The 203,889-nt window shown below is 48.8% G+C and overlaps 7 protein-coding genes and 3 long non-coding RNA genes across 12 annotated transcripts; 4 read left to right on the top strand and 6 right to left on the bottom strand.

The window, feature by feature from the left end:
* The first annotated feature begins 4,739 nt into the window (after window positions 1-4,739).
* On the top strand, window positions 4,740-6,247 carry LOC309364152. The gene is made up of 2 exons (XR_014165755.1): window positions 4,740-5,685; window positions 5,963-6,247. It is a non-coding gene; the product is annotated as an uncharacterized lncRNA (long non-coding RNA).
* Window positions 6,248-7,517: 1,270 nt separating this feature from the next.
* On the top strand, window positions 7,518-17,929 carry DAXX (death domain associated protein). The gene is made up of 7 exons (XM_081900692.1): window positions 7,518-7,697; window positions 11,062-11,863; window positions 12,377-12,603; window positions 13,770-13,932; window positions 15,242-15,710; window positions 17,090-17,276; window positions 17,804-17,929. Exons 1-7 carry the CDS (start codon window positions 7,524-7,526, stop codon window positions 17,861-17,863), a joined length of 2,082 nt encoding a protein of 693 aa, XP_081756818.1. The 5' UTR covers window positions 7,518-7,523; the 3' UTR covers window positions 17,864-17,929.
* Window positions 17,930-22,814: 4,885 nt separating this feature from the next.
* On the top strand, window positions 22,815-29,494 carry ZBTB22 (zinc finger and BTB domain containing 22). Its single transcript, XM_081902703.1, has 2 exons — window positions 22,815-23,345; window positions 27,092-29,494. Exon 2 carries the CDS (start codon window positions 27,096-27,098, stop codon window positions 28,599-28,601), a length of 1,506 nt encoding a protein of 501 aa, XP_081758829.1. The 5' UTR covers window positions 22,815-23,345; window positions 27,092-27,095; the 3' UTR covers window positions 28,602-29,494.
* A 1,333-nt stretch (window positions 29,495-30,827) lies between these two features.
* Window positions 30,828-34,861, top strand: LOC309365157 (heme-binding protein 2-like). The gene is made up of 7 exons (XM_081903358.1): window positions 30,828-30,982; window positions 31,110-31,200; window positions 31,855-31,927; window positions 32,022-32,145; window positions 32,836-32,966; window positions 33,071-33,234; window positions 34,454-34,861. Exons 2-7 carry the CDS (start codon window positions 31,124-31,126, stop codon window positions 34,536-34,538), a joined length of 654 nt encoding a protein of 217 aa, XP_081759484.1. The 5' UTR covers window positions 30,828-30,982; window positions 31,110-31,123; the 3' UTR covers window positions 34,539-34,861.
* A 1,867-nt stretch (window positions 34,862-36,728) lies between these two features.
* LOC309365405 lies at window positions 36,729-90,771 on the bottom strand. The gene is made up of 4 exons (XR_014166113.1): window positions 90,378-90,771; window positions 75,686-76,289; window positions 75,131-75,536; window positions 36,729-36,899 (listed from the first exon to the last, which is right to left on the bottom strand). It is a non-coding gene; the product is annotated as an uncharacterized lncRNA (long non-coding RNA).
* On the bottom strand, window positions 42,296-51,877 carry LOC309364666 (uncharacterized protein). The gene is made up of 5 exons (XM_081902397.1): window positions 51,778-51,877; window positions 51,323-51,496; window positions 50,360-50,446; window positions 47,078-47,164; window positions 42,296-46,202 (listed from the first exon to the last, which is right to left on the bottom strand). The coding sequence occupies exons 1-5, from the start codon at window positions 51,842-51,844 to the stop codon at window positions 44,881-44,883; spliced, it is 1,737 nt and encodes a 578-aa protein (XP_081758523.1). The 5' UTR covers window positions 51,845-51,877; the 3' UTR covers window positions 42,296-44,880.
* LOC309364857 (uncharacterized protein) lies at window positions 76,833-83,544 on the bottom strand. The gene is made up of 3 exons (XM_081902813.1): window positions 83,427-83,544; window positions 81,241-81,327; window positions 76,833-80,104 (listed from the first exon to the last, which is right to left on the bottom strand). Exons 1-3 carry the CDS (start codon window positions 83,482-83,484, stop codon window positions 78,816-78,818), a joined length of 1,434 nt encoding a protein of 477 aa, XP_081758939.1. The 5' UTR covers window positions 83,485-83,544; the 3' UTR covers window positions 76,833-78,815.
* Window positions 90,772-95,110: 4,339 nt separating the features above from the next.
* Window positions 95,111-143,365, bottom strand: LOC309364567 (uncharacterized protein). 3 transcript variants are annotated; one of them, XM_081902154.1, is made up of 4 exons: window positions 143,345-143,365; window positions 106,669-106,793; window positions 98,630-98,800; window positions 95,111-97,379 (listed from the first exon to the last, which is right to left on the bottom strand). In XM_081902154.1, exons 3-4 carry the CDS (start codon window positions 98,751-98,753, stop codon window positions 95,554-95,556), a joined length of 1,950 nt encoding a protein of 649 aa, XP_081758280.1. In that variant the 5' UTR covers window positions 98,754-98,800; window positions 106,669-106,793; window positions 143,345-143,365; the 3' UTR covers window positions 95,111-95,553. The 3 variants fall into 3 exon arrangements, with proteins under 3 accessions (XP_081758280.1, XP_081758279.1, XP_081758278.1); XM_081902153.1 differs by lacking the exon at window positions 143,345-143,365 and adding an exon at window positions 107,729-107,741; XM_081902152.1 differs by lacking the exon at window positions 143,345-143,365 and having other exon boundaries at window positions 106,644-107,512.
* Window positions 118,836-186,567, bottom strand: LOC309364432 (uncharacterized protein). Its single transcript, XM_081901697.1, has 6 exons — window positions 186,465-186,567; window positions 183,210-183,383; window positions 182,845-183,018; window positions 127,642-127,815; window positions 127,276-127,449; window positions 118,836-120,940 (listed from the first exon to the last, which is right to left on the bottom strand). The coding sequence occupies exons 2-6, from the start codon at window positions 183,307-183,309 to the stop codon at window positions 119,097-119,099; spliced, it is 2,466 nt and encodes an 821-aa protein (XP_081757823.1). The 5' UTR covers window positions 183,310-183,383; window positions 186,465-186,567; the 3' UTR covers window positions 118,836-119,096.
* Window positions 158,800-159,993, bottom strand: LOC309365481. Its single transcript, XR_014166188.1, has 2 exons — window positions 159,698-159,993; window positions 158,800-159,645 (listed from the first exon to the last, which is right to left on the bottom strand). It is a non-coding gene; the product is annotated as an uncharacterized lncRNA (long non-coding RNA).
* Window positions 186,568-203,889: the final 17,322 nt, after the last annotated feature.

Below are 203,889 nucleotides of genomic sequence, written 5' to 3'. Positions count from 1 at the left end.
ACGCTGCCAACCGAAAGCACCCCCATCCCAAGGGTGGGAGGGAGGGATAGAGGGAGGGGTGGCCTGCCTTCCTCTACTGCCCCCAGGAGGCTCTGGAGCTTGTCCCCATCTTCAGCCCATGACCACAGCCCACTGAGGTCCAGCTCCAGAGCCTTCTGGCGGTTCCCTCCCTGCGAGAAGTGAGGTTACAGGGAACCAGGCAGAGGGCCTTCTCGGTGGTGGCACCCGCCCTGTGGAACGCCCTCCCACCAGATGTCAAGGAAATAAACAACTCTCTGACTTTCAGAAGACATCTGAAGGCAGCCCTGTTGAGGGAAGTTTTTAATGTTTAATGCTGTATTGTGTTTTTCAAATTTGGTTGGGAGCCGCCACCCAGCGAGATGGGCGGGCTATAAATAATAAATTATTATTATTATTATTAGGAGAGGAGCAGCTGCAAGGTGGGTTTTCACACACTTCCATCAAAGTCTTCCATCAAAGACAGCCTGCCCCAGAGCTCAGACACTATGGGGAGGGGAGGGGACCCACACTGCTGCTGGAAGGGCCAGCCAAGGCTAACAGGTCAGCCCCCCGGAGGGAGGAAGGGAAGTGCCATGGGTCTGGTTCTCTCAGCCATGCCATGCAAGGCGCAAGTGGGCGAGCGGCAGGGATCTGGGCCCTTGAATTCCTCTTGCTGATAACTCAAGAGATAACGAGTGGCACTTCTTCTGCAGGCCTCACCTTTTATTTATTTGCAGCAAGTGACCTCGAGGCAACTGGCAAGTGTGAAAGAGTGCAATTCTAAAAATGGCCAGCAAGACAAAAGCACCAGATATATATAGATATAAAAGCAGCAGCTGAGAGCAGGAGGGACGGTGGATGCAAAGCTCTCCATTGTGCTTTGCTTGGGGGGCCAGAGCAGAGTAAGCCTGGGGGGGGCTGGAATGAGGGGGGGGTCCTCAAGGGCAGGGTCTTGGGTGCTTCTGTGCTTGCTTACTCAGATTGTGGATCACAGAATCATAGAATTGTTGAATTGGAAGGGACCCTGAGGTCATCTAGTCCAGCCCCCGGCAATGCAGGAATCTCAGCTCAAGCATCCCTGAGAGATGGCCACCCAGCCTCTGCTTGAAAGCCTCCGTGGAATAAGAGTCCCTCTCCCTGAGGAGACCATTCCCAGTCGAGCAGCGCAAGAGCAGCCTTACAGCAGGTCAGGTCAGGAGACAAAGGACCCCAGACTGGCCTCACAAAGAGGCCAGGGGCCTCCTCTAGGTTTGCTGAAACAGCACCTGCGAGGGAAAATCAGTGGTGGGGCAGGGAATAGGAAAGGTTCCCCCAAAGCCTGCTGCCTTGACAGTGGCAGCCCTTTCCCAAGAACCTCTTCCTCCCACCTTCAAAGGACAAAACACACAAATGCACACCAGAACAACTAACAAAACAAGAGCTCCCTCTCTCTCACACTCTTTAAAAGACCACAGATTGTGTAATCAGCCCAAGGCCTGCTTGAAGAGGGACGTTTCCGCCTGGTGCCCAAAGGTGTCTTGTGAAGGCACCGGCGAGCCTCCGGCAAATGGGGAGCCACTGCAGAAAAGGACCTGCTCTTGTCTTGCCACCCCCTTGATCTCTCGCAGAGGAGGCACGCAAAGAAGGGACTTGGATGGGGAACGCAGAGTCCAAGGGAGCCTCCAGGAGGACCCTAAGCTATGTCCCCGCTCCTCCCGAGGGACCCCATCAAGAGCAGGCCGTGTCCCTGTCTTGTCTGGGTGGAGCTTCCCTTGCTTGGTTCTCATCCAGTCGGTTCTTGAGTCCAGCACAATCCCTGCCTCACCTGCAGGTGGCAGGGAGAAGATAAAACGGTCAAGGACCCAGTCAAAGGCAATGATGGGGTTGCGCCACTCATCTCGTTTTCAGGCCAGGGAGGAGATACAGTGGTGCCCCGCAAGACGAATGCCGCGCAAGACGAAAGGGTTTTTCGGTTTCTGCATCGCTTCGCAAGACGAAACGTCTTGCGAGTTTGTTCGCTTTTTTCCTAAAGCCGCTTGAAGAGGCGCAGTTGCGACGGACTGTGCTTCGCAAGATGAAAAACATTGCAAGACAAAAAGACTCGTGGAACGAATTATTTTCGTCTTGCGAGGCACCACTGTACTGCAAAACACTGATCTGTCTGCAATGGGGTGGGGGCAGCAGAGAAACTGCAACCCCAAGTTTCCCCATCCTAGGGGTCTGATGGCCAGTGGCCTGTTTGGGGGTGTAGCACTTCCAAGCGAGGGTCTCTCCTGGAGATCTCTGAGCCTGGGCAGCTTCCACGGGAGGCAATTGGATCCGTCAGACATGTTGGGCTTTATAGATGAAAGCCAGCCCTTTGGGTTGCACCCAGAGCTGTTCTAGCAAGACCCATGTGCTTCCTCTAACCGGTCCTGGTCAGCAATCTGGCTGCAGCAGTTTGGGCCAGTGAGATTTTCTGAGCCCTTTCAAAGGGCATCCCTGGCAGGAGGGCACCCAGCAAAGCTGAAAGGCGGGAGATTTCAGGCCACTGTGGGATTTGCTGCAACAAGATGCAGCGGCGATCACCAGCGCCCATGTTTTTAAAGCAGCGTCAAGTAGGTACTTCAAGGACTCCGGATTCCATGTGCCCTTGGGGCGCACACACACCTGCTCATTGGCAGTGTTTCGGTCTTTTCAGTTGTTAGGAAAATTCAGAGGGTTCCTTCCTTGGAGCGGACAGCCAAAAACCTCTAAGGAAAGAAGCGTCAGGTACACAGGGTAGGCTGAACAGAGTTTTCTTCATCATTAAGACAGCGCTGAATGGTGAGCCACAAGGCTGTTGCCACAATCATGGTCTGACCACAGTACATGCCCTCAGGCTCTTATAGGCCACTCCTCTATCAGGTAAATACATGCAATCCTCGCGCCCATATCATTTTTGCAATATTATTGGCTAAAGCAATGCGTAAGCAGCTCACGGACACGCTACCTGGCCTTCCAATTGGGCACACCATGTTTGGAATTGTTTTCTGCTTAGAAACTCCTGTTATCTTATTAAGGAGTCATCTTCAAATCATTCCTTTTCAGCAGGTCTGGGCTTGTTACCATTCTGACTCCTAAGCATAGGCAGTAATTTCAGTTTTAACTACTTCTATATACGTATCCAGAAAAAACTGCTCCCTTTCCCTTATGGGGTATTCCGGAGCCCGTACAGAGTCCTTATGTGGGTTCCCTATTGGTAGGAGAAAATAACAGAGGCCAGCCAGAGTATATTGAGAAGCAAAGCAGCTAGTAAGCCTGATCTTTATTCAAGGAACTGTTGCAATAGCGTCCCCACTCAGCACACACGAGGGAGGAGAACCCTGAACAATGGTGTGCAAGCCCATATATAGACTTGCAATTGTTCCCCCAGTAACTCAAGACCACACCTCATACATACATACATAACAGAAGAGGCAGTCTCCAGCAGAAATCCTGCCTGCCAGGATACCTGACAACGGTCACTGATTGCTTTACCTGGGCAGCCTGGCCATTCTTTTGTGATGGTTAATACTTTAGTTCCTGAATCCAGGTCACAGGGTCACCCTATTCATTCACAAATATGCCCTTAAGACAGGATTTGAAATCAAAAAGACAATAGGAAGGCTTTTGCTATTTGCCTCCCTTACTGCAGAGGAATATTTGAGGTCATTGGGAGAGTCAAAATGGCTGCAGCATTGCTCTCCCATACTATTTCAGACACATGATTCATATATTTAGATATGTGTGCATTTATGAATATTTATTCTATATTTGAGACCTTAAAATTCTAATAATAATAATATTTTTTATTTATACCCCGCCCTCCCCAGCCAAGGCCGGGCTCAGAGCGGCTTACAAGCAATAATAAAAACAAGTTAAATGATTACAACTTAAAAACAAAATTAAAATACAACATTAAAATATTACAACATTAAAATAAAATGTAGCCTCAACGCAGGAGGAGAAGGAAAGAAAAAAAGAAAGAGAGCGAGGGAATCAAATTGGCTCCAAGCCAAAGGCCAGGCAGAACAACTCTGTCTTACAGGCCCTGCGGAAAGAAATCAGATCCTGCAGGGCCCTGGTCTCATGAGGCAGAGCGTTCCACCAGGCCGGAGCCAGAGTTGAAAAGGCCCTGGCTCTGGTTGAAGCCACTTTAACTTCCTTAGGGCCCGGGACCACTAGGGTGTTGCTATTTATGAACTTTAAGGTCCTCCATGGGGCATACCGGGAGAGGCGGTCCCGTATGTACGAGGGCCGTGAAGGGCTTTAAAGGTCAAAACCAGCACCTTAAATCTGACCCTGTACTCCACTGGGAGCCAGTGCAGCTTGAAAAGCACTGGGTGAAGATGCTCCCATGGCAGAGACCCCGTGAGGAGCCTCGCTGCAGCATTCTGCACCCGCTGGAGTTTCTGGGACAGCTTCAAGGGCAGCCCCGCGTAGAGCGAATTACAGTAGTCAAGCCTGGAGATGACCGGCGCATGGATCACTGTGGCCAGGTCGGGGCGGGAAAGGTAAGGGACCAACTGCTTGATGCGGCGAAGGTGGAAAAATGTCGCCTTGGCTGTTGCTGTAACTTGCGCCTCCATGGAAAGGGAGGCGTCAAGGATTACACCCAAACTCTTAACGGAAGGCAATGGCACTAATTGGGCCCCCGCAAGAGAAGGGAGTTGGTCCCTCATCCCCATGCAGTCTCGACCCAGCCATAGGACCTCTGTCTTCGAAGGATTTCGTTTCAATCGGCTCCCATGAAACCATCCAGCCACAGCTTCCAAGCATCTGGTCAGTGTGTTCAGGGCTGAGTCGGTGTGGCCATCCATCAGCAGATAGAGCTGAGTGTCATCAGTATATTGCTGACAGCCCAGCCCAAAGCTCCGGATAATCTGGGCAAGGGGGCGCATAAAGATGTTAAAAAGCATCGGGGAGAGAATTGCGCCCTGCAGCACTCCACACACCAAGGAGTGGCGCGACGACATCGCCCTCCCTAGTGCCACCCTCTGTCCCCGACCAGAGATAAAAGAGCACAATCAGTTACAGGCTATGCCCTGTATCCCCACGTCTGCAAGGCGGTGGTCCAGAAGATCATGATTGACCATGTCAAAGGCCGCTGACAAATCTAAAAGGATCAGCAGTCCTGACCCGCCTCGATCCAGTTGTCTACGGAGATCATCTGTCAGGGCAACCAGAGCCGTCTCTGTTTTTATAACAATAACATTATGCATGCCCCCTCTCTAATACACATATTTCTAACACAGTTTAGTAAAAAGGCAAATGACATAATGACATGGTAAATATAATGGATGAAGAAAATGGATAGAGAAAAGTTTCTCTCTCCTGTAACGTAAGACACCCCATGAAGCTGAACAATGCAAGATTCAGAATTCAATAAAAAAGGACTTATCGGTTAATCTATGGAACTCCCTCCCAAAGGAGACAGCCCAGCTTTGAAGTTCGCGGAGGAGGAGCTACCAGCCACAATGGCTGGAAACCGCAGCAGGGGAGGCTCGCTCCTGCGCTCAGATCCTGTCTGCAGGCATGCCCCTCTGGCCTAATCCAGCTGCTGCAGGTTCTCCTGGCGCCCTTAGGCAACAATAACTATTTATACCCCGCACTCTGGGCGGCTCCCAATAAAATATTAAAAATACGATAAAACATCAGTCATTAAAAACTTCCCCCAACAGGGCTGCCTTCAGATGTTTTCTAAAAGTCAAAACAAAAAAAATTCCTTCCAGTAGCACCTTAAAGACCAACTAAGTTAGTTCTTGGTATGAGCTTTCGTGTGCATGCACACTTCTTCAGAAGTTTTTCTTCTTCACTTCTTCAGTTTTCTGTGCCAGGCTGGGTATCTGAAGAAGTGTGCATGCACACGAAAGCTCATACCAAGAACTAACTTAGTTGGTCTTTAAGGTGCTACTGGAAGGAATTTTTTTTTGTTTTGACTATGGCAGACCAACACGGCTACCTATCTGTTTCTAAAAGTCAGATAGTTGTTTATTTCCTTCACATCTGAAGGGATGGTGTTCCACAGGGCAGGTGCCACCACTGAGAAGGCCCTCTGCCTGGTTCCCTGTAACCTCACTTCTTGCAGGGAGGGAACCGCCAGAAGGCCCTCGGCGCTGGACCTCAGTGTCCAGGCTGAACGATGGGGGTGGAGACGCTCCTTCAGGCCTACTGGGCCAAGACTGCTTAGGGTTTAGGTTCAGCGTATGAGCATCGGGAGGCTACCCAAAGGTCCCTTCTCCCAAGGGCAGAACGGCGGCTTCCCGACCTTCTCCTGTGTCTCCACCTGTTGAACTTCTGCCTGTCGAGAGGCTGCTCTTTCTCTCTGGGAGAGTTTTCTGTGCCAGGCTGTCCACAGACAGAGATGATGATGGTGGTGGTGGTGATGATAATCTGATAATATGTGTATCTGAAGAAGTGTGCATGCACACGAAAGCTCATACCAAGAACTAACTTAGTTGGTCTTTAAGGTGCTACTGGAAGGAATTTTTTTTGTTTTAATCATAGTAAATATTACTTATACCCTGCCCATCTGGCTTGGCTGGGGCGGGGAGAGGCGCCTTGTCCGCCGGCTTCCCCCGAAAACTCGGACGCTGCGTCTCCCCCGAGCTAGCGGCCCTTCCCGCCTTTTCGTGTCTCCCGGCCCCTCCGCTTCCGTACAACAAGATGGCTGCCTCCACGAAGCGGGAAGAACACACGAGCATGCGCAGAGGCCGAGAAGCGGCGCCGAAGGAACGAGGGCGGCCGCGGACGAGTCCCTGCGCAGCCAATAGGAAACGCCAGAGGAAGAGGGCGCGGGGCGCATGCGCGAGGACCTCAGAGCCGCGGAATGGAGGGGACGGGCCGGCCTGGGCGACGCGGCGCGCTCCTCGGGGCGGCGGGGAGCGGAGGGCGAGGGGGCCTCTTCCCCTAAGGCAAGGCCTCACGCGGCGGCGGCGGGAAGGGAGCGCTCCGGGGCGGGGCTGCCCGGCCTAACGGCTCCTTGGGCGTTTGAATCGCGGGCGGGTGACGGCGGTCACGTGGCCGGAAGAGGCGCCTCCGTACGGCAAGGCGGCGGCGCCCCGAGGCCTCGGCTAGGCCTCCCCTTCGGGGCGGGGAGGCGAGAGGCGGGCCAAGCGCCCGACGCCCGGCCGCAGCAGGGCCGCCAAGCGCCGCGGAGCGAGCGAGCGAGCGAGCGCGGGAAAGCCGCCTCCGGCGCCCGGCCGTACGGCAAGATGGCGGGAAAGGCGGAACTTCCGGTCCTGCGCAGTGGGCCGGAGGAAGGGAGGCATTTCTTCTTGGCCGGCCGCGGAGGAGGGAAGGGAAGCGAAAGCGAAGCCGGAGGGCGGCGAGGGGCGCCGAGAGAGGGGCCGGGGAGCCCTGGGCCGGGCCTTTGTTCTTGGCCAGGTGGGCGGGGGGGCGCGTGGGGTGGGGGAGGGGAGACCCCGCGGTGTGGCATCTCTAGCAGGTGACTAACTGCCTCTTTCCTCCCGCAGGTGAGGCCGAGGGTGCTCCGCCTGGCCCCTCCGCCCGGGATGCCTGGCCCCCGCTGGGCCCGCCCCGCCATGGCCTCCCCCAGGGGCAGCATCATCATCCTGGACGAAGACGAGGAGCCCCCCAGCCCCAGCAGGGAAGCCCCCCTTGCGCCCCAGGCCGCCGGCCCAGCGGGGCAGAGAGCCCCCGCCCCCGGGAAGGACCCCGCCAGCCTCAGGGCGGAGAACGAGCGCCTCTTTGCGGAGGTGAGTTCTGGGGACCCCGCAGGCGCTTCCTTCCCAGTCCAGTGGGGGAGTGTGGGGAGACCCTCTTCTCTGCCTGGGGATGGAGCGAGGCGGGGGGGGGATCTTCTTGTCCCCCCCTCTGGCTGGGCTTAGTGACTCAGAGCTGCTTTTTGGTGGGGAGGGGAGGGGGCCACGCCCTGGGCAGGGGGGCGAGGGGTGGCCTTTCCTCTTCCTTCAGGAGTTGGGGAGCTGGTCTGTCTGTGGTCCCCCTGAAGCTGCCGGGGGGGGATTGTGCGTGTCGTCTGCAGGTTCGGATTCCATCGTGGGCAGCAGGGCACCCAGCCCTCGTGGCCCCAAGAAGTCCTCAGGCATTCTTAGGGTGGTCATTGCTAGCCATGTGGAAGGTGTCACAGAACGCCTCTTCCGCATTTGTCAGAAACTGGTCTCTTAGCGGCGGCTCTGGAATTCCCTGGCTGTTGATGTCAGGAGCGGTGTGTTTGCTGTGCTTGTTTTGGCTCCTACTCAAAGAATTTCTGTGCAGATGAACCTGCCCAGACATTTAGAAACGCGTTGTTATTATTATTAACAAATTTCATTGCCAAAAGGTGCCTAGATGTTTTGTTGTGGCGACTGCAGCCTAGGTTTAAGGTGGCATTTGGTGCTTTGCTAATATTCTGTATATGAGCAAGGCCTCAGCGGGCAGCTCTCCAAAGCTTCTCCCCTCTCTGGGCCTAGAGCAGGAGTCGGCAAACCAAGGTCCAATTCCCTTCTAGATCCGGCGCACAGACAGACCGGGAATCCAGGCAGCCGGCATAGCCGGCGTGCGAAGTTTTTTAGGACTCATCCAGGCTTGGGGGTCAAAAGCAAGGTGGGCGGCTGCAATCTTTGCTTCCAGGGTGGGGAAGAGGGAAAAGGATCCAAGAATGGCACGCTTACCTCAGCCCCCCACCCTTCCTTATGAGAGAAATAATAACTGTCAGTGCGTAAAATGCAAAGGAAGCAGCATGGGAGTGTGAGGGAACACCCTCCCCCCCCCCCCGCAAATCACATTTGGGTAACATTGGGGTTGGTCCAAATAAGAGTTTTTGCCAAAAAAGCGGGTCATAATCATGGCAACATATAGTCCGGCTCCCCACAAGGTCTGAGGGACAGTGGACTGGCCCCCTGCTAAAAAGGTTTGCTGACCCTGGCCTAGAGCCCAGCATCCCAAAGTCTGCAATTAAGCAGAGTGTGAAAGGGAGCCAATCAGCATATAGGTGAAAAGGTCAAGGACCCCAGGATGGTGAAGTTCAGTCCAAGGCATAGAATCATAGAATCATAGAGTTGGAAGAGACCACAAGGGCCATCGAGTCCACCCCCAAACCAAGCAGGAAACACCATCAGAGCACTCCTGACATATGGTTGTCAAGCCTCTGCTTGAAGACCTCCAAAGAAGGAGACTCCACCACACTCCTTGGCAGCAAATTCCACTGTCGAACAGCTCTTACTGTCAGGAAGTTCTTCCTAATGCTTAGGTGGAATCTTCTTTCTTGTAGTTTGGATCCATTGCTCCGTGTCCGCTTCTCTGGAGCAGCAGAAAACAACCTTTCTCCCTCCTCTATGTGACATCCTTTTATATATTGGAACATGGCTATCATTTCACCCCTTAACCTCCTCTTCTCCAGGCTAAACATGCCCAGCTCCCTTAGCCGTTCCTCATAAGGCATCGTTTCCAGGCCTTTGACCATTTTGGTTGCCCTCCTCTGGACACGTTCCAGTTGGTCAGTGTCCTTCTTGAACTGTGGTACCCAGAACTGGACACAGTACTCCAGGTGAGGTCTGACCAGAGCAGAATACAGTGGCACTATTACTTCCCTTGATCTAGATGCTATACTCCTAATGATGCAGTCCAGAATTGCATTGGCTTTTTTAGCTGCCGCGTCACACTGTTGGCTCATGTCAAGTTTGTGGTCAACCAAGACTCCTAGATCCTTTTCACACGTACTGCTCTCAAGCCAGGTGTCCCCCATCTTGTATTTGTGCCTCTCATTTTTTTTGCCCAAGTGCAATACTTTACATTTCTCCCTGTTAAAATTCATCATGTTTGTTTTGGCCCAGTTCTCTAATCTGTCAAGGTCGTTTTGAAGTGTGATCCTGTCCTCTGGGGTGTTAGCCACCCCTTCCAGTTTGGTGTCATCTGCAAATTTGATCAGGATGGCCTTGAGTCCATCATCCAAGTTGTTGATAAAGATGTTGAATAAGACCGGGCCCAAGACAGAACCCTGTGGCACCCCACTAGTCACTCTTCTCCAGGATGAAGAGGAACCATTGATGAGCACCCTTTGGGTTCAGTCAGTCAGCCAGTTACAAACCCACTGAGTGGTAGCATAGTCAAGACCGCATTATCCCAGCTTCTTTGCAAGAATATCATGGGGCACCTTGTCAAATGCCTTGCTGAAAGCAACTATGGGTCCAGCGCTCATCTGGCTTTCAAGCCAAGGGAGCCAGTGTTGGTCCACAGACAGCTTTCTAGGTCAGGTGGCCAGCAGGACGAAACCACTTCTGGAGGCTAATTCTGGGGAAATGAAACCAGGTGCCTCCTCTGCCAAAAATGTTCTGGGGGCACAGGACAGGAAGGTAGCGGACTCTCCTTCCTGGGAGGTTTTTAAGCAGAGGTTGGGCGGCTATCTGTCTTGGATGCTTGAGCTGAGATTCCTGCATTGCCGGGGGCTGGACTAGATGACCATTCTGCTCCCCTTGGTGTCTTGTGTTCAGGTTGGGAGTCACCTTGGGCTGGCAGAGGGTGGATGCGCCACGGACAAGGCCTCCTCCGTTGTGCATTCCCTCCGCCTTCTCTCAAAGCCACGCTGGAAGTCTTCCAGGGGCGTTGCAGCCTCCTCTGTGCAGGGCCTGTCAAAAGGCTGCCGCTCCCCGGCAGGCTCCGTCCTCAATGCGTTTGGTTTCCTTCTGTTCCAACGTGCCTGAGAGCTCGCCTGACGATCACAGAACTCGGGCAGCTTTGCAGGAGGGAATACGGGGGGCCTCGCCTGCCTCCTCTGGGAGGGAGTTCCACAGCTGAACAATGTGCTGCGCAGATAAGGCCTTTCTTTGATCTGCCCCCGATCTCCCGCTATCCGGCTTCCTTGGAGGTTGAGTTCGAGTGTTATGAGAGAGAGAGAGAGAAGAAACGTTTTCTCTCCCTGCTTCCTCCATCATGCTGCCTTTTCTGCCTACCAGAAAGCCCCAGGCGCAGGAGTGGATTGCCTTTCAAAATGGCCCCTCTGTTGGCCAGTTCCAGGGAGCCTCTCCAAGGTTCTAGTCCCTGGCGGGGACCCCCGTGGGTGCAGGCTTGGGTGGGAGGGTGGGCTCCCTGCGCCCCTGACCCTCTCCTCTCCTTTCTCCGCAGTTTGTGGCCTTCTGCTCTATGCACACGGCCGACCACCCGGAGGTGATCCCCTACCTGACGGGGCGGCACCAGAAGGCAGCGCCCGCCTTCCTCTCCTCGGTGGAGTTCCGCAACGTCCTGGGCCGCTGCCTGGCGCGGGTGCAGGCGCGCAGCACCAAGGTCTACGTCTACATCAACGAGCTCTGCACCGTCTTCCGGGCCCACAGCCAGAAGAAGAAGGCGCCCCTGCCAGCGCCGGAGGCCCCCGGGCCCAGCGCCGCCCCTGCTGGCCCTGCTGCGAAGGCTCCGGGCCCCGCTGTCAAGGCTCCGGGCGAGGGCTCTAAACGGCAGATCCGCTACCTGGAGGACCTGCTGCGGCTCCACGAGGTGGAGATCCGGAAGCTGCAGGAGCGGGAGCTGGACCTGGAGGAGTTGGACAGCGAGGACTCAACGTACCTGCAGGAGAGCCGGCTGAAGCGGCGCATGGTGCGCATCTTCCAGCGCCTCTGCCAGCTGAAGGACTGCAGCAGCCTGACGGGGCGCGTCATCGAGCAGCGCATCCCTTACCGCGGCACCCGCTACCCAGAGGTCAACCGGCGCATTGAGCGCCTCATCAACCGCCCCGAGGCCTTTCCCGACTACGCCGACATCCTCAAGGCTGTGCAGAAGGCCAGCACCCGCCACAGCCTGGGCCTGTCCAAGCGCCAGATGGAGAGCATGGCGGCCGAGGCCTTCCGCGAGGTGGGCAACCGCCTCCAGGAGCGCCGCCACCTCGACCTCGTCTACAACTTCGGCAGCCACCTCACCGACCAGTACCGGCCCAGTGAGCGCCTGGGGGCACTGGCGGGAGGCGGGGGGTTCAGGGGGCACAACAGGCCGGCCGCCATGCTCCTCGGCCTGTTTGAACACACACAGGTGCCTCAGAGGCATTGGCACACATAATAAAAATAACGGGGAAATGGAAATTCCCCTCCGAGGAGGCCGTGGGGGGGGGGGGAGTTGGCCATCATTCTCGGAGGGCTTTAGAGATGTTTCAGAGTTCAGAAACATGCACACACCATGGAAATAGTGGGAAATGTTGAAAATTTCCCTCAGAGGAGGCCATTCTGAGGGGAGAGAGCGGGACTTCTGCCCACGGCCATCCCATCGCCTTTCTGGTTAGAAGCCGGGCGCACGGACTCATTGTGGCACCTGAGCGTATTTTAGCTTGCCCTACTGACAAAGCTCCAGACCAGGCAGGGGCTCAGGGAGTTTTTGGCATTGTGGAGCTTTGCGGGACCCCGGGGGTCATCCATCCCAGCCCGCTGCAACACCCGGCCCATCTCTTCCCCTGCAGATTCGGACCCGGCCTTGTCGGACCCTGAGCTGGCCCGGCGCCTGCGCCAGAACCGGGAGAAGGCCCTGCAGCGCCTGGAGGAGGTGACCTCCCAGTTTGCGCAGCTGCAGGACAGGAGCGAGGACGAGGGGCAGCGGCGCCGGAGGGAGTCGCGGGGCGGCAAAGACGGGCCCGGGCCCAGCGATGCCCCCGGGCGCCAGCAGGGGGAGCCGGCCTCTCCCCAGGAGGTGAGGGGGCTTGGCGGGGAAAAGATGGCGCCCCTCGCGGCAGGCTGGGCTTCCGGCAGAGGGGGGTCTTTCTGGGCGGGGGCCTTTCCCCACCTGCCTCCTTTGAAAGGAGCCCCTCTCGTGCTGGGCTGGGTTCAAGGTCCTCAACGTTGATTCACAAAGCCCTGCTCCTGAACCCTCCCAGCCCATCTGGGCCCGCCTGCAAGAGCGTCGATGGCCATTCCCCCAGTCAGTCAGACAACACTCGGAAGCTGAGCCTTTTATGCCGATCAACAAATAATAATAATTATAATAATAATAAGAAAGTGTTGATGGCTCAGCCCTGTGGAACTCCCTGCCCCTGGAGATTCAGCAGGCATCTTCCAGCCATCCTTCAAAGGCTTGCCGAGAACCTCCGTATTCCACCGGGAAATTAAGGATACCAGTTTCCTCCAATAGATTTGTGACTGTAACACTCCCCCCCCCCATGTAATTTTCATTGAGTTTCCAAATTTTTACAAGCTAACTTCAGATTATATAGAGTTTGTTTTGCGTATTGACTTCCCACCCCCAGTCTTTTTATTCAAACTCTTTTCTAGTGCATTATATTTCAGTTTCTTATCTATTACCAACCTCTCTCTAGTACAATTCCTTTATCGTTTTTCTTCCGCTAGCCCTAGCTCAAATCCTGCCCGTGATTTCATTTGTTTGCAGTGCTTTTCCAGACATTAAAAAAGGGCCTCCATTCTGCTACAAAAAGTTCATTATCTTTCTCTCTTAATATTGCTGCCAGTAACTCTTCTTCATGATCAGGCATCACACGTAGATCCCCGATGGCTCTGATATTTTCTTTATGCACATGCATGCTTAACATAGTAAATGAATAAATGCATTTTTTGTGCATTGCAGGGGGGTAGACTAGATGGCCCCTGGGGTCCCTCCTGTGAGGGTGGATCCAGGGGTGGGCAGGGAGGGGCTGTTCGGGGGCTTGCTTCCTGCAGGCGGGGGCCTGGGCAGCTGCTGCTGCTTTGAGACCCCCTCCTTGGAGGGGAAGGGTCTCTCTGGGGCAATTTGCTCTGGGCACCGTTCTGGGATCTTGATGGGGCGCAGTGCTTTCTGGGGGGGGTGTCTGTCCATCCCTGGCATTGTCAGGATCAGAGGGTGACCCTTGATGTCTCTCTTCCCAGGGCAGCCCCGGCCGGAGCGTGGCCAGTGCAGGGGCGGAGGAGGAAGAGGACGATGAGGAAGAAGAGGAGGAGGAAGAGTCTTCGTCAGAGTCGGACATAGAAGCCGAGCTGCAGAAGAGCCTGGAGGAGGAAGAGGAGGAGGAGGAGGAAGGGGCTGCTCCAGGTAGGCTGGGGGCTGGGGTGGCATCAGAAGGGACCCCCCACTTTCTGAAGAAGTCTGTCCCTCCTTTGGAAGGGGGTGGCTTCTCCTCCTGGGGAGGTTTCTAAGCAGAGGCTGGAAGGCCGTCTGTCACGGGACTCGAACCCGCCACCCAAAGAGTCTCAGGCTCTATTGGCTGTGCGGATGCTTTGGCTGAGCTTCATGACCCTGGGGGCCCAACCAGAGGGGCCTTTTGTGGTGGGGGTCCTGCCACTTCACACACAAGCAGAAAGAGAAAAAACAAAGGAGCGCAGAGTCCGGAAATGAGCTACGCATGCTCTTATGGATTAGATCAGGGGGCGGCAAACTATGGCCCAGGGGCTCATAAATCCAGCCTGCGGACCCTGCCACCCGCCCAGTCAGACCCCGCGCTAAACCAGCACGGCGTGCGTGGACTGACTTCCGCGACGCTGGCACGGCTTCGTATTGGCTGCAGGAAGCTCCTGCAGCCAATCTGAAGCCATGGACAACTCTGGGTGACACCTTCTCCCGCTGAGGCGGCCGCGTATGGCCAAGAGCCGAGCAGGAGGAGGCGGCGGTGGGGAGGCTGCCTCTGCCACCCAGGCCGGCTGCATGGGCTCTGCACCCCGTGGAACCTGGCCGAGGACGACATAGGTTGTGAAGGAGCAGCTGAATGCACGCCATGTCATCAACAAATGTGAAATGATGTCATCTAGAGACTAAATGAGAATTGATGCAGCAGAACGGATACATATTATAAACAAACAAACAAATAAATAAATAAATAAATGGGAGCCAATGTACCGTAGGTCTTTCAAGACCGGTGTTATATGGTCTCGGCAGCCGCTCCCAGTCAGCAGTCAAGCTGCCACATTCTGGATTAATTGCAGTTTCCGGGTCACCTTCAAAGGCAGCCCCACGTAGAGCGCATTGCAGTAGTCCAAGTGGGAGATAACCAGAGCATGTACCACTCTGGCGAGACAGTCTGTGGGCAGGTGGGGTCTCATTCTGCATACCAGGTGGAGCTGGTAGACAGCTGCCTTGGACACAGAATTGACCTGTGCCTCCATGGACAGCTGTGAGTTCACAATGACTCCCAGGCTGCGCACCTGGTCCTTCAGGGACACAGTTACCCCATTCAGGACAGGGAGTCCCCCACACCTGCCCCCCCAAAAAACCAGTACTTCTGTCTTTGGGGTATTAAATTGAATTAATTCAGTTTGATCTGTAGTAATTTGGTAAATCAATAAAAATAATTGCCCAAACGATAAATTAAAACAACATAACCCTGCTGTCCTCCCCTCCATCCCAGATGATGGCGTCCAGGAAGTGGAGGCCGACCAGCACATGGACTTGGAGGCCCCTGAGCTGGTGCCATCCTCCTCGGAGGAAGAGCCGGACGAAGAGGACGAGGAAGAGCACAACCCGGAGGGGCGCCAAGGAGAGGAACGTGGACAGCGCGTGGGGCAGGCCCCTGCGGACCCCCCTCCTGCTGTGGGCACCTCCCCCTCCCAGCAGTTCCTCCTGGAGATTGAGGAGGCCCTGACGCTGGAGGCGGGCGAGACGCCGCCCCCCACCCCCTCCCCCCCGCACCAGACCCAGGGGGGCAGGGGGGCCTCGCCCGTCTTCCGGTTGCGTCAGAAGCCGCCACATCCCCAGAGGCCCCCAGCCAAGCGCAGCCAAGCTCAGGACAACGGCAGCCTCCGCGGGGCAGGCGGGGAGCCCCTGCGTGGGGTGAACGGGCAGCCCCCCATCAAGCGGAGCAGGCGGAACTCCAACAGGTGAGCGGGGGGCAGGGAGGTGGTAAGGGGGAGAGGAGACTCCATGGGAGGCGGGGCAAGCAGGTGGGGCTAGAGGGCCCTTGGCTGTCCCTTCCAAGTGCAGTTCTGTGATTGCAAGGGGGCTGAGGGTTCCAGGCTGGCCCCGAACCTGCCTGGGTGCCGAGCCCTCAGAGGGAGAGCCTCTCTGAAGAAATGCTAACATATACTTTCCTTCATCCAAAGAGCACAGGGTGCTTGACAACATAAAAGGCAAATGCTGACACATTTGCGCCCAAGGCCCGGTGGAAGAGGAATGTTTTTGCCTTTTCTTACTTCGATATGTCTGTAAACACTGTAAATTGCAGAGCTGTTGCATCTACACGTTTTTAAAAATTCCGTCTCTGGGTCTTTTCTGCAACTGCTCTTAGAGTGTGGGATTCCCTGCCTCCTTCCTTGCTGTCCCGCCAGAAGGTTTATATTATTATTATTATTATTATTATTATTATTATTATTATTATTATCATCACATACTGTCCTATACCTGGAGGTCTCAGGGCGTTACACAGAATAAAATCAAAATATAGACCCACAAAATACATAATCAAAATAAAAACAACCTAGCAAATCCCCCCTGCCAAAAACCACCTTTTAAAAGGGAGTAGGATCCTCACAACATTTAAAGTAAGACAATTAACAAACCTGGACAGGAGCCATGTATTATTACTATTGTTGTTATTATTGATATTGTTGATATTGTTATTATTACGGCCTTCCTTTCCTGGCAGGTGCAAAGACAACCAACCGCTAGGCTGCTGTTGGGGCAAACCAGATACTGATTTCTGCTTTGAAATGTGCCCTGACTCATTGTGTGATCTTTTAGCCTAGTCCAGAGGGAGCTGCACTCTCCTTCCTGGGAGGTTTTTAAGCAGAGGTTTCTTTGGACAAGTCCAGATCAAATCCCAAATGGCATTTTCCAAAGTTCTGTCCAAAAGCAGAGAAGGTTTCCTGCTGAATCACAGCGTTGTCCTGGCCAGACACCATTTGTGTGTCTGCAGTGGGGGGTTCTTCTTCCTGGGGTGGCCGGATCGGGAGCAGCCCAGACCTGAGGCTGGAGGGCAGCCCTCTTCCCCAGGGATGTGGTGGAGTCCCTGAGAATCGGAGAAGGGTGGAGTTGGAAGTGACCCAGCCCCCTGCAAGGGTCCCTGTCAGGTGGGCTCCCAACATCCGCTTGGAAACGGTCGGAGATGCTTGAGGGGCGATTTCTTCAGGGCAGGCGGAAGGGGCTGGATGACCCCTCGGGGTCCCTTCTCCAACACTGCGAATCACTCTGAGCCGCCTCGGCCGGGGGGGGGGGTCAGGCTGTGCAAGCCCCCCGTCAATGTGTGTTTCTTCTCTGGCAGCTGCATTGAGGTGCCCAGCACTGGCTTGGAGGAGGAGGAGGAAGACGAGGACGAAGAGGGGCGCCTCAGCCCGGCCCCCTTGGCCGACTCCACCAGCACCGACTCCCCAGGCCTGGGGCTGGTCAGCAGCTCCCAGGGCAGCCCCCAGCCGCAGAATCGGGGCCACCTCCTTGCAGCCATCTGGAAGGTACTAAATGGGGGGTGTGTGGATTTGCCCCAGGCACAAGAGCCCCGATCTGGAGCCCCAGATTGCCTCTTCCTTCCTCTCCCAGCACCAGCCCTGGGGGTGCTCAGCTGCTTCTTCCCCCGGGAGTCAGCGCCTGAGCAGAGCATCCTGGATTGGGCCAGTGGCCGCTCCAGCCTCCCCTCCTCATCGTGGCCAAATATGCCTAGGAGCGTCCTTTTCCATTCACCCAGCTGGTTGGCTGTGCAGGGAGTTCCACATGCCAACTGAGGAGGACCTTATTTTGCCCACCTCAAATCTCCCTGTGTTGAGCTTCTTTGAATGCCCGTGAGTTCTAGCCGTGATGTGAGAGGAAGAAAAACTCTCTTCAGGCCAGAAGAGTTTTCCTAAACTTTGCCCCCTTCCTCCCAGCTGGTCTGCCTCAGGGAGGTCCCTGGGGCAGCCAGAGGCCTTTGGGTGCTGCTCTGGGGAGGGGGGGTGCAGGGCACCAGTTTCCTCCTCTTCTGACCCCCCTCTCCCCCCCCCCGCAGGCCAGCGTGGCGACCCAGTGCGACCCGGAGGAGATCATCGTCCTGTCAGACTCGGATTAGCCCCCTCACCACAATCTGGCACAGACTTTGGGGGGCGGGGAGCAGAAGGACAGGTGGAGCCCCCCCCCTCAGAAAAAAACCTTGGCTAGCTGGAAGATGGTGACTCTGCCTTCATGGACTCAGGGGGTGGGGGGGCTTCTGCGTGATGCATGGGGGGGCAGGGGGACGAAGGGCGGGGACTGCCGTGTTTGTATTCTTCGGGGTGCCATGGGGGGGGCGGGGGGGCGTATTGATGTTCTGTCCGTTTGGGAGCTCATTTTGCAAAAAAAAAAAAAGGCGGAATAAAAAATAGGCAAATATTTTTCTGTAGGCTGCTGTGAGTGTGAGTTCTGTTAAAGGGATGGTTTGGGGAGAGCACATCGGGGGGGGGAGGTTTATTCCTTGTTTCTGTGCTTTCCATTGAGGGTTTTTTGTGTTTTTATATTTTGTTGGGAGTAGCCCAGAGTGGGTGGCCTAAATTAGAAAACTTTATTTTATTTTATTTTAATTTTATATATATAATATACACAGACACACATATACACACACACAACATAATTGTTGTTATCATTTCTCTCCCCCCCCCCAAGTGGGAGTGGGGGGTGGCTTTAGCCCCTTACTTTGGTGACGAAAGGCACTTGATAATCCTGCTCTACTCCAGGGACTCAGAGGAACGGGAGACATACCGTATTTTTCGCTCTATAACACGCACCTGACCATAACACGCACATCGTTTTTAGAGGAGGAAAACAAAGGGAAAAACATTCTGAATGAAACAGTGGATGTATCATTTTTGGGCTTCATGCTGTGGCCACAGACATGTGATCTGATGGTGAATTTGGGCTGACCCAATGCAAAAATCCTGAGAAGTCCTGTGGATCCATGCTTTGTAACCATGTTTTTGCACCATTGCAGCCCCAGGCAACAGTGGGTGCGTGATTTGCGGGGGCAGGCTGTAGCCATGGACATGCTATGTGATCTGATGGTGAATTTGGGGTGACCTAATGCAAAGATCCTGAGGATCCATGTGGATCCATGCTTTTTAACCACGTTTTTGCACCATTGCAGCCCCAGGCAACAGTGGGTGGATGATTTTTGGGGGGCAGGCTGTAGCCATGGACATGCTATGTGATCTGATGGTGAATTTGGGGTGACCCAATGCAAAGATCCTGAGAATTCCTGTGGATCCATGCTTTGTAACCACATTTTAAGTGGGGAGCGAAGGAAAAACAAAGAAGGGACATGAGAGGGCTGTGCAGAGAAGCAGCTGGCTAAGAATGCAGGAGAGGGATTTAACGGAGGGAGGAAAGAAAGGCAAAAGTTTCCCCCCACCCAAGCCTGCCATCTCTCTCTCTCTCTCTCTCTCTCCCCTCCCCCCTCTCTCTCCCTCTCCCCCAGCAGTACAGGAGCACAGAGAGGACATTTTCCCCTCTTCTTGCCTGGAGGGGAGGAATGCAGGAGAGGGATTTAACGGGAGGGAGGAAAGAAAGGCAAAAGTTTCCCTCCACCCAAGCCAGCCATCTCTCTCTCTCTCTCTCTCTCTCTCTCTCTCCCCCTCTCTCTCTTTCTCTCTCTCTCTCCCTCCCCCCCCCTCTCTCCCTCTCCCCCAGCAGTACCGGAGCACAGAGAAGGAGCACAGAGAGGACACTTTTCCCTCTGCTTGCCTGGAGGGGAGGGGCTTTCCCTGCTCTTTGTTCCGTTTCAGCAAACACAGCAAGGAAACAGAGAAGGTGGGCAGTAAGACCCTGAGGCAGAATGGAGGAAAGCAGCCGCTTCCTCTTTACAAGTGTCCCTTCTAGGAGACCCGCGATTTGATTTTTGTCTGCTTTTTCGGCTCCAGGGACCACACATTCGCTCTATAACACGCACAGACATTTCCCCTTCCTTTTTAGGAGAAAAAATCTGCGTGTTATAGAGCGAAAAATATGGTACACAGTTTTACAATACTGGAAAAAGACACAGGGTGTTCCGGGTTTCCCCTGAAGGAATCTTTCAGCCCACATGGCTCTCGAATCCACAACCCGGAGACCTGAGGTTACTAGCAAGGGGAGGCAGAGGGGCCTGGGCAGGGAGTGCCTTCCAGACCCTTCTGGGGAGCCCCCCCTAGGGGGCAGCCGAGATCTGCTGCTCATTGCGGGGCCCAGAGGTGGTTGATGTGGCAGGAGATGCTCTTAGGGCTTCGGGTGCCAAGCACAGGGCGGAATTGGGGCGTTGGTATCCCCAAGGGCCGTCTAGTCCAGTCAGATCCTCGGAAAGTGAGTCCTCCCATTACAGGCGGGGCACACGACCCCTTCTTGTCAGAATCTAGCTTCCATTTCTTAAGAATATTGACTTAACCTGCATAAACTTGAAATAAATACAAATTATTTTTTTTAATTTTTAGAAAAACTTTCTTTAAAAAATCTGTTTTCAAATTTCCTTTAAAATCCCTTAGAAAGATCCTTTAATATATATATATAATTTTTATTTAAAAAATTGTCCAGTAGCACTTTTGGTTGTTGGTGTTTAGTCGTGTCCGCCTCTTTGTGACCCCCTGGACCAGAGCACGCCAGGCCCTCCTGTCTTCCACTGCCTCCCGCAGTTTGGTCAAACGCATGCTGGTAGCTTCGAGAACACTGTCCCACCATCTCGTCCTCTGTCGTCCCCTTCTCCTTGTGCCCTCCATCTTTCCCAACATCAGGGTCTTTTTCAGGGAATCTTCTCTTCTCAGGAGGTGGCCAAAGTCTTGGAGCCTCAGCTTCAGGATCTGTCCTTCCAGTGAGCACTCAGGGCTGATTTCCTTCACAATGGAGAGGTTTGATCTTCTTGCAGTCCATGGGACTCTCAAGAGTCTCCTCCAGCACCAGAATTCAAAAGCATCAATTCTTCGGCGATCAGCCTTCTTGATGGTCCAGCTCTCACTTCCATACATCACTACTGGGGTCAAATCATAGCTTTAACTATACGGACCTTTGTTGTCAAGGTGATGTCTCTACTTTTTAAGATGCTGTCTAGGTTGGTCATTGCTTTTCTCCCAAGAAGCAGGCATATTTTAATTTTGTGGCTGCTGTCACCATCTGCAGTGATCATGGAGCCCAAGAAAGCAAAATCTCTCACTGCCTCCATCTCTTCCCCTTCTATTTGCCAGGAGGTGATGGGACCAGTGGCCATGATCTTCGTTTTTTGATGTTGAGCTTCAAACCATATTTTGTGCTCTCCTCTTTCACCCTCAATAAAAGGTTCTTTAATTCCTCCTCACTTTCTGCCATCAAGGTTGTGTCATCTGCATATCTGAGGTTGTTGATATTTCTTCTGGCAATCTTAATTCCGGCTTGGGATTCATCCAGCCCAGCCTTTCGCATGATGAATATATAAGTTAAATAAGCAGGGGGACAATATACAGCCTTGTTGTACTTCTTTCCCAATTTTGAACCAATCAGTTGTTCCATATCCAGTTCTAACTGTGGCTTCGTGTCCGACATAGAGATTTCTCAGGAGACAGATGAGGGGATCAGGTGGTGATCAGGAGGTGATTCTTTAAGAGCTTGCCATAGTTTTTAATGAACTGGGAGTGCCTGATCTCCTCATCTGGGGAAACCTGGAGACCAACCAAGTTTGTTCTGGGTTTTTGTGTGCATGCACACTTCTTCAGGTACCAGAATTTTTTTTTAAAATTATTTATTTCAACTGTGTCAGGCCAGGAGAGCCACCTACCTGAACCTGTACGAACTCGTTATTGAGACCCCCGCGAAATTCCTCGGCCCTTTCTCTCGAGCATCTCCTGCCTTTTCCGTCCCGGAGGGCTCAGCGGAGCCCCGATCCCGTCTCGGCTCCGGCGCCGGGTTTTCGAGGGGCTTCACCGGCGAGCCGTATGCAAATGCGGCCCCGCCCTGCGCCTGGGCTCCTCCTCCGCCGGTGGCGCGCATGCGCGGCCCCGCCTCCCCTCGGCCGCCGCGAGCGCGCTTTGCGTCGGGCCTCCAATGCGCGCGCCTTAAAGGCGACGCGGGAGGCGGCGCTGCGCCTGCGAGCCGAGCCGGAGGAAGAGGCCGCGGCGGCGGCGGCGAGCGAGGGGTGAGCGGGGGGGGGCGGGCGGAGGAGGGGCGCCGGGGCGGCCTCTGAGCACGTGCAGAGGGCGGGGGCCAGACAAAGCGGCGGCGCCGGGCGGGGGGGGGGCCTCCAGCTGCAGGCGCAGTCTACCTGCCCGCCGGATCCAGGCGCCGGGGGGGCGGGCGGGGGTCGCAGGAGGCTCGCCTCGTCCGCTTGTCGCTGTGCCCAAAGCTGGAAGGGGGACGTCGAGGCAAGCGAGCGCAGTTCAGATCCCAAGACGGGGGACGGATCTGCTCGGCTTTCTCGCAGTCCGATGAGGCTCGGCTGAGCAAGCAGCTGATCAATCTCAAGAGGCGGGGAGTTCCAAAGCGCAGTTGCTGCCGCACCAAAGTGGGAAGGGACCCCGGGGGTCATCCAGCCCCACCCCCTGCGAGGCAGGAATATGCAGCCTGGCATAAAAATGCAGGAAATGGGTGTTCTGGGGCTCCTGCAGAGGTGCCAGTTCCGCTGGACAAACCGGTCACTTGGAGGGGGCATGTGGGTCAGGCAGGCTCTCGGGTAAACTGGTCCCAAGCTGCTCAGGGCTTTCTTGGCTAAGAGTAGCATCTTGAACTCTGCCCAGCAGCACGTTGGTGAGCAGGGCAAACCTCTGAGCCCAAGTGTGCTGCCCTGGCCAGGCCACCCTCCTGTCAGCAATCGTGCTGCAGCATCCTCCACTAACTGCAAGGGAAGCCCCAGGGAGAGCGCATTGCAGTAATCCAGCCCTGAAGTAGCCAGTGCATGCGCAGCTGTGGCCAGGCCTTCCTGCTCCAGGAATGGTTGCCACCACCACCAAACCGCTTGCAGAGGCCCATCTGGTCACAGGGGCTCCCTGAGCCTCCAGGGACAGGGCTGGATCCAGAGGCACCCAAGCTGTGAAGCTGCTCCCTCTGCCCAGCCAGGGAGCTCCTTGCCCACAGGATCCAGTCCTTGCCAGGATTCAAGCTCAGCTCGTTTTCCTCACCCATTTCGCCACTACGTCCAAGCAGTGGCCTCTCCCCACTCAGATGTGATGGAGAAACAGAGCTGAGGGTCATCAGCGTACAGGCGGCAGCTCCTGAAACGTCTAGGCTGCATCAGCAGAAGTCCAGTGTCGAGATCAAGGGAAGTCCGAGTCCCTCCCTCTTCCGCCTTGGTCAGAGCCCACCTGAATCTGGGTCTGATTCTGGGCACCACAGTTTAAGAAGGATGTGGAGAAGCTGGAGCTTGAGCAGAGGAGGGCGACCAAGGCTCTGGAGACCAAGCCTTAGGAGGAACGGTTGAAGGAGCTGGGAATGTTTAGCCTGGAGAAGAGGAGACAGAGAGATACGATCTCAAGGGCTGACACACGGAAGATGGAGCTCCTTTGTTTTCTCCTGCTCTGGAGGGTAGGACTCGAACCCGTGGCTTCAAGTTACGAGAAAGAAGATTGTGACTGAACACAGCGGAAAAACTTTCAGTAAGAGCTGTTTGGCAGGGGAACAGACTCCCACCAGAGATGGCGGGCTCCCCTTCCTTGGAGGTTTTTAAACAGAGGTTCAATGTCCATATGTCATGGATGCTTTAGTTGTGATTCCTGCATTGCAGGGGGTTGAACTAGAAGACCCCTGGGGTCCCTTCTAGGATGATGATAATAATAATAATAATTATTATTATTGTTGTTGTTGTTATTATTATTGTTGTTGTTGTTGTTGTTGTTGTTGTTGTTGTTGTTATTGTTATTATTATTATTATTATTTTTTAAATTTAAATCCCACCCTCCCCAGCCAAAGCCGGGCTCAGAGCAGCTAACAACAATAAAAGTAACACAGTTTACCTAAAATCACAATCAATTAGTTAAAATTAATTCTAAAATCAATTCAAAATCAAATTCATGGCAACCATTGGGCTAGAGTTCTGTGAGGATTACCGAAGGAGAGAGGGGGTCAGACTGTGCCCTGGCCAAAGGCCAGGTGGAACAGCTCCGTCTTGCAGCCCTGAGGAAAGAGGTCAAGTCCCGCAGGGCTCTGGTTCCACCAGATCGGGGCCTCCTGCCTGCTGCCAGCGGCTTCATGTAGATGTTAAATAAACTGGAGATGATCTAGTTCCCAGAGCGCAGCCGCCGTGCTGCTCTCTGGGCTCGGTGCATGACAGAGCCGTCCCCCCAGTTGCCCAGAGGAGACCATGGCCAGTGGTATCGGATGCCAGCACCCATGACAAGGGGGTGCATTGCCCTCCCCTCATCTTCATCCATCCCTTGTGGCATTTGGGGCAAATATCCCATCCAGAGAGTGCCTTTCCTGGTGTGTTGGACCACCTGAGAGAGACCCATGAAGCCTCGAGGTGCCCTCCGCTTGGTTACTGAAGTCACCCAGGATTATCGTTCTGGGGTCCCCCAACAATCCCTCAGGGACTGCCTCGGCCAGCCAGATCAGGGGTGCTGCCAGGGGGGCGGTGGAGCAGCAGACCCCCCCCCCCTGTCTCTGGTGCAGCATCAGGCCCGGCCCTCCAAGCCCATCGCTGGTCAAGGAGGGGGTGGGCAACACCCTCATTTCAGCCCCCTGGCGCCAGAAACACAGGTGGGCACAGCTGGGTAAGGCCAGGCCCACGCAGGTGACTCCCCCAAGCCAGAGCAGCCTGCTCACCCACAATCGGATCGTGAATGAACAAGGTTTCATTGTGGACTGATCTGGCATTCAGGACTCAGCAGATCTGCTACCGGTCATTTCTGGTGGGTGAGAGGCCTGGGACAAGGAACGGAGTCCAAACCCAAAGGCTTTTGCCCCCAAAGGTGGTCAGCCCCCTCCCTCTCCTGTCCTCCAACACTGAGATTTGGGCGGCATCTCGACTGCCCCCCGACTGCCCCCCAGAAGCATCGGCACAGCACCCCCTCGAAGCCTGTCATCCCCTGATTCTCTGTTCGCAACGCCCCGTCTCTGCAGAACCGTTTTCGTTCCATTTCCTTTTTAATTTGTACGCTGCCGTTCCATCTTCTGATGCAGGAGGCGGTTTGCCAGTGGCAGAAACGGCAAAACATACAGCAAAGGTCGCAAGCCTTGGATCCAGTGCAAAAAAAGGTCCTTCTCCAAACATAACTTTACCTATAGCAAATAAACTAAGAATCAGTAACCCATTAGAATGTAATAATGCACAATAAAATGATCACCAAAATATAATCAATAAAAAGAACAGCAAGTCACAATTCATAATATACCGCAGTACACAGAAAACTCTGTAAAAGGGTCAAAACACTGACCTGACCCCACGGGAGTGGGTTGACAGTCGTGTTACCTGGGACTCAGACCCCTTTTTTTGTTAATTAATGAAACGTACATCCCAATGGCTTGTTTAAAAAGCAGCAGCAGCAGCACCCCGTTATAAGCGGCTTAGAAAAATCTAGAACTGTATTGTAAGGTTGGAAGAGACCCCAAAGGGTCGTGTGGTCCAGCGCCCTGCAATGCAGGAATCGCAGCTGAAGCATCTGTGGCCCTGACATAAGACTAGATACTGGAATTGCTGGGTTAAAGACAAGTATTTGAAATGGACAGCAGCTAAGAAGAAATGAAAGTTGTGTGGATGGGTGAAATATACTCGGAGTCGGGTGTGGATTTCATGCTCTTTATTCAGCTCATAGTGGTAAGAAGGAATGGAAGTTCCCCCAGAATGTCTGCCTTATATACATTATTTACACACAATGGGCCCCACGGATTGGCTTTCCGGGATTCTCCTGTAGGCCAATCAGGTTGCGGATTCACTTCCCCCTGGAGCTAGATTGGGTGGCTCCTGTGGACCAATCAGACTGCTGCATGGTTCTAGGACCAATCAGACTGCTGCATTTTGGATCCTATTCAACTCAGTATATAACACCGGGCTTGCTTAAATAACTGTTTTTTAAGGAGGCCACAGAAAGACCGTAGCAATGTCAATAGGCAGGAAGTTCCACAGGCCTGTCACGGATATTTTGAGAAGCGGGCTCAAAGTTCCCACCCCCTTTGGTGGTTTTATCTGAATAGAATAGGTGTAGCGGCTGGGAAAAACGAAGAGCTCCGGGTGGCCTCAGAGCCGAGAGCGTCTCTCTTGCCAGCGAAATGAATCACCGGCTCTCGTGCCAAGAGTCTGAGCAGCCTCCTGCCGGCCCAGGGAGTTATAAAAGTCAAGCAGCTCTGGTTCCGCTGCACTTACATAAAATAATGTTATATCACAATTTGTGCAATGAAATAATGTTATATCACAATTGCACGTGCAAGTGGAAACAAGCGCCATGGACCGGGGGGCGCGCTTACTTCTGAGTAAATGTGCTCCATTCATGCCAGGCTCTTTCTGTGGGGCTTCCCTCGCACCGGATCCGGAAGCTGCATTTGGGGAGGATGCTGCAGTGCAATTGCTGACGGGAGTGAGGCCTGCCTAGGACGCCTTTGCTCCTCGGAGATCTGTGCAGTTTGGGGCCAGGTTACCTACGAGATCCTGATTTGCAGGGGGTTGGAATGGATGATGCTTGGGGGTCCCTTCCAGCGCTACGATTCTGTGATCGCCTCACCCCACATAATACTCAATCTTTTAGAGTGGCATCAGCTACCCTTTGGAACTCCCTGCCGGTTGAAATCAGTCTCACAGGAAAATATTTTAGATCCTTCTCTAGGTGACATTTGGCTTTCCTCGTATTTATTTTACCTACTTAATTCATAGAGCTGCCCCATAGCAGAAGAGTTTTAGGAAAGCAGGGGGGTGTGGTGCTGAGAGTGTCGGGCTCAGGAGATCAGGGTTCGGATCCCCACTCAGACTCCCCGGAGGACCTTGGAGTCGGTCGCAGCCTCTTTGCCTGCCTCACAGGGTCGTTGTAGCGATTAACTGGATAAGATGCTTTCATAAATGCAACGAAATAAGCTCTTCTGCTGGCTGCTTCAGAAAGCTGGGGGGCCCGCCAGAGGGAGAAGTCCCTTGCCAACGTGGCACCCAGAGATCTCCACGGGGGGCAGTGGAACCCGTGCCAGTCGCAAGACATAGCTGCCAAATTTCTAACACTGCCACCAACTGTGGAGGCGGAGAAGAGCAGCCATTCACAGCCCTCTCCTTTTCCATTAATCTGTATCCCCCCAACCTGCTTTTGAGGCCTTAAACATTAGGGGGCTCTCTTGGTTCCTCCTCTGAGCCATCAGTTGAGCTGCCTTCCTTTTCGGAGCCTTCTAACCCAAGTTCCCTTCCCGTCTCCTTTTTTCCGCTCCCCAGCGCCATGGAGGCCTCTTCCGGCCTCCCCGTGGTCCACGTGGACTTCCCCGAGGTCACCAGTGCCCTGCTGGAGAACCTCAACCAGCAGCGGGTGGAGGGCAAGCTGTGCGACATCGCCATCCATGTCCAGGGCCGCGTCTTCCGGGCCCACCGGGCCGTGCTGGCCGCCTCCTCGCCCTACTTCCACGACCAGGTGCTCCTGAAGAACATGACGTCCATCGTGCTGCCCAGCGTCATGGACCCCGTGGCCTTCGAGACGGTGCTGGGCTCAGCCTACACGGGCAAGCTGAGCATGGCCTCGGACGAGATCGTCAACTACCTGACGGTGGGCAGCGTCCTGCAGATGTGGCATATCGTGGACAAGTGCACCGAGCTGCTGAAGGAGCGCCGGGGGGCCTTCCTGGGGCCTTCCTCCTCCTCCTCGTCCTCCTCCTTCCGCGCCCACTCCAGCCGCACCAGCGACAACCAGTCGCCCAGCAGCAGCAACTACTTCAGCCCCCGCGACTCGGGCGAGGGCCCCGAACACGGCAAGTTCCACCCGCTGCGGGGGGCGCTGGCGGGAGAGCGCGACGACCACGACGAGGAGGTCATCTTCCAGGCCGAAAAGGGGCCCCCGCGCTGCCCGGACCCCTTCGCTGGCGGCAGCAAGTTCGTCCTGGAGACGGACGACGACGTCAGCGACAGCAGCGAGGGCCGGCGCCCGGCCTACGTGCGGCCCAGCATCATGCCCCAGAAGCAGTGGGTCTTCGTCAAGAAGGAGCGCTCCCAGGAGGACCTGGTGCTGACCTGCGAGGAGGACGAGGACCCCGTGGAGGTGGCCGGGCCGGCGCCCGAGGCGGCGCTCAGCATCAGCGACGTCCGCACCCTGACGGAGCCCGGCGGGGGCGGCTCGGGGGGCAAGCTGGAGGAGCAGGTGAACTTCTGCGAGTCCTCGGAGGACTTCCCCTCGGCCTACGAGGGCCTGGAGGAGGCCACCCCCTTTGCGCCACGCGGCGCCCTCCTGCCCATGGACATGCAGGGCAACCAGATTGTGGTCTTCCCGCCGCAGGCCCCGGTGGAGCACGGGGCGGTGCAGCTGGCGGCCGGCTCGGGCGACGGCAACAAGATCTTCATGTGTCACTGTGGCAAGGCCTTCTCGCACAAGAGCATGCGCGACCGGCACGTCAACATGCACCTCAACCTGCGCCCCTTCGACTGCCCCGTCTGCAACAAGAAGTTCAAGATGAAGCACCACCTGACCGAGCACATGAAGACCCACACGGGCCTCAAGCCCTACGAGTGCGACGTCTGTGCCAAGAAGTTCATGTGGCGAGACAGCTTCATGCGCCACAAGGGCCACTGCGAGAGGAGGCACCGCCTCGGAGGGGGGGCCAGCGGCCCCGTGGGGGGCGGCCCGGCAGCCGCCAAGAAGGAGACGGCGTCGCCCTCCCGGATGGGGGCCGAGGCCGAGTGGGGCAACGGGAGGTCCCCCCGCAGCGAACTGGGCTTTGCGGGGAGCAGTAAGATGTGAGGGGGAGCAGGGGGGCAGCCCAAGCCGGCCTGCGCTGGGGACCCCCACCCAGACAAGCTTGGGCACGAGTCCCCCACCTCAGACTGAGTTTTAGGGGGTGGGCAGGACAGCACCACTGGACTGATCCCCCACCTCGTCCGGAGCAGGTTCTCTGCAGCCGCCGTCTCCCCCAGGAAGGTTCAGGACCCCCTGCTGCTCCTTGTAAACAGCCCCCACCCTTCTCCGTTGTCAGTCGATGTCCCCTTGTAAGGAGGGAACCATAGAGTGGTAGTGTTGGAAGGGACCCCGTGTGGGACTGAACACTAAATACCCCCCTCACCTTCCATGTCTCAGTTGGGGGGGTCATGTAGCAGTCAGCACCCTTCCTCTCCCCGCCCCCTTGTGTCTCTCCTGTGGGTGTCAAGAGCAGGGGGTGTCCGTGGCTCAGGAGAGCAGGCGCTTTGGGGGAGGGGGCTCACATCCCCAGCTGAGCAAGGACACCCCCCCCACCGCCAGAAACCAAGCAGAGGAGCAGCCAGCGGTCAGGAAAGGTGACAACTCTGAGCTGAGCGCCACCAACCAACATGTCTTTGTGTGTGTGTGTCTGTGAAATTCAAATTGTCCCCCCAGGGAAAGGGGGAAGACCAGGACCTTTGTCATAATTGCGGGGTGGGGGAGGCCTCTTTCTGCCCCCCTCTAGGGAGAACGTGGGGTGCAGAACACTTTCCCCTGCATTGCCCTTCCCAGAGTTAATGCTGTTTTATCTGCTCCCCCCCCCCAGTTCCGCATCTTGTTCTGTCTGCCTCCATTCACCTTTGAGATTTTTGTAACTTAACTTTGTTTGAGTCTCTCTCTCTTTTTTTTAAGAAAAAACAAAGAAACGGAACCTTCTCTATAAATATTTATTGATCTCTTTTGTGGCCCCGACCACGGTTTGTATATTTCTACACCAACTTCCCAGCCCCCCAAAACCTACTACCATTTGGGAACCTCCACCAAGAGGCTGATGTTCAGAGAACCCTAGAATTGTCCAGCTGGAAGGGGGACCCCCAAAGGTCCTCTAGCCCAACCCGCTGTTCACTTGGTAGAGGTAGAGATTCTTAATCTCAGGGTTGTGGGTTGGAGCCAAACGTTTCGCAAAAGATTCCTGCATCACAACAGGTTGGACTAGACGACCCCCGGAGAGCCCCCCCCCAATTCTTCCATTCTATGTAGGCAGGACTCTCAGCTCAAGAATAACACAACTGCATAGAGATTCTGGACTTGTTTTGCTTTGTATACCAGCCTTCATCCGTATCTCTCAGGGCAGTTCAGAGCATAAAGATACAAGATGAAAACACAAAACACATAATAAAAACAAGAATGAAACAAAACAATAGCTGCCCCTCCAACAAAGACATTGGACAGGATATAAACTGTTAATCCTTCAGAGGCCTGGTTGAAGAGGAATAGGGGCACAAGGAAGGCGCCAGGCGGACCTCCCTGGGGGGAGCATCTCAGAAGTGGGGGGGGCCAATGCACAGAGGGCCCTGCTCTCCAGTTGCCGCCCTCTGGACCTCTCACGGACGAGAGAGAGGATGGTCACAGCCTCCAGGTCACTTCTTATGGGGGTTGGTTTGCCGTATGTCTGGAATTTCCTGGACAGAGCTGGTATTCGATCATCGGGGAAAGTGTCTGGGTGGAAATGGCTTAAATGTCCAGGAAAATCCAGATTTATGGCAACCCACATCAATTTGGGTGGATTTCCTTAAAAAGAGCTCCAAAACTTCATTTTGGAAGGGGGGAGATTCTGCAAAAAAAGAGTGAGATCAACTCCTTTGGCAAAAATAGCTCCAAAACTGTGTCCAGATTTTGAAATTATATTGGGGGAGGCAGTCCCTGAGGTGTTGCAGTCCTGAGCCCTTTAAGGCTTTCGAATTTTGAATTGGGCCCGGAAACTAATGGGCGGCCAGTGCAGTTGGACCAGAATCAGTCTGAGATGTAACCTGCCCAATTCTGCGCCTGCTGAAGTTTCCGAACTGTCTCCAGAAGCAGCCCCATATGTAACACATTGCAGTAATCCAACCTAGAGGAGATCACCAGAATTGAGGTGATCCTGGATAGGGGCTCTGCTGGGCCAAAGCACCCCAACCTCTGCCAACCCAGCGCAGGCCAGGCCCCAGCATGTTGCTGTTTTCCCAGCTTACAAAACTCTCCCGTTACACAAGGCTGCATTCCTGGGATTGCGCCAGGGGATCCTGGGGGGGGGGGGGAGGAGGGGAGTTTCATAACCGGCCCCCTCCCCGGGGCGGGACCACAAAATGCCTTAAATTTGGGGTGGATGTGATGGGAGCATCTTCGACAGGAGAGAGAGGAGCCTGCCTGAATCTTCGTCGCCTGGAAACCCCACAGATCGAGGGAAGGTGGGTCGGGGTTCAGGGGGGCAGGGAAGGCCGGGCGGGGGGTGCTCTGCTTAGGGAGGAAGGGGTTCTGGGTCTGCGCCTCCATCGCTGGGTCTCCTAACCCATTGGGGGGTCTCTCCCTCTCTAGCCCCCATCCCAGCAATGCTGCACACCAAAGCTGCCCCTCTGCTGCTGCTGCTGCTGCTGCTCCTGGTGGGGTTTGGCGCCTGTGAAGAGAGGTAAGCTAGATGTGGGGGGGGATTGGCGTATTGCCCCCCCAGAATCCTTGAAAGGGACTCCCCTGGGTCATCTAGTCCAGCCCCCTGCAAGGCAGGAAGCGCAGCTAATCATAGCCCCCCTCCCCACTTCGCGAGACCAGCTTTCTAAAGCATGGGTGGGCAAACTAAGGCCCAGGGGCCGGATCCGGCCCAATCGCCTTCTCAATCCGGCCCAGAGATGGTCCAGGAATCGGCTTGTTTTGACATGAGTAGAACGTCCTTTTATTAAAATGCATCTCTGGGTTATTTGTGAGGCATAGGAATTCGTTCATTTTTTCCCTTCAAAATATTGTCCGGCCCCCCACAAGGTGTGAGGGACAGTGGACCGGCCCCCTGCTGGAAAAGTTTGCTGGCTCCTGATCTCAAGAGTCGTTTGCCCCCCTCGGGCCAGGTCGTCTCCCGACCCCGCCAGGGGGCGCTGTCACCCACCTGGGGAACTTATGCCGAGGACCTGGATTCCAGTCCCGACTCCTCGGGTCAGAGCATGGCAGAGTGGGGAGGGGGTCCCAGGGGTCATCCAGCCCACCCCCGTTCAGGGCAGGGATCTCGGCTCCAGCATCCCCGGCAGATGGCCATCCAGCCATGTCTTGTCACCCCCCCCCCCCGCTTTTCCAGGGAAGTGTCTCCCTGCAAGAAGGGCCGCGAGTGCTTCTCCTACACGCTCGTCTGCAACGGCTCCGGCTACGAGGTGAGCGCCCCCCCGCCCCACCCCCTTGCTCAGTCGGGGGGACGGACCCCCGGCTGCATCTTGACCCCCATCTCCCCCCCCGCCCCCTCGCCAGGCTCGGCTCTACCCGCCCTCCGTCTGGGTGGGCACCCGCGTCAGCGACGGCTCGCCTTACCTCCCGGCCCTGATCCACGGCTTCTGGCGGCTCTTCCGCTACATCCAAGGGAAGAACGCGGCGGGTAAGGGAGCCTCGGGGCGTGTGCAGAAGGCCGGGCTGCGGGACTGCCTGCTGGGCTCCCAGATAGACTGCCACGGAGACGGGAGGCTCCATTGGCAAAAACGGGGGAAGACTTGGGGCGCCTGGAAGTTAAGCCTCGTCCCTGCGCCGGAGGCTGAGCTCTGTCAATGGGGCTGGGGGGTCGCGGAGGAGCCAAAGGGGTGGCCGCGCGGGGGGGGGGGTACCTCGGCTCTCCCCCTCCCCCAATATAGGGCCTCCATCCATCCGGGCTCCTGGATGCCAAGGAGAGGCTGGGATGGACAAGAGGCGAAGAAATGGCTCCTTCAAGACCCCCCCCAATCCAGCTCATAAAGCAGGAGCCGTTGGAGTGGGGGGGATGGGGGGCTTCCGAGCCAGGAGAGCCCCCCCCCGCTGCTTGGCCCCCCCCCCAGGCCAAGTAGACTTCCCTGCTTTTGCAGCCTCTTTCCCCCGATGACAGAGGAGGGAGTGTCCCGTGCAATGAATGAAACGCCTGCGCAATTGGGGGGGGGGTTCAAGGGGGCAGATGTGGAAGCCCCCCCCCCAAGCAGCACAGGCAGGAAAGGGGAGGCCGCCTCCGCCCCGCCCTGGTGGGGGACCCGGGGTTGTGGTGGAGGGAGGGGGCGCGTGCTTGTTCCCTCTGTGACTCTCCCCCCTCCCCCCCTCCCCAAAGGGGCCCACATCCCCATGACCGGCCCGGTGCTGACCCGAGTCCGGGACGACCCGGAGAGCCGCGAGTTCGAGATCTACTTCATGCTGCCGGAGGCCTTTCGGGGGGACCCGCCCGCCCCCACCGAGGAGACGGTAAGAGGGGGCCCAGGGGTCGCCCCGTCCCCCCCCCGCCCGCCCACCGTGGCGGCTGCTCTCCAGACTGAGCTGCGCTTTTCCTCCTCCCTCCTCGGCGCCAGGTCTTCATTGAGCGCTTCCCGGAGCTGCGCGTCTTTGCGCGCGTCTTCGGCGGCTGGATTACGGACACCAACCGCTTGGCGCAGCTGCGCTACCTGGACGGGCAACTGAGCGCCCACGGGCACCTCCTGCAGGCCGGCCAGCACTACACCGCTGGCTACAACAGGTGAGAAGGGAGGGGCTGCGGGGGCTGACCTGCGGAACTCGCAGCCTCAAGATAGCGGGGAGAGAGGGGTCTCAGTCCAGCATCATGTCCAATAACAACAACAACAACAAGTTATTATTTATACCCCGCCCATCTGGCTGAGCTTCCCCAGCCACTCTGGGCGGCTCCCAATCCAGTGTTAAACATAATACAGAATTAAATATTAAAAACTTCCCTCAACAGGGCTGCCTTCAGGTGTCTTTTAAAGATAAGATACTTGCCTATTTGCTTCACATCTGCTGGGAGGGCGTTCCACAGGGCGGGCGCCACTACCGAGAAGGCCCTCTGCCTCTAACCTCACTTCTCACAGGGAGGGAACCGCCAGAAGGCCCTCGGAGCTGGACCTCAGTGTCCGGGCTGAACGATGGGGGTGGAGAGGCTCCTTCAGGTCTCCTGGGCCTTTGAGGCCTTTCAAGGTCAGCACCAACATTCTGAATTGTGCTCGGAAACGTACTGGGAGCCAATGTAGGTCTTTCAAGAGCGGTGTTATGTGGTCCTGGCAGCCGCTCCCAGTCACCAGTCTGGCAGCCGCATTCTGGATTAATCGCAGTTTCCGGGTCACCTTCAAAGGCAGCCCCACGTAGAGTGCATTGCAGTAGTCCAAGCAGGAGATAACCAGAGCATGCACCACTCTGGAGAGACAGTCTGCGGGCAGGTAGGGTCTCAGCCTGCGTACCAGATGGAGCTGCCCTGGACACAGAATGGACCTGCGCCTCCATGGACAGCTGTGAGTCCAAAATGACTCCCAGGCTGCGCACCTGGTCCTTCAGGGGCACAGTTACACCATTCAGGACCAGGGAGTCCCCCACACCCACCCGCCCCCTGTCCCCCCCAAAACAGTACTTCTGTCTTGTCAGGATTCAACCTCAATCTGTTAGCCGCCATCCATCCTCCAACCGCCTCCAGGCACTCACACAGGACTTTCACCACAGGGGGGCTGCCTAGTGGTTAGAGCGGTCTCCCAGGAGACCAGGGTTCAAACCCTCCGGGGGCCATTGGGCTCGGTGGTTGGTACTGCTGACACCCAGCACTGCCGCCCTGGCAGGGTCCTTGTGAGGAGGACCCCCTGACTTCCTACTGGGATGGGGGGGCTGGGTCTCCTCGTTGCACAAGGGAAGGGGTCCGGACCCCCGTCTTCCTGGAGCTCACCTACCCCTCTTTCTGCCTCCCTCCCCCACAGCCCCATGGAGATTTTCAACAGGCGCAACGAAGTCTGGCGAGTGGCGGAGGGAGAGCTCAGCTGCAGCCCCACGCTCCAGGAATAATTATTTGCGACCCCCATCGTGGACGCCCGCTCAACCTCATCTTCTTCCTGCTCCCCAAAGAATGGGGGAGCTGGAAGGGGCCACCCAGAGGCCATGTAGTCCACCCTCTCCTTGCCAGCAGAGCCCGAGGTATCTCTTCATGCTCCACGTGAACTGGCTGCCACCCCCACCCCCGTCCCGACCGTTGAGGAGACGTTCACTCCCCCCCCGAAGATGCTGGTGGAGGCTGAGAGAGGGGGGGTCCTTCTGCACCTCTCTGCAAAAATAAGACATATCACGCAGGAATCACCCGTGAAGGAAATAAATTGCATTAGCAAAGGAAACTTGGCAGAGGTTTTTGTTCACGCGAACCGGTGAGGATGAGCTGAAAGACAGTTTCCCCTTGGAAAGATCCCTTTCTAGAGTGGGGTGGGACCCCCAAGTCTGACCCCCTGCGCCAGGGCAGGATGCTCCCCTCTTGCCAACGTTGCCCTGAGCCGGGATCTCGCAGGTCGGATGGGCCGGCTCTGTCCCGATCCCAACCCTGCCCTGCCCTTGCTTTCCATTTTGGATGTTGGAAACATACGGGTGAAACTCGAAAAATTAGAATATCGTGGAAAAGTTCCTTGATTTCCGTAATCCAACTTGAAAGGTGAAACTAATATATGAGATTGACTCGTGACATGCAGAGCGAGATATGTCAAGCCTTGGTTTGTTATCATTGCGATGACCATGGCGTACAGCTGATGAAAACCCCCAATTAACAATCTCAGAATATTCTAATTTTCTGAGATATTCTATTCAAGGAAATCAGCAAAACAAGGATTGCAAATCAAGCAAGATTGGACCTCTGAGAAGTAGAAGCAGATCTCGCTTTGCATGTCATGACTCGATCTCATATACTAGTTTCACCTTTAAAGTTGAATTACTGAAATAAATGAACTTTCCCACGATATTCTAATTTTTCGAGTTTCACCTGTATATCCTTGGAACAGTTCAATCTGCAGTGGGCTGTCCTGTGCATTTATCAATTCATTTAGGATATCCTGGGATTATGGGTTCTGTTCTGCAGAGCGGGACCTGGGAATGAGAGAGAGAAGCTCAGGGGGGACGTGGGGCCAGTCAGTCCCTGTCTCTCAGTCTAAAATGCCTCAAAAGATGGATTGTTAACAGTGATAGAAGTGGCATCTGAAAAATATACCGCAGTGGTTTACAGCAAAAGAAAAACCAATATAGTAACACCACAAAAAGTTGAAAACTATCTCAAGGGGAGAAGACATCCCTTGTGGGGGTGTCTTCTGAATGGGCTGCCAGGAGAAGGCGCCTGAGTCTGATTCTCCAGTGGCAGAAGGTTCCCCAGGACACTCCAGGCTCAACGTGGCTCAAAGGCTGAGGAGAACTTCCTGGAGCAACTTTTGGGGAAAGGGGAATACATATAACTGGGATGCCATTAAATAACGATAAGAGGGTTGGGGGCGAAGGGTCTCCAGCTGACCTGCCCCTTATTTTGAATTGGGGGGTGAGGGGCTAAGAAAAGCCCTCCCTGAAAACCAAGGGAAAAAGCAGATGCTGAGCAGGTGGAAGTGCTGATTTCTTCATATTTGATAGGTATTTATTTTCAAAATTGTGGTTTTAAAGTGGGGAGGGGGTTGGAGGTGGCGCTGAGCTTGGCTTGTCCCTGTTACAGACGCAGCTGCTTCAAAGCCAGAGGGACCCCGGCCCTCCTTTCCCTGCGTTTCCTGCCAGAAAACCATTTTATCCTGGGCTCCCAGAACCACATGGAGGCAGGAGACCCATTTCCCACCCCAGAGCAGGGCTGGGCCAATCAGAGGCCTCTGCACTGGGCAGCTGGCCAATCCGCTTTCAGATTCCCCGGGGCCTCCTCCTCTCCTTCGCCCGGTTTCCTGAGGGAGTTTTCCCCCTGAGTTTCCCTCATGGCTGCTCCCCCTCCCAGCTTCTCCTTCATCCTTCCTCTTCCTCTCCCCTCATTATTTGGGGCAGCTGGATAACCTCCCCCCTCCCCATGGCCAGGCAGGCCCAGGAGGAGCGCATGGAGGCGGCAGGGCCAGGAGATGGCATTTCTCGCCCTTTTCTGAAAAAGGCGGGAACGCCATTTTGTTTTTTTCCAGAGGCCCCAGCTGCTCCCAGAGATGCCATGGCTCCCCTGTGGGCCTCGGGGGTCCCACGCTCTCGGGGTCTCTCCTCCCGGCAAAGGGGGCCAGGAGGGAAAGCCCCTCTCTGTCTCGGAGGCCCAAGGAGAAGAAGAAGAATAGTAATAAGGGCTTTATTCCCTCTGAGGTGGAGGGTTCCCTCAGGGGAGTTTGACCCCCAGAGCAGCTTCCTTGGTCACCCCAAGAGTCAGCGCTAGGAGAAGGGCTCCACCTGCAGGAATAGGGGAAAGACCAGGCTGGAGACTCCCCTGCTGGCCCCTCGGGGTCCCAGGAGCCCTTTCTGGGCGGCCCTCACTTGCCCCCCAAACGGGCTCAGACGTCTGTTCCTCCCCCTCAGGCAGCAGTTCAACAGGAGAACTACTCTCACTCCGGATCCCTGTGGGCCTCTGGGGAACTGGCTGAACTGGGGTCCTCCCAGTCCAGCGCAGAGAAGAAAGAGAGGAATCCCTCAGAAGAGGAAGAAGACTTTGGATTTGATGTCATCATCATCATTTTTTATTTCTATGCCACCTTTCCACAGTTAAAAAAAACAATGCTCAAGGCGGCTCGCAGCATAACAAGATTTACATACAGTGGTACCTCGGGTTACATACGCTTCAGGTTACAGACTCCGCTAACACAGAAATAGTGCTTCAGGTTAAGAACTTTGCTTCAGGATGAGAACAGAAATTGTGCTCCGGCGGCGCAGCAGCAGCAGGAGGCCCCATTAGCTAAAGTGGTGCTTCAGGTTAAGAACAGTTTCAGGTTAAGTACAGACCTCCAGAACAAATTAACCTGAGGTACCACTGTAATTACAAAAGTTAGAAACAATAAAGAAACCACATAAAAACATACACAACCAAATGGGAAACAATTTCCACATAGATCAAAATCTAAAACTAAGAATACAGCATTAATATCACAGTTTAAAATGACATAGGTAAAAAATAACAGCAACTTAAACAAAAAAACAAACAAACCAGAGCCCTCTGACCAGCGGCAGCATCTGGCCATCAGGCCCCGTCCCAGGCCAGGGGGTGAGTGGCAGGACTGGGGCCCTCAGGGGAGTCCTCCCGCTTTACAACAACAACAACAACAATTTATTTATACCCCACCCATCTGGCTGGGTTTCCCCAGCTACTGTGGGCGGCTTCCAACAGAACACCAAAATACAATAATCTATTAAACATTAAAAGCTTCCCTAAGCAGGGCTGCCTCACTACCCAAAGGAGTCTCAAAGCGGCTCACAGTCTCCTTTCCCTTCCTCCCCCCCAACAAACACTCTGTGAGGTGAGTGGGGCTGAGAGACGTCAGAGAAGGGTGACTGGCCCAGGGTCACCCAGCAGCTGCAGGTGGAGGAGCGGAGACGCGAACCCGGTTCCCCAGATTACGAGCCCACCCCTCTTAACCACTATACCACACTGGCTCTCCAGTGGAAGCCATTGCGGAGAAGAACCGGACTTGGCTGTTCTCTGCTGAGGGTCTCCTGCCTTTCTTCCAAGGCTTCCAGGGGGTGCCATGGCCAGAGGAAGAGACAGCCCCCCCCCTGCAGGGCCCTGGGGAGCAAGCAGAGCCTGCCTCAGTTTCCTTTCCCAAGGCCTTGGAGGAACCTTGGGGAGTGGGAGGAACCCCAAATAGGGGAAAGGAACATGAAATGGTGCTTTCCAGATGAGTCTTGGAATTGCCCCCCAGTTCCAGGGACTGATCCGCCCTGACTTCCTCCTCGGAGGTCCCTTCCGAAGGAGGAGGGGTCCTGCGTTCGAGGCCAAGGCTTTCGCCTTTCTGGCTCCGGCCACCTTCTCCGTGGTGTTTATGGGAGCTGTAGGGATGGGATTCCCAAGTTTAATAAGGATCCCTTGAAAAAGATGGGCTCTGCTTCGGAATATCCGCCTCCCCCCACATCTGTACACTCAACTTCATGGTAAGAAAATTTTATGTTTTAAAATACATAAATACATTATGTTTTAAAATACATATAGGAGTATAGTATCAAGGGAAGTAATAGTGCCACTGTATTCTGCTCTGGTCAGACCTCACCTGGAGTACTGTGTCCAGTTCTGGGCACCACAGTTCAAGAAGGACACTGACCAACTGGAACGTGTCCAGAGGAGGGCAACCAAAATGGTCAAAGGCCTGGAAACGATGCCTTATGAGGAACGGCTAAGGGAGCTGGGCATGTTTAGCCTGGAGAAGAGGAGGTTAAGGGGTGATATGATAGCCATGTTCAAATATATAAAAGGATGTCACATAGAGGAGGGAGAAAGGTTGTTTTCTGCTGCTCCAGAGAAGCGGACACGGAGCAATGGATCCAAACTACAAGAAAGAAGATTCCACCTAAACATTAGGAAGAACTTCCTGACAGTAAGAGCTGTTTGACAGTGGAATTTGCTGCCAAGGAGTGTGGTGGAGTCTCCTTCTTTGGAGGTCTTTAAGCAGAGGCTTGACAACCATATGTCAGGAGTGCTCTGATGATGTTTCCTGCTTGGCAGGGAGTTGGACTCGATGGCCCTTGGGGTCTCTTCCAACTCTAGGATTCTATGATAATTTGTTTCCGATTCATTTTTTGAAAGTTTTAAAGAGTTGTTTCTACCAATAATTATAGTGTTTCAGTCTCATTATAAATCACTTTCAGATTTATTTATTTTTAAAATCCAGTCATGTGTATATAGTAGAAATTTTTAAAAGGTTCCTAGACTGGAGGTTACCCACAAGAAAAGGATGAAGTCTCTAAGTGGAAAGAAATACAAATGGGTCTGCAAAGAACCGCATCCCAAAACGTGTTGCCACAGAAACGAGGGAGCTAGAGATGCTTTCCTGGCAGTGAGACAACATGTCATGGCTAAAGTCTTGAGGGCAGAAACTGGAAAATACTATGTCTGCAAAGTGTCCTGAAGTTTTTTTCAGTGAAACAGCTGAAAAACCTTCAGTAGAAAGTTCTTCTTTTGCCAATGAACTTTGCCTCTGCGTGATTTATTGGGAAGCAGATGCATCCACTCCAAAGAAGCTTCTGCAGCGCCTTGGCATTGAAGACCCAGAAAAAGAGACGGAGGGGAATGTGTGGGTCACAAGGTGGGAGTCGTTGGAAAGGAGTCGCTGGGAGAGGCAGAAGGTTGTGTTGAGCAGGCGAGGGAAGAGCAGGAGGAGAGAGAAAGAGCCCCATGGAATAGTTTTGTGAGCAGCACTGAGTGAATTCCGGATCCATGGTTTCTGGGTCAGGAGACCCGTGGTTTGCAGGCCAGTTGCCTGTGGTTTTAGTTGTAGGCAAGGGATTGCCTTTAGATTTCTCCGGTCCGATCCGTCGGAGTTTGCCCAGAAAGGACTGCGAGGGGCACCTGAGTGTTAGACTGAATACTGTTAAGACATTCTTTTTCTCTCTCCCCCCGCCTTTGTCCCTCTCTTGTATCTGTTTGTCTATCTCCTTGTATAGCTTGTTATTGAGCAACCCCCACCCCCACCCCCGGTATAAAAGGGAAATGGGAGCTCAACTCTCCAAGCACCATAGCTGGACTCCTCCTGGCAACAAGGCTTCCATGAAGCCTCTTTGCCCTAGAGAAGATTTTGATACGCCTCTCGAGTTTGTCATCTCCAACTGGAAAAGTTTAAAGGGGCGAAAGGGTCCTCCCAAGTCCAAATTGAGAGACCTTTGTAACTTTTCATGGGTGGCTTTTACCCATCACCTAGAGGCAGGGTCTCAATGGCCACCTCAAGGCTCTTTTAACGTTACGAAGATGCAAGCACTTAGATCCTACTCAGCTGATGAAAAACCCCGACAGCTTTACTACCTAAATGCCTTTGTGGAGGCCCGCAAACTCTTTAAATGTAAGCAAGCACAGATCGCTCGGAAGATGGCTGCACTGGGAACCGCCAGATCCCCTCCTTATAATGAAATCAGGATGCAACGGGAACAGTTAGATAGGTCACTCATTTCCTTTTACTTTGTTTAGTCGTTTAGTCGTGTCCTACTCTTCGTGACCCCCTGGACCAGAGCACACCAGGCACTTCTGTCCTCCACTGCCTCCCGCAGTTTGGTCAGACTCATGCTGGTAGCTTCGAGAACACTGTCCAACCATCTTGTCCTCTGTCGTCCCCTTCTCCTTGTGCCCTCGATCTTTCCCAACATCAGAGTCTTTTCCAGGGAGTCTTCTCTTCCCATGAGATGGCCAAAGTCTTGGAGCCTCAGCTTCACGATCTGTCCTTCCAGTGAGCACTCAGGGTTGATTTCCTTCAGAATGGAGAGGTTTGATCTTCTTGCAGTCCATGGGACTCTCAAGAGTCTCCTCCAGCACCAGAATTCAAAAGCATCAATTCTTCGGCGATCAGCCTTCTTTATGGTCCAGCTTTCACTTCCATATATCACTACTGGGAAAACCAGAGCTTTTACTATATGGACCTTTTTTGGCAAGGTGATGTCTCTGCTTTTTAAGATGCTGTCTAGGTTTGCTTTTACTACCCTGAACCAATGGGACCCCTGCCAGACAGACCAGGAGCTGAAGCCAGAGCCGGGGCAGGAGCTGTAGACAGCCCGGGGAATCCTGCCCCGATCTCTCCCAAAACCTACAAACCCCAGCTCCGAATAACCTTCTCCAGAACGTGCCAGGAGGGAGGGGGGAACAAGCTAATCCCGACCCCAATGCTTTGCCTGCGGGGGCTCCTTCAGAGGAGGAAGTTGAAGAACCGATCTCTAGGCCAACTCGCCACAGAAATAACTTAGTCAATGGAGAAGTAGAGGCTGTGCTCCCCCTCAGTGATGGGAAGTTTTGCTTCTGCACATGAAGCTGAAGTGCTCCTTCCTCACCCACCCTAGAATGTTTAGTTCACATTGAGTTCATGAAACATTGCATCCTGACCTGTTCTTAACACATGGTTGACCACATCTACGGAATGCGATGGTTATGTTCTTTTAAGTCTTGCTATATCAATCACTAGTAATAGTTTAATAAGGAGGTTTTCATGCCTGTCCAATTCTGTATTCCCTTTCCCAACCTTTAATCTACTGATGATTAATGCCTATATGCAACCCTTGCATTGTATTTGTGTTAACCAATCAGCAACAAGCACATATGTGGCAATGCTGTAATATTCAATAAAAGGGACTTCCCGAGACATGCTCGAGAGGTGCCTCCCATATGACACTTGTCATTCATCTGTCGTTTATTTCAACCCAACATCTCAGAGCACTACCCATACCCCCGGCAAGAGCAGGAGACCCGCCTCGCATGGTTTTCACCCACCAGCCTTTCCTCACCTCCGATTTAATGAACTGTTTGGGTAAAATGCCTTCCCTCCGAGATGACTCTGATAAATGCCACCGACAAGGAGCCACTATCTTTTCCACTCATAATCCAACGTGGACTGACGTGCACATGTTGTTATGAGCCCTTTTTAATGAAGCTGAGAAGAGGGAGATACTGGTGAAGACAGAGGAAACTTTGAGCAGACCTGACTATCAAGCAGACAGACCCACTGATATGCCCCCTTTGACAGCCCAAAACCTCCTGAAAGACCCTGCCTGGGATTATAACATAACTGGGGGTATATGGGGTTTGAAAATATTTAAGAAAGCTATCTTGGATGGCTTGCAAGCTGCAGGACAGCGAACAGTGAACTGGACTAAAGTCCAAGCCATCCTATTGCCAAGTCAGTTTCTAATTCAAGAGATGAACAAAAAAGGAAGGACCAGAGGGGAGAATCCCCACAAGTGCTAGCCTACACAACCGGGGTTCCCCCTCCTAGGGAAAGGCAGAAGGGAAGAGGACATGAACAGACAGACAGACGTGTCTGTTTCCATTGCAATGAGGAAGGACACATCAGAAGGAACTGCCCATTATTAACCGGACACCAAGAACCCAGGCCCAGGAGATCAGACTATAAGAGAGGCAAGGACACTGAGGCCAGAATACAGGGAACTGGCTAACCCCAGGCTCAGGGAACTCCCCCCGATTATGGGTCCTCCCAAATGCAGACCCCAAGGGCGCTTCCTCCTCCTTTATCGCGACCTAGGACTCTCCCCAAGAACACCAATCCTTTCAACCATCCAAACCACCCTGCAACCCTTCCCACGAAATGGTAATGGAGGAATAAAATGACTACTGACAATCAGAAGCAGATCCCGCCTCTTTTCCTTTCCTTTGCCCTATTCTACAACTATCATCCTCGGATCCTATCTGCACCATGCAGATAGACGGACAATCTTACGACTGTCTGCTAGACATGGGGGCCACCTATTCTACTCTCACAAACAGTCACTTGACCCCAGGGGAAGAAACCAGGACTGTAATGGGACTGGACGGGATTCTTAGAGTTTGCCCCATTTCCAAGGCTGCCCAAGTGTCAGTTGGACCTTTGTCCGTTAGGCACACTTTTTTATTAACTTCTAGCCCCGTCAACCTTTTGGGGAGGGATCTGCTTTGTAAACTAAATGCCACCATCCAGTGTGGACAGGAGGGGATTTACCTGCATATGCCCAATGAATCTATCTTCAACTTGCAAGGAATCTTACAAGAGATGGATAATAAAGATGTGGATCTTCCCCCTGAGCTCCTAAATGGGCTCCCCCCTGGCTGTGGGGAACTGAATCTACATCGGTTGGACTTCTGAAGTCCGCCACCCCAGTAGAGGTGAACTACAGGAAAGACCTGCCTTTTCCCTGTACCAAACAATACCCATTACCAAAGGAAGCAATAGAAGGACTTACTGCGATGATTGAGGAATTCTTAAAAATGGGAGTTCTAGTTCCCTGAGCTTCTCCTTGTAACATCCCCTTTCTCCCTGTCCGCAAGCCCCACACGAACCCTGTAAAAGGGTGCTTGGTTCAGGACTTGAGACTCGTGAACTCCTTTGTCATTCCCTGCCATGCCGTGGTGGCTAATCCTCATCACCATCTGAGCTCAATTCCGGAGGGAACTGTAGTTTACTCTGTCACTGGCTTATGTTCTGCATTCTTCAGCATCCCAGTGGATGCCTTCACCTGGCAAACCAGACAATTAACATGGACGCGACTACCTCAGGACTATGTGGAATCTCCAGCAATATTTTCCGCTATACTAAATCAGGATCTGCTAGACGTTACCCTTCCAAAGGGGTCCGCCCTCCTTCTACACGTTGATGACATCTTACGATGTGGGCGGGACTTAGAATATTGTAAGCTGGGTGCCATAGCTCTTCTCACGGCATTAGCATATAAAGGACACAAGGTATCCCCAAAGAAAATACAGTATTGCCAAAGGGAAGTAAAATACCTTGGTCACATCCTAGGAGAAGGAACCCGTGCCTTAACAACCAGTGACCAACCCTTCCCTCTGGAAGCAGGAAACCACGAATTCCTCTTTGTCCTCTGGGATGTACTCATGGGGAGGGGGAAAGAAGGAGCTGGCCAGGTGGAACAAGACACTCAGGTCACCACAACTCCTCCCTCAACCCCTCCTTTTTGTGATGTATCAATGATGTAGCTCTGATGTAGTCTTAGGGGTGTAGCATGGGGGATTATAATAAAAGGTGGGGTCTTCTTTTGTTTGGGGCTTCCATCTTGCTTCGTCTTGCAGTGAGTTGGAGTCCTATCGCGACAGTCTCAATAAAGACCAAGCCTACTGGCTGCTGTTTTGCTCCAATTTTCCTGGTTGTTGTCCTTGCTTTTTGTCCAAAGGAGCCCTCGGATTTCTCCGTTAACATAAGCAAAGAACCAAATACTTGCAGATCAAATTATCTCATGCAAGAGATTGTATCCAAACAGGACTTGTGTGTCCTATATGCCAGGAAAAGAAATTGCTGCTGATTTGTTGTCAAATGTTGTTAACAAAGAGCAACTGACTATTTATAAATAAAGTGCACATGAGCTAAATATGCGGCAGTGGTTGTCATGAAAAGGGGTAGGATGCTAGTATTTTTACTCTCCCATTTCTGGATCATGTGATCCTTATTTACATTCCACACTTCTGGAAGTGTAAGAACGGAAACTCAGACACAGAACTTCCGTTCTTTGTGCTTTTGTTTTTCATCTCTTTGTTCTGTCTCCCAGACAGAAAGGATGTCGGTGTGAGCTGCTCCTCACACTGTTGCTATATTCTACATTATGATTTGTGTTGTTTTGATTTGATACACAGCAATAAATAGCGATACTACATACTTCCCACAGCTCAACTTTCATTTTCTCTGCTGTTTGCATGCTCATATGAGCAGATAGAAGTCGCTGAGAAACAGGACTGCTGCCAAACACTTCATGGGTGTCCTGTAACCAGAGAGGGAGGCCTCCATAATTGCTTCTCCCCTGTATGAATTCTTTGATGGGTCTTGAGATTCGAGCTTTGACTGAAGCTCTTTCCACATTGGAAGCACTGATAGGGTTTCTGACCTGTATGTGTTCTTTGATGAGAAGTGAGACTATCCTTTCGATTGAACCTCATCCCACATTCCAAGCACGGATAGGGTTTCGTCCCGGTATGAATTCTTTGATGGCAAGTGAGACTGGAATTGTGACGAAAGCTCTTTCCACACTCAAGGCATTGATAGGGTTTCTCCCCTGTATGAATTCTTTGATGGGAAGAGAGTGTAGTCCCCTCCAAGAAGCTCTTTCCACATTCTAAGCACTGATAGGGTTTCTCCCCTGAATGAATTTTTTGATGGGCAGTGAGACTTGGCCTGAGAATGAATCTCTTTCCACATTCGAAGCACTGATATGGTTTCTCCCCTGAATGAATTTTTTGATGGGAAGTGAGATGCGCGCTTTGACTAAAGCTCTTTCCACATTCCAGGCATTGATAGGGTTTCTCCCCTGTATGAATTCGTTGATGGGAAGAAAGCTTAGTCCCCTCCCGGAAGCTCTTTCCACATTCTAAGCACTGATAGGGTTTCTCCCCTGTATGAATTCGCTGATGGGAAGTGAGACTCTGCCTGTGACTGAAGCTCTTTCCACATTCTAAGCACTGATAGGGTTTTTCCCCTGTATGGATTTTTTGATGCGAAGTGAGACCCTGCCTGTGACTGAAGCTCTTTCCACACTCAAGGCATTGAAAAGGTTTCTCCCCTGTATGAAATCTGTGATGGGAAGCGAGACTCAGCTTGTAAATGAAGCTCTTTCCACATTCGAGGCATTGATATGGTTTCTCCCCTGTATGAATTCTTTGATGGAAAGTGAGATAGATCCCCTGGCTGAAGCTCTTTCCACATTCAAAGCACTGATAGGGCTTCTCCCCTGTATGAATTCTTTGATGGGAAGTGAGATGGGAGCTCTTTCTGAAACTCTTTCCACATTCGAAGCACTGATAAGGTTTCTCCCCAGTATGAATTCTTTGATGGGAAGTGAGATGATCCTTCCGACTGAAGCTCTTTCCACATTCTCTGCACTGATACAGTTTCTCCCTACTTGGTTCTCTTTCATGTGAAGTGAGGCTATCCCTCCGAACAAAGCTCTTTCTTTGATGGGAGGTGGACTGGGAGCTCTGACCGATGTTCTCTCCACACTCTGAATATTTATAAGACTTCTCTGATATGTGGATTCTGTTGACTTCCCCCTTGTTCTCCCCTTCCAATTCATCACCTTCTGCAATAAAGAGAGACGTTAATTAGCACCTGAAAAACAAATGGAGTTCCATATTATTGAACAATGTTCCCCCCCACCTCATTGTGAGACTTGAGAGTGCTCCATTTCAGCCTCAAGAGGACATCCTTGAAGTCTAACTTAATGTTATTGTTGATGTGTGGCATCTTTGACCCTCCCAGCATTTGAGCATGCCTGTGGGGCGCCTGACTCTCTTGAAACCAGTGGGGCGCCACTGCCAGCATACTGTGACAGGGGTGCAGACACAGAACCATCAAACCCACCACCTCACCCCTCCCCCATCAATGCACTGCCATGTTAGCGTAAGTCATGCTAACTCTGCATCGCTGCCCCGGACCCCAACCCCACTCACAGCGAAGGGGACGTGCTTCACATCCATTATTGAACAAAGTTAATGAATGCTTGTGATAGAGGAAGAACAAAAATAGTTAGATGTGGGGCCTCTCTATAGTTTTCACTGCCTTTGTTGGCCGGTATTTACTGACATATTGCTTGGCTTTTATCTGGAATGGATTTTGTTCTGGCTCAACCCTGGAATCCACTCCATCTCCAAGGTCAGTCATCTCTTTGGTCAATCAAATGCAAACAGAAGCAAAAACAACACGCCTGACAGAATTTACATCAACTTCCCTAAAAACTCTGATGCCGGCATTTAAGAAGGCCTGGGTGGTTCAGACAAGCCTGGTCATTGTTTTAAAAGGCATGAGTAGACGCAGAACATTCAGAGAGGAAACAGTTGATATCCCTCCATTCTGGGTTCACGGTTGGGGATGTTAGAATCCCAAATAGTGAAGGTTCATCATATAGAGGTATGCATGGAATTTCAAAACTGATCTTATGATCTAACGGAATTTTACCAAGAGGGTCCATGATCCCACGATTCTCCTCCTTTACTTCCTTATGTAGAACTCTCTGGTCAGGATCCAGAAACGTCCACACCTTGTCTGTAAAACAAACAGCAACATACTCCTGACTATTATATATATGTGAACCTAGGAGCTCAAAGGGGTGAATGTTTGCATCTCCTATAGAGCGAAAGTCATGAATTTGGCCCCCCCTTTTTTGTTGTTCTTTTTTGTGATTTATCTCTGTTTTATTGTTGAGTGTATTAAGTAGTTTATGTTTTGTTTTCTTACCATTAGTGCTGATATTATATTATTAATTGTTGGCTATTGGTATATATTTGAGCCTACCCTTTCAGAATCCTTTTTACTATTGATAGAACTACTTTACACCTTTCTCTCTTTTTTTCTCTACTTCCTTTGAATATTTTCAAATAATAATTATTTAATTGGGAATACTTAAAGTTAATTTCAGTGTGTATAACAGGTAGAGTCTGCCTCATATATATTTAGATATGCAAGAATGTTAATTACTCATATATTTCGTAATCCACATGTTAAATATACACACGGTTAATATATGACTCAGGTTGGAGCAATAATAATTTTCAGTATATTTGGTCTATATTAGGCCTTCCAAACAATTTTGCTAAAGATAAAATAGAGGACAAGGAAGCTCACAGATTAAAGTCATGAGAATTACCGTATTTTTCGCTCGATAACACGCACCTGACCATAACAGGCACATAGTTTTTAGAGGAGGAAAACAAGGGAAAAACATTCTGAATGAAACAGTGGATGTATCATTTTTGTGCTTCATGCTGTGGCCACAGACATGTGATTTGACGGTGAGTTTGGGGTAGCCCAATGCAAAAATCCTGAGAATCCATGTGGATCCGTGCTTTGTAACCACGTTTTTGCACCACTGCAGCCCCAGGCAACAGTGGGTGCGTGATTTTTTTGGTGCAGGCTGTAGCCATGGATATGCTATGTGATCTGATGGTGAATTTGGGGTGACCCAATGCAAAGATCCTGAGGATCCATGTGGATCCGTGCTTTGTAACCACGTTTTAAGTGGGGAGGGAAGGAAAAACATAGAAGAGACAAGGAGCACCGAGAGGGGTGTGCGGAGAAGCAGCTGGCTAAGAATGCAGGAGAGGGGTTTTACCGGAGAGAGGAAAGGAAGGCAAAAGTTCCCCCAAACCCAGCTCTCTCTCTCTCTCTCCCCCCCCCCCAACGTGCATGTTGCCTGCGAGTCCCTAGACGCAGCAGCAGCAGCAGCACGGAGCACGGAGAGGAATTACGGTAGAAGGAAGGACGCTCTGCTTTCCCCTCTGCTTGCCTGGAGGGGAGGGGTTTTCTCTGCTCTTTGTTCCGTTTGAGCAAACACAGTAATGAAACAGAAGCGGGTGAGAAGTAAGACCCTGAGGCAGAATGCAGGAAAGCAACAGCTTTCTCTCTCGGGAGGCTCGAACGCACGTGTGGCTGCCTGCAATCAGTTTACCACACTGAGAATGAAGATAAACTGGTAAAATAAGGGGGCTGGGTTAAAGCTAAAGGGAAAACCTCAAAGATCCCTCAAGAACAAGGCAGGGGTTCAGGGCTCCCAAAGCCAAGCTGCAGCCTTAGAAGGGGAAAATGGGGCTTTCGGAGGTGGTTTTTACTGCCCCGCTGCTTCCAATTTTTTTAAAGGCAAATTGCAGGAGAAGATGCAGCAGTCCGTCACTCTCTCACTCCCTCCAAGCACCCACGCTAGCGAACAAACACACAGGCAACCACACACTCACAAAGCACACACACTAGCAAACACGCAGTCGGGCTGCAGAGTGGCCAAACCTCCTAGCAAGCACTTCCCTGGCTTCTGCTGACTGCAACGAAGATGACCCTCGAAGAAAATGTGTGATGCACTCGGGCCAGTTGGCTCCAGGGACCACACATTCGCTCCATAACACGCATAGACATTTCCGCTTACTTTTTAGGAGAAAAAATCTGCGTGTTATAGAGGGAAAAATACGGTATAAGTATGAATGTCAAGGGATTAAAAGAAAAGAAAAAAACAAATCCTAACACTCAAATATCTACAGACATTAAAGGCTGATATAGGTCTATTAAAGGAAACACATTTGACAGAACAAGGGGCTCAAACTTTGAAATGTCAATGGGTAAAAGAAGTTATTTCAACAAACTCAGACAAAAATGCTAGGGGAGTCACAATTTTATTTAGGAAAGGCTGGCCTTCTGAAATACAAGATATAATAAGAGAGGAAGATGGTGGATGCTTAATAATTGTAATTAAAACAGAAGGGACAGAAATAGCAATAGTAAATGTCTATGCCCCAAACACTGATGACCATAAGTTTATTCACAACTGCTTTAAGAGATTAAGCCTTCTATCTTATCAGCACTTGATAATGGGTGGAAACTTTAATGAAATTTTAGATCCACAGATGGAAACCACCTCAGTAGCCAGGAAAAAAAGGACAAAGGTTAATACCCAGCATAGAATTGATTTTTTTCTAACATCAGCATTATATCCCTTTAGTAGCCGATGTGACATTGATATTCCCATTATAGCTAATCACTCAGCAGTAATACGGGAATATAATTTATCTAAAATCCAGGAAGGTATGACGAGATTATCTTAATATATCATTACTAAATGAAAAAAACTTCATTCACTATATAAGCCAAGAAACACAAATATATTTTAAAAATAACTCCAAATCTTCAATCTCAAGACTGATGGAATGGGAAGGATATAAAGCTGACATCAGAGGGAAGATAATATCCTTCTCTGCCAACAAAGCCAAGCTGCAAAGCTTAAAATAAAATAATCTAAAAATTTCTTTAAAAACACTATGGGGTTATATGGCAAATAATCCATCTGAGTGTACATATGAAAGAATACAACAACTAACATTAGAACTGAATAATATACTAGCTAAAAAAATTGAGTTCAGCCTACTAAGTCTAAGACAAATATATTGGGAACAGGGAGAATTGCATGTCAATGCAAATTAAGAATGGATAAATATGAAGAAATCTGGAATGAATATTTAAGCAATAAGGTGGATAGAGGTGGGAAGTGGGGGGAGGAGAGAGAGGTGGGAAAATCTTGTTAAAAGGGTGCAGTCACAGGTATATCAGTGTATTTTAATCTGAATTGTCAAATTGTGTTATTATTGTTATTATGGTTTTTGTTGTACAGTAGTGTCTTTTGCGGTTGCTGTTTGTATAGAAAAAATGATTAAATAAATTAAAAAACAACTGATCTTATGATCCAAGAGGGAGTTTTACCAAGAGGGTACATGATCCCAGGATTCTCCTCCTTGACTTCCTTATGCAAAGCTCTTTGGTCAGGATCCAGCAACGTCCACGCCTCGTCTGTGAAAGAAACAGCAGGACCTTCACCGGAACACTCCCCATCAGCTGTTGCCTCAATCTGGTTGCTCTAAATTAAAATTTATACGTAAATCTCTTTCTTCACTTTGAACCGCCCTCCCATTTTCATGAGGAGACCAACTCTGTATTGTTTCATTGGTGACAGAAGAGGAATAATGACTATTGCTCAAAATTAATCTAAGCACAATGGCCACAAGAGCTCCTGACTAGGCATTCGGCTTTGCGATGTTGAACGTTCTCTGTTCTCTCCTGTTTCCCCTTTTTTTGTTTCAATTTAAAGTAATTCATGAACCCAGAACTTATACACTGACCACTAATGATGAACCATATGTTATAGATATTCCTGAAAATTTATTCTGCTATTTTTGAGATATACAAAAGTGACATGAGGAGACTCAGTCTACATATTTGTATCGTTTCTTAGTCCTATGATCCTTGTTTTTAAAAGCAGATAAAGTGTTATTCCAAAAAGAAAAGAAAAAAAGCAACACACGGTGGTCCCATCTGCATTCAATCTGCAAAGCAGGATCAGATTAAAGAATCGTGGCTTCTGGTCCTGCATGAGGGATCAGTGAGTTGTCTGGCACTGGTAGGGCATCCAGATCACAGAACTGATTTTAGACCTTTTGAGCTGCCAATGCATCGTGGTGACTGGGGAGCTGTGATCTACTCCTAGCTCAAACTGCTTGCAGAGGACAAAGGCTCAGGCAGGCAGGCAGGTGGGGGAGCCCGAAAAGGCGCCCCCCTTCTCCATCTCCATCTGCCTGCCTGCCTCCCCCCACCCCCTAGCTGAGCAAGCCCTAATTCCTCTCTGGCTCCCTCCATCCAGGTCCCCATCTCCCCTCCCCTGGGACTCACCAGATCTCTCAGAGGTCCCTGGGAGGGAGCGCTCAGAGGTTGTGGGGAGGGATACGGAGGCAGCCGGACCAAGGCCTTGTGTCCATCTTCCCTCTTCCATCTCCTCTAGCTTGACAGGATCCGTCTCACTCATCCTTCCTGAAGAGTCAAGGAGCCAAAACAAGCTGCAGGGTCCTGGGAGAGAGGAAGAAGCAAAGGGAGCCTAAGAGAATCTCCTGCCCCTAACAGAAGCCCCATTTCTAAACTTCTCCAGTGGTTCCAATTTCCCCTGTTTGCTCCTCACCCCACTTCATAAGGCTGGCAGGGTCTGCATAGTAATGACCTGAGAGTAGATCCCATTGAACTCACTGGGGCTTATGGACAGAACTTGGTGCAAAACCCAGTCACCTTCCTGTCTCTAAGCCTGAAAACTGCAACCCCCGAGCATGGGCAGGAAATAGATGAGTAGCCATTACCTGTAGGTGCCCCCATGCTAGGTGCTTTGTATAGAGAGCCCCGTTGGCACTCTTTGAGCTCCCTCATCGCAAGCCAGGCAGATGTTGTGGCACCTCTGGTTACATACTTAATCCGTTCCAGCGGTCTGTTCTTAACCTGAAACTGTTCTTAGCCTGAAGCACCACTTTAGCTAATGGGGCCTCCGACTGCTGCCGTGTAATTTCTGTTCTCATCCTGAAGCAAAGTTCTTAACCTGAGGTACTATTTCTGGGTTAGGGGAGTCTGCAACCTGAAGTGTATGTAACCTGAAGCGTATGTAACCTGAGGTACCACTGTATTTCCCTCTGTCTGGGGTTGCATGGGGACCAAATCTGTATGTGGAAGCAGAGAAGCTGGTGATGCCACATTTTTGAAATATAATGAGACTGACACACCCCTCCTCCTTAGATATTCCCTGTGCTTAGACACCATCTTTGCAAGTCGCCGGTCTCGAAATGTGGCCCCCAGCCTGGCATGGAAGCCATTGAAGGACAGTCATACCTTGGGTTGAATACGCTTCAGGTTGAGCGCTTTTGGGTTGCGCTCCACGGCGACCAGATCCTATGCACCCCTCGCATCCAACTTGTACCTAAAACTCTGCACAATCCTGCACCAGAGAATTGCAGAGTTGGAAGGGACCCCTGAGGGCCATCTGGCCCACCCCCTGGGGCAATGCAGGAATCTCAACTAGACCATCCCTGACCGAGGGCCATCCAGCCTCTGTTCCACGGCCCTTCTTTGCATGCCTTCTCCACCAGAGGTCTGGGTGGCAGCAACACAAAAACGGGTCTTTTCTCCAGTGGATCCCCATTGGTGGGACGCTCGCCTGCCACCTTCCTGACATCTTGAGGTGCCAGGCAAAAACCTTTCTCTATAACTGGGCCTTTGGCTGATAGACATGCCTCTTAAATACGTTTGTGGGAGGAGAGATCATTCGCCTGCCTTTGTTTTATTATGCATTTGGTGTTCTCATTTTGCATTTTCATGTTGTGAATCGCCCTGTAAACTTTGGATGAAGGGCATAATACAAATTTAATAATAATAATAAATAATAATAATAATAGCAGCAGCAGGGGACAGCACAGGGAACGGCAGTCAATTAGGGGTGCCAACTTGAATAAAATATTAAGGGAGGACAGGCATGGGCATAGCCAGGATTGATGTCAGGGGGCAGAATCTCCGTTAATTAAGGATTTAATTCTCCCCATTGGACGCCCCTGGACCCAAGTAAGCCCTGCCCCGCAAAACTGATCTCAAGATGCAATGTGTGCACACCATTTGAATGGCAATGCCCATTAACGGGAGGGGGGCTCAAATGTTTTATGGGGGGAACCAAAGGGACCTCCTCGGCCCGAGGAGTTGGCTCTTAGGCAGTCAATCATGGCAGACCTGTGGACTGTATTCCTTAATTTATAGGCACGCCTACCAAGGCCAAAAAATGCATCCTGTTAAGGTGCCCTGGGGTTAATGCGGATCTGTGAGGAAGAGAAGGAGAACTTCTCTCTCTCTCTCTCTCTCTCTCTCTCCCACTGTCCCCCCCCCCTTTTGGCTGGGTTTCTACATCCTTCTGGCAGGCAGAAATCCAGCAGGTGGGGAGGATTTCCTTTCAATATTGTCGCTGGAATGTTTGCAGTTGAAAAAGCATGTAAACGTAATAGGCCGTATAGTAACAATTGCAAAGTTATTTACTAGAAACTACTTCTCTAGAATTAGATACAGATTCTCATAATGTCAAAATCGACATCGTATCATAATATATTAAAATGTAGCTTTTCAGTTGACCCCCAAGTCCAGTCTGTACAAAATACAGCTCCTATTTGGTCCGTGCCGTAGTACATTCTTTTCTACTTTCTTGACTCTTGTCTTTTTCTGTCTGGTGTCTTCCCTTGAGGAGTAGCATGAAATAATCTTCTAAGTGATTGGGATAAAGAGGATCGGGTTGGCAGACCAAAAAGACTGGCCCTGATAGATGCCGCCTAGGCAGGCGAGGCGAGGATTCCGGGCTTTTCCCTTCCTCAGCGGTGCAGAGGGCGAAATCCTTTTGGAATGTTTGCAGGGACCGGGAGCTTCCCTCGGATCACTGTCCTGGATTCCTTGGAAGGGATTTCTGCACCAGGTCAAGGGATTTTTGACCCCCCAATTCCCCCCCCCGACACCCAAGGAGGCGAGTGTACCTAAAGCAGGAAGAGGTCCTTGCTGACCTCCAGGCTAGGGGGCAGCGAGCCGGGGGGCGCCTCCCTCCCCCCCCGGCGCCCCCTTCCTTCCCCGCCTTGCTTTGGCCCCCGGGATCCCTTCGCCCCCTTCAGTGCTGCGTCTCCTTTTCCCTCTGCCCTGACTCTCCGCCCCCTGAGTTGGGGGTCTCCCCCCGCCAGGCATGACCTGAGCAGGGACCCCCAGGCCCCCTCCCTGCCCCCCTGGGACCCCCTTCTCCCCATGGCACCCTCAGGGGGCAGAGAGAGGAGACTCACCCGAGTCCAGGAGAGAGAAGAAGGCAGGGAGGCATGAGGGAGGGGCTTCTGCTCTGGAGGACCTTGCCCCCTCCCCCTCCACTTCCCGTCCTCTCTAGGAATCCCGCTCGGCTCCCTTTAACCCTTGCCAAGCCGAGTCCTCCCCTCCCTCCCCGCAGTTTTCCTGCTTCTGCGCCTGCGCCCTAGGGGCTGCCCCCTTCCCTCCCTCATCCCACCGGACGAACTGCCAGGGAGACGGGAAGGGGGGTCCATGGGGGGGTTGCCTCGGCTCTCCCCTCCCCCAACATGGAGGCTCCTGGATCCCGAGGAAAGGCTGGGAGGGAGAAGAGGCGAAGGGCTGCCCAGTGGCGGGAGGTGCCGTGGGCTCAGCCATGGCTCCCTCCAGACACCCCCCCCCAGGAACACCCTCCAGCTCAGGGAGGGGGGGAGGAGGGAGGGGGGCTTCCCAGCCAGGAGACCCCTCCCCCCTCCCGGGTTTTTCTTCTTCTGGAGCCGCTTTTCAGAGGAGGAAGAGTCTCGGGCCAGGAAGGAAAGGCTGACGCGACACGGGGGGGGGCAGGAGGGGGGCAAAGCCCAGGAGGGGGGCGGGGGTTGCTCAGGGGGGCAAATCAATAATAAGGATTGAATAAGGAAGGGGAAGACCAGGCCGGTGGAGAGAGGGGACCAGACTCCAGTTCGGAGCCAGAGGGACCCCGGCCCTCCTTTCCCCGAGTTTCCTGACAGAAAACCAGTTTCTCCGGGGCTCCCAGAACCACATGGAGGCAGGAGACCCCCATTTCCCACCCCAGAGCAGGGCTGGACCAATCAGAGGCCTCTCCATTGGGCAGCTGGCCAATCCCCTTTCAGATTCCCCGGGGCCTCCTCCTCTCCTTCGCCCGGTTTCCTGAGGGAGTTTTCCCCCTGAGTTTCCCTCATGGCTGCTCCCCCTCCCAGCTTCTCCTTCATCCTTCCTCTTCCTCTCCCCCCATTATTTGGGGCAGCTGGATAACCTCCCCCCCCAATGGCCAGGCAGGCCCAGGAGGAGCGCATGGAGGCGGCAGGGACAGGAGATGGCGTTTCCCGCCCTTTTCTGCAAAAGGCGGGAACGCCATTTTAGAATAGAATAGAATAGAATATTGTTTTTCCCAGAGACGCCATGGCTCCCCTGTGGGCCTCGGGGGTCCCACGCTCTTGGGGTCTCTCCTCCCAGATGAAGGGGGGCGGCACCTTTGGTCCTCAGCCACCTCCCTGCCATGATGGCTTGGCCTCCGCAGGGCAGCCTCTCTCCTCGCCATGTTGCCCCACGGAGGAGGCCTCTCCCTTGGGAGACGCCAGGCAAGCGGCCTTGGGGGATCCGCCAGGGTCTGCAAAGGGGGCTAGGAGGGAAAGGCCCAAGGAGGAGAAGAATAACAGTAGTAGTAGTAGTAGTAGTAGTAATAATAAGGGCTTTATCCCCTCATAGGTGGAGGGTTCCCTCAGGGGAGTTTGACCCTCGGAGCAGCATCCTTGATCACCCTGTTACGGAAGGGGGGGGGCATGTCTTCTTCACCTTCTTCTTCGCTACAATATATCAATTTATTTCCAATTGTCAATGTCAAAAGGGACTAAAATCTATAAAATTCATAGGAAATCAGCGTGCCAGTTTGCTCAATTACTCTAGGACTCCATCACACCTCCCCTGTCCAGCATAATCCCTCAAGCAAGGTGTTAAGACCTGATCAGCCTTTCCTCCAGACAATGTCAGGTAACAGAATATGCATATTTGGGACTATTGTTTTCTCATCCCCAGGAAGTGTTTATCTGTGCATATCTCCAACTCTGCATATTCCCCCCTCCCTCCTCCTTATGTTAATCCGGTGTAGCTCTGCATATTCCCCCTCCCTCCTCCATATGTTAATCTGTGTAACCCAACCTCACTTTAATATATTCATGATGTAATCTGTGTAACCATACCCCTCTTTAATGTATTCATGACGTGTTTTGCACTGTATTCTGGGACATGGAGGGAGTTTCAAAAACTCATGTCACCCCTTTCTCACTGTTCAATCTCGTCTTGAACCTGTTGGCCAATAAACTTGGATCTTCTGCAGTTTGCTCCTGTCTCCGGCTGAGCTCATTTTCCTCCGCAGGGACCCACGGACTGAGTCCGATGAGCTGGGTGGCAGAGCAGCCTCGCACCCAGATTTTTGCCGTAACAGTTGGCGCCCAACGTGGGGCATGCGGTTCTCCCGCGTTGCTGACCGGGGCCCCCGAAATCTTCAGCCGGCACCAGGCCATTTTGCCTGGGAAGATCCTTTGGACCCCCGGCCATCTTCCGGGCGGTAATCGAAAGCCCCAGGAGTTCAGCCGGGGAGCAAAGAGGGATCCAGCCGGCTTATTCATCCTGGGATCATCATAGAAGACGCGTGAGTATGAGTGAGGAAAAGGAAAATCCAGTGCACTGGTGGGAAATGGGTGGAAATCTCCTGGCAACTGAATTCTCTGCCCTCCTCTCTATCGCTCCTTCTCGCCTGTCTCTTGGTCCAATTGGTGAGAGAGACCGTGGACTGCTGCTCGACCCAAAAGGGGGGTTCTGAGCTCTATCTCTTTCTCTATATTTCTCCAGCCAGCCGCACCAATTGGGAGCCCGAAAGTAAGACGGAGAGACCCGACTTGAAAGATAGCCGACTCCCCGCAACGGGTATCCCAGTTGAAAGCAAGGGGTTGGAGTTCTTTTTCCGAACTTCCCGAGCGTCCTTGCTAGGGGGCAGGAAGTGGTCTTGCTTTCTATCCAATCCCAGCCACACTGGTCGGTGCCACGTAACACGTGTATCGTGCGTGAGCCCGCTTCCAAAAGCAAGGGGGATTTTCGGTTCGAAACTCTATCCAGGGATCACCGATCTGGCACCGCATGGCACGGGCGTTCAGTAGGGCCCCTTTTCCTGAGATTGACGATAGGTAGGAGGTTGCCAGGAGGGATAGCCCATGAGGAATTGGGCGGGATCGGCAGAGTGGAAAAGGACCCCAGGTTATTGACTAAGGAAATAGGAAGGAATACCGGATAGCTAGAGCTCTTTAAAAACCCTTTAAGGAAGTTGCCAAGCGACTAAAGACCCCTCTTTACTATAAATCCCGTATTAAGTATATCAATCTCCTAGATATACCAATCCTTACCGCCCTTTCTCTTCCCTCTTTCTGTCTAGACACGCGTAAAACATAAAATGGGTACCCAGACTTCCAAACGCGAGCGGGCTCACTCTGGGAAGAAGGCTTCTAGAAAGCCATCTCAGTCTCAGAAGGACCCTGACTCTCCTCTCCAATTTGTCATCACGTATTGGAAGATGATTCCTGGCCACAAATTATTATCAAAGCAAAATTAGAGAACCTCTGTTCTGAAATCTGGCCCGCCAGCACCGCCTCCGCCAAGCCCAAATTGCGTTGGCCGGCTGGTTAACTGGTGGTGTTTGAAGAGGCAAGGAGGCTCTTAAAACCATGTGGGACCTTCCTACTAATTTCACTTAATGAAGCTAAAGGAAGCAGCCCAACTCCTTGCAATAACCAACTAAAGGATGAGAGTATATATGTTTACATGTTGTCTGTTATGTGTGTTGTGTGTTAATACATATATGAGAATATGTGTGTTTACATGTTGTCTGTTATGTGTGTTGTCTGTTCCTTCTGTCTCTGACAGACTGCCTTTCTTAAGCGCGCATAGTTTAAACTGCAAGCTTGCTTCAAAATTTTAAATTTAAGGAAGCTATGCTGGACCTTATCAGTCCTAAATAAGACAAAAAAAAATTGAGAATGAAGTGTGCAAATGTTTATTTGAGAGAGGCTCCAAGGAGTGTTCCTCCAAGTAGCTTGAGTGAGGAGTATGATTTTAAGTTGATGGTAGATATTGTTATGTTGCAACGTTTGAGTTTATGAGTTTATATCCGTGTTCCAGTATTTTTTTTCAGTATTTTGAAATGTGCTGTGAAGAAACTAATGTTTCTGCTGCAAAAGCCTAGTAGAGCCAACTGCTCTCTCAAGCTAAAATGCAGTGTATGTATTTCATTAAGCATCTGCCTGTGAAAATGTGTTCTTTCTAAGAAAAATTGGTATTAAAATTGGTATTAAATGTAGAGACTTCCATAGTCAGCAAAATTGTCTATCTGAGTCCAGTCCTGATATCAGTCTTCCTGGCCTTTTTTCTTAAAAAATGCCCCTTTGTTTCGTTCTGTCTCTTTCAGGGTTTTTCCCCCCCTTCTCCTTCTTACTTCTGTGCCAGGTAAATTTACTCCCAAGTAAGCTTCCTTTAAAGGAAACTGCAAGGGGGGGGGCATAGATTAGGCTTACTATTCCTCTGCAAATTCAGGAAAAATTGTCACTTTTGTATTCCCTTTAAATCAAATCCAGGACTGGTTCTATTATTTGAGTGGGTATATCAACTGAAATAACCCTATGCTTATAAAATATTCTCTCCCAGATTCTCTTCCTATCTTATCTTAGGAAAACTGTTCTTCCTTTAGAGAGTTCAGTATAAAGCTGGGTACTTTTATTTCCCTCTTCCTTAGTACATGATAGGAGCATTGATTGCGCTCTCTTCCCCAGTAGTGCCTGTGTACATAAGTATGTGTGTGTAGTACAAATCTTGCTGTGAAATCTTGCTGTGAACCCTTTGTTTTGGAGGGTTGGACTGGATGACCCCGGGGTCCCTTTCGACTCTCCCAGTTTGTGGCTGTGTGGAGGGACGTGTGTCCGCAAGCATTGCAGGGTAGTCCTGGGGTTCTGGTGTGGTGATGGAGTTGAAATTCGGCCTGGCTTTGCTCTTTGGTTTTAAAAAGGTGAGAGGTGAAGCTGTGATGTTTTGAAGCACAACTGGTAATATCAAGCATTTGAGTGATTACAGTGTTTATCATTTTATCATTTTGTCTACTATTTGAAAATCAGACAAATACATATGGGCCTTGACCAATCCTGTAAATAAAGGGGCAGGAAAATTTTTGTCTGCAAATGGTAAGGCCGAAAAACGTAGAATGTTAAAAAAATAAATTAAAAAATCCTATGAATTCTGACTCTCTGGCCATTTTTCCCATATATAAGGGCGCGGCATTGTTCCGCGAATGGCCAGAGGGATATTAGCCCTTTCCTGTACATAAGGGAAGCAGTCGCTTTGCTTGGGCTGAAATTGCTAGCTTTTGATGGTGAATACTTTAATTGCTGAGTTTCTCCTTTTTGTTTTAAATCTAACCCTCTTTTAAAATCTACTCCTTACTCTTCCCTTATTCAAATTCTAATTCTGCCAAAAGATGCAACATTTCAATAGTATACAGTAAAAGGTTTGCTGAGACATGAACTCTGCACATGCACAGAGGCTAGATCAGTTAAAAAAGAGAGAGAGAGAGGAAGGAGGGGGGAAAGAAGGGGGGAGAGGAGTTTTGCAGAGCGTGTGCTTGCAGGGAGAAACCTATCCAAATTTCCTTATGTAAAACTTGGAACCATTGAGGGAAATCACCCTTAATGTGTCTTTTGCTCCAAGGGCTACTTAATCAAGAGGTTGTCAAGTTTCAAATCTAACATGCCAAATTCTTTTCACAGGTAAATATCAAAACACTTCCACTGTGAGTTCGTGTGTATGCCTATGCATTTTAGGAACAGCATTTCCTGACTGACTTCTCACATGAAATAATTTTCCCTTTTAACAGGATATGTGAACCCCATTAACAAAGTGTTTGTCCCTTCTTTTCTCCCACAGCACGAATGATAAGGAGGGGATGCAAACAGTGATTTAAATACTCTATAAAAAATAATTGCATTTGTATTTCTTTTCGTCTTTCTTCCCTTAAAGCCAAACAGTCACTTTCTTTCTGTTCAGCAAAACAAGTCTGAATCCCTGCTATATTAGTTTATTTCCCTCTATCTCTTTGTGGCTTTGACACTTTTTAGGTTACAAATAATCTGTTCATTTATTAATCAGTTTTTCATTGGGTTGTTAGAATGCCAAAACAGATTACTTCAGGTTTCTTAAAAAAAATTGTGTCTTAGCATTTATTTTTTGGTTCCTCATAGGTCATTGTGTGTGTGTGACTTTGGGGACATGTCCATCACATGTTGAAAGTCATTTTCATCAAGTTCTACTTATCAGATAGCACAAGCTGAATTTTAAGCCTTTTTCCATTGTTTTCCCATTTTTTTAGTCCAGTAGTAATCTGTGTTGTTTTGATAATATCTTTGTATTATTTAATAACAATTCTTTTCTGAATCTGATGCCTTTCTTGTATTGTTTATAGTTCTCTTTCTCTACATGTGGAGTAATTTTTTACTTAATATGAAAAAAAACCTAAATGAAGGAAAGCAAACAAACTTAGCAGATAATAACAGTAATTATATGAAAATGTGATAATAATATTAAAATAAGTAAAATGCTTAACGTGCTAAGATAACTCAAGGAGATTTACTTGGGGAGGGGGCTTTTGATCCTTCCTTTTGTCTTTTAAATCCCCCCAAAACCCTGCTCCCTTACAGGATATCACTTCTACAGATGTGCAATGATGAAAAAAGCAGCAACAACCCCTCAACTCAGTTCTTCGCCATCACAAGACCTGCAACAACAGTTTTCAAAATGCCCACAGCTATCTCTTTCAAAGTATATAGACTGACAGAGGAGTGGGGCTGACAAAGAGGGGAGGAGTTGAATTGCAAGGACATTTTTTGACTTTTATATTCAACTGATATTTAATTAGTTTGTTGTGTATTATGTGTTATTATGTAGGAATGTTGAAATGTGTTTGACAGTGTTATTTCCACAAAGGGAGGAATTTTTGTGTGTGTGTGTGTAATTGTCTTATGTTTAATGTATACTGCCTTATTCCTTATACCCCAATGGAGGATTTTCATACATTTTATGCTTTCTAATGGATCAGGCTATTGTGTAGTTCAATGTTTAGATCAGTGTTTCCCAAACTTTTTTGGGCAACGGCACACCTGTTTACTGAAAAAAAATCTCACGGCACACCACCATTAAAGCCCCGCCCCGTGATGTCAGCGCGCAGCGTCACGCCGGGAGGGACGCACGAAAGTGAAAGTTTTTTCCCTCCCCCTTGCCGGGGAACCTCCAAGCTTTGGGGGTGGGAGGAGGCAGCAGAGTGAGGGACTGAGGGACGGCGGCAACTGAGGCGGCGGCGGCTGTTGTGGTGGTGGCGGCGATAGCGGGCAGAGGAGGGGGCGGCGGCGGGGCTTGAGGAGCCGTCGCCGGGAGTTGCTGCTGCTGCTGTTGCTGCTGCTGCCCGGACATGCCGGCCTCCTCCTCCTCCGCTGTCTCGCGCTCCTCCCTTTTGCACGCGCTGCCCCGCCGCTCGGCACCACCACCGCGGAGCCGCCCCCGGCTCGACGCGGATCCTCGCCGCCGCCGCCTCTCACCGCCTGACTCGCCCGCCTCCCTCCCACGGCACACCAGCCAATGTCTGACGGCACAGTAGTGTGCCGCGGAACACCGGTTGGGAAACACTGGTTTAGATAACCACATTTCGCTGTCCCACCTGGCACACGGCCAACCTTCCTTACCCATTTTAAAATGTGTTAAAGCTCACTTTACCAAGGAGAAGCTTCAGGAAGGTGTATATGCCTTGATTTAGCAGGAATGATCCCTTATAGAGTTAAATTGACTTATTTGGACAAGTGCCCCTTTTAAGAAGGGTTTTCTTTTAACAGATTGGTTTGAAGAGTTAAGAACCATGGAGCAAGATAAATTCAAATTGGACCCAGTGTGAATTGGGCATGTGTATCCAGGCTGCAATTAGCTTTTGGTCCTTTTAAGTGCAAGTGAGCAACCTCCCATGACTGCATGACCAGAGCCTCTAAAATAAAACCCCCATAGGAAGGCCAAGGCAAGGACATTTCCCTCAGGACGTGCCCAAACCTGTGGCAGCTGTGGTGAGTGCCAGGCAACATGGTTAATATGAAAGCCCTAAGTGGCTGCCTCAAATACCCATAATTCCCGAAAATTCTGGCTGTTGGTTAACAGAAAATCTAAAAGTTACCCACCAACCGTTATTCCTGCCCCAGTTTGGGAATCATTTCTAAGGAACTATTTTGCCTTACCAGACCTTAATATTAATACAATCGATGGATTCTATGAGCAGCTCCCTCTTTGGCCACCCACTGACCCGGAAGAAATCCACGGACTCATTTCCAATCTCAAAGTTGGAAAAGCCCCCGGTCCCGACCTAGTCCCGGCGGAAGCTATAAAACTTCATGCACACTGGTGGGCGAAAATCCTGGCCGTTACTTTTGATGCCGTAAACAACAGTGGGAAGGTTCCAAGAATATGGAAGGATGCGATTATTATTCCAATTCATAAAAAGGGCTCGACAGATGACCCGGGAAACTACAGGAATATCAGTTTATTGTCAATAATTGGGAAAATATATGCTCGGTTCTTGTTAACTAAGCTTACTAAGTGGGCTGAAGAGAACAACCTGATTGGGCCTGAACAGGCTGGTTTTAGACCGAATCAGTCAGCGGTTGATCATGTCTTAGTTTTATACCACCTTGCCCGGAAATATTCCGCCCCAAATAGAGGCCAACTTTGTGCAGCCTTTATTGATTTAAAGGCCGCTTTTGACAGCATCCCCAGGGGATTACTTTGGGGAAAATTAGCACGATGGGGAATAGACAAAAGACTTTTGTGGCTAATAACTAAATTGCATGATGGATCAGCCGCAAGGGTGAGAATCACTCCGGCCGGCGACCTCTCAAATTCAGTAACCATCAATAGAGGTGTCCGTCAAGGATGTATCCTTGCTCCGACCCTTTTTAATCTATTTATAAGTGATATGAGGGCGCCTCTGATAGATTCTCAAGAAACGATCCATGCCCCCCGCCTTGCCCAATATTGTTGCCCCCTTCTACTCTACGCAGACGACACAGTGTTCCTATCTTTCTCAAGAGTAGGCCTTAGGAGGGCACTGAAAATTTTTGATGCTTACTGCAAATCAAATTTTCTTACAATTAATCATGCCAAGTCCAAAGTTCTAATTTTCACCAAGAGCCGAAAAACCTAAAATTGGAGAATAGACGGAAAAGCCATTGACCAAGTCTTTAAATTTCAATACTTGGGAGTCCTTCTCCAACACAACATGGGCTGGAAGGTCCATCTGGCATATGTATTAAATAGAGCTAAAGCCCTTTCCTTTGCGCTACTGCGTTTTTTCTTTTCAGATGGGGCTTTCCATATTCCATCAGTGTTAAAAGTTTTCAAGGCAAAGGTGATTGCAACAATAGCATATGCAATTCCAATATGGGGGTCCTTTGTTAATCTAACCCAATTGGAGGTAATCCAAAACCAGCTGCTAAGAAGGTTGCTAAAACTACCCAGGTGTGTAGGCAATACTGCTATACGTCTTGAACTAAATGTTACATCTCTAGAAACCACATTATGGAAATGCATTCTCTGTTACTGGTTGGCATTATGGCATAAACTTCCAAATCTCCACTTGATACAGTGTCTCTGGAGAGACGACTTCCCTAGCCCTTGGGCAAAAATATTACATGGGAAACTTGTGTCCTTAGGACTATCTCCATCTGAACTACTAAAATTGGATTTAATTTCTGCCAAGAGAATTATAACTCACAAATTAGAGGAGATGGATTTACAATTTAATATTGCGACAGGTGGTGGCACCTGTTCGCCGATAAACCTTGGCTTAACACCACCAATGAAGCTTCCATCTTATTTAACTACCTTATCGGTGGTGATGCACAGGTACGCCTTTATAAAGGCTAGATTCAATGTTTTCCCATCAAATGTGTTGGGTAACAGACTCTCCAACGGACAGATCTCACTCCTCTGTGACTGTAAAAGTGGATCTACAGAATCGTTATATCATATAATCTTCTGTTGTCCTACACACTCGGCTTCACGGTCCAAGTTTCTGACCCCATATTTATCGAGAATAGCTGACAGACCTCAGGAAGCCCAAATAATATACTTATTAAACGACGAAGACTCAAGTAGATCCCTTGCAGTCGCTAGATACCTGATTAATGTCTTATTTCATAAGAGGAGAAATGGATCACTGTATGACTCTGACAGCTTAGCCAAACTCAAGAACCATCAATAAGTGCCAGAACTAAGACGCATATCCCCCAAAATCTGAGGGATTTGAATTGCGGTTGACATAGAGGGAGCTTATTGTGTATAGTTTACTTAATTGAATTAAAACTGGTTTTATAGGGGTGTTTTAACTTGGAACTGTTTAAATTGTATTGTTTATGGATAAATTTTGATGTATTGTTTTTAGATATGGGCCAATGGCCGTAATAAACCAATCAATCAATCAAAGCCCTAAGTGGATTCACCAGGGATTGCCACTACTGTGACACGTGAGACCACAGAAGAGCTACCTTGACACCTGAGAACACAAAATGGCGGGGGGCAAAGCAAACTGCATTTTTTCCAGTCAATAGTGGACCTTCCTGCTAAATGTAAAGCATAGACCACTACTGAACAAAATACAACAGGTGTTCCTTTATGCAATATCCTATATCCAGCTATCTGCACTACTATTCTTGCAAATGACCTTAAGAGGCATGGCTTGCAAGTCCCCTTCAGGTTTGCACAAACCCACACATCTAGTATGGTAGATACACAGTTATTATTTAGTGCCTATCTATATAACATACACATACATTGTATTGGTCCGTGTTGCTCCCTCCTTTGCTGCCCTGCTCAACCCACCCCCTTTTCCATTGGGCCTATTCCCATTCACAGGGCACCCCTACCTTCACCGAGATCTAGGGTGCGGAGAAAAGATTTGCAAGTTCTTACAGAACTTTAATGCAAATCTATCTCCGAATGGGGGACTGTTACGGAAGGGGGGGGCATGTCTTCTTCACCTTCTTCTTCGCTACAATATATCAATTTATTTCCAATTGTCAATGTCAAAAGGGACTAAAATCTATAAAATTCATAGGAAATCAGCCTGCCAGTTTGCTCAATTACTCTAGGACTCCATCACACCTCCCCTGTCCAGCATAATCCCTCAAGCAAGGTGTCAAGACCTTAATCCTTTCAAATTGCTCTGATCAGCCTTTCCTCCAGACAATGTCAGGTGACAGAATATGCATATTTGGGACTATTGTTTTCTCATCCCCAGGAAGTGTTTATCTGTGCATATCTCCAGCTCTGCATATTCCCCCTCCCTCCTCCTTATGTTAATCCGATGTAGCTCTGCATATTCCCCCCTCCCTCCTCCATATGTTAATCTGTGTAACCCAACCTCCCTTTAATATATTCATGATGTAATCTGTGTAACCAAACCTCTCTTTAATGTATTCATGACGTGTTTTGCACTGTATTCTGGGACATGGAGGGAGTTTCAAAAACTCATGTCACCCCTTTCTCACTGTTCAATCTCGTCTTGAACCTGTTGGCCAATAAACTTGGATCTTCTGCAGTTTGCTCCTGTCTCCGGCTGAGCTCATTTTCCTCCGCAGGGACCCACGGACTGAGTCCGATGAGCTGGGTGGCAGAGCAGCCTCGCACCCAGATTTTTGCCGTAACAGTTGGCGCCCAACGTGGGGCATGCGGTTCTCCCGCGTTGCTGACCGGGGGCCCCGAAATCTTCAGCCGGCACCAGGCCATTTTGCCTGGGAAGATCCTTTGGACCCCCGGCCATCTTCCGGGCGGTAATCGAAAGCCCCAGGAGTTCAGCCGGGGAGCAAAGAGGGATCCAGCCGGCTTATTCATCCTGGGATCATCATAGAAGACGCGTGAGTATGAGTGAGGAAAAGGAAAATCCAGTGCACTGGTGGGAAATGGGTGGAAATCTCCTGGCAACTGAATTCTCTGCCCTCCTCTCTATCGCTCCTTCTCGCCTGTCTCTTGGTCCAATTGGTGAGAGAGACCGTGGACTGCTGCTCGACCCAAAAGGGGGGTTCTGAGCTCTATCTCTTTCTCTATATTTCTCCAGCCAGCCGCACCAATTGGGAGCCCGAAAGTAAGACGGAGAGACCCGACTTGAAAGATAGCCGACTCCCCGCAACGGGTATCCCAGTTGAAAGCAAGGGGTTGGAGTTCTTTTTCCGAACTTCCCGAGCGTCCTTGCTAGGGGGCAGGAAGTGGTCTTGCTTTCTATCCAATCCCAGCCACACTGGTCGGTGCCACGTAACACGTGTATCGTGCGTGAGCCCGCTTCCAAAAGCAAGGGGGATTTTCGGTTCGAAACTCTATCCAGGGATCACCGATCTGGCACCGCATGGCACGGGCGTTCAGTAGGGCCCCTTTTCCTGAGATTGACGATAGGTAGGAGGTTGCCAGGAGGGATAGCCCATGAGGAATTGGGCGGGATCGGCAGAGTGGAAAAGGACCCCAGGTTATTGACTAAGGAAATAGGAAGGAATACCGGATAGCTAGAGCTCTTTAAAAACCCTTTAAGGAAGTTGCCAAGCGACTAAAGACCCCTCTTTACTATAAATCCCGTATTAAGTATATCAATCTCCTAGATATACCAATCCTTACCGCCCTTTCTCTTCCCTCTTTCTGTCTAGACACGCGTAAAACATAAAATGGGTACCCAGACTTCCAAACGCGAGCGGGCTCACTCTGGGAAGAAGGCTTCTAGAAAGCCATCTCAGTCTCAGAAGGACCCTGACTCTCCTCTCCAATTTGTCATCACGTATTGGAAGATGATTCCTGGCCACAAATTATTATCAAAGCAAAATTAGAGAACCTCTGTTCTGAAATCTGGCCCGCCAGCACCGCCTCCGCCAAGCCCAAATTGCGTTGGCCGGCTGGTTAACTGGTGGTGTTTGAAGAGGCAAGGAGGCTCTTAAAACCATGTGGGACCTTCCTACTAATTTCACTTAATGAAGCTAAAGGAAGCAGCCCAACTCCTTGCAATAACCAACTAAAGGATGAGAGTATATATGTTTACATGTTGTCTGTTATGTGTGTTGTGTGTTAATACATATATGAGAATATGTGTGTTTACATGTTGTCTGTTATGTGTGTTGTCTGTTCCTTCTGTCTCTGACAGACTGCCTTTCTTAAGCGCGCATAGTTTAAACTGCAAGCTTGCTTCAAAATTTTAAATTTAAGGAAGCTATGCTGGACCTTATCAGTCCTAAATAAGACAAAAAAAAATTGAGAATGAAGTGTGCAAATGTTTATTTGAGAGAGGCTCCAAGGAGTGTTCCTCCAAGTAGCTTGAGTGAGGAGTATGATTTTAAGTTGATGGTAGATATTGTTATGTTGCAACGTTTGAGTTTATGAGTTTATATCCGTGTTCCAGTATTTTTTTTCAGTATTTTGAAATGTGCTGTGAAGAAACTAATGTTTCTGCTGCAAAAGCCTAGTAGAGCCAACTGCTCTCTCAAGCTAAAATGCAGTGTATGTATTTCATTAAGCATCTGCCTGTGAAAATGTGTTCTTTCTAAGAAAAATTGGTATTAAAATTGGTATTAAATGTAGAGACTTCCATAGTCAGCAAAATTGTCTATCTGAGTCCAGTCCTGATATCAGTCTTCCTGGCCTTTTTTCTTAAAAAATGCCCCTTTGTTTCGTTCTGTCTCTTTCAGGGTTTTTCCCCCCCTTCTCCTTCTTACTTCTGTGCCAGGTAAATTTACTCCCAAGTAAGCTTCCTTTAAAGGAAACTGCAAGGGGGGGGGCATAGATTAGGCTTACTATTCCTCTGCAAATTCAGGAAAAATTGTCACTTTTGTATTCCCTTTAAATCAAATCCAGGACTGGTTCTATTATTTGAGTGGGTATATCAACTGAAATAACCCTATGCTTATAAAATATTCTCTCCCAGATTCTCTTCCTATCTTATCTTAGGAAAACTGTTCTTCCTTTAGAGAGTTCAGTATAAAGCTGGGTACTTTTATTTCCCTCTTCCTTAGTACATGATAGGAGCATTGATTGCGCTCTCTTCCCCAGTAGTGCCTGTGTACATAAGTATGTGTGTGTAGTACAAATCTTGCTGTGAAATCTTGCTGTGAACCCTTTGTTTTGGAGGGTTGGACTGGATGACCCCGGGGTCCCTTTCGACTCTCCCAGTTTGTGGCTGTGTGGAGGGACGTGTGTCCGCAAGCATTGCAGGGTAGTCCTGGGGTTCTGGTGTGGTGATGGAGTTGAAATTCGGCCTGGCTTTGCTCTTTGGTTTTAAAAAGGTGAGAGGTGAAGCTGTGATGTTTTGAAGCACAACTGGTAATATCAAGCATTTGAGTGATTACAGTGTTTATCATTTTATCATTTTGTCTACTATTTGAAAATCAGACAAATACATATGGGCCTTGACCAATCCTGTAAATAAAGGGGCAGGAAAATTTTTGTCTGCAAATGGTAAGGCCGAAAAACGTAGAATGTTAAAAAAATAAATTAAAAAATCCTATGAATTCTGACTCTCTGGCCATTTTTCCCATATATAAGGGCGCGGCATTGTTCCGCGAATGGCCAGAGGGATATTAGCCCTTTCCTGTACATAAGGGAAGCAGTCGCTTTGCTTGGGCTGAAATTGCTAGCTTTTGATGGTGAATACTTTAATTGCTGAGTTTCTCCTTTTTGTTTTAAATCTAACCCTCTTTTAAAATCTACTCCTTACTCTTCCCTTATTCAAATTCTAATTCTGCCAAAAGATGCAACATTTCAATAGTATACAGTAAAAGGTTTGCTGAGACATGAACTCTGCACATGCACAGAGGCTAGATCAGTTAAAAAAGAGAGAGAGAGAGGAAGGAGGGGGGAAAGAAGGGGGGAGAGGAGTTTTGCAGAGCGTGTGCTTGCAGGGAGAAACCTATCCAAATTTCCTTATGTAAAACTTGGAACCATTGAGGGAAATCACCCTTAATGTGTCTTTTGCTCCAAGGGCTACTTAATCAAGAGGTTGTCAAGTTTCAAATCTAACATGCCAAATTCTTTTCACAGGTAAATATCAAAACACTTCCACTGTGAGTTCGTGTGTATGCCTATGCATTTTAGGAACAGCATTTCCTGACTGACTTCTCACATGAAATAATTTTCCCTTTTAACAGGATATGTGAACCCCATTAACAAAGTGTTTGTCCCTTCTTTTCTCCCACAGCACGAATGATAAGGAGGGGATGCAAACAGTGATTTAAATACTCTATAAAAAATAATTGCATTTGTATTTCTTTTCGTCTTTCTTCCCTTAAAGCCAAACAGTCACTTTCTTTCTGTTCAGCAAAACAAGTCTGAATCCCTGCTATATTAGTTTATTTCCCTCTATCTCTTTGTGGCTTTGACACTTTTTAGGTTACAAATAATCTGTTCATTTATTAATCAGTTTTTCATTGGGTTGTTAGAATGCCAAAACAGATTACTTCAGGTTTCTTAAAAAAAATTGTGTCTTAGCATTTATTTTTTGGTTCCTCATAGGTCATTGTGTGTGTGTGACTTTGGGGACATGTCCATCACATGTTGAAAGTCATTTTCATCAAGTTCTACTTATCAGATAGCACAAGCTGAATTTTAAGCCTTTTTCCATTGTTTTCCCATTTTTTTAGTCCAGTAGTAATCTGTGTTGTTTTGATAATATCTTTGTATTATTTAATAACAATTCTTTTCTGAATCTGATGCCTTTCTTGTATTGTTTATAGTTCTCTTTCTCTACATGTGGAGTAATTTTTTACTTAATATGAAAAAAAACCTAAATGAAGGAAAGCAAACAAACTTAGCAGATAATAACAGTAATTATATGAAAATGTGATAATAATATTAAAATAAGTAAAATGCTTAACGTGCTAAGATAACTCAAGGAGATTTACTTGGGGAGGGGGCTTTTGATCCTTCCTTTTGTCTTTTAAATCCCCCCAAAACCCTGCTCCCTTACAGGATATCACTTCTACAGATGTGCAATGATGAAAAAAGCAGCAACAACCCCTCAACTCAGTTCTTCGCCATCACAAGACCTGCAACAACAGTTTTCAAAATGCCCACAGCTATCTCTTTCAAAGTATATAGACTGACAGAGGAGTGGGGCTGACAAAGAGGGGAGGAGTTGAATTGCAAGGACATTTTTTGACTTTTATATTCAACTGATATTTAATTAGTTTGTTGTGTATTATGTGTTATTATGTAGGAATGTTGAAATGTGTTTGACAGTGTTATTTCCACAAAGGGAGGAATTTTTGTGTGTGTGTGTGTAATTGTCTTATGTTTAATGTATACTGCCTTATTCCTTATACCCCAATGGAGGATTTTCATACATTTTATGCTTTCTAATGGATCAGGCTATTGTGTAGTTCAATGTTTAGATCAGTGTTTCCCAAACTTTTTTGGGCAACGGCACACCTGTTTACTGAAAAAAAATCTCACGGCACACCACCATTAAAGCCCCGCCCCGTGATGTCAGCGCGCAGCGTCACGCCGGGAGGGACGCACGAAAGTGAAAGTTTTTTCCCTCCCCCTTGCCGGGGAACCTCCAAGCTTTGGGGGTGGGAGGAGGCAGCAGAGCGAGGGACTGAGGGACGGCGGCAACTGAGGCGGCGGCGGCTGTTGTGGTGGTGGCGGCGATAGCGGGCAGAGGAGGGGGCGGCGGCGGGGCTTGAGGAGCCGTCGCCGGGAGTTGCTGCTGCTGCTGTTGCTGCTGCTGCCCGGACATGCCGGCCTCCTCCTCCTCCGCTGTCTCGCGCTCCTCCCTTTTGCACGCGCTGCCCCGCCGCTCGGCACCACCACCGCGGAGCCGCCCCCGGCTCGACGCGGATCCTCGCCGCCGCCGCCTCTCACCGCCTGACTCGCCCGCCTCCCTCCCACGGCACACCAGCCAATGTCTGACGGCACAGTAGTGTGCCGCGGAACACCGGTTGGGAAACACTGGTTTAGATAACCACATTTCGCTGTCCCACCTGGCACACGGCCAACCTTCCTTACCCATTTTAAAATGTGTTAAAGCTCACTTTACCAAGGAGAAGCTTCAGGAAGGTGTATATGCCTTGATTTAGCAGGAATGATCCCTTATAGAGTTAAATTGACTTATTTGGACAAGTGCCCCTTTTAAGAAGGGTTTTCTTTTAACAGATTGGTTTGAAGAGTTAAGAACCATGGAGCAAGATAAATTCAAATTGGACCCAGTGTGAATTGGGCATGTGTATCCAGGCTGCAATTAGCTTTTGGTCCTTTTAAGTGCAAGTGAGCAACCTCCCATGACTGCATGACCAGAGCCTCTAAAATAAAACCCCCATAGGAAGGCCAAGGCAAGGACATTTCCCTCAGGACGTGCCCAAACCTGTGGCAGCTGTGGTGAGTGCCAGGCAACATGGTTAATATGAAAGCCCTAAGTGGCTGCCTCAAATACCCATAATTCCCGAAAATTCTGGCTGTTGGTTAACAGAAAATCTAAAAGTTACCCACCAACCGTTATTCCTGCCCCAGTTTGGGAATCATTTCTAAGGAACTATTTTGCCTTACCAGACCTTAATATTAATACAATCGATGGATTCTATGAGCAGCTCCCTCTTTGGCCACCCACTGACCCGGAAGAAATCCACGGACTCATTTCCAATCTCAAAGTTGGAAAAGCCCCCGGTCCCGACCTAGTCCCGGCGGAAGCTATAAAACTTCATGCACACTGGTGGGCGAAAATCCTGGCCGTTACTTTTGATGCCGTAAACAACAGTGGGAAGGTTCCAAGAATATGGAAGGATGCGATTATTATTCCAATTCATAAAAAGGGCTCGACAGATGACCCGGGAAACTACAGGAATATCAGTTTATTGTCAATAATTGGGAAAATATATGCTCGGTTCTTGTTAACTAAGCTTACTAAGTGGGCTGAAGAGAACAACCTGATTGGGCCTGAACAGGCTGGTTTTAGACCGAATCAGTCAGCGGTTGATCATGTCTTAGTTTTATACCACCTTGCCCGGAAATATTCCGCCCCAAATAGAGGCCAACTTTGTGCAGCCTTTATTGATTTAAAGGCCGCTTTTGACAGCATCCCCAGGGGATTACTTTGGGGAAAATTAGCACGATGGGGAATAGACAAAAGACTTTTGTGGCTAATAACTAAATTGCATGATGGATCAGCCGCAAGGGTGAGAATCACTCCGGCCGGCGACCTCTCAAATTCAGTAACCATCAATAGAGGTGTCCGTCAAGGATGTATCCTTGCTCCGACCCTTTTTAATCTATTTATAAGTGATATGAGGGCGCCTCTGATAGATTCTCAAGAAACGATCCATGCCCCCCGCCTTGCCCAATATTGTTGCCCCCTTCTACTCTACGCAGACGACACAGTGTTCCTATCTTTCTCAAGAGTAGGCCTTAGGAGGGCACTGAAAATTTTTGATGCTTACTGCAAATCAAATTTTCTTACAATTAATCATGCCAAGTCCAAAGTTCTAATTTTCACCAAGAGCCGAAAAACCTAAAATTGGAGAATAGACGGAAAAGCCATTGACCAAGTCTTTAAATTTCAATACTTGGGAGTCCTTCTCCAACACAACATGGGCTGGAAGGTCCATCTGGCATATGTATTAAATAGAGCTAAAGCCCTTTCCTTTGCGCTACTGCGTTTTTTCTTTTCAGATGGGGCTTTCCATATTCCATCAGTGTTAAAAGTTTTCAAGGCAAAGGTGATTGCAACAATAGCATATGCAATTCCAATATGGGGGTCCTTTGTTAATCTAACCCAATTGGAGGTAATCCAAAACCAGCTGCTAAGAAGGTTGCTAAAACTACCCAGGTGTGTAGGCAATACTGCTATACGTCTTGAACTAAATGTTACATCTCTAGAAACCACATTATGGAAATGCATTCTCTGTTACTGGTTGGCATTATGGCATAAACTTCCAAATCTCCACTTGATACAGTGTCTCTGGAGAGACGACTTCCCTAGCCCTTGGGCAAAAATATTACATGGGAAACTTGTGTCCTTAGGACTATCTCCATCTGAACTACTAAAATTGGATTTAATTTCTGCCAAGAGAATTATAACTCACAAATTAGAGGAGATGGATTTACAATTTAATATTGCGACAGGTGGTGGCACCTGTTCGCCGATAAACCTTGGCTTAACACCACCAATGAAGCTTCCATCTTATTTAACTACCTTATCGGTGGTGATGCACAGGTACGCCTTTATAAAGGCTAGATTCAATGTTTTCCCATCAAATGTGTTGGGTAACAGACTCTCCAACGGACAGATCTCACTCCTCTGTGACTGTAAAAGTGGATCTACAGAATCGTTATATCATATAATCTTCTGTTGTCCTACACACTCGGCTTCACGGTCCAAGTTTCTGACCCCATATTTATCGAGAATAGCTGACAGACCTCAGGAAGCCCAAATAATATACTTATTAAACGACGAAGACTCAAGTAGATCCCTTGCAGTCGCTAGATACCTGATTAATGTCTTATTTCATAAGAGGAGAAATGGATCACTGTATGACTCTGACAGCTTAGCCAAACTCAAGAACCATCAATAAGTGCCAGAACTAAGACGCATATCCCCCAAAATCTGAGGGATTTGAATTGCGGTTGACATAGAGGGAGCTTATTGTGTATAGTTTACTTAATTGAATTAAAACTGGTTTTATAGGGGTGTTTTAACTTGGAACTGTTTAAATTGTATTGTTTATGGATAAATTTTGATGTATTGTTTTTAGATATGGGCCAATGGCCGTAATAAACCAATCAATCAATCAAAGCCCTAAGTGGATTCACCAGGGATTGCCACTACTGTGACACGTGAGACCACAGAAGAGCTACCTTGACACCTGAGAACACAAAATGGCGGGGGGCAAAGCAAACTGCATTTTTTCCAGTCAATAGTGGACCTTCCTGCTAAATGTAAAGCATAGACCACTACTGAACAAAATACAACAGGTGTTCCTTTATGCAATATCCTATATCCAGCTATCTGCACTACTATTCTTGCAAATGACCTTAAGAGGCATGGCTTGCAAGTCCCCTTCAGGTTTGCACAAACCCACACATCTAGTATGGTAGATACACAGTTATTATTTAGTGCCTATCTATATAACATACACATACATTGTATTGGTCCGTGTTGCTCCCTCCTTTGCTGCCCTGCTCAACCCACCCCCTTTTCCATTGGGCCTATTCCCATTCACAGGGCACCCCTACCTTCACCGAGATCTAGGGTGCGGAGAAAAGATTTGCAAGTTCTTACAGAACTTTAATGCAAATCTATCTCCGAATGGGGGACTGTTACGGAAGGGGGGGGCATGTCTTCTTCACCTTCTTCTTCGCTACAATATATCAATTTATTTCCAATTGTCAATGTCAAAAGGGACTAAAATCTATAAAATTCATAGGAAATCAGCCTGCCAGTTTGCTCAATTACTCTAGGACTCCATCACACCTCCCCTGTCCAGCATAATCCCTCAAGCAAGGTGTCAAGACCTTAATCCTTTCAAATTGCTCTGATCAGCCTTTCCTCCAGACAATGTCAGGTGACAGAATATGCATATTTGGGACTATTGTTTTCTCATCCCCAGGAAGTGTTTATCTGTGCATATCTCCAGCTCTGCATATTCCCCCTCCCTCCTCCTTATGTTAATCCGATGTAGCTCTGCATATTCCCCCCTCCCTCCTCCATATGTTAATCTGTGTAACCCAACCTCCCTTTAATATATTCATGATGTAATCTGTGTAACCAAACCTCTCTTTAATGTATTCATGACGTGTTTTGCACTGTATTCTGGGACATGGAGGGAGTTTCAAAAACTCATGTCACCCCTTTCTCACTGTTCAATCTCGTCTTGAACCTGTTGGCCAATAAACTTGGATCTTCTGCAGTTTGCTCCTGTCTCCGGCTGAGCTCATTTTCCTCCGCAGGGACCCACGGACTGAGTCCGATGAGCTGGGTGGCAGAGCAGCCTCGCACCCAGATTTTTGCCCTAACAACCCCAAGAGTCAGCGCTAGGAGAAGGGCTCCACCCTGTTACGGTAAAATCTGGGTGCGAGGCTGCTCTGCCACCCAGCTCATCGGACTCAGTCCGTGGGTCCCTGCGGAGGAAAATGAGCTCAGCCGTAGACAGGAGCAAACTGCAGAAGATCCAAGTTTATTGCGCAACAGGTTCAAGGCAGATTGAACAGCGAGAAAGGGGTGACATGAACTTTTGGGATTTCCCTCCATGTCCCAGAATACAGTGCAAAATACATCCCAGTTACATCATGAATACATTAAGAAGAGGTTGGGTTACACGGATTAACATATGGAGGAGGGAGGGGGAATATGCAGAGCTGGAGATATGCGCAGATAAGCACATCCTGAGTACTGGTGATGAGAAGACAATGGTCCATGTAGGCATAGTCTGCCACCTGGCATTGCCCGGAGGAAAGGCTTGGCTGAGTGATTTGACAGGATTAGGGCCTTGACACCTTGCTTGAGGGATTATGGAGGACAGGGGAGTTGTCTTGGGTTCCTAGAGAAATTGAGCAAATTGGCATGTTGATTTTCTATGAATTTTATAGATTTTTGTCCCTTTTGACATTGACAATTGGAAATAAATGGATATATTGTAGCGAAGAAGAAGGTGAAGAAGACATGCCCCCCCATTCCGTATCAACCCGCAGGCCATGGGGAAAAGGGGGCTCTTCCCAGACAAGGCCGGAGACTCCCCTGCTGGCCCCCCGGAGTCCCAGGAGCCTTTTCTGGACGGCCCTCACTTGCCCCCCAAACGGGCTAAGACCGTTCCTCTGCCTCAGGCAGTAGTTCAACAGGAGAAGTCTTGGGGCCAATGGAGCCCAGTGGGGGACTGGGGAACTGGCTGAACTGGGGTCCTCCAAGAACGAGAGGGAGCTCGCAGAAGAGGAAGCCATTGCGGAGAAGAACTGGACTTGGCTGTTCTCTGCTGAGGGTCTCCTGCCTTTCTTCCAAGGCTTCCTGGGAGTGCCATGGCCAGAGGAAGACACAGCCCCCCCACCCTGAATCCCTTGCAGGGCCCTGGGGAGCAAGCAGAGCCTGCCTCAGTTTCCTTTCCCAAGGCTTTAGGGGAACCTTGGGGTGCGGAATGAGGGACCCCAAATGGAGCTCAGGCTCCTGGCAAGTGGGGAAAGGAACATGAAATGGCGCTTTCCAGATGAGTCTCAGAATCTCCCCCCAGGTCCAGGGACTGATCCGCCCTGGCTTCCTCCTCAGAGGTCCCTTCCGAAGGAGAAGGGGTTCCAGATCTCCATGGGGGAAAGCGTTCCTGAGCCTTCCTGGCTCCGGCCACCTCTGTGCTGTTTATGGGAGCTGTAGAGATGGGATCCCCAAATTTAATAAGGATCCCTCAAAAAACATGAGCTCTGCTTCAGCATGTTGTCCCCCCACAACCTTCTGTAAACTGAAATGAAATTTGTTTTAAAATATATCCGCAATTCATTTTTTGTATATACAGTATATTTTATTTTCCCCCATATATGTTTATTGATTTTCCCACGTTTAACAGTTTTATGACAATATAATAGATCATCCTTTTACCCTGTGCTCTGCTGAGCATTCGACTTCCCTCCCTCCTTCCTCTGGTTTACTTATGTCTTTCCTTTATTTTTCACATTCATAATATCTACACTCTTTGGCTTTCCTTCCCCCCCACTTTTATCTCCAACAGAATGCTCATTCTATCTCAGTCCTGCTAGTGTTTTTTGTTTGCTGTTTACAAGGATTTTCTAAATTGATTCCACTTCCTCTGGAACACTTGGTTGTCTTGGTTCCAGATCTGGACAGTTCCGCATGCTCCATCATCTTCATCTTACATCACAGTTGGTAATTCTTGCCGTTTCCATTTTTGGGCAATTACAATTCTAGCTGCCTTTGTGGAGTACATAAACAATCTTGGATCTACTCTTGCTGATTCATGTTTTGAATGTTTTAAAGAGATGTTTCTATCAATAATTTTAGTGTTTCAGTCTCATTATAAATCCTTTTCAGATTTATTTATTTTTTAAATCCAGTCATGGATATGTAGGAGAAATTCAAAAAGAGGTTCCTAGACTGGAAGTTACCCACAGAAACCCAGAAGAAATGGAGGAAGTCTCCAAGTGGAAAGATAGGCCTTTATTGAAATACCAATGGGCCTGCAAAGAACCGCATCCCAAAAAGCGTTGCCACAGAAACGAGGGAGCTAGAGATGCTTTTCTGGCAGTGGGACAAAATGTCACCGCTAAAGTCTAGAGGGCAGAAACCGGAAAATACTGCTTCCTTCTGGAAGGTTCTGTTATTTTCTGCTGAGGCAGCTAGATGTATTATGATTTGTGTTTTGTTATCTCAAGGTCACACTGAGGCAGAAAGATAAATCTGTCAGCTAAAAAAAGCCTGTAGTCGAAAGTTCTTCTTTTGCCAATGAACTTTGCCACTGCGTGATTTATTGGGAACCAGATGCATCCACTCCAAAGAAGCTTCTGCAGCGCCTTGGCATTGAAGACCCAGAAAAAGAGACGGAGGGGAATGTGTGGGTCACAAGGTGGGAGTCGTTGGAAAGGAGTCGCTGGGAGAGGCAGAATGTTGTGTTGAGCAGGCGAGGGAAGAGCAGGAGGAGAGAGAAAGAGCCCCAGGGAAAGACGAGGTTGGGCTGAGCTGGTGTGGGAATGAGAGGCAGAGAATGCAAAGCAACTCCGGAAACGGTGAACAAGGCAAGCTATGATCTCGTTTGAGGAACGGGAATTAAGATGCCTGCTTCCCCATCCCCAGTGGATTAAAATGTCCAAAGATTAGGGAAAGAAGAAAGAAGAGGAAGCAGGATTGGATGAACATTAGAAGAGACCAGAATTTTCCATTGTGACTTGGCTGAGATTTGTTGGAACAGTTTTTCAAAGGCTTTATAGAAACTGGACCTAGAAGCTGGAGAAACACTGATTTGGATTCTTAGACGATCATTATAAGCGTCATATTGAACTGTCTGAGTGGTTAAGATTTGAAGGCTGGGCGGGGGGGGGGGGAATCTTCTTGGTAGTGGCACCCGCCCTGTGGAACACCCTCCCACCAGATGTCAAAGAGAAAAATCACTACCAGACTTTTAGAAAACATCTGAAGGCAGCCCTGTTTAGGAAAGCTTTTAATGTTGAAAAGGTTATTGTATTTTAGTGTTTTGTTGGAAGCCATCCAGAGTGATGATGTAGGAAAAGTGTTATCTTGTTGAAGGGGAGGAAAAAGACTGGATACTAAATGCAGCTGGGTTTATTCTGGAGTGCATATTCTGAATAATTGCTGCAACATGATTTTCAGATAGAGATGGAAGTTTCCTTTTCATCCATTTTTTGTTTTTTTTCTATTAAGATTCCTTTATTTTGAATTTTGGAGGACACACACAGGAAAAGGAGAGTTGGAGGTGGGAGGGACCTGCAAGGAATGCAGGGAAGGATCTCTCAGGGTGGGAGACGGGGAGAAGAGGGGGACACCTAGGGGAGGCGGGGGAGCCTGTCTTTCTATGGGTTGATGAATGATATGTATGATACAAATGTGATAAAAGGTATTTTTAGTTATTCTTCCCCCTTTCTATTTTCTATAGAATTGTGTTTTGTAAGGGTTGTTTAATAATTTTTGTTTGTTATTTTTCTTTTTGAGTTTTCCCTTTGTATGAATTCTTTGATGGCTTGTGAGATTAGTGCCTTGACTGAAGCTCTTCCTGCATTCCAAGCACTAATATGGTTTCTGACCTGTATGAGTTCTTTGATGGGAAATGAGACTACCTTTTCGATTGAAGCTCTTTCCACATTCCAAGCACTGATAGGGTTTCTCCCCTGTATAAATTCTTTGATGAACAGTGAGACAATCCTTCCGATTGAAGCTCTTTCCACATTCCAAGCACTGAAAGGGTTTCTCCCCTGTATGAATTATCTGATGGCTAGTGAGCTTAGCCGTGTCCTGGAAGCTCTTTCCACATTCCAAGCACTGATAGGGTTTCTCCCCTCTATGAATTCTTTGATGGGAAGTGAGATGTGCACTTTGACTAAAGCTCTTTCCACATTCTAAGCACTGATAGGGTTTCTCCCCTCTATGAATTCTTTGATGGGAAGTGAGACTGTAGCTATTAGCAAAGCTCTTTCCACATTCCAAGCACTGACAGGGTTTCTCCCCTCTATGAATTCTTTGATGGGAAGTGAGATGTGTGCTTTGACTAAAGCTCTTTCCACATTCTAAGCACTGATAGGGTTTCTCCCCTGTATGAATTCTTTGATGAACAATGAGATAATCCTTCCGATTGAAGCTGTTTCCACACTGCAAGCACTGAAAAGGTTTCTCACCTGTATGAATTCTCTGATGGTTAGTGAGCTTAGCCCCCTCCTGGAAGCTCTTTCCACATTCTAAGCAATGATAGGGTTTTTCCCCTCTATGAATTCTCCGATGGGAAGCAAGGTTTGCGCTTTGATTAAAGCTCTTTCCACATTCTAAGCACTGATAGGGTTTCTCCCCTGTATGAATTCTTCGATGGGAAGTGAGACTCACTTTCCAACAGAAGCTCTTTCCACACTGCAAGCACTGAAAAGGTTTCTCCCCTGTATGAATTCTCTGATGGCTAGTGAGCCTAGTCCCATCCTGGAAGCTCTTTCCACATTCTAAGCACTGATAGGGTTTCTCCCCTGTATGAATTCTTCGATGAGAAGTGAGATGTGCGCGTTGACTAAAGCTCTTTCCACATTCGAAGCAATGATAGGGTTTCTCCCCTGTATGAATTCTTTGATGGGAAGTGAGACTATCTTTCCGATTGAAGCTTTTTCCACATTCGAAGCACTGATACGATTTCTCCCTACTCTGTGTTATTTCGTGTGAAGTGAGGCTATTCCTTCGAACGAAGCTCTTTCTTTGACAGGAGGTGGACTGGGACCTTTGACGGATGTTCTCTCCACACTCTGAATATTTATAAGACTTCTCCGATATGTGGATTCTGTTGACTTCTCCCTTGTTCTCCCCTTTGAATTCATCACCATCTGCAATGAAGAAAGAAACTACTTAGCAGCTCAAAAAGAAATGGAGCTCCGTATTATTGAACAAGGTTTTCCCCCCACCTCACTGCAAGACTTGAGAGTGCTCCGTTTCGGCCTCAAGAGGACATCCTTGAAGTCTAACTTAATGTCATTGTTGATGTGTGGCATCTTTGACCCTCCCAGCATTTGAGCATGCCTGTGGGGCGCCTGACTCTCTTGAAACCAGTGGGGCGCCACTGCCAGCATACTGTGACAGGGGTGCAGACACAGAACCATCAAACCCACCACCTGATCCCTCCCCCAGCAATGCACTGCCATGTTAGCATAAGTCATGCTAACTCTGCATCGCTGCCCCGGACCCCAACCCCACTCAGAGCGAAGGGGACGTGCTTCACATCCATTATTGAACAAAGTTAATGAATGCTTGTGACAGAGGAAGAACTGAAGAGAGAAATGTGAGGCTTTACTATATTTTTCCCTACTTTTGTTGGCTGCCATTAACTGACACATTGCTTGGTTTTTAGCTGGGATAGATTTTGTTTGGCTCACTCATGAAATCCACTCATTCTTAGAGGTCAGTCATCTCTTTGGTCAACCAAATGCAGACTGAAGCCAAAACAAAAACAAGCCTGACAGAAGTTACTTAAATTTCCCTTCAAGTCCTGAAGCCGACATTTAAGAAGGCCTGGGTAGTTCAGACAAGCCTGGTTATTGTTTGAAAATGCATGACTAGATGAAGAACAGTCACAGAACAAAGTTGTTATCCCTCCATTCAGGGTTCACAGTGGAGATGTTAGAATCCCAGATGCTCTTGGTCTCCATCCAAATAGTGGAGGTTCATCAAATAGAGGTATGCATGGAATTTCAACCTCATGAGAAGAGAAGACTCCCTGGAAAAGACCCTGATGTTGGGAAAGATGGAGGGCACAAGGAGAAGGGGGCGACAGAGGACAAGATGGTGGGACAGTGTTCTTGAAGCTACCAGCATGTGTTTGACCAAACTGTGGGAGGCAGTGGGAGACAGGAGTGCCTGGCGTGCTCTGGTCCAGGGGGTCACGAAGAGTCGAAGACAACTAAACAACAACAACAACAACAACATGGAATTTCAAAACTGATCTTATGATCTAATGGAATTTTACCAAGAGCGTCCATGATGCCACGATTCTCCTCCTTGACTTCCTTATGCAGAACTCTCTGGTCAGGATCCAGCAACGTCCACACCTTGTCTGTAAAAACAAACAGTAACATACTTTGAATCCCCTCCCATTTTCATGAGGAGACCAACTCTGTATTGTTTCATTGGTGACAGAAGAGGAATAATGACTACTGCTCACAATTAATCTAGGCACAACAGCCGCAAGAGCTCCTGACTAGGCATTCGGCGTTGCGATGTTGAATGTTCTCTGTTCTCTACTGTTTCCCCTTTTTTGTTTCAGTTGAAAGAAATTCATGAACCCAGAACTCATAGACTGACCACTAATGATGAACCATATGTGTCCTGTTTGCAGGTGGTTGCTCACAAGTAAACAGCCAGGGCTCAGACCTGCTTTTTACAGGTTTTATTGAGTGCAAACTATGTACAGTGCAGAAACCCAAAGTTCATGTTTGTCTCAGTCACTTGCAGATTCTGGGAGTGGCTTCTTCCTCTTCCCCCCAGGATAAGAACTTAGACACCTCGCTTCGCACCTCCTTTCCCCCTCTGATTCGCCGGAGGCGTGACTCTCTCCACTGCCTTATGAAGTGCTACTCCTCTACGAGAAATTCCTGTTACGCACCCCTCAGGAATCCACACATTTTCAGAACTGGGCGCCCCCTCCAAGACAACTAGATACTCTAGTTCACGGGTGTCAAACACAAGGCCCGCGGTCCAAATCCGGCCCGCCAAACCTCGTCATGTGGCCCGTGTAGCCGCCACTGGCCGCCAGCCTTCACCTTTTATTCTTGCTTTTTTTTTAATACACAAGGAAGCCGCCTCTTCACCGCATGCACAGCAGCCTACAAGCCAGAAAACGTCTGCCCTCTAGTGGCGCTGGCCGTTCTACACAGGAAACCTCCACTTTACATAGTCCTACAGATACAACCGGCCCTTTGAGGGTGACCAAACTGCTGATGCGGCCCCCCGATGAATTTGAGTTTGACACCCCTGCAGTCTAGTTGATGTCCGTTCCACCTGGAGTCAAGTATCAACATCACTTCGTTGCATTGTTCCCTCTCTTCTACGTTTGGCGGGGTGGATCCCTCCTGCCCCCTCTCTGGGCAGCCGTGCCCCTCCCTGTAAGGCGACGGCAGGGACCTGTGGGAAACCAGGTGTATCCTCATGTTGTCTTGCAGCTTCAGCCTAAACGCTACTGGATTGACCTGCTGGATGACCTCAAAGGGGCCCACTCTTCTAGGCTGCAGTTTCTTGCACCTCCCCCTCAGGGGCAGTGCCTGAGATGACAACCACACCTTGTCCCCCACCCGAATGACTTCCCCTGGTCTTCTATGCTTGTCGGCCTCCTTGTACGCCTCCTTGGCCCTCTCCAAGTTCATCTTGAGCTGTTGGTGTATGGCCTCCATCTCCACCGCGAATTGCTCCGTGGCCGGCACACGCCAAGCCTCCTCCCCTGGTCCTGGGATGGCACCCGTAATTGGCAAGAAAGGGACTCATCCCTGTGGACACATGCTCAGCATTATTGTATGCAAACTCTGCTAGTGCTAGCTTCTCCACCCGATCATTCTGCCTCTGATTGATGTGACAGTGCAAGTCCTGCTGCAAAATGGCAATGGCTCTTTCGGCTTGTCTGTTGGTTTCTGGGTGCCTTGCTGTCGAGAAGCTCACCTCTACCTGCAACAAACTCATGAGCTTGCGTCAGAAATGCGAGGTGAACTGCCTTCCACTGTCCAAAATTACCCTCGCAGGTACCCCATGCAGCCATGAAGCCCCATGAAGACGTGGTGCACAAACAACTTGGCGGTCTCCTCCACTGTCACTGCATGGGAACATGCCACAAAGTGACACATCTTGGTCAGTAGGTCCACCATGAACACCGTCTTACCTTGGGACATGGGCAGGTCTGTCATGAAATCTATGGACACCACCTCCCATGGCCTCCCCGGTGTGGGCAAGGGTTCTAGCAACCCCGCTGGTGCCACCCTCTCCCCCATTGCCCTCTGACACATGTCGCATCCTCACACATAATCTTGCACATCCTTCCTTACTTTGGGCCACCAAAAATCCTGCATAACTAACAACATGGCCTTGTGTTGCCCAAAATGCCCAGCAGTAGGGTTGTCATGGAGTTGTTTGAGAACTCTGACCCTTAGGGACTCTCCTGGTACATACAAGGTTCTGCTTCTTCTGCTAGGGCTCCTCCCCAGGTCCATTTGTCCTCCTGGTACATATGTCTGGCCACGGGGGGTTCCTTCTTCCTCCAAGCACTCTGGTTTTCGAGATAACGAGATATCTGCCCTCACATTCTGCTCTCCCAGGATGTACTGGATCCTAAAGTTAAAGTTGGCAAAAACAAAACAAAAAACCCAGCGGATTTGCCTCTGGAAAAGCACACGCACGGTCCGCCAGTATTCCAAGTTCTTGTGATCTGTACGTACCTGTATCTGCTGCTGCGCCCCAATCAGGAAGAGTCTCCACTGCTTAAAAGCCGCAAAAATTGCCAACAATTCTTTGTCATAGATACTGTAGTTTTGCTGACAATATGTTACCATGACAACATGTTATAGATATTCCAGCAAATCTATTCTGCTATTTTATATACAAATGACATGAGAAGACTCAGTCTACATATTTGTATCATTTCTTAGTCCTATGATCCTTGTTTTTAAAAGCAAAGAAGAGTTATAAAAAAAGAAAAGAAAAAGGCAACACACGGAGGCCCGATTTGCATTCAATCTGCAAAGCAGGATCAGGTTACTCGTGGCTTCTAGTGCCGCGTGACGGATCAGTGAGTTGTCTGGCATTGGGAGGACTTTCAGATCACGGTAATTGTTTTAGACCTTTTGAGCTGCCAATACAGCGCGGTGGCCGGGGAGCTGTGACCTATTCCTAGCTCAAATTGCCTGCAGGAGACAAAGGCGCAGGCAGGCAGGCAGGCAGGCAGGTGGGGGAGCCCGAAAAGGTGCCCCCCTTCTCCATCTCCATCCGCCTGCCTGCCTCCCCCCACCCCCTAGCTGAGGAAGCCCCAATTCCTCTCTGGCTCCATCCATCCAGGTCCCCATCTCCCCTCCCCTGGGACTCACCAGATCTCTCGGAGGTCCCTGGGAGGAAACGTTCAAAGACTGTGGGGAGGGATGCAGGAGACATCCTGACCAGGTCAACCGTCCATCTTCCCCCTTCCATCCTCGCTAGCTTTGCAGGATCCGTCTCTTTCATCCTTCCTGAGGAGTCAAGGAGCCAAAAGAAGCTGGAGGGTCCTGGGAGAGAGGAAGAAGCAAAGGGAGCCTCAGAGGCCCTGCAGGGATTCTCCTGCCCTAGATATTCTCCTGCCCCTGGAGAAGCACAAATGGGGCAGCCCCTCCCCCACAGAAGCCCCATTTCTCATCATCTCCAGTGGTTCCAATTTCCTCTGTTTGCTCCTCACCCTACTTCGTAAGGCTGGCAGGGTCTGCCCAGTAGTGACCTAAGAGCAGATCTCCTTGGATTACCACCTGGATTACCACCTGATTTTCAATTAATTTGGCTTTTTAGACCAAATATATTGCTTGAATCCCCTTACTAAAATTTTCACCAAAACTCATTCCTTCAAGGACTTTATTCATAAATTTGCATGAGATGTTGTCAAACTATTTTTTCAGCATCTATCACTTCCAGGTATTCTATCATCTATAATGTTTCTTATATTAGGTTTCAATTGTCTCCCAGGAAAGAAGCCAGGGCAGACAAAAACATCAGAGGTATTACATCTGGCGATATCGATCTGGCAAGCTTGATCGATAGAGCCGTAGCTGTCCGGCGTCCGGCCGCTTCCTTCCCAGCTGCGCAACTCTGCTGCTGGTTTTCTCAGCCACGGCTATTAGCAGAGTGAAACACACAGCGGTGTAAAGCAGACTTACTCCTTGCAAGCATACATAGACAGGTTTGTCTATTTACAGCTCTTTATTAAAACATTTCAGCATCAAAGTCCATCACTGCTGGCAGCCATTGCAAACATCTCTCTCCCTCAGAATCACAGGGAGAACAAGTGAAAGTACAGGGAAGAATCTCCTTAGCTCCTCCCTAGCTTCTAAAGCTTCTGTCTCCTCCCAGCTTCTAAAAGCTGACGTCGGGATGTGACGCACACTCAGAACCCTTAACCATTTAAGTTCTGAACACTCACATTACAGTGGGGAAAAGAATATGCAAATTAAAAGCATATGCAGATGACCTTGTAATTACAGTTGAAGACCCTAAGAACTCTCTTCCAAAAGTTTTAGAAAAAATACAGGAGTATGGGCAAGTGGCAGGTTTTAAGTTGAATAAAGATAAGACAAAGTTGTTAGTGAAAAATCCAGCAGGAGAAAATAAAAAATTACAGAAAAATTTAGAAATAGAAATCCAGAGAAAAGTCAAATACTTAAGACAATTATGAAAATACCTGGAATGAAATAAAAAGGAATCTAGAAATTTGGGGAAGAATGAATTTGTCCTTATTAGGGAGAATTGCAGCGATCAAGATGAACGCACTGCCAAAAGTATTATTTTTATTTCGGTCAGTGCCGGGAATCAGTAACCCAGCATGCTTCAAGAAACGACAGAAGGACATTTCAAAATCTATTTGGAAAGGGAAGAAGCCAAGGTATGATAAAGGCAAAGTAAATAAAGGATTTACAATCATATAAGAAGAAGGTCACTCTTACAAGTTTGGGAAAGATACAAATGTAATGAATGGCATGGCTTGCATGGACCTGAAAGATGGCTGAAGACACCACAGACCTGTGGACTGTATTCCTTAATTTATAGGCACGCCTACCAAGGCCAAAAAATGCATCCTGTTAAGGTGCCCTGGGGTTATGTGGATCTGTGAGGAAGTGAAGGAGAACTTCTCTCTCTCTCTCTCTCTCTCTCTCTCTCTCTCTCTCTCTCTCTCTCTCTCTCTCTCCCACTGTCCCCCCCCCTTTTGGCTGGGTTTCTACATCCTTCTGGCAGGCAGAAATCCAGCAGGTGGGGAGGATTTCCTTTCAATATTGTCGCTGGAATGTTTGCAGTTGAAAAAGCATGTAAACGTAATAGGCCGTATAGTAACAATTGCAAAGTTATTTACTAGAAACTACTTCTCTAGAATTAGATACAGATTCTCATAATGTCAAAATCGACATCGTATCATAATATATTAAAATGTAGCTTTTCAGTTGACCCCCAAGTCCAGTCTGTACAAAATACAGCTCCTATTTGGTCCGTGCCGTAGTACATTCTTTTCTACTTTCTTGACTCTTGTCTTTTTCTGTCTGGTGTCTTCCCTTGAGGAGTAGCATGAAATAATCTTCTAAGTGATTGGGATAAAGAGGATCGGGTTGGCAGACCAAAAAGACTGGCCCTGATAGATGCCGCCTAGGCAGGCGAGGCGAGGATTCCGGGCTTTTCCCTTCCTCAGCGGTGCAGAGGGCGAAATCCTTTTGGAATGTTTGCAGGGACCGGGAGCTTCCCTCGGATCACTGTCCTGGATTCCTTGGAAGGGATTTCTGCACCAGGTCAAGGGATTTTTGACCCCCCAATTCCCCCCCCGACACCCAAGGAGGCGAGTGTACCTAAAGCAGGAAGAGGTCCTTGCTGACCTCCAGGCTAGGGGGCAGCGAGCCGGGGGGCGCCTCCCTCCCCCCCCGGCGCCCCCTTCCTTCCCCGCCTTGCTTTGGCCCCCGGGATCCCTTCGCCCCCTTCAGTGCTGCGTCTCCTTTTCCCTCTGCCCTGACTCTCCGCCCCCTGAGTTGGGGGTCTCCCCCCGCCAGGCATGACCTGAGCAGGGACCCCCAGGCCCCCTCCCTGCCCCCCTGGGACCCCCTTCTCCCCATGGCACCCTCAGGGGGCAGAGAGAGGAGACTCACCCGAGTCCAGGAGAGAGAAGAAGGCAGGGAGGCATGAGGGAGGGGCTTCTGCTCTGGAGGACCTTGCCCCCTCCCCCTCCACTTCCCGTCCTCTCTAGGAATCCCGCTCGGCTCCCTTTAACCCTTGCCAAGCCGAGTCCTCCCCTCCCTCCCCGCAGTTTTCCTGCTTCTGCGCCTGCGCCCTAGGGGCTGCCCCCTTCCCTCCCTCATCCCACCGGACGAACTGCCAGGGAGACGGGAAGGGGGGTCCATGGGGGGGTTGCCTCGGCTCTCCCCTCCCCCAACATGGAGGCTCCTGGATCCCGAGGAAAGGCTGGGAGGGAGAAGAGGCGAAGGGCTGCCCAGTGGCGGGAGATGCCGTGGGCTCAGCCATGGCTCCCTCCAGACACCCCCCCCCCAGGAACACCCTCCAGCTCAGGGAGGGGGGGAGGAGGGAGGGGGGCTTCCCAGCCAGGAGACCCCTCCCCCCTCCCGGGTTTTTCTTCTTCTGGAGCCGCTTTTCAGAGGAGGAAGAGTCTCGGGCCAGGAAGGAAAGGCAGACGCGACACGGGGGGGGGCAGGAGGGGGGGCAAAGCCAGGAGGGGGGCGGGGGTTGCTCAGGGGGGCAAATCAATAATAAGGATTGAATAAGGAAGGGGAAGACCAGGCTGGTGGAGAGAGGGGACCAGACTCCAGTTCGGAGCCAGAGGGACCCCGGCCCTCCTTTCCCCGAGTTTCCTGACAGAAAACCAGTTTCTCCGGGGCTCCCAGAACCACATGGAGGCAGGAGACCCCCATTTCCCACCCCAGAGCAGGGCTGGACCAATCAGAGGCCTCTCCATTGGGCAGCTGGCCAATCCCCTTTCAGATTCCCCGGGGCCTCCTCCTCTCCTTCGCCCGGTTTCCTGAGGGAGTTTTCCCCCTGAGTTTCCCTCATGGCTGCTCCCCTCCCAGGTCCTCCTTCATTTCTCCTTCCTTCTCTTCCTTTTCCTCTTTCCCCCTCATTATTTGGGGGCAGCTGGATTCCCCCAATGGCCAGGCAGGCCCAGGAGGAGCGCATGGAGGCAGCAGGGCCAGGAGAAGGCGTTTCCCGCCCTTTTCCGAAATAGGAGGGGACGCCATTTTGTTTTTCCCTGAGACGCCATGGCTCCCCTGTGGGCCCCGGGGGTCCCAGGCTCTTGGGGTCTCTCCTCCCGGATGAAGGAGGGCGGCACCTTTGGTCCTCAGCCACCTCCCTGCCATGATGGCTTGGCCTCCACAGGGCAGCCTCTCTCCTCGCCATGTTGCCCCACGGAGGAGGCCTCTCCCTTGGGAGACGCCAGGCAAGCGGCCTGGGGGGATCCGCCACGTTCTGCGCCAGGACAGGCGAAGGGGGCCAGGAGGGAAAGCCCCTCTCTGTCTCAGAGGCCCAAGGAGGAGAATAATAATAATAATAATAATAATAATAATAATTATTATTTTGTCCCCTCAGAGGTGGAGGGTTCCCTCAGGGGAATTTGACCCCCAGACCAGCATCCTTGGTCTCCCTAAGAGTCAGCACTATGTAGCAGGAAACCCCCCCCATCATCCAGTTTGTACAAACTTCACACACACTCACACACTACATACGCCACACTTCTGTTATAAATTCATAGAAAAATCAACCATACATCAGATTTGCATTGTTCCATTTTTATTTTATTCCATATGACAAGGACTATCAAAAGGGGGTGGCTTGGTTCTGGTCAGCCATAATCCCTTCACCATCTCAGCACATCCACAGGAGCCCTGTCCAGTTGTTATGCCAACCCTGATGGTCCCAGACAGAAGACAATCAAGATCACAAAGAACTTGCATATGGGAGTGGATTCAGCATGGATTGAAACAAAGGACACTGATCAGATCTTCCCTCAGGGGGCAGGAAACTGCAAACTCTCCTTTGTCTCCTAGAAGTTCCTGGAAGGGGAGGGGGGAAAGGAGGAACCAGCCAGGTGACAAGACACTCAGGTTACCACCAACTCCTCCCTCAACCCCTCCTTTCTGTAATGTATGCATGATGTTTCTGGGGGTGGGCTTGACCTAAAGGTAAAGGTAAAGGTACCCCTGCCCGTACGGGCCAGTCTTGCCAGACTCTGGGGTTGTGCGCCCATCTCACTCAAGAGGCCAGGGGCCAGCGCTGTCCGGAGACACTTCCGGGTCACGTGGCCAGCGTGACAAAGCTGCATCTGGCGAGCCAGAGCCGCATACGGAAACGCCGTTTACCTTCCTGCTGGTAAGCGGTCCCTATTTATCTACTTGCACCCGGAGGTGCTTTCGAACTGCTAGGTTGGCAGGCGCTGGGACCGAGCAGCGGGAGCGCACCCCGCCGCAGGGATTCGAACCGCCGACCATGCGATCGGCAAGTCCTAGGCGCTGAGGCTTTAACCCACAGCGCCACCTGCGTCCCCATGGGCTTGACCTAGAGGAGGAGAATTTCAAAAGTTTTTATAAGACCTTGCACACTATTCTTCTGAGTCTTTCCTCTCTCTTGCAAGTGAGGGGAACACCCTGTTGTAACAGTTCAATAAAGTCCAAGCCTACAGGCTGCTGTTTTGCTCCAAGTTATCCTGGTTGGTGTCTTTGTTTGTCCAAGGGAGCCCTCGGATTTACTAGAAGGGCTCCACCTGCAGGCCATGGGGAAAGGGGGGCTCTTCCCCAGACGAGGCAGGAGACTCCCCTGCTGGCCCCTCGGGGCCCCAGGAACCCTTTCTGGATGGCCCTCGCTTGCTCCCCAGATGGGCCAAGAAATCTGTTCCTCCCCCTCAGGAGGTAGTTGAACAGAAGTTGCCCACACTCCGGATCCCTGCGGAACTGGGGTCCTCCCAGTCCAGGCCAGACAAGAAAGAGAGGGAACTCGATGCAGCTGATGGACTATATGCAACTGGCCGAGATGACTGGCAGAATCCGAGACCTGGGAGAAGAGAGGGTTGAAGAAGACCAACGGATGGCCAATGGAGCCCAGTGGGGGACTGGGGAACTGGCTGAACTGGGGTCCTCCAAGAACGAGAGGGAGCTCGCAGAAGAGGAAGCCATTGCGGAGAAGAACCGGACTTGGCTGTTCTCTGCTGAGGGTCTCCTGCCTTTCTTCCAAAGCTTCCTGGGGGTGCCATGGCCAGAGGAAGACACAGTCCCCCCCCGAAGGGCCCTGGGGAGCAAGCAGAGCCTGCCTCAGTTTCCTTCCCCAAGGCCTTGGAGGAACCTTGGCGTGCGGAAGGAGGAACCCCAAATGGAGCACAGGCTCCTGGCAAATGGGGAGTCTTGATACAATACAATATTCTTTATTGTCATTCTCCCATACAGAACCACGAAATTGAAAAAATGTACATCAGACATTCAAAAACCAACAAGCCTGCTATCCCAGCTATCCCAACCTGGTTAGCCCCCTAAAAACTCTTAATACCCCATAATTAAAGACAATATACTCCCATAGAGACTACCTTACACTGCATTTAAAGCCAAAATCACAATTGAATAGAAACTGTTCCTCAGGCAGCTAGTCCTAGTCTTTATAACCCTGTACCTTCTTCCAGAAGGCAGAAGCTGAAAGAGATCATTTCCGGGGTGCGCACTATCCTGCACTATCTCTGCAGCTTTCTTCTCTAGCACCTTCTGCAAATGCCTGCAGGGCCATGAGTAGTATGCATGAAAACATCAATGCTAAATTGCAATAAGGGGAGAAAGTACTCTTGACAAGGTGTATACGAACACTGGACGGGCATATGAGGCGCACCTCGGTGGCTCAGATCATGTGTCCCTGCTTCTGACACCAGTGTACAAACCCCTCAGGAAACAAGGCCAGCTACAAACACGGATGGTTACAGTGTGGCCTCTCAGCAGTTGCAGGACTGTTTCCAGGAGACCGATTGGAATATGTTCGACCATCAGGATCTAGAAAACTTCTACATCAACTGTCTTAGATTCGGCACAGGAAATGCACCAGGGAAAGGTATTTTAAGCTGTATCCGAATAGGAAGCCCTGGATGACGGGAGAGGTTAGGAGATTCTTGAAGGCCAGAAACTCTGCTTTTAGAACTGGGGACCGTATGGTATAGAAAGAGCAAACTTGAAGAGGGGTATCAGGAAATCAAAAGCGGAGTACAGAGGAAGAATCGAGGACCATCTGAGAAATCTTGATACTAGACAAATGTGGCAGGGAGTTCAACATCTGACTGGTTATAAATCGAGAAATACATCAGCGGTAGAGAGTACTGCTTCCTTGGTGGGAGAGTTGAAGACCTTTTTTGCCCGATTTGAGGTGACACCAACAGTGACTCCAACAGGGATGTCAGAGCTATTGGCCTCACTACCTGCAGGAAATGCTGTCAGGGTGGAAGAGGGAGAAGCGAGGCAAATATGAAAGGCGGTAAACACGAGGAAGGCTATGGGCCCGAATGGGGTGGCTGGCAGGGTGCTAAGAGATTGTTCGGACCAACTGGCAGGAATCTTTATGAAGATTTTTAACCAGACTCTGGCCCAAGCTGCCGTTCCACCCTGTCTAAAATCTGGTACCATTATACCCCTGCCAAAAAACCCCCAAAGATAGACAGTCTGAATGATTTTCGCCCTGTGGCGTTGACACCCATTATAATGAAATGTTTCAAAAAACTGGCAAGGAACCGTATCATATCTCGTCTGCCAGTAGGACTTGACCCTCACCAGTTTGCGTACGAGGCAAAGAGATCCACGGAGGATGCTGTGGCAATGGCTTGACATGGTGTCCTGACTCATTTGGAGAAGAAAGGGAACTATGCAAGATTGTTATTTGTAGACTTTAGTTCTGCATTTAATACTATTCTTCCGCATAGATTGGTGCCCAAACTATTAGACCTGGGACTTCCACCATGTTTCTGCAGGTGGATATTATATTTTCTATCAAACTGTTCCCAGCGGGTCAGGATGGATTCCCACGATCCAGTTGTCTACGAATATCATCTGTTAGGGCAACCAGAGCCGTCTCCGTCCCAAAACCAGGACGGAAACCGGACTGAAATGGATCTAATGCCAATGTTTCCTCCAGAAACCTACCAAGTTGTTTAGCAACCGCTCTCTCAATTACCTTCTTCCATACCTGGGTAAGGTAATTGAGAGAGCGGTTGCTAAACAACTTGGTAGGTTTCTGGAGGAAACATTGGCATTAGATCCATTTCAGTCCGGTTTCCGTCCTGGTTTTGGGACGGAGACTGGGCGGTAATTGGATAGGTCTAAGGGATCTAATGAAGTTTTCTTTAAGAGTGGACACATCACTGCTTCCTTCAGTTCCCCTGGGAATGTCCATGTGTCAAGGGACAAATTGATAATTTCAACCAGGGGGGTCCGCGCAACATCTGGACACTCCCTAATCAGCCAAGACGGGCACGGATCAAGGAGGCAAGTGGTGGGCCTACCAACTTGGAGGAATCTATCCACATCAGCAGGGAGTATCCAATCGAAATAGTCCAACACTGGACCTGAAGTCAGTCGAGGGGCCTCCAGTTCAGTCATTGTATCTAAATTGGCAGGGAGGTCACGGCGGAGCAACAGGACTTTCTCCGCAAAAAAGCTCGCGAATGCCTCACAGCTGTGGGTCGAATTTGTGCTTAAATTTGGTTGTCCTCCTAAGGACGTTATTGACCTAATTATTCTAAAAAGTTGTGCCGGGCGAGAGCTAGCGGATGCAATGGAAGCTGCAAAGTAAGATTTCTTAGCAGCTTTCATAGCCATCGCATAGGCTTTCATAAGCGTCCTATAAGATGTTCTTGAGGCTCCATCAGGGGTCCGTCACCATACTCGCTCTAGCCGTCTGAGATCCCGCTTCATTTTCCAGAGCTCCTCAGTAAACCAAGGGGCCCGGTTTCGACGGGGTCGCAGAGGGCGCTTAGGCGCGATCTCATCAATGGCTGCTAAGAACCGATTATTCCAGTCCTCAACAAGGTCATCTAATGAGTCGCCAAGAGGAGCAGGGTTCCGCAAGGCTTGTTGGAATCTTATCAGGATCCATCAGTTTTCGCGGATGAGCCCAAATAGGTTCGCCACCTGAGCCAGGGAGGAGCAGGAAGTCAATCCTGGCTTTCAAAGCGTAGTGATCAGACCATGGCACTTCCACAGCAGGGAGCATGATCACATCTATGCCAGCCCCAAAGATCAGATCCAGCGTGTGGCCTGCTTGATGAGTGGGGCCCAAAACAAACTGGGAGAGCCCTAGTGGTGCCATGGAAGTCACTAGGTCCAGAGCCTGTGAGGAGGGAGCGGCATCGGCATGGACGTTGAAGTCTCCTAAAACCAGTAGGTTTGGGAACTCCAAGGCCCAGCCCGCCACCACCTCCAGCAGATCTGACAGGGTGGCTGCAGGTGTGCTGGGTGGTCGGTACACCAGCCAGACAGCCAAGCTCTCCTTGGTGCCCCACACGAGACCAACACATTCAATGCCGGAGATCGCCAGTGATGGCAGAGCTCTGAAAGAACAATCCTCCCGGAATAACAACGCTACTCCTCCCCCCCGACCCACAGTCCTCAATTGATGGAGGACAAAGAAACCTGGGGGTATCATCTCATGTAGGGAGACTACTTCGCCTTCCCGTACCCAGGTCTCCGTCACGCAAGCCAGGTCAATCCCCTGTGAGGCAAAAAAGTCACACATGCTGGCAGTTTTGTTGCCTATGGACCTGGCATTGCACAGCACCAATGACAGAGGTGTGTAATCCTTGCTCTCCCTACCCTCATCCCTTGGGATGGGGCGTAGATTGGAAGGGGTTCGAGGATCACTGCATCTCGAAACCCTTCGCTGATAGAGATATCTAGCCCCACCGCCATTCCTCCCTAGCCCTTCAATTGTGGAAATCCCAGATCCCATACTAGCCTCCCCAATAGATGGGTAGCATCCCCTCAATAACAAGTCATCCTTGGGCCAGGACTCCTGGGTCAAAATGGTATGGGAAAGAGGTGGAGGTCTGATAGGGTAAGTATCCCTAGAAGATAAAACCCAACCAACCGCACCCCAAGCGGGGGAGACAGTCCCATGGTGTTTCATTAACTGTCAATCCCCCTCTCCCTCCTGGGTTAATTGGAGGATTGTTGGTTCTATCTGTGGCTGTGGGAGTATTAATGAGGTATGTGTTATAAAATGTGGATCACTGGCCAACAAAGAGCCAGATTCGAATTCGGAAGATCTGTCCATCCTGTCTCGCCAGGAGTACAGTAGAGAAGGCTGATCATTCAGAGTTGGTGCTGGATATCTCCAGATTGTCAGCAACATAGAGTTCTTTAGGTGTTGTTGCCATAGAAATGTCGGAGGCACCAAATTCCTCATCTAATTCGGTGTCGTTTGAAAAGGGAACAGGGAGTTGCACTGATGTCTTTCTACGGGATAAAGAGCTGTTGGACGTCTTTAAATATTGTGCTCTAGGCTCTACTGTCCTTATATTTTGGGTAGAAATCTCAGTCTTTATACTCATTAGCCTCTTCTTCAGGTCTTGTAATTCTAGGCTTACAAAGTTCTTTTCTTCCTTCGGGCAATTAGTATTTCTAGTGTTGAGCTTGGTTTCCTTTATCCGCATTAGCTTTGACTCTATGCAAGGGACCAATCGCCTCCTAGTTTCGTCCTTAAATACCCTCACTGGGCGGAGAGAATGGAACCACCATAGGGTATCCTTTATCTCCATGAGTCGAGATGGGAGGGTTGATGACCTAAAGGTCATAAATAGGCGCATGGTGTTTCTCAAGGTAGGCAGGAAGTGGAAATTTTCTAGATCTACATTTCGGTAATGGTAATTCAGGAGCTGAGACAAGGACATAGTAATCTGTCTGCGGTTCAGCCACCTGTGAGTGTATCGGTGAATCTCAGGCATTATCTGGTTCGTTTGCAAGACTTGACAGGACCTCACTTCATCCATAGTTTGAGTTGGTGAGTTGTAACAGAGTCATTTCTTATCATCCTTTTAAGCCCTTGGACATTTAAAGGGGAGGAACTAGTATCCAATTGTTTCTCAATGTTAACTATTTTGGTGAGGATTTCATTCAGTCTTTGGAGAACCAGAACCATAGTTTCTGCAAACAACATGCAAATCTCTTGGTAGGGATGCGTATCCCGAATTGGTGGAAAGCAGGCTCCTCTGATATCTTGTTCTAGAGGCATGGGTGGGTCAGCGTTAGGAGTGGGAGGAATCCCTCCTGCTCCTGCTCTTGCCCTCTTGGTCGGATTAGCTTTTTTCTGGGAGGAGGGGGGTCGGGTCATTGACATCCTCCTTAAGGGGGGGTGAGGTTCCCCCAACGTTGCTACTCACTGTTTGTTCTATTTGCTCCAATTTCTTGGTTTCCTCAACCCACTCTGTTTCTGAGCGAGGACAGATGGCGTTGGCTCTCTGCCGATTCTTTGTTTTAGAGAAACTGTGAGTCCCAATAATGGTCTTCTGGCTCTTTGCACCTCGTTTTCTCCTTCCAGCAGGCATTCTCAATATTTTAATTTTTTATTTAATATTTTTTGTTTTATTTCTCTTTTTTGGTTTCCCCTCTGTATGAATTCTTTGATGGGAAGTGAGATGGGAGCTCCGTCTGAAGCTCTTTCCACATTTCAAGCACTGATAGGGTTTCTCCCCTGTGTGAATTCTATGATGGCAAGTGAGATGGGAACTATTAGTGAAGCTCTTTCCACACTCCAAGCACTGATAGGGTTTCTCCCCTGAATGAATTCTGCGATGGGAAGTGAGATGGGAGCTATGAGTGAAGCTCTTTCCACATTCCAAGCATTGATAGGGTTTCTCCCCTGTATGAATTCTGTGATGCGAAGTGAGATGGACCCTCTGACTGAAGTTCTTTCCACATTCCAAGCAGTTATACGGTTTATGCCCTCTATGAACTCTTTGATGGGAAATGAGAGTGTCCTTCCGGCTGAAGCTTTTCCCACATTCGAAGCACTGATAGGGTTTCTCCCCTGTATGAATTATTTGATGGGAAGTGAGATTCCCCTTCTGACTGAAGCTCTTTCCACATTCCAAGCACTGATAGGGTTTCTCCCCTGTATGAATTCTTTGATGCGAAGTGAGACTCTGCCTGTGACTGAAGCTTTTTCCACATTCCAAGCAGTGATACGCTTTCTTCATACGCCCTTTATGAACTCTTTGATGGAAAATGAGATAGTCCTTCCGGCTGAAGCTCTTCCTGCATTCAAAGCACTGGTAGGGTTTCTCCCCTGTATGAGTTCTTTGATGCAAAGTGAGCTTGGCCCCCTCCCCGAAGCTCTTCCCACATTCAAAGCACTGAAAGGGTTTTTCTCCTGTATGAGTTCTTTGATGAAAAGTGAGACTGTTTCTGACACTAAAGCTCTTCCCACATTCCAGGCAATGATAGGGTTTCTCCCCTGTATGGACTCTTCTATGCAAAGCAAGATCACCTTTCTGACGAAAGCTCTTCCCACATTCCAAGCATTGATAGGGTTTCTCCCCTGTATGAATTCTCTGATGAGAGGTGAGATGTCCACTTTGACTAAAGCTCTTTCCACATTCCAAGCACTGATAGGGTTTTTCTCCTGTATGAATTCTGCGATGGGAAGTGAGACTGGAGCTATCAGTGAAGCTCTTTCCACATTCCAAGCACTGATAGGGTTTCTCCCCTGTATGAGTTCTTTGATGCAAAGTGAGCTTGGCCCCCTCCCTGAAGCTCTTCCCACATTCCAAGCACTGATAGGGTTTGTCCCCTGTATGAATTTTTCGATGGGAAGTGAGATTCCCCTTCTGACTGAAGCTCTTTCCACATTCCAAGCACTGATAGGGTTTCTCCCTTGTATGAATTCTGTGATGGGAAGTGAGATGGGAGCTATTAGTGAAGCTTATTCCACATTCCAAGCACTGATAGGGTTTTTCTCCTGTATGAGTTCTTTGATGCAAAGTGAAAGTAGTACTGTGCCTGAAGCTCTTCCCACATTCCAAGCACTGATAGGGTTTCTCCCCTGTATGAGTTCTTTGATGCAAAGTGAAAGTAGTACTGTGCCTGAAGCTCTTCCCACATTCCAAGCACTGATAGGGTTTCTCCCCGGTATGAATTCTTTGATGCAAAGTGAGATTCCGGCGGTTACTGAAGCTCTTTCCACATTCTCTGCACTGATACAATTTCTCCCTGCTCTGTCCTCTTTTGTGTGCAGTGAGGCTATCCCTCTGAACGAAACTCTTTCTTTGATGGGAGGTGTCCTGGGAGCTCTGACGGATGTTCTCTCCACACTCTGAATGTTTATATGATTTCTCCACTATGTGGATTCTCTTGTGCTCCCCCTTGTTCTTCCCTTCCAGTTCATCTCCATCTGCAATGAAGAGAGAAGCGAATTAGAGCCTCAGGAGGAAATGGAGCTCCAGATCATTGAACAAAGTTAATGAATGCTTGTGATAGAGGAAGAACTAAAAATAGTTAGATGTGGGGCCTTTCTATAGTTTTCACTGCCTTTGTTGGCCGGTATTTACTGAAATATTGCTTGGCTTTTATCTGGAATGGATTTTGTTCTGGCTCAAACCTGGAATCCACTCCATCTCCAAGGTCAGTCATCTCTTTGGTCAATCAAATGCAAACAGAAGCAAAAACAACAAGCCTGACAGAATTTACATCAACTTCCCTAAAAACTCTGAAGCCGGCATTTAAGAAGGCCTGGGTGGTTCAGAGAAGCCTGGTCACTGTTTTAAAAGGCATGACTAGACGCAGAACATTCACAGAGGAAACAGTTGGTATCCCTCCATTCTGGGTTCACGGTGGGAGATGTTAGAATCCCAGACGCTGTTGGTCTCCAGCCAAAGAGTTGAAGTTCATCACATACAGGTATGTATGGAACGTCCACGTCTCGTCTGTGAAACAAACAGCAACACCTTCCCCTGAACACTCCCCATCAGTTGTTGCCTCAATCTAGTTGGTCTAAATTTAAATTTATACGTAAATCGCTTTCTTCACTTTGAACTCCCCTCCCATGTCCATGAGGAGACCAACTCTGTATTTTTCATTAGCAACAGAAGAGGAAAAGTGACTATAACTCAGTTCAAACCAATTCATGAACCCAGAACTCATACACTGACCACTAATGATGAACCATATGTTATAGATATTCCTGCAAATTTATTCTGCTATTTTTGAAATGCAAATGGCATGCAAAGACTTAGTCTTCATATTTGTATCATTTATTAGTCCTATGATCCTTGTTTTTAAAAGCAAATAAGAAGTTATACCAAAAAGAAAAGGACAACACACAGAGGCCCCATCTGCATTCAGACTGCAAAGCAGGATCAGTGAGTTGTCTGACATTGGCAGGGCATTCAGATCACAGAACAGGTTTTAGACCTTTTGAGCTGCCAATACATCACGGTGACTGGGGAGCTGTGACCTATTCCTAGCTCAAATTGCCTGCAGATGATAAAGGTGCAGGCAGGCAGGTGGGGGAGCCCGAAAAGGTGCCCCCCTTCTCCATCTCCATCTGCCTGCCTGCCTCCCCCCACCCCCTAGCTGAGCAAGCCCCAATTCCTCTCTGGCTCCATCCCTCCATGTCCCCATCTCCCCTCCCCAGGGACTCACCAGATCTCTTGGAGGTCTCTGGGAGGGAACGCTCAGAGGTTGAGAGGAGTGATGTAGGAGACAACCTGACCAGGTCAACTGTCCATCTTCCCCCTTCCATCCTCACTAGGTTTGCAGAATCCATCCCTTTTATCCTTCCTGAGTCATGTAGTCAAAACGAGCTGCAGGGTCCTGGGAGAGAGGAAGAAGGAAAGGGAGCCTCAGAGGCCCTGCAGGGATTCTCCTGCCCCTGGAGAAGCACAAATGGGGCAGCCCCTTCCCAACAGAAGCCCCATTTCTATACCTCTCCAGTGGTTCCAATAAATCAGGTAGGCTACTTGCATGGCAATTAAAGACAAAACAAAAGGAGAGAGTAATAGAAAAATGAAAAATAATTGAAGATCCTAAAGAAATATGCAAAGAAAAATTAAATTACTATAGGAAATTTTACAGTGAAGAAGAAGACCAAGAGGAAATGGCACAAAATAGACTCCCGACAACAGCAGATTGGAAAATAGAACAACTAAATTTACCAACAGCGATGATGGAGGTGCAGCAATCTCAAAAGCAAAGATAGGAAAGTCCCCAGGTACGGATGGATTACTGGCGGCATTTTATAAGAAGTTAGAAGATATATTATCAAAACTAATGAAACAGTACTAAACGGAATTTTAAAAGAAGGAAGAATACCAAAATCATGGGAAGAAGCATTTATCACACTGATACCCAAACAAGGAGCAGATCCAACACTAATCAAAAATTATAGACCTATATCATTCTTCAATAATGATTATAAAATTTTTGCCAACATCCTAGCCAACAGATTAAAATAAAGTATTAAATGAAATAAAAAACAGAGATCAGGCTGGCTTCTTACCAGGCAGACACATGCACAATAAAATGAGAAACATAATTGATATTTTAGAATATTTAGAAGCACGATCAGATAAAAAAGCCATTTTGATGCTGATAGACACGGAATAGGTCTTCGACAACATCTCTTGGAGCTCCATTAAAAAAAACTACAGAAAAAACAGGACTCGGAGAAAATATTATTAGGGGTGTTGAGGCAATATATTGAAATCAGAGAGCCAAATTGATACTAAATTGTGAAATAAGAGAAGAATTTAAAGTAAGTAAGGGGACCAGGCAAGGCTGCCCCCTTTCGCCTCTACTTTTTATTACTAGAATTCTTAGCAATGACAACAAGGAGTGATCAAGGCATAAAAGGTCTAACAATGGGGAAGAAGTCGCACAAGATGAAGGCCTTTGCAGACAATTTAATTCTAACTACAGGTCTGCTATGAAACCTCCGATGTATAAATTAATTAACCAATATCAGCTGTAAAAATAAAACTTTCAAAATTAGGAACCCGAAATCAGGAGGGAAGGAAGTCAGTTAGTGTGTATTATGTATTAGCTTATTTCTATTTTATTTCTTGTCTTTTACCCATTTCCCCCCACTTTTTTGGTGCCCTTTATCGCTTTTTTCTTTTTCTTCTTCTTTTTTTCTCCTGATATTTGATTTAATGAGTACTTGAACTAATGAGTACTTGTATTTGTTTCTTTTACTTTTTTGTGCTGTCTTAATTGTTTGTTTTCTTTTTTGTGTGTGTGTGACAAATGAAACCTAATAAAAAGAATTAAAAAAAAAATTCTAACTACAGTGGTGCCCTGCAAGACGAATGCCTCGCAAGACGAAAAACTCGCTAGACGAAAGGGTTTTGCGGTTTTTGAGCTGCTTCGCAAGACGAATTTCCCTATGGGCTTGATTCGCAAGACGAAAACGTCTTGCGAGTTTGTTCGCTTTCTTCTTAAAGCCGCTTGAAGAGGTGCAGTTGCAACGGACCGTGCTTCGCAAGACGAAAAACATCGCAAGACAAAAAGACTCGCAGAACGAATTAATTTCGTCTTGCGAAGCACCACTGTACTGAAAATCAGGAGGAAAGCATACCAAAAATAATAAGGAAAGTCCTTGAATTTGGAAGTCACAGGATTTAAATTAAATAAAAATAAGACTACTATGCTAGCAAAAAAATATGTCAACACAGGGAAAAGAAGAACTAAAGAAAATATCAGGATTGGAAATAGTAAATAAAACTACGTATTTCGGAATCTGGCTGACAAATGAAAACGCCAACCTATTTAAAGACAATTATATTAAAACTCTGACCAAACTGCGGGAGGCAGTGGAAGACAGGAGTGCCTGGCGTGCTCTGGTCCATGGGGTTACAAAGAGTGGGACACAACTAAACGACTAAACAACAACATATTAAAACATGGAAAGAAATCAATTTTGAATCATATAATAAGAAAATTGATATATAGAGTATGGGAAAAACATAAAGTGGTGTTAGAACCTAAAACCCCCTGGTGGATTTCACCTCAAGAAGCAATAACTGGGGAAAAGAAAAATATGGAATTGAATTGGGCCACTTTCACTGCCTTGTTGTGACGAAGGGGCTTGAATAACTCAGAGAAGCTATGAGCTAAGCTGTGCGGACAGGTCATAGTGGAGAGTTTAGACCAAACGTGATCCACCTGGAGCAGGAACCGGCCAGCCACTCCAGTATCCCTGCCAAGAAAACTCCATGGACAAAGACAACAGGCATCTAAAAGTTATGACGCTGGAAGATGAGCCCCTCAGGTCGGAAGGCGTCCAACATGCTACTGAGGAAGAGCGGAGGACAAGGACAAGTAGATTCAGAACTGGGCCAAAGTTGGATGTGGTGAAAATGAGATGGCAAGAATAAATATTGACATCCTGGGCATCAGTGAACTAAAATGGACAGGGATGGGCGAATTCAGTTCAGATGACCATCATAACTACTACTGTGGGCAAGAATCCCGTAAAAGAAATGGAGTCGCCCTCATAGTCAACAACAGAGCGGTGAAAGCTGTTCTGGGATGAACTCTCAAAAATGATAGAATGATCTTGATATGTATCCAAGGCAGACCTACAAGAAATAAGAGTACAGATTTCCAAATAATAGCAAGGAGAGACAAGAGGGCCTTCTTAAATGAGCAATGCAAAGAAATAGAGGAAAACAATAGAATGGGAAAAACCAGAGATCTGTTCAAGAAAATTGGAGATATGAAAGGAACTTTTTGTAGAAAGATTACCATAATAAAGGACAAAAGTGGTAAGGACCTAATAGAAGCAGAAGACATCAAGAAGAGGTGGCAAGAATACACAGAGGAATTATACCAGAAAGATATGGATGTCTCGTATACCCCCAGTAGTGTGGTTGCTGACCTTGAGCCAGACATCCTGGAGAGTGAAGTCAAATGGGCCTTAGAATGCACTGCTAGGCCAGTGGAAGTGATGATATTCCAGCTGAACTATTTAAATTTTTTAAAGATGCTGCTGTTATGTTAAGGTGCTACACTCAATATGCCAGCAAGTTTGGGAAACTCAGCAGTGGCCAGAGGATTGGAGAAGATCAGTCTACATCCCAATCCCAAAGAAGGGCAGTGCCAAAGAATGAAGAATGCTCCAACTACTGCACAATTGCACTCATTTCACACGCTAGCAAGGTTATGCTTAAAATTCTACAAGGAAGGCTCAAGCAGTATGTGGACCGAGAACTCCCAGAAGTGCAAGCTGGATTTAGAAGAGGCAGAGGAAGCAGAGACCAAATTGCAAACATGCGCTGGGTCATGGAGAAAGCTAGAGAGTTCCAGAAAGACATCTACTTCTGCTTCATTGACTATGCAAAAGCCTTTGACTGTGTCGACCACAGCAAACTATGGCAAGCTCTTAAAGAAATGGGAGTGCCTGATCACCTCATTTGTCTCCTGGGAAATCCTTATGTGGGACAAGAAGCTACAGTTAGAACTGGATATGGAACAACTGATTGGTTTAAAATTGGGAAAGGAGTACGATAAGGCTGTATATTTTCTCCCTGCTTATTTAACTTATATGCAGAATTCATCATGCGTAAAGCTGGGCTGGATGAATCCCTAGCCGGAATTAAGATTGCCGGAAGAAATATCACAACCTTGATGGCAGAAAGTGAGGAACAATTAAAGAACCTTTTAATGAGGGTGAAAGAGGAGAGAGCAAAATATGGTCTGAACCTCAACATCAAAAAAAACGAAGATCATGGCCACTGGGCCCATCACCTCCTGGCAAATAGAAGGGGAAGAAATGGAGGCAGTGAGAGATTTGACTTTTTTGGGCTCCATGATCACTGCAGATGGTGGCAGCAGCCACGAAATTAAAAGACGCCTGCTTCTTGGGAGAAAAGCAAGGACAAACCTAGACAGCATCTTAAAAAGCAGAGACATCACCTTGCCAACAAAGCTCCGTATAGTTAAAGCTATGATTTGACCCCAGCAGTGATGTATGGAAGTGAGAGCTGGACCATCAAGAAGGCTGGTCGCCGAAGAATTGAAGCTTTTGAATTTTGGTGCTGGAGGAGACTCTTGAGAGTCCCATGGACTGGGAGAAGATCAAACGTATCCATTCTTAAGGAAACCAGCCCTGAGTGCTCACTGGAAGGACAGATCGTGAAGCTGAGGCTCCAAGACTTTGGCCACCTCATGAGAAGAGAAGACTCCCTGGAAAAGACCCTGATGTTGGGAAAGATTGAGGGCACAAGGAGAAGGGGACAACAGAGGACAAGATGGTTGGATAGTGTTCTCGAAGCTACGAACATGAGTCTGACCAAACTGCGGGAGGAAATAAAACACCACCTAACAGGGTTGATCCAGTATCACCAAACAAATGAGGTCTTCAAAGCTGTCAAGAAAAAGCATTTTGCAGTTTCCATATTGGATAAAGAATTACCATATTTTTCGCCCTATAGGACACACTTTTTCCCCTCCAAAAATGAAGCGTCCTATGGGGCGAATGCAGGCTTTCGCTGAAGCCTGGAGAGCGAGAGGAGAGCTGCCTGCACCCAGAAGCCTGGGGCGTGCTGAGCTGAGTGCCCCCCAGGCTTTGGGCTTCGCGCAGCTCTCCTCAAGCTGTGGGAGAGCTGCACGAAGTAGCAGATAGCACCCTGTTCCCCCCCTTTATTTCCCCCCAAAAAACCTAGGTGCGCCCCATGGGCCGGTGCGCCCTATGGGGCGAAAAATATGTCATTACAAAACAAAACAAAAGTAATTTCTAAAATATATGGAATCTTATTGGAGTGAGAGGATATGAGTGAACAAGTAAAGGCGGTAATGATCAAATTGGCTATGGATTTACGGAAACCTATTAAATTAACATCATGGGGAAAATTATGGAAGGAGAGTTGGAATTTTACGGCTTGTGAGGCAATAAAAGAAAATGTGATAAAGATGTTTTATAGATGGTATTTAACACCAACCAAGATATGTAAAATGTATAAAAGAAAATCAAAATTATTTTGGAGGTGTAAGCAAGTAGAGGGGACACTTCTGCATATGTGGTGGCTATGTGATAAAATCTTTTTTTTTAATATAATTTTTTATTAATTTCCACAAAAAGAATACATAACACATCACATTTTCAACTTTAACAGATTTTCCAATTTTGGACTTCCCTCAGCCTCTCTGACAATCATCCAAATCTAATTTTTAAGTACACAGTTATTAAATTCACTATTGCCTTTCGAAAGGCTATATGATAAAATCAAGGACTTCTGGGATACGGTATATGAAGAACTAAAGAAAACATTTGAACAACATTTTGCCCCCCAAAACAGAAGACTTTTTATTGGGAATATTGGATGTAGATATACCAAAAGAAAATAAGGAAATATTTATTTACGCCACAGTGGCAGCGAGAACATTAATTGCCAATTAATTGCCAAAGATTGGGGAAAAAGAAATAATTATGACAAAAAAAGCTCTCTTTGGAGGAGGGTCCCTGGCACTCGGGGAGAGACCACAAATTTTGTAACTACTCCGGGTCAACGCTATCTTTCCCCTTAATTCCTCATGAAGTTTCCTAATACCAGTTATACCATATGCCTTTTACCATTTTCTAAAATTCTATGATTATCCCTGCTGTGTTTTATTTAATGGAAATTGAGACTGGTTTCCTAGGTGAAGCTTTTTCTAAGCATTCTAAGCAGTCCCCTGTAGGAAATATTTCATGGAAAATTGGATTCACCAACTGAATGAAGCTCTTTCTACATTCCAAGCACTGATCCGGTTTCTGACCTGCATGAAGCTTTTTCCAAACACTCCCCTGTATGAAGTATCTCATGGGAATTGAGAATGGAGCTGCGAAGGAAGCTTTCCCAACATTTCAAGCACTTATTTATTCCCCCGTTAGTTCTTTCATGTGAAGTGAGGCTCTCCTTGTGAACGAAGAGCTTTCCTTGATGGGAAGTGGACTGGGAGCTCCGACTGAAATTCTCTCCACACTCTGAATATTTATATGGTTTCTCCAATTTTGTGGATTTTTGTTGTTGTCTCCTTCCTTCTTCCTTTCCAATTCACCACCTACAACCCACGGCAGTAAATTAATTAATTAATTAATTAATTATTATTATAATAGCCTCAGGAATAGAGTCTGAAATGATTGAACAATGCAAATGAATGTTTGTGAAAGAGGAACAGATAGGTAGCCGTGTTGGTCTGCCATAGTCAAAACAAAAAAATTCCTTCCAGTAGCACCTTAAAGACCAACTAAGTCAGTTCTTGGTATGAGCTTTCGTGTGCATGTGTATCTGAAGAAGTGTGCATGCACACGAAAGCTCATACCAAGAACTGACTTAGTTGGTCTTTAAGGTGCTACTGGAAGGAATTTTTTTGTTTTGTGAAAGAGGAAGAAGAGAAGGGAATTACTGCCTTTTTTGGCTGATATTACCTGTCAGGGGTTCAGAAGGAGAGACACAGGAGGGGGAGCAAATGGAGAGTGAGGAGGAAGAGGACGAAGGGGGTGCAGGCAGTGACAGTTACCAGAGTCATGACTCAAGCCTCTCTAGCGAATCGGAGGACTCACAGAAGGGAGCACCGAGGGCCAGAGCGAGGGAGGTTCCAGGGGAGAAACCTCAGGAGGGAGGGGCCAGCGGGGAGTCCTTGAGCAGCAGTTGGAAATCGGGACCAGCTTCCCCACCAGAGAGGAGTGGGGAGGGGGAGTCCCAGGAGTCGGGACCAGTGTTCTTACCACCAGCGGGAGGAGAGGAGTCAGGCTTGGCCACGCCCACATCCGGAAGCGGGGAAACGGTCAGAAGGAAGGTTACCGGTTGGGCGCGCGCGCCAAGTTCAAATGTAAAGGCGAGCGGCACAGCAGGGAGTCCTGACAGGGAGCCAGGTCCTAAAGCCCGCCGGAAGGAAGGAGGGGACTCAGGGGGGTCAGCGTCAGAAGAGTCCAGGAAGGAGGAAACCCCAGGGGGCAGAAGGACCCAGAGAAGGAAGGAGCAGCGTAGGAGGTGGAGCAAAGCGAGAATCTTAAACTGGTGTGGCTTTAGCAGCGAGTCAGAGGGGACTTAGCCGGTCTAGCGTCAAGACGTGGGTCTGCGCGCCCAGAGCTTGGAAATGGAAACTAAACTTCAATAAAGACTTTTGTATATAAGATCCACTGGGCGTTGGTCCTCTGTGAGCTGGGACCTAGCGGCAGCACCTGACATTACCTAATTTATTTATGGGACCCGGAGATTTGAAAAGCCTGGCTCTATCCAGGGATGGATTTAATTTGGCTCAGTCGTGGAATCCACTCCATCTGCAAGCTCAGTCATTTCTATGCTCAACCAAAAACAGAGAGATGCAGAAAGGGAAACAGAAAATTAGACATGTACCTCCATGACAGGAGTGCCTGGCATGCTCTGGTCCATGGGGTCACGAAGAGTCGGACATGACTAAACAACAACACCTCCATGTCCTTAATACCTCTGAAGCCTACATGGAAGAAGGCCTGGGCAGCTCAGAGCAGCCTCATCCTGGTTTGAAAAGGCAGGACTGGTGGAAGAATATTCCCAGACAGAACAGGAGATACATGTCCTATGGAGAGTTGTGGGTGGGTTAACATCTCAGATGCTGCAGGTGGCGCTATTGGGCTCCCTCAAAATAGAGGAGGTTTGTCCTTCAGAGATCTGTATGGAGTTTCAAAACTGACCTCATGATCCAGCAGGGAGCCTTACCAGAGAGGCCACGATCCCAGGATTCCCCTCCTTGACTTCCTTCTGCAGAGCTCTCTGGTCAGGAACCAGCAAAGCCCAGTCCTCCTCTGTGAAAGGAACAGCTACGTCTCAAAGCACACCGGACCCTAAGAGAAAAAGGGAGAAGAAAGATGATATTTTTCCAAACATTGCTCTGTTCTTTTCTGAAACCATTTTGTTATGTATTTAAATGATGAGTACAGTGGTACCTTGGGTTACAGACGCTTCAGGTTACAGACTCCACTAACCCAGACATAGTACCTCAGGTTAAGAACAGTTTCAGGTTAAAAATGGACCTCCAGAATAAATTAAGTTCTTAACCCGACGTACCACTGTATTAATCTTTGTGTAAATGGGGGAATTCCACAAAATAATATTTTATTATCTATATGGCACTCATCTTCAAGTAAATCTTTGCTAGCATTCCCATTTTCCAGATGGAAGGACCTCCTCTTCCTTCATCTGGTGGTGTGGACCCTCCCCCTGCCCTCAAGCCAACTTCAAGGGGCACCAGGAGGGGGAGGGGAGGGAATGTTGGTTGGCATCCATCTGTCTTAGGAGACCATGGAAGAGTGTGTGTCTTTGAGTGAGATCCAGTTGTTGGAGGGTAACAGCGCCAGCCCTGGGTGTGGAGACTGACAGAGGAGAGACATGTGTTGTTGCATCTGGGACAGAGGAAGTGGTCCAGTTGTGCTGCTGCAGATGCAGACAGGCTTTTCTCCTCCCTGTGCTCCCCCCACGTGGGAATGTTCCCGTCTGGCTGCAGCCTCTGGTCACAAAGGTGACTTTTCCCTCCCTCTGAAGGGGGTTTATTTCCTTGACCCAAAGCCCCAAAAAGGAATCAGCGCCTGGATCCCGAGGAAGAGCAGAGCTGCATATTTCCTGCGAACTGGCCCCCTCCCTGCCTCGGCAGAGAGGACAAAGGAGGACCCTCTGCTCCCCCCAGGCATGACCTGAGCAGGGACCCCCAGGCCCCCTCCCTGCCCCCCTGGGACCCCCTTCTCCCCATGGCACCCTCAGGGGGCAGAGAGAGGAGACTCACCCGAGTCCAGGAGAGAGAAGAAGGCAGGGAGGCATGAGGGAGGGGCTTCTGCTCTGGAGGACCTTGCCCCCTCCCCCTTCACTTCCCGTCCTCTCTAGGAATCCCGCTCGGCTCCCTTTAACCCTTGCCAAGCCGAGTCCTCCCCTCCCTCTCCCTCCCCGCAGTTTTCCTGCTTCTGCGCCTGCGCCCTAGGGGCTGCCCCCTTCCCTCCCTCATCCCACCGGACGAACTGCAAGGGAGACGGGAAGGGGGGTCCATGGGGGGGTTGCCTCGGCTCTCCCCTCCCCCAACATGGAGGCTCCTGGATCCCGAGGAAAGGCTGGGAGGGAGAAGAGGCGAAGGGCTGCCCAGTGGCGGGAGGTGCCGTGGGCTCAGCCATGGCTCCCTCCAGACACCCCCCCCCAGGAACACCCTCCAGCTCAGGGAGGGGGGGAGGAGGGAGGGGGGCTTCCCAGCCAGGAGACCCCTCCCCCCTCCCGGGTTTTTCTTCTTCTGGAGCCGCTTTTCAGAGGAGGAAGAGTCTCGGGCCAGGAAGGAAAGGCTGACGCGACACGGGGGGGGGCAGGAGGGGGGCAAAGCCCAGGAGGGGGGCGGGGGTTGCTCAGGGGGGCAAATCAATAATAAGGATTGAATAAGGAAGGGGAAGACCAGGCCGGTGGAGAGAGGGGACCAGACTCCAGTTCGGAGCCAGAGGGACCCCGGCCCTCCTTTCCCCGAGTTTCCTGACAGAAAACCAGTTTTGAATGTACATCAGACATTCAAAAACCAACAAGCCTGCTATCCCAACCTGGTTAGCCCCCTAAAAACTCTGGTAAAAGGTAAAGGTACCCCTGCCCGTAGGGGCCAGTCTTGCCAGACTCTAGGGTTGTGCGCCCATCTCACTCAAGAGGCCAGGGGCCAGCGCTGTCCGGAGACACTTCTGGGTCACTTGGCCAGCGTGACATCGCTGCTCTGGCGAGCCAGAGCTGCACAAGGAAACGCCATTTACCTTCCCGCTGGTAAGCGGTCCCTATTTATCTACTTGCACCCGAGGGTGCTTTTGAACTGCTAGGTTGGCAGGCGCTGGGACCGAACGATGGGAGCGCACCCCGCCGCGGGGATTCGAACCGCCAACCATGCGATCGGCAAGTCCTAGGCGCTGAGGTTTAACCCACAGCGCCACCCGCATCCCTGATACCCCATAATTAAATACAATATACTCCCATAGAGACTACCTTACACTACCTTACACTGCATTTAAAACCAAAATCACAACAGGATAAAAACTGTTCCTTAGGTGGCTAGTCCTAATCTTTATAACCCTGTATCTTCTTCCAGAAGGCAGAAGCTGAAAGAGATCATTTCCGGGGTGCGCACTATCCTGCGCTATCTCTGCAGCTTTCTTATGTAGCACCTTCTGCAAATGCCTGCAGGGCCATGAGTAGTATGCATGAAAACATCAATGCTCAATTGAGCAGATACCCAGAGGCAGCAAGGATTATTGTGGGGGACTTCACTCACACAGATGTGAGGGCAGTACTCCCAAAATCCCACCAGCACATTGAGTGTGCAATAAGGGGAGAAAATACTCTTGACAAGGTGTATACGAACATTAGACGGGAATATGAGGCGCACCTCGGTGGCTCAGATCATGTATCCCTGCTTCTGACACCAGTGTACACACCCCTCAGGAAAGAAGGCCAGCTACAAATACGGATGGTTACGGTGTGGCCTGAGGGAGCCTCTCAGCAGTTGCAGGACTGTTTCCAGGAGACCGATTGGAATATGTTTGACCATCAGGATCTAGAAACTTCTACATCAACTGCCTTAGATTCAGCACAGGAAATACACCAGGGAAAGGTATGTTAAGTTGTATCCGAATAGGAAGCCCTGGATGACGGGAGAGGTTAGGAGATTCTTGAAGGCCAGAAACTCTGCTTTTAGAACTGGGGACCGTATGGTATAGAAAGAACGAACTTGAAGAGGGGTATCAGGAAGGCAAAGGTGGCAAGGAACCGCATCATATCTCGTCTGCCAGTGGGACTTGACCCTCACCAGTTTGCGTATAAGGCAAAGAGATCCACGGAAGATGCTGTGGCAATGGCTTTACATGCTGTCTTGAATCATTTGGTGCCCAAACTATTAGACCTGGGACTTCCACCGTGTTTGTGCAGGTGGATATTAAATTTTCTATCAAACCGTTCCCAACGGGTCAGGATGGATTCTCACGTCTCTGTGGATCTCATGAATATGGGGGTGCCACAGGGGTGCGTGTTGAGCCCACTTTTATATATGCTCTATACAGCTGACTGTGCCCCCAGTAATAAGATCATTAAGTTTGCAGATGATACAACGGTGGTTGGTTTAATCATGGCTGGAGAAGGGGAGGCGGCCTATAGGAAGGATGTTGAGCAGTTGGGGGAGGGGTGCAGGAAAAACAACTTCCTCCTTAGCTGAAAGAAAACAAAAGAGATTATTGTGGAATTTAGGAAATGTAGAGCACTTGGAATTGCCTCCACGGTCCAGGGACGGATCCGCCCTGGCTTCCGCCTCGGAGGTCCCTTCAGAAGGAGAAGGGGTCCCAGGTCTCCATGGGGGAAAGCGTTCCTGAGACCTGCATTCGAGGCCAATGCTTTCACCCTTCAGGCTCCAGCCCACTTTCTCTCTGGTGTTTTTGTGAGCTGTAGAGATGGGATCACATGCGTTCCCAAGTTTAATAATGATCCCTTGAAAAAGCTGAGAAACCTTCTTTTGCCAATGAACTTTGCCTCTGCGTGATTTATTGGGAACCAGATGCATCCACTCCAAAGAAGCTTCTGCAGCGCCTTGGCATTGAAGACCCAGAAAAAGAGACGGAGGGCAATGTGTGGGTCACAAGGTGGGAGTCGTTGGAAAGGAGTCGCTGGGAGAGGCAGAAGGTTGTTTTGAGCAGGTGAGGGAAGAGCAGGAGGAGAGAGAAAGAGCCCCAGGGAAAGACGAGGTTGGGCTGAGCTGGTGTGGGAATGAGAGGCAGAGAATGCAAAGCAACTCCGGAAACAGTGAACAACACAAGCTATGATCTCGTTTGAGGAACGGGAATTAAGATGCCTGCTTCCCCATCCCCAGTGGATTAAAATGTCCAAAGATTAGGAAAAGAAGAAAGAAGAGGAAGCAGGATTGGATGAACATTAGAAGAGACCAGAATTTTCCATTGTGACTCGGCTGAGATTTGTTGGAACACTTTTTCAAAGGCTTTATAGAAACTGGCCCTAGAAACTGGAGAAATACTAATTTGGATTGTTAGACGATCATTATAAGAGTCATATTGCACTGTCTGAGTTGGTTAAGAGGGAAATGTAGGTAAAGTGTCATCCTGGTGAAGAGGAGGAAAAAGGCTGGATACTAAATATAGCTGGGTTTATTCTGGAGTGCAAATTATGAATAATTGTTGCTACAGATGATTTTCAGACGGAGATGGGAGTTTCCTTTTCGATAGTGGCCTTCTTGGTAGCGGCGCCTGCCCTGTGGAACCCCCTCCCAGCAGATGTCAAAGAAAAAAACAACTACCAGACTTTTAGAAGATTAACCTCCTGAATGTCCTACATCTGGGGAGGAGCTTCCTACGTAAAGAGAAGCTGCAGGTTCTTTGTCTGTGTGAAACAGTTTCACTTCTGTCCGGGAGAGAGACACACAGCATGTGTCCGAGCTCTGGTGGAGTTGTTTGTTATTTTACCTACTGATGTAAATAAAGGCTGTTTATATAGAAGAAACAACATGTGGACTTTTCCTTTATCTCACACGGAAAGCACTCGCTGCTCACTCTGTTGCTGCCTGGAAGAATTGATGCGCAGAGGAAACGTGCCGGACTCAGGCAGTAATATGGCGGAATTTATGGCTATTTGTGTAGCCTTTAGAAGCCCTTAAGCCCGGCACACTTCCTTGCGCAGCTCTAGTTACCGTCAGCTACTTGTAGCAGAGTTAACGCAGCGTAGAAACTGATGCAGTGCGTGTGTGATAAATCAGGCTACAGACGAGCATTCTGGCTTATCTCTTCCTGGCTTTAATCGTGTAGAAAAACAACTCATAGATCACCCGGTGAGCAAGTGGACATCTTGCTGTTCACCGTCAGGAGAACACTGAACACATAGAGAAACACTTCCCTCTGTGAAAACTGGCCACGCCTCAGGAATGTGAGACGTCACTCAGAACTTCTTAACCCTGTAAGTTCTGATTCTCTCCACACCCCCTCTCGTCTCGCATCCTGAGGGAAACTGTGAACATACATGTACAGACTTCTGAGAGTTCAATCCCCTTCCCATTGCCTTTTGCCCCTTCCTGGCATAGTTGTCAGGCAACTCTTGAACCCCTTCAAAACTCCCAGGTTTGCACTGTGCGAAACCAACCCACACACTGGTGGCCTGATACCTCTCAGGTGGAATTCCCTTCGTTGCTCGAGTGGACCGTCTGAGTACAAATTCAGGTGTTTCTTCTGACCCACTGGGGCCAGCAAGTGTGTCCTCTACATCACAGGACTCCCCCTCTGACTTAGTGCGCCTTCGGGCTTTCTGCATTATGCTAACAGAAGGCTCACTCTTGGCCTCTCTTTTAACAACTTGTGGAGATGCCCAACCCTGTTCTTGACCCTGGTCATTGACCTTGTCCTCATCAACAGGTTCAGCCTCTGGCTCTCCCTCATCCTCAGAATTAGACAGACATTCTGAGAGAACGTCAGGACTAGCATTGCGCTTTGACCAACCATCCTGTTCACAGAACTCAGCATGTTTGCTGATCAGAAGCTTGGTCTGATCACCTTCTGGATATGCAAACCTCCACCCCTTTGTCGCAGGTTCATACCCACAGAAAATCATTTTCTGGTACCTAGAGCCACCTTGCTTTTGTTGAGCTTTTGTCACCGGCACCAAGGCCGGTTACCCAAACACACGGAAGAAATGCACCTGCGGCTTCTCTCCGTAGAGCACAAAATGTGGGGTTTCACCTACCACTGAATTGTAGGACCTGTTAGTCGTAAAGGTCACCGTCCTCATCGCCTCCCACCAAAAACTTTGAGGCAAACCAGTCACACAGTAAAACCTCTGTTGCTTGAACCAGAGCTCTACTTGTCAGCTCTGCCACTCCCCTCTCCTGAGGAGAAGTAGCACCCGTCACCTTGTGACGTATCCCTTTCTGGAGAAAGAACTCCTGCAGAGCAGACCCAGTAAACTGCACATCGGTCACTCTTGAACCCCTTCACCTTGGTGGAGAACCTTAGTTCCACCTCTGCAACCCAGTCTTTGATTAGTTGTGGTGCATCTTTTAATTTCAGCGCATAAGACCAACTAGTTCCAGGCTGAAATCATCCTGCAGTGTCAGCACATACCTGGCACCGCCCAGACTTGGCTTTGGCATTGGCCCAAAGAGGTCTGTGTGCACAAGCTCAAAAGGTTTTGTGGTTACCCTCTCCACCCTGGGATAACTGCACCCTTTTATCTTTGCCATTTTGCATGCTCTACAATTTAGGGATCTGCCACATTCCTGTATTTTGCACCCTTTAGTGCACTCCTGCAACATCTGGATCTCTTCTGAAGAACCATGTGACATTCTCTTTTGCCACACACAAGCACATGAAACATGAGTAGTAAACGGTTGGACACTTTGCTTGTGCCTTCCCAGCATTCCCCTCACCCTCCAGAGGCATTTCCAGAATAAAGAGGTTGTTCTGCCCTTTTGCAACACTGACCAGTTGCTTCCCCCCTCTGAAAATTGTGCAGACATTGTTTTCGAAGCACACCTTATACCCCTCCTGTAAGAGACAAGGGACAGATAAAAGACAATGTTTCATCCCAGGTGCCACGTAGACTTCCAACTCCGCCTGCAAGACAGAAAAATAAACATTTGCCACATTAGATATCGGTTTTTGTGTCCCATCAGCGAGCTCAATTCTTTTCCCAGCTGAAACAGCTTTGCAGTTCCACATCTCGAGAGCAGGTGTCGCTGTTATCAGGTGCCTGCTGGCTCCAGAGTCTATGACCCAGCGCAGCATTCTCTCCTCACTGGAGTTGTCCTTCAGCATTCACATTCTCTGCCAAAAAAGCAAGCACACGCTTCTCAGCTTCACTTAGCTCTGCAGCCTTTTTAGCTGCCTTCTGTGGTGGCGCAACTACTTCCTGTTGACTGTTTGCAGTATGGTAGCGCTGCAGAGAGCTTGCTGGGGAGACCATGCATGAAAAAGAAAGGGACTCAAAAATAACTTAAACAAGGTTTTAATTACAAAAGAACAAAAACTCCTTATACACTAAATACATTAACAACAAACCAGACCCAACCACCAACCCAACCCCCAGGGTAATGGGAAAGCTAGGTGCTGCTCCTTATATACTACACCAGAATGGTTTACACACCTTAATCAATGCAAACTCAGCAGCACCTGCTATCTTTCACAGCTGTAAAGCTGGGTCTCGTTATCTTGCTCTGGCCCTTGCTCTGGCCCCTTAAAGGCATACACATTAGGTGGAACAATGATGAACCTTTACATTTAAAGAAACCATTCAACACTTCCCGCAGCTGTGACCCGACGAGAAGAAATTCTACTTGAAAACTCCACTGCAACCAACTTTGGCAACTCAGCTTCTCACATGGCAGCTTAAGCTCAAAGCCATGCTCCTGGGACTGAGCCATCTCTCCCCCGGGGCCTGGCGTACTCATGTAACCAGTAGTAGCTCTCCGGCACCCGACTCAGCAGACCAGCTTCTCCCAGCGAGTTCCTCTGCCTTTAAACGGAGGCAGGACTTCCAGCTGGCTCCAGCTTCCTCAGCTGGCTTCCACACACACCGGCACGTCTTGGCATCAGCTTCAAAGCTTTTGCTGACCTCCCATAACCTATGGCGGAATTTATGGCTATTTGTGTAGCCTTTAGAAGCCTTTAAGCCCGGCACACTTCCTTGCGCAGCTCTGGTTACCGTCGGCTACTTGTAGCAGAGTTAACGCAGTGTAGAAACTGATGCAGTGCGTGTGTGATAAATCAGGCTACAGACGAGCGTTCTGGCTTATCTCTTTCTGGCTTTAATCGTGTAGAAAAACAACTCATAGATCACCTGGTGAGCGAGCGGACATCTTGCTGTTCACCGTCAGAACACTGAACACACAGAGAAACACTCCCCTCTGTGAAAACTGGCCACGCCTCAGGAATGTGAGACGTCACTCAGAACTTCTTAACCCTGTAAGTTCTGATTCTCTCCACAAGTAAACCAAGCGGTTCCGGCTGTACGTTTTTGTGCTGAGTGTGAGAAGCAAAGTCCAGCTCTGAGATCCTGCCTGAAGCTGAGGCAGTCATGATTTCTCTGGCGAAAGCGGAGCTTGCTGCAGGAAGCATCTTTCAAGCACCGGCCGGCAGAAAGCGTCAGTAAGCTTAAAGCTCCAGGAAGATGGCACAGCAGCAATCTCACGAATCTTTCAATGTGCCTTTTGAAAGGCTAAATGGCCACAATTGGGACGACTGGTCTCGCCAGATTCGTTACTGCTTAATGGGCAAGCAGCTCTGGGAGTGCCCCCAAGCCAATCCAGTACCGGCAGCTGCAGGGGCCAATGTGGCCGAAGTGGAAAGGGCTGCTGGCGCAGCAAAAAAGGATCAGAAAGCCATGTCCCATATTGTAATGGCCATGGAGGCTTCGCAATTGCCTCACATTGATGGTTTATTAATAATAATTTTATAAAAATAATTTATTATTTATACCCCGCCCATCTAGCTGAGTTTCCCCAGCCACTCTGGGCGGCTTGTCACAGAATTTGGCAAGCTTTAACGAGGGACCACCAGTGCACAACAGCTGGGGCCAAGATCCATGTGTGATACGCTCCCTGTTTCAGAAAAGACTGTCCCCGGGAGAATCGGTACGTGACCACATTGTGCAGATGCTGGCCATTTTCACTAAGCTGCGTCAGCTCAACGTACCTTTCCCAGGTGAGCTGAAAGCTTCCACTCTGCTGAGCTCTTTGGACAGGAGTTATGAGAACCTGGTTCTGACAATGGAAGTTATGCCGCCTGCGGAGCTGACGACTGAATATATTCGTGGGAGATTGATTGATGAACAGGAAAAATGCCAGAGGGTGGGGAGAGAAGGCACAGGCTGCACCCCAAGAAAGAGTGGAGGGGCAGCAAGAAGCAGTGAGGACTCAGTAAAAGCCTTTGTCTCCAAGCGCTGTTTTCGCTGTGGATCTACGTCGCATCTCGTGAGAGATTGCCCTGCAGAGGCTCAAGAGCCGAAGGTCAGCCAGAAAGGAATGCAGATAAGGAGCTCCTCAACAGCGGCCAGGCATATGAACAATTCCCAAGGTCCCAACCGAGGTGAAAGTAAAGAGAAGATGTCGCTGTATCATCTGGCTGCTTCAATGGCAGTAGTGAAAGCATCCAGAGGGGAGTCAGCCTCCCCTTTATTGTTGACACAGGCGCTACCCACACTTGAGTGCCATTGGCTGGACTTCTTCGGAACTGCAAGACTGTGCAAAGTGGAAGATTTGTGTCACTGGCAGATGGAAGCAGATGCCCACTGACGCTGTCTGGGACTCTGTACTGTTCATTCCTGGACCACGAGGTTCAGGCTTTTGTGGTTCCAGAAATTCCAGGGATGGGAAACACCTGTTCAGTGTTGAATGCAAGAATAAGCTGTTTGTGGTTGAGATGCCGATTGCAGATGATGACCCCCCTGAGGTAACACAGGTGCAGTGCTCAAACGCCCCGCCACACGATGGGTGCGATCATTTATGGCATCAAAGACTGGCACATTCTTGTTAGAATTATGTCAAAAAAGCCCCAGTGTACAGAGTGGTGTAAATTAAAGAGATGTGATAACTTTTTAGATTGCAGAGCCTGTAAGCAATCCAGGGTAAAAACATGCTCATATCCCAGGTCTAGCAGAGAGACAAGCAAGCCCTTTGAGCTACTCCATGCAGATTTGTGTGGCCCAATGCCAGTAGCGAGTCTGGGCGGGTCCAAATACATTTTGCTTCTTTGGGATGATTTTTCGAGGACCTCCTCGGTTTTTTCGATTAAACACAAAGGGGAAGCTGCTGCACTGATTAAAGATTGGATCACATTGGCAGAGTTGAAATATTCTACAAAATTGATTAGCTTTCAGAGTGATAGAGGGGCGGAGATTACTGGGTCTGCCCTGCAGAATTTCTTCCTCCAGAAGGGAATCAGCCACAGGTTGACCGCACCACCCAGTCCTCAACAGAATGGTGTTGCTGAACGTAAGAACAGAACACTGCAAGAGGCTGTGGCTGCCATGCTTTCTGACGCAGGACTCCCACAGTGCTTTTGGGCTGAGTGTTGGAAGCCTGCTGCGTTCACGCAGAATTGCGTGCTTAATTCAGCTGTAGGGGACACGCCCTATTTTCTGCTGCATGGTAAGAAGCCTAAAGTGCATTTCTTACGTGTTTTTGGCTGTGAGGCTTGGGTCCTCATCCCAAAGGCCAAATGCAGAAAGGGTGGCCCAAGGTCCAGGAAAATGATCTTTTTGAGATATGAACCAGGGACCAGAGGGTGGCGGTTTGCATATCCTGATGGCAACCAGTCCCGGCTGCTTGTGAGCAGCAGTGCTGAGTTTTGTGAGCAAAGTGGGTGGGCACGCATCCATGGTAACCCAGATGTTCTTTCAGAACAGTTTCTTGACTCAGATGAGGAGGAAGAGGAGGGAACTGATCCTGTTGCTGAGGAACAGAGGCCAGAGCAGGAGAGGCCAGAGCAGGAGTGGCCCAGAACCCCTCCAAAGGCTACTGTCAAGTCTGAGCCAAAGAGTGAGCTGTCCTTGCCCACAGGTCCAGCTGTAAGGTTCAAAAGATGCAGCAGGTCAGAGGGGGAGTTCTCTGTCACTGGGGATGGTCTAGCTGGCCCTAGTGGGTCAGAGGGGGTACCAGAGCTCACACTGAGATCAACCTGAGCCACAAAGGGTAAACTGCCTGACAGATTTGAAGCCACAAGTGTGTGGGTTGGTGTGGCTCAGTGTGAACCTGAAACTTTTGAGGATGTCCCGAAACGGCCTCAGGAAGAAGCCAGCAAATGGCATGAGGCAATGCAGAAGGAGATGAGCTCAATGGAGTCTCTAGGTGTGTTCTCCCTCACAACGGGTAAGATTGAGAAACTGCTTGAGAAGCTCCAAATGTCTGAGTGTGCAGTAGTTAGGACACCCATGGAGACTAGCTACATGAAAGACAATCAGCAAGTAGAACGCGCTGCATTCAAAAATACTGAACTCTTCCAGTCAGCTCTGGGTAGCCTATTGTATCTATCCCAGTGGAACAGACCTGACATAGTGTTTGCTATTAATCTGCTCAGCCGGGAAGCTTCAAGCCCAAGTGTGCAAGCCTGGAATGGTATCAAACGGGTCCTGCGTTACCCGGAAGATACAAAAGAATTCTGCCTTAAGCTGTCAGTCAAGGGCAACATCAAGCCGACGTGCTGCGTAGACAGCGATTGGGTGAATCTGGCAGATAGGAAGTCCGTGTCCAGTATGGTGGTAAAATTCGGGAGCTCTTTGGTTGGGTGGAGTTCCCGAAAGCAAAGTCTCATAGCGCTCTCATCTACTGAGGCTGAGTTCAGTGCGCTTTCTGAGATTTGCAGGGAACTGGAGTTCTATGTGTGTTTGGTTCCAGAGATCTGCGGAGAGTTGTATGCCTGTCACTGTTTTGGAAGACAATCAGCTCTGTCTGAAGTTGGCAGAATCTGAGCAGTTTAAGGCCAGGACCAAGCACCTAGACATCTGTTTCCAGCATGTGTGTCAGAGTGTTCGGGCTGGATTAGTTGCATTGAAATACTGTCCCTCTGCCTGGAACCTCGCTGATGGGGAGTTCTGTGAAGGTCTGTGTTTGGGGTAAGTGGTGTTTAGATAGAAGAAACAGTGTGCAGACTTTTCCTTTATCTCACACGGAAAGCACTCGCTGCTCGCTCTGCTGCTGCCTGGAAGAATTTATGTGCAGAGGAAACGTGCCGGACTCAGGCAGTAATCCAACAGCCCTGTTTAGGGAAGCTTTTAATATTTGATGGATTACTGTATTTTAATATTTTGTTGGAAGCTGCCCAGAGTGGCTGGGGAAACCCAGCCAGATGGGAAGGGTATAAATAAATTATTATTATCATTATCATTAACATCATCATCTATTTTTTGTATTTTTTTATATTAAGATTCTTTATTTTGAATTTAGGAGGACACACACAGGAAGAGGACAGTTGGAGGTGCGAGGGACCTGCAAGGAACGCAGGGAAGGAAGGATCTCTCAGGGTGGGATATGGGGAGAAGAGGGGGTCACACAGGGGAGAAGTGGGGGAGCCTGTCTTTCTATGGGTTGATGAATGATATGATATATATGATACAAAGGTCATAAACAGTATTTTTAGTGCATTTCCCCCCCTTTTTCCTTTCTATACAATTGTATTTTGTAAGGGTTGTTTAATATTTTTTGTTTTATTTCTCTTTTTTGGTTTCCCCTCTGTATGAATTATTCGATGGCGAGTGAGATGGTAGGTGCTACTGAAGCTCTTTCCACATTTCAAGCACTGATAGGGTTTCTCCCCTGTATGAATTCTTCGATGGGAAGTCAGATGGTGAATGTGATTAAAGCTCTTTCCACACTCCAAGCACTGATAGGGTTTCTCCCCTGTATGAATTCTTCGATGGGAAGTCAGATGGTGGCTGTGACTGAAGCTCTTTCCACATTCCAAGCACTGATAGGGTTTCTCCCCTGTATGAATTCTGTGATGGGACGTGAGACTGGAGCTAACAGTGAAGCTCTTTCCACATTCAAAGCACTGATAGGGTTTCTCCCCTGTATGAGTTCTTTGATGCAAAGTGAGTTTCGGCCGCTCCCGGAACTTCTTCCCACATTCGAAGCATTCATAGGGTTTCTCCCCTGTATGAGTTCTTTGATGCAAAGTGAGTTTCGTCCGCTCCCGGAAGTTCTTCCCACATTTGAGGCACTGATAGGGTTTCTCTCCTGTATGAATTCTTTGATGGGAAGTGAGAGTATGCCTCTGACTGAAGCTCTTCCCACATTGGAAGCACTGATAGGGTTTCTCCCCTGTATGAATTCTTTGATGGGAAGTGAGATCACCACTCAGACGAAAGCTCTTCCCACATTCCAAGCAGTGATAAGGTTTTTCCCCTGTATGAATTCTTTGATGGAAAGTGAGATTCACCTTCTGACTAAAGCTCTTTCCACATTCCAAGCAGTGATACGGTTTCTGCCCTCTATGAACTCTTTGATGGAAAATGAGAGTGGACTTCCGACTGAAGCTCTTCCCACATTCCAAGCACTGATAGGGTTTCTCGCCTGTATGAGTTTTTTGATGCAAAGTGAGCTTGGCCCCCTCCCCGAAGCTCTTCCCGCATTCGAAGCACTGATAGGGTTTCTCTCCTGTATGAGTTCTTTGATGGGAAGTGAGACTGTGCTTGAGACTAAAGCCCTTCCCACATTCCAGGCAATGATAGGGTTTCTCCCCTGTATGGACTCTTCTATGCAAAGCAAGATCACCTTTCTGACGAAAGCTCTTTCCACATTCCAAGCACTGATAGGGTTTCTCCCCTGTATGAATTCTCTGATGTGAACTGAGAGAAGTACTGTGCCTGAAGGACTTCCCACATTCCAAGCACTGATAGGGTTTCTCCCCTGTATGAATTCTTTGATGCAAAGTGAGTTTTGTCCGGTCCCGGAAGTTCTTCCCACATTCCAAGCACTGATAGGGTTTCTCCCCTGTATGAGTTCTTTGATGCAAAGTGAGTTTCGTCCGCTCCCGGAAGTTCTTTCCACATTGCAAGCACTGATAGGGTTTTTCTCCTGTATGAATTCTTTGATGGGAAGTGAGAGTGTGCCTCTGACTGAAGCTCTTCCCACACTGCAAACACTGATAGGGTTTCTCCCCTGTATGAATTCTTTGATGGGAAGTGAGATCACCACTCAGACGAAAGCTCTTTCCACATTCCAAGCAGTGATAAGGTTTCTCCCCGGTATGAATTCTTTGATGGAAAGTGAGATTCCGGCGGTTACTGAAGCTCTTTCCACATTCTGAGCACTGATACAATTTCTCCCTGCTCTGTCCTCTTTTGTGTGCAGTGAGACTATCCCTCTGAACGAAGCTCTTTCTTTGACGGGAGGTGGAATGGGAGCTTTGACGGATGTTCTCTCCACACTCCGAATGTTTATATGACTTTTCCACTATGTGGATTCTGTTGTGCTCCCCCTTGTTCTTCCCTTCCAGTTCATCTCCATCTGCAATGAAGAGAGAAGCGAATTAGAGCCTCAGGAAGAAATGCAGCTCCAGATCATTGAACAAAGTTAATGAATGCCTGTGATAGAGGAAGAACTAAAAATAGTTAGATGTGGGGCCTTTCTATAGTTTTCACTGCTTTGGTTGGCTGGTATTTACTGACATATTGCTTGGCCTTTATCTGGAATGGATTTTGTTCTGGCTCAAACCTGGAATCCACTCCATCTCCAAGGTCAGTCATCTCTTTGGTCAATCAAATGCAAACAGAAGCAAAAACAACACGCCTGACAGAATTTACATCAACTTCCCTAAAAACTCTGAAGCCGGCATTTAAGAAGGCCTGGGTGGTTCAGACAAGCCTGGTCACTGTTTTCATAGAATCATAGAGTTGGAAGAGACCACAAGGGCCATCGAGTCCAACCCCCTGCCAAGCAGGAAACACCATCAGAGCACTCCTGACATATGGTTGTCAAGCCTCTGCTTAAAGACCTCCAAAGAAGGAGACTCCACCACACACCTTGGCAGCAAATTCCACTGTCGAACAGCTCTTACTGTCAGGAAGTTCTTCCTAATGTTTAGGTGGAATCTTTTTTCTTGTAGTTTGGAACCATTGCTCCGTGTCCGCTTCTCTGGAGCAGCAGAAAACAACCTTTCTCCCTCCTCTATGTGACATCCTTTTATATATTTAAACATGGCTATCATATCACCCCTTAACCTCCTCTTCCCCAGGCTAAACATGCCCAGCTCCCTTAGCCGTTCTTCATAAGGCATCGTTTCCAGGCCTTTGACCATTTTGGTTGCCCTCCTCTGGACACGTTCCAGTTTGTCAGTGTCCTTCTTGAACTGTGGTGCCCAGAACTGGACACAGTACTCCAGGTGAGGTCTGACCAGAGCAGAATACAGTGGCACTATTACTTCCCTTGATCTAGATGCAATACTCCTATTGATGCAGCCCAGAATTGCATTGGCTTTTTTAGCTGCCGCGTCACACAGTTGGCTCATGTCAAGTTTGTGGTCAACCAAGACTCCTAGATCCTTTTCACATGTACTGCTCTCAAGCCAGGTGTCACCCATCTTGTATTTGTGCCTCTCATTTTTTTTGCCCAAGTGCAATACTTTACATTTCTCCCTGTTAAAATTCATCTTGTTTGTTTTGGCCCAGTTCTCTAATCTGTCAAGGTCGTTTTGAAGTGTGATCCTGTTAGCCACCCCTCCCAGTTTGGTGTCATCTGCAAATTTGATCAGGATGCCCTTGAGTCCATCATCCAAGTCGTTGATAAAGATGTTGAATAAGACTGGGCCCAAGACAGAACCCTGTGGCACCCCACTAGTCACTCTTCTCCAGGATGAAGAGGAACCATTGATGAGCACCCTTTGGGTTCGGTCAGTCAGCCAGTTACAAATCCACTGAGTGGTAGCACAGTCAAGACCGCATTTTACCAGCTTCTTTACAAGAATATCATGGGGCACCTTGTCAAATGCCTTGCTGAAATCAAGGTAGGCTACATCCACTGCGTTCCCTTCATCTACCAGGCTTGTAATTCTGTCAAAAAACGAGATCAGGTTAGTCTGACATGACTTATTTTTCAGAAATCCATGCTGACTATTGGTGATCACAGTATTCCTTTCTAGGTGCTCACAGACTGTTTGCTTAATGATCTGCTCCAGAATCTTCCCTGGTATTGATGTCAGACTGACTGGGCGGTAATTATTTGGGTCCTCTCTTTTCCCCTTTTTGAAAATAGGGACAACATTTGCCCTCCTCCAGTCTGCCGGGACTTCGCCTGTTCTCCAGGAATTCTCAAAGATGACTGCCAGTGGTTCTGAGATCACATCTGCCAGTTCTTTTAATACTCTTGGATGCCGTTCATCTGGCCCTGGAGACTTGAATACATCTAAACTAGCCAAGTATTCTTGTACTATCTCCTTAAGTTATTCTGGGCTGTGTTTCCTCTGCTGAATCATTTGCTCCAAATTCTTCAGGTCGGGCATTGTTTTCTTTATCGGAGAAGACTGAGGCAAAGAAGGCATTGAGGAGTTCAGCCCTTTCTGTGTCCCCTGTTTGCATTTCACCATCTTCTCCTCTGAGTGACCCCACTGTTTCTTTGTTCTTCCTTTTGCTACGAACATACCCATAAAAGCCTTTTTTGTTGCTTTTAACCTCTCTAGCAAGCCTGAGTTCATTCTGTGCTTTAGCTTTTCTGACTTTGTGTCTACACGTGCTGGCTATTTGTTTGAATTCCTCTTTGGTGGTTTCCCCCCTTTTCCATTTTTTGTACACATCCTTTTTTAATCTTAACTCAGTTAAAAGTTCTTTAGATAGCCACCCTGGCTTCTTTAGGCACCTTCCATGTTTCCGTCTCATTGGTATTGCCTGAAGTTGTGCTTTTACTATCTCCCTCTTAACAAACTCCCAGCCATCATGAACTCCCTTTCCTTTTAGTATTACTGTCCATGGGATCTCACCCAGCACTTCCCTAAGTTTTATGAAGTCGGCTTTCTTAAAGTCAAGAAATTGAGTCCTAGTATGCTTGGCTGCTCCTTTCCGCTGTATAGTAAACTTCAGAAGAGCATGATCACTCGCGCCTAATGATCCTTCCACTTCTACCCCACTAACCAGGTCATCAACATTGGTTAGGACCAGATCTAAAATGGCTGTTCCTCTTGTTGCTTCTCCCACTTTATGGACAATGAAGTTGTCTGCAAGGCCAGTGAGGAATCTGTTTGACCTTATGCTCTTGGCTGAGTTTGACATCCAGCAAATATCCGGGTAATTGAAGTCCCCCATTACTACTATCTCCCTTCCTTTTGCATGCTTGGCCATCTGTTCCAGGAAGGCATCATCTATGTCCTCCGTTTGGCTTGGGGATCTATAGTAAACTCCCACAATGAGGTCCCTGTTATTCATCTCTCCCTTAATTTTGACCCAAATGCTCTCGCTTTGGCTTTGAGGTTCTAAATCTTGGATCTCTTCACAGGTATACACATGCCTGACATATAACGCCACTCCTCCTCCTTTCTTGTCTGGTCTGTTTCTCTGAAATAGATTGTAACCCTCCATTATTACATTCCAGTCGTGGGACTTGTCCCACCAGGTTTCAGTGATGCCTATTATGTCATATTTAGTTTGCTGTACCAAGAGCTCAAGCTCATCTTGTTTATTACCCATGCTTTGCACATTAGTGTACAGACATTGAAGTCCATTAATCATTCCACCGTGTCTCTTATTTAAGGATTTTTTCCTCCCACCACTAGGTCTGCATGCTGTTTGCTGCATTTGGTTTATGACATTTGGATGATCATGTTCATCAATTGATAGACTCCTACCTTCAGGAGCACTGTCTCCCTCCCCCACATTAGTCAGTTTAAAGCCCTCCTGATGAGGTTTCTGAGATTTTTGGCAAAAACATTCCTCCCACCCGTTGTGAGGTGCAGCCCATCGCTTGCCAGAAGTCCATCTTCAAGAAACTGCAGTCCGTGATCTAAGAATCCAAACCGTTCCTGTTTACACCATTTGCGAAGCCAGCTGTTCACTTCCACTATTTTTCTCTCTCTCCCTGGGCCACGTCGTTCAACTGGGAGGACAGATGAGATGACAATTTGTGCATTTAATTGCTTCAATTTCCTGCCCAGAGCCTCATAGTCTCTTTTGATCTTCTGGAGGCTATTGCTTGCAGTGTCATTGGTTCCCACATGAACCAAGAGGAAGGGGTATTTGTCAGTGGGTTTTATGATTCCTTGTAGTCGTTCAGTTACATCTTGGATCTTAGCCCCGGGGAGACAGCACACTTCCCGAGACATCTTGTCAGGCCCACAGATCACTGCTTCTGTTCCCCTCAGTAGGGAATCCCCTATCACCACTACACGCCTCCTCTTAGGTTTGGTCGGGGTTCTTCCGTGATCTGTCCGTTCCAAGGTCGCCTGCACATTCCCTGAGGACTGTCTTTGCTGCTCGTCTTCATATACCTGATCGACTGTAACGAGGGAGAGATCCTCAAATGGAGTCTGCTCTTCGTCTTCCATTCTAGGGGAGAGGACCTCAAAGCGATTGTGTATTTCTAAACAATCAGAGCGAACCCTGGGCCTCCTACTTCTTTGAGTCACGTTTCTCCATATATCTGGCTCCTGTGTTGGTGAACTAGCCTCCTTCTCAGGGGAGTCCCCTGTCTCCTCCTTGGTGGAGACGGTGTGCTCTGTTGCTTCCAAGAAGAGCTCCAGCTCTCTAATTCTTTGGAGCGTAGCCACACATTCCTCCAGTTGCTGGACTTTGTCTTTTAAGAGGGCAATCAACATGCAATTACTGCAGGTAAAGCTGCCTGCAACCTTTGGCAAGATGGCAAACATTGTGCAGGAACCGCAGGCGACTGCAGCTGTTCCCTCACTCTCCATCTTGAGAACGTGTCGTTGGGGCTGGCTACAGTGGTCCTCCATCATAAGAAGCGTGCAGACAGGACAAGTAACTCCCCCCCAAAAAACCCTAGGTCTCCCCAAACAAACGTTTGAGACTAGCTCCCCTGAATCTAAAGATAGATAAAATTGCGCGCGCCGCTGCCCTACAAGCTCTGATAAGCTCCTCCCACAGCTAATCACCTACCTCAACAGAAACCCTGCCCCCTCTGACCTTTGCACAGGGAGAACAGCTAATCAGCCACAAGAAACACACGGAGGAGAAAACCCTTTTTGCTCCTTCTTCAGCCGCTGCCCTACAAGCTCTGATAAGCTCCTCCCACAGCTAATCACCTACCTCAACAGAAACCCTGCCCCCTCTGACCTTTGCACAGGGAGAACAGCTAATCAGCCACAAGAAACACACAGAGGCTCCTTCTTCAGCCGCTGCCCTACAAGCTCTGTTTTAAAAGGCATGAGTAGACGCAGAACATTCACAGAGGAAACAGTTGATATCCCTCCATTCTGGGTTCACGGTGGGGGATGTTAGAATCCCAGACGCTGTTGGTCTCCAGCCAAAGAGTTGAAGTTCATCACATACAGGTATGTATGGAACGTCCACGTCTCGTCTGTGAAACAAACAGCAGCACCTTCACCTGAACACTCCCCATCAGAGATTTCACCCCTCCCATATCCAAGAGTCTCCTGCTGATTCAACAGAGAGGAGGAGCAATGTTCTGCTTTCTACTTAGTCAGTGAGTGAATCAGCAGGCGTGTGAGTCAGTCAGTGTATCGGAGAGTGTTAGAGATCGTGTCTAGAGATAAGGTTGCTGCTAAGAGCAGCTGCAGACTCTCAGTGTAGCATTGATTTATGCTTAGATCCTTTAGCTCTGTATATAGTTTTGTATCATAGTTGTAGCTATAGAATAAAAGGAAGATATTCTACAGAGCTGCTCTCTGAGTGGTTTATGCTCTGCAAAACTCTGCTGCGCAACGACTGTATTATTGAGACAGTGAATCCGGTGCTCTCAGCTCTAAGCTGTGAGTCCACAGCACGGTGACCTGTCCCTGTGAGAAAGGTGGTCGCTGGCAGTGCTACCCAGCTCGCCTAGCCCAGTCGGGGTTGAAGTGCATGAGTCCAGTTGGTGCACTGGCTCAAGGGCGATGCTGACAGTTGCCTCAATCTGGTTGGTCTAAATTTAAATTTATACGTAAATCACTTTCTTCACTTTGAGGACTGCATTTTTTCATTAGCAACAAAAGAGGAAAAGTGACTATAACTCAGTTCAAACCAATTCATGAACCCAGAACTCATACACCGACCACTAATGATGAACCATATATTATAGATATTCCTGCAAATTTATTCTGCTATTTTTGATATGCAAATGGCATGCAAAGACTACATATTTGTATCATTTATTAGTCCTATGATCCTTGTTTTTAAAAGCAAATAAGAAGTTATTCCAAAAAGAAAAAGACAACACACAGAGGCCCCATCTGCATTCAAACTGCAAAGCAGGATCAGTGAGTTTTCTGACATCGGCAGTGCATTCAGATCACAGAACTGGTTTTAGACCATTTGAGCTGTGGTGACTGGGGAGCTGTGATCTATTCCTGGCTCAAATTGCCTGCAGATGACAAAAGAGCAGGCAGGTGGAGGAGCCCGAAAAGGTGCTCCCCTTCCCCATCTCCATCCGCCTGCCTCCCCCCCCCCCAGCTGAAGAAGCCCCAATTCCTCTCGGGCTCCTAGCTCAAACTACTCCTAGCTCAAACTGCTTGCAGAGGACAAAGGCTCAGGCAGGCAGGCAGGTGGGGGAGCCCGAAAAGGCGCCCCCCTTCTCCATCTCCATCTGCCTGCCTGCCTCCCCCCACCCCCTAGCTGAGCAAGCCCTAATTCCTCTCTGGCTCCCTCCATCCAGGTCCCCATCTCCCCTCCCCTGGGACTCACCAGATCTCTCAGAAGTCCCTGGGAGGGAGCGCTCAGAGGTTGTGGGGAGGGATGCGGGAGACAGCCGGACCAGGTCAACTGTCCATCTTCCCCCTTCCATCCTTGCTAGCTTCGCAGGATCCGTCTCTTTCATCCTTCCTGAGGAGTCAAGGAGCCAAAAGAAGCTGCAGGGTCCTGAGAGAGAGGAAGAAGCAAAGGGAGCCTCAGAGGCCCTGCAGGGATTTTCTGGCTGGAGGGGAAGCCTCCCAATATCTTGGGGGCCCCATCCACAGCAAAATCCCTTCTTTAACTCATTTCTGGCCAGAGAGCTTCCCCTCTTCACCCTCCATCCATCCAGGTCCCCATCTCCCCTCCCCTAGGACTCACCAGATCTCTTGGAGGTCCCTGGGTGGGAACGCTCAGAAGTTGTGGGGAGCGATGCAGGAGACAACCTGACCAGGTCAACCGTCCATCTTCCCCCTTCCAACTTCGCTAGTTTTGCAGGATCCATCCCTTTCATCCTTCCTGAGGAGTCAAGGAGCCAAAAGAAGCTGCAGGGTCCTGGGAGAGAGGAAGAAGCAAAGGGAGCCTCAGAGGCCCTGCAGGGATTCTTCTGCCCTATATATTCTCCTGCCCCTGGAGAAGCACAAATGGGGCAGCCCCTTCCCAACAGAAGCCCCATTTCCATACCTCTCCAGTGGTTCCAATAAATCAGGTAGGCTACTTGCGTGGCAATTGAAGAAAGAAAAAAAGAGAGAGAGTAATTGAGAAATGAAAAATAATTGACGATCCTAAAGAAATATGCAAAAAAATTGTAAACTACTATAGGAAATTTTACCATGCAGAAGAAGACCAAGAGGAGGAAATGGAAAGACACATAGCACAAAATAGATTCCCGACAATAGCAGATTGGAAAATAGAACAACTAAATCTACCAACAGCGATGATGGAGGTGCAGCAATCTCAAAAGCAAAGATAGGAAAGTCCCCAGGTACGGATGGATTACTGGCGGCATTTTATAAGAAGTTAGAAGATATATTATCAAAACTAATGAAACAGTACTAAACGGAATTTAAAAGAAGGAAGAATACCAAAATCATGGGAAGAAGCATTTATCACACTGATACCCAAACAAGGAGCAGATCCAACACTAATCAAAAATTATAGACCTATATCATTGTTCAATAATGATTATAAAATATATTGAATGAAATAATACACAGAGATCAGGCTGGCTTCTTACCAGGCAGACACATGCACAATAAAATGAGAAACATCATTGATATTTTAGAATATTTAGAAGCAAGAGCAGATAAAAAAGCCATTTTAATGCTGATAGACATGGAGAAGGTCTTCAACAACATCTCTTGGAGCTCCATGAAAAAAACTACAGAAAAAACAGGACTCGGAGAAAATATTCTTAGGGGTGTTGAGGCAAAATAATAAGGAAAATCCTTGAATTTTGAAGTGGCAGGATTTAAGTTGAATAAAAATAAGACTAGTATGCTAGCAAAAAATATGTCAACACAGGAAAAAGAAGAACTAAAGAAAATATCAGGATTGGAAACAGTAAATAAAACTAAGTATTCTATTTAAAGTCAATTATATTAAAATATGGAAAGAAATCAAATTTGAATAATATAATAAGAAAATGGGCCACTTTCACTGCCTTGTTGTGATGAAGGGGCTTGAATAACTCAGAGAAGCTATGAGCTAAGCTGTGCAGGGCCACCCAAGACGGACAGGTCATGGTGGAGAGTTTTGACCAAACGTGATCCACCTGGAGAAGGAACCGGCCAGCCACTCCAGTATCCCTGCCAAGAAAACTCCATGGACAAAGACAACAGGCATCTAAAAGTTATGATGCTGGAAGATGAGCCCCTCAGGTCGGAAGGCGTCCAACATGCTACTGAGGAAGAGCGGAGGACAAGTAGATTCAGAGCTGATGAAGCGGCTGGGCCAAAGCCGAAAGGACGCTCAGTTGCGGATATGCCTAGAAGCAAAAGGAAAGTCTAACAAACACTCTGTGAGGTGAGCGGGGCTGAGAGACTTCAAAGAAGTGTGACTGGCCCAAGGTCACCCAGCAGCTGCAGGTGGAGGAGCAGGGAAGCGAACCTGGTTCACCAGATTACCACTTTTAACCACTGCACCACACTGGCTCTCCAGAGGAATTATACCAGAAACATATGGGTGTCTCGTACAGCCCAGGTAGTGTGGTTGCTGACCTTGAGCCAAAAATCCTGGAGAGTGAAGTCAAATGGGCCTTAGAATCAGAATCTCCTTTAAATCAGAACCAGTGAAGGCGGTGAAGGTCCTGTGTGAGTGCCTGGAGGCGGTTGGAGGATGGATGGCGGCTAACAGATTGAGGTTGAACCCTGACAAGACAGAAGTACTGTTTTGGGGGGACAGGGGGCGGGTGGGTGTGGAGACTCCCTGGTCCTGAATGGGGTAACTGTGCCCCTGAAGGTGCGCAGCCTGGGAGTCATTCAGGACTCACAGCTGTCCATCGAGGCGCAGGTCAATTCTGTGTCCTGGGCGACTGTCTCCACCTGGTTTGCAGGCTAAGACCCTACCTGCCTGCGGACTGTCTTGCCAGAATGGTGCATGCTTTGGTTATCTCCTGCTTGGACTACTGCAATGCACTCTACTTGGGGCTACTTTTGAAGGTGACCCGGAAACTGCAATTAATCCAGAACACCAGTCCTGAGAGATCTGCATTGGATCCCAGTATGTTTCCGAGCACAATTCAAAGTGTTGGTGCTGACCTTTATTTTTTTTTTTTTAATATAATTTTTATTAGGTTTATAATATACAAAATTCAAATTGCAAATACATGTTTCCATAAATCTAATGGACTCCCCCCATCTTCCGGGCACTGCATTCTCTGTAAATCCAAAACCTCAGCAATTTGTTAACTTATTTTAAACATAATAATATATCTTCCATTTTATCGTGATATCTGGTCTCTAAGCATTTCAATCCAAATCCATTAATTTTTAGTTTCAACACAATAAAATTATTTCATTACACCACTTATGTCTAGTTGTGCCTTATTTACCAATTCAAAAATTTACCGATACTGAAGCTGTACTTTCCTAGAAAGGAGCATTTTTTAACATTCATACAACTTATAATGCTTTTTCAAATAGTCCTTAAATTTTTCCCAAACTTCCTCCGTTTCTTCTTCTCCCGAGTCTCGGATTCTGCCAGTCATTTCAGCCAGTTCCATATAGTCCATCAGCTGCGTCTGCCATTCTTCCAGTGTGGGTAGATTTTGTGTCTTCCAGTGCTTTGCCATCAAGATCCTTGCTGCTGTAGTAGCGTACATAAAGAAAATTCTATCTTTCTTAGCCACCCTCCGGTCTACCATGCCCAGGAGGAAGGCCTCCGGTTTCTTGGGTACGGTAAATCTAAGCACCTTTTTTAGTTCATTATGTATCATCTCCCAGAAGGCCTTCACCTTCGGGCAGGTCCACCAGAGGTGTAGAAATGTCCCTTCCTCCTCTTTACATTTCCAACATTTATTATCAGACAGGTGATATATTTTTGCAAGCTTGACTGGGGTCATGTACCACCGGTATGTCATTTTCATAATGTTTTCCTTCAAGGCACTACATGCCGTGAATTTCATTCCGGTGTTCCATAACTGTCAGGGTTTCTGGGAGAGAGGAGGAGATGACAGAGGAGACGGAGAGCGAGTGGGAGGAGGGGCAGAAGGATGAGGAAGAAGATGACGGAATTCTGAGGGAATCCACGAGTCTGAGCAGCGAGTCAGAGGATTCTCAAAAGGGGGTTACCTTAATCAAGCAAAGGGGAGGAGAAGGGAGAAGCGGAGAGGAGCCCAGTGGAAGACAGAGGGAGCAAGAGGCGTCTCAGCCGGAACGGAGTAAAGGGGGTGGAGTCGTCAGCCTCTCGGAGGGAGCAGGATTAGGAGAGAACAGAGAGAGGGGGTTGGAGCAAGGTGTTCAGCCGGAAAGGGTGAAGAGCAGAACAAGGGGTGGTGTAGCGGTCGAAAGAAAGGTCAGCAGCAACGTACGCGCGCCAAGTTCAAACGTAGAGGCGCGCGGAAGTGGAGAGAGCTCAGGGGAGGAGCCCGGCCCTAAAGCCAGAAAGAGGGGGGAAGAGGCGGCAGAGGATTCAGCCTCAGGCGAGTCACGGAGAGAGGGAACCCAGGGGGGCAGGAAGACCCTGCGGAAAAGAAAGGAGAGGAAGAGGTGGTCTAGAGCCAGGCTATTAAGTTGGTGCGGAAGAGGGGAGGAGTCAGAGGGGACTGCAGCGGTCTAACGTGGCAGACGTACGGCCACAATGCTGAACTGTATGAGAAGCAGAAATCTTCAATAAACTTTTCCTGTAAATAAGCTGCAACGGAGTGAGGTCTCTTGTGAGCTGGGACCCGTCCTGGGTGGCCGTGACAGTAAGTCCCCTCTCAGAAAGCAAAAAATTTTTTTTTGCGAAGCTCACGAACGGGAGCAACCATGAGCGCTGAGGAGCAGCTGGTTGCACTGCAGAATCAGGTTACCGCTCTCACATCGGCAGTCATTGCTTCGCAGAAGAAGAATGACGACTTGGAGAAGACGTGCCAGGATTTGCAGGCAAGGTGGGAGCACGCGGACAAGGCGGGGGCCCCAGGATCCAGAGCGGAGGGCATTGCGCTTGGACGGAGGGGGGGTGCCCTAGTTCCGCATTTTAATGGCAACTTGCAAGATTATCCCAATTTCAGAGCGGACGTTGTATATGCACTGCACTTACTCCATCACGATTTTAGAGATGAGGAGGAGAGAGTGGGGTTCATTGTTTCGCACCTGCATGGGGAGGCCAGGGCTTGGCTACGCAATCTGTGGCGCGAAGATGGACCGGCCCGTCGCAATTCAACTGCGTTCCTCAAAGCGATGGATTCTTGTTTTCAATCCTCTGTGGATGTGGACATTGCGCGCCGTCAAATGCACGGGCTGAGGCAGGGGAAAGCGACTGTGCGCCAATACCACTCTAAATTTTTTGCATTGCTCACCGCCTTAGATTGGCCAAAGGACAGTAAACCGGTCAGAGATCTTTTTTGGGAGGGATTGAGCCCCCCCATCAAGGATGAGATCGCTAGGGGGGACAGACCCCAGACCCTAGAAGACGTGGTGCAACGGGCTTTAGCTATTGGAATTCGACATGAGGGACGTCCGTGGCACGAGGGGGACGGGCCCCAAGCGCGTGCGCAAGCAAGGACTCTCCCTTTTGTGCACAGGGACTTCAGCCGTGCGCACCCCTCGCCAATGGGGAAGGACAGCGAGGAGCCGATGGAGATTGGTGGTGCTTGGGCTCAGAAGCCATCCCAGAGCCCTGTCCCTGGTGCAGCCAAAGCGAAGCCTCCTAGAGGAACCAGGAAGTGTTACATCTGTGACAGTGCGCACCATATGGCGAAAGAGTGCCCCCAGAGGCTCCAGAAGCACACTGCAGCGCTGGCAACTGTGACAGCAGAGGTGCAACCAGGGGAGCAGCTTCAGGGAAACGACAGTGCCTGGCTGGAAGCAGAGCTACTGGGGCTCAGCCAGGCGGATCTGTAGACAAGCCCCCAGCATCACTGCAGAGCGTGGACCCTTTGCCTCCCAAACCGGCAGTTCTGCTCACAGCAACACTCCAGTTGCCTGATGGGAGACTCCTTGAGGTTCCAATAACGATCGATTCGGGAAGCAACGCCGACTTCATGGGACTGCAGTTCGTTAAGCAGCACAACATGGCGCTCCTGCCTGCAACGACGCCTTTGAACGTGGTCACGGTAGACGGCAGGAAGTTGCTGGGGGGGCAAGTGGTGCAGCAAACCCCTCCCATGATGATGCAGATTGGCAACCATCGAGAACTTATTAGTTTCAATGTCACCCACTTATCGGACACACCCATCGTGTTAGGCATGAGTTGGCTGGAGAGGCACAGTCCCGCGGTTGCGTGGTACCAGAGGCAGATCAACTTTTGTTCATCGTATTGTGCTCAGCATTGCTTTCAGACCGGTCAGGGAGGAGAAGCTGAGCAGCCGTTGCATCTGGGTATGGTGCAAACAGTGCCTCACAAGTACCAGGACTTCTTGGAGGTTTTCTGTGAGAAGGAAGCTGACAAGTTGCCGCCTCACAGACCTTACGACTGCGCGATTGATTTAGTGCCGGGGGCGCAACTGCCTGCTGCCAAGCTGTACTCCATGTCGGAGGACGAAATGCAAGAGCTTCGGGAGTTCATAGACCATAACCTCAAGCGAGGTTTCATCCAGGAATCTAAAGCAGCGGGAGGCAGCCCTGTTTTCTTTGTGAAGAAGAAAGACACGCCCCAAAAAAGGCTTATAGTGGATTACAGGTTCATCAACAGCTTGACTAAGCCCAAAGCTTTCCCCATGCCCAAGATTGACGACCTTTTAGCGACCGTCAGGAGGGGCAAGATTTTCACCAAGCTGGATCTACGTGGAGCTTACAATCTCATCCGCATCCGGAAAGGAGATGAGTGGAAGACCGCCATGTTCACCCCTCTGGGCACATACGAATACAGAGTCATGCCTTTCGGCCTCCAAAATGGCAGCCACGTTTTTCAAGCATTTATGCACCACGTGCTAGCAGGTCTCCTCTACAAGAAGTGTGTCTGCTTTCTCGACGATATCCTGATTTTCTCGGAATCGCCGGAGGATCACGATAAGGACGTGAGGGAGGTCCTGCAGAGGCTGAAGGAACACAGGCTGTACGCCAAGTTGGAAAAATGCCAGTTTGATGTCAGAGAGGTTGATTTCCTTGGCTACAAGTTGTCCGACGAGGGACTGGCCATGGACAGGGCTAAGGTTCAAGCGCTGTTGGACTGGAAAAGCCCTCGAAATCGGAAAGAGGTCCAGAGGTTCATCGGCTTTGCCAATTTTTACCGCAAGTTTATTAAAGGTTTTGCGAACGCGACGGCGGCGATCACTGACACCCTCAGTTCCAAGAAGAAGAAGTTCGTCTGGACCGAACAAGCGGAGCGGTCCTTCCGGAAGCTTAAGGGTCTTTTCGCCTCCGAAGAGCAGCTGCTCCACGTGAATCCCGGCAGACCCATGCGGGTAGAGACCGATGCGTCAGACAGAGCGGTTGGGGCCGTTCTTTTGCAAGAGGATTCACAAGGCAACTGGCGACCGGGTGCGTTCTACTCCCGGAAGCTCAGCAAGACGGAGCGCAATTATACCATATGGGACAGGGAGTTGTTGGCCATTCATGCAGCTTTCAAAGCGTGGCGACACTTCTTAATAGGAGCCAAGCACACGGTGCAGGTCCGCACGGATCACAAGAACTTAGAGTATTGGCGGACGGCTAAGTTGCAGACCCAGCGACACATGCGCTGGGCGGAGTTCTTTGCGGACTTCGACTTCAAAATAGAATACATCCCAGGAGACTCCAATGTTATTGCAGACGCGCTGTCCCGAAAGCCGCAATACTTGGAGGAAGCAGCTCCAATCGCAGCAAGGCACATTTTCGCACCGCAGGCGTGGACGTGCGCTACCATCGCAGTCGACCTGGACGCGGTGCGACGCGCGTTGCAAAGGGATCAGTTTGCACAGTCTAAGATGGAGGAGCTACGCGGAGGGTCGCGAGACAACGATGAGTTTCAATTGCAAGATGGACTTTTGACTCGTAAGGGTGCCCTTTACGTGCCCACCGACGATCTTCGAGCCAAGGTTCTGCAACAGTTGCATGACGCCCCTAGTGCAGGCCATTTCGGCAAAGAGAAGACGATGGAGTTGGTGGCTAGAGACTTTTGGTGGCCCCAGATGAGAGGAGAGGTGGCGGACTACGTCGCCAGGTGTGATATCTGCCAGAGGTCCAAACCAGTGCACCAGAAGCAGGCGGGATTGCTAGAACCGCTGGAGACACCGCAGCAACCGTGGGAGAGGGTAGCGTTGGACTTTGTTACAGACCTGCCCAGCTCCAGAGGTAAGACGGCGGTGTTAGTGGTGGTGGACTTGTTCACCAAGATGGCGCACTTCATCCCTTGTGCCAAGGTGGCGACGGCAGAACAGACCGCAAAGCTCTTCATCGATCACGTCTTCAGAGTGCATGGACTTCCGCAGTCCGTCTTGTCCGACAGGGGGCGCCAGTTTGTTTCCACTTTCTGGCGAAAGCTTCTGGGCATCTTGCACGTCAAAATCAACCTGACATCGGCGAGGCATCCACAAACCAACGGTCAAGCGGAGAGGGTCAACGCGATCATGCAGCAGTACCTGCGGTGCTACGCCAACCAGCGACCTGCGGCGTGGGTGGACTATCTGCCGATGGCTGAATTCGCCTACAACAACACGAAACACGCATCCACCGGGGTGACGCCTTTCTTCGCGAACAATGGCCGTCATCCCAGAACCTTCCCGAGATTTGCGGCACCAGGAGGGGGGGGGCCTCAAGATGCCGACCAGTTTGCAGCGGAGTTGCAAGAGGTGCACGAGGAGCTGCGGAGACATTTGGAGCTGGCAAAACAGGCGTATAAGGTGCAGGCCGATAAGCACAGGAGGGCGGGAGAGGACATCCAGGTTGGGGACTGGGTGTGGTTAGCAGCCCACGCGATGCCGGCCAGGTCATTGGCCAAGAAGAAGTTAGGACACAGGCAGCTAGGGCCATATCAAGTTGAGGCTAAGATCAATCCGGTGGCTTTTCGTCTAGCCCTTCCGGAGGGTTCCAGGGTGCACCCGGTCTTTCATAGGTCGGTGCTCACTCCCTACGAAACCCCACACAGGTTTCAAGAGTCGGGAGCACCCCCAGAGCCACGTAGGAGGGCGCCTGAAAGGGGGGAATCGCCAAGACCAGAACCTCTTAACGAGGTCACAGAGATACTGGACTCGAGATGGGGGGAGGAGGGAGTTGAATACTTTCTCGCCAGGGAGGGCACACCAGCCGCTGCTAATAGTTGGGTGCCAGGCTACGAGTTAGACGAACCCCTTTTGAAAGAAGAGTTCCATGCACTTTTCCCACATAGACCCATGCCAGCGGAGTACTTTGATGACTGGCTTTTCACACCCACATTGTCAGATAGCACGTTCAGGGGTTTCTCTTCCCCCGAGGACAGAACACCAGAATCGAGCCCGCCCAGGGGAGCGTGCTCGGGGGGGGACACGGAAACCCCTTATTGGTGGGAGGAGCAGCCAGAGGAGGAATGGCGTAAGAGGTGGCTGATAGGTCCTGGGCGGGCAGCACCGGAGGAAGTGGCGATGGAAGCAGAGACTGAGAAGCATTTGGGGGAAGAACCCGACTTCGAATACACATACACAGAACTGCCAGCAGAGAACATTGACGTAGACGACCTGTATCCTGAGCCTACCCCCGAAGAGCCGCAGTTTCCACAACCGGTTCCCGGCGAGCGGGAGGGGGGAAGGGGGGGCTTCGAGGGGGGGATGGATGTCAGGGTTTCTGGGAGAGAGGAGGAGATGACAGAGGAGACGGAGAGCGAGTGGGAGGAGGGGCAGAAGGATGAGGAAGAAGATGACGGAATTCTGAGGGAATCCACGAGTCTGAGCAGCGAGTCAGAGGATTCTCAAAAGGGGGTTACCTTAATCAAGCAAAGGGGAGGAGAAGGGAGAAGCGGAGAGGAGCCCAGTGGAAGACAGAGGGAGCAAGAGGCGTCTCAGCCGGAACGGAGTAAAGGGGGTGGAGTCGTCAGCCTCTCGGAGGGAGCAGGATTAGGAGAGAACAGAGAGAGGGGGTTGGAGCAAGGTGTTCAGCCGGAAAGGGTGAAGAGCAGAACAAGGGGTGGTGTAGCGGTCGAAAGAAAGGTCAGCAGCAACGTACGCGCGCCAAGTTCAAACGTAGAGGCGCGCGGAAGTGGAGAGAGCTCAGGGGAGGAGCCCGGCCCTAAAGCCAGAAAGAGGGGGGAAGAGGCGGCAGAGGATTCAGCCTCAGGCGAGTCACGGAGAGAGGGAACCCAGGGGGGCAGGAAGACCCTGCGGAAAAGAAAGGAGAGGAAGAGGTGGTCTAGAGCCAGGCTATTAAGTTGGTGCGGAAGAGGGGAGGAGTCAGAGGGGACTGCAGCGGTCTAACGTGGCAGACGTACGGCCACAATGCTGAACTGTATGAGAAGCAGAAATCTTCAATAAACTTTTCCTGTAAATAAGCTGCAACGGAGTGAGGTCTCTTGTGAGCTGGGACCCGTCCTGGGTGGCCGTGACAATAACCTTTCCCAGTCTTCAAACATAATGTTGTGCCCCAGGTCCTGCGCCCACTTTATCATGGAGGATTTAACAATCTCATCCTGTGTATTCCATTTAAGCAGCAAGTTGTACATTCTCGAAATTAACTTAGATTTTGGCTCAAACAACTCTGTATCTAGTTTCGATTTTTCCTCCTGAAAACCCACTTTTTTGTCCGCTTTAAAAACTTCCTGGATTTGAGCATAATGCAACCAATCTCGCACCTTGTTTTTTAACTTTTCCATACTCTGCAACCTCCATTTATCTCCAATTTTTTCAATTATTTCCCAATATTTAGGCCACTGGGCCTCCATATTGAGTCTTTTACGTGCTTTGGCCTCCATCGGTGAGAGCCACCTCGGAGTTTTACTCTCCAATAAGTCTTTATATTTTGACCAGACCGTAAAAATTGCCCTTCTGACAATATGGTTTTTGAACGATTTATGAACTTTAACCTTGTCATACCACAAATATGCATGCCACCCAAAAGCATTGTCAAATCCCTCCAGGTCGAGGACATCGGTGTTCTCCAACAATTGGTGCTGACCTTTAAAGCCCTAAATGGCCTCGGTTCAGTATACCTGAAGGAGTGTCTCCACCCCCATCATTCAGCCCGGACACTGAGATCCAGCCCCGAGGGCCTTCTGGCGGTTCCCTCATTGTGAGAAGTGAGGTTACAGGGAACCAGACAAAGGGCCTACTCGGTAGTGGCGCCTACCCTGTGGAACACCCTCACCTCAGATGTGAAGGAAATAAGCAGCTATCCTATCTTTAAAAGACATCTGAAGGCAGCCATGTTTAGGGAAGTTTTTAATATTTAATGCTGTATTGTGTTTAACACTCGATTGGGAGCTGCCCAGAGTGGCTGGGGAAACTCAGCCAGATGGACGGGGTGTAAATAATAAATTATTATTATTATTATTATTATTATTATTATTATTATTATTATTATTATTATTATTACTTAGAAAGCACTGCTAATAACAAGGCCAGGGGAAGTGATGATATTCCAGCTGAACTATTTAAAATTTTTAAAGATGCTGCTGTTATGTTAAGGTGCTACACTCAATATGCCAGCAAGTGTGGAAAACTCAGCAGTGGCCAGAGGATTGGAGAAGATCAGTCCACATCCCAATCCCAAAGAAGGGCAGTGCCAAAGAATGCTCCAACTACCGCACAATTGCACTCATTTCACATGCTAGCAAGGTTATGCTTAAAATTCTACAAGGAAGGCTCAAGCAGTATGTGGACCGAGAACTCCGAGAAGTGCAAGCTGGATGTCGAAGGGGCAAAGGAACCAGAGACCAAATTTCAAATATGCGCTGGATTATGGAGAAAGCTAGAGAGTTCCAGAGAGACATCTACTTCTGCTTCATTGACTATGCAAAAGCCTTTGACTGTGTGCCTGATCACCTCATCTGTCTCCTGAGAAATCTCTATGTGGGACAAGAAGCAACAGTTAGAACTGGATATGGAACAACTGATTGGTTCAAAATTGGGAAAGGGGTACAGTAAGGCTGTATATTGTCTCCCTGCTTATTTAACTTATATGCAGAATTCATCATGCGAAAGGCTGGGCTGGATGAATCCCAAGCCGGAATTAAGATTGCCGGAAGAAATATCAACAACCTCAGATATGCAGATGACACAACCTTGATGGCAGAAAGTGAGGAGGAATTAAAGAACCTTTTATTGAGGGTGAAAGAGGAGAGCGCAAAATATGGTTTGAAGCTCAACATCAAAAAACAAAGATCATGGCCACTGGTCCCATCACCTCCTGGCAAATAGAAGGGGAAGAAATGGAGGAAATGAGACAATTTACTTTCTTGGGCTCCATGATCACTGCAGATGGTGACAGCAGCCACGAAATTAAAAGACGCCTGCTTCTTGGGAGAAGGGCAATGACAGGCCTAGCCAGCATCTTGAGAAGTAGAGACATCACCTTGCCAACAAAGGTCCGTATAGTTAAAGCTCTGGTTTTCCCAGTTGTGATGTATGGAAGTGAGAGCTGGACCATAAAGAAGGCTGGTCGCCGAAGAATTGATGCTTTTGAATTCTGGTGCTGGAGGAGACTCTTGAGAGTCCCATGGACTGCAAGAAGATCAAACGCATCCATTCTTAAGGAAATTAGCCCTGAGTGCTCACTAGAAGGACAGATCCTGAAGCTGAGGCTCCAAGACTTTGGCCACCTCATGAGAAGAGAAGACTCCCTGGAAAAGACCCTGATGTTGGGAAAGTTGGAGGGCACAAGGAGAAGGGGACGACAGAGGACAAGATGGCTGGATAGTGTTCTCGAAGCTACCAGCATGAGTCTGACCAAACTGCGGGAGAAAATATGAAATATCTGGGGATTAATATGACAGCTAAAAACTTGAATTTATTTAAGGACAATTATGAGAAATGTTGGATAGAAGTTAAAAAAGATTTAGAAATATGGTCCAAACTGAAGCTTTCCTTGTTGGGTCGAATTGCAGTTATAAAGATGAATGTATTGCCAAAAATGTTATTTTTGTTTCAAACTTTGCAGATTGTGGACAAGATGGATTGTTTCAAGAAGTGGCAGAGAGATATCTCTAGATTTGTCTGGCAGGGCAAAAAGCCCAGAATAAAATTTAAAATATTAACTGATGTGAAGGAAAGAGGGGGGTTTGCCCTGCCAGACTTTAAACTTTACTATGAATCAGCAGCTTTCTGCTGGTTGAAAGACTGGCTGCTTCTTGAGAACACTGACATTTTGGACTTGGAAGGTTTTAACAATGCTTTTGGATGGCATGCATATTTGTGGTACGACAAGGTTAAAGCGCACAAAGCTTTCAAACACCATATTGTCAGGAAAGCATTATTTAATGTCTGGATAAGGTACAAAGATTTACTGGAAAGTAAGACCTCAAGGTGGTTGTCACCCATGGAGGCAAAGGCTCTGAACAGACTCAATATGGAGGCCAAATGGCCGAAATATTGGGAGATATTAGAACAAGAAGGAGATAAATTGAAACTGCAGAGCTTTGAGAAATTAAAAGATAAAGTGCGAGATTGGCTTCATTATTATCAAATAAGAGAGGCCTATAATATGGACAGAAAATTGGGCTTCCAGGTGGAAAAATCAAAATTGGAAACAGAATTGTTAGAACCTAAAACTAAGATTCTTTCAAGAATGTATAATTTGCTGTTAAAATGGAATACACAGGATGAAACCGTTAAATCAGCAATGATTAAATGGGCACAGGACATTGGTCATAACATTATGTTTGCTGACTGGGAAAAGTGCAATGCCTTATGAGAGAATATTATGAAAATGATTTATAGGTGGTACATGACCCCAGTCAAGCTTGCTAAAATTTATCACTTGCCTGATAATAAATCTTGGAAATGTAAAGAAACTGAGGGTACATTCTTTCACCTTTGGTGGACGTGCCCAAAGATTAAGGCTTTCTGGGAGATGATATATAATGAACTAAAAAAGGTACTTAAATATACCTTCCTTAAGAAACCAGAGGCCTTTCTCTTGGGCATAGTTGGCCAATTGGTGTTAAAGAAAGATAGAACGTTTTTTATGTATGCAACAACAGCAGCAAGAATACTCATTGCAAAGCATTGGAAGACACAAGATATGCCCACCTTGGAAGAATGGCAGATGCAAGTAATAGACTACATGGAGATGCCAGAAATGACTGGCAGAATCCGAGACCTGGGAGAAGAAGCGGTGGAAGAGGACTGGAAGAAGTTTAAAGACTATTTGCAGAAACACTGTAAAAATTTATGAATGCTAAAATGATGTTGGTATTAAAAATAATATGGCATTAGTGATACAGGTTTAAAAGTTATGTAAAAAATGTAAATTGAAGAAGGGTGAAAGCCTAAAGTTACATTATGTTAAAAGTAAACAATATGTTAAAAGCGTTTAAACATAAGGAGGAATGATTGGAGACATAATAGAATGACTTTAATAATTAGAAATGAGTTATGAAAGAGGGTAAGGATTTGCTGTATCTGATTGGGTAAAGAGGAACACAAAAAAGGGAGGCATGAGGAAGTCAAGAAAGAAAGTTTTGCAAGTATGAATTTAAAGGTTGGAGTTTTTATTTTAAACTTTTTCTTTTTGATGGATGGAACTTATTTTTTTCTACATTTTGGCTTTCTTATCTGTTTTATATGTATTTTTGACTGTCTTTGTTTTTCTTTATTTCTGTGGTTGTTATGTGTTTCTTCTTTCTGTAAAACCTAATAAATATATTATAAAAAAACAAACTGCGGGAGGAAATAAAACACCACCTAACAGGGTGGATCCAGTATCACCAAATAAATGAGGTCTTCATATCTGTCAAGAAAAGGGGTTTTGCAATTTCAGTATTGGATAAAGGATTACTACAAAACAAAAGTAATTTGTAAAAGGTATGGAACATTATTGGGGTGGAAGGATATGGATGAACAGGTAAAGGCGGTAATGATCAAATTGGCTATGGATTTAAGGAAACCTATTCAAGTAACATCATGGGGAAAATTATGGAAGGAGAGTTGGAATTTTACGGCTTGTGAGGCAATAGCAGAAAATTTGATAAAGATGTTTTAAATAAGGAAATATTTCTTTACGCCACAGTGGCAGTGAGAACATTTATTGCCAATTAATTGCCAAAAATTGGGGGGGGGGGGGAGAAATAATTATGACAAAAAAAGCTCTCTTTCGAGGAGGGTCCCTGGCACTCGGGGAGAGAACATAAATTTTGTTACTACTCCGGGTCAACGCTCTTTCCCCTTAATTCCTCATGAAGTTTCCTAATACCAGTTATACCATATGCCTTATACCATTTTCTAAAATTCTATGATTATCCCTGCTGTGTTTTATTTAATGGAAATTGAGACTGGTTTTCTAGGTGAAGCACACTGGACCCTAAGAGAAACAGGGAGAATAAATATATTTTTCTACACATTGCTCTGTTTTTTTCTGTAACAATTTTGTTGTGTATTTAAATGATGGGTACAGTGGTACCTTGGGTTACAGATGCTTCAGGTTACAGACTCCACTAACCCAGACATAGTACCTCGGGTTAAGAACTTTGCTTCAGGATTAGAACAGAAATCGCACAGTGGTGGTAGCGGAGGCCCCATTTTCTAACGTGGTACCTCAGGTTAAGAACAGTTTCAGGTTAAAAATGGACCTCCAGAATAAATTAAGTTCTTAAGCCGAGGTACCACTGTATTAATCTTTGTGTAAATGGGGGAATTCCACAAAATAATATTTTCTTATATATATGGCACTCATCTTCATGTAAACCTTTGCAAGCATTCCCATTTTCCAGATGGAAGGACCTCCTCTCTCTCCATCTGGTGGGGTGGACCCTCCCCATGCCCACAAGCCAACTTCAAGGGGCACCAGGAGGGGGAGGGGAGGGAATGTTGGTTGGTTGGCATCCATCTGTCTTAGGAGACCACGGAAGAGTCTGTCTTTGGGAGTGAGATCCAGTTGTTGGAGGGTAACAGCGCCAGCCGTTCGTGTGGAGACTGACAGGGGAGAGACATGTGTTGTTGCATCTGGGACAGAGTTAGTGGTCCAGTTGTGCTGTTGCAGATGCAGACGGGCTTTTCTTCTCCCTGTGCTCCCCCCACGTGGGAATGTTCCCCTCTGGCTGCAGCCTCTGGTCACAAAGGTGATTTATCTCCAAACCTGAAGGGGGTTTATTTCCTTGTCCCAAGCCCCCTCCCCCAAAAGGAAGGCAGCATCTGGATCCCAAGGAAGAGCAGAGCTGCATATTTCCTGCGATCTCCCCCCCCCTGGCTTGGCAGAGAGGACAAGGGAGGACCCCCTGCTCTCTGACTTGGGGATCTCCCCCCCCCGGCATGATCTGAGAGGGACCCCCACTCATCCTCCCTGCAGGCCTGGGACCCCCTTCTTCCCAGGACACACTAAGGGGGCAGAGAGAGGAGACTCACCGCATTCCAGGAGGGGCACCAAGGAAGCGTTTGCAAAAGAGAGAGAAGAAAGCAGCCTCCTCTCTGCCTGCAGGAAGGGATGGGGGGAGGGAGGGGCTTCTGCTCTGGAGGACCTTGCCCCCTCCCCCTTCACTCCCCGTCCTCTCTAGGAATCCAGCTCTGCTCCTTTTAACCCTTGGCAAGCCGAGCGCCCCTGTCCTCCCCTCCCTCCAGTTTTCCTCCTTCTGCGCCTGCGCTCTAGGGGCTGCCCCCTTTATCTCCTGGGAGGGAGAAGAGGCGAAGGGCTGCCTAGTGGCGGGAGGTGCTGTGGGCTCAGAAATGGCTCCCTCCAGACACCCCCCCAAAAAACGCCCTCCAGTTCAGGGGGGGGAGAGGGAGGGGGGCTTCCCAGTCAGGAGACCCCTCCCCCCCGAAAATCACCTCCCCCCCCCCAGGAAAATAGGGAGATGAGGAAGAAACCCACTCGCGATCTTGGGGGGAGGCCAAAGTGAGATTTACTGTAATAAGCTTGCAGGAGACCCACCTACAAAGGACCCATGGAAAATGGCTAATCAATAAAGCCGCTTGGGGCCAATCATTTATACCTTCAGATCAATGGAAAAAAGAGGCACTTCATGCCAGCCCCACACTCGACCCAAAGCGGATATTGGACGTCGTAGCAAATGGAAAGAAATCGGACTTTCCAATACTGCCAGGGATGCCGGCAGAGGCGAAGGGAGTTTTCACCCAGAGCTTGAAAAGCGAGAGGCAGGAAGACAAATCCGCCCCTCAAGGCCCGGAAAGTGCCGCCTGGTCTGCCAGGAATCGCGGGCGCCTGAGACTGAGGCGAGGCAGTTGGGAAAAGGCGGGAAAAGGCGCTGAGGGGAAGAAGCGGGGGGGGGAGGGGCGCCTCCTCTCTCGTCCCTCCGAGACACAAGGGGGACCCTCTTGGGAGGGGGGCAGGAAGGTCTCTCGTCCCTCCGAGACACAAGGGGGACCCTCTTGGGAGGGGGGCAGGAAGGTCTCTCGTCCCTCAGAGACACAAGGGGGACCCTCTTGGGAGGGGGCAGGAAGGTCTCTCGTCCCTCAGAGACACAAGGGGTACCCTCTTGGGAGGGGGGCAGGAAGGTCTCTCGTCCCTCAGAGACACAAGGGGGACCCTCTTGGGAGGGGGGCAGAAAGGTCTCTCGTCCCTCAGAGACACAAGGGGGACCCTCTTGGGAGGGGGGCAGGAAGGTCTCTCGTCCCTCCGAGACACAAGGGGGACCCTCTTGGGAGGGGGGCAGGAAGGTCTCTCGTCCCTCCGAGACACAAGGGGGACCCTCTTGGGAGGGGGGCAGGAAGGTCTCTCGTCCCTCAGAGACACAAGGGGGACCCTCTTGGGAGGGGGGCAGGAAGGTCTCTTGTCCCTCAGAGACACAAGGGGGACCCTCTTGGGAGGGGGGCAGAAAGGTCTCTCGTCCCTCAGAGACACAAGGGGGACCCTCTTGGGAGGGGGGCAGGAAGGTCTCTCGTCCCTCAGAGACACAAGGGGGACCCTCTTGGGAGGGGGCAGAAAGGTCTCTCGTCCCTCCGAGACACAAGGGGGACCCTCTTGGGAGGGGGGCAGGAAGGTCTCTCGTCCCTCCGAGACACAAGGGGGACCCTCTTGGGAGGGGGGCAGGAAGGTCTCTCGTCCCTCAGAGACACAAGGGGGACCCTCTTGGGAGGGGGGCAGGAAGGTCTCTTGTCCCTCAGAGACACAAGGGGGACCCTCTTGGGAGGGGGGCAGAAAGGTCTCTCGTCCCTCAGAGACACAAGGGGGACCCTCTTGGGAGGGGGCAGGAAGGTCTCTCGTCCCTCAGAGACACAAGGGGTACCCTCTTGGGAGGGGGGCAGGAAGGTCTCTCGTCCCTCAGAGACACAAGGGGGACCCTCTTGGGAGGGGGGCAGGAAGGTCTCTCGTCCCTCCGAGACACAAGGGGGACCCTCTTGGGAGGGGGGCAGAAAGGTCTCTCGTCCCTCAGAGACACAAGGGGGACCCTCTTGGGAGGGGGGCAGGAAGGTCTCTCGTCCCTCCGAGACACAAGGGGGACCCTCTTGGGAGGGGGGCAGGAAGGTCTCTCGTCCCTCAGAGACACAAGGGGGACCCCCTTGGGAGGGGGGCAGGAAGGTCTCTCGTCCCTCAGAGACACAAGGGGGACCCTCTTGGGGGGGAGCAGGAAGGTCTCTCGTCCCTCAGAGACACAAGGGGGACCCTCTTGGGAGGGGGGCAGAAAGGTCTCTCGTCCCTCAGAGACACAAGGGGGACCCTCTTGGGGGGGGAGCAGGAAGGTCTCTCGTCCCTCAGAGACAAAAGGGGGACCCTCTTGGGGGGAGCAGGAAGGTCTCTCGTCCCTCAGAGACACAAGGGGGACCCTCTTGGGAGGGGGGCAGGAAGGTCTCTCGTCCCTCCGAGACACAAGGGGGACCCTCTTGGGAGGGGGGCAGAAAGGTCACTCGTCCCTCAGAGACACAAGGGGTACCCTCTTGGGGGGGGCAGGAAGGTCTCTCGTCCCTCAGAGACACAAGGGGGACCCTCTTGGGAGGGGGGCAGAAAGGTCTCTCGTCCCTCAGAGACACAAGGGGGACCCTCTTGGGAGGGGGGCAGGAAGGTCTCTCGTCCCTCAGAGACACAAGGGGGACCCTCTTGGGAGGGGGGCAGGAAGGTCTCTCGTCCCTCAGAGACACAAGGGGGACCCTCTTGGGAGGGGGGCAGGAAGGTCTCTCGTCCCTCAGAGACACAAGGGGGACCCTCTTGGGAGGGGGGCAGGAAGGTCTCTCGTCCCTCAGAGACACAAGGGGGACCCTCTTGGGAGGGGGGCAGGAAGGTCTCTCGTCCCTCAGAGACACAAGGGGGACCCTCTTGGGAGGGGGGCAGGAAGGTCTCTCGTCCCTCAGAGACACAAGGGGGACCCTCTTGGGAGGGGGGCAGGAAGGTCTCTCGTCCCTCCGAGACACAAGGGGGACCCTCTTGGGAGGGGGGCAGAAAGGTCACTCGTCCCTCAGAGACACAAGGGGGACCCTCTTGGGGGTGTTACAGGAAAATCCGAGGGCTCCCTTGGACAAAACAAAGACACCAACCAGGATAACTTGGAGCAAAACAGCAGCCTGTAGGCTTGGCCTTTATTGAACTGTTGCAACAGGGTGTTCCCCTCACGTGCAGGAGAGAGGAAAGACCCAGAAGAATAGTGTGCAAGGTCTTATAAAAACTTTTGAAATTCCCCTCCTCTAGATCAAGCCCACCCCCAGAAACATCATGCATACATTACAGAAAGGAGGGGTTGTGGGAGGCATATATTACAGAAAGGAGGGGTTGGGGGAGGAGTTGTGGTGGTAACCTGAGTGTCTTGTCACCTGGCTGGTTCCTCCTTTCCCCCTCCCCCTGAGTCACTTCCAGGAACTTCCAGGAGACAAAGGGGATTTTGCAGTTTCCTGCCCCCTGAGGGAAGATCTGATCAGTGTCCTTTGTTTGAATCCACTCCCATATGCAGGTTCTTTGTGATCTTGATTGTCTTCTGTCTGGGATCATCAGGGTTGGCATGGGCAGGGCTCCTGTTTATGTGCTGAGACAGTGAAGGGATTTGGCTGACCAGGACTAAATCACCCCCCTTTGTTAGTTCTTGTCATATGGAGTAAAAATAAAAATGGAACAGTGCAAATCCAATGTATGGTTGATTTTCTATGAATTTATAACAGAAATGTGGCGTATGTAGTGTGTGAGTGTGAAGTTTATACAAACAGAATGATTGGGGTGGGGGGGTTCCTGCTACAGTTCCCCCCTTCGGAGATAAGATTGCAAAGGTGGTTACTTTGCAATCCTTTTCTCCGCACAATTTAAGGTGGTAAATATTAACCTGCTATTCTCCGTCCCAGATGCGTGTGTCCATGTGAACTTGAAAGGGACTTGGATGTCATGCTTCTTAAGGATATTTGTATAGAAATATAACAGTGTAACAGTGCACATAGTTAGACATAGGATATCACGTAAAATTAAAATTTTGTTGCTCAGTTACTTGTGGTATTTTAGCACCTTGGAATAAATATTTCTCTCAATAGTGGCATATATTTACATTTAGCAGGAAGGTCCACTAATGACTGAAAAATGCAGTTTGCTTTGCCCCCCACCATTTTTGTGTTCTCAGGTGTCAAAGTAGTTCTTCTGTGGTCTCACACCGGCCTGGTGTAACAGTAGTAGCAATCCCTGGTGAATCCCCTTAGGGCTTTCATATTAACCATGTTGCCTGGCACTCACCCCAGCTGGCTCAGGAGAGATATGTCCTTGCCTGGCCATTCCATGGGATTTTATTATTATTGGCTATGGTCTTGCAATCATGGGAAGTTGCTGACTTGCACTTCAAGGACCAAAAAGCTACTTGCAGCCTGGATACACTTGCCCAATTCAAACTGAGTCCAATTTGAATTTATCTTGCCCCATGGTTCTCAACTTTTCAAACCAATCTGTTAAAAGAAAACCATTCTTAAAAGGGCACTTGTCCAAATAAGTCAATTTAACTCTATAAGGGATTATTCCTGCTAAACCAAAGCATATCCACCTTCATGTATCTTAGAAGCTTCTCCTTGGTAAAATGAGTTTTAGCACATTTTTAAAATGGGTAGGGAAGTTGGCAGAATGCCAGGTGAAACAACTAAATGTGGTTATAAATTTATCTAATTCTAAACATTGGACTACATAATAGCCTGATCTGTAAAAAAAAGCATAAAATGTATGAGAATCCTCAACTGGGGTGTAAGGAATAGGACATTAAACATAAAAACAATTACACACAAAAATAGCCACAAATAGCCCCCCCATTTGTGGAAATAACACACTGTCAGACACATTTCAACATTCCCACACAATAACACATAATACAAAACAAACTAATTAAGTATCAGTTACATATCTTGAGACAATTGTGATATTTTTACGCTTGTATCTTGAGGTTCATAAGTCAGAAAATGTCCTTGCAATTCAACTCCACCCCCCATTTGTCAGCCCCACTCCCCCGGCAGTCTATATCCTTTGAAACAGATAGCTGTGGCCATATTGAAAACTTTGATGTCTTCTGTTGTGGTGGCGAAGGTTTTCATTGGATCTGTAGTAACACACTTGTAGAAGTGATATCCTGTAAGGGCAGGGTGGACTTAAAAGACACAGTTAAAATAATAATAATAAAACACACACATACAATGACCTATGAGGAACCAAAAATAAATAAATGCTAAGACACACAATTTTTTAAGAAACCTGAAGTAACCTGCTTTGGCATTCTAACGTCCCAAATGAAAATAAAAGAGTGTTTCTTGATGTGACAACATCAGTCAGAATGTTAATAGCAAAATACTGGGAAATGACTTAATACCAAGAAAATGAATGGCAATTTAAAGTTGTGCAAGTACCTTGAACTAGCCAAAATGATAGAATTAATAAGAAATGATCAGGCAAAGGGTAAACAAATACCATTCCACAAACAATGTTAGGTTGTGCTTCGCTTAATTTCGTAGACATCATGGAAAAACTGATTAAATAAATGAAAAGAGATTATTTGTAACTTAAAGCGTCAAAGGCACGAAGAGATGGAAGTCACAAATACAGCAGGGATTCAGACTTGTTTCACAGAACAGGAAAGAAAGTTGCTGTGGGAGAAAAGAAGGGACAAAAACCTTTGTTATCGGGATTCACATATCCTGTTAAAAGGGAAAAATTATTTCATGTGAGAAGCCAGTCAGGAAATGCTGTTCCTAAAATGCACACAAAGTCTGTGATTTAAATCCCTTGGGGGGGGAGTGCTTTGAAATTTACCTGTGAAAAGAATTTGGCATGTTAATCATGTTAAGATTTGAAACTTGGCGCACCTTTTGTCTTGCGAAGCCCCTGGAGCAAAGGACACATTAAGGGTGATTTCCCTCAGTGGCTCCAAGTTTTTACATAAGGAAATTAGGATAAATTTCCCCCTTCAGCCCAAGGTCCTCTCACTCCCTACAGTTCCCCCTCCTTCCTCTATCTCTCTCCCCCCTTTGTTGCTGATCTAGCCTCTGTGCATGTGCCGAGTTCATATCTCAGCAAACCTTTTATACTATTGAAAATGTTGAAACCTTTGGCTAAATTACCATTTGAATAAAAGAAATGAAGGGTAAGGAATAAATTTTAAAAAATAGGGTTAGATTTTGTTAAAAAACAAAAAAGAGAAACTGAGCAATTAAAGTATTCAATAAAGTTAGCAATTGTAGCCCAAGCAAAAAGGACTGCTTCCTTTATGTACAGGAAAGGGCTATCATTTTGTGTGATTTCCCTCTGGTCATTCACGGAACAATGCCACGCCCTTATATATGGGGAAAAATCAGAATTTATAGGATTTTTTTAACATTCTCAGTCATTTCAGCCTTACCATTTGCAGACAAAATTTTCTGCCCTTTATTTACAGGATAAATGGTCAAGACTCATATGTATTTTATGTGCTTAAACTTTGAATTGACTTTGAAGTTTGATTTTTTTTTTTTAATAGTAGAGAAAATGATAAACACTGTTCTGCTTCAAAACATCACGGATTTTACCTCTCACCTTTTTTTTTTTTTTTTTAAGAAAAACAAAGAGCAAAGTTGGTCTGAATTTCAACTCATCACATGCTTGCAGACACATGGCTCTCCACACAGCCACAAATTGGGAGAGCTAAAAGGGACCCTTGGGTCATCTAGTCCAACCCTAAATACAGTGTTCATAGCAAGATTTCAAAGCAAGATTTGCACTATCAAAAGGACATATACATTTAAGTACAGATTTTCAACTAGGAAAGGAAACATCTGCTCGTTTCATGTACTAAGGAAGAGAAAAAGAAAAGTAGCCAACTTTACACAGAACCGTTTTAGCAGATCTTGAGATAGTTTGAGTTTGCTTCCTTCAAGTTCCTAGAGGAATTATCTTTATTTTTTTTTTTATAATAATGTTTTTATTTGCTTTTTTCCAAGGTCAGATACATCGTCAGTTATTCAACAAAGGCAGTTTTACAGAAAGAAAAAGAAAGAGGTTATAAGCAAAAAAGAGATCTTACTTTACAAAACAATTTTTCATGATCTACTGGACTTCCCCACATCTTCCATCCCCTGCATCTTTTTCAATAAAATAAAGTTACAGCAAATTAATACCTTGTTTCCTGTGTTTTGTACTTTCCTCAATTGTATATTAGGTTTAGGAGAAATATTGTTAGTTCACAATTCCAACAGTCCTCAATATAGAAACTTTACCCTAGACTTTAGTCATTTCATCATCAGAACTTAAATTCAGCAATATCAGAAATTTGAAATCTGAAGCTTGTTGTCTAAAAACTTAACAAATTCTCAACATTCACATAACTTATAATGTTTTTGTAAATAGTCCTTAAATTTTTTCCAGTCCTCTTCCACTGCCTCTTCTCCCAGGTCTCGGATTCTGCCAGTCATTTCGGCCAGTTCCATATAGTCCATCAGCTGCGTATGCCACTCTTCCAGCGTGGGTAGCTCCTGTACCTTCCAATATTTAGCCAATAGAATTCTTGCTGCTGTAGTTGCATATAAAAAGAAAGTTCTATCCTTCTTTGTCACTCTCTGGCCCACAATGCCCAGGAGAAAGGCCTCTGGTTTCTTAGTAAAGGTATACTTAAATACCTTTTTCAACTCATTATAAACCATTTCCCAGAATGCCTTCACCTTCGGGCATGTCCACCAGAGGTGAAAGAACGTTCCTTCAGCTTCCTTACACTTCCAACACCTTTTATCAGACAAATGGTAAATCTTTGCAAGTTTGACTGGGGTCATGTACCACCTATATATCATTTTCATAATGTTTTCTTTCAAGGCACTACATGCCGTGAATTTCATATCGGTGTTCCATAACCTTTCCCAGTCTTCAAACATGATGTTGTAACCAATGTCTTGAGCCCATTTAATCATAGCTGATTTAACTAACTCATCTTGTGTATTCCATTTAAGCAGCAAGTTATACATTCTTGAGAGCACTTTCGTCTTAGGTTCAAGTAGTTCTGTCTCTAATTTTGATTTTTCCACCTGGAAACCAATCTTTTTATCTTTTTTAAACATCTCTTGAATTTGGGCATAGAGAAACCAGTCTCGCACCTTGTCCTTTATTTTTTCTAAACTCTGCAGCTTCCAATTATCTCCAACTTTTTCTATTATCTCACAATATTTAGCCCAACCACTCTCCATGTTAAGTACTTTGGTGGTCTTCGCCTCCGTTGGTGACAACCACCTCGGTGTCTTATTTTCAAATAAGTCCTTGTATCTAGTCCAGACATTAAACAAAGCTTTCCTGACAATATGGCTCTTGAACAATTTATGTACCTTTACCTTGTCGTACCACAAATATGCATGCCATCCAAAAGCATTGTTAAACCCTTCCAGATCTAGGACATCAGTGTTTTCTAGTAGAAACCAATCCTTCAGCCAGCAGAAGGATGCTGCCTCATAGTATAACCTTAAGTCCGGCAGGGCAAACCCCCCTCTTTCTTTAGCATCTGTTAGTATTTTAAGTTTTATCCGGGGCCTTTTGCCCTGCCAGACAAATTTCGTAATGTCCTTCTGCCACTTTCCAAAACACTCCACTCTATCCACGATCTGCAGGGTTTGAAACAAGAATAACATCTTTGGCAATACATTCATCTTTACAGCTGCAATTCTTCCCGACAAGGTAAGTTTTAGTCTTGACCAAATTTCTAAGTCCTTTTTAATTTCAATCCAGCATTTTTCATAATTATCTTTGAATAAGTTCAAATTTTTCCCGGTCAAATTCACCCCCAGGTATTTCACTTTTTTAGCCACATTTAACTCCGTTTCTCTCTGAAACTCATCTATTTCTAAAGAAGTCAGATTTTTCGCCAAAACCTTTGTTTTTTGTTTGTTCAACTTGAATCCTGCCACCTGACCAAACTCATAAATTAATTCTAAAGCTCTTTTAGTACTAGCTTCTGGCTCCTGTAGTGTTAAAACCAAATCATCTGCAAAGGCCTTCAACTTATATTGTTTACCTCCGACCTGTATTCCTTGTACCTCCTGATCCTTCCTAATCAAGTTCAGCAATACCTCCAGGACCGAAATAAATAGCAGGGGTGATAGGGGGCACCCCTGTCGTGTTCCTTTTTCAATTCTGAACTCTTCTGTCACCACATTATTCACTATCAATTTAGCTTTTTGCTCTGAATAGATTGCTTCTATACCATTTTGAAACGCCCCTCCCACTCCCATCCCTTCCAAATTTCTCTTCATAAATTTCCAAGATATATTGTCAAAGGCCTTCTCTGCATCTATAAAAATTAATACAGCTCTTGTGTTCAAATTTGTCTGTAGTAGCTCCAGAACATCTATAATGTTCCTAGTGTTGTCAGACAGATGTCTACCAGGGAGAAAGCCTGCTTGGTCTTTATGAATTACTTCATTCAGAACTTTTTTAAATCTACTTGCCAGAATGTCAGCAAAAATTTTGTAATCCACATTCAGGAGTGAAATAGGACGATAATTCTTGAGTTGAGTCTTTTCAGATTCCAATTTTGGTATCAAAGTGATGAATGCTTCTTTCCACGATTCCGGAGCCCCCTTCCCCTCCATAATTTGGTTACACACCTCCACTAATGGTTGAATCAAATAATCTTTTAAAACCTTGTAATATTTGGAGGTGAGTCCATCTGGGCCTGGGGATTTCCCCAATTGCATGTTCTGAATGGCACTTTCTATTTCCTGCTGTGTTATTCTGTAATTCAGGGTTGTTTGTTTATCTTGGGATAATTTTTTCAATCCGTTACTTTTTAAAAATTGAATAATCTCCTCCTCCGCCTGTGGACCTTGAGTAAACAGTTTTTTGAAATATCTCTGGAAACACTTTCTAATTTCTTCTGGTTTCTGAATACTTTCTCCATCAACCTCCAAGTTGGTAATAGAATTCAATTTGTGTCTCTTTTTCAGCTGCCATGCTAATAATTTTCCACATTTGTTTGCTGATTCAAAAGATCTTTGTTTCATTTGTTTAATTTTCCATTCTACTTCTTGGTTTATCAATTTGGCATATTGTGCTTGATGGAACTTAATTTCTCTTAACACTTCTTTTGACTTTGGGTTAAGTCTAAGTCTTTTTTCACCCTCTCGTATCTTCTCTAAAATCTTGTCTCTTTTCCCATTCCAGAGTTTTTTCTTAATAGAATTTTGTTGAATCAGAAACCCCCTCATTACAGCTTTGCTTGCGTCCCAGATTGTTCTCTTGTCCACCGGGGTATTCATATTGATTTCAAAATAATCCTTCAACGTTTTTTGGGCCTTCTTCACAATCTCCTGATCTCTGAACAAAGTGTCATTCATTCTCCATCTGAAGGATCCAGCTGGCACAAGTCTCAGATCCATTTTCAATGCGTTATGGTCGGAGCAGGTTTTAGGGCAGATCTCTATTTTTTTTGTCTTAGGGGCCAGCCCTCTAGTTATCCAAATTTGGTCAATTCTTGTCCATGATAGGTGAGCCTCAGAAAAGAAAGTCCCTTCTTTACCTAGTGGGTTTTTGGTCCTCCAAATGTCGATCAAGTCCATATTGTCTGTCAGTTCAAAAAAAGATTTAGGTAGTCTGCCATCTTTAGTCAAATTTTGGTTTTGTGACTTATCCATATGTGTAGAGACGACTCCATTCATATCTCCCATCAAAATGATGTTAGTGTAGTCTATATGATCCAACATTATCTCATGCAGCTTTTTGTAAAATTCCGCTTTCCCCTCATTTGGTGCATATACTCCTACTATCAAAAATTTTTCTCCTTGTGTTTGGATTTCAATCGCCAAAATTCTTCCTTGTTCATCTTTAAATATCAACTTTGGTGCTAGGTTCTCTTTTGCATAAATCACTACTCCTCTTTTCTTAACTTTGTCTGAGGAAACAAATTCTTGGCCTAATTTTTTGTTAATTAAAACTCTCCTATGGAGCCTAGTCACATGTGTTTCTTGTAGGCATATGATGTCCAATTGTTCCTTTCTCAATATGTGAAAAATCTTTTTCCTTTTCTCAGGGGAATTTGCACCATGAATGTTCCAACTAAATAGCTGCAGAGACATCTTGAATCAAATTGTTAGCCAGTAGGCGTGTCTTTCTTGCTGTCAAGATCTGGAGGTATTGCACCAGGCGGAGGTGGTGGCCAGGCACCTGCTACTCCTTTCCGAAGGTCCTCCCCGTAGTCGTTCAAAAATTTTTCTTGGTCTTCTGCTGATCTAATTCTCACTTTTTTCCCTTTAATGCTGAAAGATAGTCCTTGAGGGAATTCCCACCTATAAGGGATTGTGTTGTTTCTCAGTAGGCTTGCGAGGTCTTTATATGCAATTCTTAAATCCAACAGCTGTTTCGGAATGTCTCTGAAGATTTCTGCAGTTCTTCCCTGAATCACCAATGTATTTTTAAAATGAAGGCCGAGTATGTTATCTTTTTCTTGCTTAGATCTCAAAATGACCAAGCAATCTCTTGGTTTGTCCTTCTTTGCTACTCTTCCCAGCCTGAAGGCGGTGACAATTTTAAAGTCCTTGTCTTCTGCGATACCCCAGAACTTTGATATTTCTGCCGTCAGGTAGCTGATCAAATCTTCTTTCTCAAGTTCTGGTATATTCCTAATCCTAAGGTTGCTTTCCCGGTTTTTCAATTCTGCCATGGACAGGTAGGCTTGCTGTTCATTAAGCTGTCTGCTCAGTGGTCTTACTTCTCCTCTTACTTCCTCTATCCTCTTTTTATTTTGGTCTGCCTTTAAATTTGCTTCTTCGGCTAATTTACGATTTTCTGCTGTTGTTGCCTGCAAATTTCCAATGGCCTCTAAATTTTTAGAAACTTGGTCAGTCAATTTGTTGATTGTGGCTGTCACCTGATCAAACTTAGAGGCCTGCTCATCTGCCTTTTTATTTAACGCTGCCAGCTGTTCCAAAATTTCCTTAGATACAGGATCTAGTCCTCCTGCAGCCATGTCCCGAAAAGCTGGCTGTTTAATTTCTCCTTCTTGCAGACCTGTAACTATTGGAACTGATGATCTGCGAGGCTGCACCGGCAAGGTTGTTTGTATTAGCTCAGATTGTTTTGCTTTTTTGGCAGCTCTTGTTTTTGCGGCTCCACTCATTCCACAGCTGTCCATGTAGCAAGGTCAAATTGTAAATCCCATGGGAAAGACAAACCGAAAGGTAAACATCCAGGCAGAAGCTTTACAAAAAACCCTGCAGTTCCCAGAGACTATATATTCCACAATCCAGTAGGGGGAGCTCCCCAAAAGTTAAGAGAAAAAAAAGGGTGAAAAGTTTCCACCATTAAATTCCCCTCTTTAAAAGTTCCAAAAAGTTCCAAAAGTTAGAGAAAAACCGAAAACCAAGGGGTAGAACCTTCAAAAGTTCATTTAAACTAGCAGAGAATACGTGTTCTTTACAGTGGTGCATGCACAGTTCCTTATTTGTAACCACAAAAGTAGCCCCAAAGTAACTTTAAAGTCTTGTATACAGTTACCGCAGTCTGATGATTTTTGTATCCAGACAGCCCGAGAGCTGTTTTGAAACTTTGTAATCCACACAAGAGAGAAAGGAAGAGGTTGCTGCCTATATCCTCTTGTAAAAAAAGAAATTCTCAACTTTTCTTAACTTTCCATGCACTTTAATTCGAATTTGCAAGGTGTACTCCAACTTCTTAAAAGTCCCTCTCAGCGCTTCAGATTTATAGCTCTTTGCTTGGTGTTTAAACAGAGCCGGAAGACGGACTTCCTTTTTAACGTCTCCCGCTTTCAGCCAAATTTCAGAAATTTAGAGTCCCAAATCTCAAAAACCTTACTCACGAGTAAGTTGATTCCAATCGAATGTTCAAGGAAGAAAGGTCAGCGCTCATCAGCAGCAGCCGCGCGGCTTCACTCCCGCGGAAAGAGCGATGAACTCACAGCACCGCTACCCCCTCCACGTTCCGGAGCCCCTTACGGGGTCCCTTCTTCGTTTCCGAGGTCGCTCTTGGTGCCCGCCGAGTCCCACGACCACAGGCTCACTCTACCTGTGGTTTTTCTTAACGGGTCTCCGCTTTGCCGTAGCGGACGACCCTTTTCCGCGGAGCCCCTCTTCACAGCGCGAAGAGGACCGCCATTGCTGTTTCGCGCCGCCTCCGGAAGTCCCTAGAGGAATTATCTTTAAAGGAAGATTGGAGTGAACATTTTTCCTAAGAGGGAGGGGATCTCTTATAAAGCATAGTTAAAACAGCCATAGATTTGATTTTAAAAGGAATACACAAGTGAACAATTTTTACTCAATTCTTCCTGAACTTGCAGAGGAATAGTAAGCCTAATCTATGCCCCCCCTTGCAGTTTCCTTTACAGGAAGCTTACTCGGGAGTAAATTTACCCGGCACAGAAGTAAGAAGGAGAAGGGGGGGGGAAACCCTGAAAGAGACAGAATGAAACAAAGGGGCATTTTTTTTTTTTAAGAAAAGAGGCCAGGAAGACCGATATCAGGACTGGACTCAGATAGACAATTTTGCTGGCTATGGAAGTCTCTACATTTAATACCAATTTAAATACCAATTTTTTCTTAGAAAGAACACATTTTCATAGGCGGACGCTTAATGCAGTGTTTCCCAACTGGTGTTCCGCGGCACACTAGTGTGCCGCAAGACGTTGCCTGGTGTGCCATGGGAGGGAGGCGGGTGAGTCGGGCGGCGAGAGGTGGGGCGGCGCGAGGAGAGGCCGCCCAGCGCGGGGCTCTTGCCGTCTGCCTGCCTGGCTGCCTGCGTGGCGCTGACGTCACGGGGCTGTAACGTGCCCCACATAGGCACACGCGGGGCGGCGAGCGAGCTCCCTCCCACATCCCATCGCCGGCTCTGCACCAGGCGGTAGAGCTTGGCGAAGTCGCCGCGCTGGAAGGCCAGCAGCGCGCGCGCCTTGGCCAGGCTCTCGCCCGCCTGCGCCTCCAGGCACGGCGCCTCGGCGTCGGGCGGCAGCGAGCCCAGGAAGCGGCCCAGCCGGCCGGGGTCGCCCGCCTGCAGCAGCGCCTCGCACCTGCACGAGACCTGCTCCGCCGAGAAGCGCGGCGAGCGCGGAGGATCGGGCGCGGCGGAGGCCAGCCCCGCGCTTGGAGAGGGCGCAGCAGCCGTCGCCAAACCCGATCCTCCTCCTCCTGCTCCGCCGCCGTCCTCTGGCTCTCGGCCGGGAGGAGCCTGCGGCGACGGGGCAGGCGCAGAAGTTGGCAGAAGTTGGCGCGCCTCCTCGGCAGCGCCTTCGTCCTCCTCCTGCCTCTGCTCTCCTCCGGCCGGGGGGCTCGGCGGGGCCCGCGGGGAAGGAGGCCATGTTCGCGGCGCGCGGGATCGCGGCCCCCCTTGCCCGCCTCCGGCCCACTCCCCTCCCCCTGCGCGCTGCCCTAGCCATGCGGGTCTCCTCCCCCTGCGCCGCCGTCCCCTTTCCACATTCTAGGAGCCGCGGTCCGCCTACCGCCCCCGGGCCGCGGCGCGGCTCCCAGCCCGGGCTGGCCTCCGCCTCCTGGGACGCGCGCCCACCCCCGCGGCCCCCCAAACTTCGGAGCAACTCTCCAGACGCTTCTCCCCCACCTCGGTCTCCCTCCTTTCCACTTCTCTTCCCCCCTTCCTTCCCTCTTTCTTTCTCTTTCTCTCCCACCCGCCTTTCCTTCTATTAACTTTCCTTTCCCCTCCCTTCGTCCTTCCTACTTTTACTCCTGGGCTCCTCCCCCCTTTGCGCAGCCACAAATCAATCTCTCTCTCTTTTTCCCCCTCTCTCTCTTCTTTGCTCAGACGCAAAAAAGCGCCGCTTTTTGGAAATCCGGACTGCTGTCCCCACTGAAACGATACTTTAAAAAAGGAAGAACCCACTGGCTCTTATTTCTGTTTAAAGCAGTAGATCCCGAACTCTTTTGGCCCACTGCCCCCTTGGTTCCACATCCCCCAGTGTCCCCTATGCTTACTCTATAGAAAGCATTACAGGGGTTAACGCGGCTCGCTAAGGAAGATATTAATAGAATTCTGCATTTGGGGGGAGACCCTAACAGTCATCTACCATTACCTTCTATGCTGTTACTATTTTTTTATTTTTTTTTACATAAGTAAAAAGTGACCTTTCCCCATCTGGCATGGTGGTGTGCCTCGAGATTTTTTTCATGAAACAAGTGTGCCTTTGCCCAAAAAAGGTTGGGAAACACTGGCTTAATGAAATACATATACTGCATTTTAGCTTGAGAGAGCAGTTGGCTCTACTAGGCTTTCGCAGCAGAAACATTAGTTTCTTCACAGCACATTTCAAAATACTGGGAAAAAAATACTGGAACACGGATATAAACTCATAAACTCAAACGTTGCAACATAACATTATCTACCATCAACTTAAAATCATACTCCTCACTCAAGCTACTTGGAGGAAGACTCCTTGGAGCCTCTCTCAAAGAACAAACATTTGCACACTTCATTCTAATGATTTTTTTTTTCGTCCTGTTTAAGATTGATGAGGCCCAACATGGCTTCCTTAGATTTAAAATTTTTGAAGCAAGCTTGCAATTTAAAACTATGTGCATTTAAGAACAGTCTGTGGATGCCGGGGCCAATGTAAACACAAACCCTTTTAATATTTCCAAATCTTTGAATACATCTCATATCCTTTTTTTTTTCTTTTTTTTTCAAGAGAAACTAAGATCTCTAATGTGTGGGCTCTCAGGCTGGGCTGTTATTATATCTACTGCCTTCTGAGCACCATTAAATTTACGGTTTCATGTTCTAGCTTTAGGTTATAGTTTAACACCACAAATTTGATGTGTTCAGCTCTCCCTAAGGGTTCAAACCCTGATTTTGTTGAAGGATCCCTGGGGTGGCCACTGTGCCCTGGGTTCCAGGTGGTGGGCCTAAGCCACCCACTAAAAGTTACAATGGTCTCGTACTTTGTACTTGGAAAGACCATTTTGCCCCTTTATTTTTTTTTTATTTTTCCAATTGGAGATGACAAGCTGGAGGGGCATATTAGAATCCTCTCTGGGGCAAAAGGCTTCATAGAAGCCTTGTTGCCAGGAGGAGTCCAGTTAGGGTGTTTAGTGAGCTCCCATTCTCTCATATGTTATTATTAGGCTTTTTTTCTTTTCTTTTTTTCATTAACGAAGTACGCTAAAGACAGAAAGAGTGGACGCACACACACAAGGGAGGAGGGGCAATGGGAAAGAAAGGGGGGACAGAAAAAGGATCCTTTCAGTACTCAAAGTACCCTTGACTAACACAATTCCTACTTATCTATAAACCACGAATTAATTTCTGGAAATCTCAAACCTGAATCTGAAACAAACCCACGGGTCTCTCTGCCCGGAACCTCAAACCACGGGTCTCTGCCCGGAACCTCAAACCACGGGTCTCTGCCCGGAACCTCAAACCACGGGTCTCTCTACCCGGAATTCCTTTACCTCAGCGCTGCTTACAAGACTAACCCTAGTGTGGGGCCCCAATTCCCCCCTCTACCCTCCACGACAGCCTCCTGCCTAGCCTTTGAGACTAAGTTCGGAACCCCTACTGGACGCTTGCGCAGTGCAATGCCAGATTAAGGCCCGAGAAAATGAAGGTTTGGAAAGGAAACAAACAACCTTGCGTTCTGACGTACCCGGGTCATCCCTAACAAAGGTCGCCAGGCAGCAGGGGCAGCTTTGTTTGCATAATAGACAAGAAAAGAGAGAGAGAGAGAGAGAGAGAGAGAGAGAGAGAGAGAGAGAGAGAGAGAGAGAGAGAGAAGGCTTGGATGGACCCCCCTGGACGACTCCGAAAGAGGGACGTCAGAGAAAACAGTAAAGAGCCACGCTTTCCTGGACTCAATTCCAAGACGGAAAACGGGGGAGAAAAGGGATAGAGAGATTAAGACGTTCCTGGACGACCCTGCGAGGGAACGTCGGAAAACAGTAAAAGTACCACAATTTCCCCGGACACGTTCCATGTAAGAAATTGGGGGGAGAGAAAGGGAAAGGTTTTGATGTTCCTAGACGACTCCGAAAGGCAACATCATACAGTAAAGTTCCGCGACCTCCCTGGCCACCCTCCGAAAGGGGAGAATCGGGGGAGAAAAGGGGAGAGTTTAAGACGTTCCTGGACGACCCCGGGAGGGAACGTCAGAAATGAAAGAAGGAAAGTCTGGCTGCCGTGGGGACGCTGCTTCTCCACCCCCCTCCCAATGTATTTACTTCAAACCATACTCACGTTCGAAGATGTCCCCCGCGGATCCCGGGATCCTTTCTTTTTAGCCGGCTTGACCTCGCCTTTGCTCCCCCTGGTTAGGCTTTTGGTGACGATTGATTACCGCCCGCAAAGAGGAGGCAGGGAGAGGAAGAAGGATCCCTGGGCTAAGGCTGCCCAGTGGCGCCCGATCCCCTCTGTCTCCCCTCTCACCTCTGCAGGAGAACCAAGTGTCCCTGAGAATGGTCGCCAACTGTTACAGGAAAATCCGAGGGCTCCCTTGGACAAAACAAAGACACCAACCAGGATAACTTGGAGCAAAACAGCAGCCTATAGGCTTGGCCTTTATTGAACTGTTGCAACAGGGTGTTCCCCTCACGTGCAGGAGAGAGGAAAGACCCAGAAGAATAGTGTGCAAGGTCTTATAAAAACTTTTGAAATTCCCCTCCTCTAGATCAAGCCCACCCCCAGAAACATCATGCATACATTACAGAAAGGAGGGGTTGTGGGAGGCATATATTACAGAAAGGAGGGGCTGAGGGAGGAGTTGGTGGTAACTTGAGTGTCTTGTCACCTGGCTGGTTCCTCCTTTCCCCCTCCCCTTCCAGGAATTTCTAGGAGACAAAGGGGATTTTGCAGTTTCCTGCCCCCTGAGGGAAGATCTGATCAGTGTCCTTTGTTTGAATCCACTCCCATATGCAGGTTCTTTGTGATCTTGATTGTCTTCTGTCTGGGATCATCAGGGTTGGCATGGGCAGGGCTCCTGTTTATGTGCTGAGACAGTGAAGGGATTTGGCTGACCAGGACTAAATCACCCCCCTTTGTTAGTTCTTGTCATATGGAGTAAAAATAAAAATGGAACAGTGCAAATCCAATGTATGGTTGATTTTCTATGAATTTATAACAGAAATGTGGCGTATGTAGTGTGTGAGTGTGAAGTTTATACAAACAGAATGATTGGGGTGGGGGGGTTCCTGCTACAGTGGGGAGCAGGAAGGTCTCTCGTCCCTCAGAGACACAAGGGGGACCCTCTTGGGAGGGGGGCAGGAAGGTCTCTCGTCCCTCAGAGACACAAGGGGGACCCTCTTGGGAGGGGGGCAGAAAGGTCTCTCGTCCCTCAGAGACACAAGGGGGACCCTCTTGGGAGGGGGGCAGAAAGGTCTCTCGTCCCTCAGAGACACAAGGGGGACCCTCTTGGGGGGGGCAGAAAGGTCTCTCGTCCCTCAGAGACACAAGGGGGACCCTCTTGGGGGGGAGCAGGAAGGTCTCTCGTCCCTCAGAGACACAAGGGGGACCCTCTTGGGAGGGGGGCAGGAAGGTCTCTCGTCCCTCAGAGACACAAGGGGGACCCTCTTGGGAGGGGGGCAGAAAGGTCTCTCGTCCCTCAGAGACACAAGGGGGACCCTCTTGGGAGGGGGGCAGAAAGGTCTCTCGTCCCTCAGAGACACAAGGGGGACCCTCTTGGGGGGGAGCAGGAAGGTCTCTCGTCCCTCAGAGACACAAGGGGGACCCTCTTGGGAGGGGGGCAGAAAGGTCTCTCGTCCCTCAGAGACACAAGGGGGACCCTCTTGGGAGGGGGGCAGAAAGGTCTCTCGTCCCTCAGAGACACAAGGGGGACCCTCTTGGGAGGGGGGCAGGAAGGTCTCTCGTCCCTCAGAGACACAAGGGGGACCCTCTTGGGAGGGGGGCAGGAAGGTCTCTCGTCCCTCAGAGACACAAGGGGGACCCCCTTGGGAGGGGGGCAGGAAGGTCTCTCGTCCCTCAGAGACACAAGGGGGACCCTCTTGGGGGGGAGCAGGAAGGTCTCTCGTCCCTCAGAGACACAAGGGGGACCCTCTTGGGGGGGAGCAGGAAGGTCTCTCGTCCCTCAGAGACACAAGGGGGACCCTCTTGGGAGGGGGGCAGGAAGGTCTCTCGTCCCTCAGAGACACAAGGGGGACCCTCTTGGGAGGGGGGCAGAAAGGTCTCTCGTCCCTCAGAGACACAAGGGGGACCCTCTTGGGAGGGGGGCAGAAAGGTCTCTCGTCCCTCAGAGACACAAGGGGGACCCTCTTGGGGGGGAGCAGGAAGGTCTCTCGTCCCTCAGAGACACAAGGGGGACCCTCTTGGGAGGGGGGCAGAAAGGTCTCTCGTCCCTCAGAGACACAAGGGGGACCCTCTTGGGAGGGGGGCAGAAAGGTCTCTCGTCCCTCAGAGACACAAGGGGGACCCTCTTGGGGGGGAGCAGGAAGGTCTCTCGTCCCTCAGAGACACAAGGGGGACCCCCTTGGGAGGGGGGCAGGAAGGTCTCTCGTCCCTCAGAGACACAAGGGGGACCCTCTTGGGAGGGGGGCAGAAAGGTCTCTCGTCCCTCAGAGACACAAGGGGGACCCTCTTGGGGGGGAGCAGGAAGGTCTCTCGTCCCTCAGAGACACAAGGGGGACCCTCTTGGGAGGGGGGCAGGAAGGTCTCTCGTCCCTCAGAGACACAAGGGGGACCCTCTTGGGGGGGAGCAGGAAGGTCTCTCGTCCCTCAGAGACACAAGGGGGACCCTCTTGGGAGGGGGGCAGGAAGGTCTCTCGTCCCTCAGAGACACAAGGGGGACCCTCTTGGGGGGCAGCAGGAAGGTCTCTCGTCCCTCAGAGACACAAGGGGGACCCTCTTGGGAGGGGGGCAGGAAGGTCTCTCGTCCCTCAGAGACACAAGGGGGACCCTCTTGGGGGGGAGCAGGAAGGTCTCTCGTCCCTCAGAGACACAAGGGGGACCCTCTTGGGAGGGGGGCAGAAAGGTCTCTCGTCCCTCAGAGACACAAGGGGGACCCTCTTGGGAGGGGGGCAGGAAGGTCTCTCGTCCCTCAGAGACACAAGGGGGACCCTCTTGGGAGGGGGGCAGAAAGGTCTCTCGTCCCTCAGAGACACAAGGGGGACCCTCTTGGGAGGGGGGCAGGAAGGTCTCTCGTCCCTCAGAGACACAAGGGGGACCCTCTTGGGAGGGGGGCAGGAAGGTCTCTCGTCCCTCAGAGACACAAGGGGGACCCTCTTGGGGGGGAGCAGGAAGGTCTCTCGTCCCTCAGAGACACAAGGGGGACCCTCTTGGGAGGGGGGCAGAAAGGTCTCTCGTCCCTCAGAGACACAAGGGGGACCCTCTTGGGAGGGGGGCAGGAAGGTCTCTCGTCCCTCAGAGACACAAGGGGGACCCTCTTGGGAGGGGGGCAGGAAGGTCTCTCGTCCCTCAGAGACACAAGGGGGACCCTCTTGGGAGGGGGGCAGGAAGGTCTCTCGTCCCTCAGAGACACAAGGGGGACCCTCTTGGGAGGGGGGCAGAAAGGTCTCTCGTCCCTCAGAGACACAAGGGGGACCCTCTTGGGTGGGGGGCAGGAAGGTCTCTGGTCCCTCAGAGACACAAGGGGGACCCTCTTGGGAGGGGGGCAGAAAGGTCTCTCGTCCCTCAGAGACACAAGGGGGACCCTCTTGGGAGGGGGGCAGGAAGGTCTCTGGTCCCTCAGAGACACAAGGGGGACCCTCTTGGGAGGGGGCAGAAAGGTCTCTCGTCCCTCAGAGACACAAGGGGGACCCTCTTGGGAGGGGGGCAGAAAGGTCTCTCGTCCCTCAGAGACACAAGGGGGACCCTCTTGGGAGGGGGGCAGAAAGGTCTCTCGTCCCTCAGAGACACAAGGGGGACCCTCTTGGGAGGGGAGCAGGAAGGAGGGGGCTTTCAGACTAAGGGGTGGCAGGGGGGTCTCTCTCTCCCTTGTCGCAGGAAACCCACCGCCATCATTCAGTTTGTACAAACTCCACACACACACACTCACTACATACCCTACGCTTCTGTGATAAATTCATAGAAAATCAACCATACATCGGATCTGCACTGTTCCACTTTTATTTGACTCCATGAAGGAAGGACTACAAAATGGGGAAGAAGTGTGCATGCACACTGTTATGGCAAAAATCTGGGTGCGAGGCTGCTCTGCCACCCAGTTCGTCGGACTAAGTCCGCGGGTCCCTGCGGAGGAAAATGAGCTCAGCCGGAGACAGGAGCAAACTGCAGAAGATCCAAGTTTATTGGCCAACAGGTTCAAGACGAGATTGAACAGTGAGAAAGAGGTGACATGAGTTTTTGAAACTTCCCTCCATGTCCCAGAATACAGTGCAAAACACGTCATGAATACATTAAAGAGAGGTTTGGTTACACAGATTACATCATGAATATATTAAAGGGAGGTTGGGTTACACAGATTAACATATGGAGGAGGGAGGGGGGAATATGCAGAGCTACACCGGATTAACATAAGGAGGAGGGAGGGGGGAATATGCAGAGCTGGAGATATGCACAGATAAACACTTCCTGGGGATGAGAAAACAATGGTCTCAAATATGCATAGTCTGGCACCTGACATTGCCTGGAGGAAAGGCTGATCAGAGCAAACTGGCACGTTGATTTTCTATGAATTTTATAGATTTTAGTCCCTTTTGACATTGACAATTGGAAATAAATTGATATATTGTAGCGAAGAAGAAGGTGAAGAAGACATGCCCCCCCCTTCCGTAACAGTCCCCCATTCGGAGATAGATTTGCATTAAAGTTCTGTAAGAACTTGCAAATCTTTTCTCCGCACCCTAAATCTCGGGGAAGGTGGGGTGCCGTGTGAGTGGGAATAGGCCCTAATGGAAAAGGAGGTGGGTTGAGCAGGGCAACAAAGGAGGGAGCAACACGGACCAATACAATGTATGTTTATGTTATGTAGATATGCACTAAATAATAACTTTGTATCTACCGTACTAGATGTGTGGGTTTGTGCAAACCTGAAGGGGACTTGCAAATCATGCCTCTTAAGGCCATTTGCAAATATAGTAGTGCAGATAGCTGGGTATAGGATATCGCATAAAGGAACACCTGTTGTATTTTGTTCAGTAGTGGTCTATGCTTTACATTTAGCAGGAAGGTCCACTATTGACTGGGAAAAAATGCAGTTCGCTTTGCCCCCCGCCATTTTGTGTTCTCAGGTGTCAAGGTAGCTCTTCTGTGGTCTCACGTGTCACAGTAGTGGCAATCCCTGGTGAATCCACTTAGGGCTTTCATATTAGCCATGTTGCCTGGCACCCATCACAGCTGGCACAGGTTTGGACACATCCTGAGGGAAATATCTTTACCTTGGCCTTTCTATGGGGTTTTATTTTAGAGGCTCTGGTCAACAGTCATGGGAAGTTGCTCACTTGCACTTAAAAGGACCAAAAGCTAATTGCAGCCTGGATACACATGCCCAATTCACACTGGGTCCAATTTGAATTTATCTTGCCCCATGGTTCTTAACTCTTCAAACCAATCTGTTAAAAGAAAACCATTCTTAAAAGGGGCACTTGTCCAAATAAGTCAATTTAACTCTATAAGGGATCATTCCTGCTAAATCAAGGCATATACACCTTCCTGAAGCTTCTCCTTGGTAAAGTGAGTTTTAACACATTTTAAAATGGGTAGGGAAGGTTGGCAGTGTGCCAGGTGGGACAGCGAAATGTGGTTATCTAAACATTGAACTACACAATAGCCTGATCCATTTGAAAGCATAAAATGTATGAAAATCCTCCATTGGGGTATAAGGAATAAGACAGTATACATTAAACATAAGACAATTACACACACACACACAAAAAAAATTCTTCCCTTTGTGGAAATAACACTGTCAAACACATTTCAACATTCCTACATAATAATACATAATACACAACAAACTAATTAAATATCAGTTGAATATAAGAGTCAAAAGATGTCCTTGCAATTCAACTCCTCCCCTCTTTGTCAGCCCCACTTCCCCTTTGAAAGAAATTTGTTGTTGCAGGTAATAAGTCTCGTGGTAGCGAAGCTTTTCATTGGATCTGTAGTAACACACTTGTAGAAGTGATATCCTGTAAGGACAGGGTGGACTTAAAAGACACAGTTAAATAATAATAAAACACACACACAAACACACACACACAATGACCTATGAGGAACCAAAATAAATAAATGCTAAGACACAGAATTTTAAGAGATCTGAAGTAACAATGAAAATAAAAGAGTGTTTCTTGATGTGACAACATCGGCTAGAGTGTTAATAGCAAAATACTGGAAAATGACTTAATGGCAATGTAACTTTGTGCAAGTACCATGAACTAGCCAAAATGACAGAATTAATAAGAAATGCTCAGGCAAAAGGTAAACAAATACCATTCCACAAACAATGTTTGGTTATGCTTCAATTAATTTCATAGACATCATGAAAAAACGGATTAAACGGATTAAATAAATGGAAACAGATTATTTATAACTTTAAAGTGTCAAAGACACAAAGGGATGGAAGTCACTAATACAGCAGGGATTTCACAGAACAGAAAGAAAGTTAATACAGCAGGGATTTCACAGAACAGAAAGAAAGTTGTTGTGGGAGAAAAAAAGGGACAAACACTTTGTTATCGGGGTTCACATATCCTGTTAAAAGGGAAAATTATTTCATGTGAGAAGCCTGTCAGGAAATGCTGTTCCTAAAATGCACACAAACAAAGTCTGTGATTTAAATCCCATTGAGGGGTGGAATTCTTTGATATTTACCTGTGAAAAGAATTTGGCATGTTAAGATTTCAAACTTGGGACACATTAAGGGTGATTTCTCTCAATGGTTCCAAGTTTTACATAAACCTCCTCCCCCCCCCACAGTTCCCCCTCCTTCCTCTCTCTCTCTCTCATTTCTTTTCCTATCCTTTTTTTTTTTTGCTGATCTAGTCTCTGTGCATGTGTGGAGTTCATGTCTCAGCAAACCGTTTATACTATTGAAATGTTGCATCTTTTGGCAAAATTAGAATTTGAATAAGGGAAGGGTAAGGAGTAGATTTTAAAAGAGGGTTAGATTTAAAACAAAAGAGAGAAACTCAGCAATTGAAGTATTCACCAACAAAGCTAGCAATTTCAGCCCAAGCAAAGCGACTGCTTCCTTTATGTACAGGAAAGGGCTAATATTCCTCTGGCCATTCGTGGAACAATGCCGCGCCCTTATATATGGGAAAAAATGGCCAGAGTCAGAATTCATAGGATTTTTTTTAATTTTTTTTTTTTAACATTCTAAGTTTTTCGGCCTTACCATTTGCAGACAAAAATTTTCCTGCCCCTTTATTTACAGGATTGGTCAAGGCCCATATGTATTGGTCTGATTTTCAAATAGTAGACAAAATGATAAACAAAATGATAAACACTGTAATCACTCAAATGCTTGGTATTACCAGTTGTGCTTCAAAACATCACAGCTTCACCTCTCACCTTTTTAAAACTAAAGAGCAAAGCTAGGCTGAATTTCAACTCCATCACCACACCAGAATTTAAGAATTACCCTGCAATGCTTGCGGACACATGTCCTTCCACACAGCCACAAATTGGGAGAGTTGAAAGGGACCCTGGGGTCATCTAGTCCAACCCTAAAATACAGGGTTCATAGCAAGATTTGTACTACCAGAGAGAGACACACATACTTATGTACACAGGCACAACTGGGGAAGAGACCATAATCAATGCTCCTATCATGTACTAAGGAAGAGGAAAATAAAAGTACCCAACTTTATACAGAGCCCCTTTAGCAGATCTTGAAGCTAGTTTGAGTGAGAGTTTGAAATGATATTTAAAGGAAGATTGAAGTGAACAGTTTTCGTAAGATAGGGAGAGGATCTCTTATCAAGCATAGTTAAAACAGCCCTAGACTTGATTTTAAGGGGAATACACAAGTGTTGCCCCCCCTCCCCTCTTTGCAGTTTCCTTTAAAGGAAGCTTACTTGGGAGTAAATTTACCTGGCACAGAAGTAAGAAGGGAGAAAACAACTGAGGGAGGCAGAGTGAAACAAAGGGGGGGGCATTTTCTAACAAAAGAGGCCAGGAAGTCTTATAGAGACTGATATCAGGAGCCTTACAATAACTCTTCTGTCCAACCAAATCAAAGTTAAAACTGGACTCACATATTTTCTTAGAATGAACACCATACTTTCATAGGCATATGCTTAATGAAATACATGCACTGCATTTTAGCTTGAGAGAGCAGTTGGCTCAACTAGGCTTTTGCAGCAGAAACATTTGGTTAGCTTCACCTTCCAAAATAGACTGGAACACAGGTGTACTCACAAACTCAAAAGTTACAACAAAACACCATTTACCATTAGACTTAAACCACCCTCCTCACTTAACTAGAGGAAGGAGGTGGGGTAATCCTCCTTCCAGAACACAAGTAGCACATATACAGGATTTTACCACTTGGGAGGAAAACTCTCTTTTGGAGCCTCTCTCAAATAACAAACATTTGCACACTCCATTCTCCATTTTTTTTTTTTTTGTTTTAAGATTGATAAGGCCCAACATGGCTTCCTTAGATTTAAAATTTTGAAGCAAGCTTGCAGTTTAAACTATGCACACTTAAGAAAGGCAGTCTGCCAGAGACAGAAGGAACAGACAACACACATAACAGACAACATGTAAACATACATATGCTCATATATGTATTAACAGACAACACACATAACAGACAACATGTAAACATATATATTCTCATCCTTTAGTTGGTTATTGCAAGGAGTTGGGCCGCTTCCTTTAGCTTCATTAAGTGAAATTAGTAGGAAGGTCCCACATGGTTTTAAGAGCCTCCTTGCCTCTTCAAACACCACCAGTTAACCAAACTGGCAGGGCTCACAATGCTTAGTTGACTGGGTACCCCTTTATATATGCATGCGTTGTTGTTGTTGCTTTTTGTTGTTGTTTCCTTTTTTGGGGGGATAGAGAAGGGAGAAAGAGAGGGGTTGATTAGGATTTGGGTAACTTGTACAGGGGCTATAGTAAAGAGGGGTCTTTCGTCGCTTGGCGACTTCCTTAGTGGGTTTTTAAAGAGCTCTAGCTATCCGGTTCCTTATATTTCCTTCCTATTTCCTTAGTCAATAACCTGGGGTCCTTTTCCACTCTGCCGATCCTGCCCAATTCCTCATGGGCTATCCCTCCTGGCAACCTCCTACCTATCGCCACAAACTCAGGAAAAGGGGCCCTACTGAACGCCCGCGCCGTGCGGTGCCAGATCGGGGGATCCCTGGATAGAGTTTCGAACCGAAAATCCCCCTTCTGGGATTGGATAGAAAGCCAGACCCCTTCCTGCCCCCTCCGTAAGGGCGCTCGGGAAGTTCGGAAGAAGAACTCCAACCCCTTGCTTTCACCCATCGGCTGGGTGAGGACTGCAGGGCCTGCTCCCTTCCAGGGCCTTTTCCAACTGGCCCAGGCCCTCTCTCCTGGCTATAAAGGGACTCCTGCTGCGGGGAAGCCTCGGACCATCAGCTGGGTGAGAACTGCAGGGCCTGCTCCCTCCCAGGGCCTTTTCCAACTGGCCCAGGGGGCGTGGCCCAGGCCCTCTCTCCTGGCTATAAAGGGACTCCTGCTGCAGTGAGGCCTCGGACCATCGGCTGGGTGAGGACTGCAGGGCCTGCTCCCTTCCAGGGCCTTTTCCAACTGGCCCAGGCCCTCTCTCCTGGCTATAAAGGGACTCCTGCTGCGGGGAAGCCTCGGACCATCAGCTGGGTGAGAACTGCAGGGCCTGCTCCCTCCCAGGGCCTTTTCCAACTGGCCCAGGGGGCGTGGCCCAGGCCCTCTCTCCTGGCTATAAAGGGACTCCTGCTGCAGTGAGGCCTCGGACCATCGGCTGGGTGAGGACTGCAGGGCCTGCTCCCTCCCAGGGCCTTTTCCAACTGGCCCAGGGGGCGTGGCCCAGGCCCTCTCTCCTGGCTATAAAGGGACTCCTGCTGCAGTGAGGCCTCGGACCATCAGCTGGGTGAGAACTGCAGGGCCTGCTCCCTCCCAGGGCCTTTTCCAACTGGCCCAGGGGGCGTGGCCCAGGCCCTCTCTCCTGGCTATAAAGGGACTCCTGCTGCAGTGAGGCCTCGGACCATCAGCTGGGTGAGGACTGCAGGGCCTGCTCCCTCCCAGGGCCTTTTCCAACTGGCCCAGGGGGCGTGGCCCAGGCCCTCTCTCCTGGCTATAAAGGGACTCCTGCTGCAGTGAGGCCTCGGACCATCGGCTGGGTGAAGACTGCAGGGCCTGCTCCCTTCCAGGGCCTTTTCCAACTGGCCCAGGGGGCGTGGCCCAGGCCCTCTCTCCTGGCTATAAAGGGACTCCTGCTGTGGGGAAGCCTCGGACCATCAGCTGGGTGAGGACTGCAGGGCCTGCTCCCTTCCAGGGCCTTTTCCAACTGGCCCAGGGGGCGTGGCCCAGGCCCTCTCTCCTGGCTATAAAGGGACTCCTGCTGTGGGGAAGCCTCGGACCATCAGCTGGGTGAGAACTGCAGGGCCTGCTCCCTTCCAGGGCCTTTTCCAACTGGCCCAGGGGGCGTGGCCCAGGCCCTCTCTCCTGGCTATAAAGGGACTCCTGCTGTGGGGAAGCCTCGGACCATCAGCTGGGTGAGGACTGCAGGGCCTGCTCCCTTCCAGGGCCTTTTCCAACTGGCCCAGGGGGCGTGGCCCAGGCCCTCTCTCCTGGCTATAAAGGGACTCCTGCTGTGGGGAAGCCTCGGACCATCAGCTGGGTGAGGACTGCAGGGCCTGCTCCCTTCCAGGGCCTTTTCCAACTGGCCCAGGGGGCGTGGCCCAGGCCCTCTCTCCTGGCTATAAAGGGACTCCTGCTGCGGGGAAGCCTCGGACCATCAGCTGGGTGAGGACTGCAGGGCCTGCTCCCTCCCAGGGCCTTTTCCAACTGGCCCAGGGGGCGTGGCCCAGGCCCTCTCTCCTGGCTATAAAGGGACTCCTGCTGCAGTGAGGCCTCGGACCATCGGCTGGGTGAGGACTGCAGGGCCTGCTCCCTTCCAGGGCCTTTTCCAACTGGCCCAGGGGGCGTGGCCCAGGCCCTCTCTCCTGGCTATAAAGGGACTCCTGCTGCAGTGAGGCCTCGGACCATCGGCTGGGTGAGGACTGCAGGGCCTGCTCCCTTCCAGGGCCTTTTCCAACTGGCCCAGGGGGCGTGGCCCAGGAACAAACTTTTGGAACAAACTCTTGGGAAGGGTGGGAAATGTTCTGCCATTGCTTCCCTGTTCCAGGGGGTCAATGTGCTTTAAAATGTCCTCAAACAGTCGGTGGCAATTTAAAGTTTTATTTCTTTTTTTCCATTGCTGGGGGTGGGTGGGATGGATATTTGGTTGGGGATTAATTTTAGTATAATTGTTTTGTTCCTTTTTGTTGTTGTTGTTGTTTTATTGGTTCTGTATAGTTTGTGTTGTGTTTTGAAGGGGCTAGATCAGGGCTGCCTGGAAGTGGGGCCCCACGATGGCTGGGACAAGTTCCACGGGGGGGGAAGCAATAGGACATCCGATCTCGGTGATCATGGGCAGGAGGCGGAGTTACGCTAAGACCAGACCATGTCATTACCGAGGAGGCAGGTTTAGTCGTTGGTTGAAGACTATCCCTGCCTCCGGGTCTGGCCTTGACCGGATGGATACTGGAATCAACAGGGGAAACCCACATGACCTGAAGGTGTTGCTGTGTAATGCCAGGTCAATGATGAACAAAACCACTGCCATCCACGACCTGATCGTGGATGGAGGACTTGACCTGGCATGTGTGACGGAGACCTGGTTGGAGGAAGCAGATGGGCCTGTCCTTGCCGCTGCTTGCCCACCAGGTTTCTCTTACGCACAGCAACCCAGGTCATGTGGGCGGGGAGGGGGGGTTGCAGTGATTTTTAGGAAGTCACTAGCTTGCACCAGGCGTCCTACTGGGAAGATCCAGTTCTCTGAGTGCATGTTCTGGAAGTTGGGCAATAGGGGCAGTACAGGATTCCTTTTGGTGTACCGACCTCCCCGCTGCACCAAGGATTCCCTGTCTGAGCTGCTTCAGGTCGTGGCGGATTTTCTCCTAGAGACACCTAGTTTGGTTGTCCTAGGGGATTTTAACATCCATGCCGACACGACCTTACAAGGGGCAGCTCGGGACTTCGTGGAAAGCATGGCCTCCATGGGGCTGTCCCTGAATAAGTTTGGCCCAACTCATAGTCATGGACATGCCTTAGACCTGGTGTTCACCTCTAGTGACGTGGGTGATCTGACACTAAGTAAAAGTGAAACAAAAGAAGTGCCATGGTCAGATCACTTCCTGGTGCAACTGGACTTCTCCGCGACCCTTCCCCTCTGCAGGGAGGTGGAACCAATTCGGATGGTCCGCCCCCGCCACTTAATGGATCCAAATGGTTTCCAGAGAGTGGTAGGGGATGCCTTATCCCATGTTGATGGCCTTTCAGCTGATTCCCTGGTGGCCCGCTGGAATGCGGAGTTAACCAGGGCTATCGACTGTCTGGCTCCGAAGCGCCCTCTCCGATTGCATGGAGCCCGGACAGCTCCGTGGTTTTCTTCGGAGCTGAGGGCGATGAAACAATTGTTGAGACGGCTAGAGCGTCGGTGGCAAAAAACTCACTCCGAATCTGACCGGACACAGGTTAGAGCTCAACGTCGAGCCTACCAAGTGGCGATAGCGACGGCGAAGAAGACTTTCTTCACCGCCTCTATTGCATCTGCAGAAAATAGTAGCAGGAGACTTTTTCAGGTGGTTCGTAATTTAACAGAACCACCTTTACCACCGGGGCTTTGTAAAGACCCCAAGATCTCCTGCAACGATTTTGCAAAGTTTTTTGCGGATAAAATCACTCATATTCGGAAGGAGCTAGACACCACCGTGGGAGCAGGGCTGGGGCGGGAGAGTGCTAGAGCTCTGCCTGGTCAAGTTGCATGGAATCGATTTCAATCCATTACCCCCGAGGATGTGGACAGGCTGCTTGGACGCGTGAAACCAACCACCTGTCTCCTGGATCCTTGCCCATCCTGGCTAATAAAAGCAAGCCGGGAAGGGCTGGGCGATGGGCTCTGCGGGGTGGTGAATGCTTCCCTCTGTGAGGGAGCATTCCCAGATCCGCTGAAGGAGGCGGTCATCAAACCGCTTCTTAAAAAACCATCTTTAGACCCGGCCAGTATGGCCAACTATCGCCCAGTCTCAAATCTTCCATTCTTGGGCAAGGTGATTGAGCGCGTGGTTGCTGAACAACTCCAGGCACGCCTGGAGGATGCGGACCATTTGGATCCCTTCCAATCGGGATTCAGGCCTCATCATGGGACTGAAACTGCCTTGGTCGCGCTGGTTGATGATCTCCGGCGAGCTAGGGACAAAGGTGAGAGTTGTTTCCTAGTTCTGCTGGATCTCTCAGCGGCCTTTGATACAATCGACCATAACATCCTTCTGGACCGTCTAGGAGGGCTGGGAGCTGGGGGCACTGTTATACAGTGGTTTCGCTCCTTCCTCCTGGGCCGTGTTCAGAAAGTGGTGGTGGGGGATGAGTGTTCAGACCCCTGGGCCCTCACTTGTGGGGTGCCTCAGGGTTCCGTCCTCTCCCCCATGCTTTTTAACATCTATATGAAGCCGCTGGGAGAGATCATCAGGGGGTTTGGACTGGGTGTCCATCAATATGCAGATGATACCCAGCTCTACCTCTCTTTCAAATCAGAACCAGTGAAGGCGGTGAAGGTCCTGTGTGAGTGCCTGGAGGCGGTTGGAGGATGGATGGCGGCTAATGGATTGAGGTTGAATCCTGACAAGACAGAAGTACTGTTTTTGGGGGACAGGGGGCGGGCTGGTGTGGGGGACTCCCTGGTCCTGAATGGGGTAACTGTGCCCCTGAAGGACCAGGTGCGCAGCCTGGGAGTCATTTTGGACTCACAGCTGTCCATGGAGGCGCAGGTCAATTCTGTATCCAGGGCAGCTGTCTACCAACTCCACCTGGTACGCAGGCTGAGACCCTACCTGCCCGCGGACTGTCTCGCCAGAGTGGTGCATGCTCTAGTTATCTCCCGCTTGGACTACTGCAATGCGCTCTACGTGGGGCTACCTTTGAAGGTGACTCGGAAACTACAACTAATCCAGAATGCGGCAGCTAGACTGGTGACTGGGGGCAGCCGCCGAGACCACATAACACCGGTCTTGAAAGACCTACATTGGCTCCCAGTACGTTTCCGAGCACAATTCAAAGTGCTGGTGTTGACCTTTAAAGCCCTAAACGGCCTCGGCCCAGTATACCTGAAGGAGCGTCTCCACCCCCATCGTTCTGCCCGGACGCTGAGGTCCAGCGCCGAGGGCCTTCTGGCGGTTCCCTCATTACGAGAAGCAAAGCTACAGGGAACCAGGCAGAGGGCCTTCTCGGTAGTGGCACCCGCCTTGTGGAACGCCCTCCAATCAGATGTCAAAGTGATAAATAACTACCTTACTTTCAGAAGACATCTTAAGGCAGCCCTGTTCAGGGAAGTTTTTAATCTGTGATATTTTAGTGTATTTCTGGTTTTTGTGGAAGCCGCCCAGAGTGGCTGGGGAAACCCAGCCAGATGGGCGGGGTACAAATAATAAATTATTATTATTATTATTATAACTGGGACGTCCGTTGCGGAGAGTCGGCTGTTTTTCAAGTCGGGTCTCTCCGTCTTACTTTCGGACTCTCAGTTGGTGCGGCTGACTGGAGGGTTTGAGAGGAGAAAGAGATAGAGCTCAGAACCCCCTTTTTGGGTCGAGCAGCAGTCCACGGTCTCTCTCACCAATTGGACCAAGAGACAGGCGAGAAGGAGCGATAGAGAGGAGGGCAGAGAATTCAGTTGCCAGGAGATTTCCACCCCTTTCCCACCAGTGCACTGGATTTTCCTTTTCCTCACTCATACTCACGCGTCTTCTATGATGATCCCAGGATGAATAAGCCGGCTGGATCCCTCTTTGCTCCCCGGCTGAACTCCTGGGGCTTTCGATTACCGCCCGGAAGATGGCCGGGGGTCCAAAGGATCTTCCCAGGCAAAATGGCCTGGTGCCGGCTGAAGATTTCGGGGCCCCCGGTCAGCAACGCGGGAGAACCGCATGCCCCACGTTGGGCGCCAACTGTTATGGCAAAAATCTGGGTGCGAGGCTGCTCTGCCACCCAGTTCGTCGGACTAAGTCCGCGGGTCCCTGCGGAGGAAAATGAGCTCAGCCGGAGACAGGAGCAAACTGCAGAAGATCCAAGTTTATTGGCCAACAGGTTCAAGACGAGATTGAACAGTGAGAAAGAGGTGACATGAGTTTTTGAAACTTCCCTCCATGTCCCAGAATACAGTGCAAAACACGTCATGAATACATTAAAGAGAGGTTTGGTTACACAGATTACATCATGAATATATTAAAGGGAGGTTGGGTTACACAGATTAACATATGGAGGAGGGAGGGGGGAATATGCAGAGCTACACCGGATTAACATAAGGAGGAGGGAGGGGGGAATATGCAGAGCTGGAGATATGCACAGATAAACACTTCCTGGGGATGAGAAAACAATGGTCTCAAATATGCATAGTCTGGCACCTGACATTGCCTGGAGGAAAGGCTGATCAGAGCAAACTGGCACGTTGATTTTCTATGAATTTTATAGATTTTAGTCCCTTTTGACATTGACAATTGGAAATAAATTGATATATTGTAGCGAAGAAGAAGGTGAAGAAGACATGCCCCCCCCTTCCGTAACAACACGAAAGCTCATACCTAGAACTAACTTAGTTGGTCTTTAAGGTGCTACTGGAAGGAATTTTTTTATTTTGTTTTGACTATGGCAGACCAACAGGGCTACCTATCTGTAACTGGGGAAATGGTGAAGGTTTGATACAGGCCAGCCCAGCACATCCACAGGAGCCCTGCCCAGTTGCTATGCCAACCCGGATGGTCCCAGACAGAAGACAATCAAGATCACAAAGAACTTGCATATGGGAGTGGATTCAGCACTGACTGAAACAAAGGACAATGATCAGATCTTCCCTCTGGGGGCAGGAAACTGCAAACTCCCCTCTGTCACCTGGAAAGTACTCTTGGGGAGGGGGAAAGGGGGAACCAGCCAGGTGACAGGACACTCAGGTTACCACCACCACCCCTCCTTTCTGTGATGGATGTATGATGTTTCTGGGGGGTGGTCTTGATCTACAGGGTGACAGTTTCAAAAGTCTTTAGAAGGCCTTGCACACCCCCGTTGCAACAGTTCAATAAAGGCCAAGCCTACAGACTGCTGTTTTGCTCCATGTTATCCTGGTTGGTGTCTTTGTTTTTGTCCAAGGGAGCCCTCGGAGTTTTCCGTTAACAGCTGGAGACTCCCCTTCTGGCCCCTCAAGGTCCCAGGAGCCCTTTCTGGATGGCCCTCGCTTGTTCCTCCGCCTCAAGCAGTAGTTCAACAGGAGAAGTCTCGGGGCCAATGGAGCCCAGTGTGGGGACTGGGGAAATTGCTGAACTGGGGTCCTCCCAGTCCAGCCCAGACAAGAAAGAGAGGGAGCTCTCAGAAGAGGAAGCCATTGCAGAGAAGAACCGGACTTGGCTGTTCTCTGCTGAGGGTCTCCTGCCTTTCTTCCAAGGCTTCCAGGGGGTGCCACGCCCAGAGGAAGACACAGCCCCCCCCCGAAGGGCCCTGGGGAGCAAGCAGAGCCTGCCTCAGTTTCCTTCCCCAAGGCCTTGGAGGAACCTTGGGGTACGGAAGGAGAAACCCCAAATGGAGCTCAGACTCCTGGCAAGTGGGGAAAGGAACATGATATAGCACTTTCCAGATGAGTCTCGATACAATACAATATTCTTTATTGTCATTGTCCCATACAGAACAACGAAATTGAAAAAATGTACATCAGTTATATAACATTCAAAAACCAAAAAGCCTGCTATCCCAGCTACCCCAGCCTGGTTAGCCCCCTAAAACTCTGATACCCCATAATTAAATACAATATACTCCCATAGAGACTACGTTACACTGCATTTAAAACTAAAATCGCATTTGGATAAAAACTGCTTCTCAGGTGGCTAGTCGTAGTCCTTATAACCCTGTACCTTCTTCCAGAAGGCGGAAGCTGAAAGGGATCATTTCCAGGGTGCGCACTATCTCTGCAGCTTTCTTCTCTAGCACCTTCTGCAAATGCCTGCAGGGCCATGAGTAGTATGCATGAAAACATCAATGCTAAATTGAGCAGATACCCGGAGGCAGTGCGGATTATTGCAGGGGACTTCACTCACACAGATGTGAGGGCAGCACTCCCAAAATCCCATCAGCACATTGAGTGTGCAATAAGGGGAGAAAATACTCTTGACAAGGTGTATACGAACATTGGACGGGCATGAGGCGCACCTCGGTGCTTCAGATCATGTGTCCCTGCTTCTGACACCAGTGTACACACCCCTCAGGAAACAAGGCCAGCTACAAACACAGATGGTTACGGTGTGGCCTGAGGGAGCCTCTCAGCAGTTGCAGGACTGTTTCCAGGAGACCGATTGGAATATGTTCGACCATCAAGATCTAGAAACTTCTACATCAACGGTCCTAGATTATATTAGATTCGGCAGGTAAACACGAGGAAGGCTATGGGCCCGGATGAGGTAGCTGGCAGGGGGCTAAGAGATTGTTCGGACCAACTGGCAGGAATCTTTATGAAGATTTTTAACCAGACTCTGGCCCAAGCCGCCGTTCCACCCTGTCTGAAATCTGGAAACATTATACCCCTGCCAAAAAAACCAAAGATAGACAGTCTGAATGATTTTCGCCCTGTGGCGTTGACACCCATTATAATGTTTCGAAAAACTGGCAAGGAACCGTATCATATCTTGTCTGCCAGTAGGACTTGACCCTTACCAGTTTGCATACAAGGCAAAGAGATCCACGGAGGATGCTGTGGCTTTACATGGTGTCCTGACTCATTTGGAGAAGAAAGGGAAGTATGCGAGATTTTTATTTGTAGACTTTAGTTCTGCATTTAATACTATTCTTCCGCATAGATTGGTGCCCAAACTATTAGACCTGGGACTTCCACTGTATTTGTGCAGGTGGATATTAAATTTTCTATCAAACTTTTTTATACGCTCAATACAGCTAACTGTGCCCCCAAATACCCCATTAATAAAATCATTAAGTTTGCAGATGATACAACGGTGGTTGGTTTAATCATGGCTGGAGAGGGGAAGGTGGCCTATAGGAAGGATGTTGAGCAGTTGGGGGAGGGTTCAGGAAAAATTTCCTCCTTAGCTGAAAGAAAACAAGAGATTATTGTGGACTTTAGGAAATGTAAATTGAATATTCAGCCACTCATTATTGAGGGGAAGTGTGTGGAATGTACAGCACTTGGAATCGCCTCCATGGTCCAGGGACGGATCCGCCCTGGCTTCTTCCTCGGAGGTCCCTTCAGAAGGAGAAGGGGTCCCGGGTCTCCATGGGGGAAAGCGTTCCTGAGGCCTGCGTTCGAGGCCAATGCTTTCACCTTTCAGGCTCCAGCCCACCTTCTCTCTGGTGTTTTTGTGAGTTGTAGAGACGGGAATACATGCATTCCCAAGTTTAATAAGGATCCTTTGAAAAGGCTGAGAAACCACCTTCTTTTGCCAATGAACTTTGCCTCTGCGTGATTTATTGGGAACCAGATGCATCCACTCCAAAGAAGCTTCTGCAGCGCCTTGGCATTGAAGACCCAGAAAAAGAGACGGAGGGGAATGTGTGGGTCACAAGGTGGGAGTCGTTGGAAAGGAGTCGCTGGGAGAGGCAGAATGTTGTGTTGAGCAGGCGAAGGAAGAGCAGGAGGAGACAGAAAGAGCCCCAGGGAAAGAGGAGGTTGGGCTGAGCTGGTGTGGGAATGAGAGGCAGAGAATGCAAAGCAACTCCGGAAATGGTGAACAAGGCAAGCTATGATCTCGTTTGAGGAACGGGAATTAGGATGCCTGCTTCCCCATCCCCAGTGGATTAAAATGTCCAAAGATTAGGGAAAGAAGAAAGAAGAGGAAGCAGGATTGGATGAACATCATAAGAGACCAGAATTTTCCATTGTGACTTGGCTGAGATTTGTTGAAACAGTTTTTCAAAGGCTTTATAGAAACTGGACCTAGAAACTGGAGAAACACTAATTTGGATTCTTAGACGATCATTATAAGAATCATATTGCACTGTCTGAGTTGGTTAAGATTTGAAAGCTGGGCTAGGGAGGGAGATGAAGGGAATGTGTCATCTTGGTGAAGAGAAGAAGAGTTTGGATTTGATTTCCCGCTTTATCACTACCCGAAGGAGTCTCAAAGCGGCTAACGTTCTCCTTTCCCTTACTCCCCCACAACAAACACTCTGTGAGGTGAGTTACAGATAGGTAGCCGTGTTGGTCTTCCATAGTCAAAACAAAACAAAATCCTTCCAGTAGCACCTTAAAGACCAACTAAGTCAGTTCTTGGTATGAGCTTTCGTGTGCATGCACACTTCTTCAGATACACAGAAGAAAAAGTGTGCATGCACACGAAAGCTCATACCTAGAACTGACTTAGTTGGTCTTTAAGGTGCTACTGGAAGGAATATTTTTTTGTTTTGTCTGTGAGGTGAGTGGGGCTGAGAGACTTCTGAGAAGTGTGACTGGCCCAAGGTCACCCAGCAGCTGCATGTGGAGGAGCGGAGACGCGAACCCGGTTCCCCAGATTACGAGTCCACCGCTCTATGCTAAATACCACTTACCACTGTATGCTAAATACAGCTGGGTTTATTCTGGAGTGCAAATTATGAATAATTGTTGCTACAGATTATTTTCAGACAGAGATGGGAGTTTTCTTTTCAGTGCCTGCCCTGTGGTACACCCTCCCAGCAGATGTCAAAGGAAAAAACAACTACCAGACTTTAAGAAGACATCTGAAGGTAGCCCTGTTTAGGGAAGCTTTTAATATTTGATGGATTACTTTATTTTAATATTTTGTTGGAAGCTGCCCAGAGTGACTGGGGAAACCCAGCCAGATGGGAAGGGTATCAATAAATCATCATCATTTTTTGTATTTTTTATATTTTTAATATTTCCTATTAAGATTCCTTTATTTTGAATTTAGGAGGACACACATAGGAAGAGGAGAGTTGGAGGTGGGAGGGACCTGCAAGGAACGCAGGATCTCTCAGGGTGGGATACGGGGAGAAGAGGGGGTCACGCAGGGGAGAAGTGGGAGAGCCTGCCTTTCTATGGGTTGACGAATGATATGATATATATGATACAAATGCCATAAACAGTATTTTTAGTTTATATCCCCCCTTTCTCTTTTCTATACAATTGTATTTTGTAAGGGTTGTTTAATATTTTTTGTTTTATTTCTCTTTTTTGCTTTCCCCTCTGTATGAATTCTGCGATGCGAAGTGAGATGGGAGCTCTTTCTGAAGCTCTTTCCACATTTCAAGCACTGATAGGGTTTCTCCCCTGTATGAGTTTTTTGATGCAAAGTGAGCTTTGTTCCCTCTCGGAAGTTCTTCCCACATTCGAAGCACTGATAGGGCTTTTCTCCTGTATGAATTCTTTGATGGGAAGTGAGACTGTTCCTCTGACTGAAGCTCTTTCCACATTCCAAGCACTGATAGGGTTTCTCCCCTGTATGAGTTCTTTGATGCAAAGTGAGTTTCGTCCGCTCCCGGAAGTTCTTCCCACATTCCAAGCAGTGATACGGTTTCTGCCCTCTATGAATTCTTTGATGGTAAGTGAGACTGTCCTTCCACCTGAAGCTCTTCCCGCATTCGAAGCACTGATAGGGTTTTTCTCCTGTATGAGTTCTTTGATGCAAAGTGAGCTTGGCCCCCTCCCCGAAGCTCTTCCCACATTCGAAGCACTGATAGGGTTTTTCTCCTGTATGAGTTCTTTGATGGGAAGTGAGATGAGACCTCTTTCTAAAGCTCTTTCCACATTGCAAGCACTGAAAGGATTTTTCCCCTGTGTGAATTCTTCGATGGGAAGTGAGATGTGCACTTTGATTAAAGCTCTTTCCACATTTCAAGCACTGATAGGGTTTCTCCCCTGTATGAATTCTGTGATGGGAAGTGAGACGGGAGCTATCAGTGAAGCTCCTTCCACATTCGAAGCACTGATAGGGTTTCTCCCCTGTATGAGTTCTTTGATGCAAAGTCAGCTTGGCCCCCTCCCTGAAGCTCTTCCCGCATTCGAAGCACTGATAGGGTTTCTCCCCTGTATGAATTCTTTGATGCAAAATGAGCTTGGCCCCCTCCCTGAAGCTCTTCCCGCATTCGAAGCACTTATAGGGTTTTTCTCCTGTATGAATTCTTTGATGGTAAGTGAGACTGTCCTTCCACCTGAAGCTCTTCCCGCATTCGAAGCACTGATAGGGTTTTTCTCCTGTATGAGTTCTTTGATGCAAAGTGAGCTTGGCCCCCTCCCCGAAGCTCTTCCCACATTCCAAGCACTGATAGGGTTTCTCCCCTGTATGAATTCTTTGATGGGAAGTGAGAGAGCTGCTTTGACTAAAGCTCTTTCCACATTCCAAGCACTGATAGGGTTTCTCCCCAGTATGAATTCTTTGATGGGAAGTGAGATGTGCGCTTTGATTAAAGCTCTTCCCACATTCCAAGCATTGATAGGGTTTCTCCCCTGTATGAATCATTTGATGAGAATTGAGATGGGCCTTCTGACTGAAGCTCTTCCCACATTCCAAGCACTGATAGGGTTTCTCCCTGCTTTGTCCTCTTTTGTGTGCAGTGAGACTATCCCTCTGAACGAAGCTCTTTCTTTGACGGGAGGTGTCCTGGGAGCTCTGACGGATGTTCTCTCCACACTCTGAATATTTATATGACTTCTCCACTATGTGGATTCTCTTGTGCTCCCCGTTGTTCTTCCCTTCCAGTTCATCTCCATCTGCAATGAAGAGAGAAGCGAATTAGAGCCTCAGGAGGAAATGGATCTCCAGATCACTGAACAAAATTAATGAATGCTTGTGATAGAGGAAGAACTAAAAATAGTTAGATGTGGGGCCTTTCTATAGTTTTCACTGCCTTGGTTGGCTGGTATTAACTGATAAATTGCTTGGCTTTTATCTGGAATGGATTTTGTTCTGGCTCAACCCTGGAATCCACTCCATCTCCAAGGTCAGCCATCTCTTTGGTCAATCAAATGCAAACAGAAGCAAAAACAACAAGCCTGACGGAATGTTCCTTGTTTTTAAAAGCAAATAAAAAGTGATTCCAAAAAGAAAAAGACAACATACAGAGGCCACCATCTGCATTCAAACTGCAAAGCAGGATCAGTGAGTTGTCTGACATTGGTAAGGCATTCAGATCACAGAACTGGTTTTAGACATTTTGAGCTGCCAAATCATCACGTTGGCCGGGGAGCTGTGATCTATTCCTAGCTCAAATTGCCTGCAGATGACAAAGGAGCAGGCAGGCGGGCAGGTGGGGGAGCCCGAAATGGTGCCCCCCTTCTCCATCTCCATCTGCCTCCCCACCCTCCACCCTCTAGCTGAGGAAGCCCCAATTCCTCTCCGGCTCCATCCCTCCAGGTCCCCATCTCCACTCCCCTGGGACTCACCAGATCTCTCGGAGGTCCCTGGGAGGGAACACTCAGAGGTTGAGAGGAGTGATGCAGGAGACAACCTGACCAGGTCAACCGTCCATCTTCCCCCTTCCATCCTCGCTAGCTTTGCAGGATCCGTCTCTTTCATCCTTCCTGAGGAGTCAAGGAGCCAAAACAAGCTAGAGGGTCCTGGGAGAGAGGAAGAAGCAAAGGGAGCCTCAGAGGCCCTGCAGGGATTTTTGGCTGGAGGGGAAGCCTCCCAATATGTTGGGGGCCCCACCCACAGCAAAATCCCTGCTTTATCTCATTTCTGGCCAGAGAGCTTCCCCTCTTCACCCTCCATCCCTCCATGTTCCCATCTCCCCTCCCCAGGGACTCACCAGATCTCTCGGAGGTCCCTGGGAGGGAACGCTCAGAGGTTGAGAGGAGTGATGCAGGAGACAACCTGACCAGGTCAACCGTCCATCTTCCCCCTTCCATCCTCACTAGGGTTTCAGAATCTGTCCCTTTTATCCTTCCTGAGGAGTCAAGGAGCCAAAACGAGCTGCAGGGTCCTGGGAGAGAGGAAGTAGGAAAGGCAGCCTCAGAGGCCCTGCTGGGATTCTCCTGCCCTAGATATTCTCCTGCCCCTGGAGAAGCACAAATGGGGCGGCCCCTTCCCAAGAGAAGCCACATTTCTATACCTCTCCAGTGGTATAGAGTTGGATGTGGTCAAAAATGAGATGGCAAGAATAAATATTGACATCCTGGGCATCAGTGAACTAAAATGGACAGGGATGGGCAAATTCAAGTTCAGATGACCATCATAACTACTACTGTGGGCAAGAATCCCGTAAAAGAAATGGAGTGGCCCTCACAGTCAACAAAAGAACGGTGAAAGCTGTACTGGGATGAAATCTCAAAAATGATAGAATGATCTTGATATGAATCCAAGGCAGACCTACAAGAAATAGAGTACAGATTTCCAAAGAATAGCAAGGAGAGACAAGAGGGCCTTCTTAAACGAGCAATGCAAAGAAATAGAGGAAAACAATAGAATGGGAGAAAACCATAGATCTGTTCAAGAAAATTGGAGATATGAAAGGAACATTTTGTACAAAGATTACCATAATAAAGGACTAAAGTGGTAAGGACCTAACAGAAGCAGAAGACATCAAGAAGAGGGGGCAAGAATACACAGAGGAGGAGGAGGAGGAGAAGAAGAGGATATCCCGCCTTTCACTCCCCTTCAGGAGTCTCAAAGCGGCTAACAACCTCCTTTCCCTTCCTCCCCCACAACAAACACTCTGTGAGGTGAGTGGGGCTGAGAGACGTCAGAGAAGTGTGACTGGCCCAAGGTCACCCAGCAGCAGCATGTGGAGGAGCGGAGACGCGAACCCGGTTCCCCAGATTAAGAGTCTACCGCTCTTAACCTCTACACCACACTGGCTCTCCAGAGGAATTATACCAGGAAGATGGAGGGCACAAGGAGAAGGGGACGACAGAGGAGGAGATGGTGGGACAGTGTTCTTGAAGCTACCAGCATGAGTTTGGCCAAACTGCGGGAGGAAATAAAACACCTAACAGGGTGGATCCAGTATCACCAAATAAATGAGGGCTTCATAGCTGACAAGAAAAAGGGTTTTGCAATTTCAGTATTGGATGAAGAATTACTACAAAACAAAACAAAAGTAATTTCTAAAATGTATGGAATCTTATTGGAGTGGGAGGATATGGATGAACAGGTGAAGTCGGTAATGATCAAATTGGCTATGGATTTAGGGAAACCTATTCAAGGAACATCATGGGGAAAATTATGGAAGGAGAGTTGGAATTTTACGGCTTGTGAGGCAATAACAGAAAATTTGATAAAGATGTTTTAAATAAGGAAATATTTCTTTACGCCACAGTGGCAGTGAGAACATTTATTGCCCATTAATTGCCAAAAAAAAGAAATAATTCTGACAAAAAAAAGCTCTCTTTGGAGGGTCCCTGGCACTTGGGGAGAGACCATAAATTTTGTAACTACTCCGGGTCAACGCTATCTCTCCCCTTAATTCCTCATGAAGTTTCCTAATACCAGTTATACCATATGCCTTATACCATTTTCTAAAATTCTATGATTATCCCCGCTGTGTTTTATTTAATGGAAATTGAGACTGGTTTTCTAGGTGAATTTTTTTCCACATTCTAAACACTCTCCTGTAGGAAATATTTCATGGAAAATTAGATTCACCAAAAGAACGAAGCCAGACAAATGTAGAAAGGGAAAAAGAAAATTAAGACAGGATGTACCTCCACGTCCCTAAGATCTCTGAAGCCTACATTGAAGAAGGCCTGGGCAGCTCAGAGCAGCCACATCCTGGTTTGAAAAGGCAGGACTGGTGGAAGAATATTCCCAGACAGAACAGGAGATACATCTCCAATGGAGACTTGTGGGTGTGTTGACATCTCAGATGCTGCAGGTGGCGCTATGGGGCTCCCTCAAAATAGAGGTTTGTCCTACAGAGATCTGTATGGAGTTTCAAAACTGATTTCATGGTCCAACAGGGAGCCTTACCAGAGAGGCCACGATCCCAGGATTCTGATCCTTGACTTCATTCTGCAGAGCTCTCTGGTCAGGATCCAGCAAAGCCCAGTCCTCCTCTGTGAAAGGAACAGCTATGTCTTCAAAGCCCACTGGACCCTAAGAGAAACAGGGAGAATATTTTTCTACACATTGCTCTGTGGAGGGCATTGTGCATTGTGAGGGGAGGGAATGGTTGGTTGGTTGGCATCCTTCTGTCTTAGGAGACAATGGCAGAGTGTGTCTTTGGGAGTGAGATCTGGGGGAGAGACATGTGTTGTTGCATCTGGGACACAGGAAGTGGTGCTGCAGATGCAGACGGGCTTTTCTCCTCCCTGTGCTCCCCCCACGTGGGAATGTTCCCCTCTGGCTGCAGCCTCTGGTCACAAAGGTGACTTTTCCCTCCCTCTGAAGGGGGTTTATTTCCTTGACCCAAAGCCCCCTCCCCAAAATGAAGGCAGCATCTGGATCCCAAGGAAGAGCAGAGCTGCAGACCTCCTGCGAACTGGCCCCCTCCCTGGCCTGGCAGAGAGGACAAAGGAGGACCCCCTGCTCCCTGACTTGGGGGTCTCCACCCCCAGGCATGACCTGAGCAGGGACCCCCACGCCCCCTCCCTGCCCCCCTGGGACCCCCTTCTTCCCAGGACACACTAAGGGGCAGAGAGAGGGGACTCACCGGATTCCAGGAGGGGCTTCTGCAAAGAAGAGAGAAGAAAGAAGGATGGGAGGGGGAGGGGGAATTTAGCCATGGAGGACCTTGCCCCTCCCCCTTCACTTCCTGCCCTCTCTAGGAATCCCGCTCTGCTCCTTTTAACCCTTGCCAAGCCGACTCCTCCCCTCCCTCTCCCTGCCGGCACTTTTCCTGCTTCTGCGCCTGCGCCCTAGGGGCTGCCCCCCTTCCCTCCCTCTGCCCCAAGGAGCCCACATCCCACCAGACGAACTGCAAGGGAGACGGGAAGGGGGGTCCATGGGGGGGGGTTACCTCGGCTCTCCCCTCCCCCAACATCGAGGCTCCTGGATCCCGAGGAAAGGCTGGGAGGGTCCCCCTTCTTCCCAGGACACACTAAGGGGGCAGAGAGAGGGGACTCACCGCATTCCAGGAGGGGCACCAAGGAAGCCTTTGCAAAAGAGAGAGAAGAAAGCAGCCTCCTCTCTGCCTGCAGGAAGGGATGGGGGGAGGGAGGGGCTTCTGCTCTGGAGGACCTTGCCCCCTCCCCCTTCACTCCCCGTCCTCTCTAGGAATCCAGCTCTGCTCCTTTTAACCCTTGGCAAGCCGAGCGCCCCTGTCCTCCCCTCCCTCTCCCTGCCTTCAGTTTTCCTGCTTCTGCGCCTGCGCTCTAGGGGCTGCCCCCCCCTTATCTCCTGGGAGGGAGAAGAGGCGAAGGGCTGCCTAGTGGCGGGAGGTGCCGTGGGCTCAGAAATGGCTCCCTCCAGACACCCCCCCAAAAAACACCCTCCAGCTGGGGGGTCTTACCGGAAAGTTCGAGGGCTCTCTTGGACAAATGAAGACACCGACCAGAGCAATTCAGAGCAAAACAGCAGCCAGTAGGCTCGGTCTTTATTCAAGAAAAGACTGTCGCGACAGGACTCCCACCGCCCACGAAGTGAAGCAAGATGGAAGCCCCGAACAAAGGATGACCCTAACTTTTATTAGTTGCTAATCCCCCAAACTACACCCCAGAATTACATCATATTTACATCATGATTACATTAGAATTAGGAGGAGTCGAGGAGGGGCTTCACAGGTAATCCGAGTGTCCTGACACCTGGCCAGAGCTTCCTCTCCCCTCCCCACATGAGTCACTCTGAAAAACAAAGGAGAAGGGCGAAGTTTCCTGCCCCCTGAGGGGAATCCGGTCAGTGCCCTTTGTGAGAGTCCGCGCGGAATACACTAAGATATGCAAGTTATTTTATCCCTGATAGCCTTGTGTCTGAGCCCATCATGAGGGCTATCAAGGTTGTCCTCTCAGCGGGGAAAGGTCGCCGAGTACGTGACTGCTCGGTCAAGGGATTATGGCCACTCCGTCCCAAGTCACCCCCCTTTGATAGTCCTTGTAACGTGCAGTGGAATAAAAGTGGTCCGATGAAAATCCGACATACGGCTGATTTTTGGTGAATATAAAACGGCGAAAGACTTTGAAGTTCAAACCAGCTCCAAGTTCAGGAAACAATGTAACAAGGTCTTGATTGGATCAGTCACGGTTGACTGAACTCGGAAACATTGTATTAGTGAGCTGTCAAACAGGGACGCAGCGAATGCCGGCTGCAGTACCAGTGCAGCCGCCACCAGGGGCGCTGTTCGGCAACGATGATTGGCTGAGGCGGCCGCTGTTTGACCTAGAGTTCAGGCGCCCGGTCTACTCACAGTAAAAAGGGGTGAAGCGGAGCGCTTATAGCGAACGGTTGTCAGTCTAGCGCTTCCTTATTTATCAGATGTCAAAGAGATAAAGAATTACCTGACGTTCAGAAGACATCTTAAGGCAGCCCTGTTCAGGGAAGTTTTTAATATGTAATGCTGTATTGTTTTAATACTGATTGGGAGCCGCCCAGAGTGGCTGGGGAAACTCAGCCAGATGGGCGGGGTATAAATAATAAATTATTATTATTATTATTATTATTATTATTATTATTACGGAAGGCTTTTAGGAGATGACCCTCTAAAGGGACATCTCTCGGGTCAGGGAGGGGAGATGCGTGTATGTGTGTGAGGTGCTTGTGTGGTACACGTGTAGATGAGGGGGGGGTGGTTTCCGGTGACAGTTCCCCCCTTCGGAGATAAGATTGCGAAGGTTGGAAACCGCGCAATCCTTCTCTCCGCACAATCAATAAAAGTCTGACATGCCATACCTAGAATCCGGATTTTGGAAGTTCTTCAGGGGTCCCATTTCTATGGGAGTCGCCTGGGTTCTTGGAGCCGGCAGTCTGTGGGCAGTAGCTGATCGCGGGCGATGAGTCGGAAGGCAAGAGCCGCATGTCTGACAGCACATCGGGAAGCAGTGGATTGCGCAGCAGAAGACAGCAATGTAAATGGTTACAGTTATGAGGATCAGGAGTCCGTTTCCTAGGAGTTGCTTTATCCACCCCGACCCAGGCAGCCAGCTCCACAACTGGGCATCTGACAGTCCTTCGTGTTGGATATTTTTAAGCTCGTCCGTCAGTTTATGGATGTTGTTAAGATGTCCAGTGATATTGAGGGTTTGGTCGGACACGTGTGTGCAGCATTCGGTTCCGACGAGAGCACAAACGCCTCCGGTCGAGGCGAGAACGTAGTCCAAAGCAAGACGGTTCTGTATCGCGGTCTGCCTGACCTCCGTCAACTCCGTCAGGATAGATTGAGTATCCGCATTGGATTCTTCCATGAAATTTAGTAGGATATCCATTAATTTAAGAATATCAACATGGTTGGAGCCGGCTCCATACGCAGGAAAGAGAGCCCGGCCATAAGTTTCGCTATTGGCTGCTACATCAGAGAGTTGTGACAAGTCCTTTGCCCTCCTATTGCGTCTTCTTCCGGGAGGTAAATCCTGGGTGACCCGGACCCCGGGCAAGATCAGGCTGAGATAACATGTACCACGGGAGTGGGGGCTGGCCCATACATAGCCGCGGTGGCCACAAACCCAGAATAACCCTTGTAGGCATGAGTCTATGCGGCCGGTGAGAAAGGCGCGGAAAAAACACTGGGTGACCGGGGAGGGGCTCCAGGAGTTAGGTAAGGTCATAACGTATTTCCATGCAGACATTAAGGTGGGGTGGATGGAGGGATCGCCTTGGTGCCAGAGGGTAATTTTGCCATTTAAAGTAATGTCAATGGTGTACTTACAGGTGCTCTCGCCGATGACTTTGTCATTCCCGCTGAACTTCCGGCAAAGGTCACCTGTTGTAGGTCCAGTTAGGTAGATGTACTGGTGGGTCAAGTTCACAGCAGTCAGGTTCCAGGACTGCACGTCAGCGGAGAGATGTTGTTGCAGGGTGAGAGGTACTCCTAGAAATGGTATGCCACTGTGAAGGTGTGCGGGAGCATTGGCACAGATCCAGCACTCTTTGGTTGTTGTTTGTTTTGCGATTTGAGAGATTAATTTCACATAGGTGTTGGAATGCCAAGTGGACAAAAAGTCATTATTGTTGGTGTTTTCAGATACTGACAGTTCCCCCCTTTGTCGAGGTGCGGTACCCGCGGGGTGAAGGGGGTCTTGGCGGAGTAGGTAGGTGAGATTCGTGGTGAGACCTCCACACCTTTGGGGTCTGGTAGTGTCCCATTCTGCTGGAGGTGTAATCGAGTGGTGCCAGCCTTCGAGGTATGCTTTGCCGTCCCAATCGGAGGCGAGTCCGATATCCCAGAAGCAGCAGTACCTTCGGAGGCAAACTCCCTGTAGGATAGTTTGGCGGGGAGCGGAATCCACTCGTTGGCAATAAAAGCCGTGAATCAGATGGTCTGTGGGGTGATTTTTGTCAGTATAGACTGATTCACCGCCACCATTGTCTAGAAGTGTCCAGTTGAGAGTTTGTTCAGGGGTACCATCGGAAAAGAGTATATAGGAACCATTGAAGCAGTGGGCTCGATTCCAAGAGCCATCTTTGGTGAGGATGAGTTTGCCCAGTGGCGTGTAGGAGGGCGAGCGAATAAAAAGTTCCCAAGTTTGGTGAGTAGAGAGGACAGGTAGTATGGAATGTCGAAGGAGCACACGGGTTTCGGGTAAGCAGAAATCAAAATCCCCTAGGCGGTCTGGGGTCCCTGTTTTTACCATATCGACAATTCCAAAGTCTAGATATTTGTATTCCATTTGTAATCCAGGGCACGAGGCGTGAGTGGTTATGGAGTGTTGAGAAAGGGCAGAGGTAATGAAAAGGACGAGCAAGGTGGGTATCGTGGTTGTCATTGCGAATATTGAGTTGGCAAGTAGAGTTGTCGAACGAAGCTGTCAAATGGAGCTGTCAGACGGAGCTGTCAAATGGAGCTGTCAGATGGAGCTGTCAAACGGAGCTGTCAGATGGAGCTGTCAAACGGAGCTGTCAGATGGAGTTGTCAGACGGAGCTGTCAAACGGAGCTGTCAGACGGAGCTGTCAAACGGAGCTGTCAGATGGAGCTGTCAAACGGAGCTGTCAGATAGAGCTGTCAAACGGAGCTGTCAGATGGAGTTGTCAGACGGAGCTGTCAAACGGAGCTGTCAGATGGAGCTGTCAAACGGAGCTGTCAGATGGAGCTGTCAAACGGAGCTGTCAGATGGAGTTGTCAGACGGAGCTGTCAAACGGAGCTGTCAGATGGAGCTGTCAGATGGAGCTGTCAAATGGAGCTGTCAGATGGAGCTGTCAAACGGGGATGTGTGTTTTGCGGAGTTTGAGGCGAATTGGGGGTTGGTCGTTCTGGTCGGCTGCTGTGGTTATCTCGGAGGTCCAATGGGTTGGTGTGTGTGGTTGGTCAGGTCCGGTCTGTTGGGCCCGACTGGTGCCCCGATCTGGTCCGGTCTGTTGGGCTCGATTCGTGCCCCGATCTGGTGCGGTCTGTTGGGCTCGATTTGTGCCCCGATCTGGTCCGGTCTGTTGGGCTCGATTCGTGCCCCGATCTGGTCCGGTCTGTTGGGCTTCCTCGGTGTTGGTGTCGTCTGCTGGGCGGGCTGGTGTGTCGTAGGGCGAGTCGTCCGCTGTGGGCTCGGGTGGCGATGCGGGTTTGCAGCGGGTGTGGTGCAACCAGGCTGTTTTTTCTGCTACCTTAACAGAAGTTGGAGTGGTTAAAAGTACTTGGTAGGGGCCCTCCCAAGTGGGCTGTAAGGGTACCTTATGGTAGGTTTTTGCTAGTATCCAATCCCCTGGTTGGTATGGGTGGATGTTCTCATCTAGGGGAATGTTTTGGCCTGAGGCAGCGTATTTGTGGAGAAGGATGAGTTGCTTTTGGAGTTGTACTACGTATTTAGTTAATTCCGTTTCGCCCACCTCTAATGGAAATTGGGTGTTATATACTGGGGAGGGTCTTCCGAATAGTAGCTCGTAGGGGGATAGTTTTAGGTTTCCGCGGGGGCATGCTCTTAGATTATGCAAGACTAGTGGAAGGGCATTTACCCATTTGATGCCAGAGTCTTTACAAAGTTTTCCTAGTTGTGATTTAAGCTGCTGGTTCATTCTTTCTACTTGGCCAGAGGAAGGAGGATGGTATGGGGTGTGTAATTTCCATTTAATTCCTAGGGCGCTGGCGACTTGTCGGATTATTTCTGCAGTGAAATGTGAACCTCTGTCGCTGTCAATATGTCTGGGGACTCCAAAACGGGGTATGATTTCTTGAATTAGAATTTTTGCGACAATGTGTGCAGTCGTTTTGCGAGTAGGGAAAGATTCTACCCACCCAGTCAACTGGTCAATGATGACTAAAGCATGCTTGTAGCCTTGGCAAGGGGGTAGATCTATAAAGTCTATTTGGAGGCTTTCAAATGGGACAAAAGCCCATGGTCTGGCCCCGGGTGGGCACCTGGCGGTATGTTTCGGATTAAAACTCTGACAAGTATGGCAATTCTTTACGGCAGCCTTAGCAGCAAGGGCTAGACCTGGGGCATACCAGCAACACTGAATTGTGTCGATAAGTTTTTCTCTTCCCCAGTGGGTGCACTGGTGCAGAACCCTCAAATGTTTGGGTACCCATAGTCTGGGCATTATGAGTCTTTTATCTGGGAAATACCAAATGCCATTTTCTGAGTGAGCCCCTTGTTCTTCCCATCTTTGGATCTCTTCTGGGGTCGCAGTTTTGTACATCTCGGTGAAATCTACATCTGACAAAATTTGTGGTGCCTGGAACTCATTATCAGTAGTGAGGGGCTGAAGGGCTGCTTCCTGCGCTGTGTGGTCGGCACGTCGGTTCCCTGTGGAGACTGAGTCCCTCCCTTTCGTATGCGCCTTGCAATGTACTACTGCAATAGCTTCAGGGAGGTGTATAGAGTCCATGAGGCGCTGTACTAGGGATGCGTGTGCAATTTGAGTACCTGCCGAAGTCAGGAAACCCCTTTGTAACCAGATCTGTCCTGTGGCATGTACCAACCCGAAACAATATTTTGAATCCGTGTAGATAGTAATTGTTTTCCCAGTCCCTAATTCACAAGCTCTGATCAGGGCGATTAGTTCTGCCGCTTGGGCACTGTATTTGGCATGGATAGGTCGTGCCTCTAAAATCTCGCTGTCGGAGACTATGGCATATCCACTTTTCCGTTCCCCTCCCACAACTTTGGAGCTTCCATCAGTATACAGGATGAGGTCCGGCTCTGTTAAAGGAAGGTAGTCTAGGTCGTCCCGTGGTTTTTCCACATGGCGGACTATTTGAGAGCAGTCGTGATGTGGAGTGCCGTCATCAGGGAGGGGTAAAAGGGGTGCAGGGTTGAGGGAGTTTACTCTTTTTATCGTGACGTTTGATGGGCTGAGGAGGATGGCCTCGTATCTATTTAAGCGTTGTATTGTGAAACGTTGGCATCCTTGCAAGCTAAGGAGGGTAGCGACAGCATGAGGAACGTTCAGAGTTAGTTCATGGCCCAGGACAGTTTCCTGTGCCTTTTCTAGCAGCAGGGCTGCAGCCGCTACAGCTCTAAGGCATCCTACGTTTCCTAGTACAGTAGTGTCCAGCTGAAGGCTGTAATAAGCAACGGGCCTATTTTTTCCTTGAAATTGTTGTGTAAGGACACCCGAAGCTACTCCCTTATTTTCGTGCACGTATAGAGAAAAGGGTAGTCTATAGTCGGGGAGCCCTAGGGCAGGTGAGGTTCTCAGTTCTCTCTTAATAGATTCGAAGGCTTCAAGCGCTTCTGCAGACCATTGTAATTGATCCGGGGCATTGTCGTGTGTCATGGCAGTAAGAGGGCGAGTGAATTCTCCGTAGCGCGGAATCCATGCTCGGCAGAATCCACTCATTCCGATGAAACCTCGGAGTTGCCTTTTAGTTTTTGGTAGGGGTAATTTGGTTATTGCCTCAATTCTGTCTGTGGTTAGTGCACGGGTGCCCTCTCCTAGTATGTGGCTGAGATATTTCACCTCCTTTTTACAATATTGTATCTTTTTCGGCGATACCTTTTTTTTTAAATAAATATTTATTCAAATTTTTTAAAATAGAAATGCATAAATAAATAACATAACATTTTCCATCACCTAGTTCCATCACTTATTTGGACTCCCTCACGTCTCCCGCTCCCACTTGCATCTTTGTAAAAAATTTTCCAAACAAATTATCATCTTAATTTCATTTTTATAACCGTTCATTTATCCAGGATCTAACCATTCTTCAAGAAGAGAAAATTTCTTTTAACCTCATTTATCGTCAAATTCAAATCTAATTTAGTGGTGGGCTATTATTTAAAATCTAGCATCCTTCTTAATATTCAACCAAATTACAATGTTTTTGTAAATAAGTCTTAAATTTCTTCCAGTCTTCTTCAACCCTCTCTTCTCCCAGGTCACGAATTCTGCCAGTCATCTCGGCCAGTTGCATATAGTCCATCAGCTGCATCTGCCACTCTTCCAGTGTGGGTAGATCTTGACTTTTCCAATTCTTAGCGATGAGTATCCTTGCTGCCGTTGTTGCATACATAAAAAATGTTAGGTCCTTCTTTAACACCTTCTGGCCGACAATACCCAGGAGGAAGGCCTCTGGATTCTTAGTGAAGGTATACCTAAATACCTTTTTCAGCTCATTATATATCATTTCCCAGAAGGCCTTCACTTTAGGGCAAGTCCACCAGAGGTGAAAGTATGTTCCTTCATTTTCTTTACATTTCCAGCATTTATTATCAGACGAATGGTGTATTTTGGCAAGTTTAACTGGGGTCATGTACCATCTATATATCATTTTCATTACATTTTCCTTCAGAGCATTACATGCAGTGAAGTTCAACCCAGTGGTCCACAACCTTTCCCAATCCTCAAACATAATATTGTGCCCAATGTCTTGTGCCCACTTTATCATAGCCGATTTAACCACTTCGTCTTGTGTATTCCATTTTAACAGCAATTTATACATTCTTGATAATGTCTTAGTCTTTGGTTCTAGCAATTCTGTTTCCAACTTCGATTTCTCCACCTGGAACCCTAACTTTCTATCATTTTTAAACACTTCTTTAATCTGAGCGTAATGTAACCAGTCTCGCACTTTATCTTTCATTTTCTCCAAACTCTGCAATTTCCATTTGTCTCCATCTTTTTCTAGTATTTCCCAATATTTTGGCCATTTGGCCTCCATATTGGGTCTTTTTCGGGCCTTGGCCTCCAGAGGAGAAAGCCACCTCGGAGTTTTATTTTCCAGTAAGTCTTTATATTTTGTCCAGACATTAAACACTGCTTTCCTGACAATATGGTTCTTAAAGGCCTTATTGATTTTAACCTTATCATACCATAAGTATGCATGCCAGCCAAAAGAATTGTTGAATCCTTCCAAATCTAACACATCAGTGTCCTCCAGAAGTAGCCAGTCTTTTAGCCAGCAGAAAGCTGCGGCTTCATAGTACAGTTTTAAGTCTGGCAGGGCAAAGCCCCCTCTTTCTTTCGCATCAGTTAATATCTTAAACTTAATTCTGGGCTTTTTGCCCTGCCAGACAAATTTAGAGATATCTTTCTGCCACTTCCGGAAACACTCCGTTTTGCCCACAATCTGCAATGTTTGAAACAAAAACAACATCTTTGGCAATACATTCATCTTGATAGCAGCAATTCGGCCTAACAAAGAAAGTTTCAGTTTTGTCCAACTATCCAAGTCTCTCTTAATTTCAGACCAACATTTTTCATAGTTATCCTTAAATAGACTCAGATTTTTTGTTGTTATGTTTACCCCTAGGTACTTGACTTTTTTCACCACAGTTAGTTCTGTTTCTCTCTGAAACCGTTCTGACTCTGTATCTGTCAATTTTTTCCCCAACACCTTAGTTTTTTGTTTAACTTAAATCCCGCCACCCGACCAAAGTCTTGAATCAGTTGTAATACTCTTTTTGTACTAGAGTCTGGCTTCTGCAGGGTCAAAACTAGGTCATCTGCAAAAGCTTTTAATTTATATTGTTTCGCTCCGACCTGTATCCCTTCCACCAACCGGTCCCCTCTAATCATATTCAAGAGCACCTCCAGAACTGATATAAATAACAAAGGGGAAATCGGGCAGCCTTGTCGTGTTCCTTTTTCAATTTTAAACTCTTCTGTAACCACATTATTTACTATCAGTTTAGCCTTTTGTTCTGAATAAATTGCGCCAATCCCATTCTCAAAACCCCGTCCCACTCCCATTTCTTTTAAATTTCCCTTCATGAACTTCCAGGAGATGTTGTCAAAGGCTTTCTCCGCATCTATAAATATTAACACAGCTTTTGTATTTATGTCTGTTTGCAAAAGTTCCAAAATGTCAATGATGTTCCTTGTGTTTGCAAATATGTGTCTACCTGGGAGAAAGCCTGCCTGGTCCCTGTGAATTACTTCATTTAACACCTTTTTAAATCTACTTGCCAAGACATCTGCAAATATTTTGTAATCCACATTCAAAAGGGAGATGGGGCGGTAGTTCTTAAGTTGTGTCTTTTCAGTTTCTGATTTTGGTATTAATGTGATGAAAGCTTCCTTCCACGATTCCGGCGCCCTCTTCCCCTCCATAATTTCATTGCTGACCTCCATCAATGGTTGTATCAAATAGTCTTTTAATGTCTTATAATACTTGGAGGTCAGCCCATCTGGCCCTGGAGATTTGCCCAGTTTCATATTCTGAATGGCTTGTTTGATCTCTTGTCGTGTTATTTTACAATTCAGGATTGTTCTATTTTCTTGCGACAGTTTTGGTAGTCCATTTTTCCCTAGAAATTGTTCAATCTCAGTCTCGTCTTGTGGCCCTTGGGTGTATAATTTTTTAAAATACCTCTGGAAGCACTTTCTGATGTCCACAGTGTTCTGAATACTTCTTCCTTCAATCTCTAAGTTTGTAACTGTATTTAGTTTTTGTCTCTTCTTCAACTGCCAAGCTAGCAGTTTCCCACATTTATTTGCCGATTCAAAGGTTTTTTGTCTCATTAATTTAATCTTCCATTCTATCTCCTGATTTATCAATTTAGAATAATGTGCTTGATGAAGTTTAATTTCTCTCAAAGTCGGCTGTAACTTCGGATTAGATCTTAACTTCTTCTCTAATTTTTAATTTTCTCCAAAATCTTGTCTTTCCTCTCATTTTGCTTCCTTTTCTTTATGGTGTTCTGTTGTATCAAGAACCCTCTCATCACGGCCTTGCTTGCGTCCCAGATAGTTCTTTTTTCCACCATGGTGTTCATGTTAATCTCAAAATAGTCCTTTAAAGTTTTTTGGGCCTTCTTAATAATCTCCTGATCTCTAAACAAGTTGTCATTCATCTTCCATCTAAAGGAACCGGTTGGTAACAATGTCATATCCATTTTCAGTGCGTTATGGTCGGAGCAGGTCTTTGGGCAGATTTCCACCTTTCTGACCTTGGGTGCCAGACCTCTGGTTATCCAAATTTGGTCGATTCTTGTCCAAGTCAGCTGGGCTTCAGAGAAAAATGTTCCTTCTCTTCCCAGGGGGTTCTTCACTCTCCAAATATCAATCCAGTCCATATTGTCTGTCATTTCAAAAAAGGTCTTCGGTAGTCTTCCGTCTTTTGTAACATTTTGGCCTTGTGACTTATCCATGTTAGTTGAAGCAACCCCGTTCATATCTCCCATCATGATGATGTTGTTGTAGTCCAGATAATCCAGCATAGTCTCATGCAGCTTCTTGTAAAATTCTGATTTTCCTTCATTTGGAGCATAAATTCCTAATATCAAAATTTTCTCTCCTTGGTGCTGTATTTCACTTGCCAAAATTCTTCCATGTTCATCTTTAAATAGAAATTTAGGTGATAGGCTCTCTTTTGCATATATCACCACTCCTCTCTTTTTTACTGTATCCGAAGAGATAAATTCCTGTCCCAACCTTTTATTTATCAATATTTTTCTGTGGAGCCTGATCACATGTGTTTCTTGTAAGCAAATGATATCCAAATGTTCCTTTTTTAATATATGAAAAATTTTCCTCCTTTTCTCCGGAATGTTACAACCATTTATGTTCCAGCTCAAAAGTTGCAGAGACATCCTGAAAAAATCTGGTTATTCTCCTTGGGGTGATGCTTTATTCTCCTGTTTTTCAGGGTCCAAGGGTGCAGGAACCCCTGGTAGGTCAGGTCCCGTAGGTAAACCCAATCCTTTGTGAAGGTCCTCTCCGTGTGCAACCAAGAACTTATCTCTGTCTTCCAATGTTCTTATTTTGATCTTCTTCCCTCTATAAGTAAAAGATAAACCTTGGGGAAAGTCCCACCTGAAGATGATTGAGTTACTCCTCAGCAGTTTTACTAGCTCCAAATAATCAGATCTAAGATCCAACAGTTGTTTAGGAATGTCCTTGTAAATTTCAATTCTTCTGTCCAGAATGACTAGTGACTTTCCGTAGTGCAGGCCCAAAATCTTGTCCCTCTCCTCCTTTGATCTCAGCGTTATCAAACAGTCTCTGGGCTTGTCTTTCTTTATGAGTCTTCCAAGTCTAAAAGCTGATACGATTTTAAAGTCTTTTTCCTCAAGGTTCCAAAACTTGGAAAATTCTTTAGTCAGAAACTCAGCTAGGTTGGCCTCTTCCACCTCTGGGACCGACCTTATCCTTAAGTTAGTCTCCCTGTTCCGAAGTTCTATCATAGAGAGGTAGGTCTGGTGTTCACCTACTTGTTTGCTGAGTGGTCTTACCTCTTTTTCTAACTCTCCCAATCTTTGGCTGGTATGCTCAGCCAATTTCTGGCTTTCACCTGTAGCCTCTTTCAGTTCTCCAATAGCTTGTGCATTCTCTGCAACTTGTCCAGTTAGTCTATTTAGGCATTCTGTGTTTTGATCAATTTTAGCTGTTTGCTGGTCAACTTTTCTGTCCAAGGATTCCAATTTTTCATATATTTTCTCTAAAATAGAACCAGATGTTCCTGAAGCCATGTCTTCCAATTGTAATTCCTCAGTTTCACCCTCCCCTGCCCGTGGCAGAGAGGCAGCTTCTTCCTCGGAAGGTAAAGTAGGCACAGATGATCTACGTGTCTGTGAGGCTGCAGTAAAAGTTGTTAGAGTTGCTTGTCTAGTTCTCCCCCTCCTTCTTGTGCCACTCATTACAAAGTTATCTGAAAATCAAGGTCAAGCTGAGTTGTTCCCATGGGAGAATAGCAGCCCAGATGAGCAGTCAAACAGGAGGCCGGGAAAAGGAAAGTAAAACAAAGTCACTGCCGTAAATTCAAAAATCCTCTAGGGGGAGCTTAAAAAGTCTTTAGGGAAGAGATCAATTCCTCAATAGTTAATAAAGTCTAATACAATGTCCAGGAACCTTCACCAAAGTAAATTATAGCAGAGTTGGTATTTAAAAGACAACAAAGTTTCCTGACAGTGCTTGCTGGAGTCCCAAAAGTTGCTTCAAGATAGCAAGTACAAATTCCCTCAGAATGTTTCAGAATTTAAGTTCAAAGTATCCAAATCTGCAGGCTGACTTCAATAGCTCAGGCAGTCTCAGTACCTGGGTTTCTTAGTTAAGTTGTAATCCACATAGAAGAAAGGTAGCACTGTCCCATCAAAAGCCAAAAAGTCAGTTGTTTAAAGTCCTTATTCCCTCTAAGGGTAGTTTCAGTGGGTGCCCGATCCAATAGATTGAACGTTTACTCTTTGCCCCCACTCCTCCAGCGCTTTGCTTTCAAGTTCAGTGTCAGCGGAAGACGGACTTCCTGTTTATCGTCTCTCCGCTTTAATCCAAATTCAATAATTTTAAGTCCTCTGATTTATATAGTCCGAATTACTCACGGGTTGTTGCTTTCCAGATCTTAGATTGCACGAAGAAAGGTCAGCGCTCACCGGTAACAGCAACGCGGCTTCGCTCCGTTGATTGCGCCACGACCCTCAGCGCCGCTACCCCCTCCGCGATCCGGAGCCCCTTACGGGGTCCCTTCAACGTTTCGGGGGCTGCTTCTGGCGCCCGCCGGGTCCCAAGACCACAGGCTTCTGCCGCCTGTGGTTTTCCGAGATGGGTCTCCGCTTCGCCGTAGCGGACGACCCGTTCTCAACGGAGCTACCCTCTCCCGTTTAGGAGAGAGCAGCCATTACCGTTCGCGCCGCCTCCGGAAGTCCCTTTTTCGGGGATACCTTGTGTCCCTTCTGTGCTAGTAGGTTAAGGAGTGCTATAGTATCCTTTTTGCAGGATTCTAGATCCTTACCGCAGAGTAAAATGTCATCAACGTAAAGTCTCATGGCTGAGCCTCCTGGCAGAATTACGTCTGATAGATCTTGATGCAAAGAGGAATTGGCTTTCTGGGTCTACGGGGATGCTAAAGAAGGCAGAGCATAGATCTATGACAGAGTAGACCACAGTTCCTTCCGGGATGGTGCTTAGGAGGTGGTGTGGGTTGGCGACTACCGCATGTCGGGGGATAACAAAAGAATTGACGAGCCTGAGATCCTGGACAAGACTCTTGTCGGACCAATTCATTAAGTCCGAAGTAAGGAAGGGCTGATGAGTAAATACCATACGGGGTGGGTCTCCTGCCCTGGCTGGGGGTATAGGTAATGCTCGCAGAGGGAAAGCACCTTCTATTTCTCCGTTTTGCAAATTATCCCTGTTTCTAGTTCTACTGGAGACGGGTCCCTCTCTTCCTCCGTTTAGAAGTTGCCCGTTGAGTAAGGGTCCAAGATCCAAGTTTACTTGGTCTCCTTCTAGGTTTGATGTACTTGAAGAAGGGTTGGGCGGCGACGTATTAGATAAACTTTGGGAAAGGGTAGCAGAGGGTGGGTTTGTTTCATCTTCCCTCAATCCCGCGTTTTGGGAAGGAGCGGCAGCAGTGGCGAGCTGATTTGCTACACCTTCTCTCAGTCCTGCGTTCCCCCCACTAGCTCCTGTTCTGTCCCCTGCCCCGGGTCCTGGCGGTTGGGGGACTCGTGGCTCCGGGTAGTAGAAAGGAACGAGGGTCCTATCCAATTGCTCCTCCTGGGCTCTAATCTCGTCATATGGGGGAGGTCCGGTTGGTTTTAGAACAGGCATTTGATGGGCAATTTGAGCTTGCAACCGTTGAAACACTATGCGGGCTTCGACGAAAATGTTTAGATAGTATAGCTGTTGGGGCCTCTCGTCGGCCAGATAGGATTTAAGAGCTTGTATCTTTGCGAGATTAAAAGAGCCGTGGGGTGGCCACCTGACGGCTGGTTCTAGGTGGTGGGTAAAGGCGACCCAGAAGATTTTGCAAAGGTCCTTTAGCTTGGACTTTGAGAGTCCCGTCCTTCCCCTCAATCCTTTCCAGTTTTGGAGGACGAATTGAAGAGGGGTATCAGAGTCCTCCCTGGAGTGGAAAGGCTCCGCGGAAGCCTTGTCACTGGGAGGAGTCCAGTCTGAATGCTTGGTAGCTTTAGCTCCCATCTCTCTCCTTTTTCCTTTTTTTTAACTATTAAACTATTATTTATTTATCTATTTTAGTTAACGAAGTTCGTTAAAGACAGTGGGGTTGAACACACACACACACACAAGGAGAACGGACAATGGGGGAAAGAAAAGAAAAATAGAAGGGAAAATTCCTTCAGTAACCAAAGTATCCTTAACCAACACAAATTTCTCCCATTCATAAATCACGAATTAATCCCTGGGGATCTCAAACTTGAACTGAAAACCTGAACCACGGGTCTCTCTGCCCGGAAAAACCTAAACCACAGCGCTGTTTACAAGACTAACCCTAGTGTGGGGGCCCCAATTGTGAACCTCCCCTCTACCCTCCACAACAGCCTCCTGCCTAGCCTTCGGATTAAGTTCGGATTCCTTACTGAACGCCTGCGCAGCGCAGTACCAGATCAGGAGCCGAGAAAACAAAGTTTTGAAAGGAAGCAAATGACCTTGCGTTCTCACGTACACGGGTCATCCCTAACAAAGGTCGCCGTGCAGGAGGGGCGGCTTCATTTGCATAAATAGGACAGTAAGGAAGGGTTCGTACGGACGCCTCTAGACGACTCCGAGAGAGGACGTCAGAGAAGCAATAAGCACCACGTTTTTCCCGGCCACGCCCCGAGAGGAAAAACGGGGAGGAAAGGATAGAGAGATTCGTAGGGGGACGCCTCTGGCCGACTCCGAGAGAGGATGTCAGAAAAACAGTAAGCACCACGTTTTCCCTGGCCACGCTCCGAAGGGGGAAAACGGGGAGAGGCAGAGAAAGAGAGATTCAAGATTTAGGTGTAACATTGGAAACAAAGAGAAAGATTTGGCTGTTGTGGAGATATTACCTTCCACCCCCCTCCCAATGTATTTTCTTCAGAACCATACTCACGTCCGTTGATGTCCCTCGCAGATCCCGGGATCCTTTCCTTGGCCGGCTTTACCTCGCCTTTGCTCTCTCTGGTTGGGCTTCTGGTGACGGTTGATTACAGCCCGCAAAGAGGAGGCAGGGAGAGGAAAAAAGGATCCCCGGGCAAAGGTTGCCCAGTGGCGCCTGATCCCCTCTATCTCCCCTCTCACCTTTGCAGGAGAACCAAGTGTCCCTGAGCACGGTCGCCAAAAACTGTTACCGGAAAATCCGAGGGCTCTCTTGGACAAATGAAGACACCAACCAGAGCAATTCAGAGCAAAACAGCAGCCAGTAGGCTCGGTCTTTATTCAAGAAAAGACTGTCGCGACAGGACTCCCACCGCCCACGAAGTGAAGCAAGATGGAAGCCCCGAACAAAGGATGACCCTAACTTTTATTAGTTGCTAATCCCCAAACTACACCCCCAGAATTACATCATATTTACATCATGATTACATTAGAATTAGGAGGAGTCGAGGAGGGGCTTCACAGGTAATCCGAGTGTCCTGACACCTGGCCAGAGCTTCCTCTCCCCTCCCCACATGAGTCACTCTGAAAAACAAAGGAGAAGGGCGAAGTTTCCTGCCCCCTGAGGGGAATCCGGTCAGTGCCCTTTGTGAGAGTCCGCGCGGAATACACTAAGATATGCAAGTTATTTTATCCCTGATAGCCTTGTGTCTGAGCCCATCATGAGGGCTATCAAGGTTGTCCTCTCAGCGGGGAAAGGTCGCCGAGTACGTGACTGCTCGGTCAAGGGATTATGGCCACTCCGTCCCAAGTCACCCCCCTTTGATAGTCCTTGTAACGTGCAGTGGAATAAAAATGTACATCAGTTATATAACATTCAAAAACCAAAAAGCCTGCTATCCCAGCTACCTCAGCCTGGTTAGCCCCCTAAAACTCTGATACCCCATAATTAAATACAATATACTCCCATAGAGACTACCTTACACTGCATTTAAAACTAAAATCGCATTTGGATAAAAACTGCTTCTCAGGTGGCTAGTCGTAGTCCTTATAACCCTGTACCTTCTTCGAGAAGGCGGAAGCTGAAAGGGATCATTTCCAGGGTGCGCACTATCTCTGCAGCTTTCTTCTCTAGCACCTTCTGCAAATGCCTGCAGGGCCATGAGTAGTATGCATGAAAACATCAATGCTAAATTGAGCAGATACCCAGAGGCAGTGCGGATTATTGCAGGGGACTTCACTCACACAGATGTGAGGGCAGCACTCCCAAAATCCCATCAGCACATTGAGTGTGCAATAAGGGGAGAAAATACTCTTGACAAGGTGTATACGAACATTGGACGGGCATGAGGCGCACCTCGGTGCTTCAGATCATGTGTCCCTGCTTCTGACACCAGTGTACACACCCCTCAGGAAACAAGGCCAGCTACAAACACAGATGGTTACGGTGTGGCCTGAGGGAGCCTCTCAGCAGTTGCAGGACTGTTTCCAGGAGACCGATTGGAATATGTTCGACCATCAAGATCTAGAAACTTCTACATCAACGGTCCTAGATTATATTAGATTCGGCAGGTAAACACGAGGAAGGCTATGGGCCCGGATGAGGTAGCTGGCAGGGGGCTAAGAGATTGTTCGGACCAACTGGCAGGAATCTTTATGAAGATTTTTAACCAGACTCTGGCCCAAGCCGCCGTTCCACCCTGTCTGAAATCTGGAAACATTATACCCCTGCCAAAAAAACCAAAGATAGACAGTCTGAATGATTTTCGCCCTGTGGCGTTGACACCCATTATAATGAAATGTTTCGAAAAACTGGCGAGGAACCGTATCATATCTCGTCTGCCAGTAGGACTTGACCCTCACCAGTTTGCGTACGAGGCAAAGAGATCCACGGAGGATGCTGTGGCTTTACATGGTGTCCAGACTCATTTGGAGAAGAAAGGGAACTATGCAAGATTTTTATTTGTAGACTTTAGTTCTGCATTTAATACTATTCTTCCGCATAGATTGGTGCCCAAACTATTAGACCTGGGACTTCCACCGTGTTTGTGCAGGTGTATATTATATTTTCTATCAAACCGTTCCCAACGGGTCAGGATGGATTCCCACGTCTCTGTGGATCTCATGAATATGGGGGTGCCACAGGGGTGCGTGTTGAGCCCACTTTTATATACGCTTTATATACAGCTGACTGTGCCCCCAAATACCCCAGTAATAAGATCATTAAGTTTG

The sequence above is a fragment of the Podarcis melisellensis genome, assembly GCF_964234715.1.
Source record: "Podarcis melisellensis genome assembly, chromosome: 2".
In the NCBI taxonomy this organism is placed as follows: domain Eukaryota; kingdom Metazoa; phylum Chordata; class Lepidosauria; order Squamata; family Lacertidae; genus Podarcis; species Podarcis melisellensis.
The sequence above is the reverse complement of the archived record's forward strand: the minus strand, read 5'-3'. Positions and strand labels throughout refer to the sequence as shown.

Bases quoted from the DNA above. Each gene is read 5' to 3' on its own strand.
- DAXX (XM_081900692.1), top strand. From the start codon at position 7,524: ATGGCCTCCCCCAGGGGCAGCATCATCATCCTGGACGAAGACGAGGAG. The intron at 7,698-11,061 runs GTGAGTTCTGGG...CTTTCTCCGCAG, and splicing joins ACGAGCGCCTCTTTGCGGAG to TTTGTGGCCTTCTGCTCTAT. The intron at 13,933-15,241 runs GTAGGCTGGGGG...CCTCCATCCCAG, and splicing joins GGAGGAAGGGGCTGCTCCAG to ATGATGGCGTCCAGGAAGTG.
- ZBTB22 (XM_081902703.1), top strand. From the start codon at position 27,096: ATGGAGGCCTCTTCCGGCCTCCCCGTGGTCCACGTGGACTTCCCCGAG.
- LOC309365157 (XM_081903358.1), top strand. From the start codon at position 31,124: ATGCTGCACACCAAAGCTGCCCCTCTGCTGCTGCTGCTGCTGCTGCTC. The intron at 31,928-32,021 runs GTGAGCGCCCCC...CCCCCTCGCCAG, and splicing joins GCAACGGCTCCGGCTACGAG to GCTCGGCTCTACCCGCCCTC. The intron at 32,967-33,070 runs GTAAGAGGGGGC...CCTCGGCGCCAG, and splicing joins CCGCCCCCACCGAGGAGACG to GTCTTCATTGAGCGCTTCCC.
- LOC309364666 (XM_081902397.1), bottom strand. From the start codon at position 51,844: ATGAGGGAGCTCAAAGAGTGCCAACGGGGCTCTCTATACAAAGCACCT. The intron at 50,447-51,322 runs GTGAGTCCCAGG...TTTCTTTCACAG, and splicing joins AGGGACCTCTGAGAGATCTG to ACGAGGCGTGGACGTTGCTG. The intron at 47,165-50,359 runs GTAAAACTCCCT...TTTGTTTTACAG, and splicing joins TGGGATCATGTACCCTCTTG to ACAAGGTGTGGACGTTTCTG.
- LOC309364857 (XM_081902813.1), bottom strand. From the start codon at position 83,484: ATGTACCAGGAGGACAAATGGACCTGGGGAGGAGCCCTAGCAGAAGAA. The intron at 81,328-83,426 runs GTATGTACCAGG...TTGTTTTTACAG, and splicing joins AGCAGAAGAAGCAGAACCTT to ACAAGGTGTGGACGTTGCTG. The intron at 80,105-81,240 runs GTAAAATTCCAT...TCTTCATTGCAG, and splicing joins TGGCATCATGGACGCTCTTG to ATGGTGATGAATTCAAAGGG.
- LOC309364567 (XM_081902154.1), bottom strand. From the start codon at position 98,753: ATGGATTCTGCAAACCTAGTGAGGATGGAAGGGGGAAGATGGACAGTT. The intron at 97,380-98,629 runs GTGAGTCCCTGG...TCTTCATTGCAG, and splicing joins AGAGACCTCCAAGAGATCTG to ATGGAGATGAACTGGAAGGG.
- LOC309364432 (XM_081901697.1), bottom strand. From the start codon at position 183,309: ATGGAAGGGGGAAGATGGACGGTTGACCTGGTCAGGTTGTCTCCTGCA. The intron at 127,816-182,844 runs GTGAGTCCCAGG...CCTCTCTCCCAG, and splicing joins AGGGACCTCCGAGAGATCTG to GACCCTGCAGCTTCTTTTGG. The intron at 127,450-127,641 runs GTGAGTCCTAGG...CCTCTCTCTCAG, and splicing joins AGGGACCTCCAAGAGATCTG to GACCCTGCAGCTTCTTTTGG.